Below are 269,909 nucleotides of genomic sequence, written 5' to 3' on the forward strand. Positions count from 1 at the left end.
TGTTCTAAAGCCACCGAGGAGAAAATACCCCTGTGAGGGGCACGCACAGGGTCTAGTAGATTTAATTTGCCAGACGAGTCATTCCCATTTTTCCTCTTTCTATCAATTCTTTTAGATGCAAGAACAAAGAGTTTTTATTCTTTCTCTTTTTTTTTTTTTAATGCAAACTAGTTTTTCTTGTAATGTCTTCCTGATGTTGGTGACCTTCTCTCCAATGAAAAGCGTGTTACAGTGCTGAATTTAGTCAACGGCGTAACAGTGTGCTAAGTGCCTTGATCGGCTTCCTTGATTTTTCTGCCCTTTTTCATATGGATTTGCATGACAGAGGCCAAGAACAAGTTTGTTCCCCGGGCAACGGATTGTCGCCATTTGCAGTTGGAGCGGAGGTGTTACTTGAGGACTTGGAAAGTGTGCCATTACAGATTAGATGGGCCCAAAGGATGAATGTTTGTGAGTGTTAAGGTAGTGGAGAGCATTAGTGGAATCGGAGAGTGACGCTTTCATCGATTCATATTTTTCTGTGCAGTAGAAAATCTTTGAGGTGGTGATGGTGCATTAAGTCAACTGTTAGCAATTTAGTTTTCATGGATGAGTGTATTTGAATAGCATTTAGACTGCGTGGCAAAAAAAAAAAAAAAAGCATTTTGTAAGTCATCTTTTAAATATCCGCAACTTGAACACTGATGTTTGTCGCAATCATCTGAAGAAATGCTAAATACACCGAGGACAAGTGCACTTAGGTTTGTCTATTCATGACAAAGGATTAATGAAGTATTTATGAAGGATTTATGAAAAAATCAGCCATAATGCCAAAAGCCATTTTGCCTCATACCAAAAGAATCGGCCATATGCCAAAAGCCTTTTGCCTTATATCAAAAAAATGACATATGCCAAAAGTCATTTGACCTTTCCCAAAAAATGCCATTTGTCAAAAAAATGCCATATGCCAAAAGCCATTTTCCATATACCAAAAAAATACTATATGCCAAAATATTCGGCCAGATGCCAAAAGCCATTTGCCTTACACCAAAAAATGCCATGTGTCAAAAAAATGCCGTATGCCAAAAGCCATTTTGCCTTATACAAAAAAAAAAAGAAATATGCCAAAAGCCATTTGCCATATACAATATACCAAAAATGCCATGTGTATAAAAAATGCCATATGCCAAAAAAAATCGGCCATAATGCCAAAAGCCATTTTGCCATATGTCAAAAAAATTGGCCATATGCCAAAGGCCATTTGCCATATACCAAAAAATGCCGTGTCAAAAAAAAAAAGCCATATGTCAAAAGCCATTTTGCCTTATACAAAAAAACTGCCATATGCCAAAAGTCTTTTTGCCATATGCCCAAAAAATACCATATGCCAAAAAATCGGCCATATGCCAAAAGCCATTTTGCCTTATACAAAAAATGACGTATGCCAAAAGCCATTTTGGCTCATACCAAAAGAAACGACCATATGCGAAAAGCAAGTTTGCCTTATACCAAAAAAATGACACATGCCAAAACCCATTTTGCCTTATACCAAAAAAAAAAAAAAAGAAATATGCCAAAAGCCATTTGCCAAATACCAAAAAATGCCATGTGTCAAAAAAATGCCATATGCCAAAAGCCATTTTTCCATATACTAAAAAAATGCCATCTGCCAAAAGCTATTTAGCCTTATACCAAAGAAAAAATGTCATATGCCAGAAGCCATTTGCTATATACCAAAAAAATGCCATGTGTCAAAAAAATGTCATATGGCAAAAGCCATTTTCCATATACCGAAATAATGCCATTTGCCAAAAAAAAATCAGACATATGCCAAAAACCATTTTGCCTTATACCAAAAAAATGCCATATGCCAAAAGCCATTTGCCATATACAAAAAATACCATGTGTCAAAAAATACTATATGCCAAAAGCCATTTTTCCATATACCAAAAAAATACCATATGCCCAAAAAATCGGCCATATGCCAAAAGCCATTGGCCATATACCAAAAAAATGCCATGTGTCAAAAAAAATGTCATATGGCAAAAGCCATTTTTCCATATACCGAAATAATGCCATTTGCCAAAAAAATCAGACATATGCCAAAAACTATTTTGCCTTATATAAAAAAAAAAGCCATATGCCAAAAGCCATTTGCCGTATACCAAAAAATACTATATGCCAAAAGCCATTTTTCCATATACCAAAAAAATACCATATGCCCAAAAAATCGGCCATATGCCAAAAGCCATTGGCCATATACCAAAAAAAATGCAATGTGACAAAAAAAATGCCATATGCCAAAAGCCATTTGCCATATACCAAAAAAAAAAAAAATATGCCATATGCCAAAAGCCTTTTTGCCATATACCAAATACCTCTTTTCGTTCTCGGCCCTGCTGAACATTTTGGTACTCAGTCCACACATTAAGCCCACCACATTATTAAGCGCACTGTCTAATTTGGAGAAAATTTTGGACTTTCAGATGCATTATGGTCGTGAAAATACGGTATTCTAAAATTCTCTTCACACATAGTACATGCACTATTTCAGTGTTAAGCCAGTAATGTGCAAACTAAATGCGGTTTCATGACAGGCCAATGTTAAGACTGGTCAGGGTGAAGGGTGAGTGCATTTGGTGATTAGAGCCCCAGTTTATTCAAAGGACAGCGCACATATCCCCTATTGCCAAGTGTGAAACAAATGGCATCCAAATTGAATATTTCAGTCTGGAGGAGTAAGATGTGGGATTTGCACACAAAGACTGAGTGACAGATTGAGAGAGAGGAGAGGCAGCCAACCTTTAACAGAGCTGCAGAGAAAAGACAGTAAATGGCAAGTTAGATTAATAGATTGGCAAGGTCTCACAGAAGATGGGATAGTAATTCATCGAGTGAAAGAAAGGCAGCTTTTTTTTAGGTCAGAGTTGAGTGTGGAGGGATGATGAAGATGGAAATATGAATACTGAATAATTCAGCCTCCATCCTTCCTTGAATCGAAAAAGGGATTAAGAGTGGCGCGCCGAGTCAAAGGTTAGAAACAATTGAAGACAAAGGCAGAAATGAGTCAGGTGGAAACTGTGAGACGTAACAGCTGGAAGAAGTGAAGAGAGTATGCCCACTGCAATATGGAGGTCAAGGTGATATTATAATGCCGCTTTACCTTCACCTTTGTCGGAATCCAAATTGTAACTAAAAGCAGACATGATGAGAATCATTTGGATTCCAGCACTAGGGAGAGTGTACACTTCCACGACTGAGCAAAAGCAGGCAAAAATAAAACAAAACGAAGAGCAACATACAGTGTATCACAAAAGTGAGTACACCCCTCGCATTTCTTTAGAACCGTGTTGTACCGTATTGGCCTGAATTTAAGACGTGGTTTTTTGCATTGAAATAAGACTGAAAAAGTGGGGGTCGTCTTATATTCGCGGTCGAGACATTATACCCATTCACGACGCTAGATGGCGCCAGATATCATTGAAGCGATGTTCCGTCATGACAGATCTCAGCTACTCTCAAGCTTAACCAGTTTGCATTATTTTATTGCAATATTTTTCCTTATTCAGATGTGCTTCAAGACTACAGTTACAGTTAGACCTCACTTTGGTGGTTAATGCAGTTATTGCAATTTTGTTGTTTTATCCCAATAGATTAGTTAATTTACATTTCAAAAACCAGAAGCCATTCATTTACGAATGTGATTGCACTTTAGTTTACATATTTAAAGGTTAAGATATTAAGATTTGAATGAGGCAAAATAGCATGCTTTTTCTCTCTAATACTGTATATTGTTATAATCATTTTTTTCAGATGTACTGTAATTATTTTCTGTATAAATATTAATTTGGTGTTTCGAACCTTAGTCTTGAAAAAGAGGGGGTCATCTTATAATCAAAGCCGTCTTATATTTGGGCCAATATGGTATATCTTTTCATGGGACAACACTGACAAAATGACACTTTGACACAATGAAAAGTAGTCTGTGTGCAGCTTATATAATAGAGTTCATTTATTCTCCCCTCAAAATAACTCAAAATATAGCCAATAATATCCAAACCGCTGGCAACAAAAGTGAGTACACCACATGGGAACTACGTACATCCCTAAATGTCTAAATTGAGTATTGCTTGTCATTTTCCCTCCAAAATGTCATGTGACTCGTTACAGGAGTGCTGTCAGCATTGCTGCAGAGATTGAAGAGGTGGGGGGGTCATTCTATTAGTGCTCAGGCCATATGCCGCACACTACATCAAATTGGTGTGCATGGCTGTCACCCCAGAAGGAAGACTCTTCTGAAGACGGTACACAAGAAAGCCCGCCCGTCTCATCAGAACATAGGAAATGGGCCCAGTAATCCATGTGCTTTGTTGACATGTCTTCAGCAAACTGTTTGCTGGTAGGCTGAACCCCCACCTCTTTAATCTCTGCAGCAACAATGCTGACAGCACTCCTGTAACGAGTCACATGACATTTTGGAGGGAAAATGACAAGCAGTACTCAATTTGGACATTTGGGGATATACTGTACGTAGTTTCCATACGGTGTACTCACTTTTGTTGCCAGGGGTTTGGATATTAATGGCTATATTTTGAGTTATTTTGAGAAACAAATGAACTCTATTATAAAAGCTGCACACAGACTACTTTTCATTGTGTCAAAGTGTCATTTTGTCAGTGTTATCCCATCAAAAGATATACATATATATATAAAATGTGAGGGGTGTACTCACTTTTGTGATACACTGTATCCAGTCCCTGACAAAAGCCTTGTCGCTTATCCATTTCGTAGAAACAATTGCTAATAACCTGACTTTTAATTAATCAATTGGTTTCGGAAATGGCTCATATGAAAGCGAAGACCCTCCCAAGTGATGTAGAATGTACAAAACTATATTTGTTTCACTGAAAAAAGAGTCATCATTTAATGAAGACATAAAGGTCAAATTTTGGCAAGACAAAAGTTTTGTCGCCTACAGAAAGTAGTGTGAAAATTGAACCAAAAATGTACTTCAAATACAAAAAATATGTTACATAACATAAGCGAATTAAGTAGTGGAGCTGTGAGATCCAAATTTAATATTTTGTATGACTTCCATGAGATTCGGCAAGGATTCATACAATTTAATGATGAAGTCATCAGGAACATCAAAGAAAGCAGTCTTGCATGCCTCCCAAAGTTCATCAAAATTCTTGGGTTTCGTCTTCCATGCTTCCTCTTTCATCCTACCCCAGGCCTACTCAATGATGTTCATGTCTGTTGACTGGGCTGGCCAGTCCTAGAGGATCTTGATCTTCTTGGCCTTGAGGAACTTTGAGGTAGAGATTGAAGTATGCGATGGAGCACCATCCTGCTGCAGAATTTGTCCCTTTTTATGGTTAGGAATGTAAGAGGCAGCTAAGATTTGTTGAAATTTCAGATTATTTATGTTGCCTTCCACCCTGCAGATCTCTCGCACACACCATACTGGATGTAACCCCTGAACATGATTTTGCCACCACCAAACTTTGCGGTTTTCTGAGTGAATCTCGAATCCATGCGGGCTCCAGTAGTCTCCTGCAATATATGCGGCGACTGTGATGTAATTCAATGGAAGATTGATCTGAAAAATCCACCTTTTGCCACTTTTCCAGTGTCCATCCTTTTGACAGGCTGTGGACCTCGGCAAATGCCACATGGTTTTTTAATTGTCTGCAGATAAATAGGGTGTGCGAGAGATCTGCAGGGTGGAAGGCAACATAAATAGTCTGAAATATCAAGAAATCTTAGCTGCCTCTTACATTCCTAACCATAAAAGGGGACAAATTCTGCAGCAGGATGGTGCTCCATCGCATACTTCAATCTCTACCTCAAAGTTCCTCAAGGCAAAGAAGATCAAATCCTCCAGGACTGGCCAGCCCAGTCACCAGACATGAACATCATTGAACATGTCTGGGGTAGGATGAAAGAGGAAGCATGGAAGACGAAACCCAAGAATGTTGATGAACTTTGGGAGGCATGCAAGACTGCTTTCTTTGATGTTCCAAATGAATTCATCAATAAATTGTATGAATCCTTGCCGAATCTCATGGAAGTCATACAAAATATTAAATTTGGATCTCACAGCTCCACTACTTAATTCGCTTATGTTATGTAACATATTTTTTGTATTTGAAGTACATTTTTGGTTCAATTTTCACACTACTTTCTGTAGGCGACAAAACTTTTGTTTTGCCAAAATCTGACCTTTATTTCTTAATCAAATGATAAATCTTTTTTCAGTGAAACAAATATATATTTTTGTACATTAAACATTATTTGGGAGGGCCTTAGCTTTCATATGAGACATTTCTGAAACCAATTGAATAAATAAAAGTCAGGTTATTAGCAATTGTTTTTACAAAATGGATAAGTGACAAGACTTTTGTCAGGAACTGTATGTTGAGACCAAACCTATGGACCATTAGGATTCTGCTCCCCACAATCCAAACAACTTTAACCATTTTCACTTAAAAACAAACGTCTGGTTTAGTTCCTATTGCAATTAGTTTGGTTTCTGCGACTCTGAAAATAAATTTAAGATGTGTTAACTGTCAGTGTTTGCTTTAATTCGATATGTTTCTGGAATTGTTAACTCACTTCCAACTGAGACCTTTTAACATCGAAGCATGGATTTCTTACTTCCAGCTGTTAAAAAGGACAAGTCTGCTTGTCTGGGTGGGTGGGGGGCATACTCACTCGGTACATATATCAAAGGATTTTTGCTGAGCTTGTATTTACTTAGCAGTCATTTCTACTCAAAGTTCACTTGCATCAGAAGCAATTTGTATGGACTTAAGTTTGCACACCAAGAACTCAATGAGACAGTGTCTTCATGGTGATTGCCTCCAGGAGACAACAATGCTTTAGAGTTGTGGAGAGGTTGCTCCCAATGTGATTAGCTGTCTGTTTCCAATTAAAAACAAGCCAATCATGAAACCAGCGACAAAGTCTACTATTGTCCTAACATTACTGACAGATATCTTCAAACCCGTTCTTTTCTTTGCTTTGACAGCTTTCGTTCCGCTTTTCATCCCTGTCCTTCGTCCATTTGAGAAAGACAGCAGAGGAGTGTGTGTGCATGTGTGCGCGTGGGGGTGTGCCTGTGAGTGTTTTGGGGGCGAAATGAGGGAGTTCTCAAATCCCAGTAGGCTGTAGGGAGCTGTCAGAACTGATAGAGCTCTATCACTTGCGAGCGGAGGTGCAAAATTGGGCCAAGCTTAGCACTAGAGGATGATGGTCCCTCTTTCCACCAGAGTCCGACTTATTTAGTGAGCGATGTGGAAAAAGTTCAAGCAGTTGAGCCACACCAGGCACGGAGTGGCTAATCGGGAGGATTGGGACACTTCCCGGTGGGCCGGTCGTAATATAGATTTTTAATGAACCTGTCAGTTAAACTCATTAATATAACTGCATTAACGCCAGCTACCCTTTGTGCGATAAATTATTGCCTTTCTAGCATCCAGTAGTTTGAATTCAAGACCCCGGCGACGCGCTCTCAATGCCGTCAGCTCTGAGAGAAAATATCATCCTGTTGACTTGAACTTGCGGTAAAATGTTGGGTTTTAATGGCTGCATGTGTGAATGAAAGTACAAAGATGAATCTACTGGTGTGTTGAGCAACTGTCATGGCCGCCCAAAACGCTCTATAGGTGGGCAAAAGCACAGCTCGGGGTGAAATCCCCTTGGCTGGCTGTCTTTTTTAGACCAAAATGTGGCACTGTCATTTATTACTGCAATGCACAGATACAGTAAACTGTGAATGAAGGTTTAGAATGAAAGAATTTGACTGTTTTTGAGCACCTAAAGCCTCCAGCATGGAGGCTCCAGGTACTTGGTGCTTCTGTCACGGCCGCCCGAAGCTCACTATTTTTGGGCACAAAGACAGAAGATTGGGGCAAAATCCATCTTCTCAGTCAAAACATAACTTTGGCATTTTAACCCAAAACATGGCACTCTGAGGTGGAATGGTGGGCGCGAACTACCCTAAAATGGATGGAATGCAAATGATTTTTATTTATTCTTCATGGCAAATGAAAATGGCCAATTGAAGGCTTAAACATGCTCAAAAACTCACCAAAATGTGCACATACATGCGTAAATTTCGCTAATTTTGCAACGTTGCGAAAAAATGTAGCAAAATGGCTCAATGGCGCCCCTTTGAAATTTTCAAAAAGGCCTCTCGATTTAGGTTTTTTCAACGTAGAGCGATGAAATTTGGGGAGTCAATATGTTGTGCAAAAGTCCTCCAAAAAAGTCTCAGACCCATATTCCAAACCCAACAGGAAATCGGATATTTTGGATTTAATGTTAAAAAACATGCAATTTTAGTCAATAAGCAGCATGCAAGTTTGAGACCATTGTGCCTAGGCAGTTAGTTGGATCCTCCTCAAAATTGGTGAGACTGTTCATGGGACATATGAGATGTTAAGTTATCAAAATGGTGAGTTTTCATTCACAGGCCTGACCTGGGCAGGGTATCAAAGTCGGGCGTTTTTTTTTATTTTTTTTATACAAGGTGAAAATTTTTTTCATATCTAGCATGCACGAGAGGTATCCCGGCCTTAACATGACTGCATTGAAATATTACCCATTAGGCCTGGCGCCCCCTAGTGGGAACAGGAAACACCCTTTTTTATGAGAAAGACTCCTCCTCATCGGGAAAATAATCAATTGACCTCCAACCTGCATCAGGGGAGCCTTAAGACATGTGTTCAGGTATCTGATAAATATTGAGTTTTCGTTGAAGCAGCGGGGTCCATTTTATTTTTGGGGTACTATCTATAATTTTATCTTATACATTAGACTGACTTTTTAAATGCCGAGACATTTTTTGCAGGTGTTTTGAATGACACATGTGTCAACTGTGTACAAAACTGAAGCTTTTCATCATATTCAAATTTTGGATGTGTCTAATTACACGAAGTGGCATGATATGAATCCAAAAGGCATGCGTTTATGGATAAATGATGGAATATAAGCATTTCCCCAGGTGTTGTAATACTCTTTAATTCATCCTTCCAAATGTAATGTAACTCTTTTCTTGTTTCTAATGAGGCTTAAGTTTGATTGATATAAGGTAAGCACATTGGTCAACTCCTGTGCTAATAGGTGTATTTAAAAATTAAAATATATAATTTTTGCATTAAAAAATGCCACTATTCGCAAGTTTACTATTAACAGCATGCGATTAAAAAAAAATTTAATCACTTGACAGCATTTTTTATTTTTTTTAAACATACCTCGTTTATCAAGACAAAGCAGCGAACAGGAAAGGATTACGGGGCAACAGAAGAAAAGAAAAGAAACACAAGAAAGGAAACAAAAAAGAAACACAAACAACAACAAGAAGTACATTAAACGCCTACACTAACTATGAATATGTTGGTGCCATCGTCAGCTAGATGTACTGTATTTTCAGTTGACACCATGTGGGGGGCCTGTTGACCAGGAAAAGAAGGGGGGGACTCTATAAGATAAATGATTGGGAGGGGTGGAGTGTACACAAATCAGCTCTGTGATCTAGAAACCAGTAATCGTATGAATCCCTTGTGAGTGTAAGCCCGTTGGCAATCGACCCTACGCTGCCCCATTGCCAATCCCGGCACCGAGGCCCCCCACCTGAGCGCGCCGAAACACATCCAGCCATGCGCGAGTCCCATCGAAGCCGGGCTGGTATGGCCCCATCTCGACTCTCCCCGGAGGAATGAATGAGTATGACAGCACAGTTATTACCGAATTGGCCAGAATATAAGACGGCCCTAATTATAAGACGACCCCCTTTTTTTCAAGATTCAAGTTTGAAAAAATACTTTTTGAACACCAAATTAATTTTTACACAGAAAATTACAGTACATCTGAAAACAAATTATTATAACAGTATATTTGAGAGAAAAAGCATGTTATTTTGCCTCATTCAAATCTTAATATCTGAACATTTAAATATGTAAACTAAAGTGCAATCACATTCGTAAATGAATGGCCTCTGATTTTTGAAATGTAAATAAACCAATCTATTGTGATAAAACAACAAAATTGCAATAACTGCATTAACCATCAAATTGAAGTCTAACTGTTACTGTAGTCTTGAAACAAATCTGAAAAGGAAAAATAGTGCAATAAAATAATGCAAACTGGTTAAACTTGAGAGTAGCTGAGATTTGTCATGACAGAGCATCGCTTCAATGATATCTGGCGCCATCTAGCATCGTGAATGAGTATAACGTCTAGACCGCGAATATAAGATGACCCCCACTTTTTCAGTCTTATTTCAATGCAAAAACACCGTCTTATATTTGGGCCAATACGGTATTACAATATTTCAATACGGTAGGTCATGATATAAAGTGGGCTAGTCTTTGTCATGAAACTCCTGGGCTCAAAATGAGTCCCATTCCTGTCCTGCGCCACACATTCAGTTTAGAAGCTCCAGTGGCGCCTCCAGAAATTTTTCATAGGGGTGGCCAGATGGGGCCACTTAAAATCTTGGGGTGGCCAAAACTAAAAGTTTCAGGTTTTCATTATATTATTGCAGTAAAAAGGTCAGGGGAAAACTATCTGAAAGACTTAAGGACACGGCTACTGATATACTTTGGTGTATTGTGTAATATTTGATGTTACTAATTATTTAATGTGCATGTTCATAACTGTCCAGTCAACATTTTGAGTTCCACAACAATTGTTTTATTGTGTTATGTATATATTAGGCATAAGGTGTACATTTAACTAGGGCTGTCAAACAATTAAAAAATTGAATCGAGTTAATCACAGCTTAAAAATTAATTAATCGTAATTAATCGCAATTCGAACTATCTCTAAAATGTGCCATAATTTTCTGTAAATTATTGTTGGAATGGAAAGATACGACATGACTGATATATTCATTCAACATACTGTACATAAGTACTGTATGTGTTTATTATAACAATAAATCCACAAGATAGCATTAACGTTACTAACATTCTTTCTGTGAAAGGGATCCACGGATAGAAAAACTTGTAATTCTTAAAGGATAAATGTGAGTTTGTATATTGTGACTGAATGTTGCCATCTAGTGTATTTGTTGAGCTTTCAGTAAATGATTCTGTAGCGTCTTAACTGTTCTGCCCAAATGCATGATGGGAAGTGGTGCAACCATTACTGTGTGTGGTGGCTGCAAATGCTATATCTTCTCTGCGTTGGGTACACTACAGGGTGTTAAGAAAAAGTTCAACTCCTGTCATTCTTCCACACGTTGTTCATAGGGGTGGCCGTGGCCACCCCCTGGTGGCGCCACTGAGAAGCTCAAAAAATTCATCCCAATTTAATTTTTTTTTTTTTTATATTAGTAATAATAATTGTATTTTTTATAAATTCATATATTTTTCATAATATAAATAGTTTTTAATTAATACAATGTGAAGCAAAACTATGTTAACGAAATGACAATGAATAAAAGCAGAAATACATTATTACGGCAGCATGAACGAGCATCATTGGCAGTCAATGGATCAAATGAGTGCCCTTTTTTTTAATCATAATTTGTGCATGAAAGGGTTAAAGAACGCAAGCGTGTTCAAATGTTAGTTGTTACCATCTGCCAACTACAGCATTTACCCCCCCCCCCCCCAAAAAAAAATCTGAATGTAAATCCATTGAAAACATTCCCTCATTATTTTGCAGCAAAAGTACTTCTAAATTACTTTAATGATTTAAAACCAAGAGTAATGTAAATTGTGACATTGGACAGTCTCCAGCATCACTTTTGGAGTTTAACCAAATAAAATTTATTCATACCATGGTAATTATTACAATGAAAGCTTTCAAGACAAGTTGACCTTGGGGGAGAGCTTCTTCACACGTCTTTTATGAACTAAAAATGTTTTACTTACTGGACGTCAGAGCTCATGAATAAGCACTGAGCTTTTGACAAGGTCTTTTCCCTGTGTCATTTCAACACCGACACAGAGTTGCTCTTCCAAATCTTTTGTGTTGTAACACACTTCAGCGGGCCAAGCATGTCCTTCAAACACCTACGCATGTGGAAATCATTGTATTACATACTTAAAACCTATAGTATCTACCTGCACTCATGCCACAAGGTACAACTTCTCAGCTAATGTATTCAAAAAGAGTTTTATAAATAAAATAATTTTGAGGTACTGACTTAACTTTCAGACTGTGAATGAATTATTTGCATTTTGTTGTGTAAACACGCTGCCTCGTTTATAGGGCTGCAGCTATTGAATATTTTAGTCAGCGAGAATTCTACTGAAAATTCCATCGATTAGTTGAGTGATCATATAAAACATACTTTTTTAAAGGTAAACAGCTATTATAAATATACATGAGAAAACAAGACATTTCACCTAATATTGATCCATTTTTAGAGAATCCATTTCTTTATTTTAGATCAGTGGTTCTTAAATAGCCCTTCATCAAATATGAGAAGAAATTGGTTTGCTCAGTGGAAGGCTCACTGGCACTTGGTATGAGGAAGTATAACAGACCTACACACAGCATGAACGTCGCAGTTAATTAAAAGAAAAAAAAAGGCATCATTTTACGCCATGAAAATACATACGCAGAGTTTAAGGGGGCTAGCCACCCCGGTGGCCGAAAAATATCATTGCATGTAATTGACTTTCCTATATATGATTTGAAAATTAAAGAGTTTTCCGGTAAAATATTGTCTCTGAAAGTTGTAAAGAAATAAAAAAACAAAAATTAATGAACAGAAAAAAAAAAGATATTTTTTATAATGGGTCAAAATCATTTTTCGAACAGATCATGCACTGCCCAAATACTATAAGTAATCACTGTCAAGTGAATAGAATTCAATATTTCACATCTTATTGGTTTTAGTTTTGGGAGATACAGTTTTGTGGGTAGTTTTGTGTGTGTATACAGTGGGGCAAATAAGTATTTAGTCAACCACTAATTGTGCAAGTTCTCCCACTTGAAAATATTTGAGAGGCCTGTAATTGTCAACATGGGTAAACCTCAACCATGAGAGACAAAATGTGGAAAAAAAAAAAACAGAAAATGACATTGTTTGATTTTTAAAGAATTTATTTGCAAATCATGGTGGAAAATAAGCATTTGGTCAATACCAAAAGTTCATCTCAATACTTTGTTATGTACCCTTTGTTGGCAATAACAGAGCCCAAACATTTTCTGTAACTTTTCACAAGCTTTTCACACACTGTTGCTGGTATTTTGACCCATTCCTCCATGCAGATCTCCTCTAGAGCAGTGATGTTTTGGGGCTGTCGTTGGGCAACACGGACTTTCAACTCCCTCCTCACCGTCAAAGGGTTAGCTGAAAGACCCAGCCACGTCTCATCTTCAATGCCCTTGCTGATGGAAGATTTTCACTCAAAATCTCTCGATACATGGCCCCATTCATTCTTCCCTTTACACCAGGGGTCCCCAACCTATTCCACTAAGGCCCACTGTGGGTGCAGGATTTCATTCTTACCAAACAAGATAACAACACTTTTCCCCCAATCTGGTGTTTTACAAGTGCAATCAGTTGATTGCAGTCAGGTGTGGCTTGTTTTAGCAGAAGCCTCATTGGTTCAACTGTCTCTGCTGGATCAGCTGGAACAAAAACCAGGACCCACAGTGGGCCTTGAGGACTGGGTTGGAGACCCCTACTTTACACAGATCAGTCGTCCTGGTCCCTATGCAGAAAAACAGCCCCGAAGCATGAAGTTTCCACCCCCATGCTTCACAGTGGGTATGGTGCAATTCAGCATTCATTTTCCTCCAAACACGAGAACCTGTGTTTCTACCAAAAAGTCCTTTTTTGGTTTCATCTGACCATAACACATTCTCCCAGTCCTCTTCTGGATCATCCAAATGCTCTCTAGCAAACCGCAGACAGGCCTGGACGTGTACTTTCTTCAGCAGGGGGACACGTATGGCGGTGTAGGATTGGAGTCCCCTGCGGTGCATTGTGTTACTGATAGTAGCCTTTGTTACTGTGGTCCCAGCTCTCTGTAGGTCATTCACTAGGTCCCCCCATGTGGTTCTGGGATTTTTGCCCACCGTTTTTGTTATCATTTTGTAGCCACGGGGGGAGGAGGGAGTTGAAAGTCCGTGTTGCCCAACGACAGCCCCAAAACATAACTGGTCTAGAGGAGATCTGCATGGAGGAATGGGCCAAAATACCAGCAACAGTGTGTGAAAAGCTTGTGAAGAGTTACAGAAAACGTTTGGGCTCTGTTATTGCCAACAAAGGGTACATAACAAAGTATTGAGATGACCTTCAGTATTGACCAAATACTTATTTTCCACCATAATAAATTCTTTAAAAATCAAACAATGTAATTTTCTGTTTTTTTCCCCCACATTCTGTCTCTCATGGGTGAGGTTTACCCATGTTGACAACTACAGGCCTCTCTAATATTTTCAAGAGGGAGAACTTGCACAATTAGTGGTTGACTAAATACTTATTTACCCCACTGTAGAGGATTACAAGCACTGAACATCAAGCAGGCAAATTAGAGCAAAACATTTGTTAGGACTATTTTGCTGAACACAATAAGTCAGTAACAGGTTTTATCTTTTACTTATTAGACAATAGCAAATAAAGTTTAAATGGTTATTCTATAGCTGTTATTGTTCTATATTGTATATCATACACGTTTCAACTATGTCTTTCATATTTATTGTAATAAGGTGCTCTTTGATTGTTTTCCGAGAACCTTCACCTGTCACACGCACCAGTTCCAAGCTGACTCGCCATCACGCGAAGCCCTCAAAGAACATTAGCCGGGTTTGTGTTCTTGGCAGACTCACTTCGCTGCCTCAACCAGATGCTTCTTACGTGTATGTGTGCGTGCATGTGCGCGTGCGTGTGGACAAACAAGGTTTTCCTGAAGGTAGCGTCATTCTGCTCTTTTCTGCTGAGTTGAGATTGCTAGATGCCCGAACCTGCATTTTAAGGCGCTTGCCGATTCTGAAATATAACTTCCCTTATTGCATGTAACAAATGCGTTGACAACACCCAAGTGTCTAAGGTGGATTTTTTTTCTAAGAAAGAAAGCCAATGTGATTTAGCAGTAAGTGCTCTGTGACACTGTGCATGACCTACCCACACTCAAGCACGTTTCTGCTGCCTTGTAATAGAGAAAAATGACCTGACAAGGTGAGATAAACCACATTTCATCTCCGGTCAGCTGTAGACTTTGTCTGGTTTTCATTAATATTATGGAAACAGTCTTGTCAAGATGCATATTCCACAAATAATTTCTCAAAAGCCTGACTACATGTCATGTCAACGCGTGTGACGTGAACGTCGAAGGACTGTGATTGGTCCGCTCAGAACGTTGTGTCCGGTTCAGTGCAACAACACCATCCTAGCCAAACATTTGCAAATGTCTTCTGTGTCGCCTGGGCTTCAACATTTGTGTTAACAGCATTTGTTGTCCAATATTGATTACCGTAATTTTCGCACTATACGACGCTACTTTTTTCCTTCAGCTTGAATCCTGCGGCTTATAGTCCAGCACGGCTTATTTGTTGACTTACTTGGGTTAATAGGCAACACTTAATTTGACAGCGGCGTCACAAGGGCATAGACTTCATAATATATTGACATGACACGGGGCGCAGGGCCGATCCGTAGGGGGCTTATTTAGAAAACTTCAAGTTCAAATATTTTCGAAACCAAAGCTGCTAACGACCTAAAACCAAAACAGGCACCTACCTTAGCCATATATGAGTCTCCATGAGCAGCAGCATCAAAAAATTCATAGTCGTTCTCTTATAAAATCCCGATTAATTATTTTTTTTTTAGGATTGTCAAAATTATCGCGTTAATGGGCGGTAATTAACTTTTAAAAAATTAATCACGTTAAAATACTTGGCGCAATTAACGCACATGCCCCGCACAAACAGATTAAAATGACAGCGCAGTGAAATGTCATTTTATGGAGTTTTGTCACCCTCTGCTGGCGCTTGGGTGCGAATGATTTTATAGGCTTCAGCACCCATGAGCATTGTGTAAGTAATTATTGACATCAACAATGGCGGGCTACTAGTACATTTTTTGATAGAAAATTTTAGAATTTTATTAAAACGAAAACATTAAGAGGGGTTTTAATATAAAATTTAAATTTCTATAACTTGTAGTAACATTTATCTTTTAAGAACTACAAATCTTTCTATCCATGGATTGCTTTAACAGAATGTTAATAATGTTAATGCCATCTTGTTGATTTATTGTTATAATAAACAAATACAGTACTTATGTACTTAAATGTATATATCCATCTTGTGTCTTATCTTTCCATTCCAACAATAATTTACAGAAAAATATGGCATATTTTATAGATGGTTTGAATTGCGATTAATTGTGATTAACTATCATTTGACACCCCTAATTTTTTTTCATATAAGTATAACAAAACTTAAAGTGGCTATAAAATTCTCAAATTTTACACTAGATGCAGAGATAATCACCTATATTTTCAGGATCAATAGCAATAATTACCATATCATGTAAGTTTTTGCCCAAAGTACCGACTTACTTAATACTTGAGGAAAACATGCAGAATCAATTATATATCATTTATAAATAGATTATTAATACATTTCATATGCAATCACAACTTATTATAGAATACAATAGCCCTTTATTGTCATTATACAGTTATATAGTTAGTTATATAGTTGTAGTGAATGAGGCTAGTGGCCACCTGGCATAATCAGAGCTTTTCTGGCGAAAATTCATGTGAATAAATGCTTAAATCCCCGAATTCTTCATAGATATGGACGTAAAACAGTCTCGATTCTTGGTTAAAAGCAAAGAAACCGTGCAGTTAGTGTCTATTTTATGTGAATATGTCAAAGTACAATGCTACTCTGTTAGTGAATGAGGCTAGCGGGCGCCTAACGTAAACAGAGCTTTTCTGGCAAAAATTCTTGTTATTAAATGTTTAAAGAGCATACGACACCAGAAAAAAAGTCTTAAATGGCATTATTATGTGAATTAGAATCATATATTGAGACGATTCGACCATATACAACAATTTAGCAAAGCGCAGATGACGAGAAATTAGTCTTTTAATCTGCCGGTTAGCCACGCCTACAATTATAGGGCTTTAGCGTCCCCAACAGGTGGATGACGTCAGCGGTAGACTAGGCTCATCGGTTTTACTATTCAGCCCATTGAGGGGGAATTGTTCAGAACGAGGAAAACGAGACGAAGAGAGCTGCAAAATGTCATTGTTTCAGTCTCTCTACTCCCAATATTTTTACAGGATATTCTTTTTATCCAAGTATTTTCCCCAATAGCTATATAAATGGCTTTAGAAGGACCAGTCAGCCCGTCGAGGGGGAACTATTCACAATGAGGAAAACGCGACGAAGAGAGCGGCAAAATGTCATTGTTTCTGTCTCTTTACTTCAATATTTTTACAGGATATTCTTTTTATCCAAGTATTTTTCCCCAATAGCTATATAAATGGCTTGAGAAGGACCAGTCAGCCCGTCGAGGGGGAACTATTCACAATGAGGAAAACGCGACGAAGAGAGCGGCAAAATGTCATTGTTTCTGTCTCTTTACTTCAATATTTTTACAGGATATTCTTTTTACCCAAGTACTTTCCCCAATTGCTAAATAAATGGCATGGTCATGACAAATAACTTGTGCTAAATGGAATATAAAAGAATAAAAATCCATTTATTCAAGACGACATGGCAAAATTACTCCATAATGGTCAAAACAGTCGACTTTACCTTTACTGTCACACCTGCCGAACGATATTTTATGACACCTAAATCGGACATATGTCATTTCCCTTCCCCGGCTTCGGAGAATGTAAACAGACCAGAAGGAGTGACAGCTAGCCGACATGCTAACTCGAACCGAGGGATGTTTCAAAGTCTTCGAAGTGGAAAATCACACATAACTAGCCTGGATTATTTGACATGACGACCCGGTTGTCGAGTTTCTTTGCGGATCGGCAAACCGCCCGGCGGAGAGCAATTTACAGTTCGTTCCCTGGAGGAGGGTGGCTGGAATTGTTGTGTAGCTAACGTGCTAACAGCTAACTGCTAATGAGCGTGAGGATAGCTTTTTACATGCCTATCAATGATCAAACGTAAGTAGTCCTTTATTTAAAGGAATTTTATAGTGTTTACTTTGTAATCACTGTATTCGTATTTGACATAATACAAAACAAGATGTTTACTCACTTCCTTGTAAGTCCAATGGTCCCACAGTAAATATCCACGGTGAATGGGAACCTTTTGAAACTCCAAAAAGGCGCATACGCCTCTCCCGCATACAGAATGATTTTTCTGCAGCCGTTTGGCTGGCGTGATGCAAAAAATAAAAGTATTAATCCGCAAAATCAGCTGAATCCTTCGTCCTCATACACAACAGTACACTGTAGCGTGAAGAGGACGTCTTCTACCGTACACGTCACAGCGCCCTCCTCCTCAATGCGAGACCGAAGCCGGAAGTCACTCATTTTCCTGGCGCGGGATTCAAAAAACTAAATAAATATAGCGATCGCTTCCACACACATCCAAGAGGTCCATATCATTCAGGAGCATAAAATACCGCGTGTATTCTGAAATAAACATGCTTTTTCGTGTCACAAGCACTTTAAATCCCCGAATTCTTCATAGATATGGACGTAAAACAGTCTCGATTCTTGGTTAAAAGCAAAAAAAAAAAAAACGTGAAATTAACGTTTATTTTACGTAAATATGGCAAACTATAATGCCAATGCAGTAGCGACTGATTTCTCCCATTGATTTTTTTCACAATGTTTAAAAATGCACAGATGGTATGAAACCCTCGAACAAATCACTCCTGAGACAATCCTTCCAAAGTATCAGGTCAATAGAGTTTTGAAGTCTATGATAAGAGTGTCATAAGACTGTCATAATTATGACATGACACTGTCATGGGCATTACCGAATGCTTATGACGGATGTAATTAAGTGTCATCGGGCAAATGATGTCACTATCGAAAGTTACGTATGTAACTACGGTTCTATGAATCCCGAATGACCGCCAGAGGCGGTGCTGAAAGCACTGAATGATCCCTTCGCGCATGCGCAGTGCGAGTATTAATACCAAAAAAGTCACCTGTGACCCCAGGTTGACCTCCTGCCGGGGTATAAGTTCCGGCGTCAACCTCGTACCAGCCCCTACAGAACCTTCTCGCGTGTGGCACGAGGATTCTGAGTGACGGAACGCTCTGGCGGTCATTCGGGATTCATAGAACCGTAGTTACATACGTAACTTTCGTTCTATTTCATCCCTGCTAACCGCCAGAGGCGGTGCTGAAAGCACTGAATGACCAATACCAGCGGGGTCACGAAGAAACAGACACAAACCTCACAGGGAAGTCCCCTCCGATCCGAAGACCGCACCCAGCGGGTGGGGAGAGGTGACGTCCAAACAGTAGAACCTGAAGAAGGTGCCAGGCGCCGACCATGAGGCGGCGGCACAGATGTCCTCCAGAGGCACCCCTTTCAGGGCAGCCCAGGATGTGGCCACGCCCCTGGTAGAGTGACAGCGCACACCCGACGGCAGGGGGCGACAAGCCATCTGATAGGAGTAAGAAATAGTATCAACGACCCAGTGAGAGAGGCGCTGCTTGGAGAGGGCAGAGCCCCGACCACGTGCCCCGTAGCAGACAAAAAGTTGGGACGACCTACGAAAACTTGCCGTGGAGTCCACATAAAGCCTCAGGGCCCTCACCGGGCACAACAGCTCCTGTCTGCTCCCACCCTCCCCAGGCGGGGGGCGGTAACGAGCAAGGCGTAAGGGACGATTGCAACGGGAGCCAGCCAACACCTTGGGCATAAACGCAACGTTAGGCCACAGTGTGACACCTGAACCCTCGGGGTGCCAAAACATGCACGACGGGCTAACCGAGAGTGCGTGCAGTTCGCCAACCCGCTTAGCAGAGGCAACGGCCAGCAGGAACGCCGCCTTGCGGGCGACCCACTGAGGCCCGGCCGCATCCATAGGCTCGAAGGGGGGGCGGCACAAGCTGTCAAGCACCAGCTGCAGATCCCAGACCGGGGCGCGAGGACACCTGCGGGGGTGGAGCCTCAGAGCCCCCTTGAGGAATGTAGCGACCAGGCCGTGGTTCCCCACAGATCCACCAGAGACCTTGGCGTGATGAGCAGAGATGGCAGCGACGTAGACCTTGAGGGTGGACGGAGAGCGACCAATATCAAGGAGGGACTGTAAGAAGTCCAGAACAGTGGGGACAGAACAACTCACCGGGTCATCCCCGGGTATCGCCGTACGCCTGAGCGCGCGACGGCGCACACAGCAGCCAGTCGTCGAGGTAGGGCAGAATCTTCATGCCCACCGACTGGAGGGGAGCCAGACCAGCCCGCACAACACGGGTGAACACCCTCGGGGAAAGGGAGAGCCCGAAGGGGAGCACCCTGAACTGCCAGTGGCGACCCCTGTAGGCGAAGCGGAGAAACCGCCTGTGGCGAGGAGCGACCGGCACATGAAAGTAGGCGTCCTTCAGGTCCACGGAGGTGAACCACTCCCCCCGGGCGACCACCCGCAATACATCCGCGACGGTCAACATGCGGAACGGAAGTACCTTCAGGTACCGATTGAGGCCCCGCAAATCCAGAACCGGCCGAAAACCGCCGGTCTTCTTCGGAACCAGAAAATAAGTTGAGTAAAAACCCCGGGGGCAAGCCCGGGGATCCACAGGCTCGATGGCCCCCATGGCCAGGAGAGAAGACAGCTCCCGGCTCAGAGCCAGAGCCCTCGCCGGGTCCGAGACAGTAGTCACCCGGACCCGGCGGGACACGGGGGGCCGGCGTCGGAACTGGAGCACGTACCCATGGGTCAAGGTGGATATCACCCAGGGGTCCGAAACTCGAGCAGCCCAGTACCTGAGCTGCTGGTGGGAAAAAAATCCGACGGCCGGCCCAACGGCCTCAGTCCCTGCCCCTCCGGCCCCGACGGGCCCTGGGGGGCTGGCGGGCGGGAGGCCCCGCCTGCGCCCGACGTGGAGGCAAGCGGGCAGGGTCACGAAAGGAATCGGCTGAATGCCGGGAGGCTGGCTGGGCACCATAGCCCCCATCAGGGGAAAGGTGCGCCGCACGGCGAGGACGAAAACCAGCAGAGGGAGCCCCCAGCCCACCTGCAGGAGCGGAGCCCCGACGCAGGCCCGACAGCTGTTGCCTGGTCGCACGGGCCGAAATAGTCCTCTCCAAGGCAGACACCGCCGCCGAGCCAAAAAGATGGCCGGGTTCAACCGGAACGTCACGGAGCGTCCTCCGGGCAGGCTCAGTCAGGGGGGACTGAGCAAGCCACACCTGACGACGAGCCTGCACAAGATAGGACATCGTCCGCCCGAGCTCCCGCGTCACCAGGGCGAACGCGTGCAACGCCGCGTCGCAGAAGCCCACGGCAGAGGTGTCAGCACCGCTCTCGGGCAAGGACGCCGAGAGGGCCAACAAGAGGTGAGCCATGGAATTACCGATGCGCCCAGCACGCGCACCGGCACCATAGGCCCGGAGAATGAGTTCATCCGTCAGCCGACCCTGTGGCTGAGGGCACCGCACAACCGGGCGGAGAGACTCCTCAGGGGACACGATGAGGGATGCAATGGCGGGCTCAACACCCGGCATACGGTCCAGGCCCACAGCGGCCGGATCATGCATGGCCGCCAGAGCCCGACCATCGGCCGAAAGACGAGAGAGAGCCGCCGGATCCCTCCAGCCCGCATGGAGCTCCCTAACAAAGTCGGCCGAAGCAGGGACCGCAAAATTCGGGGCGGACCGCTGGTGCCGAAAAAATGCGCTCGCCGGCGCCGAAGCGGGCCGTTGAGGCAAGTCCAGCTGTAGACGCGCCAACGCGCCGCGCAGCACCGCCAGTATGGAAGCGTCAGGGGAGCCGGCTGACGAGCCCAGCGCAGAGGACGAGGAGCCGAGCTCCGAAGGCACAAACGCCGACTCACCCACGTCATCATGGAACATGGAAGCCGAAGCCGCCAGCGAGACGGCATCGGCCTCCAGGTCAAGGTCGGGCATGCCTGGCGAACGCGGATCAAAAGCAGCCGCTTAGTCACCCGGGGGACGGTCACCCAATAGAGACCGCAACTCAGCCACCTCCCTGCGCAGCCGCTCGACATCAGAGGCGAGCAGCTCGTCAACTTTCGATCTCTTTGGACGGGGGCCGGACGGAGGAGCCGAAGGACCGCGACGCTTCGAGCGCCTAAGCCCAGAAGGGGGCCGCGTCTCAGATGCGGACGGGCCCCCGAGCACGACGGGGGAGGGGGACGAACAAACATCCGCAAACCCCCCGCGTGGGTCGTCAGATAGGCCACGGCAAGCCGCACACTGGTTCAGGGTGTCGGACGGCCCAAGGAGGGAACCGCAGGCCACACAGCAGTGAGAGCCCTCCATATCGACGCGACCGTGAAAACAGCGAGCCGAGGGAAGGTGGCGCGAACGGCACCTACACGGCAAGCGCAGGCAAGCCAGCAAAAATGCTCACCACAGGTAAGCTAGCGAAAAAGGCTACCCACGGGTAAGCTAGCGAAAAAGGCTAACCACGGGTAAGCTAGCGAAAAAGGCTAACCACAGGTAAGCTAGCGAAAAAGGCAAACCACAGGTAGGCCAGCGACCGATCGCCCACAAGCGGCGGAAAAGCGACGCCACACGGCGAATGCCCGCGCGCGGCCAAACAGGGCGGCACGGAAGCCGACGCGGCGGTCGAGCAACGCGCCGGCGGGGACAATCAAACGGGCGAACGGAGCCGGCGGCCGCGCAAACAGCGAGCCAGCCGCGATCACTCACCCAACACAGACGCCGCCGGCCGGGAGAGGGGTCGCGCACGAAGCCGTCACCGGCGCGGGTCGGCAGTAGTCCCAAGTCCGGAAAACGAAACAAGAAAAAAGCCCAAGACTTCCCGATTGCCAATAGAGTGACGCAGCCTTAGGAGGGCGAACCCGCAGCTCCGACTCAAAGTCTAACAAGGCTATACGCGACACAAGTAGCAACTGCCACGCGAGAAGAAAAAAGGGGCTGGTACGAGGTTGACGCCGGAACTTATACCCCGGCAGGAGGTCAACCTGGGGTCACAGGTGACTTTTTTGGTATTAATACTCGCACTGCGCATGCGCGAAGGGATCATTCAGTGCTTTCAGCACCGCCTCTGGCGGTTAGCAGGGATGAAATAGAACTCCATTTATGTCCAGCTTGGATTTTTTACATCCATTCAAAAGTGAGATAGTTTGCCATTTTGCACAAATGACAACTGTTATAAGCATTCATTAATTCTCATGACAGTGTCATGTCATGATTATGATTGTCTAATGACAGTCTTATGGCACCAATGTCAAATAAAGTGCTACCAAATACCATAACTAGCAATTAATGAAACAACTGGAACAGTAACTGAAGAAATACCGTACTGGCCCGACTATAAGATGGCCCTGATTATAAGATGACCCTCTTTTTCAAGACTCAAGTTTGAAAAAAGACTTTTTGAACACCAAATTATTTTTTATACAAAAAAATAATTACAGTACATCGGAAACAAATAATTATAAAAATATATTTGAGAGTAAAAGCCTGTTATTTTGCCTCATTCAAATCTTAATATCTGAACATCTAAATATGTAAACTAAAGTGCAATCACATTCGTAAATGAATGGCTTCTGGTTTTTGAAATGTAAATAAACCAATCTATCGTTAAAAAACAACAAAATTGCAATAAATGCATTAACCATCAAAGTGAAGTCTAACAGTAACTGTAGTCTTGAAACAAATCTGAATAAGGAAAAACATTGCAATAAAATAATGCAAACTGGTTAAACTTGAGAGTAGCTGAGATCTGTCATGACAGAACATCGCTTCAATGATATCTGGCGCTATCTAGCGTCGTGAATGGGTATAATGTCTAGACCGCGAATATAAGACGACCCCCTTTTTTCAGTCTTATTTAAATGCAAAAAACATTGTCTCATATTCGGGCCAATACGGTATTTAGCACAGAACATGGATTTTGATTATTTACATCTGTAGCGCTGCTATGCATGCTAGGAAGCATGTTGGACAACAACAGTGTAACAGCAGGTGGCAGCACAGATTGACTGGATGGCTAAAGCTTTTCAGCCAATTGGTTCAAAGTTTCATGGTAGTCCATTTGGTATTATGAGTCATACGATGCTGCTGTCAAATAGTGTTACCATTTAATATCTTTTGGTGTAAATATCCCATCAATCAGTGAGGACATCTGCGGCTTATAGTCCAGTGTGGCTTATCTATGAACAAATGCAGTTTTCGTGCCAAATTAGATGGGTGGCGGCATATAGTCAGGTGGTTATGATGCGAAAATTACGGTAGCTGCAGGTGCAAATACACACATTCCATCTCTGTTGCCATTGTTGTCAATGACCGGAGGAAAACCAAAGGAACCCGACAAGAGTCCCCCAAAACCGTACAAAGACAGTGTAGTCAATTTGCATTGGTTTACAGTGACATTGATATGCTCGGCGAAGTTGATTTCATCAAATTCCATGCATTTTGTCAGTTAATTGTTCGTTTAACGGCTCCGGAGTGGCTAAGCTAGCGCAAGTCAATGGTGGTTGAAATCAACTTTGACTGATTAAACCCCCGCTAACTTGAAGATTAAGCCTTATGTGAAAAATTCTGATCTTCCCCTTTAAATTCAATTATCGGAAAGTCAGTTACATGTGATGAAATTTTTCTGTTGTCATTTTTATGGTGAGGAGGCAAAGGGAGAAAAATTGGTAAAAAAGTAACCGATAGATTACTTTAAAGTAACGTAGTTACTTTGATAATAAAGTAATCAGTAAAGTAACTACATTACTTTTTGAGGGGTATTCAGTAATTAGATTTTCAAGTAATCTGTGACACCAATGATTGTAGCCATATCATTATTTATTGTTTATTGAACAACATTATTATTGTTGTTCTGTTGACCCTCCACTGTGTAGAGCATTGTTGGTTATACGTCTGTAATTGAATTAGTTTTCAAATGTGTTGGTGTATTATTGCGCCGTCTAGATGCGGGATTTGCATTATAATACACAGGCACTTTTATTTCCAATACAAAAACTCCAACACACACTGTAGGCATGCGTGTGTACTGCCATTGTACATGCCTTGTCTAGAGAAAATGCGCAACCATGACAAATTTGGACCAAAACGTCTGTTTTGGATGGGAAAAACTAAAAACGATCCTCAGCACCCCCTGTTGGGAGTTAGTTCCAACGCTCATGGGGAAAGCTGAAGTAGAATTGAACATTTTATCAGCCTGGAATCAAACCCCTGAAAATTAGGGCTGCCAAACGATTAAAATTTTTAATCGAGTTAATCACAGCCTAAACATTAATTAATCGTAATTTATTGCAATTCAAACCATCTCAAAAATATACCATATTTTTCTGTAAGTCATTGTTGGAATGGAAAGATAAGACACAAGACGGATATATACGTTCAACATACTGTACATAAGTACTGTATTTGTTTATTATAACAATAAATCCACAAGATGGCATTAAACATTATTAACATTTTTTGTGTTAAAGGGATCCACGGATAGAAAGACTTGTTCATAAAAGATGAATGTTAGTACAATTTATAGTAATTTTATATTAAAACTCCTCTTAATGTTTTCGTTTTAATAACATTTGTAAAATTTTCAATCAAAAAAGAAACTAGTAGCTCGCCATTGTTAACGTCGCCGAGCCTTGACGTCACATTGGCTCTCTGCCGTTCTTCCACAGTGTCTACCTACGTAAGGTCGTGATTGAAATACACCACAAGGTGTCAATGGCGAGTTTTAAATTACTTTGAAATCAAGCCAATGAGTGTGTTTTGTCCCTTGACTGACGTTGGTCCCTGTTTACTTGTCCATCCATTGTATGTACTACACGTTCATTTGACTTTGAGTTTGATAGTTTGTATATTGTGACTAAATTTTGCCATCCAGTGTATTTGTTGAGCTAAACGAAAGAGTTTAGAGTTTGACCAAAGTCTGAGTAAGTTTTATGTGTATTTTGCATAGCCATTTTGATTGGGAATGCCAGTTCTCTTTGCATTGTTTAACTGTATGAGAATAGGGCCTCATTAATACAGATTGAAGCGCTTTTCTTTTTGTCAACATTATTATTTTTTTTGAGAGATAGTAATATCATTTTTGTCGTGCTTTCACTAAATGATACTTGTGTTTGTTGTGAATGAGTTGCCGAAGCCTATGCCAGTAAACGGCGCGGTCCAATGAACGCCTGTGTCCACTCGCCTTTCTCAGCCTAGAAAATTCAGTAGGAGCACGTCAGGCTACGGCGCAGGGTCATAAATTGGGTCTTCCTTGATGGTGCAAGTCTGGCGCGGAAGCATAACTTAGCCTTTAGCGACGGTGGCCGAGAGGTGTCAGGCTAAATGCTAAGTCCAAACACTTTGCAAATAGAAAAAAAGCACGAACCCAAATTGCAAACGCTTTGCAAAAGAAAAAAGCACGAATGCAAACTGCCACAACACAATCCCCAATTCCTAAAGCGCGATTACAAATTGGCAAAAACACAAATCCCAACTGCCACAACACGACAGCAAATAGCTCGTAGCACAACAGCAAATGGCTCACAGCACAGCAGCAAAATCACGCAACAAAACGGCAAGAGGATGACCCGGAAGTTTAAAAAAAAAAAAAAGGGAGAAAACTTTATACACTTTATATGTGCTTTGTGACCATCTATACAGACCTCCATGAAGTTGCCCACCACCCCCCATCAGACGCAAATTTATATAAAAATGATGTCAATCGTTTGTGCTGCAATGGTTTTGTTGATACAGTATTATGCTCTTATAGAGATATTAATTTCAAGTGGTGACGTCACTCGAAGCTTTTCCTCAGTTTAGCTCCCGCGGCTAATGGAGCGTACAACTCTCGATAATAGGGGGGTGTCCTAAAAACTAGCTCGCACCATTTTGCTGTAAATGAGGGGCTTGGAGGGATGTCAGCACTCGAAATTAATATCTCAAGCCCCCAATTTACTGCAAAATGGACCCGAATTTGTGTTATGATCGTGCTAGTTATTATGACACCCCTCTGTTATTGAGTTGGTACCCGCCATTAGCCGCGGGAGCTAAACTGAGGAAAAGCTACTCGTGATGTCACCACTCGAATTAATATCTCTATATAAGCATAATACTGTATCAACAAAACCGTTGCAGCACAAACGTTTGACATCATTTTTATATAAATTTGCGTCTGATGGGGGGGCAACTTCATGGAGCTCCGTATAGACGGTCACAAAGCATATATATATATATATATATATATTTATATATATAAAGTGTCGTCCCTTTTTTTTTTTTTTTTTACTTCCGGGTCATCCTCTTGCCATTGTGTTGCGTGATTTTGCTGCTGTGCTGTGAGCCGTTTGCTGTTGTGCTATGAGCTATTTGCTGTTGTGTTGGGGCAGTAGGGGTTCGTGCTTTTGCCAATTTGTAATCGCGCTTTAGGAATTGGGGATCGTGTTGTGGCAGTTTGCATTCGTGCGTTTTTCTTTTGCAAAGCGTTTGCAATCTGGGTTCGTGCTTTTTTCTATTTGCAAAGTGTTTGGACTTTGCATTTCGCCTGACCTCTCGGCCACCGTATTTAGCTCTCAATGTAAAAAAAACGGCGCCATTGTAATCTGTTGGAGGCAATGCATGAGCGGGTCATTCCGCGCATGCATTAAATGCGTCAAATATTTTAACGTGATTATTTGAAAAAATTAATTACTGCCCGTTAACGCGATAAATTTCACACCACTACTAAAAATATACATATTTATACAAAATTACTTCAGAAAGTATAGCAACTTCCTTAGAAAACAAACTTCCAACATGAACACCAAGACAGGCTCCACTGTGTCTTAACTGCATGTTTGCTCATGGTTTCCTGCGAAAGTCTGTTGAGGCTGCAGGCAGTACATCATGAATACATCTCATCTCTGACCGGTCGTACAGGAAACTTGATGCTTTTGAAGATTAAACATGACGAAAAATATTCCCAAAAAAATCCAACACGCACACACATACACCTCAGACAGACGCCCATCGTGGACCATGAAGGAAATAAGGTTGCAAAGCAATCAACACAATTTGCAGGATTATCAAAAGAGGATAACCAATCCGTGTAAATCCAGCCTTTCATTTATTTGAAAGAATGTTTTCAGGCTTAATGTTTTCAGCTGAAATGTAATTTGGGCAAAAATGTGGACAAAATAAAAATACATTGTTCAAAAATAAGCCGTTAAATAAAATTAAATAATAACATAAAGCAACTAAAGAACGATTCATTGGGGGTGACACACAGTAAATCACTGTTAATTTTAGCAGTTCTTTTTATTCAGAGCTACAAAAATGATCTTATCATGTGAGAAATAGGAAAACTACTGTATTGTTAGCTCCGTATTTTAACCCTTTAATGCCTGAAATATGAAGCAATTGTCAAAGAATCACTAAATTTGAAAAAATAATGTCTTAATCAAACTTTTTTTTTTTCAAATTTGTAAAAAAGAAAAAAAATAACCCTTGCTAAATCCTGTTTTTTTTTTCTCATGGCACCTGCAGATGCATGAGTTGACTTGCATCCATTATCATTTTTTGTTGTTGTTGTTGAGGAAAGATATCATGAAATTCTAAGTGTATCAAATGTGATACATTTGGCCAGTGTTGTCACAGATTACTTGAAAAGGCAATTTAATTACTGATTACTGATTACGTCTCAAAAAAGTAATCTAGTTACTTTACTGATTACTTCATTATCAAAGTAACTAAGTTACTTTAAAAGTAATCTATCAGTTACTTTTTACCCATTTTTCTCCCTTTGCCACCTCAACATAAGAATGACAACAGAAAAATGCCATCACATGTAATTGACTTTCCGATGATTGAATTTAAAGGGGAATATCAGAATAACAAATATCTTACAAACTGCTTGGAATTTGTTGAAATCAACTCCACCGACCAATTAAACCCCGCTAACTCTAAGATTAAGCCTAATGTCAAAACCTCTGAATTTCGGGTTATGGTTAACAGCATATCAGTGCTAATGTAAAACAATGCAAACTGACTGCACAATAATCAACAACACACAAGTGGATTGTACAGTGCAATAAACACAAACGTGGTGGCGGGCGCGGATGCGCGGGCACAACCTGGAAGTACTCCTCTCAACACACACGCGGTCAATTTGGCCACAAAACGTGGTGGCAACTAAGCACTTTACACTCAAATGGACTTACAACACATCCCACAGATGCTAAACGAACATATCACCTCACGGCATAAATGTGCAACACGCATATGATGTGAACAAAGCTTGCCAACTTGGAGCGATGACTGCCCGTCGTTGCTACGGCAAAGCTACGAAACGGCCGGGCATGTAGGGGGTCCAACCTTTTGCTGATACCCTCCAGAACGAAGGAAAAATACTCACCTTCATTCATGGATATCCACAGATCAACATTCCCTCGCAACGTCTCAACACTCGGCTCGAATGTCCACCCGCCTGGCCCACGCCTTTCTCAATCCTACAACACATGTGATGCGAGACCAAAACAGGAAATGTCTAAGAGGTTGTCATAGAAACACGTACCGGGAACCTTTTATTTTAGCATTTTCTATTCAAAATGCTCTTCGTACATGACTACAATATTCTTCACTCTACATACGTTATGAGGCAATGAAAAAATAGTAACGCAGAGACACTAAGGAAACTAATTTTAATCATATTATTGGTGTAGAAAAATGAACGTGTTAGATTACTTGTTACTGAAAAAAGTAATCAGATTACAGTAACACGTTACTAACTAACGCGTTACTGACAACACTGCATTTGGCAAGAAGGGGTTAAACTCTTCTCTCTAAATGGGCACATTTGAAACTACAGCTCAAGTTTAAACTCCCCCACACACCCCAACAAAGTGACACTGAACTTGAAACCACTACTTGTTCTCACTTCTTATTATTGTGACAATGGCAAGCACAGCTATGAAGTTTCCCAGAACTGATGTCTTTTCAAACCCTGCCAGGAAATGTAACTTTCAGTAGCAATCATTTATGCGGGTGTGGCAATACTATTTGGCAACCAACCGATCTGTGTTTAAAGGAGGATGTCTTGGTCAAAGCAGAATTGCAGCATAAATCCCCGCTGGTGTCGGCTAAGATGTGATTTCTAGCAGGCGCTCACATGAGGTCGAAGGATGTTGTAAAGACTTCAGTTTGTGTAAGTGAAAGAGTATTTCTTCAACCGGGCCTGCATGGCTGCTCCGGCCCCTGATCTCTGTCCTGGCTTCCCCTCCTATCAACATCTGGCTGTCAGTAGGAAGTCTCCGGACCGGAGACACATCTATTAGGCAAGCCAGACATGAAGTATTGCAAAATATACACGTCTTTTCAAGCTTGCAACAGAAGTATTTGCTAAATGTGTATTTTTGTTCTTTTATTTTGCAAATCATTGAAAAAAATACAATTTTGAATAAAATTACGTTTTTGTACGTGTTATAGAAATAACTGGGTCAAAACAGTTTTCTTTGCATTTAGGTAGTTTAAGGAGATTTGCCCCCCCAACCCCGGAAAAAAAAAAAAATATATATATATATATGTATCATAAAATGTGTCATAAAAATCCGGTCATAATCTATTTTTACCCATCACTCACATTTTTAAAATGATAATAATGACATATTCAATAGTATTTAGTTTTCATTCATTTTTAATTGATATTCTGTCCGAACAAGCTTAACAAGAGGCAAACAGACAGCGGAGTGCACCAATCAGCGACGGTTAGACGTGCCGTTAGCAAAGCGACGAGGGCAGGACGAGGGACTTGCGCGCGGAAGTAAACATACGAGGAGAACGGAGTTTATTCAACATGGCTAGCGCGAGACAGACTGCAGTCAATGTCTCGTGTCGATGTGTTTTAGCTCATTTAAAACAGAATTTACCGCGGATTGGAACATATTCTCGGCTCTCCCGTTCGCCATCCGTGTTGTTGTAGAGACGACTTTCGGCGCGCAAGAGTGACGTTGCTCGTGAAGAACACGTCATGCAAATAAACAAATCTGATTTGTCGCTTGATGTTGTACCTACTCGAGAGGCTGTGTCCCAGACTTTTCTCTCAATGTTTGAAAAATACAAGGAGAACAGTCTGGCCGTGCCAGGCAAAGACTCAGTTGCCTTGACATTTTTCCGAGTAAGGCCAACGACGTCATGCATCAAGAGAGACAATAGCCAATTAATATGCTCACTCGTCACCCTATGGTCTGGCGTGTGAATTGCAACCTGTCAAAATGACGGATGGACTTCAGTTTTTTCCGTCACCGTTTTACAAAACCGGTCAACGACGGAAAATATTCGGTTAACGCGTCCCCTGATATTTATATATATTAGGGGTGTCAAACGATTAAAATTTTTAATCGAGTTAATTATAGCTTAAAAATTAATTAATCGTAATTAATCGCAATTAATCGCAATTCAAACCATCTATAAAATATGTCATTTTTTCTGTAAATTATTGTTGGAATGGAAAGATAAGACACAAGGCGGATATATACATACAACATACTGTACATAAATACTCTATTTGTTTATTGTTACAATAAATCCACAAATGGCATTATTAACATTCTTTCTGGTAAAGTGATCCACGGATAGAAAGACTTGTAGTTTTTAAAAGACAAATGTTATCGTTACAAGTTATAGTAATTTTATATTAAAACTAGGGGTGTCAAACGATTAAAATTTTTAATCAAGTTAATTACAGCTTAAAAATTAATTAATCGTAATTAATCGCAATTCAAACCATCTCTAAAGTATGCCATATTTTTCTGTAAATTATTGTTGAAATGGAAAGATAAGACACAAGACGGATATATACATACAACATAATGTACATAAGTGCTGTATTTGTTTATTATAACAATAAATCCACAAATGGCATTATTAACATTCTTTCTGTTTAAGTGATCCATGGATAGTAAGACTTGTAGTTCATAAAAGATAAATGTTATAGTTACAAGTTATAGTAATTTTATATGAAAACCCCTCTTCATATTTTCGTTTTAATAAAATTTGTTCAATTTTCAATCAAAAGTAGAGTTAATATAATAATAAGAAGAATAAAAATAACAATAATAAGAATTGAGTGACCAAACTGAGTAATGCCAGTTCACTTTGCATTGTTGTTTAGCTTTGTGAGAATAGGGCCTCATTATTACAGACTGAAGTGCTTTCCTTTTTGTGAACATTATTTTTTTTGAGAGATAGCAATATTAGTTTTGTTGTGCTTTCACTAAATGATACTTCTGTTTGTTGTGAAGGAGTTGCAGAAGCGTATGCCAATAAACGGCGCGGCCCATAGAACGCCTGTGTCCACTCGCCTTTATAACAGTTATATCTCTGAGCATATCTTACCCAAAATACAACAAGAGACACATAATTGCCACTAAAACAAAGCAAACTTACCGAAATATGTGTGGAGCACAAAGCAATAGCATAAACGTCTCACAACTACTAATTCTCCCACTATTAGAAGGAATAACATTAGTATGGAACGGCGCTGCGCTGCCCCCAAGCGGCTGGTGGCATTCTCTTCACTCTTAATGTCCATAAACGGCCTCATTGAAATCTGTTTGAGGCAATGCGAGAGCGGCTCATTCAGTGCATGAGTTAATTGCGTCAAATATTTCAGCGTGATTAATATAAAAAATTCATTACCGCCCGTTAACGCGATAATTTTGACAGCCCTAATATATATATATATTAGGCGATAATTTTGACAGCCCTTATATATTAAGAAAAACATTAAGAAAACATTAAGAAGGCTTTTAATATAAAATTTCTATAACTTGCACTTACATTTATCTTTTAATAACTACAAGTTTTTCTATCCACGGATCGCTTTAAGAGAATGTTAATTATGTTAATGCCATCTTGTTGATTTATTGTTATAATAAACAAATACAGTACTTATGTACCGTATGTTGAAGGTATATATCTGTCTTGTGTCTTATCTTTTCATTTCAACAATAATTTACAGAAAAATATGGCATATTTTATAGATGGTTTTAATTGCGATTATATGTATACATTAGGGCTGTCAAAATTATCGCGTTAACGGGCAGTAATTAATTTTTAAAATTTATATATATATATATATATATATATATATATATATATATATATATATATATATATATATATATATATATATATACAGTACTGTATATGAAAAATTCATATACAGTACTGTGCAAAAGTTTTAGGCAGGTGTCCGGAGGCTGTGTCTAGAAAATTAGCCCTCTTTGCACGGACGAACTTTACCCATCGTCTGCGTAGTCCAGCTTTTTTTTTCGCGTTCGGGAACTCATGGATACTATATTCCGATAAATAACTATTTGTACACCACATAGCACAGCAGTTTTGAACCATTTTTGAGATGTTTTCGTCAAACAAACCCCAACGCTACTCTCTCGTCGTTAAAAAACAATGGCACCTGGCTCCGCCTCGACTGTCAATCACTTGTCGTGACGTCGCCGCCCCATTCGGCTGTTTCCGGAACACTTTCGGGAATGTTCGTCATTTTCGATCTATTTTCGATAATTGCTCATTAATGTGATTGATTTTTTTGTTAACTTTATCAATATTTGTTATCTTGGCACATAACGGTTCTATTGATGTCTCACACCCCCTTTGCCGCGACATCCCCTTTAAGAGGGCTTTTAATATAAAATTTCTATAACTTGTACTAACATTTATCTTTTAAGAACTACAAGTTTTTCTATCCATGGATCGCTTTAAGAGAATGTTAATTATGTTAATGCCATCTTGTTGATTTATTGTTATGATAAACAAATACAGTACTTATGTACCGTATGTTGAAAGTATATACAGTGATACCTCAGCTCACGAACATAATTGGTTCCCAGAAAGTGTGCGTGAGGCGAAAAGTTCGTCTTCCGAACATTTATTTCCCATAAGAAACCATTAAAATGAGAATAATCCGTTCCCAGGTCCCCATAAAACATAATTTTCTACTAAATAAGCCTTAAAACTACACAAAAATATACCTTATTTTATGTATAATAAGTGTGCTATTGTATTATAATTAAAGAAATAAACTGTACTGTATAATAAAGTTGTTTTATTTACCTTTGCGATGGTATGGGAGTGGGAGGAGTGGGAGGAGGAGGGAGGGAGTTACTGTTTGGAAGGAGAGTGTTACCGGCAAAGTGCGCAGTTAGCGTAGACTCCACTGCTGTGCCCCCCGCATGCTTTTGGTTGTTAATAAAAGTGCCCACAAAAAGCCATCCGACACCTCTGGGTGTTTGTATGCAAGCCGCCATCGGGCGCACCGAAGACAACCGACGACAACGAGCCAACGTGACTCGCCGGTCCACTTCTCACGACGGTGGGAAGCTGAAAGCACCGCCAATTACCAGTCGAGGGCGAATTGGTAACACGAGTCACCTTCCATAAGGACTGTATGTAACTCTTTTTCGGTCCCATAATAGCAAAAGTACACTCAATATGGTCCAAAATGTCTATCAAACACAAACCACGTCCGCACTCAACGAAAGGGAGGGGACGAACTGGGACGCCGTGAGCGTGCGTCAGCTTCTCGTGGCGCTGTCCGACCGCGTGGCTTGGTTCGTCCGCCGAAAACTAGTTCGCCAGCAGAGACTATATGCTCGCGAATTTAATGTTCTTGAGGCGAAAAGTTCGTGAGCTTAAGCGTTCGTGAGCCGAGGTATCACTGTATCTGTCTTGTGTCTTATCTTTTCATTTCAATAATAATTTACAGAAAAATATGGCATATTTTATAGATGGTTTTAATTGCGATTAATTACGATTAATTAATTTTTAAGCTGTAATTAACTCGATTAGAAATTTTAATTGTTTGACAGCCCTAATATATATATATATATAAATAAATACATAAAAACCATTTCTGGCTCCGTGGCGACCATTACGTCGTAGTTACGGCAGGAAATTCTAGCCACTTTCACCCCTGCTCTTACTCCACACAGAAAAAAAACCTTCAAATCATACAGAAGAACTTATAGACAGGTTTCCTGAGCGAAACATGGGCGGGGCCAAGGCCGGAGTGGGACTCATTTTCAGCCCTGGAATTTCATGCCTCAGACTGGCCCTTTTTACGGTATATCATTTAAAATAAGGATATCCCGATTGCATATTTTTGCACCCGAGTCCCCTGATTTTCAGAATCTGCTGATACCAATTCCCGATCTATACCAGAAAAAAGTTTTTTTTTTTTTTTTTTTTAAACCTGTCCTGTTCAGCGGCTTGACACGGAGAATGGAAATCTGAGTGTCCGATTGGTCTGAACAGTTCTAATGTATCACAGAGGAGTATGACATATTCCAATTGTGATTATTTAACATGCCTCATTTATGAGTAGAAAGCAGCGAACAGGAAGGGGTTATGGGGAAACAGAAGAAAAGAAGGAGAGAGAGACAGAAGAAGTACAAACAACAACAAGAAATGCATTGAATACCTACACTAACTATGAATATGTTGGTGCTATTGTTAGCAATTTGTATTTCCGGTTGACACCGTGTGGTAGGCCTGATGACCAAGGAAAAGAGAAGAAGTGGGGGAGATTCAGATAAGTGATTGGGGGGTGGGAGTGTACAGTCCCTGAAAAAGTCTTGTCACTTATCCATTTTGTAGAAACAATTGCTAATAACCTGACTTTTAATTATTCAATTAGTTTCAGAAATGGCTCATATGAAAGCTAAGACCCTCCCAAAAGATGTTGAATGTACAAAAATATATTTGTTTCACTGAAAAAAGGAAACGAGGACCTCCATTCAGCCAGGGGTCAGGATAGTCAGACTAGATATTAGAATTAGAAAAGAGAAATAAAGTAAAGACAAGTAATAGGTAGAGTGAAAAACAGGGGATAGGACACAGTGGCTGTACTAACCCTAACCCTAACCTAACCTCCAGAATTACCGTATAGCTCCTAGGGCAGCTTAGACTGAACTTTGAGTCCAGTCTGTTTTTAACTAGCCTGACCATAAGCTTTGTCAAATAGGAACGTTTTTAGTCTAATCTTAAATGTACAGACTGTGTCGGCCTCTTTAATATTAGCTGGAAGCTGATTCCATAAGACAGGAGCTTGGTAACTAAAGGCTCTAGCTCCTACTGTACTTTTAGAGACCCTGGGAACTACCAGTAGACCTGCATTCTGAGAACGAAGTGTTCTGTTGGGGCGGTATGGAACCAGAGCATCTTTGAAATAAGATGGCCCCATGCCATTAATGGTCTTAAATGTAAGAAGGAGGATTTTAAATTCTAAAACTAAACTGAACTGGAAGCCAGTGAAGGGCTTGGAGCACAGGGATGATGTTCTATTAGTTCCTGTTAAAAGTCTTGCTGCTGCGTTCTGGACTAGCTGAAGACCTTTTAGGGAACTTTTAGGACAAGCTGCAAGTAAGAAGTTACAGTAATCCAATCTAGATAAAGTTAAATTCATATATCGATCGATTCTACACACATCCAAGCAGTTCATTTTATTCAGGAACATAAAATATAATATGAAATAAACAAGCTTTCTTGTGTCATATGCACTTTATTAAGATCCAATGACATAGCTGATTTAGTCTAAGTCTCCCGGTTTTGTTTTTCTGTCTTTTCTCCTCTCTGTGTTTCAGGACTGCTATCATCCTTCAAAGACATTTAAAGAAACGCCATGAAGAGTGAACTCCGCTCGGAGGTGTTGTCACCCTTCCACATATTCTGTTTTATCGAATCTTATTCAGCTTGATCCCAACTTGCCCTTGCTCCCCACTCTAGGCGACGCTACGCCCGCCATCCGCGGATGCCCTGAGCTCATCCTCCAACCTGTGTGTCCTCTAACCACTTGACACCTTTACAGATTCATCCCCACCCTTTGGCAGACGACACACACTTTGCCCGAGGGGCACAATGCAGCGATCCCCGACAATCAATGGCAGATAAATCAATGCTATCTCTTTTTCCCATGCCTCTGTTGCAATTGATTTTTCCCCCCCGTTACTTTGCCGTGTGTGGAAAGTTTGCTCATTTAAAGTGAGTTCACTTTCAGGAACACATTTTAACAACACAGGGCTGTCAGATCCAACACAGACGCTAATGTTAGCCATGGATAGGACGTAAAGGAGCTTTATTTATGAGATGCGTTGTTCAAACAGAGGCTAGAGTGGATTTATTGAATGGATTTATTGTGAGCTCTCTTTTTTTATAGAGGCATGCCCAATCCTGCCTCGATTGGAAGCTCTTTTATTTTGATACCTTAACAGCGACAAAGCAGCCATGCTTTGATCACAAGAGAGAAGGAGGCCCAATTAGTGTTGGGATTACTCTCCTGTTGCTGTTTTAGCGAAAAGCTCATCGCTATCAAATATAATTTCACGTCCAATCGGCAAGCTGCGCGGCGTGTCACCAGCAATGATATCTGGGAAATGCACACGCTCTGATATATTATTTTGAAAGCCCCATTTAATATAGCCCACAGTAAATTATCTACTGTGATGTTTCGCTCGTCTCCCCCATAAATAATTCATTGTTTTTATGTGCCCCCATGCCGCCTCGGGGGATTGGAACAGCTGAGTGTTTTCACAACGTATTTGTGTCCAATCTTCTGTGTATTGGGTGTATTCTAATCAAACCACTGTACACATGCCTTGAATGTTTGTTGAGTCATCTGCTTATCAGCTAATCAAATGACTTGTTTGCCTCATGCCTGGCTTGCAGTGGCGCCTGCCCTTGATTGGCTCGTTTTCTATTGATTGTTCATGTGTTTGATTTACAATAAAGCCTCTGTACGTAATAGAACTGAAATCTTCAGACAGCAGTGAGGGAGTCGACAGCTAATACAGGATGAACTGTTGCACTCTTTTGTCCTGGAAATGTTTGACTTTCCACATAAAATATCATTACCATGTGCAACATGTGTAACCCCAAGAGTTGATCATAGACTTCATTACCTCTGTACACGCCAGGCGGCCGCTAGCCTCGTTCGCGAACAGAGTAGCATTGTACTTCGACATATATAAGTAAAATAAACGCTAACTGCACGGTTTCTTTGCTGTTAACCAAGATTTTAGACTGTTTTACGTTAATTTCTATGAAGAATTCGGGGAATTAAGGATTTATTCACAAGAATTTTCGCCAGAAAAGCTCCGTTTACGCCAGGCGGCCGCTAGCCTCGGTCGCTAACAGAGTAGCATTGTGCTTCGACAATATACGTAAAATAAGTGCTAACTGCACGGTTTCTTTGCTTTTAACCAAGAATTGAGACTGTTTTACGTCCATATCTATGAAGAATTTGGGGATTTAAGCAGTTATTCACAAGAATTTTCGCCAGAAAATCTCTGTTTACGTCAGGCGGCCGCTAGCCTCAAGCGCTAACAAGGTAGCGTTGTACTTCGGCAATATACATTATATAAAGGCTAACTGCACTGTTTCTTTGCTATTAACCAATAATCTAGACTGTTTTACGTTAATTTCTATGAAGAATTCGGGGATTTAAGCATTTATTCACAAGAATTTTTGCCAGAAAAGCTCTGTTTACGCCAGGCTGCCGCTAGCCTCAGTCGCTAACAGAGTAGCATTGTGCTTCGACAATATACGTAAAATAAACGCTAACTGCACGGTTTCTTTGCTTTTAACCAAGAATCCAGACTGTTATATGTCCATATCTATGAAGAATTTGGGGATTTAAGCAGTTATTCACAAGAATTTTCGCCAGAAAATCTCTGTTTACGTCAGGCGGCCGCTAGCCTCAAGCGCTAACAGGGTAGCATTGTATTTTGGCAATATACGTAAAATAAACGCTAACTGCATGGTTTCTTTGCTTTTAACCAAGAATCGAGACTGTTTTACGTCCACATCTATGAAGAATTCAGGGATTTAAGCATTTATTCACAAGAACGTTCGCCACTAAAGCTCTGTTTACGCCAGGCGGCCGCTAGCCTCAGTGGCTAACCGAGTGGCATTGTACTTCTACAATATACGTAAAATAAACGCTAATTGCACAGTTTCTTTGCTTTTAACCAAGAATCGAGACTGTTTTACGTCCATATCTATGAAGAATTCGGGGACTTACCCATTTATTCACAAGAATTTTCGCCAGAAAAGCTCTGTTGGTCGCTAGCCTCATTCACTAACAGTATATAGTGTATAATGATTATAAAGGGCTATTTTATTCTATAATAAATTGTGATTGTGTATAGAATTTATTGGTAATCTATTTACAGATTATTTATAATTGAATCTGCATGTTTTCCTCAAGTATTAAGTTTTTGATGTTAAATTGACTGATTTATTAGCTGCTGAAAACTTGCAGTAAATAAATAAATAAAAAAAGTTGCTATTTTGGTCAAAAACTTATATGATATGTTAAGTATTGCTATTGATCCTAAAAATACAGGTGATTATCTCTGCATTTGGTGATTTTTTTGTGCATCTAGTGTAAAATCTGAGACTTATAGCCATTTTAAGTTGTGATATAAAAAAAGAAAATATATATACATATATACGGTGGGGAGAACAAGTATTTGATTTGATACACTGCCAATGGGTTTTCCCATTGGCAGTGTATCAAATACTTGTTTTCCCCACTGTAAATAATCAAAATTTTATAAGTGAACGACTTTGAATTTTTTTATGCCATTGCTCATCGAGACTCATATATGGCTAAGGTAGGTGCCTGCTTTGGTTTTAGGTCGGTTGCAACTTTGGTTTTGAAAATATTTGAATTTGAAGTTTTTGAAAATAGGACCCCTACGAATCGGCCTGGCTTCCCGTGTCATGTCAATAGGTTATGAAGTCTATGAGGTGATGCTGTTGCATGAAAGTGCAAGTCATAAAGTAAATTTCTAAAGGAGGAGAGGCCAAAGCGGTGACAGGCATCTATACCTGACATTGGGGAGCATCAGATAGGGCAGAATTGATGACCTGGCTCACAATGGATTTCTTGGAGCGGGCTGCCAGACCGAGGTAATACTCTCAGACTCTTATCAGCGCTGGCATAAGCTGAGTGCTGCATCACACACTTCCCAGCGTCAGCTTATTATGAGGCCATGATGTGTGATTGCTCGTCCTTCCCCTTTGGGTTTCTGTGGCTCGCTACAGCACAGTGTTGGCAAGAGGAAGATAATGAAGATAAAAAATATTCAAGGCTGTCAGTGACATTTTCTTTTTTATTTATTTACAAAGTATTTATTTGACAAAAATGCGTGTTATGGCTGACTCAAGTAAGACACAGACATGCAAGATTGGATTTTGCAAATGGTCAGCATCATGTTTGGAAGAAATGCCGAAAATAGGATGACATTTGGTTAATAAAAGTGCAGTAAAAGCCACCATTGCACAATTCTTTGAACGAATAGTGCATTTTTTGCACCTTAAAATTAGAGTTGGCTAGTAACAAGCTACATTTAGTAAATTTTGGACCTTTTAGGAATTGTTCCGAGAGTGGTTTTGATGCAATATGCTTTGGATTTTTACAAGATGCTTTACAGTTCGATACAGTGCCTTGCAAAAGTATTCGGCCCCCTTGAACCTTGCAACCTTTCGCCACATTTCAGGCTTCAAACATAAAGATATAAAATTTTAATTTTTTGTCAAGAATCAACAACAGGTGGGACACAATCGTGAAGTGGAACAAAATTTATTGGATAATTGAAACTTTTTTAACAAATAAAAAACTGAAAAGTGGGGCGTGCAATATTATTCGGCCCCCTTGCGTTAATACTTTGTAGCGCCACCTTTTGCTCCAATTACAGCTGCAAGTCGCTTGGGGTATGTTTCTATCAGTTTTGCACATCGAGAGACTGACATTCTTGCCCATTCTTCCTTGCAAAACAGCTCGAGCTCAGTGAGGTTGGATGGAGAGTGTTTGTGAACAGCAGTCTTCAGCTCTTTCCAGAGATTCTCGATTGGATTCAGGTCTGGACTTTGACATGGCCATTCTAACACCTGGATACGTTTATTTTTGAACCATTCCATTGTAGATTTGGCTTTATGTTTTGGATCATTGTCCTGTTGGAAAATAAATCTCTGTCCCAGTCTCAGGTCTTGTGCAGATACCAACAGGTTTTCTTCCAGAATGTTCCTGTATTTGGCTGCATCCATCTTCCCGTCAATTTTAACCATCTTCCCTGTCCCTGCTGAAGAAAAGCAGGCCCAAACCATGATGCTGCCACCACCATGTTTGACAGTGGGGATGGTGTGTTCAGGGTGATGAGCTGTGTTGCTTTTACGCCAAACATATCGTTTTGCATTGTGGCCAAAAAGTTCAATTTTGGTTTCATCTGACCAGAGCACCTTCTTCCACATGTTTGGTGTGTCTCCCAGGTGGCTTGTGGCAAACTTTAAACGAGACTTTTTATGGATATCTTTGAGAAATGGCTGTCTTCTTGCCACTCTTCCATAAAGGCCAGATTTGTGCAGTGTACGACTGATTGTTGTCCTATGGACAGACTCTCCCACCTCAGCTGTAGATCTCTGCAGTTCATCCAGAGTGATCATGGGCCTCTTGGCTGCATTTCTGATCAGTTTTCTCCTTGTTTGAGAAGAAAGTTTGGAAGGACGGCCGGGTCTTGGCAGATTTGCAGTGGTCTGATGCTCCTTCCATTTCAATATGATGGCTTGCACAGTGCTCCTTGAGATGTTTAAAGCTTGGGAAATCTTTTTGTATCCAAATCCGACTTTAAACTTCTCCACAACAGTATCTCGGACCTGCCTGGTGTGTTCCTTGGTTTTCATAATGCACAGAGCAGGTGCATTTATACGGAGACTTGATTACACACAGGTGGATTCTATTTATCATCATCGGTCAATTAGGACAACATTGGATCATTCAGAGATCCTCACTGAACTTCTGGAGTGAGTTTGCTGCACTGAAAGTAAAGCGGCCTAATAATACTGCACGCCCCACTTTTCAGTTTTTTATTTGTTAAAAAAGTTTAAATTCTCCAATAAATGTTGTTCCACGTCACGATTGTGTCCCACTTGTTGTTGATTCTTGACGAAAAAATTAAATTTCATATCTTTATGTTTGAAGCCTGAAATGTGGCGAAAGGTTGCAAGATTCAAGGGGGCCGAATACTTTTGCAAGGCACTGTATGTGCTGATTAACAGTATTCTGTGGTATGAAAACGTTACGGTTTCAGAACAACAAAAATTTTCGATCATACCGTCCCTACAGTATTAGCTTTTTTTACAGTGTATCACAAAAGTGAGTACACCCCTCGCATTTCTGCAGATATTTAAGTATATCTTTTCATGGGACAACACTGACAAAATACACTTTGACACAATGAAAAGTAGTCTGTGTACAGCTTATATAATCAATTTATTTTCCCCTCAAAATAACTCAAAACATAGTCATTAATATCTAAACCCCTGGCAACAAAAGTGAGTACACCCCTTAGAAACTACATCCCAAAATGTCCAAATTGAGTACTGCTTGTCACTTTCCCTTTCAAAATGTCATGTGACTCGTTACAGGAGTGCTGTCAGCATTGCTGCAGGGATTGAAGAGGTGAGGGAGGGGGGTCATTCCCACCACCATGCTTGACTGTAGGCATGACACACTTATCTTTGTACTCCTCACCTGGTCGCCGCCACACATGCTTGAGACCATCGGAATCAAACAAATGAATCTTTGTCTCATCAGAGCATAAGACATGGTTCCAGTAATCCATGTGCTTTGTTGACATGTCTTCAGCAAACTGTTTGCGGGCTTTCTTGCGTACCGTCTTCAGAAGAGGCTTCCTTCTGGGGTGACAGCCATGCACACCAATTTGATGTGGGGTACGGCATATGGTCTGAGCACTAATAGGCTGACCCCCCCACCTCTTCAATCTCTGCAGCAATGCTGACAGCACTCCTGTAATGAGTCACGTGAGATTTTGGAGGGAAAATGACAAGCAGTACTCAATTTGGACATTTAGGGATGTACGTAGTTCCCATGCGATGTACTCACTTTTGTTGCCAGGGATTTAGATATTAATGACTATATTTTGAGTTATTTTGAGGGGGAAATAAATGAACTCTATTATATAAGCTGCACACACAAGAAACTCCTGAAACACCCCCCCACATAGAAGAAAACAAAATCGCTCGTATGGGAATACTTCGGCTACAGATGAGTTACATACGGCCATGGCTTCAAGGAGGAGGGCCAACCGACATTTAAATCATGTTTGCGGAGGGCAGCTGCCGAGGAGGCAATGTTCTCAATACGATTTCGCATTTATACAAAATTACAGGTTAGTAATCACTGTCATGACTGTTTCCCACCAGCTACGAGAGTTAACTCCATTGTGCTTAGTGTGTCTAGCAGTGGTAAAAGATGTATTTTTTTCTCTCTGGCAACTATGTTGAGAAAGAGTGTGTGCATAATGTAAACATGATCCAAGTCATACACACTTTTTATGGAAAATAATTCAATTATTTTGTTCTGATGGCAATAATGTTGAGCAGTGGCTGTGGGTTTAGGTTCACCTTCAGGACTGCATTTAATTTAATTTTATTTAGAATATTTCAGTTATTTATTTTTAGATTTCTTTTAATTTCACATTATACTTATGTTCCAATTTGCTAATATGTTTTGAAAAATAAAAATACTGTTCAATGGAAAATATATATATATTTTTTTTAAATTCAGATATTTCAAAGCAACACATTTTAGAGCCGCGATTGTAATACTGTGATACCGTGAAACCGTGATATTTTGGCTTCAGGTTATCATACCGTCAGAATCTCATACCGGCACATGCCTATTTACAGTGTGTATATACAGTGGGGCAAATAAGGATTTAGTCAACCACTAATTGTGCAAGTTCTCCCACTTGAAAATATTAGAGAGGCCTGTAATTGTCAACATGGGTAAACCTCAACCATGAGACACAGAATGTGAAAAAAAAAAAACAGAAAATCACATTGTTGGATTTTAAAGGAATTTATTTGCAAATCGTGGTGGATAATAAGTTTGGTCATTACCAAAAGTTCATTTCAATACTTTGTTATGTACCCTTTGTTGGCAATAACGGAGGCCAAACGTTTTCTGTAACTCTTCACAAGCTTTTCACACACTGTTGCTGGTATTTTGGCCCATTCCTCTATGCAGATCTCCTCTAGAGCAGTGTGATGTTTTGGGGCTGTCGTTGGTCAACACATACTTTCCTCTCCCTCCACAGATTTTCTATGGGGTTGAGATCTGGAGACTGGCTAGGCCACTCCAGGACCTTGAAAAGCTTCTTAGGAAGCCACTCCTTTGTTACCCTGGCTGTGTGTTTGGGATCATTGTCATGCTGAAAGACCCAGCCACGTCTCATCTTCAATGCCCTCGCTGATGGAAGGAGATTTTCACACAAAATCTCTCGATACATGGCCCCATTCATTCTTTCCTTTACACAGATCAGTCGTCCTGGTCCCTTTGCAGAAAAACAGCCCCAAATCATGACGTTTCCACCCCCATGCTTCACAGTGGGTATGGTGTTCTTTGGATGCAATTCAGTATTCTTTCTCCACTAAACACGAGAACCTGCTTTTCTACCAAAAAGTTGTATTTTGGTTTCATCTGACCGTAACACATTCTCCCAGTCCTCTTCTGGATCATCCAAATGCTCTCCAGCGAACCGCAGACGGGCCTGGACGTGTACTTTCTTCAGCAGGGGGACACGTCTGGCAGTGCAGGATTTGAGTCCCTGGCGACGCATTGTGATACTGTGGTCCCAGTTCTCTGTAGGTCGTTCACTAGGTCCTCCTGTGTGGTTCTGGGATTTTTGCTCACCGTTCTTGTTATCATTTTGATGCCACGGGGTGAGATCTTGCATGGAGCCCCAGATCGAGGGAGATTATCAGGGGTCTTGTATGTCTTCCTATTTCTAATAATTGCTCCCACAGTTGATTTCTTTACACCAAGCATTTTACCTATTGCAGACTCAGTCTTCCCAGCCTGGTGCAGGTCAACAATTTGTCTCTGGTGTCCTTCGACAGCTCTTTGGTCTTGGCCATAGTGGAGTTTGGAGTGTGACTGACCGAGCTTGTGGACAGGTATCTTCTAAACCGATAATGACCATTATACAGTTAAAATACCGTTAAAATAGGTGCCATTAATACAGGTAACGAGTGGAGCCTCGTTAGACCTCGTTAGGCCTCTTTGACAGCCAGAAATCTTGCTTGTTTGTAGGTGACCAAATACTTATTTTCCACTCTAATTTGAAAATAAATTCTTTAAAAATCAAACAATGTGATTTTCTGTTTTTTTCCCCACATTCTGTCTCTCATGGTTGAGGTTTACCCATGTTGACAATTACAGGCCTCTCTAATCTTTTCAAGTAGGAGAACTTGCACAATCGGTGTTTGACTAAATACTTATTTGCCCCACTTTATATATATATATATATATATATATATATATATATATATTTTTTTTTTTTTTTTTTGGGAACCGGAATTTGGTTCCAATTAGCTTGCTGGTTTAGATATATTGGTTTTGAATTCATTCATTCATTCATTTTCCATGCCGCTTTTCCTCACGAGGGTTGCGGAGGTGCTGGAGCCTATCCCAGCTAACTATGGGCAGTAGGCAGGGGACACCCTGAACTGGTTGCCAGCTACGAAAAAAAAAAAGCTTTATTTTCTAATTCTGAAGGATTTGGTGAATCTACATGTGAAACGTTTGGTACCTTTACCAACGTTAACAACCACTGACATTGAGTATACCAAATGTTTACCAAATCCATTGTGGTGGTGTTTACAGACAAGAAATGAGCAAATGAACTCCACTTGGAGCTTGAGAAAGTTACGCACAGTCATCTACATTTGCAAATTTTAATATTCTGTGGAATCAGGAGGTCAACTACAGCATGTAAATAAGAATTACAGAGCATCCGACTCACTCAGACCTGCTTGAGCTCTATATATAAACTTTATACATTTACATTGTGATTGTGCATCACAATTAGGAGGGAGTGAAAACAGTCTTTGTGTATCTGCAAAACTAAATATAAAAATAAGCAAGTAAGTAAAAAAAAAAGTACAGTGCCTTGCAAAAGTATTCGGCCCCCTTGAATCTTGCAACCTTTCGCCACATTTCAGGCTTCAAACATAAAGATATGAAATTTAATTTTTTTGTCAAGAATCAACAACAAGTGGGACACAATCGTGAAGTGGAACATTTATTGGATAATTTAAACTTTTTTAACAAATAAAAAACTGAAAAGTGGGGCGTGCAATATTATTCGGCCGCTTTACTTTCAGTGCAGCAAACTCACTCCAGAAGTTCAGTGAGGACCTCTGAATGATCCAATGTTGTCCTAAATGACCGATGATGATAAATAGAATCCACCTGTGTGTAATCAAGTCTCCATATACATTCACCTGCTCTGTGATAGTCTCAGGATTCTGTTTAAAGTGCAGAGAGCATTATGAAAACCAAGGAACACACCAGGCAGGTCCGAGATACTGTTGTGGAGAAGTTTAAAGCCGGATTTGGATACAAAAAGATTTCCCAAGCTTTAAACATCTCAAGGAGCACTGTGCAAGCCATCATATTGAAATGGAAGGAGCATCAGACCACTGCAAATCTACCAAGACCCGGCCGTCCTTCCAAACTTTCTTCTCAAACAAGGAGAAAACTGATCAGAGATGCAGCCAAGAGGCCCATGATCACTCTGGATGAACTGCAGAGATCTACAGCTGAGGTGGGAGAGTCTGTCCATAGGACAACAATCAGTCGTACGCTGCACAAATCTGGCCTTTATGGAAGAGTGGCAAGAAGAAAGCCATTTCTCAAAGATATCCATAAAAAGTCTCGTTTAAAGTTTGCCACAAGCCACCTGGGAGACACACCAAACATGTGGAAGAAGGTGCTCTGGTCAGATGAAACCAAAATTGAACTTTTTGGCCACAATGCAAAACGATATGTTTGGCGTAAAAGCAACACAGCTCATCACCCTGAACACACCATCCCCACTGTCAAACATGGTGGTGGCAGCATCATGGTTTGGGCCTGCTTTTCTTCAGCAGGGACAGGGAAGATGGTTAAAATTGACGGGAAGATGGATGCAGCCAAATACAGGAACATTCTGGAAGAAAACCTGTTGGTATCTGCACAAGACCTGAGACTGGGACGGAGATTTATCTTCCAACAGGACAATGATCCAAAACATAAAGCCAAATCTACAATGGAATGGTTCAAAAATAAACGTATCCAGGTGTTAGAATGGCCATGTCAAAGTCCAGACCTGAATCCAATCGAGAATCTCTGGAAAGAGCTGAAGACTGCTGTTCACATACACTCTCCATCCAACCTCACTGTGCTCGAGCTGTTTTGCAAGGAAGAATGGGCAAGAATGTCAGTCTCTCGATGTGCAAAACATACCCCAAGCGACTTGCAGCTGTAATTGGAGCAAAAGGTGGCGCTACAAAGTATTAACGCAAGGGGGCCGAATAATATTGCATGCCCCACTTTTCAGTTTTTTATTTGTTAAAAAAGTTTAAATTATGCAATAAATTTTGTTCCACTTCACGATTGTGTCCCCCTTGTTGTTGATTCTTGACAAAAAATTAAAATTTTATATCTTTATGTTTGAAGCCTGAAATGTGGCAAAAGGTTGCAAGGTTCAAGGGGGCCGAATACTTTTGCAAGGCACTGTATATTAAATGCATCTTACCAGATATAAAATGACTACTACATAATCTGTAGTAATCGTTTGGAGCACAGTTTTCTCGTCGAATTGCAGCAGTCCATCTTGCTCTCCTCTCCGGGTCTCTTGGAATACGGTAAAACCTCAAGTCTCTCCATCTATCTTCTCTGTTATTGCAACCGACCGCCACACACGCCTTCACCATTTTGATTATTAATGTTAACGAGCAGAAAAACACGTCGTAAATAGGAGGAATGTACGTAGCCGTAACAGGTAAACATGATGTGTTGACGGACAATTGGGCGGCACCAGTCAGGAGGAAGGAGTTGTGACGTCACGTGGGTAGGGTCTATACATGTGTCCAGTCCTGTATCCAATGCGTGACATTTTTTTATTATAAAAGAGTACTCACTCTGGCCATTTCGAGCTTGGCTGCTCCCCTCCTTTGCTTAGCTTTAGCCTCCTTTACCAGTCATCGTCCTCTTTCTTGATATCTCGGGACATTTAGGTGGCTGCACCTGTATGGTCGGCACCGCATCTCCTTTGAGCAGCAATCTTTTAGCAAAACCCGATTTCTCTTGTCCATAGTTCGACAAACTTTCAAGGTGGAAAATGCGCACCACAGAAAAGCGTGCCGGAGGCTGTGTCTAGAAGATTAGCCCTCTTTGCACGGACGAACTTTACCCATTGTCTGCGTAGTCCAGCTTTTTTTTTCGCGTTCGGGAACTCATGGATACTATATTCCGATAAATAACTATTTGTACACCACATAGCACAGCAGTTTTGAACTATTTTTGTGATGTTTTGGTCAAACAAACCCCAACGCTACTCTATCGTCGTTAAAAAACAATGGCACCTGGCTCCGCCTCGACTGTCAATCACTTGTCGTGACGTCTCCGCCCCATTCGGCTGTTTCCGGAACACTTTCGGAAATGTTCTTCATTTTCGATCTATTTTCGATAATTGCTCATTAATGTGATTGAGTTTTTTGTTAACTTTATCAATATTTGTTATCTTGGCACATAACGGTTCTATTGATGTCTCACACCCCCTTTGCCGCTACATACTCTTTAAGTTCTCACAACTTTAAAAGAAAAAGTGCCACTCACTTAAATTTGATAATTCCACACTACTTAACACAATAAGTTTGTTTACTTACTTTTCCCAAGGTAATCGGTTTCCTCAATTTATTTAAGTAAACTTAACTTGTTAGAATTTACAGTGTACATGGCTTGCAAGTGGGAAAACCAGCAAAATCGCCAGTGTATCAAATACTTGTTATTCCCACTGTAAGTTAAATTATCTGCCAGTGCTTCAGGTACACTGTAAAAATTAACCTATAGAATTTACCCAATAAAGTTGAGGTAACAATTTGCATCTACTTTTTTTGGTTAGATTTAATTCCATATACTGAGTATAACGTAATTGAAATAAAAAGCTATGAAATACTTAAAGAAATTGGGTAAAATTTACCTAATGTGTATGTATATATTCAACACATACCTACTCAATAAAATTGGGTAAAATTACCTAATATTTATGTGTATATTCAACAGATACTTACTCAATGAAATTGGGTAAAATTTATCTTCATTGGTAGTAGGTAATACCCGATAATTCATTCATTTTCCATGCTGCTTTTCCTCACGAGGGTCGCAGAGGTGCTGGAGCCCATCCCAGCCAACTACCCTGAACTGGTTGCCAGCCAATCGCAGGGCACAAGGAGACATTCACGCACACATACATACCTATGGATAATTTAGAGTGTTCAATCAGCCTACCATGCATGTTTTTGGGATGTGGGAGGAAACCGGAGTTCCACACAGGAAGGCCGAAGCCCGGGATTGAACCCTTGATCTCAGAACTGTGAGGCAGATGTGCTAACCACTAAGCCACCGTGCCGCCATACCTGATAATTACTAATAGTTGATTTATAAGATTTATAAGATAATATTACTATATAAATCTTACCAACCCTCTCATTAACAGAGGGGTGTCCTAAAAACTAGCATGGACGTACACGAATGGCACCACTTCAGAACCATTTTGCCGTAAATGAGGGGCTTAGAGGAACGTCATCACTCGATATTAATATCTGAACCCCACGCCCCCAATTTACTGCAAAACTGACACGAATTTGTGTTTTAATCGTGCTAGTTGTTAAGACAACCCTCTGTTATTGAGAGGGTTGGTACGCTCCATTAGCCGCGAGAGCTAAGCTAAGGAAACTAATATCTCAATAAAAACCATAATACTGTATCTAAAAAACCGTTGTAGCACAAACGATTTACATCATTTTCATTAAAAAAAAATGCTTCTGGTGTTACAATTGGGAATTGTGCTATTTTTTTCTAGTTGAAAAGGTTTTAGACATTGCATTTCGCCTGACACCTATCGACCACAGTTCTTTGGGGTATATGTTACCCTATTTTTCCATGTGATAGTTGTTACTGTTAACGAAGAGGTAGAATGTGTGAAATTTACCCATTATTTTATAATTCCTTGGGTGACAAAGAAGATTAGGCAAATTTTATACAGTTTGGATAGATTATATTTACCACTCTCCAAAATCGCTTTTTTCAGTGTAAATTTTACACAGATTTCTTGAAATAAGGAAAATAGCTATTTGAAAATAATCTTAACACACATATTTTAAGCAAAAAGTTAGTATATATAATCTTTTTTTAAAAATCTAAAAGGTTCTTAATTCAAGAATATGCTTAATGCTGAAATATGGCTGAAGTGTGTTTAAATATCTTGAATATTCGACGTTTTTACACCAGGAAACAACGTGGTTTCAGACGCACGGACGCCATGCATCTCTATGGTAACAATCGTCAATTATCGTTGATTGGCCGAGCCGTGGGAATGTTTGTATTGGTCGGCCTCGCTGATTGGTCGATGGGCGGTCCGTGCAGCCTGACGGGCTGCAGCGTTCCGGGTTATTGTCAGTCTCAGCAGCTCGGCACCAGGGCAGGACCGCCGCATCCCGGAGCTGCCAGCCCTTTCATCCGAATTCAACATTTTTCCTCGCTTCTCCCATCCCCTCTTTATTGGTTCATGTACCAAAGAGGGCAACACGGGGTGAGGTCAGTACACGAGACCAGTTGGAGACCCCCACTGTGGATGCGGAGGGAAAAACATCTTGGAGGGGCGAAAGTGACGGACCAAGCGAAGCCGGATCACCGGGATTTCTTTTCCCCTTCTCCAGCGAGCCTGGTCGAATTTTCGCTAACAGTTTTAATTTGTGTCAGTGCGCCACTCGCACAGGATTTTACCCTTCACTTTTGAATGATCATTTTGACACCACTTTAAATCGATGCGTAACAGCTGGGATCTTTTTCTTTTTCCTCTCTCTCTCGCTCGCTCCCTCGCATTTGGAATTGTGGAATACTGCGTAGCGCATAAATCAAGCAGCCAGTCTTTCCACTAACTGCCTCGTGGTTTCGGAGATAACAGCGAGAGAAATCCAAAGCGAGCCGGGACCTTTCACAACGCTCCGGAGGCGAGACGTCGACAGCCCCGAAGCGCACTTTGCGGTGCGCAAACGCTCCTCCGAGGTCCGCACAATTTGGCAGCCGATCCGAGAATTTTTCACAAAAAAAAAAAGCTCAAGTGTGGGATTTAACTCGAAGAGGATAAACTCGATCATCGTTTGACATCGCTGGATGGATTGGAGCAAAATGAAGCATTTCTAATTGGGAGCACACAGATGTCAATGTTCTCTATCTGCATGGAGCTCTAGTCTGCACTACGGAACAATTTATGGTAAATATATTGATATTATTCTAACCTTTCGACACTGTCTTGTCTTAGGGATCCTAACTAGATGTTGAATGTTCGTAAAATCTGTCGGCTTGCCTAATGACGTCCCGCATGGGAGCGGCGTGTGAGTGAACCACAATAAAAACAAGTGTCGTTAAAAAAAGGACATGTTCCGAATGGCTCCAGGAGCCACTTTGAAGTGTGATTGACCGGTACCGCTCCGATCCAAACGTGCTTCAATTAGTGCTTCTTCACCCCGGAGTGTTAATGACATCTTCTGTGCTTTTATACTCTTCCTGCATATTACGAGCAGGATTTTCTTTTACTGCAGAGCTCGTAAAATTCAGCGAGATGTGAGCGTCCAACTGTAAAACTTTTCACTCCCAAGGATGATGGCGAGCTTGTCTACGTGTGTGCTGCAGTCACACACACACATCCCTGATAAGAAATGCAACATATGCCTGTTTTTGAAAGGGCAAAACTAGTATCAAAACACGACAAATTCAGTAGAACCATCCTGGATTTGTTGTGTTTTTGGCAAGGGCATTTAAAAAAAAAAATTAAATATCCCAGATAGGAGAACGTTGATTTTCCATCAAAATCATCAGTATGGTTGACATGGAAATTTTCGACGTCAAGTGATTTTGAAACAACGTTGTTCTATGGTACAGTGCCTTCCATAATTATTGGCACCCCTGAAAAAGATGTTTTTTTTTAGCTTCTAATTATTATTATTTTTTAATTCAAATAATGTAGGACCTTAATGGAAAAAGAGAGAAAAATCCAACCTTCAATACAAGTGCATTCATTCAGTGGGGAAAAAAATCCCACATAAAGAAAAAATTATTTGACATCAAATAATGTGTGTCACAATTATTAGCACCCCTGGTGTTAATACTTTGTACAACCCCCCTTTTGCCAACAAAACAAGGTCTGGGGACTGAGATGGCCATTGAAGGGGCTTGATTTTGTGTCTAGTATTATCTGGGATTTTTGCTTAAAATAAGTCTGTTAAGAAAATAGCTAGCTGAAAATAGGCTTATCTCACGAAATCTAAGTGAATAAAGGTTATGGTGTCCTGAAAAAAGGGTCCCGACCTGGCCATTGTGAACATTTTTTCCCTTTGAAATATAAAGGCAACATCAAAGGCATGCAAATCGGCCAAAATAGGCTTATGTGTTAAAAGGTTAATTGATAAGTCAAATAAGCAATGCAAAATAAATCCGGATTGATTTACACTAACTTTCATGTAAATTGGTTCAGGTGATACAACGTTCGAGTCAAACCTTTGTTTTCATAAACAACTAAAGAAACATTTTGAAAACTTTCAGAATACATGTCTGGATTTTATCAGCAAACTTAAATTGCTATATTAAAAGACAAATTATATTAACATACACAAGAAATACAAACTTTTAATCATCTCTTAACTATCCAGGAATGCACAAAAAAAAAAAAATAAAAAAAAAAAAATTACAGAATAACAATTCAATAAAAGTGGAGCCTTCCTTCAGGTAAAACATGACTGTTTTTGTCCACAAGCACAGCCAAACTCAACAAAAAAATGAAAGCTCCTTTGAGCTGCTTAATTAACGTTCTCACAGTTTAATTAACGTTAGCAGTAGAAAACATACAGGAGGATATTTCTGTCAAAGTAGCTTCCTACTCGAGTTCGAGAAATTCACACAGATTAATGTTATGCTAACTCTGATGCAGGCCGGACTTTCAGTAGCAAAATTAGTGGTGTGTTCAGCACCTCCACAACATTGACGTATTTTTTACATTACTTACAGTGGCTGCTGCTGGCCGGAAAAAAACTTCTCAAAGGGGGCGGAGGAGGCGGGATGTTGTCAACATGAATCTGTCGGGGCTGTGTGTGTGTCTGTGTGGCGGGCGGTGTGGGGGGATCAAGTCATCAGCCAATCAAAGTAGCTAATGGGACAAAAGAGCGATTCCTGCTTAAGATAATGTAACTCTCGTACGAAGCAAAACTGAGAAGCATAAACATCCGTACCCAAACCTGCCAAGTTTACAAATTTTTAATGCCTCAAACTAGGGTTGTTCCGATCATGTTTTTTTGTTCAGCATTGCGCTTAGGATCTAAGTTGCATCAGAATCTAGAGATGTCTCTTGTGAAAAAAAACGTAAAAGACTTTTAAATACGTCTTTGGGACACTGAAACAATTAAAAATGGAATATATTAATACGTTTTTGGGAGCAAATGAGTTAATGCTATGCCAACTCTGATGCAAGTTGGACTTTCAGTAGCAAAATTAGTGGTGTAAAAAAAAAAATAGTGGTGTTTTCCCCAACTCCACAACATTGACGTTTTTTTACTAGGGCTGTCAAAATTATCGCGTTAACGGGTGGCAATTAATTTTTTTAATTAAAAATATTAATAAAATAAAAATAAAAAAAAATTGTATATAATAATAAGAATATTACAATAATATTGTAAATGAAAATATTTGACACAATTAACGCACATGCCCTGCTCAAACAGATTAAAATGATAGCACAGTGCAATGTCAACTTGTTACTTGTGTTTTATGGAGCTTTGTCGCCCTCTGCTGGCGCTTGGATGCGACTGATTTTATGGGCTTCAGCACCCATGAGCATTGTGTAATGATTGACATCAACAATGGCGGGCTACTAGTTTATTTTTTGATTGAAAATTTTACAAATTTTATTAAAACGAAAACATTAAGAGGGGTTTTAATGTAAAATTTCTATAACTTGTACTAAAATTTATCTTTTAAGAACTACAAGTCTTTCTATCCACGGATCGCTTTAACAGAATGTTAATAATGTTAATGCCATCTTATTGATTTATTGTTATAATACACAAACACAGTACTTATGTACCGTATGTTGAATGTATATATCCGTCTTGTGTCTTATCTTTCCATTCCAACAATAATTTACAGAAAAATATGGCATATTTTATAGATGGTTTGAATTGCGATTAATTACGATGAATTAATTTTAAAGCTGTAATTAACTCGATTAAAAATTTTAATCGTTTGATGGCCCTATTTTTACATCATGTACAGTGGGTGTTGCTGGCCGAAAAAAAAAACTTCTCGAAGAGGGTGGAGGAAGCTGCATGTTGTCGACATGAGTCTGTCGAGGCTGTGTGGGTGGGTGTGATTTTATTTGTGGTGGGCGGTGTGGGGGGTCAAGTCATCAGCCAATCGAACGTGCATTTGAGTGAAAAAAAAATGGATCGGCACATTCAGCAAGTGAAAAGGCATCACTGTAATAATGGTAGGGTCTACTCTATCCTTATAACATTTGGGGATACAATCTAAATGACCTATATAACTGAACTCATTATACTTTTAAATGCACATAAGGTTGCTTAAAAGTTGGTGGGAGCAATTTGAGCATCCTGAAAAGTTGCTAGTCAGTACTTCTCAAATAGTGGGGCGGGGCCCCCCCAGGGGGGGGGGCGCAGAATGATACTGGGAGTGGCTCATGTGACCATGGGGAACATACTTTTTTGCCGTACTAGAATAAAGTGTAATTGCCCAGCCACTGAGTGGGTGGCAGTGGCGCTCTCATTTTCAGCATGTGCGCAGTATCTTTTAACCAAACAACATCACACAGCAAAGAGCACTGGAGATATGAAAAGCGAAGATGAAGAAATATGGCGATGCATATGTAGCATTTGGCTTTTGGCTTAGACTTCTAGCACAGTGGGAGACGAGGACCAGTCTGTTTACTTTGTCTTTTTTTTTTTTCAACGAAAATGCGCCAAATATTACCAACAATCGTCGCGCTTTGTCCGTGTTAACTCAGTAAACCAGGGAGCACTGTCAGCATCACATAAGGTGGCATAAGTTGCTCAGTGCAAAATAACCCAACACCAAAGCAAAGGAGCTGATACTGCCTGCAGCAAAAATAAAAACTGTCTCTCTGTCCAATGACACAGTCGTTTTGGTTTTATTGATTTTTGTTTTTTCAGTCTAATTGTTTGGCATATTGTCCTCTCGAGTTAATGTTGCCAGTCAATTTGAATTTATGATTATTTATTGATTTTATTAAAAAAAAAATAAAAAAAATTCCAGAATTGAACGGTCAAAAAATGTATTGAGTCTGTATTGAGACAGTATGGATGTGTTATTTATTTATTTATTTTTTTTTTACACTTTTTTCCCTTTAATATTAAAAAGGACACAATGTTATGCAAAGCTTATAATAAGAATTTTATAGACAAATGATACAACAGTATATTTACAATGGCGGCAGAGAGTTTGGGGGGAGGCGAGGAACGTTTACGTCTTCCTGGGGGTACGTAACAGAAGATACAGTGCCCTCCATAATTATTGGCACCCCTGAAAAAGCTTCAAATATTTTTTTTTATTCAAATAATATTTACTTTACTTTTTATCTCATCTGACCAAAGCACACGGTCCCAGTTGAAGCCTGGGACCATGTGTATTTTTGTGTGAGACCAAGATTGAGCTTTTTGGCAACAAACACTCTAAGTGGGTCTGGCGTGCCACGAAAGATGTGCATGCTGAAAAGCACCTCATACCCACTGTGAAGTATGGGGGTGGGTCAGTGATGCTGTGGGGCTGTTTCGCTTCCAAAGGCCCTGGGAACCTTGTTAGAGTACATGGCATCATGAATGCTTTGAAATACCAGGACATTTTAAATCAAAATCTGTTGCCCTCTGCCCGAAAGCTGAATATGGGTCGTCACTGTGTCTTCCAGCAAGACAGTGACCCTAAACATATGGCCAAATCTACACAGAAATGGTTCACCAGACACAAAATCAAGCTCCTCCCATGGCCATCTCAGTCCCCAGACCTTGTTGTGTTGGCAAAAGGGGGTTGTACAAATATTAACACCAGGGGTGCTAATAATTGTGACACACATTATTTGATGTTAAATAATTTTTTCTTTATGTGGGATTTTTTCCCCACTGAATGAATGCACTTGTCTTGAAGGTTGGATTTTTCTCTTTTTTTCCATTAAGGTCACATATTATTTGAATTAAAAAAAAAATATTAGAAGGTAACAAACACATCTTTTTCAGGGGTGCCAATAATTATGGAGGGCACTGTAATTGAGAAGCACTGTGCTAGTGTTATGTCCTTACCATCCCTATGCAATCCTACGCCCTTGGTTTTTGGTACTGAATTTGCAGGCACAGAAATTCAACATATGCTGGTTTCTTTACCAGAAAAACTATTAAAACACACACAAAAAATGCAACAAGGTTCTATAGGGGCTTTGGTACTGGTTTTGCTGGTACAGAAACTAGCGTATTTAATGGATGTCTTATCGGTCATGGTTATGTTCTTCAACGTATTGTGTAACTTTGCATTTGAATGTGCATAATGACTTGACTTCAAGTCAAATCAGTTGCAAATACGTCCCATAATGCCATGGGCATAGGCTGCACATCCACTGGGTTTGAACATTATCCTGCAATCTACTGTATCTCCCTGAGTGGAGCCTGTCTGTCTCTCTCCCGTCGACAAGCAGCTTGCTGAATGTAATATGCCCAAATCCCGCCCCCACCCCACACCCCAGCCATGCAGGGCACCTGCCATGGAGCCTTCCTGGCAGTATTGAATAAAACATCCAGTGATGTATGAGGCAGGGGGCTGCACCCGAGGGGGCACAACTGCCTCATTTACTTCCTCCACTCTGCGCCTCTGACCTGCTGAGCAAATTGCGCTCATATTAGCTCTGCGGCTGCTCCTCACCTAAACAAATAGTCTTCCCAGCATAATGCTTGTCTTAACTCAACATGATGGTTGGACGAGGCACCGGGAAACAGCGTGACAGAGGAGTTTTAATATCTAGGTCATTGAATTACCTTTCCGGAGTTTCTCGTGTTTTTTTGCCTTTTTATTCCATGACTTGCTTTTTAGAGTTTTGTTGTTTTCCTCTAACTTCAGACCTTCAAATGCCCTAGGTAGGCTTTTATCTCAGTTCCTGTCTCGTTTTCCTCATCTTGCGTCCAAATATTTATCTTTTCGTCCACAAACCACCTTAAGAAATACAGTGAGTGCATGAGTGACGGGAATGCTGGTCAACTTCCGATTTGTTCCCATTGAAAATCAATTTCTTTCCATAGAAACTAATGGAAATGTAATTGATCTGTTCCGAGGTCAAACTGTTGCCATTTGAAAGCCTTAATTAGATGTAAAGGCAATGTAACAAGTAAAAACAGAAAATTAGGGCACACGAAGAGGGCAATAAGCCGAGTGTAGAGCTCTCCCGGCGGGGGGGTGTACAACAAGTCACCGGGAACTGTGAACAGGAACTTTCTGAAACCCAAAAAGGCTCACACGCCTCTCCCTGGTGCACCTACAAAAACCTGCAGCCGTTTGGCTGGCGTGATTCGAAAAATAAACAAATTAATCTGCAGAAATCAACTGAATCCGCAGTCCATCTTCATGCTATAAACCAATGCTGTGCTGTGAGACGCTGACCCGGGTGACATCACATTCGCTTTCGTCCTAAGCCCGAGACTGGAGCCGGAAGTCATGGCCAGGGCCGGCCCAGGCCATTTGGGGGCCCTAAGCAAAATATTGCAAAGGAGCCCATATTTTTGACCCACCATTTCCTCACAGTGTACTGTGAAACCCATACTACATGCAATCCCACCCATACGTCCATATTTTGTATATTAATCAGATTTTGTTGCACTGCATACTTCAAACTTCTCACTCCAAATGATTGTCAGTACTTACAGTAGCTAGCGCCAAACCTTTTTCTAAAAGAAGAAAGAAAGAAGTTAAGGAAGAACTTAATTTTTTTTAAGCTTGTAATCAAGTATCAAAACTCACAAAAGTCAAACAAAGCAAACTGTAGTAAACAAAATAGAATATAAATTAAAGAATTGCCGGATTGGGGGCCCCCTAGTGCTCAGGGGCCCTAAGCAGCTGCATAGTCTGCGTATAGGCTGGGCCAGCCCTGGTCATGGCGTGGGATTCAACGATTAAATATATCAAACGATCGCTTTCACACACATCGAAGTGGTCCATTTAATTCAGGAGCATAAAACACCGCGTGAAATATGAAATAAACATGCTTTTTGGTGTCATATGCATTTTAAGGCCATTTCCAGCCATCAAGAATATTTGAGCAACTCACCAACCAAAGAAACTGGGCCTTTTCTTAAATTACACATCAGTTTGATTGATTGATAGTTTGGGCGCCTTAACATATTCCGCGCTTATTAATGCAGCTGCCTGCAGTGAAAAGAGAGCCGAATCTCTTGAATATCGTTTAAGTTGCTGAAGTTTAATTTCCTGCTCTGTGTATTAATCTCTTCTTTAATCCTTGCACGGTTTGATTGTCTCAACACCTACCCAGAGGCAGCCAATCTCATTTTAGCAATTACGATGACTAAAATAGTCACATCTTCAGTGTGTGTGCGTGCGCACTATTTCTTTTTTTTAACGCTGATTAATAACATTTAGGACAGTTCTGTTGTCCACACATTCACTCGATGTCAGACATCATGAAAAACATAATACGCCTTTGAACCAGACGTGCAGAAATACATCTTTTAACTCGCAAACATCAGCAGACACTTAAAGCCACATTTCCTCTCAAAGCTGCTCATTAGACTCTTGATCAAAGTGTTTAATTTCCTGAAAAGTTTCACGCGCCGGCAAACAAAAGAGACACATCCTGTCTTTCTTGCGCTTTATGCTGCTACATGATTTAATATAACCTCCACCGTCCTGATTATTGCACTATCCACAATACATAGAGACATGAAAAGGCATACAACAAAAGCATTACACACTAATCATCACTGCGGTGGGATGAACACACCCTTCAACCAGTCATTTTGAATGAGGGGATGTGCAGAGAAAATGGAATGTGACAGGACATGGATGTTGGTGTACGTGTGTGTGTGAGGGGCTTTTTTGCTCAGCTGCAAGGGCGCAGGGCAGTTTGACGTGACATTGTTACCTCTTTGTATGGTTAGCAACAATACCTTCACAACAAGGGCGTAGGTTTGGTCTTAATATTAGTAGGGACGATACAACAGCATAATCTGCATGTGCACTTTTTGCTGGGGTGGGGGACATTAATAAGACCAAACATATTCGGTGAATGGGGGTCAGGGATACATTTCTCATCAATATGAAAGTAATTAATTGACAGGCTAAATGATTAATGCAAAATGAATTTGTATTGACCTACAGTTGGACAAATAAGTATTTAGTCAACCGCCAATTGTGCAAGTTCTCCTACTTGAAAAGATTAGAAAGGCCTGTAATTGTCAACATGGGTAAACCTCAACTATGAGAGACAGAATTTGAATTAAAAAAAAAACAGAAAATCGCATTGTTTGATTTTTAAAGAATTTATTTCCAAATTAGAGTGGAAAATAAGTATTTGGTCACCTACAAACAAGCAAGATTTCTGGCTTTCAAAGAGGTCTAACTTCTTCTAACGAGGTCTAACGAGGCTCCACTCGTTACCTGTATTAATGGCACCTGTTTTAACTCATTATCGGTATAAAAGACACCTGTCCACAACCTCGGTCAGTCACACTCCAAACTCCACTATGGCCAAGACCAAAGAGCTGTCGAAAGACACCGGAGACAAAATTCTAGACCTGCACCAGGCTGGGAAGACTGAATCTGCAATAGGTAAAACGCTTGGTGTAAAGAAATCAACTGTGGGAGCAATTATTAGAAAATGGAAGACATACAAGACCACTGATAATCTCCCTCGATCTGGGGCTCCATGCAAGATCTCACCCCGAGCGTCAAAATGATAACAAGAACGGTGAGCAAAAATCCCAGAACCACACGGGGGGACCTAGTGTATGACCTACAGAGAGCTGGGACCACAGTAACAAAGGCTACTATCAGTAACACAATGCGCCGCCAGGGGCTCAAATCCTTGCCCGGTACACCAGACTCACCGCTGTTGCAGCTATTGAGTCTGGCCACCATTCAGCGGATACAATTTCCAGGGCGGAGCAAGCCACAGCAAACAGACAGCGGAGTGGACCAATCAGCGACGGGCAGACGTGACGTTAGTAAAACGACGAGGGCAGGATGAGGGACTTGCGCGCGGAAGTAAACATACGAGGAGAGCGGAGTTTATTCAACATGGCTAGCGCGAGACAGACTGTTGTCAATGACTCGTGTCGATGTGTTTTTGGTAATTTAAAACTGATTTTACCGTGGATTGGAACATATTCTCGGCTCTCCTGTTCACCATCTGTGTTGTTGTGGAGACGACTTTCGACGCGCAATAGTGACGTTGCTCGTTAAGAACACGTCACGCAAATAAACGAATCTGATTTGTCGATTGATTTTGTACCTGCTCGAGAGGCCGTTAATGGGCTGATTCCCAGACTTTTCTCTCAGTGTTTGAAAAATACAGGGAGAACAGTCTGGCCGTGCCAGGCAACTCAAATCCTGCACTGCCAGACGTGTCCCCCTGCTGAAGAAAGTACACATCCAGGCCCGTCTGCGGTTCGCCAGAGAGCATTTGGATGATCCAGAAGAGAACTGGGAGAATGTGTTATGGTCAGATGAAACCAAAATAGAACTTTTTGGTAGAAACACAGGTTCTCGTGTTTGGAGGAGAAAGACCACTGAATTGCATCCGAAGAACACCATACCCACTGTGAAGCATGGGGGTGGAAACATCATGCTTTGGGGTTGTTTTTCTGCAAAGCGACCAGGACGACTGATCTGTGTAAACGAACGAATGAATGGGGCCATGTATGGAGATATTTTGAGTGAAAATCTCCTTCCATCAGCAAGAGCATTGAAGATGAGACGTGGCTGGGTCTTTCAGCATGACAATGATCCCAAACACACGGCCAGGGCAACAAAGGAGTGGCTTCGTAAGAAGCATTTCAAGGCCCTGGAGTGGCCTAGCCAGTCTCCAGATCTCAACCCAATAAAAAATCTGTGGAGGGAGTTGAAAGTCCGTGTTGCCCAACGACAGCCCCAAAACGTCACTACTCTAGAGGAGATCTGCATAGAGGAATGGGCCAAATTACCAGCAACAGTGTGTTAAAAAGCCTGTGAAGAGTTACAGAAAACGTTCGGCCTCCGTTAATGCCAACAAAGGGTGCATAACAAAGTATTGAGATGAACTTTTGGTATTGACCAAATACTTATTTTCCACCATGATTTGCAAATAAATTCTTTAAAAAGCAAACTATGTGATTTTCAGTTCCCCCCCCCCCCCCCCCCCCACATTCTGTCTCTCGTGGTTGAGGTTTACCCATGTTGACAATTACAGGCCTCTCTAATATTTTCAAGTGAGAGAACTTGCACAATTAGTGGTTGACTAAATACTTATTTGCCCCACTGTATACTAACTTTCACACTGCAAATTTATTATGTCTTAATCTGATTTTTTTTTAATCTAGTCAAATAATTTTCTCCATCTTTTTTTGAGTGTTAAAGGCTAGTTAACAGATTAATGCGTCAGATTCTTCCACTTACTTTAAGTAAATATTACTATTTGTTCGTATTGAGCCCTTAGAGCTAAAAAAAATCTTTCACCTAAATCAAGAAAAAAAATTTTAAATAATGTTTTGAACAATATTCTTGAGTTAAGAACATTTCTGACAAACAAGTGTTTTTTTTTTTTTTTTTAAGATTAAATTTATGAACCTTTTGCTTTAAATAAGTCCGTTAAGCTCATTTTCAGCTAGCTGTTTTTCTTATTTCAAGAAATCTCAGTGGGTAAATTCGACTTGAAGCACTGTAGCAGTACCAAAATTAGTGGAGTGTTCCCCACCTCCACAACATTGACGTCTTTTTACATTACTTACAGTGGCTGCTGCTGACGGGAAAAAAAAACTTCTAATATCCCTCGTCTTTAAAGGGGCTGTGAATGTGTGTGTGTGTGTGTGGGGGGGGGGGTTCAAGTCATCAGCCAATCAAACGTGCGTTTCAGAGGAAAAATGGACTGGCACATTCAACATGTGAAAAGGGGTCAGTGTAAGTGAACGTAATGAAAGTACTGTAATTGATGTAATAATGGTAGGATCAATTCTATCCTTACAACATATAGCAAGACAATGTAAATGATCTATATAACTGAATTCATTATATAATGCAAATAAGGTTGCTTAAAAGTTGGTGGGGATAATTTGTGCGTCCTGAAAAGTTGGTAGGGTTATGGCCATACCGTCCCTATGCAAACCTACGCCCTTGCTTCACTTTATCTATTTTAGCAGCGGATGTTTGACCCCGTACTCTCACTGCGGCTGTGTGTCAGACAAGCGCCTTGTATTTTCTGCTCCATCTGTTGGAGTTTCCACCATGTCAGGGTCAAATGATGCTTCGCGGCTGCTCCTAGTAAAGCATATTTTTTATCAGGTGCCCGTGTTTTATTGTGATCACAAGAGTTGCCATTCCGGTTGGGTAGATAGCTTTTGTGAGGCAATTGAAAAGCTGTATCAAAAGAGGCTGTGCTTTTCAGTGGTGGAGAGTTTCCTTGCATCAGACTGCTCGGTTTTGTTTTTTGTACGTCCTCAATGCCTCACTACAAAAGAATAGTATACAAAACAATTACCCAAAATGACCCTAAAACCAAATTATGATTTTAAAAAAAACATACAGTGTTATACAATTTGGTAAGAAAATGAAGATTATTATGATAATTTAAACCAGCGATGAAAAGTTAGCCTGACCCTGGAGAACTTCAAATAGCTTGTATTGTAGCCATATTATTGTTTGTTGTTGCTGTTGAGCTGCCGCCGTGCAGAGCGCTGTTGGATATTTGAGTGCAATTTATTTCAGTGTTGTGAGAAGTGGGTGTTAAACCGAGACTTATTGGACCTTTTAGTTTTCAAATGTGTTCGTGTGGCATTGCGCCGTCGAGCTGCGGGGATTTGCATTTTAATACAAAGGTGCATATATTTCCAATACAAAAACTCCAACACAAACTGTAGTTGAAATAGAACGCTGTCTTTGTAGTAGCCTAGTAGTAGTAGCATGTAAACTATCCAGTATGTGTGTGTTCTGCCATTGTGCATGCCTTGTTTGGGGAAAAAAAAAATGCGTGACGATGACAAATTTGTACCGAAATGGCAGTTTTTGGATGGGAAAAACGAAATAAGTAAAATACTAGGAATGTCCCCGATACGGGCCATTTTTCAGAGGATCGCAATTGGATGAAAAGGATTGAGTTTTTAATAAAATAGCCATCTAAAGTCCGTCACTAAATCCGCTTATTACCACCTAAAAAATATAACCAGAATTAAGGGGCTTCTGACACAACAAGACATGGAAAAACTTATGCATGCATTCATTTTCAGCAGATTGGACTATTGCAACGGTATATTTACAGGTCTTGATAAAAAATCAGTCAGGAAGCTGCGGCTAATAACGAAATGCTGCAGCCAGAGTCCTCACGAATACAAGAAAGCTGGACCACATTACAACGGTTTTGAAATCGCTACACTGTCTTCCAGTGAGTCAAAGGATAGACTATAAAATACTACTGCTCGTCTACAAAACACTTAATGGTCTTGGACCAAAATACATGCTTGACTTGTTAGATTCCTATGAGACATCCAGACCCCTAAGGTCGTCTGGAACCGGTCTTCTGCATGTTCCAAGAACAAGAACCAAGCAGGGTGAGGCAGCATTTAGTTATTATGCTCCTCACCTCTGGAACAAGTTACCCGAACCTCTGAAGTATGCTCAAACTGTTAGCTCTTTTAAATCAGGGCTAAAAACGCTTTTGTTTAGCACTGCATATCCATAACTGTCTATATATTTCAATCTACCTGCTTTCTATTCCTCTTGTGCTTATCTCCATTGCTGATTTCAATTATTATTAGGAGTAGTAGTTTTTGTTTTATTTGTATTTATTTTTATTCTGTGATTAAGTGCGATCTTTTGTCTTGGTTTTTACTTTGTATTGATTTAAATGTGATTTTTATGATCTTCATGTGATGTAAAGCACTTTGAATTGCCTCGTGTTGAATTGTGCTATATAAATAAGTTTGCCTTGCCTAAAAAAATTTTTTTTAAAAACCATATACCTATATATACAGTGTATCACAAAAGTGAGTACACCCCTCGCATTTCTGCAGATATTTAAGTATATCTTTTCATGGGACAACACTGACAAAATGACACTTTGACACAATGAAAAGTAGTCCGTGTGCAGCTTATATAATAGAGTTAAGTTATTTTCCCCTCAAAATATAGCCATTAATACCCCTGGCAACAAAGGCGAGTACACAGCATAGAAAATACATACGTCCCTAAATGTCCAAATTGAATACTGCTTGTCATTTTTCCTCCAAAATGTCATGTAACTCGTTACAGGAGTGCTGTCTGCATTGCTGTAGAAGTTGAAGAGGTGTGTGTGTGTGTGTGTGGGGGGGGGGTCTGCCTGTTAGTGCTCAGACCATTCGCCGCACTCTACATCAAATTGGTGTGCATGGCTGTCACCCCAGGAGGAAGCCTCTTCTGAAGACGGTACACAAGAAAGCCCGCAAACAGTTTCCTGAAGACATGTCAACAAAGCACATGGATTACTGGTACCATGTCCTATGGTCTGATGAGACGGGCGGGCTTTCCTGTGTACCGTCTTTAGAAGAGGCTTCCTCCTGAGGTGACAGCCATGCACACCAATTTGATGTCAGAAGTCAGAGGAAAACTGGCATTGGTAAAAAGAGTTCATTGACAAAAGGGAGTGGCAAATGTCCGAAGAATCCGAAGAAATGGGCAGTTTGGTAATAGAACAGGTGAACGGGCAGGCAGACTTTCTGGCAGGCGAGCAGTACAGGATCTGCACAAAAACACAAAAGTGAGCTCAGTATCAGATTACAAAATTTCTTTGTTAGCTGAAAGTCATGTCGGTCAGTTGTTGATCTGGTGATGATGTGAGGCCAAGGACCGGTTTAAGTAAGCTGCTGACGATGATCAGCGGAACCTGGTCCCAGGCTCACCCGTCTGTGCAATCAACGCAGTGACACAAATACACAAACACAAGGAGGAGGGGCTCAGTTTGAATAATAGTATTCAATCATTGTAACATTTACATCAACGTAGAGTAAATGCCTTCTCCCTTCATATGTTTTTATGCAACAAATTTTGAATTATTTATCTTGCAGACATGGTAGATCACTTGAATACTTCGGCAATTTTATTAACGCTCGGTTGAAAAGCATTTTAAAGTCAAATAGTGACGTCAAAACGCAATTATGACTTTGAATAAAGCACTTAACATACAAATTTGCTGTCCGCTGATGTTTCGTGACTCCTGCGTGCTCTTCTGTTTAGTTGGCTTTCCGGTGCGCACTGACAGTGACATCACACGTCAACCATTAAATTTCAGATTTTTAATGCGTTCGGTCTGCACGGTCCGCCCCGGAACAGTGCGTAACCTATCATATGGACTGTCATAGCGCTGATCCGTGCTTGCCTGGCAAGGCCAGACTGCCTCCCTGTATTTTTCAAACACTGTGAGAATAGTCAGGGACTCAGCTCCTTAATGGCCTCTCGAGCTGAACCAAATAATCCGTCCAATCAGATTCGATTACTTGCATGACGTCTTCTTACCAAGCAACGTCACTGCGCGTCGGAAGTCCTCTCCGCAACAACACAGATGGCGAACGGGAGAGCCGAGAATATGTTCCAATCCACGGTAAAATCAGTTTTAAATGACCAAAAACACATCGACACAAGTCATTGATAACAGCCTGTCTCGCGCTAGGCATGTTGAATAAACTTCTCCGTTCTTGGCTCGCGCTAGTTTCTTGTCGCTTTACCAATGTCACATCCACCCGTCGTTGATTGGTCCACTCCGCTGTCTGTTTGCTGTGGCTTGCTCCGCCCTGGAAATTTGATCCGCTCAAAGGTCGCCAGACTCTGGTGTACCAGGCTAGATCCGGGGTGCATCTGGCGCACTGACGTTAAGCGGGCGTGATTGCTATGCGGATCTGGTGAGCTAATGCCGGATCTGGTACGCAGTCGTCTGCTATTGGGGTAGTTTGTTGTCTTCTGTTATCTCCCAAAATTACACGTAGGTGACGGCGCTTCAGGTGTTCATTCATGGCTGACGTGCTGCCGTGGTATGCAAGCTTGGCATTGCAAAGACTGCACACGAGAGTGACACCCTCCTTTGTTTCGTTAAGATAAGTCCATATTTTGGCCACTCTAGTCTGCATTTTTGGCTTTGTGCCACTTTCCCTGCTCTCATCCCGAGCATCCGCCATTCTCAACCTTCCACGCACATACAATGACGTCAACTATTTGGGACGGCTCTAGTGTGAGCTCCTGACCTCACTCCACCCTTTCCACCACCACCCCTGTCCTTCCATTCTGTGAAGAACAACGAAAGTCACGTCCCGCTAGACATCTAGGTTAATAAGTAGCCTTTAATATGGAAAGGATAATGTGAGCTTCTGCATTTTTATAGTCCAAAAGCGCTCATGTGCTTTTCATATGTGGTTAATAAGTACAACATGAGGCCTGTGTGTTCTTCGTGGTACAAGCTTCCCCAGAGGGCTAATTATTAGACTCTAAAGTTACTGTTTGTGTATTTTCTGTGCCCCAAAAATCTGTAAAAGTCAAGCATGGAGGGCTGTGAGCGCTGTACCTCAAGTAGCGATAATATACTTTCTCGAGCGCCAGATAGCTATGCATCTTAGGCTAGGTTCATACTACATGTCTTAATGCACAAATCCAATTTTTTGCCATATCTGTTTTTTTGGCGTGCCGGTTCAGACTGCTTTTGTTCATTGAGACCGTTCAAGTATCACGCATGCGTACAAATTCGCAGTCCAAGATAGGCTTAGCAAAGAGACCAGCATGCGCAGAAGCATCAAAACAAATTTCACATGCTAGCTGTATGTCATTCCAGATTCATTATATTTTGATTTTCAAAAAGAGGACACAAATAACAGACAATAATAATCCCCGTTATATTCAGTTTCTATGGACTGATAGAACGCATACACGCACACACATGAGCCTTGACGTGTGTGCATGAAATGACGTGGGTGCGTCAGTTTGCCCCGACTCGGCCATGTCTGCAGTAATGAAATAATGCTCATTTGGCACACAGAATGAAAATCGAAAATTGTAAGGCTTATTCTTTCCTTCGTTTTATTTTTTTTATGACTGTGGTCTAGCTAGCTTCGTGCTTAAAAGCAGAGTTCAAGCTAGGCGTTAATGCCTACATGGCTGCCGTCCTCCGTGCCTCTTGCTTTTTGCTGACGTAATTGCTGCACGAATTCCGATTTGGGAGTTTGACAGTTCAGACCGACAGTCACGTTCTGAAAAAATGTGGCCCAGATCGGATTTGAACCACATACTAAAGTGACTCAGATCGGATTTGAAATGGTCCACTTCTATGCGACATGTCCCGTTCAGACCGTCAAGTTAATGCCTGACTCAAGTCGGAAAAACGCGAAAAAATCAGATTCGTGCATTAAGGCTACGTTCATACTACGAATCCGATTTTTTGTCATATCTGTTTTTTTGGCGTGCCCGTTCAGACTGCCTTTGTCCATTGACACCATTCAAGTATTACGCATGCGCACTAATTCGCAGTCCGACAAGCGCTGAGCAAGACGACCTGCGCAGAAGCATCAAAACAAATGACCACACATGCTGGCTGTCATCCGTCATTCCAGGGATATCATATTTTGCTTTTTAAAAAGAGGACACAAATAACAGACATAAATAATCCCAGTTTAGGTTTATATTCGAAGTATATGGATCGATAGCATTGACGCACTGTCTGTGCATGTCACACACATACGCGCAGTTTGCCCCGACTCTCGGCCGTGTAAGCAATGTTGAAATATTGCTTATATGGAGCAGACAGAAAACCGATCATTCTCAGGCTTATCCTCGACCCATTTTAATTTTTTTTTTTATGACTGTTTTCAAGTCCGACCCTTCCTAAAAAGCCGTGTTCAAGGCAAGCTAGGCGCTAATAACGCACAGCTGCACCACTACCGTGGCGTCTCTCTCTTTTTTTAATGACGTAATTGCTGCATGAATTCTGATTTGAGAGACTGGACTGTACAGACCGCCGCGACAGTCTGGCAAAATGTGGCCCAGATTGGATTTGAACCACATACGAAAGTGACCCAGCTCGGATTTGAAATGGTCCAGTTCTATGCGACTTGTCACGTTCAGACCGTCAAGTTAATGCCTCACTCGAGTCAAAAAAACACAAAAAAATCGGATTCGTCCATTAGGACCTGTAGTATGAACGTAGCCTAAGACCTGTAGTATGAACCTAGCCTTGGTTGGCTCGGCACCCCAGTAAGGGGGCAAAGACAGGCAAGCTCCTTCCAAAGTGTTTCCTGGCTGAAGGATAAAAACAAATCTGACACGCTCCCCAAGTGTGAATTTGCCCTCCTTAAAAACAATGCCTCTCCTGCCTTCCTCATGCTCACATTGATTTGTTCTGGGTGACAGTGCAGGCTGCTGTGAAATCACCCCGGCGTCATTGATCTCAGCGAGAGGAGGCGAGGTTTAAGGAGTCTGGCGACAGTGAGCAACATGGGAAAATCCTTCCGCCTGCCCTCTTCAACCCCAACCAGTACACCGAAACGACGGTCTTGGCCGCTATCAGATCGGCGCCCGCTGTTACTCTCCGGCTACTGTATCTCAGTCTCAGCTAGACTTTGATGTGTTTTGTGGAGGACCGTACATGATGTTTGGTTCACCATTGTGCCTCACTGTGTTTCACATTATCTGGCAAACTCTTTATTGCCGCTGTTTTCCATGCCAGAAGCAAGGCTGTTTTTTCTTTTTTATCTCATGCAGGCCTCTGATTAATCTCCCCCCCTCTATGCGGGTGTACTTTAATCTTGAATGGAGATATCTGATTCTCCTCGGCTATTGAGGAAGATCAAACTTTAATGGAACAAGGAACCGCACATCATCCTAATCTCCATCTCCCTGCATTTTGGCCGACCGCTCTCCCTCCTCAGGCTTTGTATCTTTCTGCAGAAGCAGGAAATACATCAGACAGATAAGATATTTTCACTTCATGCTTTCGTAATTTATTCCCTATGGACAAAAGCGACCAATTTACATTCGTGCTGTTTGATTACCTGATTGAGGGAACAGTGAGAGAGAAAGGGGACTTTGCTGACATTAAGCAATGGCCGTCCGTTATCATAACTCGGATGTACGTACAGTGAAGAAATAAGTATTTGAACACCCTGCTATTTTGCAAGTTCTCCCTCTTAGAAATCATATAGGGGTCTGAAATTTTCATTGTAGGTGCATGTCCATTGTGAGAGAGAAAATATAAAACGAAAAATCCAGAAATCTCAGTGTATGATTTTTTAACAATTTTTTTGGATTATACTGCCGCAAATACCGTATTGGCCCGAATATAAAACAGTGTTTTTTGCATTGAGATGAGACTGAAAAAGTGGGGGTCGTCTTATATTCGCGGTCTAGACGTTATACCCATTTACGACGCTAGATGGCACCAGATATCATTGAAGCGATGTTCTGTCATGACTAAGGGTGTAACGCAGTGCTTCTCAATTATTTTCTGTTACTCCCCCCCAAGGAAGACGTAAATGTTTCGCGCCCCCCCAAACTTTCTGCCACCACTGTAAATAGTATCATTTGTCTATAAAATTGCTATTATAAATACGCATCTGCCTAACATTGTGTCCTTTTTTTCTAATAAAGAAAAAAGTAACATAGATCAACTTATAATAAAGTATAACTTTATTAACATTGTTTTGTTTGTAACAGAAAAGACTTGATGCGCATCAATTTGCCTGAATTTAAAAGAAAAAAAAGTCACATCCAAACTGTAAAAATACACTCAAGGTACATTTTTGACCATTTCATACAGAAAATAAAATGTAATAAAATCAGTAAATAATAACAAATTCAAATTGATTAGAAACATTCACTCACGAGGACAATATGCCAAAAAATTTGACCGAAAAAACAAAACTGAATAAAAGAAAAAAAGAGTGTCTTTGGACAGAAGGACAGTTTTTATTTTTGCTGCTCACAGTATTACCTCCTTTGCAATGGTGTGGAGTTATTTTGCAATGAGCATGCTTACAATGCTCACTGGTTTACTGATATAACACTGACAAAGCAGGACGATTGTTGGCAATATTCGGTACGTTTTCGCTGAAAAACAATCAAGTGGCTTATCAATGAGATTGGGGTCTAATGTCTTTAAGTGGCGTCTTAATTGATTTGGCTTCTGGCTGTCCGCTATAATTATTTTTAGACACAGTAAACAGTGGTCTTTCCTCATCACCCACTGTATTGAAAGTCAAAGCTAAATGGCAAACGGCACGAAAAAAAGCACATTCTCGACGGCCGAGGTAGAACCGTAGGATCGGGCAGACCGGAAGTCACTCGTGTAAAAATACGGTGAATCCGGTCTACAAACTACCGGTCACAAACTAATGTGCAATCGTAACCCACTTTTTGAGTCCATCAGATCTCTTGAGTGGTAGCTCGGGGCACAGTTGACTTGTCTTTGTTGATTTACTGCTGTCTTCTCTGCTATAATAATAACCAACACGGCCCTGTGTTCAATATAAAACCCTCGTACCACAACAAAACAAGTAGGAACTACCGTAATTTCCTGAATATAAGGCGCACCCGTGTATAATGCGCACCCCAAATTTACTTGTAAAATCTAGGGAAAATTATTGTACCTGTTTATAACGCGCACCCTAATTTATAGCATATTATAGCATATTGGTAGTTCAAAACATTACCATAAACTGACAATATTTACGGTAATAATATGATTTGACAACTTCTCCAACTTACCAGAATCTAGGAGAAAACAAAACAGATGTGACTTTTCTTTTAAAGGCTGCTGTATAACTTGCTCGTTTCATCATGATGAATAAATGTTTCTTCAATGGATTGATACGGTAAAATGAAAGTGAGAACGTAAGTCGGAAATCCGAGAGCGCTCATCGCTGTTGACACGTCAGTAGCAATAGGAACTATTGTTATTTGGGTTTGAGTTTCTCGAGGGAAAGATATAGTGGATGGACACACACAGGAAGTCTGTTGTTAAGTTTGTTATGGTCCGAGTTGCGGAGTTGCAATAAACGTTCAAAAAACTAAACTCTGTGCTTTAGGAAGAGTGAAAAAAGCAGAATTTAACACAGACGAAATCATTCGGCCGATCAGAGTGAAGTATTATCGACACAAAATGGTGACGTCCTGTACCGTAATGGTCGGCAACGGATTGCCGCATACGTTTCTTCAACACAACGTGGCCATGTCAATAAAAGAAATCCGTTTATATTAGGGCTGTCAAAATTATCGCGTTAACGGGCGTTAATTAATTTTTTAAATTAATCACGTTAAAATATTTGACGCAATTAACGCAGACACCCCGCTCAGAGTGATTTAAATGGCAGTACACAGTGAAACGCTCACTTGTTGTGTTTTATGGAGTTTTGCCGCCCTCTGCTGGCGCTTGGGTGCGAATGATTTTATAGGCTGAGCATGACCTATGAGCATTGTGTAAGTAATTATTGAAAGCAACAATGGCGGGCTACCAGTTTATTTTTTGATTGAAAATTTTACAAACTTTATTAAAACGAAAACATTAAGAGGGGTTTTAATATAAAATTTCTCTAACTTGTACTAACATTTTTCTTTTAAAAACTACAAGTCTTTCTATCCATGGATCGCTTTAACAGAATGTTAATAATGTTAATGCCATCTTGTTGATTTATTGTTATAATAAACAAATAGTCCTTATATACCGTATGTTGAATGTATATATCCATCTTGTGTCTTATCTTTCCATTCCAACAATAATTTACAGAAAAATATGGCATATTTTATAGATGGTTTGAATTGCGATTAATTGCGATTAATTACGATTAATTAATTTTTAAGCTGTAATTAACTCGATTTTAAATTTTAATCGTTTGACAGCCTTAGTTTATATATATACATATTATATGTATATATATATATATATATTTCTGTCTCCATCAATGTACCCGTTTATAATGCGCACCATGATTTTACAAGATGATTTTAGGGGGGAAAAGTGCGTTATATTCGGGAAATTACGGTAATATTCACATAAGAACTAAAGTTACACAACATAAAATATACAATATAAATGAATACTACATCACATTTGTAAAATACAAACACATAATAAAAAAATAAATAACAGCCCGTTTAAATAAAATAAATTGAAATGAGCTAAAACACCTGTAATTAAATAATAAGAATAATACACAGATCCTGCTTACACAATTAAATTTATTAATTTCTGTGTGGCGCTTTAACTTGACAAAATCCACCAATAAAGCTTTTGAAAACCGTTCATAAGAAAACAAAATGATTCATTGAGGCATTTCATTTGTAAAATACATGTTAAAATCTTTGTCATTGGGATTGCTTTTCTCTTTAGCACAGGACTTCTTTTTTCTTCTTTCTTTCAGAAAGAAAGCTGACCAATACGCAGGGGCTGAAAGGAAAATTGTTGTTGGATTATCTTTAAATACCCGCTACTTTTTGAGCACAATTCTAGCTTTGTATAGACAAATGTTCCTATTGTTGAAAGCACAAAAGTGTGTAATAAACAACTAGCACAATTATATTTTGCATTTTGTTTTCTTACTGTACCGAAAATGAACCGAACCGTGACCTCAAAACCGAGGTACCCAGATTTTTGTCTACCGTTACACCCCTACTGTTTACACAGCTTTTGAAAAAAAAACTGGAGACAATGGCGGACTATGACCGTGGTAAAGTCAACATCGCGTAAGTCGAGTCCGTCGTAACCCGGGGACTACCTGTATTTCTTTTTCAACTTTGCCGAATGCTTTAATTAGGGTGTGTCCACCCTCTCTATGTATTGACATGCAAAAGATGAGGCAATGCATGGCCTGTGTCATTTGCCTGTAATCGCCTCAAGGGAGATACATCAGCTGCATAGATGCATCAAGGTTCAATGAATTTGATTGTACTGCAGTCTGTCCAGGAATTAGCTATCGACTTCCATTTCCTCCCCTTACTTGCTCCATATCGCCAAATAACAGTGCACATTATGCTGACCAACAACTGCACTGTTGCTGGCTGGTTGCATATTATATTGTTTCAAATGCGTAACACTTGGCTGTCACACCTCCCACACGCAGTTTGTGTCTGTGACAAAAAAAAATAAAAAATAGGAGGCCATTACCCGAATGTACGGCGCTCGCTGTAAAGTAATGAAATTTTCACCGACTGCAGAAAACAATGTTGTCTGGTCTGGAGTGTAATTGCAAAAGCCACCTCACAATTTTCTCCCCGAAGTTGAGCGTGAATGCAGCACGATTTAATAAAACTCTGGAGATTTGTATCGTTTATTGGCGGCGGAGATAGTAAGCTGAGGTGGATAAAACCCATTCTTTTGACTTGGTGATTTTTTTTAACCAGGCTGGAAACTGTAAAAGACACAGCAGATGACCCATAGCAGCACAACTACGGATTTGAATATATGTATCAGGGCTGGGCGATATGGCCTTAAGTAGGGTTGTTCCGATCATGTTTTTTTTGCTCCCGATCCGATCCCGATCGTTTTAGTTTGAGTATCTGCCGATCCCGATATTTCCCGATCCGATTGCTTTTTTTTTTCTCCCGATTCAATTCATCATTCCCGATAATTTTTCCCGATCATATACATTTTGGCAATGCATTAAGAAAAAAATGAATAGAACTCGGACGAATATATACTGTACATTCAACATACAGTACATAAGTACTGTATTTGTTTATTATGACAATAAATCCTCAAGATGGCATTTACATTATTAACATTCTTTCTGTGAGAGGAATCCACGGATAGAAAGACTTGTAATTCTTAAAGGATTATTGTGACTTTGTATATTGTGACTAAATATTGCCATCTAGTGTATTTGTTGAGCTTTCAGTAAATGATACTGTAGCCATTTAACTTCTGCGCAAATGCATGATGGGAAGTGCAACCATGACTGTGCGTCGTGGTACCAATTTATATATCTTCTCTGCGTTGGGAAATAACATAGGGTGTTAAGAAAAAGATCAACTACTACCTTTCTTCCCTACATTGCTTCATACGATTATTCTAATAGTTGGGAGAGGGATTGTAAGGCTTTAGCCATTTAAAAAAAAGGCTCCAAATGCTGCCAAAATTCACTCTACTCATTTTACGCTGCCTTTTAGCTCTATATACTGTATGGGTAAAACACCGCCATTATAGAGTGAACGCGACAATGCGTGAGTGGGTCGTGCAGCACATGCGTTAATTGCGTTAAATATTGTAACGTGATTTATGTAAAAAATATTAATTCTCGCCATTAACGCGATAAATTTGATAACCCTACCTTAAACTTAAAGACTCTGGAAGAGTGTAACACATTATGTCTGTAACGTTAAATACAATTAGAAAACGATTTAATTAAAAAAAAAAAAAAAATTAAAAAAAGGCATGTCCGATATTTTTTTTGCCGATTCCAATGCTTTGAAAATGACGTGATCGGCATCCCGATCGATCGGGACATCTCTAGCCTTAAGTACTTATCACGGTAAATGGCGTACCGCAAGCAACACGTCACTTCCGCTCATTAATATTCATGACATTAGCTACTGTTGCTAAGGAGAGACATGCCACCGCTGAAAAAGACGAAAAACAAGCCGACCTAAGCATAGCCTTAGCTTTTTTATCGACGCGACTGACAATGACCGTCTCCTGTTTCAACAAGCTATCCTTTACCATCAGCCCTGTCTTTCTTATATATCCTCTGGTTGTCCTACGTCTCTGATCGTTCTTGGGGGTAATTCAGTTAGCTTTGTGTAGCGATCGCAAATGCTACTCAGTGACAGCCAATGAACACTTTTAATTTTTTCACTGATAACAAATCTTAATTCTATAATTTATTTACATTTCCCCCATACTAAAGTTTTTTTTTTAATATATATATATATATAACAGAAACGGTAACAGTGGCAGTCAGATACCATTTCAATTCTTTTCAGGTCATTCATTGTCAGACAGAAGCACTACGGCACAACGTTACGCTAAAAAATAAGTTAAAAATATAAAAATGGCTTTCGTCTTTGTCCTCTGAAAGACTATGCCAACCCAACAAAATGTTTACTGCATACGAAATGTGAATGGATTCACCGAGCTGGTGTTAAAAGTCAGTGCAAGTTGATTCGGTCTTCACATTTTTTCCTCCCAAGTTTTTGGTTTCCGGAAACGTATGAAGAAAACATCCTTCATATGTCGTAATGTCTAGAGTCGTTTCTACAAGTTCCCAAAAAAGCAATGTGTGATCGGCATGTTCATTTTTGAAAGATTACCGGAGAAAAGTAGCACAAATTACGTTGTTTCTATGCGAGGGCGGGTCTATAATGTTCCACTTCGGCTTTACTTCCACTTTACAATGCGACGTCACGGGCTAAAAATAGCATGCGTGCGGTACGCCATTGATCGGATTTACCTCGATAATGATAAATGACCATAAATTCGCTCAAGGGGACTGTTATATATTTTGAAAATCTGAATCAATGCATGAAATACAAATGAACCGTTTCTTGTTGATTTCTTTACCAGCTTTCAATTTAACATATTTAACAATTGTACATGCAGTGTAAACATTAAGTAATATAAAAATATCTTGTAAACACGCAGCAGGGGAACAACGAGTTGTAAGTTGTCGGTGAAGACAGTCAAACCCGCCGCCGTGTGATATGTTCCGGGGTAGTTTTGTGTGCTTTCGTTTCGAAAGGCGTGAATAAGACTTGGAAACGCCGCTTAGTTCGTATTAGCATGTCGGCTAGCTGTCACGCGTCCTGCCTTGTTTATGCTCTTTCCTCCATCTCCGAAGCCGGGGCAGGGAAATGACAAAAGCCGGACTAACTCCGGTGGCATAAAATACCGTTCGGGAGGGGCAAGAAGTCAACAGTTTTGACCATAATACAGTAATTTTGTCTGGTCGTACTGAATAAATGCATTTTTAATATTTCATATTCCATTTAGCACAAGATTGTTATTTGTCATGACCATACCATTTATTTAGCAATTGGGGAAAAATACTTAGATAAACAGAATATCCTGTAAAAATATTGGGAGTCGAGATTAAAACAATGATGACATTTTGCTGCTCTGTATTGTATTTTCCTGTCGTAATCTTCCCTTTGAATGGGCTGAATTCTAAATCAGCTGAAATCGAGACCCTGCCGACGTCATCCTCCAGGCTTGTTTGTTTGATTTCCTGATAGTCACATGACTTTACACCTAAGGACTAAAGGGGAATGAGCATAGCCGAACCACACATAGTCAAAGCGGGCTGAAAATACTTTTTATTTTTTCATTTAAAAAAACGAATTTACTGACATGGTCAAAATTACGTCGGTCATCGCGAACCATTTCGGTAACGGTAAATTTTCGGTAAACCACCTGGATCTAATTGGTATTGTGCGAGTCAACTATATTGTTGGTATTGAAAACTGGTTTCCTTAATCTAAATGATGGAGGAGGCTGAAATTCCCATCATTTTCTCTCGCCATGTTATTTGTGTCAAGGAAAACTTGGAAATCCAGACGATATTGGACCCTGAGGCCAAAGAGCTCGGGTTCCTGCTTCCACTCTCATACAAAAACATAGGAACACTGACATGAGGACATGTATTGCACACACGCACGCACACACTCCTAGCCAGCCCTGTTTTATTACCTCCTGCCTGCCGCTGGAATTGCTTTCCTCCCTCGAGTGAGCCAGGCAAAGCCGGCTTTATTGTGTTAACCTATTTGTGTGTCAAGAGCGATTGCGGCGTTCTTTATCTCTGTTTGTATTCGGACGGGGAGACAGCAGAGAGAGCGAGAGAGTGGGGAAGGTGGAGAGCGAGCATTGGCGATGTGGTTGCATGGAGTGAGGGGGTGGCGGGGTTGCACACAGGAGCCGGACTAGCCACCCGGGTTAGACGGATGGCCGGTCACCTCGCTCCACTCTGGAGGATAATGACTGGTTGCTTAGCAATAAACCACCCCGTATCCACTTCCAGACTTGTATCCAGAGTAATCACTTTGTACTCACGTGTATGTTTTCATAATAATAAGGCAACTGCCGTCCATGAAAAACTGCCTAATGGCGCTCGACATTTTATTTAGTATTGGTCTAATCAGGTTAGGTTACTTTGAACTCCATTTTACATTAGGTTTGCATAAATACAAGTTGGTCAGCAAGTGTTTATATCCGCATTTGCGAGCAGTTGGTGGAGTTTGACCGGGATTACTGCGGGGCCATCGCGATACAGTATATCCCTTAAGATCACTGCTTTTTTTCAACCTTTGATCTCTGCAAAACCTGACCGATTACATGTTCATATACTCACAGTTTGATGGGTGAACACAGGCTTCGAGAGTGCCCCTCGTGAGCTCTTAGTTTTATTAACACTTTTATTGAGTTGAACAAATCGCTGACCTTTAGTGGCGTAATGAATGGCCCAGCCAGCCTTGGAAAAGTGAGCGTTCTGGCAGAACCAGCTGGCGTCCGTCCAAGCTGTTCAATTCATGATCTGTGCCATGTTTGTGTAGCAGGTTATAGCTTTTAAGGCCGCTGACTGTTTTTAAATATTTAATTTGAGGAAATGTTTAAGGATAAAGTTATAAATCAGTGTTGTTTTCGTCAACAATGACGTTAACGAAACAATTTCGTCGACAAACAATTTTTTTAATGACAATGAAAAGCTAAAAACGTAGATGGGGAGACGAGGTCATATCAAGACCAATGCCAGTTTTCGTCTGACGGGACAAAAATGCGACATTTCTGTCATGTTCTCAATGTGTGACATTTTCATATTGTGTGTGGAGTAGAGCCGGGCAGTATACCGAAAATTTATCAATCACGAAATTCTTCACGATGACTGATATAGTTTTGACCATGTCGGTAAATTTGGTAATTTAGCCCGGTAGGCTAACACTAGGGGCTAACGCTAGCGGCTATTGCTACAAACAAACGTGATGGAGTCGGGCTTGAGGGAGCTTTGCCAAACTTTCACCCGACATTAAGTAGACTCTTGGCGGACTCCAAACAGGCTTTCCCCCGATTTCCTCCCTGGTTCTCGCGATTTCAGGAGAGGGTGCTTTCTACTGGTAGCCAGGCCATAGGCTAACGCTAGCGGCTAATGCTATAAAATGAATGTGATGGGGTCGGATAGCGGCTCTAACCTTATCAAAACGGCTGAACTTAATGAGTGGATTGGGCAGGGACTGCAAAAAGCAATTAGTATGTAACGTTTTTTTTTTGTATCTGTGTGTGTTTGATTTCTTTGATATCTTTTATGAGGGTAAAGCATTCAGCATAAATTGTAATGCAACAGTGAAGCCTATAATATGACCATTTAATGGTCACAGCTATTTTTCTTTATGTGCTTGCTTCATTTTGTGTCATTACTGCCATGATAAAATCTTAAATGTTTCATTGGCAAAAGAGCAATATAGCTTTATTGTGTATGTGTGTCTTTGTGGGGGGTGCATGTGTGCGTGCCGGTATTAAAAAATGCTCTGGGGAAAAAAACCTAAAACCTTGAGGTCAACACTTGTGTTGAGTAATTATGTCACTGCAGCCATTAACAATAAGTTGTCTGTTTGGAGTGTTTTGTCCAAACTGTTGAAAAAGTCATTAGTGTTACAATGACATGTTTACACAGTTGTCGTATTGATTTTTATAATGTTGTACAGAAACAGTTAATTTGTATTTCAAGCTTTGATTCAGATTTTGTAATTATATAACAGTCTGCTTGGGTGAATTTTTTGTCATTTATCGTTATCGAGGTAAATCTGCTCAATTTACCGTGATCATCTTCTGAAGACGGTACACAAGAAAGCCCGCAAACAGTTTGCTGAAGATGTCAACAAAGCACATGGATTACTGGAACTATGTCCTATGGTGTGATGAGACGGGCGGGCTTTCTTGTGTACCGTCTTCAGAAGAGGCTTCCTCCTGGGGTGACAGACATGCACACCAATTTGATGTAGAGTGCGGCGTATGGTCTGAGCACTAACAGGCTGACCCCCCCACCTCTTCAATCTCTGCAGCAATACTGACAGCACTCCTGTAACGAGTCACATGACATTTTGGCGGGAAAATGACAAGCAGTACTCAATTTGGACATTTAAGGATGTACGTAGTTTCTAAGGGGTGTACTCCCATTTGTTGCCAGGCGTTTGGATATTAGAGGCTATATTTTGAGTGGTTTTGAGGGGAAAATAAATTAACTCTATTATATAAGCTGCACACAGACTACTTTTCATTGTGTCAAAGTGTCATTTTGTCAGTGTTGTCCCATGAAAAGGGTAACACTTTACAATAAGGGTCCCTTAATTAACATTAGGTAATGCATTTTTAGACAATAACTAATGTTTAAGTAACATTACAAGAATTAAAATATTTGCTTATCTAACATTTATTAATATATTAATTAACATAAGTTAATGCGTTAGTTAATGCATTAGCTAATGCATTCGTTAATGCATTAGTTAATGCATAACCAGACAGTAACTAATGGTTTAGGCCAGGGGTCATGAATTAAAAATCGTCTAGGTCCGAAATTAAAAAATTACAACAATCTCGGGTCCGTAAACATTTTTAATGCGTCTTTTTTTCCAAAAAATACAAACGTATCTTTACGTGACCATGCTGATAATTACAACATTCAAAAATGTAAATAAAATATAAAAAATAAATTTATAGTAAGTAATGAATAATATTTAATAATAATTAATTAGTAATAAATAATAAAGCAATCATATTGAGCCCTTAATTCCACTATTTTTTGAGAACGGATGGCAGACTTCATAGGGAAACTTTGCGAAAAAGCTGCGTGCTTCGTCTCATAGTGCCTTTTCAAATTGCTGCTTTTTACAAGCACCACCGTTGCTCGGCCATTCCTTAGTACGCGGCGAAACGTCTACACAACGCTCAGTGCGCTTGCGCAAGCATCCGAACGTATGCGCACATCGGTCAGAAGCAGCGAGTACTCACTATTTTTGTTTTTATTTAGTTTTTTAGAACCTTTTCATTGCCTCAACAATACTTTTTGCATGTATTACCCTCTCATACTTTTAACCATTGTGGTTTTTTGTGTTAGCTTTGAAGCAGTTGACCACATTAGTCACGTAGCGCATTTAAACCGTCCTTATTTGGTATAACTGCATTTAAGTATTTTCTTAAGGCATATTTAGTACGTTCTGCCTGTATGCATCCAAACAAAACAAGTTTAGCGCGGACGGTAGTACTTTGGGTGTCAAATTCGACTAATGTAGGACATTTCGCCGATGTAGCAGATTTTGGCAGAACGCCGTCTCTAAACAGATGAGGCATAGCGGTCTTGTGCTGCCGCCAGGTAAAATGAACAAAAATGTGTTGGTCTACTCCTCCTTAAACACTCTGTTTTCTGCATCAATCTTGCGTAGTTTTGAGCATGTCATTTGCTGTACCTTTTCGCCTCTTCCTCCAACTTCATTCGGCTCAGTTTTTGGCTGTCACTCCGCAGAGTCTGGAAAGCGAGTGGGAGACATGCTGTTCTAAAAATATCTTTCAAATGCTTCACTCCCATTGGCTGGCTCACGCCCGTCACCGCTTAGGTTTTTGTTTGTTGCCCACCTCCACTTTGCAAACCCGCAGAAAAAAATGATTTTTGTTGTTGCAACATGTATTAGTCCGGACAGCTTGAGATCTGGTCCAGACGGCTTGGGGACCGAGGTCTGCGGTTCCGTGACCTCTGGTTTAGGCTATATAGGGTTAGCGTTAGGGTTTTGGGTTTAGGGTTAGGGTTTGTTAACTTAGCATTTATAATTTCTTAGTTAAGGGACACATGTGCTACACTTTACAACAAGAGTCCAAAAAGCATTCAGTAATTGTTAATAAAGGTTAAGGGGGGGATTAAGCATTTATAATTTTTTAGTTAAGGGACACATGTGCTACACTTTACAATAAGGGTTCAAAAAACATTCAGTAATGGTTAATTAAGGTTAAGTAATACTTATGCGGTACATTCACGTGAAATAATACCATACTTAAGGTTAGGTAAGGACTCACAGAGCAATGTTTCTCATTTTAAAATAACATTATCACTTACTAGTACCAGTATACATTAATAACTATTTATTAATGCACTAATGTATATGTGAATTCATGTTAATTAATGTATTATATATATTTTATATTATAACCTTAGCTTAAGTATGGTATTATTTCACGTAAACGTACCTCATAACTTTAATTACCAAATATAATCACTTGTCTTACAAAGCGTAAATGTTTTAAGTGGCAGCTTTTGAATAGCTGTCCAGTTCTGTGATCACTGTCCCAGAAAGGTTTAAAAAGTGGAGTCTGTAATGTGATCATGTATATGTATTTTTCTATCCATATTCCTTCATTCATGCTCATGCACCAATGGCCAAAGTGACAGCTTTGCACGTCTTGGGAACTTCACACACATCAACCAAATATTCGCCATTATACTCCCTCCCTTCCTTCTTATTTCCACACCATGCTTCTGTGCCTACCTATATAGGAACAGCTGTCCAGCTGTCATAGCAGCCAGCCAGTCAGCCTCTCTCCAAGGCAACATCTGCAGAGTAGGAACGCACAAGGGCAGCTTGTCGCTCTCAGCTCGTCCCCAAAGACCGCGGAAGTGTGTCATGCCCTTGGCTGCACGTCGCCACTGGCCACATCAAGCGTGTGACTGACTCTGCTTTTAACTTGATCAACTCATTTTAGCCACTTCAACAAGCTCTCTGAGATTTTCGCCATGACCCTTAAGTCACGAAGAAGTCCTAAATGAGACGTTCAGAGACTGCAAAAGAAAAAAAAAAGAACATGGCACATTATCTTCCCCATTAATAGTCGTTTGCTTGTGCATGGATATGTGTGTGCGCGCACCTGGGTGTGTGTCTTTACAAAATCCCAGCGAGCAGAGTGCAATGGCCTGGAACTGACGGGAACCCACTGGGAGAGTCTCTCCTTGATGTAGCCCCCCTCCACCCCGCGCTCCCCCTTCCTCACCACCGTTTCCTCCTGGCAGCGGAGCGAGGATAGAGTAGGAGGAGGGTTGCCATGTGAGATGAACAGAGCTCGGGTCCCCTCTGTCAGACACAAACTAGGATCAGGGAGCTCGCATGGGACTCTCGTGGGATGAGCAAAGGGAAAAAGGGAGACAGCAGCTGTTTTTCTCTCTTATTTCTTCACCAGAAAGCTTGGTTTTACAGTGCCTTGCAAAAGTATCCGGCCCCCTTGAATCTTGCAACCTTTCGCCACATTGCAGGCTTCAAACATAAAGACATAAAATTTAATTTTTTTGTCAAGAATCAACAACAAGTGGGACACAATCGTGAAGTGGAACAACATTTATTGGATAATTTAAACTTTTTTAACAAATAAAAAACTGAAAAGTGGGGCGTGCAATATTATTCGGCCCTTTTACTTTCAGTGCAGCAAACTCACTCCAGAAGTCAGTGATGATCTCTGAATGATCCAATGTTGTCCTAAATGACCGATGATAATAAATAAAATCCACCTGTGTGTAATCAAGTCTCCGTATAAATGCACCTGCTCTGTGACAGTCTCAGAGTTCTGTTTAAAGTGCAGAGAGCATTATGAAAACCAAGGAACGCACCAGACAGGTCCGAGCTACTGTTGTGGAGAAGTTTAAAGCCGGATTTGGATACAAAAAGATTTCCTAAGCTTTAAACATCTCAAGGAGCACTGTGCAAGCCATCATATTGAAATGGAAGGAGCATCAGACCGCTGCAAATCTACCAAGACCCGGCCGTCCTTCCAAACTTTCTTCTCAAACAAGGAGAAAACTGATCAGAGATGCAGCCAAGAGGCCCATGATCACTCTGGATGAACTGCAGAGATCTACAGCTGAGGTGGGAGAGTCTGTCCATAGGACAACAATCAGTCGTACACTGCACAAATCTGGCCTATATGGAAGAGTGGTAAGAAGAAAGCCATTTCTCAAAGATATCCATAAAAAGTCTCGTTTAAAGTTTGCCACAAGCCACCTGGGAGACACACCAAACATGGGGAAGAAGGTGCTCTGGTCAGATGAAACCAAAATTGAACTTTTTGGCCACAATGCAAAACGATATGTTTGGCGTAAAAGCAACACAGCTCATCACCCTGAACACACCATCCCCACTGTCAAACATGGTGGTGGCAGCATCATGGTTTGGGCCTGCTTTTCTTCAGCAGGGACAGGGAAGATGGTTAAAATTGACGGGAAGATGGATGCAGCCAAATACAGGAACATTCTGGAAGAAAACCTGTTGGTATCTGCACAAGACCTGAGACTGGGACGGAGATTTATCTTCCAACAGGACAATGATCCAAAACATAAAGCCAAATCTACAATGGAATGGTTCAAAAATAAATGTATCCAGGTGTTAGAATGGCCAAGTCAAAGTCCAGACCTGAATCCAATCGAGAATCTGTGGAAAGAGCTGAAGACTGCTGTTCACAAACACTCTCCATCCAACCTCACTGAGCTTGAGCTGTTTTGCAAGGAAGAATGGGCAAGAATGTCAGTCTCTCGATGTGCAAAACTGATGAACATACCCCAAGCAACTTGCAGCTGTAATTGGAGCAAAAGGTGGCGCTACAAAGTATTAACGCAAGGGGGCCGAATAATATTGCACGCCCCACTTTTCAGTTTTTTATTTGTTAAAAAAGTTTCAATTATCCAATAAATTTTTTTCCACTTCACGATTGTGTCCCACTTGTTGTTGATTCTTGACAAAAAATTAAAATTTTATATCTTTATGTTTGAAGCCTGAAATGTGGCGAAAGGTTGCAAGGTTCAAGTGGGCCGAATACTTTTGCAAGGCACTGTATATACCATAATTTTCTCACTATAAGGCACGCCCGATTATAAGCCGCTACCCACCAAATTTGGCATGAAAATGGCATTTGTTCATAGATAAGCTGCACTGGACTGTAAGCCGCAGCTGTCCTCATTGTATTATGGGATACAGCACTTCTTTTGACAGCGGCATCATACGACTATCATAAGACCAAATGAACCACCACCATAAAGCTTTACAGCCAATTGGTTCATTGCTTCAAGAAGCTTCATTTGGTCATCACTTCGCCCTAGGGGGAGACAGTCCACCTCTACTGCCACTTGCTGTTAGCACTGTTGTTGTCCAACATTCCTCTTAGCATGCACTGAAGCGTTATAGATGTACACAACAATCCAAATTCATGTTCTGTGCTAATTATTTCTTCAGTTACTGTTCCAGTTGTTTCATTATTTGCTAGTTATCGTATTTGGTAACACTTTATTTGACAGTGGCGCCATCAGACTGTCATTAGACAATCATAATTATGACATAACACTGTCATGAGCATTTATGAAGGCTTATGTCATTTAGTGTTAACCGGCAAATTATCTCACTTTTGCATGGATGTAAAAGATCCAAGCTGGACATAAATGGTGTCAGCGACATAATTTGCTGGATGACACTTAATAACATAAGCATTCAGTAACAGCCATGATAGAGTTATGTCATTATTATTACGGTCATGAAACTGCTGTCAAATAAAGTGTTACCTATTAACCCAAATAAACCAACAAATAGGCCGCACTGGACTATAAGTCGCAGGATTCAAAATGAAGAAAAAAGTAGCGGCTTATAGTCCGAAAATTACGGTATATATATATATATAGTATATAGTATATAGACAACCCCTAACAAAAAGTATGGCATCACCAGTCTCGGACGAGCACTCACTCAGACATTTTATCATGTAGAACAAACTCAGATAAAAAGCTTGAAAAAATAGTTCAAAAGTGTAACTCTTTAGCATTCAGAAACCACTAAAAGAAATGAATAAAAAACATTGTGGTGGTCAGTAAATGTTAATTTTATAGAGCAAGTGAAGGGAAATATATATGGAATCCATTTTGAGGAGAAAAATATGGAATCATGAGAAAGAAACAAACAAAGAAATAACAATCAAAACACATCTCTAGTATTTAGTAGCACCACCTCTGGCTTTTATGACAGCTTGCAGTCTCTGAGGCATGGACTTGATGAGTATTCTTCATCAATTTGGTGCCAACTCTCTTTGATTGCAGTTGCCAGATCATCCTTGCAGGTCAGAGCCTTGCCGTGGACCATTTTTTCCATTTCCACTACAGGTTATCAATAGGGTTGAGATCTGGGCTATTTGCAGGCCATGACATTGACTGGAGGAGTCTTTCTCCAAGGAATGCTACAGTTTTAGCTCTGTGGCATGATGTATTGTAAACAAACATATTTTCAATTGAAGGGATAAGAAAGCTGTCTAAAATTTCAATATAAACATTTATTGAAGATTTAACCACAGCCATCTCCCCAGTGCCTTTGCCTAACATGCAGCCCCATATCATCAAGGACTGAGATAATTTTGATGTCTTCTTCAGGCAGTCATCTTTGTAAATCTCACTGGAACGGCAGCAAACAAAAGTTCCAGCATCATCACCTTGTCAAGAGTCAAGAATCTGCATTGGACTGTCATGTTGTTTTGTGGCGAAAAACATAGATGAGTTGAACATTTGCACTTTTGAGAGCTTCATTATGATTTTATTAACGCTCGGATTTTTAGATGATAGAAAAGGATATGACTTTATTTTAATCATCCACCTTATAACAAAAGGTCACTTAGATAGTGTCAGATTGAAAAAGGTCAGTTGAGCCCTCACTGGGCATCTGAAGTACACAGTACTGTGTCTCAAGGTTTTTCACCTCATTATGCCGTCTTCACTCAGTTAGAAAAAGAGTGGAAGTCCAATTCTGCCGAACGTCTGATTTCAAAATCAAATTAAACATTTAATTATAATTGACAGACCTGTTTATTTGCATTTCAGCAATTCACCCTAGATGGATTTCTATGAACAAACAGCTGAATCCGCAGAAATTTCCTGCCTACTTGCGGCAAAATTCTGTTTACATTATGAATGTAAGTAGTGTGGGAGAAAGGTTTAGACTTTTGAGGTTTGAGTGGCTGAAATGTCCCATTTGGTATGGGTTTGTGAAGTCTCATGTTTATCTAATATACTGTAGTTCAACGCTAGAGTAGTCATGTTGGCTCGCAGTGGGTGTAATCAGCCAGATTGAACATAGCACTGAACTAATTTGCAGTATTTAAAACGGTCTGCACTAAACTTGTCAATGTTTATCCAGAAATATTTATCCATCTTCTGATATATACAGTACAGGCCATTCACGGAGTTTAAGGGGGGGGGGGGGCAGCCCCCCCCTCCGGTGGCCGAAAAGTGTCATTGCATGTAATTGACTTTCCTATATATGATTTTAAAATTAAGAGTTTTCCGGTAAAATGTTGCCTATAAAATTTGTAAAGCAATAAAATAAACAACAAAAATGAATGAAATGAACACAAAATTTGTATAAGGGGTCAAAATTATTTTTCGAACGGATCATGTGACTAGCACCTTAGATAGTCATTTGCTTATCTTAGCCAAAACCACCTGGGGACTGAATAGGCAAGATGGATATACATATTTTTTTTCAAACCTAAGGTTTCAAAAGCGACAACAACGACTGAGCAAGAACCAAGGATTGAAAATGTGGACTAAGAAATGCCATGGACTAAGAAATGCCAGAGTGCACCGCCAAAATGGTGAGCGGAGTTTCAATTTGCCCCACTAAAGACGCTAATTGTACAACTGCCCCAAAAGTCAAATTCCGCCTATGGTACAGGCAAAATGTTTGGACACACCTCATTCAATGAATGGTAAATAAAGGTCCCAGATTCGTTGATAAAGCAATAAATTCCACAAATTTACCCTGAAAAGGCATACCTGTGAAGTCAAAAACCATTTCAGGTGACTCCCTCTTGAAGCTCATCAAGAGAATGGCAAGAGTGTGCAAAAAAGTCATCAGAGCAAATGGTGGCTACTTTAAAGATACTAGAATATTTTACATGTTTTTAGTTATTTCACCTTTTTTTTCTTTTTGAGAATTTACAATGAAAATAGTCGGGCTCGGCATCGAGCATCGATGGATCCAGTCTTCTGCCAAAATGTCCTACATGAGGCGAATTTGACACCCAAAGTACTACTGTGCACTCTCATCTTGTTTATTTTAGAAGCATAGAGGCAGAACGTACTAAAAATGCCTTAAGAAAATACTTAAATGTAGTTATATCAAATAAGGACGGTTTAAATACGCTACGTGACTAATGTGGTCAACTGCTTTAAAGCGACCACAAAAAAAAACAATGGTTAAAAGTATGAGAGGGAAAAACATGCAAGTGCAGAGGAGGTGTGTAACGTATGTACACCTCAAGGATTCTTTTCCGATTAAAGTACTGTTCTTTTTGCCTGCTGCTTCCAGTAAGTCACCACTAGGGGAAGCCTAGCACACATAGCAAAACCAAGGAAAAACTGTAGAGTCCGGAGTTACAATACTGACATCTTGTGGACAGTAGAGGCGTGCAAAATTTCCGATTGTTAGATTATATGCGATTCTGCCGTGGAAGATTTGAGAAGGATTCACAACATCCAAATTCCGATTATAAATTATACCAAGTAAAGCAGAACTAAAACACAGTCGGCGCGGTTTTCGGGATGCAATGAGGAATGGACCGAGTGTAAATATCATGTTCAACTCATGCCACTAGATAAAAAAAACAATAATACCTGACTGCGGTCGACAGCTGCTACAAACAACGGCCAGTTGTTAGTTGCTACAAACTACGACCACATAATCTTATGGGAGATATCACATATATATAGAACTAGATGCGAAATGACAGACTTGTCGGCGTTAGTCAACAGCCGCCATCTTAAAGCAGTAGACTTCTCTGGAAGGCTCTGTTGTAGCAAACCTTCCTGTAATTACCTTTTTATCTAAAATACGAATAAATCGGCAAAATGTTGACTTGAATCCATCTTTAACTGATGAAACAGTTTTAAAACTTTCACGTCGAAAGTCGATAAAAGGGAAATTATGGAATAACGGGAGCAATTTTAACAACTTTAACGGTTGATTCACAGCATTAAATAAAATGAATATAGTTTAAAGCTGCTGAACTGTCAACTTGATACTGAAATAGTAGTTTGGTTTAGCCTGAGAGGATTTTTGTTCAATTTTGGAACATTAAAAGCGGGTGGTGGCGGGGGGGACCATCAAGAATCGATTTATAATCGAATAGAAGCCTCTGAATCGGAATCGTTATCGAATCGTTAGGTGCCCCAAGATTCCCACCTCTAGTGGACAGATGAACAATATATCAGTTAAGAAAGAAATCAAACTTTAAAAGTAGTCAACTTAATGCCAAGGGACAGAACACTCCCTGCCTGACATCTGCGAGATGTCAGCCCTTAACTAAGTTGTAGAAATATCACCCAAAACAAACAATGCTATACAATAAATGCCTGCAGCATATGACACTCTAAAACATAGGCAAAAGAATATGTGTAAATGTTTTCTTTCCTTTGAAAAATAAACATCTTTGTGAAAGTGCATTCCTGTGGAAAGAAACGTCATGATATTCAAGTTCGAAGACTGATCTTTATATAAAAGTTAAAAATAGCCCTGTGAGAAATTCATAGCAAGTTAATTGAAAAAACATATAATTTAAAAAATAATCGAGAAGTGCAGAAATTAATATAAACTCGGCAATTTTCTTTACCCTGGGTTTTAAAAGAATTGGAATCGAGAATCGTTTGAAACCGGCATCGAAACAGGGAATCTGAATCGGAACCGTTCAAATTCAAACGATACCCAACCCTAGTAAATAGTTCTGAAAATAAAGAAAAGGCACGAATGAGAAGGTGTCTCCAAACTTTTGGCCTGCACTTTATATGGTATCCACTAGGGGTGTGATTCATTGTCGAAATGGTGATATATCTTGATACTTTGTATCCCAAAAGGTTATCGATATATCGTTGGGGTGCTTACAGGTCACTTTTTGTTCATTTTAGGGCATTTACAAGTCACTTTCTGTTAAATTTGAGCCATTGCCTATTAATTTGGGGATCACTTCCTGTTCTGTAACCCAAAATAAACTGTAAGTGACCCATAAATGCCCTCAAATCAACAGGAAGTGACTAAAAATCAACACCAAATGGCCTGAAATGCGCCCAAATTAAAATCATTGGTGTCCATTGACGGTCATTGATGTCCAATTCGTTTGAAGTGGGGGGGATGGCAGCACCCTCCCAGCTCAAATGGATTGAACGCCTATTAGTAATGAACTCATTTCAATTCACGGCAAAAGGATGAAAATAGCTTCTTTTTCTGTTTATTAGTTGTTTTGTAGAATATCCTTGAATGATTTCCTGACCAACGTATCGATAATCGCCGTACCGGTGTATTGTGAGGGCATCGTTATCGTGACTTTGTATCGCAAATCGTATCGTATCGTGAGGTACCAAGTATCCACCCATTTACTGTTGTTCATTTACTAATCCTAAGTGTTACAAAATTGTGTTACGAGTACAGAAACGTTTAAAAATGCTTGAAAATTCCAAATCATCAAATCATAGTTGGTGGTAAAGATGTCGCCAAACTGATAATTTGATCAGTATTCAGGCCTATTTTCCTCATTTTCAGAGGATTGGAATTGGGTCAAAACATCTTTTTTTTTTTTTTTTTTTTAAATATACCATAATGTTCGGACTATAAACTACAACTTATTTCCTCAGCTTTGAATTCTGTGGCTTATCTTAAGTCCAGTACAGGATATTTATGATTGATTTCTGAATGCAGTAAAAGGGGAAAACATCCGAGGGGGTGAATACTTATGAAAGGCCATGTATGTGATCAAGACATTCCTAATTTGGTGATACATTTTTACATTCTACATTCAATTCTCCATAAATAACAGGGAACATTGTTATAGATGTATGATTTCCTGACCCTCATGAGGACAAGCGGTTTGCAAAATGGATAAAGAAAAGGAGAAGCGGTTGTGCTTGTCATTTGGCCAACTGCTGTCCCTGGATGGTTATTTCAGCTTGCTCTTTGGCAAGTGTGTATTTTATACTGTTTTTAAATGCAAAATTACACTTTTCTTTTTCATAACTGTACTTCGGTGAATGCATTCATGGCTAAACATTCAGCCATGATTGAAAGTCAAGTAAAAATATCCATATGGATGCAGTGGAGTATCTCCGCCTGTGGTGGGTCACTAGCAAACAGCTGATGACAGGAAAATCGCCTGCTCATGACTTGGGTTTTATCATTCAAATTCCTTCTTTTTGCTTCGGTCTGCCGTGACTGACAGCCGGGCATAAAAGCAGCGGCGAACCGATGGTAACTGTGACAATGGTCTCTCCTCTTTGCCTTGTTTTCACACTTTTTCTGCTGTCACAGACAACCTCACTGATTGCCTCTCTGGCGAGGCAGCATACTATTAATCTTTTAAACAAGGGACCAAGCCCCAGCTGTATTCGTAGTAGGTCGCAATGTGACTTTGTCAAAAAGGGAATGGAGACTAAATCGGTCTCATTGTGACTAGTTGTGACTTCCTTTAAAAAATAATTAAATAAAAAAAGAACAATATCAGGGCTCTAGACTAACATTTTTTACTAACTTAAAATTTTAGAGGCACAAGCAGAAGATTCAGGGGCGACATGCACAGTTTTCCTCTAAATTTCACTGTTTAATCAATACTTTCATGATAAATGCAGAAAACTACAAACCTATGAATCTATATTTTATTCTCTATCAGTTTTGACATCAACCAGTGTATTGCTTACACATTAGGCTAAAATTGGATTTATTTTAAAACCAGGGGTTGGGAACCTTTTTGACCGAGAGAGCCTAAACACCCATATAGAAACTGTATATTGTCAAATTTCTGCATAAAATCACCATCAAATGTGATCTGATCAAAATCACACAGATGAAAAAAAAGTGTCTTCTTTAACTAAAACCACCCAAACATTTATAGGTTTTCATATTTTAATGAGGATAGTATGAAAATAATGACAGAAGAGAAAAAAACAATAAGTATTTGAACCATGAATTTTAATATTTTGTGCCCCCCTCCCCCTTTGGCAGCAATAACTTCAACCAGACGCTTCCTGTAGCTGCAGATCAGTCTGGTACATCGATCAGGACTAATCTTGGCCCATTCTTCTCTACAAAACTGCTGTAGTTCAGTCAGATTTCTGGGTTGTCTGGCATGAATGGCTGTCTTTAGGTCATGCCACAGTATCTCAATGGGGTTCATGTCTGGACTTTGACTTAGCCACTCCAGAACGTGTATTTTGTTCTTACGAAACCATTCTGAAGTTAAATTTACTTCTGTTTTTTGGATCATTGTCTTGTTGCAGTATCCATCCTCTTTTTAGATTCAACTGTCTGACTGACGGACTCAGGTTTTCCTGCAAAACATCCTGATAAACTTTTGAATTCATTCTTCCATTAATGATTGGAAGTTGTCCAGGCCCTGAGGTAGCAAAACAGCCCCAAATCGTGATGCTCCCTTCACCACGCTCCACGGTGTGGATGAGGTGTTGATGTTGGCGAGCTGTTCCATTTTTCCTCCACACATGACGTTGTGTGTTACCCCTAAAGAATTCAACTTTGGTTTCATCAGTACACAAAATATTTTGCCAAAACTTCCGTGGAGTGTCCAAGTACCTTTTTGTGAACATTAAACGAGCAACAATGTTTTTTTAGGGCCGTTTACATGGTGACTCTCTGAGAACACGAAAAATTTCATGTTTTCATTTACAGTATATGGGCCCATCACCATTCGAACAATGTTGCAATCCCGCATGAAAACAATGTAGTATTCATGCCAAGCCCTAGGGGGCAGTGCAGATTTACAAGGCGACAGCGAATGATGCACTTTGACCCCACCAAAGTTCCTCAGCCCGGAAAAAAATATGCCCGCCCACTCGAAGCGATGTCATTTTTCTTTTGTTCAAAAAGGCACAAAAATGGAAACATTCAACATATTTAATTTAAAAATATTATTAAAACAGTAAATTAAAGCTGACATTCCGCCATATTTGCTGTTTTTAATGTTTAGTAGCACCGCTGCGCACACAAATGTGACGTGTACGAGTGCTGACGTTATTGGCGCGGTGTCGCGCCACGGGAGCCCTTGAAATGCATGTGGCGATAGCCCCCCTCAATCTCCCGCAATCGAATTCTTCCACTTTGGAGGCATGATTCAGAATTTTTCGTCTTTGCCTTCCGTCTTCGCCGACACCATATGCACGCGAGGCAACTCCGCAACACGGTCATTGCATCTTCGTGTCGCAGAGTCGCCATGTAAACTGCCCTTTAGACAGCTGTGGCTTCCTACGTGGAGTCCTCCCATGAACACCATTCTTGGCCATAGTTTTACATATAGTTGATGTGTGCACATAGATATTGGACTGTGCCAGTGATTTCTGTCAGTCTTTAGCAGACACTCTAGGTTATTTTTACCTATCTGAGTATTCTGCGCTGAACTCTTGGCGTCATCTTTGGTGGACGGCCACTCCTTGGGAGAGAAGCAACAGTTCCAAAATCTCTCCATTTGTAGACAACTTCTCTGACTGTCGATTGATGAACATCCAGACTTTTAGAGATGGTTTTGTATCCTTTCCCAGCTTTATTCAAATCAACAATCCTTGATCGCGGGTCGTCAGACAGCTCTTTTGACCGAGCCATGATGCACATCAAACAATGCTTCTCATCAAGACAATTCTTACCAGGTGTGATTGGGCACACACCTGACTTAAATTGGTAAAAATTGGTTTCAATTGCTCTTTAAGTCTCCTTAGGCAGAGGGTTCACAACTTCACATACTTATCCCCCCCCCTTCTGTCATTTTTTGCATACTATCCTCATTAAAATATGAAAACCTATAAATGTTTGGGTAGTTTTAGTTCAAACAGACACTGTATTTTCATCTGTGTGATTTTGGCAAAGATCAGATCACATCTGATGGTGATTATATGCAGAAATGTGAGAAATTCCAAAAGGTTCAGATACTTTTTCATACCACTGTACTATCACTGTATATTCTATGTTCTGTTGCCAGCTTGTCCGAGTCCGTTTTGTGAGCACTGTTTCTGTTGTGAACACATTTGAATGCATCACACGAGAGGGAGAGCGTGGTCACGCTCTGCTTATACAAGCAGTCGCAGTCGAGTTGTGGTTGAAATAAATCTTTAGAAAATGACAAATAAAGTCTAACATTATCAACATCTAACAGAAGTTGTGCACCCAACACTTGAAAAATATCAAATAGAAACACGGTGTGGCGCATACGGCGGCGCATATATTTCCTGGAAGTGGAAACCATGACCGGAGACGACCAGCTAGACGTGTGCGTACAGTGGCCGAGACAGGCCGAGCCTCTCTGGGCGCCCGTTTTGTGAGTCTCGCTTTCCTGGAAGTGGCGATAATTTGACAGTCCAAAAAGTCACGAAAGTGAAAGCAATTGCACACTTGTGTGACTTGCCACGTTGTTCTCTTTCGTCTTATAATTTTCCCTATGAATTTTTTATAAACTCCAGTTCGCTCGGCATCAAGTCGGAATGGGCCGACCCCATCTGATATCTATGTTGTTTTAATTGTGGCATCTAGGTGAAGGTTATGTCTCTGTATTTATGACTATGCTCTTTGACAGGACAGAATAAAGGTCCCAGCTTAGGTTTTTTTTTTTCTGTTTTGTTTCAAATGAGATCTTAAACAATAGTTTGTTCCAACATGGCAAAGCACTGATGCATTATGAAGCGGACAGAAAAAGGAACAGCTCCATTTGGCCCTCTGTGCTTAACAACAATTTGAAGTGTTTTAATGACTCGCAAAACCTTTCTAGACTTGAACTTTAATGGCTTTCTCTGCTCCAATTTCATGGACTGGGCTTTTGTGTTTAATTAGGTGTGATTTGTGAACATTTCCCAAGTGGTAGGAAGTCTTTTTCGGGAGGGGAAGTCTCTGCACTTCCTTGACAATTGCTGCAATGTTTCTGACACCTTGGGCTCTAATGGATGGCTTCCTGTGCAAAATAGCCTCATAAAGCAAACTTTAAAGGATGTGGATCACGTGGCAGCAGTGTTCAGTGTCGTAGGCGTTTCTGATGTTACTGTCATATAAAGTACCTGAAATTGGGGGGGTTACTGTGCACCTTTTTGGTTACATTGTGTGTTCTCTGTCCATGGAAACCCAACGAGGCAGTGCAACCTATGTAGATGACTATTTGACTCCTTGGTTAGAGCCACATGATAGCATAAGTGCTCCTCAGGTATTCTCAACAGCAGTAGGGATCAGTGGTAGACTATTTGTCTCTAATCCTAAAGGTTGTGGGTTCAATCCCATTCCCTGGTGACCATGTTGAAGTATTCTTAAACAACATACTTAACACTACATGGCTTCATCAATAGAAGAATGAGGTGAGTCGACAGTGTCAAAGTATATCAAGTAGAGATCGACCGATTTGGGTTTTTCAGCACCGATACAGATTATTAGTAGTTAGAGGGGCCTATAACCGATTTTTTGGAGCCGATATTTATTTGCAGTAAAAGTGTAAAAAAATTGGCATAAAAAAAAAACTGAATAATACAAATAGTGCCGCAAAAATTAATCAATTAACTTCAGTAATTCGACTAGAAAAAAAGTTTTGAATCAAATTTTGCTGCCGAGACCATCCGAGACCATGGTCCTCAGCCGGAAAAGGGTGGCATGCCCGCTCCGGGTCAGGGATGAGATCCTGCCCCAAGTGGAGGAGTTAAAGTATCTTGGGGTCTTGTTCACAAGTGGGAGTAGGAGGGAGCGGGAGAATGACAGGCGGATCGGTGCAGCGTCTGCAGTGATGCGGACTCTACAAGTCTTTCTATCGCTTTAACAGAATGTTAATAATGTTAATGCCATCTTGTTGATTTATTGTTATAATAAACAAATACAGTACTTATTAGGGTTGTTCCGATCATGTTTTTTTGCTCCCGATCTGATCCCGATCGTTTTAGTTTGAGTATCTGCCGATCCGATTGCTTTTTTTTGCTCCCGATTCAATTCCAATCATTCCCGAGAATTTTTCCCGATCATATACATTTTGGCAATGCATGAAGAAAAAAATTAATAAAACTCGGACGAATATATACATTCAACATACAGTACATAAGTACTGTATTTGTTTATTATGACAATAAATCCTCAAGATGGCATTTACATTATTAACATTCTTTCTGTGAGAGGGATCCACGGATAGAGAATTGTAATTCTTAAAGGATAAATGTGACTTAGCCCTCTTGTATATTGTGACTAAATATTCCCATCTAGTGTACTTGTTGAGCTTTCAGTAAATGATACTGTAGCCATTTAACTGTTCTGCCAAATGCATGATGGGAAGTGCAACCATGACTGTGTGTAGTGGCACCAATTGATATATCTTCTCTGCGTTGGGAAATAATATAGGGTATTAAGAAAAAGATCCACTACTACCTTTCTTCCCCACATTGCTTCCCACGATATTTCTAATTGTTGAGAGAGGGATTTCAAGGCTTTAGCCAATTAAATAATGGCTTCAAAGACTGCCAAAATACACTCTACTGATTTTACGCTGCCTTTTAGCTCTATATAAATAGGTAAAACGGCGCCATTATAGATTGAACGTGACGATGTGTGAGTGGGTCATGCAGCGCGTGCGTTAATTGCGTTAAATATTTTAACGTGATTAATTTTTTAAAAATTAATTACCTCCGTTAACGCGATAAATTTGATAGCCCTACTTTAAGCCAAAACTAAAGACTCTGGATGAGCGTAAGACATTTTCTCTGTAACGTTAAAAACAATTAGAAAACGATTTAATTATAAGATATATATATATTTTAAAAAAGGCATGTCCGATATTTTTTTGCCGATTCCGATACTTTAAAAATGACATGATCGGACCCGATCGATCGAGATGCCGATCGATCGGGACATCTTTAGTACTTATGTACCGTATGTTGAATGTATATATCCATCTTGTGTCTTATCTTTGCATTCCAACAATAATTTACAGAAAAATATGGCATATTTTATAGATGGTTTGAATTGCGATTAATTACGATTAATTAATTTTTAGGCTGTAATTAACTCGATTAAAAATTTTAATCGTTTGACAGCCCTGATATATTTTAAACGGAGTAGTATTGGAATGGTATTAGTATCGGCCGATACTGAACAGCCAGGTATTGGTATCGGGGGCCAAAAATGGTATCGGTGCAACACTAGTGAAAACTAGTGCAGGAGACGGCAGGCAGGAGGGGGAGGCGTGGCTGCATCTGAGCCGAAATAACCCAGTTTTAAATTGAATTTTTCATATCGACCGGTCGAAAAAAAAAGCTGACACAAATTTCCAATTATCGGTGCCGATAATCGGCGATCTATCGCAAATATTTACTACGCTGAAAGTGGAAAAGCATTGAAAACTCCAGTTACTTCAGTTTTAAATGAATCCAAAATTCAAAACAATCCTATTGTTCTCCATTTTATAGTGCCTGTTCTGTTGTTTTGATTTAGAAAAAAATATGCTTTTAATGAAACTTTGTGGAGGTGGGTGAGATAGGGCAAAAACATAAATGGTTCATTAAAACAAAACGAAATCCGGCTTCTTGAAAAATTAAATGCCATCTCGGGACATGCAGTTAGCGCCTCTGCTTCACGGTTGAGAAATACTATGTTTGAATCACTGTCTAGTGTTTATTCTCCCATTGCTTGGGTGTTATTTTTTGCCATAAACTTTGGCTTTTCTCATTCCAAAAGCAGTTTGTTTATTGTGTTCTGTGATTAGGAAATGCCATAATGCCTTATGAGGATAAGGACCCATGACTGACAGGGGCCACAGAAAATAATAGAACTTTAGTGAAGCAGTGGGGGCCAAAGTGACAGCCGCCCCTGCATGTGATTGACAGGCATCCATTTTGGGATGTATCCAGTCAGCTCGGATAAGTTCCCACTCACTCATGACCCTGAACAACACAAGCAATAGAAATGTAATGAATTCCAGAAAGTAGGATTCCATGGATAAAACTAGTGCTGCAACCATCGATTATTATGGTAGTCGATCAATCTATCAATTAGTTAGTTCGAATAATCGATTAATCGGATTAGGAACATTTAATGTGTTGCTGGATAAATTTTAGGAGATGTATAACAAAGGCTTTTTAATATTGCAATTTCAAAAGAGCATTAAGTGCGAATACAAAGTAAGATTCCTGAGTGTTTCTTCAAACTTTGCAGAGTTGCACTTTCATTTGAAAATGAATTAAAATTCCTGAGTTTAGCCTCAAACGGTATAAAAAAATAAATAAATGAGGATCTAAGTACAACAAAAAAACAACTGGCTAGCTTGCATAGCAAAATTTCACTAGCTTATATGCTGCAAAATGCCAACGATTTTTTTAGGGCTGTCAAACGATTAAAATTTTTAGTCGAGTTAATCACAGCTTAAAAATTAATTAATCGGAATTAATCGCAATTCAAACCATCTCTAAAATATGCCATATTTTTCTGTAAATTATTGTTGGAATGGAAAGATAAGACAAGACATTCAACATACTGTACATAAGTACTGTATTTGTTTATTATAACAATAAACCCACAAGATGGCATTAACATTATTAACATTCTTTCTGTTAAAGCGATCCACGGATAGAAAGACATGTAGGTCTTAAAAGATAAATGTTAGTACAAGTTATAGTAATTTGATATTAAAACCCCTCTTAATGTTTTCGTTTTAATAAAATTTGTAAAATTTTATTAAAACGAAAGCATTCAGTGTATTTGTTGAGCTAAACGAAATGTTTGAATAGAGTTTGACCAAAGTCTGAGTAAGTTTTATGCGTATTTTGCAAAGCTATTTTGATTGGGAATGAACATTATTTTTTTTTTGAGAGATGGGAATATTATTTTTCTTGTGCTTTCAATAAATGATACTTAATTTTGTTGTGAAGGAGTTGCCGAGGCTTATGCCAATAAACAGCGCAGTCCAATGAACGACTGTGTCCACTCGCCTTTCTCTGCCTCTTAGCTCTCAATGTGCAAAAAACGGCATTGTTATCTGTTTGAGGCAATGCATGAGCGGGTCATTCCGCGCATGCGTTAAATGGGTCAAATATTTTAACGTAATTAATTTTTTAAAATTCATTACGGCCCGTTAACGGTACTAGATTTCTCACAATACTCTTTACAAATCGTTCAAACACATCTTACCCCCGAAAAAGCGGCATAATATAGTGTATCTATAAACTAAATCACAACGTTATTAATAAAAACATTAGCTCAAACAAAAAATTACAAGCTTATGTTACTCTTAACAGGGAGCGGCCGAATCCAGCCATGCGAGATGAGTTATTTCATATTGACCGTTGCCACTTGAGCACGTTTATCCATCAAAATCAGTAAAACTAAATGCAAAGACTTTCAAAACAAACCCTTACATCGCCATTCCTAATTAAACGAATACTTGAAGCAGCAAAATTAAATTTGAAGCTTTTTTCTAATCGAATTACTCGAGTTAATCAATTAATAATAATAATACATTTTATTTCTAGAGCGCTTTTCGAGACACCGAGAGACGCTTCACAAGAAAGATGGGAACACAATTGCACAACAACAATAATAAAACAATCATAAAATGTTATTAAAAGCAGGTTAAAAGTAAATAAAATTCAAGAGGTCCAGCTAAAACCAAGATAAGGATCATGGTGGGTAAGAAAGAGTAAACAGGTGTGTTTTGAGTCTGGATTTTATTCTGAAGGTTGAGAAGTTGGGAGTTCCAGAGCTGGGGGGCACAGTGACTAAGTTCTGGAACTGAAGGTGGCGAGACGGACACGGGGGACCAAAAAGTGGGGAATACAGGAGGAGCGAAGTGAACGGGGGGACGGTTAAAGCAGAGGAAATTGCATAAGTAGGGAGGGGCCAGGCCATTGAGTGTTTTAAAGGTAAAGACAAGGATCTTGTAGTTGATTCTTTATTTGACTGGGAGCCATTGAAGTTGACGGAGGATGGGGGGTGATGGGGTGAGTGGTTAGGGTCAGAGTGATGAGGCGTCTTGCTGAGTTTTGGAGGAGCTGCAGTTTCTGGAGGGACTTACTCCAGAGATCGAAGAGCAGTGAGTTACAGTAATCGAGCCGGGAAGTGACCAGACTACAGACAAGAGTGGAAGCGGTATGACGGGTGAAAGAAGTGAGGAGGCGAGAAATATTGCAAAGGTAGAAATAAGCTGATCTGGTGATATCGTTCATATAGGAGCGGAAGGAGAGCATGCTGTCGAGGATGACACCGAAATTCTTAACCTGAGTAGAGGGGTAGATCGGTACATTGTTGATGGTAATAGAGAAGTTATTGTCATTTGAGAGGATGGCAATGTTGCCGACAAAGAGGACTTCTGATTTTGAGCTATGGAGGAGCTGCAGTTTCTGGAGGGACTTATTTGGGAGACTGAAGAGCATTTAGTTATAGTAATCGAGCTGGGAAGTGACCAGACTACAGACCAGAGTGGAAGCGGTATGGAGGGTGAGAGAAGGGAGGAGGCGAGAAATATTGCAAAGGTAGAAATAAACTGGTCTGGTGATATCGTTGATATGGGAGCATGCTGTCAAGGATGACACCCAGATTCTTAACCTGAGTAGAGGGGTAGATCGGTACATTGTTGATGGTAATTGAGAAGTTATTGTAATTAGAGAGCATGGCAATGTTGCCTACAAGGAGGACTTCTGATTTTGAACTATTGAGGAGGAGGAAGTTGGAGTAGAACCAGGAGTTAAATCTCTTCTAAACGGAGGGTGAGGGAGGAGGGTGGAAGAGAAGAGGTTTGTTTTAAGGAATTGTAGAGCCGGGTGTCATCCGCGTAGAAGTGGAAGTGAATGTTGTGTTTGCGGAAGATGGAACCGAGGGGGAGGATGTAAAGAATGAAGAGAAGCGGCCCCAGGACGGAACCCTGGGGCACGCCAGCGGAGACAGGGAGGGATTTGGATTTGTGGGGGCCAAATTTGACAAATTGTGTGCGGTCAGACAGGTACAAAGTGAACCAAGAATAGGGTGTTTGGGTGATACCAAGGGAGGAGAGCTGGTCAAGAAGGTTTATGTGACAAATGGTGTCAAAGACAGCAGTGAGGTCGAGAAAAACAAGGATCTATAATCATTGCAGCACTAGATAAAACATTTGTTTGGTAGTTCAGAGCAACATTTAAAGCACTTTACTGCCACCGATTGGACTAGAGTAGACCTTTGTTTTTATTTTTTCTCAACCAATATCAAAGTATGATCCAGTTTCTTTTACGGTACATACTGTATATCACTTTAGTGACAAAGCTTTGTGGAGGCCTTGTTGGAGATCAGAGCTCTATTGACTGTCATCTATAGTTCCTTTTTGGTGAGTTTTCTTTAAAAATGCATTTTGCTACAGCTGTTTATTGTGGTGACTTTCATGCAGTTGTTGTGGGAACAATTGCAATTACATGCCTATTCAAAATCATGGTTGTGGAAAGGGAAAACATATACTTGTGTGAAAATCATCACATTTAAAGTGTAGGCCCTGTTGCGAGCATGAACAGGATAAGAGGTATAGAAAATGTGTAGCTATTAAAATAATTATCTATTATGCCGTACAATTACTGCCATTATTTTCCTCTGCTCCATGACTGCAATAAATTGCCTGCTTTTACGGTCTTATAGTAACCAGCAGGGTCCATTTTGAACACCCACTGTGTTTTCCAAACACGGTTCAATGCCGCTTAAAGGGCTTCACTGTGGGTCTGTTTCTGTTCTGCACATGTACAGTATGTGTACAGGATTGTACTGTATGTTTGTAGGTTAAATACAAACATGGTTGTCCCACTTTCTCACACAAACTCCCACTGCCCCCACCCCACCTACGCCGATCCCCAGTAAGTAGTCGTAGAGCTGCGCATGCCGGCACCAACCACCACCCAAGAAAGATTGCCTGTGCCCCGCCACACTCGCACAGCTCTTCTGTGAGGAAGCGTAGTTGTGACCTCTGACCTCCTCCTCTTGGAGAAAACACTCTTGACCTGCTGCCCCATTGTTTCCAGCGGGGATGGATGAGGAGCCGCCGCCTCTGCCGGCACAATCCTTCACTCAATAGCCGCTCCATCTGTTGACTGCGTGACTCCGGGTTACAACCAGGGATTTTGCTCCGTCTGTGCAAGGCTATGAAAGGGGCTATGTCAGGGGGCTTCCTGAAAGGGGTTTTAACACTGCATTTTGCAGGGTGTCACCATGCGCTCTCGCCCTCTCAACCCCCTCCTCCCGCCAGTCATCGCTCTGAACACAACCGGCTGGGTGTGTGCGGGATGAGAGGCCTTCATTATGCCTGTTCACAGGCCCCTAGGCAACAGGGTCACCTTGTCCCTAAACAAATGTTGCCCTCAGTGAGATTGTTGGCAATGTGTAACGCTGTTTATATGTATGTGTATGCGAAGGGGAGTGGCAAACGCTTTGTGTGTAAGAATGCATCATCAGAAAGAGGGCAAAAGCCTTGACTGTGAAGACATTTATCTCAAATCTCTGCCTTTCACATCAAGGCCTTTACGTCTGCTTCGGTCATTCAAAGAACCTCGCAGGCAAGAAAGACTGTTGCTACTTTGGTCAAAGGTTTGTATTTCTAGCTTCGAAGCTGGTGAGATCATTTGTTAGGTCAATTGTGCTGTAAATTCTGTGGTATTGGTCAGGGGTCCCGAACCATATTTGCACCACGGACCGGTGTGATTTGGGTCTTTTTTTCACAGACCGGTGTTCGGTCAAATCTTGCACCCTTATAAAATGTTGCTCCCAAAGCTTTTGTGGCGGTGAAAAAAGCCCTCTTTTATATTCAGTTGGACTCTCAATGTTATCTGTCAAGTTTAAAAATAGATCCTTAGGTACACATTTGTAAAATTACCCAAAAATAAGGAGAGAAGACACTCAGTTTTCTTGGCCAAGGAGAGCAAGGAGGGACTAGACAGTGAAATGCTAGATTACGCTGTTTAGTCACCAAAATTGATCTAAAACTAAACTCCTTGTTCTTTTATTAGGGGCTTGTCCTAACACAGAAAGGTGCTGCCCTAAAGGGAGGGGAAAGCAAGCTGGAGACACCCATGTGATTTTGATTGGCTATGTGTGAGCATGTAGGCGGAACTAACTAAATACACATGTGTAAGCAAGGGCATTTAGATAAAGTGGTCAGAATGACCCAGACACTTCAGTTATGCAACGCTGCGGCCATGGAAGATGTCCTCGAATGGAAGATGTCCTCGAAAGTCTAGACGTAAGATGCTGAAGATGTCCCAGAAGGTCTAGTTACGCAATGTTGTGGCCATGAAGCGAGACCGTTGTCACCCCGACCCTCTTTAACACTTCATAACACTTAAACATTATACTACAACCTATTATAGCAAGCAATAATCATTTACTGGTTATGTCAATAAGAAAAAATATGTATTAGGTATATATGAGCACAAGCAAATATTCAATCAACCCCTCGATAATTAACTCAACGTTATCCAATAGTGCTTAAAAACTATTTACATCATAAACATACATATGCAACACAAAAATGGCGTAAATTAATGCTTAACGACACAGCGAAGTCGTTAGTGAGAGAGCTGCGTGCAGTTGTTGTGTTCAGCTCACATGGCAAACGTCAGTTATTATTCCTTTCTTGAAAGAAAGTTTGTAATGTGTACTCAGGAATCGCTGCATTCACGGTCATTTTTAACGTTACGCGCATGCCAAATTTGTCAGAACACTGGAAATGTGCGGCAGAAAAATACAGCAAATATAAACCAACATTTGTTTTTAGCCACGTCGTGTTAGGTGCAGAGAAAATACAACTCACCCGCTGAATCAGTCCCATCAGAGATGGGAGAGTGAGAGAAGCCCGCTTCACAAAGATACGAATGTTGGAAATTGTTTGTCTGGTATACCAGACTCACCGCTGTTCCAGCGATTGAGTCTGGCGACCGTCCGGCGGATCAAATTCCGAGGGCGGAGGAAGCCACAGGAAACAGCGGAGTGAACCAATCTGCGACGGGCAGACGTGACGTTGTTAAAGCGACAAGTAATTAGCTTGAGCGGAGAATGGAGAAGTTTATTCAACATGGCTAGCGCGAGCCATGTTGACTGTTATCAATGACTTGTTTCAATGTGTTTTTGGTCATTTAAAACTGGTTTTACCGCTGATTGGAACATATTCTCGGCTCTCCCTTTCGACCCATTCTTTATCAGCCGATTTAAGCTTTAAACTATATTCAATTAATTTAATGATGTTAAAGTTGTTAAAATTGCTCCCGTTATTCCATAATTTCCCTTCTGTCTACTTTCGACATGTCAAAGTTTTAAAACTGTTTCAACATTCAAAGATAGATTCAAGTCAAGATTTTGCCGATTTATGATTATTTTAGATTAAAAGGTAATCACACACACACACACTCATTACAGCGTCCCTCAACAACAGATTCATGTGCTATTTTGCATGTTTGTAGTGTTACTGCTGTACTTTATCATGGTTTTACACGTTCTGCATATGAAATACACGTTAGCGAATTAGCTAACTGGCTTAGCGCTCGGCGCAAACTATTAACATCTCAAAAACAACAACAATAAAGGTTAAACAGTACAAGAGGGTTCGTGTACTCACCTCTTATAGATGCACACAGGTCTTAGCAATAGGTCAACAGGTCTTGTTCTCAATAATTCCCCGTCAATGGGTTGAATTCTAAATCAGATGAAACCATGACCCTGCCGACGTCATCCTCCTATTGGGAAGGCAAGAGCCCTATAATGGTAGGCGTGGATAAACGGCGGATTAAAGTGCCTATGATAGCAAAAAGCATGTCTATTTCATATTTTCCGCGGTATTTTATGCTCCTGAATGAAATGGACCGCTTGAATGTGTGTGGACGTGATCGCTATATTTATTTAGTTTTTTTTTTAATTCCGCGCCATGAAAATGAGTGACTTCCGGCTCCAGTCTCGAGTTGAGAAAGAGGGCGCTGTGACGTGTACGGTAGAAGGAGTCGTCTTCACTATCCAGCCGTACTGTTGTATGAGAAGGACTAAGGATTCAGCTGATTTTGCGGATTAATTCGTTTATTTTTTCGCATCACGCCAGCCAAACGGCTGCAGAAAAATGTTACTGCACTAGTAGAGAGAAGCGTGTGAGCCTTTTTGGGGTTTCAAAAGGTTCCCATTCACTGGTGGATATTGGCCAAAACAAGCCTTACTACTGTGGGACCATTGGACTTACGAGGAAGTGAGTAAACATCGGGTTTTGTATTATGTAAAATACTGGTATCATTTTAATACGTATGTGGCTTGCATTCTGTGGCTGACATGCTCCTTGACCACTCGGCCGACAACCGAGTCGCACATCCCCCCGCCGGGAGAGCACTATACTCGGTTTATTGCCCTCGTCATGTGCCTGGTGTTCTGTCAAATTTTCAACCTCATCAGAAATTGCAACTTTGTGTTAAAAATGGCTGTGAATACAGCGATTACAAAGTAAACACTACAAACTTTCTTTAAATAAAGGACTATTTACTTACGTTTCATCATGGATGGGCATCTAGAAAAGATCTTGTAAGACACATTTTGTATGTCATGTTAGCTGCACAACAACTGCACGTCGCTCTTTGTTTACATCGTCGCCGTGTAGTACAGCATTATTTTTCATTATATTCGTGCTGACCATGTGTCAGCTACGCGTTCCTCCGACGCCGACCTGTTTGCCCGGCGGTACTCTTTAGCTGCCTCCCCAGCGAGCTCTCCTGTCTGTAGTAGCAGAGGAACGAGCTGTAACTTGCTCTCCGCCGGGCAGGTGGCCGATCGGCGAAGACAATCGACAACCCCACAGCAGTGTCACATGATGCGTTCCTCCGACGTTGGCCGGTTTGTCTGGCGGTACTCTCCTGGCGAGCTCTCCTGTCTGTAGTTGCAAGGGAACGAGCTGTAACTTGCTGTCTGCCGGGCAGGTTGCCGATCGGCGAATACAATCGACAACCCCGCAGCAGTGTGATATGATCCGGGCTAGTTTTGTGTGATTTTTCGCCTCGAAAAGTGAAAATAAGACTTTGAGACGTCACTCGGTTTGGGTTAGCATGTCGGCTAGCTGTCACGCCTCTTGGTTTGTTTACATTCTCCAAAGCCGGAGCAGGGAAATGACAAAAGCCTGACTAACTACAGTGGCATAAAATATCGTTTGAGAGGTGCGACAGTAAAGGTGCTTTTTAAGACTTTTTTTTATCCTGTCGTACGCACTTTAAAGCTTACTTATCCCTTGCTTAAAATGTCAAAGCAGGACTGTGTAGTTCCAGGGCTGCCTTTACCATGACACGTCTACTTTTAACACTTTGAATAAAAACAAAATATGTGGTTGCTGTGACAGCTGGTTCACCTTCAGTAATTAATGTTGAAGCTGCAGTCTGCCAGACAGTTGTGCTGAGGTCCACTGTCTGCCTCCGTGTGGGAGTTTTTATTTGGCGGCATTGGGAAGCTTTACTTTCAACTAAATCAAATTTCCACCAACCAAAAGATTCTCATGTGTGGGTTGCATTTCACGCCACAATTAGAACGACTTATTCCATCTAATTATCATGTTTGTGTTTTTCTAGGCATTCACAATCTTTTTTTCCTTTTATTTCATGCTTTTGACAGTGGAAAACATCAAGTCGTGTTTAGTTTGGTGCTTTGTTCAGTGTATAGCTAATGGGGTGGTCCTCCTGCTTTTTCTGCTCTAAAGAAGCACAACTAAATACCCTCATCTCCTGTTTCCTGTTCTTTGGAGCGGCAGCCATCTACCGTGTCGCCACAGGTGCCGAATCCCTCGGCTGTCACAGCATGTGCCCGCCACACCTTTCCTCCGCTAAGACGATTAAACTGCTCTGCTTATGTCTTTTTTGCAGCTCCACCTTTCCTCCTCAGGCAGAAAAAAAAGACAAAGTGAGCTGCAGTATCAGCCGGAGATAAGTGGTTGGTTCAGGTGTGGAGCGCCTCACCAGACAGTGCTGAAAGAAGGGAATGGATGCAGAGGGAGGGTGTTTGAGGAGTGGAATGAGTGGAGGCAGAAAACTGCAGTGACAGCAGAATGAATAAATTGAAAACTTCTCTCATTGTAAATTGTCTATCGCCGGTGACAAACGATCTGATAGGCGAGCGGCCCCGGCTTTCCGATGCATCCGTCCCAATAGAGCTGTGAATAACGGGTCTATCTCCACACTGCTTAGCACTGGCCCCTCACTTAATAATTCATGCAGTGTGAAATATTTTCCCCGCTACAGATATGGCAAAGCGCTGCCGCCAGCAGGCGGGGGCGGTGAGGAGGGTGTCCCTGTGGTGCTAATTTGGGGGATGGTGACGTGCGGAGATTTCTAAGGGCACTGTAGTTTAGAGGCGATGCCACATTTGCCCTCATGTATGCGCTGTTATTGGAATGCCCAATGAAAGATGACATTTAACTCACGGCTAATCTGCCTAGAGCTGAGAACAGGGAGGAGAAATACATACAGTGGGGCAAATAAGTATTTAGTCAACCACTAATTGTGCAAGTTCTCCCACTTGAAAATATTAGAGGCCTGTAATTGTCAACATGGATAAACCTCAACCATGAGAGACAGTATATGGAAAAAAAAAACAGAAAATCACATTGTCTGATTTTTAAAGAATTTATTTGCAAATCATGGTGGAAAATAAGTATTTGGTCAATACCAAAAGTTCATCTCAATACTTTGTTATTTAAGTAAGCAAAAGGTTCATAAATTTTTAAATCTTTAATCTAAAAAAAACACTTGTTTGTCAGAAATGTTCTTAACTCAAGAATATTGTTCAAAACATTATTGAATTTTTTTTTCTTGATTTAGGTGAAAGATGAAACTTTTAGCTCTAAGGGCTCAATACGAACAAATAGTAATATTTACTTAAAGTAAGTGGAAGAATCTGATGCATTAATCTGTTAACTAGCCTTTAACACTCAAAAAAGATGGAGAAAATTATTTGACTAGATTAAAGACATTATAAATCTGCAGTGTGAAAGTTAGTATACAGTGGGGCAAATAAGTATTTAGTCAACCAATAATTTTCCAAGTTCTCCCACTTGAAAATATTAGAGAGGCCTCTAATTGTCAACATGGGTAAACCTCAACCATGAGAGACAGAATGTGGAGAAAAAGAAACACAAAATCACATTGTTTGATTTTTAAAGAATTTATTTGCAAATCATGGTGGAAAATAAGTATTTGGTCAATACCAAAAGTTCATCTCAATACTTTGTTATTTACCCTTTGTTGGCAATAACGGAGCCCAAACGTTTTCGAACTCTTCACAAGCTTTTCACACACTGTTGCTAGTATTTTGGCCCATTCCTCCATGCAGATCTCCTCTAGAGCAGTGATGTTTTGGGGCTCTCGTTGGGCAACGTCCCTACATGAAGGAATCGTCAGGGAGGTTTCCACGCTCCACAACAGACCTGCGTGTACCCGTTACACTCACCCCCCCGAAACCCTCGCTGCCGATCTGGGTCACGGCACCAGTGTAACCCCTTTTTCTTTGTGTGCTGCAATTTGGAGTGTCAAACTCCTGGACTCTGCGTTGTGTTTTAATATGGTTCCAGGAGACGTGGATGGTTTCGACTTTTTATTGTCAGCACAACACATGCACACGATGCAAGCTGGTCAGTCTCACGGCCTCGCCACAACGTGCTTTGCTGATGACAAAATACAACTGGCATAAACAAATAATAATGAACAATAATTGTACCTGCACAACACATGCACACGATGTGAGCTGGTCAGTCTCACGGCCTTGCCACAACGTGCTAAAGAACAATTGAAAATGGTTAGCTCTTTGGCGCTAAGCTAATAGCAACTTAGCAAGGCTATCCAACTCACGTTTGCTGATGACAAAATACAACTGGCGCCACCTGCGGCGTGCCCAACAAGTGGAATCACATTTATCCCTAATAACCCTGTTACACGACCAACAGCTGCTTCAAACGATGCCAAAATAACGTCGCTACATACTATGTCCACATAATACTACGGTAGATTTCACATGTGCTAGATACGAAATGACGGACTCGGCGGCGTTAGCAGCACATGTATAGAGAACTAGATGCAAAATGACAGACTTGCAGGCGTTAGTAAACAGCCGCCATCTTAAAGCAGTGGACTTCTCTGAAAGGCTGTTGTAGCAAACCTTCCAAGTGAACCTAATTAAGTCTTTATCTAAAATACAGTGGTACCTCTACATACGATCGCTTCGACACACGAACTTTTCGACATCCGACGTAAAATTTGGCTCGCCATTTGTTTCTACATCCGACGACATGCTCGAAATACGACGACAATGGCAGCACCGCAGACGAATGCACGGCGGATTTTCTTGTGTGACAAATCAACACAGGTTTCAGAAAAGGTTGGTACAGGTGGTGAAACAAGGAAAAAGTTGATGCTTACCTTCTAAATGAAGATGCAAATGACAGAAAAATATGAGCGTGGGGTGGGCATCCGTGAAATGGCTCAACAATACATTTCCACGGTCCTCCTCCGACCATCATTCGCCAGTCTTTATAAGTTAAGCTGACAATTCTTATTGTGGTAACATCTCCAAAGAAATCGCCAGCTTCGCCACGTTTTCATCATTTCTTTCACAACTTATTCAACACAAAACGCCTGCTGTCTGCCGCAATTGACGGTGTTCTCAAGAGGACATTCAAAGTGAAAGTGAAACTCAAGCTCACCGGTCCAGGCATGTCAGCCCCGCGGTGCGTTCAGGTACACAAAAAAACGTCCGCCTTATTAGAACCCGATTCGTTACACTATTACAGGAATTATTATTATTCTTTTTATTATATTATTCCAATTTTGATTTATAATTTATTTGTTTTGCTACGTGTAATTGCCATTTGTAATAGCACCAGCAGTATTTTTTAAGGATTTAGTGCAGGTTTTTGGGCTGTGGAACGAATTAATGGAATTATAATGTATTCCTATGGGAAAATCCTGCTCGACATACGACCATTTCGACTTACAAACAAGGTCCTGGAACGGATTAACTTCGTATGTAGAGGTACCACTGTACTCCTAAATCGGCAAAATCTTGACTTGAATCTATCTTTAAATGATGAAACAGTTTTAAAACTTTCACATGCCAAAAGTAGACAGAAGGGAAATTATGGAATAACGGGAGCAATTATAACAACTTTAAATGTACAGTACAATGACGTATAATACATGTTTTTGGATAGTTTTTTTTTTTTTTTTTAATTTAGAGAGATTTTTTAGGTATTTAAAGGGTGAATTCCGATTTACGAGGAAATCAGGGTTACATCACCAACGCAGGAACGGAAGTCGTTCACAAACCGGGCACTATCTGTATTCCCATTTAAAATGTCTCAGTCGGGTGGTTAGATACCTGCTAATTTTGCAGTGCTGAAAGTTCTGTGGAGTTGTCACGTGGGGTGCAGCTGCCCACAACAGCGGCTTTTCGTATCTTGATGCAAGCAGTCCTTACCTTTTTGTAGCTTTCCTGCACAGTGCCCAGGCTACTTTTCCTGTACAAACTGGCTATTTTCTTGTTCACATTTAGACCCTGATACCAATTATGCAAACTATTAAAAATTTAAAAGGACAGTCTTTTATAATTTAATCCAAAAGTAATAGATTCGATTAAAAATGCATGAGAAGAGCTTTATAGATGGAGAAGGAATTTGTGTCTATCAGAGAATCTCCAGTCAAGGATGCAGGCAGAATGAGCAAGTGGGATTGGTGGCGTTTCCTCATTATTCTAATAGGATGTGATTAGCATAAAGCGGCTAACGGGCTGGTGTGATCATGAGCGAGAAGAGGCTCATGTATCAGGACTCCTCAGAAGGAGAGCCAGTCAAATGAAATGGGTTTCATACTGTATTTCTTTCGCCTTTTAACATCCCCAGATGAGATTGGAAATGGTGCGTAATGTGTTTGAATCTTCTTTGTGATTTCTGTTCTTTGATTGGCTGCTTTTGTTGCCATTCCAAAAAGCATGCGAAGGTGTTGAAGTGTGAAAACTGTAAGTTGACACTTTTGCATTTTAATGGACCAAAGGCAACAGGAGTGTAACAGAGCTTTTTACTCTCACTGGGCTCTTGCTTGAGCTCATAGTTTACTTCCTGAACACAAGAAAGCAAAGTGCACTGATGTCATTACTTCTGCCAAGCATGTAAGTGTGAGGTACAGGTAATCCCTGGGATACGAACATTGTTACATCCCAAGGACGGCTCGCAAAGGGCGTAACATAAAACAAGCCACACAAGTTTACAAGTGGACACAAATTTATTCACTATAATCAAACTCGCAGTGAATATATATAAAATGCGGAAGAAGCGCGGCTTGAGGGTAAGGCCAGGCCAAAACAACAAACAAAAGGAACTACACTTGAACCCCACCCACTAGCTAAACCCTGATCGTAAAAAGGAAAGAACAAAAAGACAGCCACTACCCTAGCTTTCTACTCGAAACAAAACAGGAGAAAACGTGTTGAACAGAAATGGCGGCTTACCCCTACTGCTTCAGTGCTCTCATTTACCGTGGTGAACAAAAACGATCCAATAACGAATGAACACAAAAGACCTCACCGCAAAAGCGGGAGTGTGACAAAGTAGCGATCAAACGCACACGAGAGTGAATGGCGAGCAAACAGCTGGCGAGGAGGACCGCGGCACGAATGCTGTCAAATGCGACCTCCCAGAGTGTTAACAGCGGCAGGTTTATGAAGCTTGGCGCCCTTTCGTCGTGGCCAGTCATCGGCGGCGACGTCACCAGCTGGCAGAGGCAAGATCAGCTGACTGAATGAGTCTCAAAATTCTAAATCTTGGTCTCATCTGACCAAAGCACACGGTTCCAGTTGAAGCCTGGGACTGTGTGTATTTTTGTGTGAGACCAAGATTGAGCTTTTTGTCAACAAACACTCTAAGTGGGTCTGGTGTGCCACGAAAGATGTGCATGCTGTAAAGCACCTCATACCCACTGTGAAGTATGGGGGTGGGTCAGTGATGCTGTCGGGCTGTTTTGCTTCCAAAGGCCCTGGGAACCTTGTTAGGGTGCATGGCATCATGAATGCTTTGAAATACCAGAACATTTTAAATCAAAATCTGTTGCCCTCTGCCCGAAAGCTGTAGATGGGTCGTCACTGGGTCTTTCAGCAAGACAATGATCCTAAACATATGGCCAAATCTACACAGAAATGGTTCACCAGACACAAAATCAAGCTCCTCCCATGGCCATCTCAGTCCCCAGACCTTGTTTTGTTGGCAAAAGGGGTTGTACAAAGTATTAACACCAGGGGTGCTAATAATTGTGACACACATAATTTGATGTCAAGTATTTTTTTCTTTATGTGGGATTTTTTCCCCACTGAATGAATGCACTTGTATTGAAGGTTGGATTTTTCTCTTTTTTTCCATTAAGGTCCCATATTATTTGAATAAAAAAATATTAGAAGATAAAAAACATTTTCTTCAGGGGTGCCAATAATTATGGAGGGCACTGTACATAGATGTTCAATAAGAGTGGTCCAAGAATTGACTCTTGTGGTACTCCACACGTGAATTTGGTTCGTTCTGACTGATGGTTTCCGATTGACACAAAGAGGACCCTATCATGTAAATAAGATGTGAACCACTGAAGAACAGTGTCAGTAAGCCCTACCCACTGTTCCAATCTGCTGAGGAGTATGTTGTGATCAACCGTGTCGAATGCGGCGCTAAGATCCAATAGACCCCACTCACATGACGTCACAACCACGCCTCTGCGCCATATTGTCCGTCAGCTCGTCGTGTTTACGCCTTACCGCTACGTAAATTCCTCCTATTATTGCGTGTTTTTCAGCTCGTTAACATTAATAATCAAAATGGTGAAGGCGCGTGTGGCGGTTGGTTGCAGTAACAGAGAAGATAGACGGAGAGACTTGAAGTTCTACCGTATTCCGAGAGACCCGGAAAGGAGAGCGAGATGGACTGCTGCAATTCGACGAGAAAACTGGGCACCAAACGATCACCACAGATTATGTATAGGTCATTTTATACCTGGTAAGATGCATTTAATATATATTTAGAGGGTTTTGGGCTGACAACCACAATTAAGATCATTGCGAGGCTAATCGCCAACAACATACAGTTTCAAATTCAAGATGTTTATTTCTTCCGCCATCATTATTTTTTGTATAATATTTAGCTGGTACCAAGCGAAAGAAACTGGTTTCGTCTACGGATCATCAGTTAAACAGGGGTGTCCAAACGTTTTGCAAAGGGGGCCAGATTTGGTGTGGTAAAAATGTGGGGGGCTACCTTGGCTGATTTACGGAGAACAATATATTTAAACAATTTTTAGCAAGCCCTTCTGTGTGTCACATTTGCCTTATTATTATTTTTCTAAATTCATAATTTCAACAATCTCGCCTTTGTGGCGTTCTCTTTCGACGCTCTTGCGAAGTACTGCTGCTGTGAAATTGAACTAGCTTCAAGTTGCTATAATTTCTCGCTGCGTATCTTCCTTGTAATGTTGTCGTACATGTCAGCGTGTCTTGTTTGGTAATATCGCGTCACATCGAACTCTTTGAAAACGGCGACTGTCTCTTTGCAAATGAGGCAGACACAGTTGTTGCGTATTGTATTGATGAAATAGTCTAATATCCACCTATCCTTGAAGCGTCGGCCATCGCAGTCAACTTTTTTTTTAATTGATTGTCGCCATTTTAGAAAATTGAAAGTAAAGGGTCACACGGGGTAATGTTGCTTAGAGTGCTGCTCTTAAAGTTTTTCAAAGTTTCGTGAGAATAGCCTGAGTTTCTGTGGACAAGATAGTTGTAGATATCAGGGTAGCAGATGTCAGGCAGAGACGGCGAAGACAGCGGGTCGAAAATTATCGATTTAGGCATCAAATACGGATCTGGCGAATGGATAGACTGAAGCTTTTCCACATAACGCCTTTTATGCAACGCATCCAATGAGTTTACAGTGTCTGAAAGCACCGAGGCTTCCATGAATTGCACTATAAATTGCACGACAAATTGAAACCATTGAGAATACGGATAGACAATGACGGACAATATGGCGGCCGGATACAGCGACACGTCATTCTGTGACTTTGGTGAGTAGGGTCTATATCTTTTCATGGGCCAACACTGACAAAGTGACACTTTGACACAATGAAAAGTAGTCTGTGTGCAGCTTATATAATATAGTTCATTTATTTTCCCCTCAAAATAACTCAAAATGTAGCCAATAATATCCAAACCCCTGGCAACAAATGTGAGTTCAACCCTTAGAAACTACGTATATCCCTAAATGTCCAAATTGAGTACTGCTTGTCATTTTCCCTCCAAAATGTCATGTGACTCGTTACAGGAGTGCTGTCAGCATTGCTGCAGAGATTGAAGAGGTGGTGGTGGTGGTGGGGGGGGGGGTCAGCTTGTTAGTGCTCAGACCATACGCCGCACTCTACATCAAATTGGTGTGCATGGCAGTCACCCCAGGAGGAAGCCTCTTCTGAAGACGGTGCACAAGAAAGCCCGCAAACAGTTTGCTGAAGACATGTCAACAAAGCACATGGACTACTGGTAAGACGGGCGGGCTTTCTTGTGTACCGTCTTAAGAAGAGGCTTCCTCCTCGGGTGACAGCCATGCACACCAATGTACTGAAAATGAATGCATGCATAGGTTTTTCCATGTCTTGTTGAGTCAGAAGCCCCTTAATTCTGGCTATATTTTTAGGTGGTAATTAGCAGATTTAGTGAAGGACTTTCGATGGCTATGAAATTTTAAGTCTGTGTCAGTAATTACGCCAAGGTTTCTGACTTGATTTTTAGCTGTAAGTGACATTGTGCTAAGGTGCCTGCTTATCTTTGACCTTTCCTTTTTTGGCCCAAAAATTATCACTTGTGTGATCTCCACATTCAACTGGAGAAAATTCTGGCACATCCATTCATTGATTTGATGGTTGCATTTACTCAGGGAGACTATAATCATGTAGGGACACAGAAATGTAGAGTTGTGTGTCATCTGCATAGGTGTGATAGCAGATGTCATACTGTTCTATAATCTGAGCTAGGGGAAGCATATAGATGTTAAATAAGAGTGGTCCAAGAATTGACCCTTGAGGGACTCCACACGTGAATTTGGTTCGTTCTGAGTGGTGGTTTCCGATTGACACAAAGAGATCCGTATCATGTATATAAGATGTGAACCACTGAAGAACAGTGTCAGTAAGCCCTACCCACTGTTCCAATCTGCTGAGTAGTATGTTGTGATCAACCGTGTCGAATGCGGCGCTAAGATCCAATAGTAGCAAAACAGATTATTTGCCTGCATCACTATTCCGACGAATATCATTTAGGACTTTGATAAACACAGTCTCGGTGCTGTGTTGTGGCTGAAATCCAGACTGAAATGAGTTAAAAAGATTGTTTTGCATCATAAAAACCTGGATCTGTTCGAACACAACCATAGATGAGGGTAGGAACGTAGATCGACTGGTAAATCAATGCAGAGTATTCACGTTGTTCACGAGTGGGATTGCGGGTAGCATCACACGGTAATGTCGCAGTTTATTATGTCTAAAAGCAACTTGAGTGAGATCCCCGTCATTTGCATTTGTGTCACTTTGATTGTCTCGTTCTTGTCAGTGTGCGCACTGCTGATTGCAAAAACTGCCCCTCTCTGCAATTTAGGCAGACAAAACCACGGTTAAACCTTGGCAGAGGTCTGCGCTATTGTCGTTTTCATTGTTCTGATTGAAAGTTTTCCGTCATTTTCTGGCAGTAGTGCTTGCTAAACAGTTTCCCCCGCATCGCAGCTTCAAAGGACGACAGATTGCAAAAGAACGGCCCTCTGTTGCCGTTGTCATTTGCTTCAGTAATTAAAGAGCTGCAGTCATTCAGATAACAAACAGCCTCTGAAAAAAGTGCTTGTTAATGCTCTGTGAGAAGTGGGTTGCCAAAGCCAGTAAAAAATGGAACCCTCACGAAGATTATATGGATTTTAGGCCTGCCTCTGAGGTGAATTCCTTGCCTTTTTGATGTGACGTCTGCCTGTTGATGGAATAAATCCAATGGGTTTAATCGATCATCTCCGTGGAAAGGTCAAGAGGAGAGGCTGTGGTGTTTGAAGCGCTTATCCTGTGGAAGAGTGCCAGAAATGTGACACCTCCTTATGAGTGGGTGGTGGTGGGCAGATTAGCGACGGACAGGGTGGCCCAGGGGAATGATTTAGAGGGATGCAGTGCTAAATACTGTATTCTGTTTATCAGGGAGCGGAGAGAGGAAGGGGACATTCTCAACATCTTAGAAGATTTTAAAAAATGGAGCTCAACCACCTTCAAAGATTTGAAAAGCAGCAACTGAAAGAAGGTTTATTGGTGTTAACCTCCTGTCCGCACTTAATCATTAATTTTACCTGAATCTACCGTTGGGTTTCATCCCACCGCACTCTAATCTAATCTAAAGTGGGTGGATGTGGGCAGCATCTGTGCTCCCAGTTGATATAAGGCTTTCTCCGGGCTAATCCTCTATCCAGGGATCACTCAGTAGGGTAAAGACAATTACCAGCCTGCTTTCTCATGCTAATGGCATCTCTAACTAGATCTTAGAGACTCAAGGGGAGAGACGGATGGAGGAGCAGGGACAATGGTGAAAAAAAAGATGACCCAACGAAAATGGGGGTTTAGATTCACGGTTAATTATTGATAGAGACCAAGTTGAAAAGCCTAAGGTCAGGATTTGGAGAGCATTTTCTGGAATGGGGTTAAAGATGATCAAGTTTCTTAAGCCTGAGTTATGCTCCCGGGGACAGCGCAGCGACTACGGCGTCATTCGACATTCGATGGTTCTCCAGCCAGGTGACGCGTTGCTCTGTAATTCACCGCAAAGCCACTAGAGGGGTGTTGTGTTATGTTTTTACGGTTTTAGTTTAATGGAGAAAAAAATTAACAATGCAAGATGGAACGCTTGAATGTGGATCTTCAGCTCATCAACATTGAATACATGTTGATCGTACAAATGTTGGTTTCGAGGCGATCTGTCCAACTTTTGATGCCGCATAGAGTTCTTCTAGCCTCGGGTGAAAACCAGCTAGCTGTGACGGCTAGCTTCAAACTGGCGTCGAGCACTGCGTCGAGCGTTCTGTCTGAGGTCTGCAAAGCCCTCCAGCCCGATTTGTTTGCCGTGTCCTACAACTAGCCAGCGGGAAGCCATAGCAGATTTCTGGCGTCTATGGAACTTCCCAAACTGCGTTGGAAGCCTTGATGTTAGCGTAATCATAAAAAGCACCGAGGCACACTCAATCAGTGATGATGTATCGTGTGTGAACTGTCTGTTGTTGAAAATGAAACATCAACATCACAACACTTTCAACACCAAACTTGTGCTTTATTCTTCATATACTTGAAGTGTGACATTTAAATAAGTCAAAAATCCCAGAACCAGGACCTAGTGAATGACCTACAGAGAGCTGGGACCACAGTAACAAAGGCTACTATCAGTAACACAATGCGCCGCCAGGGACTCAAATCCTGTACTGACAGACGTGTCCTCCTGCTGAAGAAAATACAGGGTGACCCAAAAAAAAGTTTACACTCAGTTGACTGCTTGTTTAAAAGCCATTGAAACATATCTAAATAGGTTGTCATGCTTAAGTGATTCATTAAGGTCACTCAATGCAGCTGGCAATCTCTCGTCTCTACAATTCCTGTGCTTCTGCTGAAAATGAAGAAAACTTTAGCTGTACCTGAATTGCTGACACCTACTGAGATTGCAGCAAATCTGAGAATATCCAGATGTGCCGTCTACAAAGTTAAAAAGAAGCTGAAAGATACTGGAACAGCCTCACGAAAACCTGGGTCTGGAAAAACCGATCTGTGCGGACCAAAAAGTTGATTGACAAGGTGATATGTGGCCACCCCAGAGTCCAGATCTCAATCCCCTGGATTATAGCATATGGGCAACTGTGGAGGACAGTGCCTGTAAGAAGCCACAAACTTCTGTGGCAGCCTTGGAGAGGTCCATTGTTAGATCTTGGGAAAAGATGACAGCATCCTACATAAAGAAGACCTGTCAAGCGTTCCGCAGGCGCCTGGAGGCTGTTGTGACACTTAAGGGAGGACACATTGAAAAATAGAGTGTACTGTACATGTTCTTTACAATAATGTATAATTTGTAGGGCTGTCAAACGATTAAAAATTTTAATCGAGTTAATTACAGCTTAAAAATTAATTAATCGTAATTAATCGCAATTAATCGCAATTCAAACCATCTATAAAATATGCCATATTTTTCTGTAAATTATATGTATATTCTGTAAAATAAATTGTTGGAATGGAAAGATAAGACATAAGATGGATATATATATTCAACATACAGTACATAAGGACTGTAGTGGGCATTTCACTCTACTGTCATTTAAATCTGTCTATGCTGTCCTCACTCCGAAGCGTCTACTTTTTCCAAAGCTAGACAGCTAGTGAACGACGCCTTAATAATCAGACTTCTTCCTTTTTCATCTGATTTATTAATAAAATGGCCTCAAACCATTGTCCTCTTTAGACCGTAGTGAACTACAAAAAAAAAGTACACAAGCATTGCATTAGCAACAACGTTAGCTTAGCACGCTATACAGGTTCACTAAACATGAACAAAAAGCATCTCATACAAAAAATATAACATTTCGCTTACTAACATAATATGTACATTCTTTACAACAACCATACTTACGGACAAATCTTGTCCAAGGATCATATAAGCACAATATTACAACGTAGGCGTTAGCCCGAGACGTCGTGCAGCCATATTGAACTGGCAAGAAAGCAATAAACCATGTCGCAAAGCGACCACAAGAGTTCGCTGTTAGACAGCACAAAAAAAACCTTGCTGTAAAACTTACCAAAAGGCAGAATACTGTCTGACATGGGACAGTGCGGGACATGTGCGTTAATTGCGTCAAATATTTTAACGTGGTTAATTAAAAAAAATAATTACCGCGCGTTAACGCGATAATTTTGACAGCCCTAATAATTTGTGATTAAATTCTAATTCTAAGCTGAATAGACATGGCATTTAAGTTGTATTATGGCAGTGTAAACTTTTTTTTGGGTCACCCTGTACACATCCAGGCTCGTCTGCGGTTCACTAGAGAGCATTTTGATGATCCAGAAGAGGACTGGGAGAATGTGTTATGGTCAGATGAAACCAAAATAGAACTTTTTGGTAGAAACACAGGTTCTTGTGTTTGGAGGAGAAAGAATACTGAATTGCATCCGAAGAGCACCATACCCACTGTGAAGCATGGGGGTGGAAACATCATGCTTTGGGGCTATTTTTCTGCAAAGGGAACAGGACGACTGATCTGTGTAAAAGAAAGAATGAATGGGGCCATGTATCGAGAGATTTTGAGTGAAAATCTCCTTCCATCAGTAAGGGCATTGAAGATGAGACATGGCTGGGTCTTTCAGCATGACAATGATCCCAAACACACAGCCAGGGCAACAAAGGAGTGGCTTCATAAGAAGCATTTCAAGGTCCTGGAGTGGCCTAGCCAGTCTCCAGATCTCAACCCCATAGAAAATCTGTGGAGGGAGTTGAAAGTCCGTGTTGCCCAACGACAGCCCCAAAACATCACTATTCTAGAGGAGATCTGCATGGAGGAATGGGCCAAAATACCAGCAACAATGTTTGAAAAGCTTGTGAAGTGTTACAGAAAACGTTTGGCCTCCGTTATTGCCAACAAAGGGTACATAACAAAGTATTGAGATGAACTTTTGGTATTGACCAAATACTTATTTTCCACCATGATTTGCAAATAAATTATTTAAAAATCAAATAATGTGATTTTCTGGGTCTTTTTTCCACATTTTGTCTCTCATGGTTGAGGTTTACCCCTGTTGACAATTACAGGCCTCGCTAATATTTTCAAGTGGGAGAACTTGCACAATTAGTGGTTGACTAAATACTTATATGCCCCACTGTATGTACACAATAAATGATGAAGTGCACCAACCAAAAATGCGGCATAAAGTTATAAAAAGCTGGCAGTTTTTGGCCGACTGGGTCTCGATTCCGAACAGACATGTCTCGGTGGTTCTTCCATTTTTTATTCAATCGCTGACCTTGCCATTTGGCAAACTTTATGATGTCTTGACGAGACTTGCTCTTCGATGATATTCCCGTCAGCTTGGTCCATTTTTACGTCAAGAAAAATACCGTAATTTCCCGAATATAAGGCACACCCGTGTATAAGGCGCACCCCAAATTTACTTGTAAAATCTAGGGGAAATTATTGTACCCGTGTATAATGCGCACCCTAATTTTAGCACTAATAAATAGAAGAATACAAGAAAAGAGAGCTCGTGTACAGATACAGAAATGTCATTTTACTGACTGGTGAAACACAGCAGTATAGCACATTGGTCGTTCAAAACATTACCATAAACTGACAATATTTACGGTAATAATATGATTTGACAACTTCTCCAACTTACCAGAATCTAGGAGAAAACAAAACAGATGTGACTTTTCTTTTAAAGGCTGCTGTATAACTTGCTCGTTTCATCATGATGAATAAATGTTTCTTCCATGGATTGATACGGTAAAATGAAAGTGAGAACGTAAGTCGGAAATCCGAGAGAGCTCATCACAGTCGACACGACGGTAACAATAGGAAGTATTGTTATTTGGGTTTGAGTTTCCCGAGGGACAGATATAGTTGACGGACACAGGAAGTCTGTGTTGTGTTACGTTTTTAATGGTCTGAGTTGCGGAGTCGCAATAAACGTTGACTCAAATGAGTTCAAGAAACTAAATTATGTGCTTTATGAAGAGTGAAAAAAGCAGAATTTAACACAGACGAAATCATTCGGCCGATCAGAGTGAAGTATTATTGAAACAAAATGGTGACGTCACGTACCGTAATGGTCGGCAACGGATGGCCGGATACGTTTCTTCAACACAACATGGCCGTGTCAATAAAAAAACATAAAATCGTTTTTTATTTATATTAATTAGGGCTGTCAAATGATTAAAATTTTTAATCGAGTTAATTACAGCTTAAAAATTAATTGTAATTAATCGCAATTCAAACCATCTATAATATATGCCATATTTTTCTTTTCTTCGTTGGAATGGAAAGATAAGATACAAGATGAATATATATACATTCAACATACGGTACATAAGGACTGTATTTGTTTATTTTAACAATAAATCAACAAGATGGCATTAACATTATTAACATTCTGTTAAAGCGATCCATGGATAGAAAGACTTGTAGTTCTTAAAAGTTAAATGTTAGTACAAGTTATAGAAATTTTGTATTAAAACCCCTCTTAATGTTTTCGTTTTAATAAAATTTGTAAAAATTTTCAATCAAAAAATAAAATAATACCCGCCATCATTGATGTCAATAATTACTTACACAATTCTTATGGGTGCTGAAGCCTATAAAATCAGTCGCACCCAAGCGCCAGCAGAGGACAGCAAAACTCCATAAAACACAATTAACAAGTGGGCATTTCACTGTACTGTCATTTAAATCTGTCTGAGCGGGGCATGTGCGTTAATTGCGTCAAATATTTTAACGTGATTAATTTTAAAAAATTAATTACCTGCCATCCCTGAAGGCCGGTTGATGGGCGCGCGGGTGGCCCGGGGGACCACCCTGGGTCCCGGGGGGGGTGACGGTGGCTCCTTTGCTGGGCGGTTGGAGGAGGGATGGGCTGCGCATGGATCCCCCCGCCCCCCCGCCCGCCCTCCCTCCCCGGGCTGGCTGGGTGTGGGCCGTGGCCCTGGGTTGGTGCCCGCGCGGTCTCTCCGCCCGTCTGCGTGGCTGTCGCGCGCCCGGTGGGGCTTGCGTGCTGCTGGATGTGGTAGGGCATGCTCGGGTTGGGGGTTCCGGTGCCGGGATTGGCGATGCGGCGGCGTAGGGTTGGTCGCCAACGGGCTTTCACTCATAAGAGATTCACACGATTACTGGGTTCTAGATCACAGAACTGATTTGTGTACACTCTACCCCTTTCAATCACTTAGTTTATAGTCTTATAGACACCCCCACCCCCATTCTCCTCTTTCACTGGCCAATAGGCCCCCACATGGTGTAAACCGGAAATACATCTCGCTGACGATAGCACCAGCATATTAGTAACTAGTTTAGATGTTCAATGTATTTCTTGTTGTTGTTTGTGTATGTGTTTCTTTACTTTCTTCTCTTGTATTTCTTTTCTTCTGTCCCCCCATAATCCCTTCCTGTTCGCTGCTTTGTCATAATAAAAAGGTATTTTGAATGATCACAATGGGAGTATGTCAGACTCTCAATGTGAAACATTAAAACTGTTCAGAATCCGGGCACTTAGACTTCCATTCTCTGTGTCAAACAGCTGAACAGGACAGGTTTAAAAAAAAAAAAAAAAAAAAAAAATTAATTACCGCCCGTTCACGTGATAATTTTGACAGCCCTAATATTTATATATAATAAATGTATATTTCTGTCTCCATCCATGTACCCGTGTATAATGTGCACCATGATTTTATAAGTTGATTTTGGGGAAAAAAAGTATGTATCCAGGAAATTACGGTCATGATTTCGCGCTGAACAGGAAACAACAGCCTGAGTGGACCAATCACAGTCCATTTCCGCCACATCATATACATTGACGTGACGCTAGGGTTTGAAAAATCAATAGGACCGCGTCAGGCTATGGCGCAGGGTCGCAAATCGGGTCTTCCTTGACGGCGCAGGTCTGACGCGGAAGTATAACTCGGCCTTTAGTGTGTGTGTGTGTGGTTTTGGTTAGGAAGTTGCTGAGACAGAACTCACGTCGTATCAGCAGCTGTGTGCCAAGTAGTCTGCCTTCCTCTTTTTATTATCACCTGCCTCCAGCAAGGTGTCTGGAGTGGTTTTAAATTGCATTAATATGCAGGAATTTATAGATTGCCTCCCTTGGCATTTTTGCAGGGAGGCATAGCAAGTATTCTAGTCTCCATCTGCACTAATTACCGGGTCTTGGCAGTGTTACCTGTCTCTTGTGAAGGACAAACTCAGGCACTGATGCAGGAGCACGCGGCGCTGAAAGAACTCATCTGACTAGAAGTGTGCAAGAAGAGGGATGTCTCTGAGGCATTTTTTTTTTTTTTGTATTCCTGATATGTTTGATGTGTTTGGATGCTTGACTACCATGAAAAATCTCTGCTGGAAACATCAATAAACTAAATGACTTTGACCAAGTTCCTTCATGTGGAGCTCAGAGAAACGCTAACAGGCTTTGCACCTGATCTCGGTGACAGTTGCACGCTCACTCCAACTCAAATATATCAGGGTTTATCTTCTGTGTATCCTGCTCGAAACTTCAAATGAGTGTCTCTGGCAATGTCTGATCATTTTAAGTCATGGCAGCACAAGAGTAATGCTCAATGCCAGCTGCTTTCTCCTTGAAGTGGAACCCAAAACAGAACACGAGTCCAAATATATGACAACAAATGGATCACGAATCCTTGAGTGGGCGCGTGTGCTGCTGTCTCCCCGATGACCTTTTCTTCTGCCTGTGGCTGGTCAAATTGTCTGATAACACGCAGCCCTTATCAGGTTGCCTTTGTCAAGTGAACCTACCACTATTTGAGATCATTATAACCTGACCCTTTCAGTGACGCCAAGCCATTGCCTGGAAAAACAAGGGATCAATGTTTTAAATCATTGCATTGTATCGGACAGACTTGTTTTCTATAGGTTCCATGTTTCCACTTCAGTTTGGGATGGTGAGCTCTGATCCTCTTTGTGTTACTTAGGCAGTGTGTCCGGCCAGATGGTAATTGTTTCATCAACTATTTTAACTCATTGGCTTCCATGGACGGGAATAGTCTATTTGAAACACATTTAAAGTCGGAGGGTTTGCAGCTAGCGATTATTTATGTCAGTGTTTTTAAACCTTTTCTGAGTCACAGCACGTTTTTACACGGCAAAAAATCTCGCAGCACACCACAAATCAAAAATGTTCCAAAATTACTTTCTGTACAGTATATTTCATTGTAGACTTCACCATCAGTTGACAAGACAGCTCCCACAGACATTGCGCTACGCCTTCCCGTTGGGGGCTGACCCAGGTGAAGCGTTTGGCTTTCACTGTGATAAACTCAAACATGTTACGTTCTAACACCGGATTTAGGTGGAAATAGGATGATTTTTTTTACTGCATACAAGCAGGCAGGAGTGTCTCAAGAGTGATTTGGTCAAGGATTCAAGGCAATTATATAAAATAGCACCATGCATCCACTTTGAAACGTGAAAACAATGAAATGAATGGAAAAAATTAGTGTAACTTTAGCATGAAATATTTACGTAAAATGAATGATTACGCTCCGTTTTTTTTCTTCGTTTTTTTGCTCTTAACCAAGACTCTCGACCAGGGTTCCCCAAATCTGGACCTCGATGCCATCTATCCTGTCGTGTTTTCCATGTCTCTCTCCCCCAACACACCTGAATCAAATGATTATGGCGGAAAACACTCACGTGACTTGAACTTCCGCTCTGAGACCCCCAATTTGGCCAAATTTAAAATTGTCCGATATGCATGTGTGATACATCATTGGAAAGCTTAAAATCTCAATTTTCTGGGGGAAGAAAAATTTTGGACAGGAGGCCATTTAAAAAAAAAAAAAAAAAATGTTTTTCAAACAGCAAAACCCTATCTGAAAGTGAGAGCAGGCGGGAGCAGAATTACAGACGTCATGACTTTGACAAGATATTATCATGTACTTATCTTGTTTCAATCCAAAAACTCTATGTCACATATATCAATGAGTGTCAAGACACATTTGTGAATGGCCACAGATGGATGTTTTGGGGATTTTATGGGTGAAACATGGTAATATAACAAGGGTCACAATGCAGAAATCGCAGACAGCAAGGAGTGGTCGAGATGTTCTTTTTCATGTATTTACCCTTTTAAATGTTTTTTTTTCAATTTTTCTTTGTTTGGATCCATTATTAATCATCTAACATAAAGAGGAAAATGCAACAGTAACAAAAAAATAAGATTTGGCGATAGTTATGAAGTAGATATCCATGACTTTTTTACAGACGCCATTTTTTTCATTGTGACGTTATTTGTTTAAAAGTTTAAAACATGCGAGTGAATAATTTTTTTAATTCGTTTTTTTTTTTTTTTTTTTTTACAAAATATTGGACATCAATTAATGATTCTAAAATGACAGACATTTTGAATAATAAATATAATTACTTACCTTGTTTTCATGGCTGGGTTAAAACAAAAACGGTTGCGTGACGTCTGTAAACGGAGGTTTTGAGGGTAAAACGGGCAGATTAAAAATAGTTCGGGGGCTTAATGCGCCATGAATCTGCTATGGCAGCAAATAGACATATAGTTCTATCAAGCACAACAGTTGTTTTGGCTTAAAATACAGCAGTTTCTTTTCAAGAGGAGTGCAAGAGCAGAAACTGCTTTTTCAGCCTTGTCTGTGTTTTCCGCCTTATGTCATCAGCAACCTCTCCAGAAGCCTGGTAATGATCCTCATTATTTGATTCAGGTGTGTTGGAGGAGGAAGACATGGAAAACACGACCGGAAAAGTGGCTCCGAGGTCCGGATTTAGTGAACCCTGCTCTAGACTGTTCTATGTTCATATCTATACTCTGGGATGTACACATTTATTTACAATAATTTTTAACTTAACAGGTCATTGTTGTGTGATGGCCGCCATGATGTATCCATACACAGAAGTTTAACGTTACTGTCAAATGATCAAATTTTGCCAACTGCCCGTTTTTGGCAAAAAAGTATTAATTTAGACATTTCTGCGTCCATACATTTTTTTTTTTTTCGCCTTTTACGTGTTTTATTTTATGTAACATTTCAATCTAAAAATGATGAGGGCCAGATAGCCGGCTAGACGTGCTGAGGCAATAGTGACATCGGAATTGGTAAACTGGAAGCAAACCATTTCAAAACCTGGTCTAAAAAGCCACTTTGCCTAGATTTAACCAGCGTACGAAAATAGCGCTCTGCATTTCTTTACCATCGCCGAACCCCTTACACTTACTCATCGAACCCCGAGGGTTCCATCGAACCCAGGTTAAGAACCACTGATCTAGACTGTTTTACGTTCATATCTATAGAAATTCCGCTATTTAAGCATTTATATTCAAGAATTTTCAACTTAAAAAGCTCTTTGTTATGTGACGGCCGCCCAGTTAGATTACACAATACTGTAACTTTGGCTTGAAATATTTAAGTAAAATGAACGGAAACTGGCCGTTTTTTTGCTTATAACCAAGAATCTAGAATGTTTTACGTTTATATCAATAAAAATTCTGCGATTTAAGCATGTATTTACAAGGATTTTCAACTTAAAAAGCTCTTTGTTTTACGATGGCCGCCAGGTTGGGTTTTGTATCTCTACACAATAGCGGAATTCAACCTAAATAACTTGTGATTATATATAGAAAAATGCACATTTTGCTTTTGTTGAGTAAAATTAAGATGATTCTGTATGCTTTCCTCAAGTATTAAATTACTGATGTGAAAATTGAGTGATTTATTAGCTGTTGAAAACTTGCACTAAATAGAAAAAAATTAAGTTGCTATTTTGGGCAAAAACATACGTTAAATATTGGTATTGATTAGGGTTGTTCCGATTGCTTTTTTTTTTGCTCCCGATTCAATTCTTATCATTCCTGATAATTTTTCCCGATCATAAACATTTTGGCAATGCATTAAGAAAAAAATGAATAAAACTCGGACGAATATATACATTCAACATACAGTACATTAGAACTGGATTTTTTTATGATGACAATAAATCCTCAAGATGGCATTTACATTATTAACATTCTTTATGTGAGAGGGATCCACAGATAAAAAGACTTGTGACTTTGTATATTCTGACTAAATATTGCCATCTAGTGTATTTGTTGAGCTTTCAGTAAATGATACTGTAGCCATGCCCAAATGCATGATGGGAAGTGGAACCATGACTGTGCGTAGTGCTACCAATTGATATATCTTATCTGCGTTGGGAAATAACATAAGGTGTTAAGAAAAAGATCAATTGCTACCTTGCTTCCCCACATTGCTTCCCATGATATTTCTAATCGTAGGGAGAGGGATTGTAAGGCTTTAGCCAATTAAAAAAAGGCTCCAAAGGCCGCCAAAATTCACTCTACTCATTTTACGTTGCCTTTTAGCTCTCTATATAGGTAAAACGGCGCCATTACAGATTGAGCGCGACAATGCGTGAGTGGGTCGTGCAGCGCATGCATTAATTGCGTTAAATATTTTAACGTGATACATTTTTTAAAAAATTAATTACCGCCGTTATCGGGATAAATTTGATGTCTGTAACGTTAAATACAATTAGAAAACGATTTATTTAAAATTATATATATATATTAAAAAAAGGCATGGCCGATATTTTTTTGCCGATTCCGATACTTTGAAAATGACGCGATTGATCGATCGGTACATCTCTAGTATTGATCCTGAAAATATAGGTGATTATCTTTGCATTTGGTGATTTTTGTGCGTAAAATTTGAGAATTTTATAGCCATTACAAGTTTTGGTATGCTTGTATAAAAAAATAATCGGGATTTTATTAGGGAATGACTTTGAATTTTTTTTTATGTCGCTGCTTATGGAGACTCATATATGCTAAGGGGAGGTGCCAGTTTTGATTTTAGGTCGCTAGTGGCTTTGGTTTTGAAAATATTTGAGTATTTATTTAATATTAATATTTAAGTTTTTTAAAATAGGTCGTCAAGTGATAGTGAAGTCTATGCATAAATATATTTTTTTAATTAAAAACCTGATCCTCTTCACCCGATTCCGATCCTCTGAATAATGGCGCGACCGGCACGATTTCCGAACACGTGATCGGATCGGGACATCCCTACACACTTATGCTTGTTTTTGGACCAACGATAGGATTGCAGGGTATCTCCATTTTTGTTGTTAACTACTTCATACTCGGTATCCCAAAAAGACCTGGCCTTGAGTCAGATGGTGATTACCAGCTGCATCCTCTCTCTCCATCTAAGTAGATCTTGTCTTGTCTGGTCTAGTCCATCCTGGACAGCTGGACGACAACCACTAGAAAGGAAAAGGCTGCCGAATTGAATCCCTGCTCCCTTCCTTGCATTCTGGATGAATAGTTGTGTCATCCTCAGTTGTTTTGTCTATCCAGCAGAGCAAAAACGCCTTTGTTACACTTCAAATATATCAACTGGGATCAGTGTCAACATTTCACCGGTGTGCAATTTGATTGCCTCGTGGGCTTGGCGGCGTACTAATGTTATGCATGACTGAGTATTGGATCTGTGACACCCTCCAGTGAAAGGACCATGGGAATTGGGGTCACCTTAGGCACGGCAGAGAGCAATGTGTGGAGTCAGGCTTCTAGCAACCGAGGCAAGGAATCACACACTTTGAATTTAATTATATGTCATTGATTTATCGAGCAGCCATTAATAAGCATGAATTCGAAGGCAGGGCCCGTTCTGATGGAAGGTTTTCCTTTTCTTTTTATGCTTTCCGCTCGCCCGCTCGCTCCATTTCATCATAAACTGACATAAGCCTTTCTTTGAAGTTCAGGAGCCAAACAGAGAAATGACAGCACAACAAACAATGAACAAAACACAGAAAGACAATGGAAACTGTTTGAATATTCAAGCAAACCGTAGGATGATGGGTGAAGGGGGAGGAAAAAAAAGATCCCTTGTTTTATTGTTGCTGCGTTAAGCTCTGAATGGGCCTGTCTGGGACAATAAAAGATTGTGCCACATTGGAATAAGACATTTTTTGCGATATCGACAATGCTTTATAAATGGTGTGTAATTCAGGTTTACGGAGAAAATAGAAATCCGAGAAAGTGCAGCTCATTTTTCACAGTTGCTATGAATTTACATATATGGAGATATTTAACGTTCAGACAACCAGCATGGCTGCTCTGAAGCAGACTGCACCTGTGATCAACAGTTTAGCGTGAGCAGCTCCTCTGCTCAACTTTCACAAGACGTGTGTGTGGAAGTGCGGTTAGATGACAGGCAACGTCGCTGCAAAACAATACGACCAACTCAACGCGAGCAGAAGACTTTCCCCTGCGGTTTTATTTGACAACTTTAAGCCACATACGCATTGCTCAAAGTCTCTGGCTGGTACCAGCAGGAGCACAAGAGGCTCTGTCATGTTCTAAAAGCACTCTTGCTTGCACTATGCAGAAGCAGGGACTCTCACAGCAGGGGCCCATAAGGACGTGCAGTCATTACTGCACACGATATATCCTGTTAAAAGGTAGACATTGTGTTCCTTCTGTCCTTAACATCCATATTTAACATTGTTTACAAATTCTACATTCCTTCTCAGTTAGCTCTCCTTACCTGTTATTTGTCTTTTTTTTTTTTTTTTTTTACCTCTGTTTAGATTATAAATGTACGGGGCCCCTAAAGGGACATAGACAGAAATAAAACATATTTAAGCAATCTGGTTCGCACAAGAAACAATCTGGTAAACATTAGCATTTAAGCTAGCTGACTTTTACTATTCAAGTTAATTGTTGCATTGTAGCAATTGGCGGGAGTCGAGCCGTCCGCCATCAAAGTAGAACGCACGTAGTCTCGTTATATGTCCATCAACATACAAGTCAAGTGGTCTTCCCTTGCCTAACAGCGTTTTCCAGCTGTAAACAAACGAACAAAAACTTGTAACGGTTGGATTTATGCAGTGCCATCCAACACGTACTGATTAGCAACAGGCTAGCAGCAGCAGTAGTTGTCGTAAAAATGATTACACTTCATAATTACAATCATCATCGTAATATCAATAGCAAAGGCAACAAGTCGTTTCATGCGCCAGATTTTAGGTTTCATATTTTTGGAGCACATACCTTCCATAAGACAGTGTCAGACACAAACGGCAGTGACCCGCGGGACAGTGTTGTGCCGAAAAATATCCGACACCAGCCTTCAGTTTGGACGGTTTGTGTCTTTATTATTCAATCAAAAAAAGTTGCTTCAATCAAATAAAAAGTTGCTTCAATCAAAATATACAGTATATTTTCAATCAAAATATTGAATTTTGAATGCAAAAATAAATTTGAAACTCAAGAAAATATATTTGAAAACTATTTTTCTTTGACTGAAATTTGGGGGGGGGGGGGTTAAGTCAAGTTTTTTTTTTGATTGAAACAAAATTTTTGATTGGTTTTTTATTTTTGGATTTTGCGTTTGGACCACGTTTTGGCTAGGACATTTGTGTCTTTATTATTCAATCAAAAAATAAGTTGCTTCAAACAAAAAAATATATATTTTCAAAAGAAAAATCACTTCAATCAAAAAAAAAAAAAAAAAAATTCAATCATACAAAAAAAGGTTTGAATGTGAAAACATATTTGAGATGCAGAAATTTGCATTCCAACACTTTATTTTTCATTCAAACTGTTTTCTTTGATCTTTGATTGAAGCAATCCTTTTTGTGTTTGAGCCCTATTATGGGTAGGACATTTGTGTCTAAATCATTCAATCGCAATAAAAGTTGCTTTAATCAAAAAACTATTTTTAATCAAAGAATAAAATAATTTGCTATTTATTTTTTTTTAAACATGTTTTTTATTTGAAGTATTCATTCATTCACTTTTTTTTTTTTTTGGAAGTGGAAAAAGTTTTGATGGCACTTTTTTTCGATTCAATCATTTTGACACAAAGATTCAACTTCAACGCTACTTCCGGCATGTTTGAGTGGCAGGTGACTACGCCAATGGCATAAAAGTATGAAGCAAGAATAATGGCCACCAGGGCTCCATCCAGCCATCGGACTCTGCTGGAGTCCAAGCCCAATATAGGGCACCGGTACGGGGGTGTGACATCGGCATCTCACCGGAGTATCCATGTGTTGAGTTGCATCCATCATTTAAAAAAAAAAAAAAAAGAAATGTAAAAATTCTGAATTAGTCTCAAAATCATGAAATTTTAGGTGTATCAAATGTGATACATTTGGCAATAAAGGGTTTTAAATTTTGTTTGTTTGTTTGTTTTAAATGCCCTCCTGTTCAAAATTTTTCTTCCCCCAGAAAATTGAGATTTTAAGCTTTCCAATAAATTTGGCCAAATTGGGGGTCTCAGAGCGGAACTTCAAGTCACCTGAGTGTTTTCCGCCATATATACATGAAACGTCCACTAAACAGATTTATGTTATTGTCAATTATCAGTTATATTTAAACACACCTTTTTCCTCCGAATCCATGTCCCCCCTTTCTGGAGTCTCCTCATCAAACTCGGCATAGTTTACTGCTTGTATTCACCTCTTACAGACTGGATTGTCTTCTCCTAGTGTTCCACACCTACTTCTACCCCTACCTTGTTGTTGTGATGCCATATTTCCAATATAGATACTTAGCCATATATATTTTAACTTAACATTATACTCATGTTCCAATTTCCTAATATGTTTTGAAAAATAACAATCCTGTTCAATGGGAAAAAGTTTTTTTTATTATTATTTTTTTAAACCCAGATATTTCTAACGCATTTTAGAGCTGTAATTGCAATACCGTGATAACGTAAACCCGTGATATTTTGGCTTAAGGTTATCATACCGTCAGAATATCATACATACGCACATGCCTACACTGTGCATGTGTTATTTGTTTAAATCCATCAGGACATTTCAAAGTAGTGTTTATTTTCATAGAGGACTCATTTTTCTTAAGTCTCTCCATGGCATCAGCATTGTGAATGTGCTTGCCACATGGGTGCCTTTTGCGCCTTCCATTTAGCCTGAATGAAATCAAAGATGCAGCGCTTGGCTGTGCAGTCAATTAGTCTTCATTGCGATTACAGGGTTGACATTAGTCTAGACAGGCGTATTTTGATCAGAGATGACAGGCGGCTCGTTGCTATTGGACTGCCAGACATTCCTCACCCTTCATGCTGTGGATGAAGCTATCGAAGCTGACTGGTATATGGAGGCCTCGCAGCTGAGCGTCTGTGCCAAGATGCCCTTCATCCGCTCTTATAAATATGTCGGCATGGAATACGAGGCGGCGTAAGCCTCAATAACAGCAACACATGGCCTCGTATGCGTAAAGCCGGGCTGTCGGTATGTTATTCCAGCACTGTATATCATGGCAATGATGCCTAAACTGCAGGCTTTTACACACAATGGCCTTTTGTTGTGCAGGTTATTTATTGTGCTGCTGTGAAGCTGTGCAGAGCGCTAGTGGGTGAGTGCATCCAGGGGCTTGTATTGTTAGGGAATCACTGGCTTGTGTTTGTGGAGCTGGGAGGGTTTGCTAACAATGCCCTTTTTTATGTCCCACAGTGCGTGCCTGTCGGCAAATGTCCCCTCACAAATTTGGTTGCTGTGTTGTTTGGTTGTTTGCGCGCGCGCAATGGGGCCAGCGAGCACAACCAAGTCCAAATGGACGAGCTTTCTAGCATTGTGTGTGCATTTTGAATATACAGCACATTATTTCATGCGGATGTGTGGAAAGCGGAAGGCTTTTACTGCCTGTCTCTGCTAATGGGACCTTTCTCTCTCTCTCTCTCTCTGTATTCGTGTGACGGTGTGGTGACGGACAAGGGAGGCGGGTGAGGGATTACGGGGTTAGTGCAGTTCCTTGTTAAAGAAAAGGAAAGGGTTAGAGTGTGTCGATTGGATTAACTTGTTTGGGCTTATTAAGAGAAGAGACACAGCAGCTTGTTAAAAGCACTGCATGGGGTGTCCCACCGTGAGACGGCAGGGTCACCATTCAATTAGGCTCAAGCCGCACCCACCCAATTCATTCTGGAGGAGCTTTGCCAGGCTGCTGGTCCACAAGTGGTCCCACTCTGAGAAGTTGGAGTTCTTTTGGAAAGATTTAGACAATTCTATTCTGAGCACCAAGGAAGGTGTTTACAGTAGAGTATTTGCTGTATTGTTAGCTGGGGCTTTCCAAGGCAAAGGCCTAGATCAGGGGTCCTCAATTACAAATCTTAAAGCAGTAATGTGAAGTAATTTCATAACATGCCAGATAGGGTCACAATTAAAGTAATTAAACATTGTCCAACAAATAAAGCATGAAAAAAATAATTTATATGTTGTATATTTGACAAAATAATCGTGTTTTCGAAGTCCGAGCCTGAAAGGGGACGAACCCGGAAGTGATACGTCACACCACTTCAGTGTTGTCCCGAGAATACATTTCCCATGATTCACTGCGGGACTTGAGCTGTCAACGCTCACATTTGACAGCATTCTGCCGTGGTCCTCCACGCCAGCTGTTTGCTCGCCATTCACTCTCGTTTGCATTTGATCGCTAGTCTGATACACTCCCGCTTTTTCGGTGAGGTCTTTTGTGTTTATTCGTTATTGGATCGTTTTTGTTCACCACTGTAAATAAGAGCACTGATGCAAGAAGGGGTAAGTCGCCATTTCTGGTAAACCCGTTTTCTCCTGTTTTTTTTTTAGGGTAAGAAGCTAGGTTAGTGGCTGTCTTTTCTTCATTCTTTTTCATGATCAGGATTTAGTTAGCGGGTGGGGTTCAAGTGTAGATTCCTTTTGTTTGTTGTTTTGGCCTGGGCTTACCCCGAAGCTGCGCTTCATCTAGATTTTGTACGTATTCATTGCGAGTTTGATTGTTGTGTAAATTTTGTGCCACTTGTGAAATTGTGTGGCTCGTTTTATGTTACGCTCTTCGCGAGCCGTCCTTAGGACGTAACACTAGCGAACACAACAACAACTATGCCACAACTATTGCCACGAGTCGGCTTTCGGCTAACGTCGCTAGCTTCTACTGCACATTCCACACGCGTTTTCCTCGTTCTGAATAATTCCTCTTCAATGGGCTGTATAGTAAAACCGATGAGCCCAGTCTCCCGCTGACGTCATCCACCTGTTGGGGACGCTTGAACCCTATAATGGTAGGCGTGGCTAACCGGCAGATTAAAAGACTAATTTCTCGTCATCTGCGCTTTGCTAAATTGTTGTATATCGTCGAATCGTCTCAAAATATGATTCTAATTCACATAGTAATGATATTTAAAGGGATCCTCTATTTTTAAGACAAGTAATTCTTAAAACATAAATGTTAGTATGAGTTATAATAATTTGATATTAAAACCCCTCTTAATGTTTTTGTTTTAATAAAGTTTGTAAAATTATTTTAAGTGACAGGTCGCCATTCTTGTTAAATTCCAGCTTGTCACTCGTTAGCTTTCCCAACATGTCGTCAGTTCTACCCTTCCTATTTGAACCAGATCTGAAAAGTAAAGAGCAGGACAGCACTGTCGGTCGTTCACAAGGAAAAATGCGTACAGCAAATACCTGATAAGACAAAAGTTGGGCAAAACTGGTGATGCGAGAGAGTCCTGTTGGGAAGTCCGGTTGGGAGCGAGAGTGTATGCTGTCCGGTTTTATCAGCAGATATTCAAGGTAAGCATATTGCATTTTCAAACGTTTTCCCAATATAATTATGTAGATTGTTAGCATCCAGAGCTGTCGTGTGCTTTACATACAGTACAGGCCAAAGAGCACACCTTGTGTAATCCAGGTCTTGTACATTGTAACGCGTGGTAGCTAGGATACGTGTATAAAAGTACCAGAAAGGGGAGAAGCTTCCACTTATGCACATTTATTCACAAAAAATAATATTTCCACCTTGACCACTCTTCACTCGGGAGCTCAGCAGTACGCAAACACGCATTCCCTGACGAACTCCAACGTTGTAAGGTCCACGTCAGAGTCACTGTCGTCACTGTAGCGTGCCATAGTGCTTTAATTATTTAGTATGATTTGGGGAAAACTCCCACGAAGAATAGTCAACAAAAAAGATAGCAATACTAATCCAAATCCGCGTTTTTTTACTCACTCGAAGATCCTGGAATTAGACCGATCCCATGGCAATATCGCAGCCGCGATTAGGCCGTCGATTCCACAAAATAGACTGATCCGAAAAGCCGCTGTGGGACTGACGAATAAAAATAAATGGACAGATCCAAAACCGTTATTGCAGGCGCGATGGGACCCTTACTCGACTGAGGACCCAGGAAAAATGTGCGGGCGCCAGTTGTAACGCGTGGTGGGTAGGATACATGCATACAGGGACCAAAAAGGGGGCGAAGCTTCCACTCATGCACATTTATTCACTAAAAATAATAATTCCACCTTGACCACTCACTTCACTCCCCTTTTTTCCATTTGACTGGAAATTGCATCCAAAAGCAGCACATCGTGGCATTTTACTTCACGAGTTTAGGCAGCAATAAGCAAATGTTGAACACGCTACACATTCGGAAAGATACCAATTACGTCATTACTGCGAGCCCGCAAACCATGGCGCCAACTAACGGTCAAAATATGGACTAAATATTATAAAATATTGCCATTGATTTAACATTTTATGTGTTTCTAACAACATATTTTAGTACAAGAGAACAATTGTGGTTTATTAGAGCCTACATATATTTAAATCAGAGGATCACTTTAAGACTTTTTTTCTCCTGTCGTATGCTCTTTAAGGTTATCATACCGTCAGAATATCATACCGGCACATGCCTAGTGTATATGAGGTAGGTTAAATCTTGAATATGATGCTTTATTTGTATTTTTGTCATCTAAATTCAATAAAAGACACACTCAAGCTGTCCCTCGTTTGCTGCGGTGCGTTTTGGGGCTTAAAATGAGCAACATTTAGGTTTGCTACAACAGATTTCCCAGCGAAATAAGGTGTACATCCAGTAAATTAGCCACATCTTTCACTGCGATCCATACACTAGCCCTATTACCAGCTTTTCGCTTGAGCATGTCCATCTTAAAACGTACACACACAAAAATAACCAGTGAGTTGTTTCACCCGAGCGGCCTGTTACACCCTCCACTTTGCAGGATGCTTATCTCGACAGACAGCTTTGGGTGCGTGGAGACATCTCCTCTGATCTCCTCTGCCGTTTAAGAACCTTTTAACGAAGAAATAGCCCTTCGCCTAGCCCACTGGCTCTTGATTCCGGCTCATTCCCTCATCTCATGGGACTGATCCTTCCCGCCCCCGTTGCAAACCCAGCAGCGGTGTTATCAGAACGATAGACATCCTGGCTTTGGAGATACGGCCACGCTGGCGTAATAGGAGAGCTGTGAGTGGATTTGATGAGCGAGTGAAGTGCCGGTGGTTTGAATGCGCCTACTTTCTCGCATTCTTCAACGTATTCAAGACGATTAATCCGAGCACGACGGGCTGTTTTAGAGCAGCTGTTATGATAGGTCAAAGTGTTTCACCCGGAACATTATTTCTTGACACTGATCGACATCTGCTAAGCTGCAGGATACCTAAAAGGAAGAGATGAGGCAAAGAGACGGGGGCATGACAAACAAGGCGAAGACTTGCTCCTTCTGCCTCGCTCTTAAAGGCAATAATGGGAGAAAATTGGTGCTTGAAATTGAATTGAAAAGAGTGGGTCTTTTTCAGCAAAGCATAATGCCTCCAAATACATTTGGTGAGCAGCAAATGGAGAAAAATGGAGCGCATTTATGCGATTGTCTTTTATTTCAGACACTGAAAACTGTGGAAGTACCCCTTCCCTCCTATATCACCACCACCATCTAGCTTTTAGTCTAAATCTACAGCACATGTACCTGTTCCCGCTTTTAACAAATAAATAGTCTGTGAGGATTTCCTACCGGTGACATTCGTGAGCACCTAGAAAGGACCCACAGAAATGGATTATAGACACTGTGTGCGGCCTCTTTTTTTGCACGAGCACCTGGAGGGCAAAAGAGTGGTCTTTCTCTTCCATCAGAGTGTGTGTGTTTTTTTGTGCGTGAGTCTGTATGTGAGAGAGAGAGAGTGGAAGCAGACTCCATCGCCAGAGTGGAGGATCTTAAAAAGGGGGCCAGTATTGAGCTTAAAAAGTTATTTTGAGTTTAAATTGCAATTCTGAATGGAGAGTACCCGTATTATTTACCATAAATCACAGCTGAATATACAGAGGGGGAAATAAGTATTTAGACAACCACCAATTGTGCAAGTTCTCCTACTTGAAAAGATAAGAGAGGCCTGTAATTGTCAACATGGGTAAACCTCAACCATGAGAGACAGAATGTGGGAAAAAAACAGAAAATCACATTGTTTGATTTTTAAAGAATTTATTTCCATATTAGAGTGGAAAATAAGTATTTGGTCACCTACAAACAAGCAAAATTTCTGGCTGTCAAAGAGGTCTAACTTCTTCTAACGAGGTCTAACCTGCATTAATGGCACCTATTTTAACTCATTATCGGTATAAAAGACAACTGTCCACAATCTCAGTAAGTCACCCTCCAAACTCCACTATTGCCAAGACCAAAGAGCTGTCGAAGGACACCAGAGACAAAATTGTAGATCTGCACCAGGCTGGGAAGACTGAATCTGCAATAGGTAAAACGCTTGGTGTAAAGAAATCAACTGTGGGAGCAATTGTTAAAAAATGGAAGACATACAAGACCACTGATAATTTCCCTCGATCTGGGGCTCCATGCATGATCTCACCCCGTGGCGTCAAAATGATAACAAGAACGGTGAGCAAAAATCCCAGGACCACACGGGGGGACCTAGTGAATGACCTACAGAGAGCTGGGACCACAGTGGCAAAGGCTACTATCAGTAACACAATGCGTCGCCAGGGACTCAAATCCTGCAAAGCCAGACGTGTCCCCCTGCTGAAGCCAGTGCATATCCAGGCCTGTCTGCGGTTCTCTAGAGAGCATTTGGATGATCCAGAAGAGGACTGGGAGAATGTGTTATGTTCAGCTGAAACCAAAATAGAACTTGTATATATATATATATATATATATATATATATATATATATATATATAATATATACAGTGGTACCTCGACATACGATCGCTTCGACACCCGATCTTTTCGACATCCGACGTAAAATTTGACTCGCCATTTGTTTCTACATCCGACGACATGCTCCAAATACGACGACATGACAGCACCGCAAATGAACGCATGGCGGATTTTCATGTGTGAGAAATCAACACAGATTTTCAAAACGTTGGTACAGTTGGTCAAACAAGGAAAAAAGTGATGCTTACCTTTGAAATGAAAATGCAAATTATATAAAAATATGAGCGCTGGGGTACGCATCCATGAGCTGGCTCAACAATACAGCTTCACGGTCCTCTTCCGACCACCGTTCGCCAGTCTTTCTAAGTTAAGGTGACAATATTATTGTGGTAACGTCGCCAAGGAAATCGCCAGCTTTGTCACGTTTTTATCATTTATTTAAGAACTTACTCAACACAAAACGTCCATTTCCCTCCGCGGTTGACTGTGCTCTTGAGAAAACGAAAGTATTATCTCTACCGCACTGACCTATCTCACTGTGACGTCAGCCCCGCGGTGCGTTCAGGTACAGCAAAAAGTGTCCGCCACATTAGAATCCGATTCGTTACATTATTTACAGGAATGATTATTAATTATTATTATTATTATTATATTATTCCGATTTTTATTCATAATTTATTTGTTTTGTTATGTTTAATTGCCATTTTTAATAGTACCAGCAGTATTTATTAAGGATTTACTGTAGGTTTTTGGGCTGTGGAACAAATGAATGGACTTATAATGTATTCCTATTGGAAAATCCTGCTCGACATACGACCTTTTCGACTTACAAACAAGGTCCTGGAACGAATTAACTTCGTATGTAGAGGTACCACTGTATATACATATATATATAGGAAAGTCAATTTCATGCAAAGACACTTTTTGGCCACCAGGGTGGCCCCCCCCCTTAAAATCCGCTTATGAGTAAAATAATGGAATATTTATAGAAAAGTACTATTGCGAGTGCTGCCTTGGAACAGACAACAGCCTTAAACACTTATTGACGGCAATAGATGTCCAATCCATTTTGACTGGGAGGGCATGGCATCGAAGTTCGCTGCCAATAACTCCCAGTCAAAATTGATCGGATTTCTATCGCCATTGATGGGAGCTTTGATCATTAATTTATTTGGTAATCAGTGTAATTGCTTACTTTGTCAGTAAAGTCATCACCTATAAAAGTAAAGTAGCAGGCTGTGTAATGTTAATCCGCTGATTCGGCGGCAAAACAAATAACGGGACACGCGTTTCAGACAGGCGCATGAGAAATCATTTTTCAATAATATGCCTGACGCAGGCACTGACAGTCGAGATGAAATATTTGCTGCTGCTCTTTGTTTTAATATGAAAGGAGGTCGGGAAGATAGTGATTCATAGCGATGCATTTTGGACACGAGACTCTGACAGAGCTAATATCATGGCCACAATTCTTTTTTACAGACACAGCGTGACTCTGTGAGTGGACTTTGCCAGCATTCTACAGTCAGAGTGCCTGTTCCCTGGAAACCAAACAATTTCCGTTGAGTGAGGGAATATCAATTCTTATCACATAAGAACACTTTGTGGACCGTGGTGGTTTGACTTTAACTGTCCTCAAATGGTACATAATCCAACTAAACCATTCGTAATCAGTCACTATTGTGAAACTGCTATGTTACGGATGAATGATGTCCTCTATTTTGCAAGATCACTGAGGAGTTTTTTTGTGTGATGTGGTTTACATATCAACTGGGAAGTTCTAATGAACCTTTTCGCTGACATTGTGATCATTCATAGCTCACACAGTTCCAATGGATTTGATGTCTATCGCCGTCATTGGCAGGGAATGAGTTAATGAATCAATCAATGGCTCAAGACTTGCAAATGACGTGAACAACTGTCAATTACACTTCCTGTGTAAATTCCAGGTACCTAAAGTCATTTGTTCGTATAGTGAATATACGACATCGACAGAAATAAAATAAATTTAGGCAATCTAGTGCGTACCAGATTGTTTCTAGTGCGCACAAGAAACTATCTAGAAAACATTAACATTATGTAGCATTTAAGCTAGTGGACTTCTGCTATGCAAGTTAGCCAAATTTTTCATTGTCGCAATTGGCTAACTTGCATATCAAACGTCCGCTGGCTTAAATGCTAATGTTCACAACATTACAACACATGTTGTTTTTGGCAGCCCTTTTAATTTTCGTCTTAGTCGTAGTCTTTTGGACGATAATACTTATTAGTTTTAGTCATTTCAAAATGTGTTTGTCTTCGTTTAGTTTTTGTTGATGAAAGCTCAGACTAATTTCATCTAGGTTTAGTCGACGTTTACTCAATATTTTTGTCTGTAAAATTTGAAAGTTTCACTCCCAAAATAAGTAAATAAAAAAAGGTTTCAAAGTTCCAACTATTTCGAATGAACATTGACAGACGAGCACATATTGTAACATCTACAAGCATCGACAAATCTATCACGTGATAATACACACTCAGCAGGAAATACGCACATTATTTTCAATTAATTATACCTACTGGGACGCAACAAACTGTTTGTAAAATAAAAAGTTGTCCAAGAGTTTAAGAGGACACTCGCTGTTAGCAATAGCCTAATGCAGGGGTTTTCAACCCAGTCCTCAAGGCACACTGTGGGTCCTGGTTTTTGTTCCAGCCGATCCAGCAGAGACAGTTGAACCAATGAGGCTTCTGCTAAAACAAGCCACACCTGACTGCAATCAACTGATTGCACTTGTAAAACACCAGATTGGGGAAAAAGTGTTGTCATCTTGTTTGGTAAGAATGAAATCCTGCACCCACAGTGTGCCTTAGTGGAATAGGTTGGGAACCCCTGGCCTAATGCAAATGCGAACATGAATGCTATGCTAGCGCTACGAGTTATATTTAGTATGTGATGATCACTCAGGACAGACCTTTAAAGACTAAAGCAACATTGCATATTTTCTCCGCCCAAAAGAATTCTTACCGTGTGTGCAAGCTGGAATCACTAGAGACGACACTGTGTAGTGGGGGAGGGGCGGCGCAGCACATCACATGGGTTATACAACCAGACACTGCTACGATGGAGGCTAACTACACATAAAATGTCACATATTGTGAACATGTGACGGAAACTATTGCGCATTTTCGTCTGGTCTTGTCAAACCAAAACTGCATTCGTCTCGTAATGTTTAAGTCTCCCAAAACATGTTTTTAGCTTATCGTCCCGTCATCGTCATGAAATAAATCGGTCGTTGACGAAATATTTTCGTTATCGTCATTGTTGACAAAAACAACACTGCACGGAACATGGAACTTTGCTATTTACTATTCTGTTGTGCCGTAGTGCATGCTGGGAGGCAGGATGCATGTTGGATGACAAATTTTGACGGCTGGTGGCAGCACAAGTTTTCTATCTCCCCCAATGGAAGTGAGAGATTAAGCAGTGATGGCCAAATGAAACTCCTTGAAGCAATGAAGCTTCATAGTGATTCATTTGCTCCATGGCGCTAACAAGTCCAAGAGATTGATCAAGAGTTTCCCCTACGTGCAAGTAAAACAAAAATAAGTTTTAATGTAAGTTTTTTGATATCGTGTTGTATTATTTCGTGACCCTGGCATATTAAGAAGCATCATATTATGAGTTTAAGTGTAGCATCTCATCCCTGGCTAGCACCTATATGCAGTCTGAAAGTAATAAATAATTGATGCTTGAGGTGAGGTTGATGACGGATGTTTGAACCCTTTGCACTTTGCCCACACATGTTAGCGGTTTGCTGCCAGAACACGTCTAGTCATTATGCTAATAATGAATAATAGATCCCTGTCACATACTCCCTCCTGTGACCCAATCTGCATGAGTAATATGCCATGCTGATGATCAAGACTTCAAGAGTTTAAAAGGACCCTCGCCGTTAACAATAGCCTAATGCTAACGCGAACGTGAATGCTATGCTAACGCTACGAGTTACATTTAGTGTTTGATGATCACTTAGCACAGACCTTTTAAAGCTAAAGCAACATTGCATGTGAAGAGAAATCCTACGGTGTGTCTATCAAAACAAGCAATTGGGTGGCTGGAGAGGACACAAGTAGGTGACTTGGGGGTGCGTAGCATGACTGACACAACTAGACACTGCTACGATCCAGGCTAACTACACATAAAAATGTCACACATTGCGAACATGTGACGGAAACTATGGCGCATTTTCGTCTTGTTCTCGTCTTATTAGAGGACAACTGGCATTCGTGTTGTTATGTTTTAGTCTCCCAAGACACATTTTTAGCTTGTTATCATGAAAAAATTGTTCGTCAACAAAATATTTTTGTTCTAGTCAGCATTGACTTAAACATCACTGGTTCACAACAATTAGCTAACTTGCATTGCAAAAGTCCGCTAGCTTAAATGCTATGTAATGCTAATGTTTACCAGATTTCTTAGATTTATATCATTTCTGTCCATGTCCCTTTAAGGCATCCGTATATTCACTATACGGACAAATGACTTTAAGTACTTGTAATTTACACAGGAAATGCAATTGAAAGTTGTTTCCGCCTTTTGCAAGTCTTGAGCAACACTAAATGTAACTTGTAGCGTTAGCATAGAATTCACGTTCGCGTTAGGCTATTGCTAACGGCGAGTGTCCTTTTACACTCTTAGACAACTTTTTTTTTTTTTTTTTTACAAACACTTCGTGGCGTTCATGTGGGTGTAATTAATTGAAAATAATGTGCTGTTTACCTGCCGAGTGTGTATTATCACGTGATAGATTTGTAGAGGCTACAATATGTGCCGGTCTGTCAATGTTCATTTGAAATAGAACTTGGAAACCTATTTTTATTTATTTACCGTATTGGCCCGAATATAAGACGGTGTTTTTTGCATTGAAATAAGACTGAAAAAGTGGGTGTCGTCTTATATTCGCGGTCTAGACGTTATACCCATTCACGACGCTAGATGGCACCAGATATCATTGAAGCGATGTTCTGTCATGACAAATCTCAGCTACTCTCAAGTTTGACCAGTTTGCATTATTGTATTGCAATTTTTTTCCTTATTCAGATTTGTTTCAAGACTACAGTTACAGTTAGACTTCACTTTGATGGTTAATGCAGTTATTGCAATTTTGTTGTTTTATCACAATAGATTGGTTTATTTACATTTCAAAAACCAGAAGCCATTCATTTACGAATGTGATTGCACTTTAGTTTACATATTTAAATGTTCAGATATTAAGATTTGAATGAGGCAAAATAACATGCTTTTTCTCTCAAATATATTGTTATAATCATTTGTTTCGGATGTACTGTAATTATTTTCTGTATAAAAAATAATTTGGTGTTCAAAAAGTCTATTTTCAAACTTGAGTCTTGAAAAAGAGGGGGTCGTCTTATATTCGGGCCAATAAGATATTTTGGGGGTGAAACTTTTGAATTTTACAGATGAAAATATTGAGTAAACGTCGACTAAAACTACCTACTGTATACAAATTAGTTTTACATTTTGAAATGACTAAAATATGATTAAGACTAATAAGTATTAAGGGCTGCCAAAAACGACACTGTATGTGAACATTAGCATTTAAGCTAGCGCATTTTTGCTATGAAAGTTAGCCAATTGCAACAATGTAACAATTGGCTAATTTGCATAGCAAATGTTTGCTAGTTTAAATGTTACAGTATATAATGCCAATTTTTGCCAGATAGTTTCTGGTGCGCACGAGAAAAAATCTGGTGCGCACCAGTTTGCTTAAATTTATTTTATTTCTGTCAATGTCCCTTTAGGGGCTCTGTATATTCACTATACAGTTGATATGTAAACTGCACCTGATTACTAAAATTATATATATATTTTTTGTTGATGTCTCTTTAGGGTAGGGTGACCAAACGTCCTCTTTTGCCCGGACAAGTCCTACTTTCACATAGTGTCCTCGTGGTCCAGGCGTGTTTTATAAATTCATAAAAATGTCCGGTTTTTATGATTTTTCACGGGACCAATTTGAAGATAATCCCTCCGGCCGCTGGGTGGCAGCAGTTGACATGGCTCCTACTAGAATGGAGGGAAGTAGTAGTTCCTCTTGTTTTTGTTGGCAGTTTACCCCTATCATGAGGCATTACCGCCATCTACTGGGTTGACGATTTGGCCACAATGCCTGTTTTTTTTTTGTTTTTTTTAATGATAAATACGTATATAATGGCAACTGTTGACTTCTGTCGGAGCTTTGACTGTAAAATCCCGTTTGGTGTCGCATCGGCGCGCTGCCGATGATTGTAAACTTTCATAGCAAAGTTTGATATTTGCCTTAGCTAGCTATCAGTAACCTAAACCGCGCTTGGCATTATGGGAAACGTAGTTTTTAACTGCTACGTTTGGAAACATGCTGATTGAATAGTTTGTCAGTTTTTTTCGGTTTTGTTTGTGTGCAATCTAGAACATTGAATGATTGAATGAGAACATCAATTGAATGGGAATAACAATTTGTCAAGGACAATTGTTGTGATAGTAATTTATAAAAATGTTTAGTTGGCACATAGCCTACTGTGTGTGTGTATTGACTGGACTACATTTCTATGGGTCTGCATTTTATATATATATATATATATATATATATATATATATATATATATATATATATATATATATATATATTTTTTTTTTTTTAAGTCATTATTTTTTTTTTAAAATGCATTTTTCCATCCAGAGTGAAGGGGCACAGTTTAAATATATTAAAGTGATATAGGCATCTTTGAGTGAACTTCGAGTAAAATTCAAGTATCTTGAGGCCGGGCTGAGTGTCCTCTTTTTTAGAAATCAAAATATGGTCACCCTACTTTAGGGGCTCCGTATTAATATGTCCAGCGATGATTTTTTTTTCCAGTGGAAACTAACAGCCACTGCCTCACTTTTCCTGAGTGAAGGTAGTTGTAGGGGGGGGAAGAGAGAGCAGAGCTATAGATTTATGGCCTGGAGAGAGATTGATTAGTGCCGTCACCAGTGGTGATGTACGGTTGGCAGTCTCCCCCACCCTCGCCATTGACTTTGCTCATAAACACACACAAGTGCACGGTACAGAACGCGACTCTTCATACATGCAGACACCAGTCGTCCCCCAAGGCCCTCCATGACAGCCCCCCAGGGCTGCTGCATGCTTAGCAGTCAGACTGCTGCTTTCTTTTTTCCCCCGCCTATCCATAGATAACGCCATCAATCACCACGTGCACGCCACACTGAGAGGAATGTGCTAAAGTGCTGCTACTTGTGTGTTTGTTGTGAGCAGGGTTTCATAGGCAGGAGATATGCTTGACTAGCTGTGTGGAGCAACACTGTGCACTGAGCCAGGGTCAGCTGAGCAGCCCCCGGCGCAGGTGTGTGTTTATCAGTCAACACATGCAGCTCTGAAGCCTCCAAATGTAGGCAAGCTTTCCCTAATGCATACTGGGAGGAAAACAGAGCCTCATTTAGCCACCAGACTACCAAACACCAGAGTGGCCATACTTCCGGTTTTGTGCAGGACTGCCCTGAATTTAATTCTCTTGTCCGGTGTCTGGCGCAGACTTAAGTAGGACACTTTGAGTTGCGTCTGAACTCAACACACGTATTGCATTGAGAGTAGGTACAGGTAAACATTGTTAAACACCTTGGAAAATACTGTTTTACCTCCACATCCGATATGCTGTCAACCTGTAGGTGCCACTAATACAGAAAAGTCATTTTTCATTCTTAATGTGACTGTTAACAAGAGGGAATTGGTGAGTTTACTTCAATTGTTGTTTTATGTGTTAGCATGCTAGCATTTAGCCGCCTACTACAATACTTGGCAGTACTTGTTGGTGCTGGACCATCTTTTGTAAAGATTGTGTAGTGCTGCAACGATTAATCGATTAACTCGAGTATTCGATTAGAAAAAAAGATTCGAATTAAATTTTGCTGCTTCGAGTGTTCGTTTAATTAAAATGGCGTTGTAATGGTTTGTTTTGAAAGTGTTTGCATTTAGTTTTAACGATTTGTGTGGACACACTGCCCTCTAGTCTGCCTCTTTTCACATGGCTAGTCTGCCTCTTTTCACATGGCTGAATCCAGCTGCTCCATGTTAAGACCAACATAAGCCAAGTTTTTGTTTGAGCTAATGTTTTGTTTAAATTAGGGCTGTCAAAATAATTGCGTTAACGGGCGTTAATTAATTTTTAAAATTAATAACGTTAAAATATTTGACGCAATTAACGCAGATGCGCCACTCAGACAGATTTAAATGACAGTACAGTCAAAAGCTCACTTGTTGTGTTTTATGGAGTTTTGCCACCCTCTGCTGGCGCTTGGGTGCGACTGATTTTATAGACTTCAGCACCCATCAGCATTGTGCAAGTAATTATTGACATCAACAATGGCGGGCTACTAGTTTATTTTTTGATTGAAAATGTTACAAATTTTATTAAAACGAAAACATTAAGAGGGGTTTTAATATAAAATTTCTATAACTTGTACTAACATTTTTCTTTTAAGAACTACAAGTCTTTCTGTCCATGGATCGCTTTAACAGAATGTTAATAATGTTAATGCCATCTTGTTTATTTATTGTTATAATAAACAAATACAGTCCTTATGTACCGTATGTTGAATGTATATATCCATCTGTGTCTTATCTTTCCATTCCAACAATAATTTACAGAAAAATATGGCATATTTTATAGATGGTTTGAATTGCGATTAATTGCGATTAACTACGACTAATTAATTTTTAAGCTGTAATTAACTCGATTAAAAATTAATCGTTTGACAGCCCTAGTTTAAATACATTCGTAATTTAGTTTAGTGGTATATTTAGCCGTTTTTCTTTTTTTGTGTGTGTGTGTGTGGGAATATGTGTCTGACCAATTTGGTAAGAGCATTCTGGTGAAAAAAAAGTGTCAGCGTTTTATAGCATTTAAGCTAGTGGCCATGTGCTATGTAAGTTAGCCATTTTTCTTTTGTTGTACATAGATCCTTATTTATTTTTTTATACCGTTTAAGGGACAGCTCAGATACTTTAATTTTTCATGTTCCATATCCGATTACTCAATTATTCGAACTAACTAGTTCATCGATTATCGACTACTAAAATAATCGATAGCTGCAGCCCTAATATTGTGAATACCATAAAACATTTTTCTGTACAATACAAAACAAAAAAACATCTTGAGTCATATTAGTATCGTGTTTTTAAAATGTTCTTTTTCTAATATGCACCTGTAACACACTGTTACTGTTTTTTTCCTAACTGTGGCTTGTGGTTTACATATAAGTTCTACCATGTTACAATGTAGAAAAATTGTGTTCTTGTGAGGAATATGCTTTAGTTGGATGTTGCGTAGTTTCTTCCTTTGGAAATAGGCACGGGGGGGGGGGGCACCTGCCCCCTTGCCCCTGCATGCCCAAACTGCCCCTTTTGACTGGGCTTTTTTTTTGGGTGCTTATGTGTATGCTGGCCGACTGTGCAGACACGGCACCGAGTACTTTACTTGAACACCGAAAACATCTTTGAAAAAAAAACACCTGGGTGTGTGGTGAGGAGTCCGAGGACATGTTGTGCTTGTAAACAAACTGTAATATATAATATATAAACCAAGTTCAAGCAAATAGTGAAAATTCTTACACCAAGTTTATTGTAGTGATTTTTTCATAAAATAATAATACGTAATTTTCTCTTATATAGTTTTCTACTTTAATTATTAATTACCCCCCATGGCAATCTACTCTCTATAGGCAACCATATTTGCCCGTTCTCTACACAACGTTATCTAGAAAGCTACACATCTTAAAGTTCTCGTTTTAATCTAAATTTAATATTTGCAACCCATCCCGTTATTTCATTTTCTGTGATTCCGGTATTTGTGTGAATCTTAATATGATTATTTGTTAGTTCCATTTCTATTTATTTTGTGGTAAAATTTATATTTTTGTATTTTTCCCGCGAGTCTTCCTTGTTAAGCGTTCTGTCTTCTCCCTCTCTTCGCAACGTTACTAAGAGAGAAAGAAATTAAGAAATTTTTAAAGATAAAAGCCACCAGAGAATATGATTTTTCAAATTTAAGATTTATATTTCATTATAAAGACATGCCTCCTAAGGAAAGGCGGTTTAGGGATTTAAAAAAAAAAAAAAAAAAAAAAAAAAAAGAGCACGATGAGGCTGCTTAAGGCAGTGGAAAAATACAGTTTGTAAGGATATTCAGGCATAAAATACAACAATTATGAAATGTTCTTGTTCTGTAACATTTTATGTCATTATTAATAATTAGGTAATAGAGTTGTCAAATGTGGATGATAATGAAAGACTAGTTTTGAAAAATAAACTGCTGATGGTGGCTCAGTGAACATCTGATGTGGTTTTTTCTCAGATGAAAAACAAAAATTGTGGAAGTTTTGATATAGAGGTTAAACGAAGAAAAGAGACTTAGTCACAGCCAGAAAGTGTTGATGACAGTGTTGATTTCTATTCACTATTCCCCCCCTCCCAATTAAAATCTGTCACAGTCACAGCCAATTATGATCTAAAGCTGGTTGAACTGTAGGTTATGTTGTTGTCAAGTGTAATAAATTATTGTTCATGTGCCCCTTTTGATCTATGAGCACCTAAAGTGTCCTCCTTTTGTTGTGGAAATAGCCACCCTGTCTACCTAACAGAAGCCTTGACCTCAAATCCCGTTGCTGATTTTACTTGACTTGGTATGTTTTTGCACTCCAGGTTGGCCGCAGAACTCCCCCGGCTGTCGTACCGTGCCCACCTCGCCATGCTGGCCTGTCTGCAGAGGAGGCAGAACCCTCCACCACAGCACCCGGTGTGTGCCAGCAAGAGCCTGGAGCCACCGCAAGCCCTGGGACGCAAATGTAAGTTCACAAAAAATTGGGGGGCGTACCAGCCCTGGAATTCAGCTTGTGTACATCATGTTCACGTAACCCTCAGTTAATCAGTCAGGGCCACCAATGGAAACAAACCGCTAACCCTGACTGTAAATCAGTGACCATAAAACGGACTTTCTGGTATCTGCTGTTTGTGTCACCATGATCCCTCGCTTCTCTGAGGAATTCCAAACAGTTGGACGGGTAAACGTGCACTTTAGAGCCCAGATTGTCGTGTTGTTTGGCCCGTCGTTGCGAGTGAGGCCGCTTAGCTGTGCTGATTGTGCGGTCGTGTCAACAGGGCTGAGCAGACACTGTTTTAACGCGCCTCATGGCCCCTCGTGACCCTGAGGGGTCTGTAAACATTTACAGTGTCTGGTTGGGGGCGCCTGTAAAGCATGACAGCTGCTGTGTTGGCTCTCCCAGCACCACCCTCTGTCCACTCACAAAACGGTGCAAAGGGACAAAGATGAGTTGTTGCTGAGTTGCTCAACTAGTCGCGACCAGTTTGCAGCTGCAGTAATCAGATACCACGAGGAGTGATTGGATCTTAATTTGAGTTGAAGCCTTTGATACCAGTTTTAACTCTGTTGATTCGTGCCTCCGTAATGACAACTTTGAAGTTGTTTTGTTTTGCGAGGCAGCCATGCAAGCCTTCCCAGGCTGATTAAATGAGAAAAGAGGCATCTTAGAAACAACAGCTTGTATGCGTATCGCTTCAGTATAGTGGACAATATGGGATGCCTTTAAAAGCGTGTGAGTTTAAGTACCGAAATTTTCAGACTATAAGCTGCTACTTTATTCTTTCATTTTGATACCTGTGGCTTATAGGCCAGTGCGGCTTATTTGTTGATTTTTTTTAGGTAACACTTTATTTGACAGCGGCGCCATAAGACCGTCTAAATCAGGGGTCCCCAACCTTTTTTGCACCACGGACCGGTGCTATTTGGGTCTTTTTTTTCACGGACCGGTGTTCTGACAAATTTTGCAACCCATCAAAAATTGCAACGATGCGGTTCTGCGCATGCGCGTAACGTTAAACATAGCCGCAAAATGCGCAAATGCAGCGATTCCAAAGTATCACTACAAACTTTCTTGAAAGAAAGGAATATTAACTTACGTTTGATCATGGAAGGACTTGTAGAAAAGTTCTCCTCAGATTCATCCTGCCATGTAAGCTTCACACAACAGCTGCACACCGCGCTCACCATTAAGGACTTCGCGTTGTCGTTAAACATTAATTAAGAAGCCCGCTTCACAAAGATACGATGTTGAAAATTGTAGCAAGGTTTTCAACGCTCTTGTCGCGATGTCAGGATATTCCAGAATGACTTTAATCCAGAACCTCGGTAGAGTTGTTGTCTCAAATGTACGTTTAATAAGGTCGCCGTCATTTGCGATCTCTCTGTTTATTCATAAACAGGTCACGAGTCCACTCCTTCGCAGTTCGTGGGTCTTCGAGGTTGTAGGCTTGTCAGGTGCCCTTTTCGCCGTAATAATATCCTTTTCGCCGTAAAAATATTTCCAAAGACGTCTGTTTTCCTGTTATCTTCGCTCGTGTGGGGGCTAATTATTTCCGGGAACAAATGTGCTGCGTCGCGGCCTGGTAATACGCTATTATCGAGGACAAGCGCACATAGATATATTATATACACAAACAAGATGTGCTGTTAGCAGTCCAATCAATGGACTTCTATGACACCATGGTAATCTATCCCGTAGTATTATATCTAGAGTAGACAGATATACAGTGGTACCTCGACATACGATCGCTTCGACACCCGATCTTTTCGACATCCGACGTAAAATTTGACTCGCCGACGACATGCTCCAAATACGACGACATGACAGCACCGCAAACGAACGCATGGCGGATTTTCATGTGTGAGAAATCAACACAGATTTTCAAAACGTTGGTACAGTTGGTCAAACAAGGAAAAAAGTGATGCTTACCTTTGAAATGAAAATGCAAATTATATAAAAATATGAGCGCTGGGGTGCGCATCCATGAGCTGGCTCAACAATACAGCTCCACGGTCCTCTTCCGACCACCGTTCGCCAGTCTTTCTAAGTTAAGGTGACAATATTATTGTGGTAACGTCGCCAAGGAAATCGCCAGCTTTGTCACGTTTTTATCATTTATTTAAGAACTTACTCAACACAAAACGTCCATTTCCCTCCGCGGTTGACTGTGCTCTTGAGAAAACGAAAGTATTATCTCTACCGCACTGACCTATCTCACTGTGACGTCAGCCCCGCGGTGCGTTCAGGTACAGCAAAAAGTGTCCGCCACATTAGAATCCGATTCGTTACATTATTTACAGGAATGATTATTAATTATTATTATTATTATTATATTATTCCGATTTTTATTCATAATTTATTTGTTTTGCTATGTTTAATTGCCATTTTTAATAGTACCAGCAGTATTTATTAAGGATTTACTGTAGGTTTTTGGGCTGTGGAACGAATTAATGGACTTATAATGTATTCCTATTGGAAAATCCTGCTTGACATACGACCTTTTCGACTTACAAACAAGGTCCTGGAACGAATTAACTTCGTATGTAGAGGTACCACTGTATTGGTGTGTTAAACAGGGGCACAGGGTCAATTCAGCCAGAATGCGGTCGTTATTAAATTATTTTTTTCTTTTCAGCCTGGTCGCAAATGCGCCACGGACCGGTACCGGTCCGCGGCCCGGCAGATGGGGACCCCTGGTCTAAATTATGACATGACACTATCATGGGCATTACTGAATTTTTATGTTATTAAGTGTCATGTGCAAATTATGTCACCAACTCCATTTATGTCCATTTTGGATCTCTTACATCCATTCAAAACTGAGATCATTTGCCGGATAACACTTAACGACATCTGTTATAAGCATTCATGAATGCTCAGGACAGAGACGTGTCATAATTATGATTGTGTAATGACAGTCTTATGGCACCACTGTCAAATAAAGTGTTAGCAAATACCATAACTAGCAATTGATGAAACAACTGGAACAGTAACTGAAGAAATATTTAGCACAGAACATGATTTTTGATTGTTATTTACACCTGTGGTGCTGCAGTGTATGCTAAGCGGCATGTTGGATGACAACAGTGTTGACAGCAGGTGGCAGCAGAGGTTGACTGTCTCCCCCAAGGGATGGCAAAATGAAGCTTCTTGAAGCTATAAAGCTTTGCAGCTAATTGGTTCAAAGCTTCATGGTGCTTCATTTGGTCTTATGAGAGTCGTATGATGCTGCTGTCAAATAAAGTTTTACCGGTTAATATCTTTTGGTGGAAATATCCCATGATACAGTGAGGACGGCTGCAGCTTATAGTCCAGTGCGGCTTATCTATGAACAAATGCCGTTTTCGTGCTAAATTTGGTGGGCTGCGGCTTATAGTCAGGTGCGCCCTATAGTGCGAAAAGTAGGGCATATGCAATATGTGTGGGTTTTTTTCTTTTTAAAAAAAATCTTCCTCCATAATGATTGAGCTACTACAGTATTGTCCCGAATAAACCTCAGACATGGGCCACACTGAGCTGGTTGTTTCCTTGTTTGGTCCTGCGTAGTGCTGGCAGGTGTTCCTAAGATGACCCAGCATCTTAATGGGAGGTACCCATTCCCGACCCCCCCACACACACACACACACACACACACACACACACACACACACTCAGTGAGCAAGCATACACGAGAAAGATTAGTACCTGGCAATGAAACAGGTGAAATGTGTCATTTGCCTCTTCTGTCCTTTGACTGAAATGTGCGCGTGTTTGCAAAAGCCGGAAAGGGAGGGTGAGTAAGTTTTGCAAAAAGACCCCGCACGCAGATGCCGAGTGACTGCACAGTTCATTGATGCGACTCCCATTAAAAATCCCTCATACCCTCAATAAAAAAGGACTTAACAGGCTCTGCCATCAGCTGGAAGCGTTCAGATCGGCTCGCCAGACAATCAATTTCCCCCAAGCGCGCAGAGCTTAGCAGGAGAAACGGGAGGCGGAGAGTAGGATGTTTCCATTATCACAGCCCGGGCTGGAGGGGGGCTGGGGTGGAGACAGCAGGCAGCGAGATGGAGGGAGTAGCCGGCTTTTCAGAAAGCCATTGACCGCCTGCCCTTAAAAATATCATATTGGATTAGCTTCATAGGGGCGGCCTTTTGATATTTTTTCTTCCTTTGGCCATAGAATTAAAAGGCAGTGCAGAGCATTACTTGAATTATAAATCATAGGCACTTGCTTTCACTGCGTCCAAATTCCACGCATATGTGGCTGCACTCTCCTGCGCCAGCCGCTGTCATTTTTAATTAAATCCTCCTTATGGGTGACATTTGTAGCCCTCGTCCTCGCCTCCGCGTCTCTTCACCGCTGGCCTAGATGGAGACATGAAAGGCAGAGACGTCCGTGGAGCCAGTGCCTCTCATCATGTTGTGCCCCAGAGGGAGGTTGCCCAGACGAGAGGGAGAAAGAGAGCGAGACCACGCAGGGGAAGAGGGGTGAATAGAAGCAACTGACCCCGGACACCCTCCACCAGAGGCAAACCCTCCCTATCGTTACTCCTCCTTCATCACGGCCCTCCGCTGTGGCTCTCAAAGTCCGAGAGGGGCAGAGGGTGAACGGGAGAGGAGAGGGAAGGTCTCCACTTTAGTGATGAGTAACACTGACAGAGCTGAACGCACACACAGTCACACACCACTAACACCTGCCCCCTCTCTGGTCCAGACAGCAATTACTCTGCCACATGTCAGCTACAGAAAAAAAAGAACTGGTTCAGAATCTTACATGACAGTTGGATGGAGATCTGGCTATTTCCTAAAATATTATCTTGTCAGGTTTTCCATTTGCTTGTTGAATTATGTGGTGATTTGTGGGCAAACCTAAATGTCCCTCCAGGGCTGGAGGAGAAGACTTTTACTTTAAATTAGTGCTGTCAAATGTATCGCGTTAACGGGCGGTAATTAATTTTTTTAATTAATCAGGTTAAAATATTTGACGCAATTAACGCATGCAGGGAATGACCTGTTCATGCGTTGCCTCAAACAGTTTACAATGACGCCGTTTTAGCACATTGAGAGCGAAAACACAGAGAAAAGAAATGCGAGTGGACACGGACGTTCATAGGGCCGCGCCTTTTATTGGCTTAAGCTTTGGCAACTCTTTCACAACAAATATAGGCTTTTCTTAACACGCTTAATTGAACACAATGCAGAACAAACTGTATGCCATTCGCAGCCACCACTGACGGTCATGGTTGCCCAACTTCCCATCATGCAGATGGGCAGAACAGTTAATTCGTTACAGTATCATTTAGTGAAATCACAACAAAAGTAATATTCCTATCGCTCACAGGAGGCGATCTTTTTCTTAAGACGTTTAATTGAACACAACGCAGAACAAACTGTATACAATTTGCAGCCACCACTGACAGTCATGGTTGCCCAACCTCCCATCATGCATATGGGCGGAACAGTTAACTTTATTGCTAAACTTATCACATTTGATACACCTAAAATTTCTTTTGAGACTAATTCAGAATTTTGACATTTCTTTTTGAAAAAAAAAACATGATGGATGCAAGTAAACACATGCATCTGCAGGTTCCATGAGAAAACCAAACAGGATTTAGCAAGGGTTATAGATATCAGCGCGCTTGTTACAGTTATTCATTTCGACTTTTTTTTTTGCAAATTTGATAAAAAGGTTTCATTAGGACCTTATTTTACAAATTTTGGGATTCTCTGATAATTGCTTCATGTTGCAGGTATTTAAGGGTTAAGTCGCTACAGTATCATTTAGTGAAAGTAATATTCCTATCTCTCACAGGAGGCGATCATTTTCTTAACACGGTTAATTGAACACAATGCAGAACATACTGTATAACATTTGCAGCCACCACTGACAGTCATGGTTGCCCAACTTCCCATCATGCATTTGGGCGGAACAGTTAAGTCGCTACAGCAGGGGTCCCCAAACTTTTTCCTGTGAGGGCCATATAACTTTTCCCTTCTCTGATGAGGGGCCGGGGTCAGTTTGTAACAGAAAAAGTGTGGCGATTGCAGGAGTGCCTAAATGTAGAAATTTATTGTTTTTCAGAAAGCCACAATCAAATAACCCTTTCTGGATTCTTCACAGAAAAAGGCCAGGAATTAAATGACACTATTGAGAGAAAAAAAAAAAAAATTCAAAATGCTCTCTGGTATTGTTCAGGGGTCCGGACCAAATGTGGAGGCGGGCCGTAGTTTGGGGACCCCTGCGCTACAGAATAATTTAGTGAAAGCACAACAAAAGCAATATTCCTATCTGTCACAGGAGACGGGATCTTTTTCTTAAGACGCTTAATAGAACACAACGCAGAACATACCGTGTACCATTTGCAGCCACCACTGACAGTCATGGTTGCCCAACCTCCCATCATGCATTTGGGAGAAACAGTTAAGTCGCTACGGTATCATTTAGTGAAAGTACAACAAAAGTAATATTCTTATCTCTCACAGGAGGCGATCATTTTCTTAACACGGTTAATTGAACACAACGCAGAACATACTGTATAACATTTGCAGCCACCACTGACAGTCATGGTTGCCCAATTTCCCATCATGCATTTGGGCAGAACAGTTAAGTCGCTACAGTATCATTTAGTGAAAGCACAACAAAAGTAATATTCCTATCTCTCACAGAAGACGATCTTTTTCTTAACACACTTAATTGAACACAGCGCAAAACATACTGTATAACATTTGCAGCCACCACTGACCATCATGGTTGCCCAACTTCCCATCATGCATTTGGGCGGAACAGTTAAGTCGCTACAGTATCATTGAGTGAAAGCACAACAATATTAATATTCCTATCTCTCAAAAAAATAATGTTCAGAAAAAGAAAAGCGCTCAATGCAAAGAGAACTGGCATTCCCAATCAAAATAGCTATGCAAAATACACATAAAACTTGCTTTGCCTTGGCTGGATCTCTAATTAATTTAAAACTCACCATTGACACCTTTCGGTGTATTTCAATCACTACCTTACATAGTTAAAGACACTGTAGAAGAACGGCAGGGAGCCCATGTGACGTCCCGCTCGGCGACGTCAACAATGTTGAGCTATTAGTTTATTTTTTGATTGAAATTTTTTAGGGCTGTCAAAATTATCGCGTTAACGGGCGGTAATTAATTTTTTAAATTAATCACATTAAAATATTTGACGCAATTAACGCACATGCCCCGCTCAAACAGATTAAAATGACAGCACAGTGCAATGCCAACTTGTGTTTTTTGGAGTTTTGTCGCCCTCTGCTAGCACTTGGGTGCAACTGATTTTATGGGCTTAAGCACCCATGAGCATTGCGTAATTATTGACATCAACAATGGCGGGCTACTAGTTTATTTTTTGATTGAAAATTTTACAAATTTTATAAAACGAAAACGTTAAGAGGGGTTTTAATATAAAATTTCGATAACTTGTAGTAACATTTATCTTTTATGAACTACAAGTCTTTCCATCCATGGATCGCTTTAACAGAATGTTAATAATGTTAATGCCATCTTGTGGATTTATTTATTATAATAAATAAACACAGTACTTATATACCGTATGTTCAATGTATATATCCATCTTGTGTTTTATCTTTCCATTCCAACAATAATTTACAGAAAAATATGGCATATTTTAAAGATGGTTTGAATTGCGATTAATTATGAATAATTACGATTAATTAATTTTTAAGCTGTAATTAACTCGATTAAAAATTTTAATCATTTGACAGCCCTAAAAATTTTACACATTTTATTAAAATGAAAACAAGAGGGGTTTTAATATAAAATTACTATAACTAGTACTCAAATTTATCTTTTAAGTACTACATTTCTTTCTATCCATGGATCCCTTTAACAGAAATAATGTTAATAATGTTAATGCCATCTTGTGGATTTATTGTTATAATAAACAAATACTATGTACGGTATGTTGAATATTTATGTCGGTCTTGTGTCTTATCTTTCCATTTCAACAATCATTTACAGAAAAATATGACATATTTTAGAGATGGTTTGAATTGCGATTAATTCATTTTTTAGCTGTGATTAACTCGATTAAAATTTTAATCGTTTGACAGCCCTACTTTAAATATCTTTTTAAAAATCGTTGTGTAACCAGTTGTCTAACGTTTTTGGGGTTAATAGCTATTTCAGTCGTGTGTGTGTGTGTGTGGTGGGATCAAATCGAAAAGAACAGTTTAATCCTAGTTAAATCCATTTAATCAACTGCTATAAAAGTACCGATTTGTTTTTCCAAATGTGCCCTTAAACTTGCGCGCACATCCACGCTCTCACACCGAGGGTGGATGGAGCACACATGCAGCAGTAACCTCCCGCGACACCAGCCGCGAGGCCCGGCGTGCCAATCAGCCAGGTGTAGATGAGACGTTCCCAGAAGGCCTGATATCCGCGGTTCATGCCGTGTCAAGCCAGGTTCAAACCTCCTCCTCCAGATTGATGGACAGAGACAATCACACGGCCTCGGGACACAGCAGGGAGGTTCACCTGGGGATCTTCTTAATAGCCCTGTTCCTCCGCAGGCAAGGAAGCCAGAGATTGTAGATGGTTGCTTTTAGCTAAATGGGGGGAAATAATGGACACCATGACTTCCTGCGACCCCGTGCTTATCTAATTTGATGTGAGACACAACAGAGACGTTGGAAAGATGATTAAACTGCAGTCTGTTGTGTGGGGTGCTATGATGTCAGTCTTTCCAGTTGAATATTAATAGTTGATCTCAATAGCAGCAAGGATAACAACTCTTAGCCTGACTGGCTAATAGGCTCAACACAACTCTGCTGACTCTTTTCTATTGGCACCAGTGGTGGATGAAGTACTCACTTTTTTACTTAAATAAAAGTACAGATACAGGGGCAAAAAAATTACCGTACTGGCCCGAATATAAGAGTGTTTTTTGGATTGAAATAACACTGAAAAAGAGAGGGTCGTTTTCTATTTGCGGTCGAGACATTATACCCATTCACGACGCTAGATGGCACCAGATATCATTGAAGCGATGTTCCGTCACGACAGATCTTAGCTACTCTCCCCATTCATGACGCGAGATGGCGCCAGATATAATTGAAGCGATGTTCTGTCATGAGAGATCTCAGCTACTCACAAGTTTAACCAGTTTGTATTATTTTATTGCAATGTTTTTCCTTATTCAGATTTGTTTCATGTCTACAGTTACAGTTAGACTTCACTTTGATGGTTAATGCAGTTATTGCAATTTTGTTTTATCACAATAGATTGGTTTATTTACATTTCAAAAACAAGAAGCCATTCATTTACGAATGTGATTGCACTTTAGTTTACATATTCAAATGTTCAAATGTGATGTAAAGCACTTTGAATTGCCTTGTGTTGAATTGTGCTATATAAATCAATTTGCCTTGCCTTAAGATTTGAACGAGGCAAAGTAACATGCTTTTTCTCTCAAATATATTGTTATAATTAGGGTTATTCCGATCATGTTTTTTTGCTCCCGATCCGATCCCGATCGTTTTAGTTTGAGTATCTGCCGATCCCGATATTTCCCGATCCGATTGCTTTTTTTTTTATTGCTCCCGATTCAATTCCAATCATTCCCGATATTTTTTCCCGATCATATACATTTTGGCAATGCAATAAGAAAAAAATGAATAAAACTCGGACGAATATATACATTCAACATACAGTACATAAGTACGGTATTTGTTTATTATGACAATAAATCCTCAAGATGGCATTTACATTATTAACATTCTTTCTGTGAGAGGGATCCACGTATAGAAAGACTTGTAACTCTTAAAGGATAAATGTGACTTTGTATATTGTGACTAAATATTGCCATCTAGTGTATTTGTTGAGCTTTCATAAATGATACTGTAGCCATTTAACTGTTCTGCCCAAATGCATGATGGGAAGTGCAACCATGACCGTGCGTAGTGGCACCAATTGATATATCTTCTCTGCGTTGGGAAGTAACATATGGTGTTAAGGAAAAGATCAACCACTCCTTCTTCCCCACATGGCTTCCCACGATATTTCTAATTGTTGAGAGAGGGATTTTAAGGCTTTGGCCAATTAAAAAGAGGCTCCAAAGAATGCCAAAATTCTCTATATAGGTAAAACGGCGCCATTATAGATTGTACGCGACAATGTGTGAGTGGGTGGTGCAGCGCATGCGTTAATTGCATAAAAGATTTTAACGTGATTAATTTTTAAAAAATTAATTACCACCGTTGACGCGATAAATTTGTTAGCCCTACTTTAAGCCAAAACTAAAGACTGGATGAATGTAAGACATTTTGTCTGTAACGTTAAATACAATTAGAAAACGATTTAATACACGATTTTATATTTTTTTGCCGATTCCAATAAAATTCCGATACTTTGAAAATGATGTGAACGGACCCGATCGATCGGGACATCTTTAGTTATAAACATGTTTCAGATGTACTGTAATTATTTTCTGTATAAAAATTAATTTGGTGTTCAAAAAGTATTTTTTCAAACTTCAGTCTTGAAAAAGAGGGGGTCGTCTTATAATCAGGGCCGTCTTATGTTCGGGCCAATTCGGTACTTAAGTAAATGTATAAGTATCTAAGAAAAAATGGACTCAAGTAAAAGTACAAAAGTACTTGCTGTGAAGCAACACTAGGTAACTTTTCAGTTTGGGTCAATTTTAGTGACGGCGGTGGACAAAAGTGTTTTGCTTTTAGGAAGACTGCGTTTGGTGTTATGGTAAATGGTGTTATACTTGTATAGCGCTTTTCCACCTTTCAAGGCTCTTGACGCACTTTACACTACATCGTCATCCACCTATTGGAGCAATGTGGAGGAGCAGGAGCAATGTGGGGTTCAGCATCTTGCTCAAGGATACTTAAGGCGAGTTCATCAGGGCAGAGAATCGAACCCACAACCTCTGGAATGGGGGACAAATACTCTACCACTGAGCCACGCTACCCTGTTTCCCCTGAGGACCAGCACACACCCGCACAGTGTCGTAAAATCATGGTCTCACTGTCTCCTGTAGATGGATTAAACAACATTTCTGTTTCCAGCGGCTGTGTGAAGGATGAATAGTAATGAGGTAATGAGTCCAGTTGTGGCTAAATAATAGCATATGACGGTTTGCAACCGTGTAGCTAAATAAAATGTGATTTAAGTACAAAAAAATATTTTAATGATTTGAAATTTTTCCACATTTTGACTTTTTTTTGTAAAGCTGTAACACAAAAGACACACATTTCGACAAGAAAACATTTACCACAAAACATTTGGAGTTTAAATGTCTAATCAGTCGAACTGATAGGTTAATTTGATCTACTAAATTTACATAACTTGCAAAGCAAAAGTCAGCTAGCTTAAATGCTATAAAATGTTTTTTTTTTTTTTTTTTTTTAACAATTCTCTTAACAAGTTGTTCAAACACAATTCCACCAAAAACTGATAAGTATAGCTCTAGACTAAATTACAAATGCATAAACAAACATATTAGCTCAAACAAAAAGTTACTTAAGCCTTACGTTGTCCTTAACAGGGAGCAGCTGCTCTTCAGCCAGACAAGAGTTGTCATAATCACAGTTGCCGCCAGAGGGGAGTGTATCCTCCTAAAATGAATCAAACTAAATACTGTACAACACTTTCAAAACAAACCATTGCAATGCCACTGTAATTAAACGATTAATCGAAGCAGCAAAATTAAATTCCAAGCATTTTTCTGATCGAATTACTCGATTTCATCGTTGCAGCACTAAATAATACACATGCTAGCATTAACATAGCTTGTTAGGCTTCAGCCTCCACTTCATTCTACACACGCTGCATCGGCACATTTTCTTGCATCCTCCTGTCTCATACAGAATGAAGGAAAAATAGAGAAATCTACATATATTTGACCTTTTCCCACTGACTGAACTATCCTTTTTCTTTGTCACATTTAGAATTCTACAATGTCCGTATAGGCATTCTGATTATTCCAGCAGGTCATAAAGTATTCGTCTTAGTGAAATGTGATTGACGGCTATCCACGGATGGCCTCCTTTCTGGACCGCTACTTATGCAATCTCATTGTGGGCAATCTTTGCATTTGCCCCAACGTTAGATATGTGTCCATCACAGTTTCACCATATTGAGCAGCCACGTGACTGGCCACGTGTGGGGTATAAAGCGTTCGCTCCTCACTGCTGGCACACGGAAGATCATTTCCGGCTTGTAGTGACCCGCCGAGCTTTGCCTTCGCGCTGCCCTCTTGCCTTCTGCTTTGAGCACAGGGGGTGAAGCAATCTGACTACCATGGGAGATGAGCTCAAGGAAGAGAGGCTCTGCTGTCACTGTCTTCGCAACAGGAATTGGATTGAAAACGAGCTTCCTAGTTCCAAAGCGAGCTGGCATTTGGGTGTCTCTGCAGGTGCAGGCATCAACACCCTCTGTCTTTGACTGCCAGAGAGTGGGGGTAGACTGGTGGCCATGAAGGGGACAAAGTAGTCCTTTTGCTTTCGCACAGGAAACGATTCACTAAGAGCCCCGTTTACTAAAGGTTTGAGCATATAAATACAGGCACCAACAGATGTGAAGGTCAATCTGCTGAAGATCGCGTTTGTAAAATGCTTTCAATGGGTGTACAGTTCATTTTGTACCATCGAAGAGACATGTATGCAAATAGACAAATTAAGCATGTGCAAATGTAGTTTACCAAACCTAAGATGAATTGCACTGGCTGATTTTACATCTTTAAAAAGCTCATCTCCATGGCAGGTGCAAAGGGAGCTGTTGTACATAACCGTGAGAGGAAGGCACCAGAAAATGAGAGGCAATGGGGAGAATGGATCTTTTAAACAAGTGTAGTGCATCTCAATTATTTTCTTTTACGCCACCCCCCCTCCAGGAAGACGTAAACATTTCGCTCCTCCCAAACTTTCTCAGCAGGGCCGAAAACCAAAAGTGGTTTTTGCCATGTGGCAAAAAAATTTTGCCATGTGGCATTTTTTTTTTGCCATATGGCAAAATGTTTTTGCCATGTGGATTTTTTTTGCCATGTGGCAAAATGTGGCAATCGAAGGTAAAGTGTATGTGTATGGTCAAAAAACACAGCCACACATTTTTTTCTGCCATTTAAAATGAAAATACAATTTGGACGTGCATAGCCATCAATGGCATGGATTTGTATCGCCTGCAAAACCGCCATATACCCCCAAAAATGCTATATACACCCCTTCCCCACAAACCAAAATGCATTTTGCCACATACCCCAAATAAATGCCACATGGCAAAATCCATTTTGCCACATGGCAAAAAAAATGCCACATGGCAAAAAATTTTTTCCACATGGCAAAAAAATGCCACATGGCAAAAATAAAACTGCCGCATGGCAAAAATTTTTGCCACATGGCAAAATAAAAATGTCATATGGCAAAAAATTTTGCCACATGACAAAAAAAATGCCACATGGCAAAACATTTTTGCCACATGGCAAAAATAAAAATGCCGCATGGCAAAAACTTTTGCCACATGGCAAAATAAAAATGTCATATGGCAAAAAATTTTGCCACATGGCAAAAAAAAAATGTCATATGGCAAAAACATTTTGCCACATGGCAAAAAAAATGCCACATGGCAAAAAAAATTTTCCACATGGCAAAAAAATGCAACATGGCAAAAATAAAACTGCCGCATGGCAAAAAATTTTGCCACATGGCAAAATAAAAAAGTCATATGGCAAAAAATTTTGCCACATGACAAAAAAAATGCCACATGGCAAAACATTTTTGCCACATGGCAAAAATAAAAATGCCGCATGGCAAAAACTTTTGCCACATGGCAAAATAAAAATGTCATATGGCAAAACATTTTGCCACATGGCAAAAAAAAATGTCATATGGCAAAAACATTTTGCCACATGGCAAAAAAAATGTCATATGGCAAAAACATTTTGCCACATGGCAAAAAAAAAATGCCACATGGCAAAAATAAAAATGACGCATGGCAAAAACTTTTGCCACATGGCAAAAAAAAAAATTTCATATGGCAAAAACATTTTGCCACATGGCAAAAAAAAATGCCACATGGCAAAACATTTTTGCCTCATGGCAAAAAAAAATGCCACGTGGCAAAAGAAAATGCCACATGGCAAAAAAAAAATGTCATATGGCAAAAACTTTTGCCACATGGCAAAAAAAAATGTCATATGGCAAAAACATTTTGCCACATGGCAAAAAAAATGTCATATGGCAAAAACATTTTGCCACATGGCAAATAAAAATACCACATGGCAAAAAAAATGCCACATGGCAAAAATAAAAATGACGCATGGCAAAAACTTTTGCCACATGGCAAAAAAAAAAAATGTCATATGGCAAAAACATTTTGCCACATGGCAAAAAAAAAATGCCACATGGCGAAACATTTTTTGCCTCATGGCAAAAAAAAATGCCACATGGCAAAAAAAAATGTCATATGGCAAAAACTTTTGCCACATGGCAAAAAAAAATGTCATATGGCAAAAACATTTTGCCACATGGCAAAAAAAATGCCACATGGCAAAACATTTTTGCCACATGGCAAATACCACTTTTGGTTCTCGCTGTCTCTCAACTTTCTGCCGCCACTGTAAATAGTATCAAATATTCGGCTTGGACTCCAGGAGACTCCGATGGCTGGATGGAGCCCTGGTGGCCATTATTCTTGCTTCATACTTTGATGTCATTGGTGTAATCAGCTGCCACTCAAACACACCGGAACTAGCGTTAAGTTGAATCTTTGTGTCAAAATGATTCAATCGAAAAAGAAGTGCCTTCAAAACTTTTCCCACTTCAAAAAAAAAAATTGTGTTCAAAACTTTTTCCACTTTTAAAAAAAAAAGTTTAAAACTTTTTGATTTTTTAAAAAAAGTGACACTTCAATAAAAAAAAATTATATTTCAAATAAAAAAAAATATCTAAAGCAACTTTTATTGCGATTGAATGATTTTGACACAAAAAGGATTGCTTCAATTAAAGAAAACAGTTTGAATGAAAAATAAAGTGTTCAATTGCGAATTTCTGAGTCTCAATTTTTTTTTTCACATTCAAACCTTTTTTTCTACGATTGAATTTTTTAAAATTTTGATTGAAGTGATTTTTCTTTTGAAAATATATATTTTTTTGTTTGAAGCAACTTCATTTTTGATTGAATAATAAAGACACAAATGTCCTAGCCAAAATGTGTTCCAAACGCAAAATTACATGACTTCAATCAAAAATGGTGTTTCAATCAAAAAAAAAAACAACTACACTTAAATCAAAAAAAAAATCAATCTAAGAAAAATAGTTTTCAAATATATTTTTTTGAGTTTCAAATTTATTTTTGCATTCAAACACTTTTTTGTGTGTGTTTTTTTTTTATTGAAGTGACGTTTTCTTCGATTGAAAATATATATTTTGATTGAAGCAACTTTTTATTTGATTGAAGCAACTTTTTTGGGGGGGATTGAATAATAAAGACACAAATCTACCTCCATACATACCGCCCTTTGCGCGTTGCTGTCACTCTTCTCACTCGCTGACTCATCCGAAGAAAACGTCCAGAAATCTGGCCTATCCTCTTCGTCGTGTTTAAAATAAGGCTACTGTTTGCACGGAATTTAGTTTTTTGATTCATTCCGCACATTTTACAAAGTGCATTTTACAAAATCCAACCGTACGTCGCTCGCTACCTGGCCTACCTCTCGTTTAGTGGTGCCTCGCTAGAGGTGGGAATCTTTGGGTACCTAACGATTCGATTACGATTCAGAGGCTCCGATTCGATTATAAATCGATTATTAATGTCACCCAACCCCCCCCCGCTTTTAATGTTTTGTACATTCGTTCTAAAATAGTTTTTAAAAATCCTATTAGGCTAAACCAGTACTTCTCAATTATTTTCTGTTACGCCCCCCCAGGAGAACATAAACATTCCGCCCCCCCCTTGTCTTTAAAATTCTTATTATTATAAGTACACTTTTGCATAACATTGTGTCCTTTTTTAATATTAAAGTGTCAAAAAATTGATTAGCAACATTAAAACCCCTTCTAGCCTAGTGTATCCCATTTGATACACTCAGAATTTCATTATTTTGAGACTAATTTAGAATTGTGAAATTAAAAAACAAAACAAAAAAAAAGATGGATGCAAGTGAACACATGCACCTGCAGGTTCCATGAGAAAAAAAATCTGGATTTAGCAAGGGTTATAGATATTAGAGCGCTTATTACACATATTCATTTTGATTTTTCTTTTTCCACAAATTTGAAAAAAGCACCATTAGGACCTTATTTTTTAAGTTTTGGGATTCTCTGACAATTGCTTCGTGTTGCAGGCATTAAGGGGTTAACTCATGAGGACAATATGCCAAACAATTAGACCGAAAAAACAAAAATTAATAGAACAAAAACGACAGTGTCATTGCACAGAGGGATGGTTTTTATTTTGGCTGCAGGCGGTATCAGCTCCTTTGCTATGGTGTGGGGTTATTTTGCACTGAGCAACTTGGTATGCCACCTTATATGATGCTAACAGTGCCCGAGAGTTTACTGATGTAACACTGACAAAGTGAGATGATTGTTGGCAATATTGAGCACGTTTTCGCTGAAAAAAAAATTCTTGCTATCCGCTGTGAACATTTTTAGATAAAGTAAACAGACTGGTCTTTCCTACTCTCCCGCTGCACTAAAAGTCAAAGCCAAAAGTCAAATGCTACATACGCCTTGTCATATTTCCTCGACTTACCTTTTCATATCTCCAGTGCTCTTTGCTGTGTGCTCTTCTTTAGTTCAAAAATACTGCGCACATGCTGAAAATGGGAGCACCACTGCATGCCACCCACTGAGTGGATGTGAAATTACACTTTATTCTAGTACGGCAAAAAAGTATGTTCCCCAAGGTCACATGCGCCACCCCCAGCATCGCTCTGCGCCCCCCTGGGGGGGCCCGCCCCACTATTTGAGAAGTACTGGGCTAAACCAAACTAATATTTCAGTATCAAGGTAATAGTTAAAAACATTAAATAAAATATTCAAGTCCCCATTCTGTATCAGCAGCTTTAAACTACATTCAATTAATTTAACGATGTGAATCAACCGTTAAAGTTGATGAAATTGCTCCCGTTATTCCATAAATTCCATTCTGTCTACTTACAACAGGGCCGGCCCAGCCTATACACACACTATGCAGCTGCTTAGGGCCCCTGACCACTAGGAGGCCCCCAATCTGGGAATTGTTTAATTTATATTCTATTTTGTTTACTACAGTTTGCTTTATTTGACTTTTGTGAGTTTTGATACTTAATGCCAAGCTTAAAAAAATACTTCTTTCTTTTCCCTCTTTTAAAAAAAGGTTTGGCACTATCTGCTGTAAGTACTGACAATCATTTGGGGTGAGAAGTTTGAAGTATGCAGTGCAACAAAATCTGATTAATATACAAAATATAGACGTATGGGTTAGATTGCATGTATGGGTTTCACAGTACACTGTGACAAAATGGTGTGCCAAAAATATGGGCCCCTTGGCATTATTTTGCTTAGGGCCCCCAAATGGCCTGGGCCGGCCCTGACTTACCAGTTTTAAAACTGTTTCATGATTTAAAGATAGACTCAAGTCAAGATTTTGCCGATTTAGGAGTACTTTCGATAAAAAGTGAATTAGGTTCGCTACAACAGAGCCTTCTAGAGAAGTCTACTGCTTTAAGATGGCGGCTGTTTCCAACGCGGTAACTACTAAACGGCAAGTCTGTCACTTTGCCTCCAGTTCTCTTTATATGGTCTAACACCGCCGTCGTCTGTCATTTAGCATCAGTGTTGGGAGTAACGCTGTGATAAATAACGCCGTTACGTAACAGCCTTATTTTTTCAGTAACGGGGTAATCTAACTAATTACTTTTTCCGCTGTTACAACGCTGTTACCGTTACTGACGGTCAAAAGCGGTACGTTACTTACTCTGAATAAATTGAAGAAACTACCAGCCGTGTCGAGTCGACTCTCTGCTTTTGGTTTGTCATCCAAGACTTGGGGTGTGTTCAGGTTCGAGAATAGCGCACGTACTTCTGACTCCAAGCTGTTTGTCTCTGCTCATTCAATTAGACAATGCTTTCCAAAGTTTGGTTACGTTTCTGTGTTTGCTACACCTGATGCTAGCCTCATTCCCATTTCCCACTGTCAGCCAGCAATAATTCTGCTTCCATCTTGAGGACGGCAGACGCTTTGAAGGTGACGTGAATTGTCGGGAAACGAGCTTACCTAAATGCAGCCCCTCGAGAGATGCGATGGAAGTGATTGTGATTGGCTGAGGGTTAGAGTCATGTGTCGTTGTAAGCCAATCAGAGCCGGTGATTTCACAAGCAAACCGGAACAGCGCGTGCGGCAAACACACACACGCAAAACAGATGCACAGGGTCGGGATGGCAGAGCATTCAGAAGAAAAATTGTCCTTTAAGAGGTAAAGATATAGACACTATTTCAAGTTTGTCGAAATTAAAGGAAAGAACCTGCATGTAATGTGTAGTTTATGTCCCGGGGCAAAGCTTTTGTCGACATCTGTGGTAAGCAATTAAAATCTGCTGAAGCACCTAACAAGTTAACTACCTGTCTGTTCTTCGCTATTCCACTGACTCGAATACTGCTCAGAAAATTTTTAATTCTTTGACATACAACAAGTTCTTTTTAAAGTAACGGAAATAGTTACTTTCCCTGGTAACTAGTTACAGTGGCGCCTCCAGAAATTTTTCACAGGGGTGGCCAGATGGGGCCACTTAAATTCTTGGGATGGCCAAGACTAAAAGCCATAATTTCAGGTTTTCATTATATTATTGCAGTAAAAAGGTCAGGGGAAAACTATCAGAAAGACTTAAGGACACAGCTACTGATATACTTTGGTGTATTGTGTAATATTTGATGTTACTAATGACTTAATGTGCATAGTCCATAACTGTCCAGTCAACAGTTTGAGTTCCACAACAATTTTGTTTTATTGTGTTATGTATATATTAGGCATAAGGTGTACATTTAACTCGGGCTGTCAAACGATTAAAATTTTTAATCGAGTTAATCACAGTTTAAAAATGAATGAATCGTAATTCATTGCAATTCAAACCATCTCTAAAATATACCTTATTTTTTTGTAAATTATTGTTGGAACGAAAAGATAAGACGGATATATACATTCAACATACTGTACATAAGTACTGTATTTGTTTTTGTTATAACAATAAATCCACAAAATGGCATTAACATTATTAACATTCTTTCTGTGAAAGGGATCCACGGATAGCAAGACTTGTAATTCTTAAGGATAAATGTGAGTTTGTATATTGTGACTTAATATTGCGATCTAGTGTATTTGTTGAGCTTTCAGTAAATGACACTGTAGCGACTTAACTGTTCTGCCCAAATGCATGATGGGAAGTGGTGCAACCATGACTGTGTGTGGTGGCTGCAAATGCTATATCTTCCCTGAGCGACTCCTGCCATTCTTCTCCACGTCGCTTCCCACAATATTTATAGTTGCTGTGGGAGTGATGACAAAGCTTTGGCCAATTAAAAGCACGGCCCAAATGAATGCTTGTATCTACTCCACTCACTTGACACTGCTTCTTATCTCTGTATAAAAGTAAAACGGCGCCATTCTAGACTGTTTGCGGCAATGCGTGAATGAGTCCTACTGCGAATGCGTTAATTGCGATAAATATTTTCACATGATTAATTTTAAAAAATTAATTACCACCCGTAAATGCGATAAATTTGACAGCCCTACATTTAACAAAACAAAATAAATGCATTCATTTAGGATGAAATGCATAACTGATGCTACAACAATCTAACAATATACTGGCAAGCGGGGGTGGCCAACCAATTTATAGGGGTGGCCGTGGCCACCCCTGGCCCCCCCCTGGTGGCGCCACTGACTAGTTACTTTTACTATACAGTAATTTCGTTACTAACTCAGTTACTTTTTGGAAGAAGTAGTGAGTAATGTAACTAATTACTTTTTTAAAGTAACGTGCCCAACACTGTTTAGCATCTAATTCTACATATATGTGATATCTGCTATAGCCGTATGTGGCCTTATGTTTGTAGCAACTAGCAATTGGGCGTTGTTTGAACCAGCTGTCGGCTGCAGTCAGGTATTTTTATTTTTATATCTAGCGGCATAATTTGAACATGATATTTGCTCTCGGTCCGTTCCTCATTGCGTTCCGAATACCGCGCTGACTGTGTTTTAGTTCTGCTTTACCTGGTATAATTCAATGATCAGAATTTGGATGTTTGTGACTCGTTCTCGAATCTTCCATGGCCGAATCGCGAATAATCAAAGAATCGGAAATTTCGCACGCCTCTGTGCCTCGCACTGCAATATATTCAAAACTTTTCACATTACGTCCTTCTTTTGTGACCTTACAATGGCTCCTGGGATATGTAGTTTTCATGGTGCTTTCGGTTTTGAAAAAAGACAAAAAATGATGGAAATATGGACATAAAAACATAGTCCATGCAGCGTTTAATGCTTATTTATAAGAGTAATAGGACTATAAAATTCAAATGACATTATCTCCGGTTTTACATGGTCGAGTGACTTTAAGTAAAAACAAGCGTGAACCTCAGCTTTCGCATGCAGGAGGTGTCGACGTGTCCTGTGACTTTTTATTGTTAAAGGCCCACAGCAGCAGGTCTGTTTTGTTGTTCAAGCTGCTGTCTTTATTTCCACTTCAGTAAATAACTCCATGCATTTAACCTTCCAGCCTTGATTGAAACACACAGATGGTAAATATTGATCGATATGCTGTTGCAAGAGGTCTCGCTGTAAAGAGAACCATTATGTGGGGAGAACAGCCCAGCCGTGATGTACGTATGTGTGATCAAGATAACAGAGATTTGGATCTCTTTCCACAATTCTAGTTCATTTACAATAGATTAAACCTTTTTTTTTTGCCGCATGAACAGTACCTTATTTTTTACTTCACTTTATTAATATGACGTGTTCTGTCCTCACTAAACGTAAAGTTGTTCAGCTTTACAGACGGTAAACAATGCAATTGTGCTTTTTGAAGCTTTTGACTTCCTTCACTTTTGACAATCTGTCAAGCTGTAACACACATATGTGCACTTATGTTCAAAACAACACGTATTTTAACAATAAAGCACTTGACACAAAACAACTGGTGTTCAAACGTCCATCTTGTCTAATCAATATTTAGTAGATTAAATGAGCCTAATTTTCCTAACAAAAGTCCGCTAGCTTACATGCTACGAATGCTTACATATTTACGATTCTCATAGCAAGTCACTCATACGTAACTCCACAAACTGTAGCTGTAAACTTAATTACAAAAAATGCATACACAAACATATATTAGCTGAAACAACTTACAGCCTTATGTGGCCCAAACCAGAGCGCAGCTGTCCTTTATACATGTCAGCCGAGTGTCTGCTCCACAGTTATAATATGAAAGTCTAGCCAGACCCAACGCTGCCACTGGAGGACAGTGTATCCTCCAGCATTAAACAAAATACAATACTTTTGGACTTTTTGGATCGTTATTTAGTAGGGGTACTGAAAGGGTTAAGTCCGACTTACGCGGAAGTTCGGGTTACATCGCCAGTGTAGGAACGGAATTCGTTCGAAACCAGGGGACTACCTGTATTATATTTTTCTGTAAAATTGATGATGATTCAGTTACTGTTTTGGTCCATATGTCACAAAAGAAGGGAAAATGTTGATGAAATTTTCCAAATCACAAACAAACGTTTGAAAATGTCTTACTTTGATTCAAGAACAGAAATAATCCATCTGCTTTCAGGAAGGTATTTATTGTTGAGAGGCTAAAATCGGGGACAAACAATCAATTTCATTACCAATTGTCAATTAATCGAATAATTCGTAACCCTCTAAAAATACATTGATACATTAACTCATAGGAGCCTAACACCATATCTGTAAAGAAATTAGTGCTGCAACGATTCATCGACTAATTCGATAAGAGAAAAGTTGCGAATAAAATTTTGCTGCTTCGAGTATTCGTTTAATTAGAGTGGCATTATAATGGTTTGTTTCAAAAGTGTTTATTTTTAGTTTCATTTATTTGGATGAATGCACTGCCCTTTAGTAACAACAGTGAACATGACATAACTCACTTAACATGGCTGAATCCACCTGCTCCCTGTTAAGGTCAACACAAGCTAGTTTTTTAAAAATGCTTTCCTAATGTAGTTTACCAGTAAATGTAGCTGTTTTATTTGTGGGAACATGCGTTTGAATGATTTGTTAAGAGTATTGTTAGGAAAAAAAAAAGCATTTTTTAGAGATTTACTATGCAAGTTAGCCAAAAGCGTACTGCACGTAACACGTCACCTTTGCTCATTAATATTCATGATGTTAGCAACTGTTGTTAGGGTGAGGCGGGGGTCAAGCTTGTGTTTGTCCCTCATGCTAGATGCACGTGAATAGTGTACGAAGGAAAAGTTCACTGAGCTAAACCTACCAATTCTGTCCAAAAATGATTTCCCTGGCGCCAAAATCACTGGTAAAGATGTGGAAGAACATACAAACGTTCAGTTGAACAGATGGCTTGAGTGCCGAGGGCTGAAAAAGAGCCTACCTGATCCAGAGGTAGCTTTTTTATCGACACCTTCTTCTTGTGTGCATTGCCTTACGCCACTGACAATGACATTCTCCTGTTTCAACAAGCTATCCTTTACCACCATATGCCCTGTCTTTCTTATATATTATATCCTCTGGTTGTCTTATGTCTCTGACCGTTCTTGGGGATAATTTATATTGCTTTTTTTGTGTAGCGATCGCAAATGCAGTGACAGCCAACGAACACTTTAAATTTTTTCTATCAATAACAAATCTTAATTCTATAATTTATTTACACTTCCCCCTTACTAAAGTTTTTTTTTTTTTTTGACAACAGAAAAGGTAACAACAGTGGCAGTCAGATACCATTTTAATTTTTTTCACGTCATTCATTGTTAGACAGAAGCAACACGGCAAATTGCCACGGTAAAAAATAAGTAAAAATATCAAAATGGCTTACCTCTTCGTCCTCTGAAAGACCATGCCAACCCAACAAAATGTTTACTGCATATGAAATGTGAATGGCTTCACCTTGCTGGTGCTAAACTGTTTTTTGGACGTCCGCGCAAGTTGATCCATTCTTCACATTTTTTCCTCCGAGATTTTGGTTTCGGAAAACGTATGAAGAAAACATCCTTCATATGTCTTAATGTCTAGAGTCGTTTCTACAAGTTCCATAGCAGCAGAGTTTGATTGGCAAGTTCTTTTTTGAAAGATTACCGGAGAAAACAAGGAGAAATAACATGGATTGTATGCGAGAGCGTGTCGATAATGACCCACTTCTGCTTTACGATGGCGACGTCACGGACTAAAAATAGCATACACTTGTGGATGTGAATCTGACATTGGTAGATTGTTTTCTTCTTGGAGATAAGATTCATGTGTGGCAGCCTGGCAGGTTTTTTTTCAACATGAGGTTTTTATAGTCATATTTACAGGATCTAAGCACTGTTCCACCCCCGAATCTTATACCAGAATGACATTTCAGACTGTTCCAGAAGCAGCACGGCAAAACGCCACACTAAAAAAAATAGTTGTTTGTACAAGTTCCGTAGCAGCAGTGTTTACTCGGCATGTTCTTTTTTTTGAAAGATTACCAGCAGAAAAGAAGCAGTGCTAACATGGGTTGTATGCGGGGGGCGCTTTTATGTTGACCCTCTTCCAGTTTACAATGGTGACGTCACACAGCCTTGCGGTCTAAAAATAGCATTCGTGCGGTACGCTATTGTTCTTTTGTTGTACTTAGATCTTCATTTATTTATTTTTTAATACTATTTGAGGCTAATCTCAGATATTTTAATATATTTTTAAATGAAAGTGCAATTCGTCACAGTTTGAAGAAACACTCAGGAATTTTGTGTTCATATTTAATGTTCTTTTGAAGTGCAATCTTAGAAAGATTTTGTTTTACATTTCCTAAAATTTATTCTGCAACACATTAAATGTTTCTAATCCGATTAATCGATTATTCAAACTAACTAGTTGATAGATTAATTGACTGCTAAAAATAATTGATAGCTGCAGTCCTATAAGAAATGCCATATTTTTTTCCCCTGCCTTTATGTAGTTGTACAAAAGTCTTTCCAGTCTGCAATAAATGCAGAGCATGTCCTCTCCTCTTCACCAATTTTAACTTGAATCCAAAATAGAACCAATAAAGTGTCTGTTAAAGGTCAAAAACTTGCTCCTCTCCACTCCTCTGCTCTCTTCCCCCCGGCATGTGTACTGCAGTGGAGTGCCTTGTTGTCTGTGCAGTGTTAAATATTAATTGGGAATCAGTGAACGACTTGTCTCTTAAATGATAGAACAGAAGGGCCCGGCTTGCCTCAGGCAGCCTGCAGGCGCCTTTCTTCTTCCATTTACCTGCAGGCCTGTGCAGCAGCACTTTCTGGGCTTTGACAGGCCGGCCCAACCGCCTCCAGGCTCCCCCCTTTTATTTTACCCCCCCCATACTCTCGGCCCCTTTGCCTTTTTTTTTTTCTAGCCTCCGCTTCCTTTTTTATTTTTGTACGTGCTTACAATGGCTATCTCTCGGGTCTTTTATTCCAGACCTGTGTGCGTGTGTTTGTGTTTTGGTTGCTACAGCTCTTGGCAGTACACGGCGCCCTTTGAGAGAACAGTGTCAGAGCCGAGTATCTATTCCTGAAGAAAGGATAGAGAGAGAAGCTAACGTGAAAAACTCATAGGCGGAGTTTGACTTTTGGGGCAGGGGGGGCTCAACATGTTGATGACCCCGAAACGCAGTGTCAGCAATAAAATTAACTTAAAGTGATCCTCTAACTTAAATACATGTAGGCTCTAATAAACCACAATTGTTCTCTTGTACTAAAATATGTTGTTAGAAACACATAAAATGGCAATATTTTATAATATTTAGTCCATATTTTGACCGTTAGTTGGCGCCATGGGTTGCGGGCTCGCAGTGATGACGTAATTGGTATCTTTCCAAATGTGTAGCGTGTTCAACAATTGCTTATAGACCCTACTCACCTACGTCACAAAATGACGTGTCGCTGTATCCGGCCGCCATATTGTCCGTATTTTTTAGACTTATTGTTTTCAATTAGTCGTGCAAGTTATAGAGCAATTCATGGAAGCCCTGGTGTAATCTGACGCTGTAAACTCATTGGATGTGTTGCATAAAAGGCGTTATGTGGAAAAGCTTCAGTTTATCCATTCGCCAGATCCATATTTGATGCCTAAATCGATGTTTTTCGACCCGCTGTCTTCGCCGTCTTTGCCTGACATCTGCTAGCTACCCTGATATTTACAACTATCTTGTCCACACAAAATCAGCCTATTCTCATGAAAGTTTGAAAAACTTTAAGAGCTCGGAGGCTTATAAATACTTCGTTGCTGGTTGGGTGAAACAGGTCCTCGTCCACGAAAATTCGGCAGGAATCTATCTTGTGCTCGGGAAGGTGAGTTACGAAATTTTCAATTCAAAATCTTTTGTTCTTGCTAACATCCACTGTCAAGTCTAATGTATTTCATGTCATTTGTCAATGGAGCTAGGGCTTTTAATGTTTATATGGTTTAGCGTTAGCACTCTCACAACATACATATATATTATGTAATAAATATGAAGTGCGATAGCACTACTCCAGATTGTCCCTGGTTGAATTTATTTTTTGGCTTTTGACCTCAATAGTGAAATTGTAAATTAATTGTATGACAACTGTCTGATTATGCCCTTATAATTATATATTTTCAGGTAGCTCATTCACAACGTCTGAGTGTATGTTGTCGCCGATTAGCCTAGCAATGATCTTAATTGTGGTTGTCAGCCAAAAACCCTCTAAATATATATTAAATGCATCTTACCAGATATAAAATGACTACTACATAATCTGTGGTAGTCGTTTGGAGCCCAGTTTTCTTGTCGAATTGCAGCAGTCAATCTCGGTCTCCTCTCCGGGTCTCTCGGAATACGGGAAAACTTCAAGTCTCTCCGTCTATCTTCTCTGTTTTTGCAACCGACCGCCACACGCGACTTCACCATTTTGATTATTAATGTTAACGAGCAGAAAAACACACCATAATAGGAGGAATTTACGAAGCACCAATGCATTAACATGACGAGTATACGGACAACATGGCGCGGGGGTGTGGCTGTGACGTCACGTGAGTAGGGTCTATTGCTACCTAAACTCGTGAAGTAAAATGCCACGATGTGCTGCTTTTGGATGCAATTTCCAGTCAAATGGAGTGGTCAAGGTAGAATTATTATTTTAGTGAATAAAAGTGCATAAGTGGAAGCTTCTCCGCCCGAACATTTTTCCTGGATCCTCAGTCAAGTAAGGGATCCGTCTATTTTCTGGATCCAACGGTCCCACCGCGTCTGCAATATTGGTTTCGGATCTGTCCATTTTTTTTTTTTGATTCGTCGGTCCCACAGCGGCTTTTCGGATCAGTCTATTGTGCGGAATCGATGGCCTAATCGCGGCTGCGACATTGCCATGGTATCGGTCTAATTCCTGGATCTTCGAGTGAGTAAAAAACGCAGATTTGGATTACTACTGCTATCTTTTTTGTTGACTATTCTTCGTGGGAGTTTTCCCCAAATCATACTAAATAATTAAAGCACTATGGCATGCTACAGTGACGACAGTGACTCTGACGTGGACTTTACAACAATGTTGGGAGTTCGTCAGGGAACGCGTGTTTGCGTACTGCTGAGCTCTCGAGTGAAGAGTGGTCAAGGTGGAAATATTATTTTTTGTAAATAAATGTGCATAAGTGGAAGCTTCTCCCCTTTTTGGTACTTTTATACACGTATCCTAGCTACCACGCGTTACAATGTACAAGACATGGATTATACAAGGTGTGCTCTTTGGCCTGTACTGTAAGCACACGACAGCTCTGGATGCTAACAATCTACATAATTATATTGGGATAAGTTTGAAAACGCAATATGCTTACGTTGAATATCTGCTAATAAAACCGGACAGCATACACTCTCGCTCCCAACCGGACTTCCCAACAGGACTCTCTCGCATCACCAGTTTTGCCCAACTTTTGTCTTATCAGGTATTTGCTGCACGCATTTTTCCCTGAAGCTCGTCTTGTGAACGACCGACAGTGCTGTCCTGCTCTTCATTTTTCAGATCTGGTTCGAATAGGAAGGGGTAGAACTGACGACATGTTGGGAAAGCTAACGAGTGACGCGCTGGAATTTCGCCAACGGGACCAGTGACGTCACGCACTGCGACGTAACAAGAATGGCGACCTATCACTTAAAATAATTTTACAAACTTTATTAAAACAAAAACATTAAGAGGGGTTTTAATATCAAATTATTATAACTCATACTAACATGTATCTTTTAAGAATTACTTGTCTTAAAAACAGAGGATCCCTTTAAGAGATTATTTATAATAACAAGTTGACAATGAGCATTTTTTTGTTTCCTATCATTCTTGAGGTGAATTTTAAATCGGGCTGCTTAGGCAATACTTTTCGCCAAGATCGTCATCCATTGAATATGGTACGCCCGCCGGTGTCGTGCCAATGTAGTTACCCCATTCAAAAATTGTATCCCCTGGGCGGAGACATATGGAGGTAGATTTGTGTCTTTATTATTCAATCAATAAAAATTTGCTTCAATAAAAAACAAATTGCTGCTTCAATCAAAATATATATTTTCAACCCCCCCCCCCCCCCCCCAAAAAAAAGTCGGTTCAATCAAAAAAAAAAAAAACACACACAAAAAAAAGTTTGAATACAAAAATACATTTGAAACTAAAACAAATGCCGTTTTTTTTTTTTTTTTTTTTTTTAATTGAAGTCAAGTTTGTTTTTTTGATTCAAGCAACTTTTTTGATTGAAGAGTAATGTTGATTTGTGTTTGGGGCACCATTTGGCTAAGAAATTTTTCTTTTTATTATTCAGTTAAAAAATAAGTTGCTTCAAAAAACATATTTTTAAAAAGAACATTTTCAATCATAGAAAATGTTTTTGAATGCGAAAAAAATATTTGAGATTGAAAATTTTGCATTTGAACACTTAATTTTTCATTGAAAAAGTTTTCTTTGACTGAAGCAATCCTTTTTGTGTTTGGGCCATACTATGGGTAGGACATTTGTGTATAAATAATTCAATACCAAAACAGTTGCCTCTCTCCAAAAAAATATTTTTAATCAAAGCAAAAAATTAGGGTTGTTCCGATCATGTTTTTCTGCTCTGATCCGGTCCCGATCGTTTTAGTTTGAGTACCTGCCGATCCCGATATTTCCCGATCCGATTGCTTTTTTTTTTTTTTGCTCCCGATTCAATTCCAATCATTCCCGGCAATTATTCCCGATCATATACATTTTGGCAATGCATTGAGAAAAAAATGAATAAAACTCGGACGAATATATACATTCAACATACAGTACATTAGTACTGTATGTGTTTATTATGACAATAAATCCTCAAGATGGTATTTACATTATTAACATTCTTTCTGTGAGAGCAATCCACGGATAGAAAGACTTGTGACTTTGTATATTGTGACTAAATATTGCCATCTAGTGTATTTGTTGAGCTTTCAGTAAATGATACTGTAGCCATGCCCAAATGCATGATGGGAAGTGCAACCATGACTGTGCGTAGTGCTACCGATTGATATATCTTCTCTGCGTTGGGAAATACTATATGGTGTTGAGAAAAAGATCAATTGCTACCTTGCATCCCCACATTGCTTCCCACGATATTTCTAATCGTAGAGAAAGGGATTGTAAGGCTTTAGCCAATTAAAAAAAAGGGCTCTAAAGGATGCCAAAATTCACTCTACTCATTTTACGCTGCCTTTTAGCTCTCTATATAGGTAAAACGGCGCCATTACAGATTGAGCGCGACAATGCGTGAGTGGGTCGTGCAGCGCATGCATTAATTGCGTTAAATATTTTAACGGGATACATTTTTTAAAAAATTAATTACCGCCGTTATCGGAATAAATTTGATAACCCTACCTTAAGCCTAAAGTAAAGACTCTGGATGAGTGTAACATATTATGTCTGTAACGTTAAATAGAATTAGAAAACGATTTAATTAAAAAATATACAGTACTGTATATATATATATTATAACCAAAAATAGGCATTTGCCCTAAACTTTTCTTGAATGACGTATTTATATACTGTGTATATATATATATATTTAAAAAGGCATGTCCGATATTTTTTTGCCGATTCCGATACTTTGAAAATGACGTGATTCTCTAAAAAATCTCTAAAAAAAAATCATTTGAAAAATAAAATTGCACTCCCCTAATTCTTTTATTTTTTTCATTTTATTTTTTTTTCAAAATTATATGCAAACCAAATGACCGTCTAAGGTGCTAGTCATATGATCTGTTCGAAAAATAATTTTGACCCATTATAAGAATATATTTTTTGTTCATTTCATTCATTTTTGTTGCAGTTTTATTGCTTTACAACTTTTATATATCTATAGGAAAGTCAATTTCATGCAATGACACTTTTCGTCCACCATGAGGGTGCTTGCCCCCCCTTGAAATCCGCTTATGGAAAAACTTGCTGTCTCTCAGTATCTTATAAGGCTTAATATCACCTCATTCTTTACGTTAAGTGGCCACACAGTTTGTCTTTGCCTCCCCGTTGTTCTCCCTGTCATCCTCAGAGGTGACAAATTAACCTTCAAAGGCTCGCTTCGACTTTTCCTGACCCTTTTGGATGAAAGGCTCCGAAGAATTATTGTTTAAAATCGCATCACTCTGACCTGTTGCGGGCTCTTTATCAGTTCGGCACAGCTCCTCGCGGGGTTTATGGAGGTTATATCGAGAAGTGGCAGGGCTCAATGTTAAATGGGAAAGCGTAGGGGAGGAGGCGCGGAGCAGGAGATAGAAACGTCTGGAAATAAGGGGGCGGGCTCGACTTCGATGCCACGGGAATGAGTTCACAGGCTCACGAGCACGGGCCTAATCGCACATGACAATATCGGCTGGTGCGCCAGTCGCAACGCATAACCACCCTGCCGCCCGTGCTGACTCGGGGTATTTGCTGATAAAGCCTCTCCTTTCTAGACCATTCAGTGTGCACAATGAGGGTGGCCCAGGCAAGCCGGAGGGCACATCTACAGCAAAGCCAGACCTAATTATTAAACAGAGTACTTTTTGGTGGATAACATTATTTTCTCATCCATTAAGTTTGCTGTTATGCATTCAGGCATGAACTATAGAATATGGAAAAAGGGGCTCAATTTGTTCTGTTTTTGTCAAGTATTGGCTCTGTTGAACTCAAATACAGATTTGAACCCCTGAACTCCCTTGCGATACATTAAAACTGTTCAGACCATAAGGACACTCAGATTCCTATTCTCCGTGTCTAACCAGCTGAAAAAGGATAGGTTTAACAAAAACAAAGGGGGCGGGAAATACAGATTTAAACCTAGATCTCATTACCATTAGGCTAACATGCATTTTGTTCTATTATTGTCAGGTATTGGCTCTTTTAAACTCAAATGTAGATTTGAACCCCCAAACTCCCATATGCTGTTCAGACCATAAAGACACTCAGATTCCTATAGACCCTACTCACCAACGTCACAGAATGACGTGTCGCTGTATTCGGCCGCCATATTGTCCGTCAGTGTTTATCCGGATTCTCAATGGTTTCAATTTGTCGTGCAATTTATAGTGCAATTCATGGAAGCCCCGGTGCTTTCAGACGCTGTAAACTCATTGGATGCGTTGCATAAAAGGCGTTATGTGGAAAAGCTTCAGTCTATCCATTCGCCAGATCCATAATTGATGCCTAAATCGATATTTTTCGACCAGCTGTCTTCGTCCTCTCTGCCTTACATCTGCTACCCAGATATCTACAACTATCTTGTCCACACAAAATCAGCCTATTCTCACGAAAGTTTGAAAACTTTAAGAGCAGCACTCTAAGCAACATTACCCCGTGTGACTCTTCCAATTTTCTAAAATGGCAACAATCAATTAAAAAAAAAGTTGACTGCGATGGCTGACGCTTCAAGGATAGGTGGATATTGGACTATTTCTTCAATAAAACACGCAACAACTGTGTCTGCCTCATTTGCAAAGAGACAGTCGCTGTTTTCAAAGAGTTCGATGTGACGCGATAATGATATTACCGAACAAGACACGCTGACATGTACGACAACATTACAGGGAAGATACGCATCGAGAAATTATACCAACTTGAAGCTAGTTTAATTTCACAGCAGCAGTATTTCGCAAGAGCCCAAGTGTCGAAAGAGAACGCCACAAAGACGAGATTGTTGAAATTATGAATTACAAAGCAAATGTGACACACAGAAGGGCTTGCTAACATTTGTTAGAATATATTGTTCTATGTAAATCAGCCAAGGTAGCCCCCCACATTTTTACCACACCAAATCTTTGCAAAAGGTTTGGACACACCTGTTTAACTTCTTTCACTTGGTACCAGCTAAATATTATTCAAAAAATAATGATGGTGGAAGAATTAAGCATCTTGAATTTGAAACTGTATGTTGTCGGCGATTAGCCTCGCAATGATCTTAATTGTGGTTGTCAGCCCAAAACCCTCTAAATATATATTAAATGCATCTTACAAGATAGAAAATGACTACTACATAATCTGTAGTGATCGTTTGGTGCCCAGTTTTCTCGTCGAATTGCAGCAGTCCATCTCGCTCTCCTCTCCGGGTCTCTCGGAATACGGTAGAACTTCAAGTCTCTCCCTCTATCTTCTCTGTTATTGCAAACAACCGCCACACGCGCCTTCATCATTTTGATTATTAATGTTAACGAGCAGAAAAACACGCCATAATAGGAGGAATTTACGTAGCGGTAATGCTTAAACCCGACGAGCTGACGGACAATATGGCGCGGAGGCGTGGTTGTGACGTCATGTGAGTAGGGTCTATTCTCAGTGTCAAAGCAGCTGAATAGGATAGGGTAAATAGAAAACAAAAGGCGAAAACTACAGATTAAAAAAAAATAAAATAAAATAACTGCGATTGGCTGGCAACCAATTCAGGGTGTCCCCTGCCTACTGCCCGAAGTTAGCTGGGATAGGCTCCAGCACCTCCGCGACCCTCGTGAGGAATAAGCGGCATGGAAAATGAATGAATGAATGAATAAAATAAAATAAATCACATCACTATTGGGCAAACATGCTAACTACTAGTCACCCCCTTTACAGATCATTACAGACAAGTTTCCTGAGCTTGGACAATGTCTGCCTTGAACTTCCGGTTTAGAATAAACCTCATCAATTGTGGTTGAAGTTACCAGTGTGTTGATGACGTTAAAACTGTGAAATCAAGCCAGAGGAATCCACAAAATCTTCACAAATGGATTCAGCACGACGTAGATGAGACGTACAGTCCCTGACAAAAGCTAAGACCCTCCCAAATGGTGTTGAATGTACAAAAATATATTTGTTTCACTGAAGAAAGATTTATTATTTAATAAAGACATAAAGGTCAAATTTTGGCAAGACAAAAGTTTTGTCGCCTACAGAAAGTAGTGTGAAAATTGAACAAAAAATGTACTTCAAATACAAAAATATGTTACATAACTAGGGCTGCAGCTATCGAATATTTTAGTAGTCGATTAATCGATGGACTAGCTAGTTCGAATAATCGAGTAATCGGATAAGGAGCATGAAAAATTAAAATACCTTTTTTTTAAAAATGAGAATCTATGTACAACAACAAAAAAAACAATTGGCTAACTTACATAGAAAAAGTCTGCTAGCCTAAATTCTATAAAATGCTAAAGTTTTTTTTTTTTACAATGCTCTTAACAAATGGTTCAGACACATATTCCCACAAAAAACGGCTAAATACACCTATAAACTAAATTATGAATGCATAAAAAAAAAATTTGCTCAAACAAAAACTTAGCTTACGTTGGTCTTAACAGAAAGCAGTTGGATTCAGCCATGTGGAAAGAAGCAGACCAGAGGGCAGTGTATAATAAATAAAATAATAAACTAAAATGCAAACACTTTCAAAATAAACCATTACAACGCCACTTTAATTAAATGAATACTCGAAGCAACAGAATTTAATTCGAATATTTTTTTCTAATCGAATACTCGAGTTAATCGATTAATCGTTGCAGCTCTATACATAACATAGGCGAATTGAGTAGTGGTGCTGTGAGATCCCAATTTAATATTTTGTATGACTTCCATGGGCTTGAAGGACTGCATCCATACGGTTTGGCAAGGATTCATACAATTTATTTTGAAGTCATCAGGAACATCAAAGAAAGCAGTCTTGCATGCCCCCCAGAGTTCATCAACATTCTTGGGTTTCGTCTTCCCTGCTTCCTCTTTATCCTACCCCAGACATGCTCAATGATGTTCATATCTGGTGACTTGGCTGGCCAGTCCTGGAGGACCTTGATCTTCTTTGCCATGAGGAACTTTGAGGTAGAGATTGAAGCTTGCTATAGAGCACCATCTTGCTGCAGAATTTGTCCCTTTTTATGGTTAGGAATGTAAGAGGCAGCTAAGATTTGTTGATATTTCAGAATATTTATGTTGCCTTCCACCCTGCAGATCTCTCGCATACCCCCATATTGGATGTAACCCCAGACCACGATTTTGCCACCACCAAACTTCACTGTTTTCTGAGTGAATCTTGGATCCATGCGGGCTCCAGTAGGTCTCCTGCAATATTTGCAGCGACTGTGGTGTAATTCAATGGAAGATTCATCTGAAAAATGCACCTTTTGCCACTTTTCCAGCGTCCATCCTTTTGACAGGCTGTGGGCCTTGGCAAATGCCACACGTTTTTTGAATTGTCTGCACCCTGAGAGATAAATTGTCTGAAATATCAACAAATCATAGCTGCCTCTTACATTCCTAACCATAAAAAGGGACAAAAATTCTGCAGCAGGATGGTGCTACATCGCATACTTCAATCTCTACCTCAAAGTTCCTCAAGGCAAAAAAGATCAAGATCATCCAGGACTGGCCAGCCCAGTCACCAGACATGAACATCATTGAACATGTCTGGAGTAAGATGAAAGATGATGCATGGAAGACGAAACCCAAGAATGTTGATGAACTCTGGGAGGCATGCAAGACAGCTTTCTGTGATGTTCCTCATGACTTCATCAATAAATTGTATGAATCCTTGCCGAACCTCATGGAAATCATACAAAATATTAAACTTGGATCTCACAGCACCACTACTTAATTCGCTTATGTTATGTAACATATTTTTTGTATTTGAAGTACATTTTTGGTTCAATTTTCACACAACTTTCTGTAGGCGACAAAACTTTTGTCTTGCCAAAATTTGACCTTTATGTCGTCATTAAATGATAAAAAAAAATTTCAGTGCAACAAACATATTTTTGTACATTCAACATCATTTGGGAGGGTCTTAACTTTCATATGAACCATTTCTGAAACCAAATGAATCATTTAAAGTAGAGGCGTGCGAAATTTCCGATTCATAGATTATTCGCGATTCGGCCGTGGAAGATTTGAGAACGATTCACAAACATCCAAATTCCGATTATTGAATTATACCAGGTAAAGCGGAAATAAAACACACTCAGCGTGGTCTTTGGGACGCAATGAGGAACAGACTGAGAGTAAATATCATGTTCAACTCATGCCGCTAGATAGAAAAAAAACAATCATACCTGACTGCGGCTGACAGCCGCTACAAACAACGCCCAGTTGCTAGTTGCTACAAACATACGGCTACAGCAGATATCATATATATGTAGAACTGGATGCAAAATGACAGACGACGTCGGTGTTAGAGCATGTATTATTGAACAGAGATGCAAAATGACGGGCTTTCCGGCGTAAGTAAACAGCCGCCATCTTAAAGCAGTGGACCTCTCTAGAAGGCTCTGTTGTAGCGAACCTAATTAACTTTTTATCTAAAATACTCCTAAATCGGCAGAATCTTGTCTTGAATCTATCTTTAAATGATGAAATAGTTCTAAAACTTCGACAAAAGTAGACAGAAGGGAAATTATGGAATAACAGAAGCAATTTCAACAACTGTAACAGTTGATTCACAACATTAAATTAATTGAATGTAGTTTAAAGCTGCTGATATAGAATGGGGACTGCTAGACAGCTAGTGAACGACGCCTTAATAATCAGACTTCTTCCTTTTTCATCTGATTTATTAATAAAATGGCCTCAAACCACTGTCCTCTTTAGACCGTAGTGAAACAACAAAAAAGTACACAGCACTGCATGAGCAACAACGTTAGCTTAGCAAGCTATACAGGTTCGCTTTGGAAAAAGTAGACGCTTCGGAGTGAGGACAGCATAGACAGATTTAAATGACAGTAGAGTGAAATGCCCACTACAGTCCTTATGTACCGTATGTTGAATGTATATATCCATCTTGTGTCTTATCTTTCCATTCCAACAATTTATTTTACTGAATATATATGTATAAATTACAGAAAAATATGGCATATTTTATAGATGGTTTGAATTGCGATTAATTGCGATTAATTACGATTAATTAATTTTTAAGCTGTAATTAACTCGATTAAAAATTTTAATCGTTTGACAGCCCTACTAATAACCTGACTTTTAATTAGAGCTGGGAATCTTTGGGCACCTAACGATTCGATTACGATTACGATTCAGAGGCTCTGATTCGATTATAAAGCGATTATTGATTTTTTTTTTTTTTATGTTTTGTACATTAGTTCCAAAATTGTTCAAAAATCCTCTCAGGTTAAACCAAACTACTATTTCAGTATCAAGTTAACATATAACAGTAAATGAATATACAAAAATAACAGTAAAAAAAAAAAACTCCTAAACATAAACAAAAAGCGTCTCATACAAAAAATATAACATTTCGCTTACTAACATAATATGTACATTCTTTACAACAACCATACTTACGGACAAATCTTGTCCAAGGATCATATAAGCACAATATTATCAGCCCGAGACGTCGTGCAGCCATAATGAAGAAAAGAAGATAATAATAGATAAAGATAATAATAAACCATGTCGCAAAGCGACCACAAGAGTCTGTTGGACAGCGCAAAAAGCCTTGCTGTAAAACTTACCAAAAGGCAGAATGCTTTCTGAGCGGGACATGTGCATTAATTGCGTCAAATATTTTAACGTGATTAATTTAAAAAAATTAATTACCGCGCGTTAACGCGATAATTTTGACAGCCCTAGTTATTAGCAATTGTTTCTACAAAATGGATAAGCGACAAGACTTTTGTCAGTGACTGTAAATGTAATCGTTAGTTGCAGCCTTAATTAACTATTTACTATGTTTTTCGGCCCTCGGCTGGATGACAATACTTTTCTTCCATCTAAAATTATTTCAATTTCATTATTATTCTCCTATACCTGCAGTTAGCGCAACGCTTTACCCACATTTTCAACCGAGCAAGTTCAAGTCCTTTGTTTATTCTGAGCACGGGTGTCCCACAAAAGGCCCGACATGGGTCCTGCATACCACAGTGGCTCAAACAACTAATGTTTTTAGTAGACACTCGGCTTGATCATCACTAATTAACCCTTGCAACTTAAACCCGAGGCCTTCCTTTGTTTACCCCTCTTTCACACCTGCTGCGAACTCATGAATCATAACAAAGATCACAAGATGCCAAAATATCCTCCTCTATTTGTCATTTCATCAGCTATCTTGCTCGTTGTCAGATTAGCGCTGATTCTTTGTTGTTGTTGTTTTAATTCCCAAGAGAAAGGCAGCAGGTCGTCGGCGCTGGTGTCAGTAGGGCAGGAATGCAGGATGAGCCCTTTCCCACGCTGTTAGCTTTCTTCTGCCTGAGACACAAGGCCCTGGGCTGGCTAGGCTCCGCTAATGCAGCCAGAGTGCGGACAAATGGAAAGTGACACTTGTGTGTGTAGAATGGTATTTGTGGTGACGCTTTGACTACAGATAATAAAGTGTTCACCCTGGGGTGATTTCGCCCTGCGAGCACCCCAGATGAAACTCACTTACTCAGAGAGCGAGATGGAAAAGACAGAGGCGAAGGGAGGGAGCCTGGAGAGACAAAGGGGGCTTGAAGCGAGGAAGAGATGGATAGAGGGAGGCAAGAAGGATGAAAATAGAGAGAGAACTGAGACAATCGAGAGACATAAAGAAGAATTTCCACTGTTTGTAATTACAAAGCTTTAAGGGGTCAGAGAGAGCAACTGCATCGTGATGTCAACTGAGATTTGTCCTTCTTTGAATCCACCTGTTTTCTCCTCTAATCCACTGGACTTTAAGCTTTAGAGAATGTGTACTGTATTTAGTTTTTGGAGGTTATCAGCTATTCCCAAACAACCGGATGTTGGAGCCAGAGGAGTCATTTCCTAGCAATTTCCCTGACACCTCATAAAAGCGTGGTCGGTATGGAAGGTGCTTGAGATTGCCACAACAACCCAACTAATAAATGGTCCTGGTTGATCTTGTGACTTCTGGCTTCAGAGGTAAATTATAAAGAGAAAAGGTAAACATCCCAGATAGCAGACAGACGTTGAAATGATGTTGAATCAACATTCCGCTGTCAATCATATACAGGGGTGAAAGTGGCTAGAATTTCTTGCCGGAACTCCTTACATAAAGTTCGGCACGAAGCCCTTTTTTGGGGGGAGACGGGAGGGTTGGGGCTTAAAGTGCGTACGACAGAAGAAAAAAAGTCTTAAATAGCATTATTATGTGAATTAGAATCATATTTTGAGACGATGCGACTATATACAACAATTTAGCAAAGCACAGATGACGAGAAATTAGTCTTTTAATCTGCCGGTTAGCCACGCCTACCATTATAGGGCTTTAGTGTCCCCAAGAGGTGGATGACGTCAGCGGGAGAATGAGCTCATCGGTTTTACGATTCAGCCCATTGGGGGGGTGGGGAGGGGGGGGGGGTATTCAGAACAAGGAAAACGCAACAACTCCAATATTTTTCCAGGATATTCTTTTTATCCTAGTATTTTTCCCCAATAGCTAAATAAATGGCATGGTCATGACAAATAACAATCTTGTGCTAAATGGAATATGATATAATAAAAATGCATTTATTCAGGATGACATGGCAAAATTACTCCATAATGGTCAAAACTGTCGACTTCACCTTTACTGTCGCACCTCCAGAACGATATTTTATGCCACTTAAGTTGGGGTGATGTCATTTCCCTTCCCTGGCTTCGGAGAATGTAAACAAACCAAGAGGCGTGACAGCTAGCCAACATGGTAACCCGAACAGAGTACTGTTTCAAGGTCTTCAAAGCGGAAAATCCCACATAACTAGCCCAGATCATTTCAAATGACGACTGGGTTGTTGATCGTCTCAGACGTCAAATGTAAATTTGTAAATTTGCGAGCAGTGTTGTTTTCGTCAATGATGACGATAACGAAAATATTTTGTCAACGAACACTTTTTTCATGACGATAACGTGGTAAAAACGTGTTTTGGGAGACTAAAACATAACCCTCAGACAGCAAGCTGACAACAATAACATAGGGATTATGTAAAAGGGTTTATTGAACACACAAAAAAACACGCGATCACGAAAAGGGAGACACAAAAAAGGGTCCGTGACAGTAGGTCGGGATCAATTAAAAAATAAAAATAAAAAAAAACGAGGGAAAACCGCGGTGAGAGGCAGACAAACGAAAAAACAAGGCAATGATGCAACTAGCAACAAAGATATATACAAACTGTCAAATGGCAGCAGGTCAATATCTCGGCAAGCCGCCTAGGATCGGTTTAAAGACACTACTGATGTACTGGAATTGGATGCAGGTACGGCATTGGTAACTCATCCCACAGCTCTGTAACAAAACAATCTAACCAGCAACGGAATGTGACAAAATCATGCCAGTCTTCTTACTAGCTCTGCTTGCTAGCTAGCACAGCTATCCTCCCAGTCCAGCCCAACTGCGTCATCACCCCCAGCGTGTATTACGCGCGTGTAAAACATAGCGCCCTCCGTAGGTCAAAATATGCACTAAATATGTTAGATTTTTAAATCAATGGCAATAATATATTTCTAATAGGGGGTGTAATGGTACACAAAAATCTCGGTTTGGTACGTACTTCGGTTTTTAGGTCACAGTTCGGTCCATTTTCGGTACAGTAAGAAAACAAAATGCAAAATATAAATGTGCTAGTTGTTTATTACACACCTATGTGCTTTCAACAATTGGAACATTAGCCTATACAAAGCTAGAATTCTGCTAAAAAAAAAATTGCCTTTCAGACCCCGCGTATTGGTCAGCATTCTTTCTGAAAGAAAGATGAAAAAAGAAGTCCTGTGCTAAAGAGAAAAGCAATCCCAATGACAAAGATTTTAACGTGTATTTTACAAATGAAATGCCTCAATGAATCATTTTGTTTTCTTATGAATGGTTGTCAAAAGCTTTATTGGTGGATTTTCTTTAAAGCGCCACACAGAAAGTATTAAATTCAATTGTGTAAGCAGGATCTGTGTATTATTCTTATTATTTGATTACAGGTGTTTTAGCTCATTTCAATTTAATTTATTTAAATGGGCTATTATTTATTTTATTATGCGTTTATATTTTACAAATGTGATGTAGTATTCATTTCTATTGTATATTTTATGTTGTATAACTTTAGTTCCTATGTGAATATTAGTTCCTACTTGTTTTGTTGTGGTAGGAGGGTTTTGTATTGAACACGGGGCCGTGTTGGTTATTATTATTGCAGAGAAGACAGCAGTAAATCAACAAAGACAAGTCAACTGTGCCCCGATCTACCACTCAAGAGATCTGGTGGACTCAAAAAGTTGGTTACGATTGCATATTAGTTTGAAAATCGACCGGATCCACCGGATCCTTACACACGTGACTTCCGGTCTGCTAGATCCTAGCTACTGGTAGTAATATTGGCGCAAGAGAGTCACGTCTCGCGTCAAATAATAAACTCTGCCGTTCTTTTCGCGTGTGTCATGTTGAGCCGCATCTGGGACGCGTCTAACACGCAGCAGCACTGTGACTGGTGTGCATTGGCTGATTGACTTTAACGCCCGTGTTTCACTACGTTCTCGCGGCTTAGTTGTCGCGCCGTTGACGTTTCTGGGTTATACTGTCATACCGTGTTGGTCCTCATTACAGTAGAGAAGACGGAGTAAGTATAATCTACACAAAGGAGCTGTAAACCGATCGACTCACAACCTCGAAAAGTAAGGTTTACATTACGTCAGAAACTCGTTCGGTACGCCACCGTTCCGAACCGAGCACCACGTACCGAAACGGTTCAATACAAATACATGTACCGTTACACCCTTAATTTCTAATAACATATTTTATTAAAAGAGAACAATTGTGAGTGAATTTTTAGAGCCAAGGAGGTTCCCTTTAATATGGACCAGTAAAGTCTGTTTGACGGAGAGCCATAATTAGGATCTAAATTTGTTTTGTTTTCCTCCTCTTTTCGCCTGTGCAGGAAATAGATTACATCTGAGGCCAGAGTGGCTTTAATGAAATGAATGATTAGATTTGGATGATATAGCCAAGATTTAAACAACACAAAAATAAATCTTATTTTATCGATTGAATCCATTCCATCTAGCCATGCGCTTGAGGGGGATCGTTGTGCAAGTCATTTAACTCATTCACTCCCAGCCATTTTCACCAGAGCAAGGCCCTTCACTCGCCGCCGTTTCACCGGATTTTGACTGATTTTGCAAGGCCCACGGAAAATTCTGTTCCATTGCTAAATAAACATGGAACCCAACAAAAGAAAGATAACACTTTATTCTTTCAGCAGAAAAAGGGTGGTTCATATCTTTTTCCATTCTTTAGAAATCAGCATTAGAAAATAGATTAGTTTGAGCAATTTTCCAATTTCTGATGGAAAAACTGAGATATTGAGCTTTTTGTTAAAGCATACATTTCAAACATAACTTTGACTTTAACACAGCTATTTTTTGCTTTAGTTACATCCCAAACATCTGAATAATGTTTTTGTTTTACAAAATAAGATAGACAACTAGACAAATATAGCTTTTGATCACAAAGTAACAATTTATTTACACATAACTAAACAATTGAACTGTTGAACTATTTGCGCACATAACAACTAGGAAGGCTCTCGGCTGCTCCCGTGGCTAATCTGATGAGTCCGGATCAAGATCGGTCTTACTTTTTTCATCATCTTCATCGTTGGTTTCAACCTCGGGCTAAGGAGTAAGGCAACGTCAGCTCCACAGAACGCGCGTGGAACCTGATGCTGTTGTGGACGTCACCGTTTTTCTCATCAAGATAAGATTTTTTTTTTAATCCTTTTTTGACGATGGTTTCGTTTTCTTTTCAAAACACTCCTCCAGTGTCGTTTGCCTTTTTTCACGATTGTTCTCCACATTTTTCTCAAATTCTCACGCGTCTTCACAAGATCCCTCCAACTTCCGTTTCCTGACTATTTTTCTTCACTTCCTTTCTTGGCCCGAGATGAGTTCTTACCAAATGCGCTACTGACCTCCTGTGGCCAGTTTTATTGCTTTAAAATGGGTTTTGAGCTTTGTGCATTATATTTTAGATAGATCGGAACCTATAAATGCCAAAAAAAAGCAAAAGACGTATAAATACCGTCATTTCCCTAATATAACGCACACTTTTTTTCCCCCAAAATCAACTTGTAAAATCATTGTGCACATTATAAAACGGGTACATGGATGGAGACAGAAATATATGATCGGGTCCGATCACGTCATTTTCAAAGTATCGGAATCGGCAAAAAAATATCGGACATGCCTTTTTTTAATATATATATATATATTTTTTTTTAATTGAATGATTTTCTAATTGTATGTAATGTTACAGACAAAATGTCTTACACTCATCCAGACTCTTTAGTTTTGGCTTAAAACAGGGCTATGAAATGTATCGTGTTAACGGTGGTAATTAGATTTTTTTAAATTAATCACGTTACAATATTTAACGCAATTACCGCATGCGCTGCACGACCCACTCACGCATTGTTGCGTTCAATCTATAATGGTGCCGTTTTATCTATATACAGAGGTGAAAGGCAGCGTAAAATGAGTAGAGTGAATTTTGGCAGTCTTTGGAGCCTTTTTTAATTGGCTAAAGCCTTAAATTCCCTCTCTCAACAATAAGAAATATCGTGAGAAGCAATGTGGGGAAGAAAGATAGTGGTTGATCTTTTTCTTAACACCCTATATTATTTCCCAAACGCAGAGAAGATATATCAATTGGTGCCAACACGCTCAGTCATGGTTGCACTTCCCATCATGCATTTGGGCAGAACAGTAAAATGGCTACAGTATCATTTTCTGAAAGCTCAACAAATACACTAGATGGCAATATTTAGTCACAATATACAAAGTCACATTTATCCTTTAAGAATTACAAGTCTTTCTATCCATCGATCCCTCTCACAGAAAGAATATTAATAATGTAAATGCCATCTTGAGAATTTATTGTCATAATAAACAAATACAGTACTTATGTACTGTATGTTGAATGTATATATTCGTCCGAGTTTTATTCATTTTTTTCTTAATGCATTGCCAAAATGTATATGATCGGGAAAAATTATCGGAAATGATTGGAATTGAATCGGGAGCAAAACAAAAAAAGTAATCAGATCGGGAAATATCGGGATCGGCAGATACTCAAACTAAAACGATCGGGATCGGATCGGGAGCAAAAAAAACATGATCGGAACAACCCTATATATTACATATATACGTATATACAGTGCCTTGCAAAAGTATTCGGCCCCCGTAAACCTTGCAACCTTTCGCCACATTTCAGGCTTCAAATATAAAGATATAAAATTTTAATTTTTTGTCAAGAATCAACAACAAGTGGGACACAATCGTGAAGTGGAACAAAATTTATTGGATAATTTAAACTTTTTTAACAAATAAAAAACTGAAAAGTGGGCCATGCAATATTATTCGGCCCCCTTGCGTTAATACTTTGTAGCGCCACCTTTTGCTCCAATTACAGCTGCAAGTCGCTTGGGGTATGCTTCTATCAGTTTTGCACATCGAGAGACTGACATTCTTGCCCATTCTTCCTTGCAAAACAGCTCGAGCTCAGTGAGGTTGGATGGAGAGTGTTTGTGAACAGCAGTCTTCAGCTCTTTCCACAGATTTTCGATTGGATTCAGGTCTGGACTTTGACTTGGCCATTCTAACACCTGGATACATTTATTTTTGAACCATTACATTGTAGATTTGGCTTTATGTTTTGGATCATTGTCCTGTTGGAAGATAAATCTCCGTCCCAGTCTCAGGTCTTGTGCAGATACCAACAGGTTTTCTTCCAGAATGTTCCTGTATTTGGCTGCATCCATCTTCCCGTCAATTTTAACCATCTTCCCTGTCCCTGCTGAAGAAAAGCAGGCCCAAACCATGATGCTGCCACCACCATGTTTGACAGTGGGGATGGTGTGTTCAGGGTGATGAGCTGTTTTGCTTTTACGCCAAACATATCGTTTTGCATTGTGGCCAAAAAGTTCAATTTTGGTTTCATCTGACCAGAGCACCTTCTTCCACATGTTTGGTGTGTCTCCCAGGTGGCTTGTGGCAAACTTTAAACGAGACTTTTTATGGATATCTTTGAGAAATGGCTTTCTTCTTGCCACTCTTCCATAAAGGCCAGATTTGTGCAGTGTACGACTGATTGTTGTCCTATGGACAGACTCTCCCACCTCAGCTGTAGATCTCTGCAGTTCATCCAGAGTGATCATGGGCCTCTTGGCTGCATCTCTGATCAGTTTTCTCCTTGTTTGAGAAGAAAGTTTGGAAGGACGGCCGGGTCTTGGTAGATTTGCAGTGGTCTGATGCTCCTTCCATTTCAATATGATGGCTTGCACAGTGCTCCTTGAGATGTTTAAAGCTTGGGAAATCTTTTTGTATCCAAATCCGGCTTTAAACTTCTCCACAACAGTATCTCGGACCTGCCTGGTGTGTTCCTTGGTTTTCATAATGCTCTCTGCACTTTAAACAGAACCCTGAGACTATCACAGAGCAGGTGCATTTATACGGAGACTTGATTACACACAGGTGGATTCTATTTATCATCATCGGTCATTTAGGACAACATTGGATCATTCAGAGATCCTCACTGAACTTCTGGAGTGAGTTTGCTGCACTGAAAGTAAAGGGGCCGAATAATATTGCACGCCCCACTTTTCAGTTTTTTATTTGTTAAAAAAGTTTAAATTATCCAATAAATGTTGTTCCACTTCACGATTGTGTCCCACTTGTTGTTGATTCTTGACAAAAAAAATTCAATTTCATATCTTTATGTTTGAAGCCTGAAATGTGGCGAAAGGTTGCAAGATTCAAGGGGGCCGAATACTTTTGCAAGGCACTGTATAAACCGATTTTTTTTTTTTTATTGACATGGCCACATTGGGTTGAAGAAACGTATGCGGCGACCCGTAGCCGACCATTACGGTACGTGACGTCACCATTTTGTTTCGGTAATACTTTATTCTAATTGGCCGAATGATTTCGTCTGTGTTAAATTCAGCTTTTTTTTACTCTTCATAAAGCACAGAATTTAGTTTCTTGAACTCATTTGAGTCAACGTTTATTGCAGCTCCGCAACTCGGACCATAACATACGTAAGCACACAGACTTCCCGTGTCCGTCAACTATATCTGTCCCTCGGGAAACTCAAACCCAAATAACAATAGTTCCTATTGTTACTGTCGTGTTGACAGCGATGAGCTCTCACGGATTTACGACTTACGTTCTCACTTTCATTTTACCGTATCAATCCATGGAAGAAACATTTATTCATCATGATGAAACGAGCATGTTATACAGCAGCCTTTAAAACAAAAGTCACATCTGTTTTGTTTTCTCCTAGATTCTGGTAAGTTGGAGAAGTTGTCAAATCATATTATTACCATAAATATTGTCAGTTTGTGGTAATGTTTTGAACTACCAATGTGCTCTGCTTGTGCTGTGTTTTACCAGTCAGTAAAATGACATTTCTGTATCCGTACACGAGCTCTGTTTTCTTGTATTCTTCTATTTATTGGTGCTAATATTAGCGTGCGCGTTATAACCGGGTACAATAATTTTCCCTAAATTTTACAAGTAAATTTGGGGTGCGCATTATACATGGGTGCGCCTTATATTCGGGAAATTACGGTATGTTTTTGGGACACTGAAGCAATTAAAAATAGAACGTATTTATACGTTTTTGGGAGCAAATGAGTTAAATATTGTCATCATCCTCTTTGTACTTGGGTAGCATGTCAACATGTTGAAAACAATGCTTGTGCTCTACAGTTTACACTTTTTTTTAAAAACAAAAATAAACCATTTAGTCCACACATTTGCATTCACGTGACCTTATTTATGTTCTACTTATTTCACGCGTGTGCCTGAAGTATTCCATCGATAATTCAGCTTCCTCAATTATAAATATTCCCAACTGAGTGCAGGCATGAGTGAAGTTAGGTGTAGACAATGCATTTGTTTGAAGATTATGATGACACAAGCAGCTGTGAATTCAGACAGCTCTATCCACAGAGAAATCATTGCGGTTTTGATTTTTATCTTTGCAATTATAGATAACAGAGGCCTGACAAATAATTGCCTTGATTTTTTTTTTTTTTTTTTTTTATCTTCCCGCTTTGCCCAGAAAATCAACCTTGAGATGAACAGAGGGAGGGATGAGCGCTCCCCAAAAAATGGCTTTTCTGATACGTAGCGAGCAGCAGGGTTTCCTCACATGCACTTGAATTGATTAGTACTTTGACTGAAGGCATATTCAACTTGTCTTCACCCCTCCACGCCTCCTCCCTTCCTCCTAAGAGGGCGCTCTAGCACGGTCTCATACAAGTGCTTCCTCTGCTCTCTCTCTCGTCAGGAAGCTCCTGTGGGGCACTGAGGCTTTGATTGACTGGCGGCCGAGTCTACGGGACGCCTCTATTATTATCTTCTCTATCGCGACTGAGGGGGCCGGGGGGGGGGGGCTGCGTCCAGGGGGTCCGGCCCCACAGCCCCCGTTTTGTATGCACAATAGTCAATTAGAGGCAGCGCACTACCGGAGACGAGTGGGATGTGGGGTTAATTGCAGAGGACCAAACAGCTGGCGCTATCAAGGCCTTTTGTGTTTGCGGCAGTTGTCGCGGCAATTGAGGCCTCGCTGTAATCGCTGACTAATCAGGCCTGTGCCAGATGACACCTCCATTAGCACAAGGCAGGTATTGTTCAGGATGCCACAATGCCTCTTCCGCACCCAGCGGCAAATGAGGCAGGGTGAGAGTGTCATACAGGCCGTGATCCTATCAGCCAAATGCATAACAATAGTTCAGGTGAAGGGTTACTTCAGGGAAACACACTTCCTTGGTTGCAATCAACTTTTTTTTTTTCAGCTTTCCGGACTTAGGGACGTGCTTTTGCCGTGGAAAGACACATTTTAAAACGTGACACTCAGCACTAGCTGTGAATTGGCGCATCCATATTCAGTCCAAGCCAGGGGTGAAAGTGGACCGGAATGGTTTGAAATGTCATTCCAGTATAAGATTCAGGGGTGGAACGGTGATTTGATTCCGTAAATATGAGTGCTACTGTAAAAAAACCCATGTTGAAAAAAAAGACTGCCAGGCTGCCACACACACATCTCATCTCCAAGAAGAAAGCAATCTACCAATGTCAGATTCACATCCACAAGTGTATGCTATTTTTAGACCGTGACGTCGCCATCGTAACGCGGAAGTGGGTCATTATAGACACACTCTCGCATACAATCCATGTTATTTCTGCTTGTTTTCTCCGGTAATCTTTAAAAATATATATATTATGCCGATCAAACACTGCTGCTCTGGAACTTGTAGAAACGACAGAAAGAAAGCCCGCAAATAGTTTGCGAAGACATGTCAACAAAGCACATGCATTACTGGAACCATGTCCTATGGTCTGATGTGACGGGTGGGCTTTCTTGTGTACCGTCTTCAGAAGAGGCTTCCCCCTGGGTTGACAGCCATGCACACCAATTTGATGTAGAGTACGGCGTATGCTCTGAGGACTAACAGGCTGACCCCCCCACCTCTTCAATCTCTTCAATTTGGACATTTAGGGTTGTATGTCGTTTATAAGGGGTGTACCCACTTTTGTTGCCAGGGGTTTAGATATTAATGGCTATATTTTGAGGGGAAAATAAATTAACTCTATTATATAAGCTGCACACAGACTACTTTTCATTGTGTCTAAGTTTCATTTTGTCAGTGTTGTCCCATGAAAAGATATACTTAAATATCTGCAGAAATGCGAGGGGTGTACTCACTTTTGTGATACACTGTAATAAATAAGAAAGACAGGGCATATGGTGGTAAAGGGTAGATTGGCGACAGTGGCTCTACCAGTTTCACCAATGGGATGTCGCAACAATAATCACAAGACTCCATTATACCAATCAGACATAACAATACAGTCGCATCACCAGACGCAGGTTTGCGGATGGATGGATGGATGGATGGATGGATGGATGGATGGATGGATGGATGGATGGATGGATGGATGGATGGATGGATGGATGGATGGATGGATGGATGGATGGATGGGTGGATGGATGGATGGATGGATGGATGGATGGATGGATGGATGGATGGATGGATGGATGGATGGATGGATGGATGGATGGATCACCGATCTCATCATAATTCTTCTTACAAGTGACAGCGCTGTTTACCGTTTCTCTGCCTTCTTAAAATGTTACACGTTCACCCCCACTTCCCAGCATGAAAGCAACGCTCAAACTAACAGAAAATAGCGCTGGTGCGATGTCAAACAAGTCGAGTGCAACAAAGGAAAGCAGACATAAACTGTGTAGTATAATGAAATGCCAGATATGCATAGCAATTACTGTAGAGATCAACCACTTAGATTAATTATACATAATAAATAACAAAATGAAATGACAAATACTTTACTTACCGTCAATGCTGAGAAGTGGCGGGCGAAAAACTGTTACACGACTTTTTTTTTTTTTTTTTTTTTAACCCTTAGATGCATAAGTGGGTCAAAAATGATCCGGTGAGGTTGTTTTCTTGAAACATCTTCGGAATGAAAATTTGTTATCAATTCATATTTCAGGTATTCCTCAAAAAACATGTTTTTGATATAATGCCATTCAAATTTTTGATGAACTTTGTATACATTTGAAGAAATTGTCGTTTTTGTATTACTACCCTAAGCTTCCGCAAGTGGGTCAAAAATGACCCACATGCATTTTCTATAGAATCCAATGGGGAATCTTTCATTCTTATCAACTTTGGCTGTCAGGAATAAATTTACCGTGGACCACACAGACTAGGTATGTAAAAAGTGACATCCCTTAAGAATATTATTTTACACAGCAAGAGCTGATACGTGTACTGTAAGTGTATGTCCATATAGTATTTTGTGTGTGTCTTTTTCATGACTATTATTATTTATCAACAAATTAACATACTTCATAACTAGCTAGCTAACTAAGGCTAGGTTCATACCGCAGGTCCTAATGCAAAATTCGGATTTTTGTCATATCTGTTTTTTTGGCGCACCCCTTTAGACTGCCTTTGTCCATTGAGCCTGTTCAAGTATCACACATGCGCTCTAATTCGCAGTCCGAGGTGCGCTGAGCAAATTGGCCCACATGCGCAGGAGCATTGGAGCAGAGAGAAAACCAAGCATTGTCAGGCTTATTCTCAACCCATTTTATTTTTTTATGACTGTTGTAAAGCCCGCTCCTTCCCCAAAAGCTTCGTTCAAGCTAGGCGCTAATGCTAAAGCCCAGCTGCACCGCTACCGTAGCACCCTGTCTCACTCGCTCTTTGCTGATGTAAATTGCTGCATGAATCCCAATTTGGGGGACTTGACAGTTCGGACCGCAGCCACATTCTGGAAAAATGTGGCCCGGAGGGGATTTTAACCACATACGAAAGAAACCTGGATCGAATTTAAAAATGGTCCACTTTTATGTGACTTTTCCCGTTCAGTCGAGTCGGAAAAACACGAAAAAATCGGATTTGTGCTAGATTTACAGCTGAACTGGTCCTACAGATGTTGAATCATGGAGAGGCAGTGACGGGGTTGGACTCAAGTGTCCAAAATTTCTGATGATGAGGACCCAGACTATTGTCCAGGTTGCAGTGGCAGTTGTCCACCTGGAAATCCAACTGAACAGGATCAATCTGACTAATAAGATTATTATTATTATTATTAAGACTTTTGTGTCACCTGAAGAAGAAAGTGTCAAAATCATGTCCAACAGAATGAGTTGGTAGGGCTCTTACTAGAGGGAATTACCTCCCACCCAGGGCAGAACACAGAGCCACAATATCCTCAGAAATCGGTCAGTGCCTGCACAAGGGATTAGCACCGCTGTCTCACCAAAAAGATGCATGGGAGCTCTTCATCATTGATGATAAAATACAAGGAAGGATGAAGTCATTCTGTTTTTTTTTCCCCAAAAAATGTTAATTGAATCATAAAGATATTTCAAGCATGAAATCATTCTTGTGTAGCCCTAAGTATCATACTAATTAATATGCAAATGATTATTCTTCACCAAAATGGCATAAAAACACATTAGTTCTAATATGGGTCATTTTTTACCCACTTATGGAAGAGTGGAGGGTCCAGTAACTTGTGCATCTAAGGGTTAACTTGAGAAAAAACAGCAGACGAGACACATGTCGTAAAGTCAAAATTACGTAAATCGGGTATGTCTTAACCTAGGGACTACCTGTATTCAACTATTCAAACTAGGAACGATTTTTTCCACTAGAGGGCACTCATGGTCTTTGGAGGAATGATGCTTCAGTCCTGTTTATTTTCTCGCAGGAATTCAATGATTTTTTTTGTATTTCTTTGGCTTAATGCGGTTATGTAATAGGTTACAGTACAGTATAATATAACTTCGTGGTGAGAAAAAAAATACCATCGTTAAAAAAAAAAAAAATCAAACATTGAGGTACTCACAATGTTACTCATTACTTGGGTATTAATTCCACCGAATACTTTTTTACTTGTACATTTTTTGGATGACTACTTTTACTCTTACTTGAATAATATTTGAAGTAACGCTACTCTTACTTGAGTAAAATTTTGGCTACTCTACCTACCTCTGACCATTACTGAGTGGTCCCTGAGCCGTCACTTTCTGCATTGACATTGAGCGTAAGTATCATACATTCAGTTACCGTAATTTTTGCACTATAGGGTGCACCTGTCTATAAGACGCCACCCACCTAATTTGACACGAAAACGGCATTTGTTCATAGCTAGGCCGCACTGGACTATAAACCGCAGCTGTCCTCACTGTATTATGGGATATTTACACCAAAGGACATTGACCGGTAACACTTTATTTGACAGCGGCATCATACGACTTTCATAAGACCAAATTAATCACCATGAAGCTTTGAACCAATTGGGTGAACAGCTTCATTGCTTCAAGAAGCTTCATTTGGCCATCACTGCTCCCTTGGGGGAGACAGTCAACCTCTGCTGCCACCTGCTGTCAGCACTGTTTTGATCCAACATGCTTCCCAGCATGCATTGCAGTGCTACAGCTGTAAATAACAATCAAAATTCTTGTTCTGTGCTAATTATTTCTTCAGTTACTCTTTTAGTTGTTTTATTAATTGCTAGCTCTGGTATTCTGTAGCATTTCATTTGACAGTGGCTCCATAAAACTGTTATAAGACTGTCATAATAATGACATGACACTGCCATGAGCATTAAAGAATGCTTTTGACAGATTTTATTTTGTGTCATCCGGCAAATTATCTCACTTTTGAATAGATGTAAAAGATCCGAGCTGGATATAAATCAGAGGTTCTTAACTGGGGTTCGGTGAGTGAGCCTCAGGGGTTCGGTGAAGGTTAAGAAATACAGAGCCCTATTTTGTACCCTGACTAAACAAAGTGGTGTTTTAGACCAGGTTTTGGACTGGTTTGCCCTTAGTTGTTGGTTGTATTAAGTTCATTTGGCCTACACTTATAGATTAGTCATTTTTTTCTTTTATTCCACACTATAGTAGGTGGTTAAATTACCTGGTTTGCCCTTAATTTACAGGATTTATTCCATTTCTTTTAAATGCTAACCCACTATCTAATAGGAGGAGAAATCAGTTTGCTCAGTGGAAGGTCGACTAGCACTTGACATGAGGAAGTATAACAGACCTACAGACAGCGTGAATTGCTTAGATATATATATATATTTTTTTTTTAATTGCGTCATTTTACGCTATGAAAACAGTATGTGATGCAAGGATGCGACAATAAAATGAGACATCTTGACATGAAAACAAAAAAAATAACAGTATTAAATGAGTTTGATTTCATTTACCGACGTGAAAATCATCAGCAAATGGAAATATAATCTGTAGTAAATTAGAAATCTGGAAGAATTTTGAACAGGAATTCACTTATATGTTACCTTGCTAGATTTTGAATTCGTTTTTAAAAATGGCTTTATTATGATAACAATTCCTAAGGGTTCGGTGAATGCACCTGTGAATCTCGTGGGGTTCAGTACGTTTAACAAGGTTAAAAACCACTAATATAAATGGAGTTAGTGACATATTTGCCTAATGATACTTAATGACATGTTTTATAAGCATTCATTAATGCCTATAATAGTGTCATGTCACAATAATGACGGTCTTATGGCAGTCTTATGATGCCGCTGTCAAAGTGTTACCTATAAACCCTAATAAATCATTTAAATCACACTGGACTATAAGACACGTGATTCAAAATAAAGGAAAAAAGTAGCAGCTTATAGTCAGAAAATTACGGTAGATACAGGGCCGACGCTAGCTATTTTGGTGCCCTAGGCATAAATGCTTTGTGGTGCATTGTGTATTTTGGTGCCCTTCAGGCAGTTGGTGCCCTACGCCCAGTGTCTGGGTAGATAACTTCATGCTGTGAAAAACCCCCTTTTTTTTTTTTTTTTTTTTTTTTTTTAAATCAAACATCGTAAACAGTTGCTCAAGTATCACACATTCAGTTACTGATTCAAAAAATCAAAACATTGAAATATACACTTACAACATACAAACACAGATCTGTCTCTCCTACCAGAGTATTTATCGGAATCAACTGCGTCTTCACTGCTTACAGCCGAGTAGCGCATTCCACTTCCCTCAACTTTGCTGTGAAATCTTAATTGCAAGTCAACTAGTCTTCTCCCTTCATCTAAGCAAGCAATTTTTCTCCCCCGCTGACCCGACTACATGGTCCACTGGGATCAAAGTGTGTAGAGATATCAGCTTCGCACAAGTGAGGAAGGAAATGCTGAGAGCTTTTTGATGTAGTGTAGTGCTATTTTTCCCCCCACTAATAACAAGAAACTTTTCCATAATTGTTGAACACTCAGGACTTCAATCATTTGCAGCAAGGGTATTTTAGGTAGTTCGCGAAGACTTTTTCCTTTGCTTGTTCATTTAAACCTCTTAATTAAAATGCAAAGCGTTCTCTTGATCCTCTGGATTCACTACTGCACTCCTGCACAGCTGTCCTACCTGCATCCACCTTGCCGTCTCTCACACTCTCCCCATCTGCTTTTGCCTTGGTGTGATCAACGCAATTTGACCCCTCGCTCGAAAGATGTGCTCAGAATTTAATGGATTTTTTTTTTTTTACAGTCTAATCTAACCAGTTCCCTCTTTATTGCTGTTTTGTACCCAATGGACCTCATCTTTAGCAGGCCTCCCACTTGCACACACACACTTAGAAAATTAGTTCATCAGAATTCAAAATGTACTGCTGGCTAATTAAAGGAGTGTTAATTGAGTGTTAAGAATCGAGCACCCCTTTCTTCAAATACACACACACACATGCATGCAAGCAATCACAGTGACAGCACCGGCTACACCAAGGACGTTGCGCGCAGGGAGCTTCATGCCAATCATAAACGGAGAGAAATGAGAGTGGCCGTGCTCCCGGTGGAATGTGATTTCCAGATCATATCACAGCCCCATGCTGCCATGTTATCCCACGCCTGCTCTCGGCATTGGTCTGACCGCTGCAGATTCTAACGGCGCAGTGATAGGCTCGCTCACCGCGTGCATCGTGCTAATGAGGGTGGCATTTAGAGATGTGCTGCCCTGACACACGGGCATTGTGTGCCAGGCGTCGGATTATTAAGGACGAAGGTCAGCCCATTAATTGCCTCCCTGCCATCTCGGCTCCCCGGCACGTGATTGCTCCTAATAAATGCGTGTCGGCCTGCACTTTTATCTCATCTACCATGCAGTTCAATCATAGTGTTTTTATATTTCTTTAAGTTTCTTCTTAACTCATTCAGTCTCAGACACTTTCACCAGTGCAACCCCCTCCGCTCCTGGCCGTTTTACTGGATTTTGACTGATTTTGCAAGGTCCACAGAAAATTCTGTTCTATTGGTATATAAACATTGAACCCACCAAAAGATTAGACTCTCTTCTTTCAGCAGGAGAAAAAAGTTAGTTTATATCTTTGTCCATTCTTTAGAAATCAGCATTAGAAAATACAGTGCCCTCCATAATTATTGGCACCCCTGAAAAAGATGTGTTTTTTAACTTCTAATAATTTAGCTCAATCTTCGTCTCATCTGACCAAAGCACACGGTCCCATTTGAAGCCTGGGACCGTGTGTATTTTTGTGTGGGACCAAGATTGAGCTTTTTGGCAACAAACACTCTAAGTAGGTCTGGTGTGCTGAAAAGCACCTCATACCCACTGTGAAGTATGGGGGTGTGTCAGTGATGCTGTGGGGCTGTTTCGCTTCCAAAGGCCCTGGGAACCTTGTTAGGGAGCATGGCATCATGAATGCTTTGAAATACCTAATCAAATACAGATTTGAACCTCTGAACTCCCATGCGATACATTAAAACTGTTCAGATCGTAAGCGCGCTCTGGCTAAGTTTAGACCAAGGCTGTAGATTTGCATAGGGACGGTAGGGACATGACACTACCAACTTTTCAGGATGCTCAAATTGTCCCCACCAACTTTTGAGCAACCTTATTGGCATTATATCATGAGTTCAGTTACATAGGTCATTTAGATTGTCTTTCCATATGTTGTATGGATAGAATAGACCCTACTACCATTATTAAGTGAAATACTTTGATTATGTTGAGGCTGTCATTTACAGTGCCCTCTATAATTATTGGCACCCCTGAAAAAGATGTGTTTTTTAGCTTCTAATTTTTTTTTAAATTCAAATAATATGGGACCTTAATGGGAAAAAAAAGAGAAAAATCCAACCTTCAATACAGGTGCATTCATTGGGGGAAAGTGGGGAAAAAATCCCACATAAAGAAAAATTTGCGCATCTTTCGTGGCACGCCAGACCCACTTAGAGTGTTTGTTGCCAAAAAGCTCAATCTTGGTCTCACACAAAAATACACACGGTCCCAGGCTTCAACTGGGACTGTGTGCTTTGGTCAGATGAGGCCAAGATTGAGCTTTTGGCAACAAACACTCTAAGTGGGTCTGGCGTGCTGAAAAGCACCTCATACCCACTGTGAAGTATGAGGGTGGGTCCGTGATGCTGTGGGGCTGTTTCGCTTCCAAAGGCCCTGGGAACCTTGTTAGGGTGCATGGCATCATGAATGCTTTGAAATACCAGGACATTTTAAATCAAAATCTGTTGCCCTCTGCCCGAAAGCTGAAGATGGGTCGTCACTGGGTCTTTCAGCAAGACAATGACCCTAAACATATGGCCAAATCTACACAGAAATGGTTCCCCAGACACAAAATCAAGCTCCTCCCGTGGCCATCTCAGTCCCCAGACCTTGTTTTGTTGGCAAAAGGGGGTTATACAAAGTATTAACACCAGGGGTGCTGATAATTGTGACACACATTATTTGATGTCAAATATTTTTTCTTTATGTGGGATTTTCTCCCCACTGAATGAATGCACTTGTATTGAAGGTTGAATTTTTCTCTTTTTTTCCATTAAGGTCCCATATTATTTGGAAAAAAAAATATTAGAAGCTAAAAAACACATCTTTATCAGGGGTGCCAATAATTATGGAGGGCACTGTAAACATGGAACCCAACAAAAGATTAGACTCTCTTCTTTCAGCAGGAGAAAGAAGTTAGTTCATATCTTTTTCCATTTTTTTGAAATCAGCATTAGAAAATAGCTTAGTTTGAGCAATTTTCTGAGCTTTTTGTAAAAGTAAACATTTCAAACATAACTTTGACTTTAACACAAAACCCTACAAAATAACATAACAAGACAAATAGAGCTTTTGATAGCAAAGTAACAATTCATTTACACTAGGGCTGACAAAATGTTCGCGTTAACAGGCGGTAATTAATTTTTGTAATTAATCACGTCTAAATATTTGACGCAATTAACGTACATGCCCCACTCAAACAGATTAAAATGACAGCACAGTGCAATGCCAACTTGTTACTTGTTTTTTTTGGAGTTTTGTCGCCCTCTGCTGGTGCTTGGGTGCGACTGATTTTATGGGCTTAAGCACCCATGAGCATTGTGTAATTATTGACATCAACAATGGCGGGCTACTAGCTTATTTTTGATTGAAAATTTTACAAATTTTATTAAAACGAAAACATTAAGAGGGGTTTTAATATAAAATTTCTATAACTTGTACTAACATTTATCTTTTAAGAACTGCAAGTCTTTCTATCCATGGATTGCTTTAGCAGAATGTTAATAATGTTAATGCCATCTTGTGGATATATTGTTATAATAAACAAATACAGTACTTATGTACTGTATGTTGAATGTATATATCCATCTTGTCTTTCCATCCCAACAATAATTTACAGAAAAATATGGCATATTTTATAGATGGTTTGAATTGCAATTAATTACGATTAATACATTTTTAAGCTGTAATTAACTCGATTAAAAAATTTTAATCGTTTGACAGCCCTAATTTACACATCACTAACTGAGAGATGACGCTGTTGTGGCCGCGACAGCCGGGGTAAACTTTTCCCTCATCGCCGTCTATCTCATAAAGATGGATTTTTTTTTAGTCTTTCTTTTGTGGTGACCACTGCCTCGTGGCAGAGTTCGCCTGGGGAACTTGTGTTCCTGGGGGGGAAACCGGTTTGGCCGTGCGCGTTTCCGGCTGAGTCGTGGGACACTAGAGGGTGCGGGGGCCGCGAGCGGACAAGCACGGCCGCGCGGGCTCTGTTTGGCGAGCAGCACGGACTCAACGGCATCGTCCGCTGCACTGGTGGTCCCGGTCGTTCTGCTCGGTTGTCTGCCGCCTGGCATCCTGGACGTTCATTTGGTCGTCTTCCGCCGGCGCCCCTGCCGTGCGGCCCGGCCTAGCGGCCCGGCCGTTCGTTCCGTTGAATCGGGTTGCGGGTCCTACCAAATGTGCTACTGCCCTCCAGTGGCCAGTTTTATTGCTTTAAAATGGATTTTCAGCATTGTGCTTTGGAGCTAAGTTGAATCAGAACCTAGAGATGTCTCTTGTGAAAAAAAAACGTAAAAGATGTATTATATGTCTTTGGGACACTGCAACAAAAATAAAAATAGAACATATTTATACATTTATGGGAGCAAATGAGTTAAGTACCCCTGAATACCCCTTAAAAGCTTAATAAGCTAGCAGGCTAATAGCTAGCTAAAGGAGGGGGGGGGGGGTTGGGGGGGGGGTATCCGAGCCTGCGCCGTTTACTGTTTCTGCGCCTTCTTGAAATATTAACTGCCGTTCACCCCCACTTCCAATCGTGAAAGCAACGCTCGAAACTAACAGAAAATAGTGCTGGCGTGACGTCAAACAAGTCCGAGTGCACCAAAGGAAAGTGACAGCACATATTCTCTAGTATAATGAAATGCTTTGCATGGCAATGACTGTAGAAATCAAGCATTTAGATTAATTAGACCTAATAAATAACAAAATTTAATGATAAATAATAAACTGTACTTACCATCAATGCTGAGAGGTGCGGGACGAGATACTGTTACACAGTTTTTCAATTATTTGTTAGTTTAAGGGCTCCGGAGTAGCTAAGCTAGCACAAGTCAATGGTGGTTGAAATCAATTAAGCTTTATGTGAAAAATTATGATCCTACCCTTTAAATTCAGCTATCGGAAAGTCGATTACATGTTATAACATTTTTCTGTGGTCATTCTTATGTTGAGGCAGCAAAGGACGAAAATTTGATAAAAAGTCACTGATAAATTACTTTTAAAGTAACCTAGTTACTTAGTTAGATAATAAAGTAATCAGTGAAGTGATTACATTACTTTTTCAAGTAGTCTGTGATAACACTGGCCGAGATGAGAACGAGACGAAAATGCGCCAACGCTTCCGTCAAATGCTCACAATGTGTGACATTTTAAGTGTAGTTAGCCTACATCATAGCAGTCTCTGGTTGTGTCAGTCATTCGACGTTGTTCGCCCCCCCCCCCGACTCGCCAGTGTCGTCTCCAGTCACCAGGCTTACACACACGCACACACGGTGGGATTTGTTGTCTTGCAATGTTGCCCTAGCCTTTATAAAGTGGGGCAAATTGTGCAAGTTGTCCCACTTGAAAATATTCGAGAGGCCTGTAATTGTCAACATGGGTAAACCTCAACCATGAGAGACAGAATGTGGAAAAACATCTCAGAAAATCACATTGTTTGATTTTTAAAGAATTTATTTGCAAATCATGGTGGAAAATATTTGGTCAATTCCAAAAGTTCATCTCAATACTTTGTTATGTACCCTTTGTTGGCAATAACGGAGGCCAAACGTTTTCTGTAACTCTTCACAAGCTTTTCACACACTGTTGCTAGTATTTTGGCCCATTCCTCCATGCAGATCTCCTCTGGAGCAGTGATGTTTTGGGGGTGTCGTTGGGCAACACGGACTTTCAAATTCCTCCACAGATTTTCTATGGGGTTGAGATCTGGAGACTGGCAAGGCCACTCCAGGACCTTGAAATGCTTCTTACGAAGCCACTCCTCTGTTGCCCTGGCTGTGTGTTTGGGATCATTGTCATGCTGAAAAACCCAGCCACATCTCATCTTCAATGCCCTTGCTGATGGAAGGAGAATTTCACTCAAAATCTCTCGATACATGACCCCATTCACTCTTTCCTTTACACAGATTAGTCGTCCTGGTCCCTTTGCAGAAAAACAGCCCCAAAGCATGATGTTTCCACCCCCATGCTTCACAGTGGGTATGGTGTTCTTCGGATGCAATTCAGTATTCTTTCTCCTCCTAGCACGAAAACCTGTGTTTCTACCAAAAAGTTTCATCTGACCAGAACACTTTCTCCCAGTCCTCTTCCGGATCATCCAAATGCTCTCTAGTGAACCGCAGACGGGCCTGGACGTGTACTTTCTTCAGCAGGGAGACACATCTGGCAGTGCAGGATTTGAGTCTCTGGCGGCGCATTGATAGTGGCTGATAGTTGCCTTTTATACTGTGGTCCCAGCTCTCTGTAGGTCATTCACTAGGCCCCCCCGTGTGGTTCTAGGATTTTTGTTCACCGTTCTTGTTATCATTTTGACGCCACGGGGTGAGATCTTGCACGGAGCCCCAGATCGAGGGAGATCATCAGTGGTCTTGTATATCTTCCATTTTCTAATAATTGCTCCCACAGTTGATTTCTTTACACCAAGCGTTTTACCTATTGCAGATTCAGTCTTCCCAGCCTGGTGCAGATCTACAATTTTGTCTCTGGTGTCCTTCGACAGCTCTTTGGTGTTGGCCATGGTGGAGTTTGGAGTGTGACTGACTGAGGTTGTAGACAGGTGTCTTTTATACCGATAACGAGTTAAAACAGGTGCCATTAATTCAGGTAACGAGTGGAAGAAGTTAGACCTCTTTGACAGCCAGAAATCTTGCTTGTTTGTAGGTGACCAAATACTTATTTTTCACTCTAATTTGGAAATAAATTCTTTAAAAATCAAACAATGTGATTTTCAGTTTTTTTTCTTTTTTCCACATTCCGTCTCTCATGGTTGAGGTTTACCCGTGTTGACAATTACAGGCCTCTCTAATCTTTTCAAATAGGAGAACTTGCACAATTGGTGGTTGACTAAATACTTATTTACCTCACTGTAGGTCTGTGATGAGTAATCATCACACACTCAATGTAACTCTTAGTTTTTGCATTAGCATTAGGCTAATGCTAACAGAGAGCGTCCTCTTAAAACTCTTGGACAACTTCTTTTACATACAGTTCGTGGTGTCCACATGTCGACTAAAACTAGACGAAATTAGTCTTGCGTTTTGGTCAACAAAAACTATACGAAGACGAACACATTTTGAGATAACTAAAATATGACTAATAAGTATTATTGTCCAGAAGACTAAGACAAAACAGCTCAGGTTGCCCCTATTCGTTTACGGTAAGCTATTTCATGTGCTCGTGAACGCGCATCGTCTCAGGAAGGGAAATGGCATATTCCTGCGTCCTCAGGGGAAATAATTAATCCTTACAAGGCTGTCGCATGTCGAAATGAAGCGAGTGTGAAGCATTTAGCCCAGGAGGCATTGCAGGCTGTCGCCGGCAAAGGCACCTGTTGTTGTCCCTGCCCTACATTTCATGAGAGAGCGCAGAGCGGAGGATAACAGCATGCTTCACTGATGTCAAATGAGACACACAAGTGCAGATGCAGATTTTTGCGTGTGTGTTGTTTGCGTGCCTTGTTTTCCTGCTTTCACGCGTGCTATTTGCATGCACAGACGCGCTGAGGCGTATGCACAGGTGCAGGAAAGCCCCTACCTTGCGAGGGTGCACAGAGAGGAGGTGCAAGCTGCCTCGAAGGGTGTTTTATCAGCGAGAACCATCTGTATGATGCTGCTTTTAGCTAAGATCTGCTATAAACTAAACCAATAAGTCACACGTTGCCAACTTAAAAACAGTCCTCCTGTTTCTGCAGACTTACCAAATTACAATTGTTAATTTTAATGCACTATGTTTGGACATTTACAGTGAGGCAAATAAGTATTTAGTCAACCACCAATTGTGCAAGTTCTCCTACTTGAAAAGATTAGAGAGGCTTGTAATTATCAACATGGGTAAACCTCAACCATGAGAGACAGAATGTGAAAAAAAAAACAGAAAATCACATTGTTTGAGTTTTGAAGAATTTATTTCCAAATTTGAGTGGAAAATAAGTATTTGGTCACCTATAAACAAGCAAGATTTCTGGCTGTCAAAGAGGTCTAACTTCTTCTAATGAGGTCTAACGAGACTCCACTCGTTACCTGTATTAATGGCACCTGTTTTAACTCATTATCGGTATAAAAGACACCTGTCCACAACCTCAGTCAGTCTCACTCCAAACCCCACTATGGCCAAGACCAAAGAGCTGTCGAAGGACAACAGAGACAAAATTGTAGATCTGCACCAGGCTGGGAAGACTGAATCTGCAATAGGTAAAACGCTTGGTGTAAAGAAATCAACTGTGGGAGCAATTATTAGAAAATGGAAGATATACAAGACCACTGATGATCTCCCTCGATCTGGGGCTCCGTGCAAGAGCTCACCCCGTGGCGTCAAAATGATAACAAGAACGGTGAGCAAAAATCCTAGAACCACACGGGGGGACCTAGTGAATGACCAACAGAGAGCTGGGACCGCAGTAACACAATGCGCCGCCAAGGACTCAAGTCCTGCACTGCCAGACATGTCCCCCTGCTGAAGAAAGTACACGTCCAGGCCCGTCTGCGGTTCACTAGAGAGCATCTGGATGATCCAGAAGAGGACTGGGAGAATGTGTTATTAAAAATAGAACTTTTTGGTAGAAACACAGGTTCTCGTGTTTGGAGGAGAAACAATACTGAATTGCATCGGAAGTACACCATACCCACTGTGAAACATGGGGGTGGAAACATCATGCTTTGGGGCTGTTTTTCTGCAAAGGGACCAGGACGACTGATCTGTGTAAATGAAAGAATGAATGGGGCCATGTATCGAGAGATTTTGAGTGAAAATCTCCTTCCATCAGCAAGGGCATTGAAGATGAGACGTGGCTGGATCTTTCAGCATGACAATGATCCCAAACACACAGCCAGGGCAACAAAGGAGTGGCTTTGTAAGAAGGATTTCAAGGCATTTCTAGCCAGTCTCCAGATCTCAACCCCATAGAAAATCTGTGGAGGGAGTCAGGGCTTTTGGGGGCCCTAAGCAAAATAATGCAAAGGGGCCCGTATTTTTGGCCCACCATTTCGTCACAGTATACTGTGAAACCCATACATGCAATCCAACCCATACGTCCATATTTTGTATATTAATCAGATTTTGTTGCACTGTATACTTAAAACTTCTCACCCCAAATGATTGTCAGTACTTACAGTAGACAGCGCCAAACCTTTTTCTAAAAGAGGAAAGAAAGAAGTTAAGGGAGAACTTTTCATTTTTTAAGCTTGTAATCAAGTATCAAATCTCACAAAAGTCAAATAAAGCAAACTGTAGTAACAACAACAACAACAAAAATTGCCAGATTGGGGGCCCCCAAGTGGTCAGGGGCCCTAAGCAGCTGCATAGTCTGCGTATATGCTGGGCCGGCCCTGGAGGGAGTTGAAAGTCCGTGTTGCCCAACGACAGCCCCAAAACATCACTGCTCTAAAGCAGATCTGCATGGAGGAATGAGCCAAAATGCCAGCAACAGTGTCTGAAAAGCTTGTGAAGAGTTACAGAAAACGTTTGGCCTCCGTTATTGCCAACAAAGGGTACATAACAAAGTATTCAGGTGAACTTTTGGTTTTGACCAAATACTTATTTTCCACCACGATTTGCAAATAAATTCTTTAAAAATCAAACTAAGTGATTTTCTGTTTTTTTTCCACATTCTGTCTCTCATGGTTTAGGTTTACCCATATTGACAATCACAGGCCTCTCTAATATTTTCAAGTGGGAGGACTTGCACAATTAGTGGTTGACTAAATACTTATTTGCCCCACTGTAGCTGAACTCATCAAGACTTTGATGACGCAACTTTGGGTCCGCAGGTTTAATGATGTAGAAAATGGTGAAACAAACGTACCGTGGAAAGTTGAAGTGGGAACCTCTTGGTACCTCACGATATGATACGATTTGCGATACAATGCTCACGATAACGATCTGACGATATGGCGATACGACGATTATCGATGCATTGGTCAGGAAATACTTCTAGGATATTCTACAAAAAACTAATAACCAGAAAAACAAGCTTCTACTGTGAATTGGAATGAGTTTATCACTAGTAGACGTCCAATCCATTTGAACTGGGAAGGTGGCAGCGAATCAACATTCGTTCATTCGCTGCCATCCCTCCCAGTTCAAATGGATTGGACGTCTATGGCTGTCAGTGACAGCCAATCCCAGGCAATGAGGTAATTTTGGGCCATTTAAGGTCATTTACCTGTTGATTTTCAGTTACTTCCTGTTTATTTTGGGGTATTTTATGGGTCAATTCCTGTTTATTTTGCATTACAGAACAGGAAGTGACCTGGGAATCACCCAAATGAATAGGCAGTGACTCAAGGGCCGTTTACATGGTAACTCTCCTAGAATATGACAAATTTCAAATTTGTATTTATATGGGCCCGTCTCCATTCGAACAATGTCGAAATTCCGCATAAACGATGTAGTATTCACGCCAGGCCCTAGGGGGCAGTGCAGATTTACAAGGCGACAGCGAATGATGCACTTTGACCCCAACAAGCTCCTCAGCCCGGAAAAATAATATGCCCGCCAACTCGAAGCAATTGCATTTTTCTTTTGTTCAAAAAGGCCCAAAAATGGAAACATTCAACATATTTAATATAAAAATATTATTAAAACAGTAAATTAAAGCCAACTTTCTGCCATATTTGCTGTTTTTAATGTTGTTAGTGTTGTTAACGTTATTGGCGCGGTCTTGCGCCACGGGAGCTTTTGATATCCATGCGTAGCAAGCCCCCCTAAATCCCCCGCAATCGAATTCTTCCACTTTGGAGGCAGGATTCAGAATTTTTCGTCTTCGCAGACACCATATGCCTGCGAGGCGATTCCGCGACTTAGTCATTGCGTCTTTGTGTCGCAGAGTCGCCATGTAAACTACCCCTCAAACTCAACAGGAAATGACCTGTAAATGCCCTAAAATGAACAGCAAGTGACCTGTAAATGCCCCGAAAATCGGACCGAATAACTGTGAATGCTCTGGTTTTGAATGAACGAACGTTCCCGGTCTAAATGGATTGGGTGTCGAGCACCGTCAATGGCAGCCTTTTTTCTTTTTTAACCCTTTAACACCTAAGCCTATTTTGGCCGAATTTGCATGCCTTTGATGTTGCCTTTATATTTCAAAGGAAAAACTGTTCACAATGGCCGAGTTGGGTCCCTTTTTTCAGGATACCGTGAACTTCATGTCCAAACTGTTGTTTTCTTCACTGACCAACTTTAATCCACATTTTGGACCCAAAAAGACAAAAAAATCCCAAAATCTTTTTTCAAAAGTTGTAATGTTGAAGTCCCACTGACAACCAAACATGCTCGACCAACTGTTTTGAAGCTTGATCATATTTATTTAACTTGCTAGGATAAACATTTAATAGAAAAAAATAAGATTGAATAGTTTTAAGTTTGACAATTCAACACAAACAGCAGCTATGGTCATAGGCGTTTTTGGCCTTCACACATACTATGGTCAAAACATGTTAGATACAGTGCACAACTGTGGGGGAAAAAATTATGTATGTTATCCAACACAAAAAGGGTTTGGACGATATCTCTTTGTGAAGTTAGGTGTTGTACCCATCACCTTATCAAAGTTATATATGTACATGCAATCAAGCTTCTCGAACACACATCTATATAAAAATTGAAAAGATTCATCGTGAAGAAAAAATAATAACATTGAAAAAAAAGTGTTTTCAAAAATATTGACAAGTAGTTCAGTTCAATTTTTTTAGGCATGCGACCCAATAAAGTTGCGCATTTTGCGCACTCAGTAAAGTTTGTTTTTGAACATGTCACTAAACTGCGTCACATATAACGTCACACAGCCTACTCATCCGCCGTTTTCGCGCTGCTGTCACTTCTACTCGCCGAGACGCCGACTGATCCGAGGAAAACAATGACACATACAGCTCATCCTATTCCTTGAGTTAATGAAATAATGCATTAGCTTGCGCTAAATTTAGTTTTCGATTCATTCTGCACGTTTCAAAGTCCCTCGCTCAATCCAACCGGCCGTTGCTTGTTACGCATGTCTCCTTTCCCTTAGTTGGCGCCTTGCTCGTCAATTTATTAAAAATGTTCACATTAGGTTCGTCCTTCTTGACATCACAACGGCTCTTGGGATATGTAGTCTTTTGTGCTGTTTTCGGTTTTGAAAAAAGGACAAGAAATGATGGAAATATGGAGATAGACACATGGTCCATGCAGCGTTTTAATGCATATTTATGAGTGCGGCGGCACGGTGGCTGAGTGGTTAGCACGTCTGCCTCACAGTTCTGAGATCAAGGGTTCAATCCCGGGCTTCGGCCTTCCTGTGTGGAGTTTGCATGTTCTCCCCGTGCCTGCGTGGGTTTCCTCCGGGGACTCCGGTTTCCTCCCACATCCCAAAAACATGCATGGTAGGCTGATTGAACACTCTAAATTGTCCGTAGGTATGAGTGTGTGCGTGAATGGTTGTATGTCTCCTTGTGCCCTGTGATTGGCTGGCAACCAGTTCAGGGTGTCCCCTGCCTACTGCCCATAGTTCGCTGGGATAGGCTCCAGCACCTCCGCGACCCTCGTGAGGAAGAAGCGGCATGGAAAATGAATGAATGAATGAATTTATGAGTGCAATAAAACTATAAAACTCAAATGACATTATCTCCCCTTTTACTTGGCCGATTGACTTCAAATAAAAACTGGTGTGGACATCAACTTCCATACTTTTAAACGAGAGCTACCAGGGGCACGTGGGTGACGTAATTACAGCGTTAAGAGGCTTCAAAGGGGCCGTTTACATGGTGACTCTCTGAGAATACGAACAATTTCAAATTTGCATTTGCATTTGCGTCTCCATTTGAACAATTTTTGCAATTTCGCATGAAAACGATGTAGTATTCATGCCAAGCCCTAGGGGGCAGTGCAGATTTACTGGGCGACAGAGAATGATGCACTTTGACCCCATCAAGCTCCCTCAGCCCGGAAAAAAAATATGCCCACCCATTCGAAGCGATGTCATTTTTCTTTTGTTCAAAAAGGCACAAAAATTGAAACGTTCAATATATTTAATTTAAAAATATTATTAAAACAGTAAATTAAAGCTGACATTCTGCCATGTTTGCTGTTTTTAATGTTTAGTAGCAGCGCTGCGCACGCCCAATGTGACGTGTACAAGTGCTGACGTTATTGGCGCGGTCTCGCGCCACGGGAGCTTTTGATATTCATACGTAGCAAGCCCCCCTAAATCCCCCGCAATCGGATTCTTTCACTTTGGAGGCAGGATTCAGAATTTTTCGTTTTCGCCTTCCGTTTTCGCTGGCACCATATGCACGCGAGGCGAGTCCGCAACTCAGTCATTGTGTCTTTGTGTCGCAGAGTCGCCATGTAAACTGCCCCAAAGATGGTATGCGTAAACGTGTCGCATCGTTCGGTGTTAAAGGTTTAATTGACACTTTTTAAAAATGATATCTCGATTCTTGACAGGAGCATCTCGATAACCTTTTGGGATACAAAGTATCACGATACATCACCATTTCGATATTTTGTCACACCCCTACCCTATTCAATGGATGACGATCTTGGCGAAAAGTATTGCCTAAGCAGCCTGATTTAGAATTCCCCTCAAGAATGACAAACAAAAAAAATGCTCATTTTCAACTTATTAGAAATATTCTTGTAAGTTAATTTTATTGCTGACACTGCGTTTTGGGGTCATCAACATGTTGTGCCCCCACCTGCCCCAAAAGTCAAACTCCGCCTATGTTTTTAACTACTTCATAAACTTGTAATTTAAATTGAACTTTAAATCAATTTTCCTATAAAGATCCTGCCATATAAGTTTACATTTAAACAAAAATAAATCACGCTGAAATCAGATGCATCCAGATGCTCATTTGCCTTCTCTTCCCTTCTTCTTCCTTTGTGCCCGTGATTTCTAATAACCGGAAGCCTTTGTGGAGCCGAGATGGGTTTTGTGGGGCTGAAAGGCCTCTAATCCCTGTGGCCCGTGAAGTGTGAAGCCCTTTGATGCCAGGTTGGTGTGCCAAAGTCTCTGCCTATTGACAAACAAGGGCCAGACTGGGAAAAGACAGTGGGAAAGAGCTTTATGGTCACGTTTTAAAGAAACGCAAGCTCGGGCATGGAAAATATGGACTCGGTCCGTGTGAATGAAAAGAATTAGCCACCCTTTAATGAATTTCTGGCTGTATTTTTAATATAGTTTTTTCCTCTCATGTGGTGGTAATTAGGTGGAATGATGGGCATAATGCAGCTGGGGGCCTGTCAGGGCGGCAGGACACAAGGCCCTTGATATGCCTGAAAGCCAAGAATCTTTCCTCATTTGGACCATGTGGTGATCAAAGATGTTTTTTTTTCCTCGTGTAAAGAAGATCAGAAAAAATGCAGCCTTTCCATTTGCATGTGGACCAGCAATGGGCTTTGAAATGAGCGTGTTTTTCCTCTTCACAGCAAACCAAACAAGTCTTGTCAGTTTTCCGCAGTGAATGAGAGCATCAAAGCATCTGGCTGCGATGTCGCCAGGGAAGCTGAGCGGCGCTTATCAAGGTTGGCGAGGTCGAAGCTGGCAATCTGGACTCCGCCCCTTAGAATGATACTGTAGTCTAATACTTACGTTCAAGGGCTGGAGTGGGACTCTTTTTCAGATCGGGAATTTCATGCCTCAGACCGGCCCACTTTATACGCTTCTGGCCAAAAGTATTGGCACATTATTCTGTCAGATAATGCTCAATTTCTCCCAGAAAATGATTGCTATTACAAATGCTTTGGTAGTAATATCTGCATTTATTTTGCTTGCAATGAAAAAACACAAAACAGAATGAAAAAAAATATTAAATTGTTATCATTTTACGCAAAACTCCAAAAATGTGCCAGACAAAAGTATTGGCACCCTCAGCCTAATACTTGGTAGCAAAACTTTTAGACAAAATAACTGTGAACAACCGCTTCCGGTATCCATCAATAAGTTTCTTACAATGCTCTGCTGGAATTTTAGACCATTCTTCTTTGGCCAACTGCTCCAGGTCTCCGAGATTTAAAAGGTGCCTTCGCCATTTTAAGATCTCTCCACAGGTGTTCTATAGGATTCAGGTCTGGACTCATCGCTGGCCACTTTAGAAGTCTCCAGTGCTTTCTCTCCAATCATTTTCTAGTGCTTTTTGAGGTGTGTTTTGGGTCATTGTCCTGCTGGAAGACCTACAGTTGTGGTCAAAAGTTTACATACACTTGTAAAGAACATAATGTCATGGCTCTCTTGAGTTTCGGGTTATTTCTACAACTCTGATTTTTCTCCGATAGAGTGATTGGAACAGATACTTCTTTGTCACAAAAAGCATTCATGAAGTTTGGTTCTTTTATGACTTTATTATGGGTTAACAGAAAAAGTGATCAAATCTGCTGGGTCAAAAATATACATACATGGATCTGAAAAAGCGAATCATTGACTTGAACAAGTCAGGAAAGTCACTTGGAGCCATTTCAAAGCAGCTGCAGGTCCCAAGAGCAACAGTGCAAACAATTATTTGTAAGTATAAAGTGCATGGCACTGTTTTGTCACTGCCACGATCAGGAAGATAACGCAAGCTATCACCTGCTGCTGAAAGAAAATTGGTCAGGAGGGTGAAGATTCAACCGAAAATCACCAAAAAGCAGATCTGCCGAGAATCAGAAGCTGCTGGAACACAGGTGTCAGTGTCCGCAGTCAAGCGTGTTTTGCATCTCCATGGACTGAGAAGCTGCCGTGCAAGAAGGAAGCCCTTGCTCCGAAAGCGGCACCTTAAGGCTCGACTGAAGTTTGCTGCTGATCACATGGACAAAGATAAGACCTTCTGGAGGAAAGTTCTGTGGTCAGACGAAACAAAAATCCAGCTGTTTGGCCACAATGCCCAGCAATATGTTTGGAGGAGAAAAGGTGAGGCCTTTTACCCCAAGTACACCATGCCTACCGTCAAGCACGGTGGCGGTAGTATTATGCTGTGGGGCTGTTTTGCTGCCAATGGAACTGGTGCTTTACAGAGAGTAAATGGGATAATGAAGAAGGAGGATACCTTCAAATTCTTCAAGATAACCTAATGTCATCAGCCCGAAGATTGGGTCTTGGGCGCAGTTGGGTGTTCCAACAGGACAATGACCCCAAACACACATCAAAAGTGGTAATGGAATGGCTAAATCAGGCTAGAATTAAGGTTTTTGAATGGCCTTCCCAAAGTCCTGACTTAAACCCCATTGAGAACTTGTGGACAATGCTGAAGAAACAAGTCCATGTCAGAAAGCCATCAAATTTAACTGAACTGCACCAATTCTGTCAAGAGGAGTGGTCAAAGATTCAACCAGAAGCCTGCCAGAAGCTTGTGGATGTCTACCAAAAGTGCCTAATTGAAGTGAAAATGGCCAAGGGACATGTTACCAAATATTAGCGCTGCTGTATGTATATTTTTGACCCAGCAGATTTGATCACTTTTTTCTGTTCACCCATAATAAAGTCATAAAAGAACCAAACTTCATGGATGTTTTTTGTGACAAAGAAGTATCTGTTCCAATCACTCTATCAGAGAAAAATCAGAGTTGTAGAAATAACTGGAAACTCAAGAGAGCCATGACATTATGCTCTTCACAAGTGTATGTAAACTTTTGACCACAACTGTATGACCTCTGAGGGAGACCCAGCTTTCTCACACTGGGCCCTATATTATGCTGCAAAATCTGTTGGTAGTCTTCAGACTCAAGCAGTCCAGTGCCAGAGGCAGTAAAGCAACCCCAAAACATCAGGGAACCTCCGCCATGTTTGACTGTGGGGACCGTGTTCTATTCTTTGAAGGCCACGTTTTTTCCCCTGTAAACTATGTTGATGCCTTTTCCCAAAAAGCTCTACTTTTGTCTCATCTGATCAGAGAACATTCTTCCAAAACGTTTTTGGCTTTCTCAGGTAAGTTTTAGAAAACGTCAGCCTAGCTTTTTTATGTCTCTGGGTCAGAAATGGGGTCTGTCTTGCTGGTACTGCCAGACTATTCTCCCTGTATTTTCAAACACTGTGATAAGAGTCTGGGACCCATTTCCTTATTGGCCCCTCAAGCTAGAACGAAATCATCCTTGCAATGAGATTCGTTTATTTGCGTGACGTGTTCTTAACGAGCAATGTTACTCTTGCGCGTTGGAATTGGTCTCCACAACAACACAGATGGTGAACGGGAGAGTTCAGAATATGTTCCAATCAGCGGTAAATTTAGTTTCAAATGACCAAAAACACATCAAGTCACTAAAAAAACCAGTCTGTCTCATGCTAGCCATATTGGATGAACTTCTCCGTTCTCCGCTTTCCTCGTTTATTCTCTCTCGCTAGAGTTTCTGGTCGCTTTATCAACAGCACGTCCGCCTGTCGCTGATTGGTCCACTCCGCTGTCTCTTTGCTGTGGCTTGCTCCGCCCTGGGAATTAAATCCGCCGAACGCTCGCCAGACTCTGTAGCCGGAACAGCGGTGAGTCTGGTGTACCAGGCAAGGGTCTTCCTGGGTATCCTACCGTAGAGTCCCTTTTCATTAAGACGCCAACGGATAGTACGGGTTCACACTGTTGTACCCTCGGACTGCAGAACAGCTTGAACTTGTTTGGATGTTAGTTGAGGTTCTTTATCCACTATCCGCACAATCTTTCGCTGAAATCTCTCGTTATTTTTTCTTTTCCATCCACATCTAGGGAGGTGACTAGCCAGAGTGCCATGGGCTTTACACTTTTTGATGACATTGCGCAAGGTAGACACAGGAACATTCAGGTCTTGTATCCTTGAGATTGCCCATGCTTCCTCACAATTTTGCTTCTCAAGTCCTCAGACAGTTCTTTGGTCTTCTTTCTTTTCTCCATGCTCAATGTGGTACACACAAGGACAGAGGTTGAGTCAACTTTAATCCATTTTAACTGGCTGGAGGTGTGATTTAGTTTTTATTGCCACCACCTGTTATGTGGCACAGATAAGTAACAGGTGCTGTTAATTACACAAATTACAGAAGATCACATGATTTTTCAAAGGGTGCCAATACTTTCGTCCATTTTTGGAGTTTGGTGTAAAATTATAATGACCCCCCCACCCCCCATTCTTTTATGTGTTTTTTTTTTTTTTTTTTTTTTTTTTTTTTTTTCATTGCAAGCAATATAAATAAATATATTACTACCAAAGCATTTGTAATTGCAATCATTTAGTTGGAGAAAATGAGCATTATCTGACAGAATTGCAGGGGTCCCAATACTTTTGGCCAGCACTGTACACTACCGTTCAAAATGTTGTGCTCTAAGCGACCCCAAACTTTTGAACCGTAGTGTATCATATGGGATTTTTCACTATGTACACTACGTTTCAAAAGTTTGAGGTCAGTTAGACCCCAAACTTTAAAATATATTAGTGCTGTCAAAATTGTCGCGTTAACGGGCGGTAATTAAAAAAAAAAAATTAATGACGTTAAAATATTTGACGCAATTAACGCACATGCCCTGCTCAAACAAATTAAAAGGACGGCACAGTGTCATGCCCATTTGTTACTTGTGTTTTTTGTCTCCCTCTGCTGGCGCTTTGGTGCGAATGGGTTTATGCACCTTGAGCATCGTGTAATTATTGACATCAACAATGGCGCGGTATTAGTTTATTTTTTTGATTGAAAATTGTACAAATTGTATTGAAACGAAAACATTAAGAGGGGTTTTAATATAAATTTTTTATAACTTGTACTAACATTTATCTTTTAAGAACTACAAGCCTTTCTGTCCATGGATCGCTTTAACAGAATGTTAATGTTAATGCCATCTGGTTGATTTATTGTTACAATTAACAAATACAGTACTTATGTACAGTATGTTGAACGAATATATCCGTCTTGTGTCATATCTTTCCATTCCAACAATAATTTACAGAAAAATATGGCATATTTTATAGATGGTTTGAATTGCGATTACTTACGATTAATTATTTTTTAAGCTGTGATTAACTCGATTAGCTCTAAAATATATACAATATATAAAATGTATACAAAAAAATATATATACACTACAGTTCAAAAGTTTGGATTCTAACTGACCCCAAACTTTTGAACAATAGTGTATATTTTTTTAAGCCAGCCCACAGGGACAGCAGTAACAGCATATAAGTAATACCCACTGTCATGAATAAATACTAGGGCTGTCAAAAGATTAAAATTTTTAATCGAGTTAATTACAACTTAAAAATTAATTAATCGTAATTAATCGCGATTAATCGCAACTCAAACCATCTATAAAATATGCCATATTTTTCTGTAAATTATATATATATATATTCTGTAAAATAAATTGTTGGAATGGAAAGATAAGACTCAAGATGGATGTATACATTCAACATACGGTACATAAGGACTGTAGTGGGCATTTCACTCTACTGTCATTTAAATCTGTCTATGCTGTCCTCACTCCGAAGCGTCTACTTTTTCCAAAGCTAGACAGCTAGTGAACGACGCCTTAATAATTAGACTTCTTCCTTTTTCATCTGATTTATTAATAAAATGGCCTCAAACTATTGTCCTCTTTTGACCGTCGTAAAACTACAAAATAAAAGTACACAAGCATTGCATTAGCAACAACGTTAGCTTAGCACGCTATACAGGTTCACTAAACATAAACAAAAAGTGTCTAATACAAAAAATATAACATTTCGCTTACTAACATAATATGTACATTCTTTACAACAACCATACTTACGGACAAATCTTGTCCAAGGATCATATAAGCACAACATTATCAGCCCGAGACGTCGTGCAGCCATAATGAACTGGCAAGAAAACAATAAACCATGTCGCAAAGCGACCACAAGAGTTCGCTGTTGGACAGCACAAAAAGCCTTACTGTAAAACTTACCAAAAGGCAGAAGACTTTCTGAGCGGGACATGTGCGTGTATTGCGTCAAATATTTTAACGTGATTAATTTAAAAAATTAATTACCGCGCGTTAACGTGATAATTTTGACAGCCCTAATAAATACCAAACAAAAAATTATAATACTGTAGTATTAAAAATGTGTAAAACCCTGACCGGACCGACCCTTCTGACAGGCCGGCCCACAGGGATTTGTCCCGATCCTCCCGATTAGCCACTCCGAGCCTGTTCACGTTTAGATTTATAATTGCTGTTGTTAAAGAATGAGATTTGACAATAAATCGGGATCATGTCATTTATATATTGAATTTATGAATTAGAAGGCAAGAAGGAGAAAGGCAGTAGAATAGGTCATGCACTAAATTCAGCTCAGTATATTCACAGCCATTCCCCCTCTGTCGTTAAATTCCAAATTTATTTCTTTTATGATAAGGATCTTGTAGATTTAATCATTTTCACTGTTGGAGACCCATTGGGTTGTTGAAATTAACTCCCCGTGCTATCTGTAATGGAAGCCCAGAAATGAGGATTGAGGCTATTTGGCTCTGGAGTCTTTTTTTATTTTAAATGATTTTGCAATTGGAAAGGAAATGGAGTGAGTCGTAGTCACAGTCTGCAATCTCCGCACACTCTTTAGGTTGCTGACAGCAAAGTCGGGGCACTTCATTTGTGTGTGTTTGGTTGCCTTCTGCATAAAAAAAATAGATATTTATGAAGGGGTCGCAAGTCATTTGTGGCGGCTGACGTATCGCTTGTAAATTGAGTTCTCCTCCCAACCCCCCATCACGCACTTTTTGTTGCACTGAGCTAAGTAGCCATGAAATTGCCTGAATAATGTTGTTTGAATCCAATCCCAACGTGCCCTCTCACCTCCACGACTAGCCAAACAATGAGGGTTCACCCCCACTCCCCCCCCCCAAAAATTGCTATTTTCCAGTTTTCCACCTTGAGGTTTTCCTCATAGAACGAGGGCCATTGCTATTCACTTTTGCGGCCGTCGCTGCTGAATTGAATTTTTACAGATTGGAGGATTTTATATTGCAAACACCACTGAGCTTTCACTGCAGATTGTTTTTTGCATACTGTGTTTGTATTGGCGAAGCTGTACACAGTAAAGTTTACTTTTCCCGCTCAGACAGACATTCTTTTAATAACCGTATTGGCCGGAATATAAGATGGTGTTTTTTGCATTGAAATAAGACTGAAAAAGTGGGGGTCGTCTTATATTCGCAGTCTAGACATTATACCCATTCACAACGCTAGATGGCGCCAGATATCATTGAAGCGATGTTCTGTCATGACCAGAGGTTGCGCTAGACTTTTTCGTTGTCTGTCATTTTGACTGACAGGGTCATAATCAACTTTTACCTGTCACTTAAATTTTTAAAATGATGATAATGACATACTCAATAGTATTTAGTTTTCATTCATTTTTAATTTTCTGTCCGAACAAGCTTAACAGAGAATCCACACCGTGCCATCTCACATCAAGCAGATGGATATGTAACTTTTTCTCCGTGACAAAAACAGCTGACTGTGGCCCCCAGTAGGTAGGCTACATATGGAACAATGAAAATTAACAGTTCACCTGCTGTGGCCTGAACGCAGTCTCACACCTTCAAATGTCTCAAGGGGGATTGCTGCAGAGGCTATTGTCATGAGGTTTTGGACTTTTGCCTCGGACAGACGACTTCTCACGGCCGTTTTGATGTTGTTCTGGAGGCTGAATCCGCGCTTTACGGCCACACTCTTTTTTTTCACCTCTTTTATCAACACCATCGTCGTTTTGGGGCTTTTTGAAGAAACTTCGGACACTCAGTTGCCTTGACATTTTTCCGAGTAAGGCCAATGACGTCATGCATCAAGAGAGACAATAGCTAATTAATATGCTCACTCGCCACCCTGTGGTCTGGGGTGTGAATTGCAACCTGTCAATTTTTTTTTTTTTTTTTTTTTTTTTTTTAATTTACACAATTATACACATTTACAAACAAAAACGGGCTCACACACGATCAACATTCTACCAAGAATCCACAAATAACACTCTTCATCATAATATACAGATTTCTACTTGTTGGCCATGTTTGTATTCATACACACACGTCACTACACAGCATACACACACACACATACTCGAACATAGGGCTTTACAAAGAAATATTAACTTTCTCAAACAATGAAACCAAATGGAGAGCTTTTTGCTGCTTGATCAATTTCAGAGATCTATACCATATATGAAACTCATTCATCCAATGTTTAAAACAAGGTCTTGTTTTAAAATACCTGCATTTGTGAATAAAGAATTTTCCAAGCAGTAAAATCACATTAACAATAAAACCCAAATCCTTATTTATGCCAGACACACCAAACTTGAAGCAACCTGTCAAAATGACAGATGGACTTCAGTTTTTTCCGTCACTGTTTTAAAAAAACGGTCAACGACGGAAAATATTCGGTTAACGCGACCCCTGGTAATGACAGATCTGAGCTACGCTCAAGTTTAACCAGTTTGTATTATTTTATTGCAATGTTTTTCCTTATTTAGATTTGTTTCAAGACTACAGTTACATTTAGACCTCACTTTGATGGTTATTGCATTGATTGCGATTTTGTTGTTTTATCACAATAGATTGGTTTATTTACATTTCAAAAACCAGAAGTCATTCTTTTACGAATGTGATTGCGCTTTAGTTTACATATTTAAATGTTCAGATATTAACATTTGAATGAGGCAAAATTACATGCTTTTTCTCTCAAATATATTGTTATAATCATTTTTTTCAGATGTACAGTAATTATTTTCTGTATAAAAATTAATTTGGTGTTCAAAAAGTCTTTTCTCAAACTTGAGTCTTGAAAAAGAGGGGGTCGTCTTATAATCAGGGCCGTCTTATATTCGGGGCAATACGGTATATTATTTCTTTGTATTTACTGTAATGTGGCAATTTCAAGTTGTTATTACAAAAAAGATTTGTTTTCACTTTTTTTCTTGGTTATAATTTGCAGTGGTGAATAAGGACCACATCCTAGTGACCCATGGGTGAACGTGAGTCAGAACTGACTCCGCCTAATGTATTTGATTGACAGCACATGTTTCATTGTGCTGAAAAACGACATTATGAAATAAGGCTATTGCGGAAAAAGACATCATCTCTTTAATGCCAGCAATATGAAGCAATTATCAGAGAATCCTAAAATTTGAACAATAAGGTCCTAATGAAACCTTTTTTTCAAATTTGTAAAAAGAAAAGTCAAAATGAATATGTGTAATAAGCGATCAGATATCTATAACCTTTGCTAAATCCTATTTGTTTTTCTCGTGGAACCTGCAGATGCATGTGTTGACTTGCATCCATCATTTTTTTTTTTTTTTTTTCAATAAGAAATGTCAGAATTCTGAGTCTCAAAATCATGGAATTTTAGGTGTATCAAATGAGATACATTTGGCAACATAGGGTTAAGAAAAAAAAATATTTTTGAAGAAAATTTTTTTTTAATCTTGTAAAATCTAATTGTGCTGAAAAACGACATTACCGTAATGTACATAATCCAAAAAATGACCCCAATGAAGGACGACTATTTTGAATGTGTTGTTTCTTGTGGAGGCTGGCCTGACCGCAGTAGTTTTGCAGGTTAGCAAGTTCACACGGTTTAATGATATGCTAACTCTGATGCAGGTCGGATTTTTGGTAGCATAATTAGTGGTGTTTCCCCCACTTCCACAACATTGATGTCTTTTTGCATTACTTATAGTGGCTGTGCTGGCCAAAAAAAAAACTTCTAATCCCCCTCCTCTTAGAAGGGGGCGGAGGAGGCAGCATTTTATCGACATGGATCTGTTGGGGCTGTGTGCGTGTGTGTGGCGGGATGGGGAGTCATCAGCCAATCAAACGTGCGTTGGGGGGGAGGGTAGACTGGCACATTCAGCTAGTGAAAAGGGATAAATGTAGGGCTGCAGCTATCGAATATTTTAGTAATCAAGTAATCGGATAAAACTTTTTTTTTAGGTAAAGAGCAATTATAAATATAGATGAGAAAACAAGACATTTCATCTAATATTGAACCATTCTCAGTCAATTAATATTTTTCTTTTCGATGTACATTGTTGAAAACGGCCAACAAGTGCATCTCAAATGTGACAAAAAAAAGACTAATTCACTGCTTTCACTCCAAAAACTTTTAGAGCTTATAAAAATATATATATATATTTCTTACCTAAAAACGCATGATAAATAACACATCACTTAAAAGTTAGGTGTTTTTCCCACGTGTTTCAATTGAATTTCCACTTGTGTCAAGCTATAAGTTCTAGTTAAGTTTTAAGTTAGTCTATACTGTAAGTCCTGATAGAATTGTGAGTTTTTGCAGTGTTCAAAATAAATGCTGCGCTGTACTGGAGCACATTAGGCACCAGTGTTACTTGGTATTTTATCCAGCAATGACTAGTGAGCTAAAATTGACAGTTACCATTATTATGTTTTTATTTTACACCCTAATCACTCTACAGCGCTGTTTTCACAGATTAAATAAAGCCTGTATGTAGGAGCTAGCCACGCATCGACAGTGGTCATAATGAATAGAAACCTAGCCCTCCGCAGGGATAACGTTACGTGAGCGAGTGACAGTAACGTTAATCTTATTTAAGAGCGCTGAGAAGCGTACTGCTTTAAGATGGCGACTGATTTATTAACGCCGCCGAGTCGGTTATTCCGCATCTAGTTCTACGTACATATGATATCTATGACACGCATCAGGCGCTACCTGCTACCAAAGTAGCAACATGCGGAGTAGTTTTTAGCAACGTCGGCGCAGTTTGTAACTGCTGTCGGCTGCAGTAAGGTATTCTTTTATTGCTTCTTCTTCTAAGCACGTGACATCAGCTTGTTGTCCCGCATTAAAAGTCCGGGCAAAACGTGATGCCTAGAGCTGGCAAAATTAAACGATTCCTCGAGGTGAATAAAATTACTCGGATCAGTTTTTAAACTCGAGTTACTCGAGTTGCTCGAGTATTCGTTTCAGCTCTAGATAAATGTACTTCTAAACATAATTAAAATAATTCACTTAATAATGGTAAGGTCTATTGTATCCTTACAACATATAGCAAGACAATCTATATTACTTATACAGCTGAACTCGTTATTTAATGCAAATAAGGCTGCTTAAAAAGTTGGTGGGGACAACTTGAGCATCCTGAAAAGTTGCTAGTGTTATGTCCCTACTGTCCCTATGCAAACCTACTCTATGCCCTTGGTTTCCAAGGACAGATTTATGACTATTGTATTGGGTTTCATTAACTCATTGGTTGCTATTAACGGGCTGGCAGCGATTATTATTATTATTACTAACCTCTCCCAGTCAAAATGGATTGGACGTCTATCACCGTCAATGGCACTGAATATGTTACACTGTGTACATATACCGAAAGCTGTGACCAGCTAATTGCCATGTACAGTAGCTGATGACACACCATAGACGTTAGAACTGGGCTTTTTAATGTACTTCAGAACTGAACCACTTACAATTCTCAAATGTGCCACTCCAATTAAACAAGCTTTGATCCACTCCCTCTTTGCTTGGTATCTAACCTAACCTAATTCATTGCTAAAGAGGGTTCGAATTAATTTCACAATGCCCAGATTTAACACCGCCTAAGGTTCCAGGCTTTTGACAGAATGAGTTTTTTAAAAGAGTCACTCGGTTAGGGAGTTAAAATAAGATTGAAAGAAGTCTCTAATGGAGGAGATTTGTGATTGGAACAATCCTGATTATGATATGTAATCCCCCCCCCCCCCCCCCAAGTTTAAAGACATTTCTAGTTGTTCTGTTATAGTAATTAAAAAAGGTCACTGTGGAGTAGGCCTGAACGATATTGGAAAAAACTATTGCTGAGATTTTTGGGGGTTTGCGATATATATATATTAGGGCTGTCAAACGATTAAAATTTTTAATCGAGTTAATTACAGCTTAAAAATTAATTAATCGCAATTAATTGCAATTCAAACCATCTATAAAATATGCCATATTTTTCTGTAAATTATATATATATTCTGTAAAATAATTTGTTGGTATGGAAAGATAAGACACAAGATGGATATATACATTCAACATACTGTACATAAGGACTGTAGTGGGCATTTCACTCTACTGTCATTTAAATCTGTCTATGCTGTCCTCACTCCGAAGCGTCTACTTTTTCCAAAGCTAGACAGCTAGTGAACGACGCCTTAATAATCAGACTTCTTCCTTTTTCATCTGATTTATTAATAAAATGGCCTCAAACCACTGTCCTCTTTAGACCGAAGTGAAACTACAAAAAAAAGTACACAAGCATTGCATTAGCAACAACGTTAGCTTAGCACGCTATACAGGTTCACTAAAAATAAACAAAAAGCATCTCATACAAAAAATATAACATTTCGCTTACTAACATAATATGTACATTCTTTACAACAACCATACTTACGGACAAATCTTGTCCAAGGATCATATAAGCACAACATTACAACGTAGGCGTCAGCCCGAGACGTCGTGCAGCCATATTGAACCGGCAAGAAAGCAATAAACCATGTCGCAAAGCGACCACAAGAGTTCGCTGTTAGATAGCACAAAAAACTTGCTGTAAAACTTACCAAAAGGCAGAATACTGTCTGAGCGGGACATGTGCGTTAATTGCGTCAAATATTTTAACGTGATTAATTTAAAAAATTAATTATCGCGGGTTAACGCGATAATTTTGACAGCCCTAATATATATATATATATATATATTTTTTTTTTTTTTTTAAAGAAATTTTCACTAGATGACTTGAATAGCTTTTTGGAAAGACTTTGGATGACTAATTATGACCACAGTGTACAGTGATCCCTCTTTTTTCGCGGTTAATGAGGACCAGAACCCGCCGCGATAAGTGAAAAACCGCGAAGTTGCGCACCCCGCCCCCCAAATTATTTTTTGGTGTGTGTGCTCAATGTATTTATTCAGATTTAGCAATGGAAAGAGATACACATAAGGCATGTTTTTTCTCACTTTTCCCCCAAAGTATGATTTTTAAAAATGTATTATATATATTAATAAATGGTTTTAAGCACTTCAAATGTAATGATTATGATCAAATTTAAACATAACATAAATCATTTTTGAACAAGAATAAAGTGCTGTAGTAGAAAAATGCTTGGCTTTATTAAATACTTCTGTTTATCTACCTTAGCTGTGACTCTTGGTGGACATGTAGAAATTACAAACTCCTCATGATCACTTCTGGCATTTAATTTATATGTCTCAAACGTCTCCACACACACATATTCATTCCAAAGCGGCTTCCTTGCAGAAACTGCTTAACAAGTTAAACGATGATGGACAGCTGCTGCGCTGTGATGTCCGCTTCTTTGGCAAGATCAAAGATACCAGCATCGTTAACTTTAATAAGCAAGTGCTGCAGTGACTGTGAGGTTCAAAGAGCTGGGAAAGGGAGGGTGTGAGGCCTTGCGCAGAGTAGAAAGCAGGGCGTATGTGGATTAAAAAAAAATCAAAACTATCGCACGTCCTTGCGATGGGACTATCGAGCACGCACACATCACGATGCCGATGTTTAAACGATATATCGTTCAGGCTTACCGTGGAGGTAAATGACTCACTTGTTCTTTCCTCTGTTTTGAACCCACAGGTGATCTGGTGGTGCCTACACATTCCCCTCGTTACCCAACGGCGGCAGAACTTGATGCCTACGCTCAGAAGACAGCCAACAGTCCTCTGTCCATCAAGATCTTCCCAACCAACATCAGGGTTCCCCAGCACAAGCACCTTAACAGGACTGTAAACGGATATGACACCACTGGCCAGCGCTACAGCCCCTATCCACACTTCCATACTGGGGGCTACCATGGCCTGCTTGCCATTGTCAAATCCTCTTCTTCCCCCTCATCATCATCCACCTTCGTCTCATCGAAAGGTGTTCTCAAGAACTCCGAAGGCAGACGGACTAAGCTCTCTCCGGCCCACATAGCCGTCGCCCCTTATCCTCCAAGTAGTAGCACTTTAGTCACTGGCCCCAGCCAGATGGGATATCAAACTGGGCCCACCAAGCCACCAGAGGGTCCTGGATTGTCAGTGCCCCCTAATGTCACTGTAGCTGGCTCAGTGATTCCTGTAACAGGGGGACGCGGCCTAGCTCTCCCCGCACAGTCCAACCTCCCCTCCATCCAGAGCATCATATACCAGATCAACCAGCATTGCCAAGCCCAGGCTCTGCAGCAGGTGTGTCAAGGGGCGCCTCCCTCCAATTCCAGTCCCTCCAAGCAGGGCACCACTGTCATGGGGGTCTCCTCTAGCTCCTCAGGTGGAGGCTACGTGGTAGGAATTGGTCCACAGGCCAACATGGTGTACACGGGTTCAGGGCTGCCGGCTCAAAACTGTGAGGCGGTGAAGACCGGGGTTTACGCAGACGGTATGGACTACATCCTCTGGCAGAAGCAGCAGCAGCAGCAACAGCAGCAACAACAACAGGCCGTGCTACGAATGTACAGCGGGGGCAGCGGAGGCGGAGGTGCTATCAGCAAGTCCCCAGAAAGTTGCATTCCGGTCAGCGGGATCATGGCGGGGCAGGTTTCGTCGTCCTCGTCCAGACCTTACCAGCTGACGGCGAGTGCTAGCGGTGGAGGCGGGCTGGACAAAGTGAGCTCTTCCCCATTGAACTGCATGGGCATGCATGGGAATTTCTCAGTGGGTCAATACTTTGCACCCCCTTGGAACAGTGTCCTGGTGACACCTGATAGTGACTGCTACAACCCCCAGGAGCTTCTGGTGTCCTCAACAGGCGGGTCGGTCACGGGCCACAGAGATGTGGGCTTCCCGCACCATCCTTATCACCACCACCACCACCATCATCACCACCACCCCGGCATCGACAGCAGCGGCCGTCTTTGTTGCAGCCTGCCCAGCAAGAGTTTGTGCAACACGTCCGTGTTGAGCAGCAGCTTGCAGTCTCTGGAATACCTGATCAACGACATCCACCCACCCTGCATAAAGGAGCAGATGCTGGGCAAAGGCTACGAAACTGTGTCGGTGCCACGTCTGTTGGACCACCAGCACGCACACATCCGCCTCCCCGTTTACAGATAGAGGCAGAGCAGAATCGCAAGAATCGAGTTGCGAATTTGTAAAGTCAAAGAACAGATTCCGTTTCGCGGGGGGGTGAAGATTTGCTTTAACCGGCGCGCAAGCTTAGCGAGTCGTGCGAACCAATACACGGTGGTTTCCAGCCAGGCTAGGAGAATTCCAAATAAGAGAAGGCAGTAGTGATTGCAAATGGAGGAGAAAAGGGATTTTAACATTCTCCTGATGATCCATTGTGCGATTTGCCAATAGGAGTTTTGCATTGATTTATTTGTCTTTCTGTTTCCTTTCACGTTGCTGTTTTCCTTGCCTGAACTGTTAACTTTTTTCTCTTTTATTTCTCCGGTGGAATCATAGCTTGACATGAAGTGCATACGCCACTTGTACCCACACTTCAAATAATAAGACTGAAGCTACTGCGTAGGTCGTCACTGAAATAAACGGTCTTCAGAGGACCAAAGTTTAGGGCTGCTCACAACATCCGAAAACCACATGCAGATGGATGAAGACAAGACTCGGTGAAATTAGAGCCAGGACTCCAATGTTCTGTACAAGAATCATCAAGTCGGATTAGCTAAGGATAGTACATTATTAATGATTATTGCTGTTATAATTGATACAAAAATTGCACTGCTTGAATCTTGTTAACTTTGAAGTTTGGAATTGGGTAGTTTGGATATGATATATTTAAGAAACTTGAAAAACTTGAACCTATTTTATGTTGTTTTATATATTTGTAGGTATATTATATGTATTGGCTGCTATGGGGAAAAGTGTTTCGGATGCTTTGTTTTTTTTCCACTTGGTTTTTATGGTTTAAATATTCCTTTTCAAGCTAATGTGCAGTTTCATATGTCTTGGTTTAAGGCATCATCGTCGCTTCGGTTCTGTAAGAACTGACTTTGTCAGAGTTTGTGACCAACACTGGAAACATGGTGGTTGAAAAGTGACTAGGCATTATAAATGGGTCGTATTATTCATATTACAATTACAAATTTATCGGAGCATTTGGTGCATGTTCTTTATACATGGGGTGGAAAAGTTCATATAGTATTTTAAAGGGAACCGCGGACTGTTCTTAAAAGATAAATGTTAGTATGATTATAATAATTTTGTATTCAAATCCATATTAATGTTTTTATCAAATTTGAAAAATTAGTTGTAGGTCGCCATTGTTGTTGACGACGCAATGCACTCTGGGCGGTGACGTCACTGGGCAGAGCTGCCGTACTTCCACAGTGTCACTCGTTAGTAGGCATGTGCCTGTATGAGATTCTGACGTTATGATAACCTGAAGCCAAAATATCACGGTAACACGGTATTGCAATTACATCAAAAATAAAATTAAAATAAATGCTGTCCTTTAGGTGTGCATAAACCCACAGCTCAAAATGATTACCATCAGAACAAAAACAAATGAATTACTTTCCATAAAAAGCATGTGTGTATGACTCGTATCATTTTTACATTATCTTTCTCATCACAGACAGTTGCCAAAAAAACACATTTTACCACCGCTAGACACACTAAACACACTGGAGTTAACTCTTGTAGCTGGTGGGAAACGTTCACGATAGTGTTTACTAACCTTTAATTTTGTATAAATGCGAAATCATATTGGAGGTATTGCCTCCTCGGCAGCCTCCGCAAACATGTTTTCCATGTCATTTGGCCCTCCTCCTCTAAGCCGCGGCCGTCTGTAACTTTTCTGTAGCCGAAGTATTACCATACCAGCGATTTTGTTTTCTTCGATGGAGGGGGAAAAAATCAGAAGTTTTACCTCCTCCAGCCATCGTGTAGCACAGCTGACTCACTGACACTGAGCAACAACCGGTGGGGAAGGGTCGAGCAAGGGGTTTCTCCCTGCATTTTTGGGACATAAAAAATAGCTAATACCTTCGGGACAGTATGATGGAAAATGTTTGTGGTTTTTCAAACTTTGACCTTTTCATACTGCGGCATACATTAAAACCATTAATCAGCACATGTCTACTTGTTAGCTACATAAACATGTCGTCGGTTCTGTCCTTCCAATTTGAACCCAAGCGAAAAGTGATGACCAGGACAGCACTGTCAATATTTTGCAAAATGAGCAGCAAAAGCAATTAAATGAAGGTCTCCAGCGGGATTCGAACACGTGTTTCCCGTGCGACAGACGAGCACGTAGACCACAGGACTATTTTTTTCACGTGACTCTTGGGTCATGATTTTCCTTACATAGCAATTGCAACCCATTTGTGTTGTCCGTCTGTGTTGTGAAACCTGAAAGAGAAACGCAACTGAAAAGAAAATTCGGCTGGCTTGACCACGGAATTAGAAAACTGGGTTCACTTCAGACAGCAAGTAGACAACAATAACATAGGGATTGCGTAAAGGAGTTTATTGAACACACACACAAAAAAACGCAAAACAAAAAGGGAGACACACAAAGGGTCTGTAACAGTAGATCGGGATAAACTAAAAAAAACAACAAAAAAACGATGGAAATCTGTGGTGAGATGCAGACAAACTAAAACAACAAGGCAATGATGCAACTAGCAACGAAGGGATATACAAACTGTCAAATGACAGCAAGTCAATATCTCGGCAAGCCGCCTAGGATCGGTTTAAAGTCACTGCTGATGAGCTGGAATTGGATGCAGGTACAACGTCGGGAACTCATCCCACATCTCTCTAACAAAACCATCTGACCATCAGCTGAATGTAACAAAATCATGCCAGTCGTCATAGTAGCTTCACTTGCTAGCTAACACAGCTATTCCGCATCATCACCCCCAGCATGCATTGCGCACGTAAAAACACGGCGCCTTCCGCAGGTCAAAACATGTACTAAATATTACAGATTTTTAAATCAATCGCAATAATATGTGTTTCAAATCACATATTTTAGTAAAAGAGAACAATTGTGGCTTATTCGAGCCTACAATTCTTTTAAGTCCAAGGTTCCCTTTAACATAATTGACAGTGGCAAAAACAAGAAACCAACATGTGAATTCACTAGATGTCTAGAAAAAAATATGAATTAATAAATAGGTTTGTTTAAAAATAAATCACTTTAGTGATACGAAATATTGAAGCAATTCATAGTGGCTAGTTGCTTTTCATCCACTACGACCAATTACAAAGGAGTATTAGGGCCACACTTAAAAGGAAATCATTTTAGGGCACTTTCACATCAGACCAAGAGGACCAGGGTCCGGTTGGAGAGCTACCTTGCAACAACACTTACGAATGACTTGTTGAAAAGGTTCAATATTCGGGGGCAAAACACACGGGAGGCGATGGCGAAATGCGAAAGTCATCGCTGTTGAGCCGAAAGTAAACATACAGGGTGCGATGCAACAGCAGCGGCAAGCAACAGCGACATGCATCTCTCTCTGGCTGTGCGTTGCCGCTCGTCTCTGATTGGCTATGAATCTGGAAAGCATTTTAAAATTTCCGGTCTTTTCTGAGCGCCAGCAACTTCCCGTACTGCTGCTTCTTTATTTATCATCATCATTTATCATGCCGAGAGGTATCATAAAGTCCAGGTAGTCCCCGGTTTACGACGTACTCGACTTATGCGATTTTGACTTTACCTAATTGTACCTCACAGTAGCTTATTTTTTTTTACGTTATTAACAAGACTTGTTCTGTCCTTACTAAATATGAAGTTGTTCAGCTTGACAGACAGCAAACAAAGCAATTGTGCTTTTGAAGCTTTTTTCTTCCTTCACTTTTGACAATTAGTAAAGCTGTAACACACATACGTACACGTCTGTTCAAAACGACACACATTTTTGCAATATAACACTTGACCCAAAACAATAGGTGTTCAAACGTCTATCTAGTCTGATCAATATGTAAATTAAGTAGATTAAATTAGCCTAATTTGCTTGGCAAAAGTCAGCTAACTTAAATGCTCCGAATGCTAACGTATTTAAAATTCTCATAGCAAATCGCTCACACGTAACTCCACAAACTGTAGCTCTAAACTCAATTACAAATGCATACACAACCATATATTAGCTGAAATAACTTAAAGCCTTATGTGAGCCAGCAGCTATCCTTTAGTGCAGGGGTCGGCAACTCAAAATGTTGAAAGAGCCATATTGGACAAAAAATACTCAAGTCTGGAGCCACAAAAACTTAAGCCTTATAATTAAGGCAACAGATGCTGGATGCATCTATAATAGCCTAATATAAAAATGACTATATTGGCCACAAATACGTACATAATGAATCTTCATGATTAAATTTGCTTATTTTGCCTAGCAAAAGTCCACTAGCTTAAATGCTATGAATGCTAACGTATTCAAAATTCTCAAAGCAAATCACTCACATGTTACTCCACAAACTGTAGCTCTAAACTTAATTACAAATGCATACACAAACATATATTAGCTGAAACAACTTACAGCCTTATATGGGCCAAACCAGAGCGCAGCTATCCTTAAGTGCAGGGGTCGGCAACCCAAAATGTTAAAAGAGCCATATTGGACCAAAAAAACTCAAGTCTGGAGCCACAAAAACTTCAGCCTTTTATGAAGGCAACAGAGGCTGGATGCATCTGTATTAGCCTAATATAAAAATGAGGGGTCAGCAACCCAAAATGTCGAAAGAGCCATATTGAACCAAAAAAACTTAAGTCTGGACTATATTGGCCACAAATACGTACGTAATGAGTCTTCATAATTAAATTAACTTACTTTGCCTAGCAAAAGTCCACTAGCTTAAATGCTATGAATGCTAACGTATTTACAATTCTAATAGCAAATCGCTCACATGTTACTCCACAAACTGTTGCTCTAAACCTAATTACAAATGCATACACAAACATATATTAGCTGAAACAACTTACAGTCTTATGTGAGCCACACCAGAGCACAGCTATCCTTTTGCGCAGGGGTTGCCAACCCAAAATGTCGAAAGAGCCATATTGGACCAAAAAAACTCAAGTCTGGAGCTACAAAAACTTAAGTCTTATAATGAAGGCAACAGATGCTGGATGCATCTACAGTGGGGAGAACAAGTATTTGATACACTGCCAATGGGTTTTCCCATTGGCAGTGTATCAAATATTTGTTCTCCCCACTGTATATTAGCCTAATATAAAAATGACTATATTGGCCACAAATATGTACATAATGAGTCTTCATGATTAAATTAGCTTACTTTGCCTAGCAAAAGTCCACTAGCTTAACCCTTTAATGCCAGCAATATGAAGCAATCGTAAAATTTGAAAAATAAGGTCTTAAAGAAACCTTTTTTTCAAATTTGTAAAAAGAAAAGTCAAAATGAATATGTGTAATAAGCGCTCTAATATCTATAACCCTTGCTGTATTCCTGTTTCTTTTTCTCATGGAACCTGCAGATGCATGTGTTGACTTGTATCCATTTTCCAAAAAGAAATGTCAAAATTCTGAATTAGTCTCAAAATCATGAAATTTTAGTTGTATCAAATGTGATACATTTGGCAATAAAGGGTTAAATGCTACGAATGCTAACGTATTCAAATTTTTCACTTGACACAAAACAATTGGTGTTCAAACGTCCATGTAGTCTGATCAATATATAAATTTGGATTGCTAATATTGAAATTGCTAATATATAACTCCACAAACTATAGCTCTAAACTTAAATGCATGCACAAACATCTATTAGCTGAAACAACTTACAGCTTAATGTGGGCCAAACGAGAGGGCAGCTGTCCTATATCCATGTCAGACGAGTCTCCTACTCAGTCATAGAGGCCAAGGCGACAGTTCAGCCACACCCAATGCTGCCACAAGAGGTCAGTGTATCCTCCATCATGAAACAAAATACTTCTGGACTTTTTGGCCAGTCATTTTTTTAGGATTAATTCCGTTTTAATTCAGGTTACGTCGCCAGCGTAGAAACGGAACTCATTCGTAACCCGTGGACTACCTGTATAAATCTTTATCCTTCAGATTGAGCTTTTTCCTCATAATGTTGCTCTTCTTTTCAGTGTCTTTCCTAATACTCCTTAAGAATGAATCTTGAAACAACTATTTAAAAAGAACATACAAAACAGAAATGTTACAGTGAGGAATGTGAATTACAAGGTTATCGATATACATGTACGTGTGCTTAACGCGTGGATGAGTGTGTGTATGTTCCCGCCGTGCATTTTAGCTCTTCGAAAGCCTCAGACTTTTTATTTTCCCATGTCATTTGAAGATTTTGACCAGTCCCCATGAAACCATTTCAAGTAATGTACAGGATTCCTTTTGCTGATTTTGCTTCCTTTTTAACAAAGGCCTAAGCGGCTCCTTTCAAAGTGTGACTGTCACATCTGCCTTCTCTGTCAGGTGTCATCATAGCGGTAGAGGTAGCTGGGCTAGAAGGAAATCCTACTTTGGGAGTTGCGATTCACTCCGCTTGCAAATATAAAAATGAAAACAATCATTTGCTCTCCTCTGGCATCAGATGAAATGAGACAAGGGTCATTGGTTTTCCTTGTTCGTTTTAGCCTCTGGTTGGGATGCATTTAGCCCTGGCCAGTCTTAACTAGATGATTCAGAGTAGTGAAATATTTATTATGACTGTGAGATTCCCTTGAATGTACTGCACTTAAATTACTGCGATGTGTTATTGCCTTGTGGGATTCAAGTGAAAGCGAAAAATTGGATCAGTGCAGCAGACCTGTGGTCTTGATTAGCATTTCTTTTGTCAGTGGAATTTCAATGCTAAATTCAATTTATGAAATAAAGTGGAAGCTGGAGCTTTGTTGTTGGGAAATACTGGCATCAGTCTAGATTTATGAAGTGCAATTATTATGACTGTATGAACATTTTTTTTTCTCTGAGCTTACACCAAAAAAAAAAATGTAAACTACAGTTGTCAATACATTCCCAATGTACCACATCCCTAACCCCTATCCTTTTTGTTTTGTTTTGAGGTGTAAAATAAATTTCTTTAAGAATATATCCAGAGGCCACGTCTCGGCTTTGACGTCTGTCATTATTTTCTAAACCTAGATGTCCTTTTAGATGTCGGCGGGGAGTCGGACCCTGCGGGACTTTGAACAGAGGCTTGAAGAGTGATGTTGAACCTTTGCTGTCATTGAGGGGGGAATAACTGTTGAGTTGTCTTCTTTAATCCTTCGGGGATAGAAATACCACACTTCATTATCACAATAAAAAAAAGGGATAAAATACTGATTATATGATGGTTTCCCCAAAGAAGAAATGTGTCTTTCGTTAAAGTGCATATGACAGGATTAAAAAAAAACGTCTTAAATAGCATTATTATGTGAATTAGAATCATATTTTGAGAAAATTCGACTATACAGTTATGGGGCGCCGTTTGTAAAGCAGCACATGCTGAAAATTACGACATTTTCTCACATTTGGCGCTACACAGTGTTGAAAACGTGGTGTGAAATTTTTAGAGTCACATTTTTTTGCACATTTACAACATTATTTAGCAACCTAAATATTCATTTTTTAATAAGTTTTGGATCTGAACGTTTAAATCCAGACCTAAATATTTAATTTAAATCTTAAAATTTATATCCTAAATGCTAAATCTGGAAACGGTTGGAACTAAATATTTAGCTTAATATGCAAATTCACATGACTGGAGACCGGAAGTAACAAAATAAAAGCTGGAGCACACAAAATACTCTTTAAATAGTTTCTCCTAAATATGTATTTTACTTATATATTGTTATTATCACAATGACTCATGTCCAAGAGCCACCGTTGAGTAGGTTTTATTCATTTTCAAGCAACGTAAACAGGCAGTCTGAGCTGGTCCACCAGCTTCTATTTTGTTACTTCCGGTCTCCAGTCATGTGAATTTGCATATTAAGCTAAATATTTACTTCCGACCATTTCTTGATTTAACATTTAGGATGTAGGATATAAATTTAAGATTTAAATTAAATATTTGGTCTGTATTTAAACAATCAGGTCCAAAACTTCTTATTTAAAAATAAATATTTAAGTTCCTAAATAATGTTGTAAATGCAAAAAAAAAAAAAAACTGATTCTAAAAATGTCACACCATTTTAAACACTGTGTGGCGCTAAATGTGAGAAAATGTCGTAATTTTCAGCATATGCTGCTTTACAAACGGCGCCCCATATACAGTGCCCTCCATAATTATTGGCACCCCTGAAAAAGATGTGTTTTTTAGCTTCTAATAATTTTTTAAAATTAAAATAATATGGGACCTTAATGGAAAAAAAGAGAAAAATCCAACCTTCAATACAAGTGCATTCCTTCAGTGGGGAAAAAATCCCACAAAGAAAAAAAATTTTGACATCAAATAATGTGTGTCACAATTATTAGCACCCCTGGTGTTAATACTTTGTTCAACCCCCTTTTGCCAACAAAACAAGGTTTGGGCACTGAGATGGCCATGGGAGGAGCTTGATTATGTGTCTGGTGAACCATTTCTATGTAGATTTGGCCGTATGTTTAGGGTCATTGTCTTGTTGAAAGACCCAGTGACGACCCATCTTCAGCTTTCGGGCAGAGGGCAATAGATTTTGATTTAAAATGTCCTGGTATTTCAAAGCATTCATGATGCCATGCACCCTAACAAGGTTCCCAGGGCCTTTGGAAGCGAAACAGCCCAACAGCATCACTGACTGTTGGAATTTAGTCCCCCGGCCAAACCTGCATGGGAACGGCGGCAACCGAACGGAACTGGTGCTCCGCTGTTTACTGCCCCCGCGAGCCAAACCAGGAGGAAACAAAACTCCGCGCGTTCTCTTCTTATTTTAACCCTTTTAATCCATGTTTCACAAGTTTGAAGAAGACTCACCGAAAACAGGTTGACAATTTATTCGTCGACAATGGTCAAAAACAAGGCAAAAACAGACGACGGAGGGGCCATTCTGGATCCAAAGCAAGGCTACATAGAAAATGTTTCCGATCAGCAAATCTGTCTTATCTCAAGTGTCCAGTGTTTTTTAAGTCCGTGGTGTAGTGGGCCGGCCGAAGGTGTGTCCGTGCGTTGCTTTGGGATCATCCCTCTCTGGCCGGTTTCGGGATGTTTAGGTTGTGCGTGGATGGGATGTGGTTGCCACAGCGACCGACGCTGGTCTTGACGTCACAAGCCCCCGCTATCAACTTAATTATCCGGGCTGGCTACTTGTTTTAGGACAAAGCGCACTGGTCTTTGTCCTTGTTCGTTTGTCGGCAGAACTGATTGCTAGAGTTGGTGCGTCAATCTTGCTCGTGGCGCACACGTTGGGCTTCTGTGATAAGATGGCGTTGTGTATCTATTCTGTTTCTTTAAACTATGGTGTGCTATTTATTTTACATTAGGTGTGTTAGAGTAGTGCAGTGCTACAGTGAATATGAGAAATGATACTATTCCCTGATTGATTATATTACGTGTGTTCAAGTACTGCAAACAGTTAGACGGTGCCTACGGGAAACGGTACCATTTTTCCTTTTCCCCCTCATGAGCGCCGATAAGGTGCTTCACTTTACTGTGTTCAAGGCCACTGAGTGTGCCTAAACTATAGTTGAATGAATGTGTTAGACTAATGCAAACAATTATAAGGTGTGTGCGAGAACGGTACCTTTTCCCTTCATGACCCACCCCCATACTTCACAGTGGGTATGAGGTGCTTTTCAGCATGCGCATCTTTCGTGGCACGCCAGACCCACTTAGAGTGTTTGTTGCCAAAAAGCTTAATCTTGGTCTCATCTGACCAAAGCACACAGTCCCAGTTGAAGCCCCAATACCACTTAGCGAACTCCAGATGTTTGCGTTTATGATTGTGAGTGAGGAAAGGTATCTCTGTGCAAGCCTCCCAAACAGCTTGTTGGCGTGTAGACAGCACCTCATACCCATACCATTTTAATCAAAATATGTCGCCCTCTGCCCGAAAGCTGAAGATGGGTCGTCACTGGGTCTTTCAGCAAGACAATGACCCTAAACATATGGCCAAATCTACACAGAAATTATTCACCAGACACAAAATCAAGCTCCTCCCATGGCCATCTCAGTCCCCAGACCTTGTTTTGTTGGCAAAAGGGGGTTGTGCAAAGTATTACCACCAGGATTTTTTCCCACTGAATGAATGCACTTGTATTGAAGGTTGGATTTTTCTCTTTTTTTCCATTAAGGTCCCATATTATTTGAATAAAAAAATTATTAGAAGCTAAAAAAACATATCTTTTTCAGGGGTGCCAATAATTATGGAGGGCACTGTATACAGCAATTTGGCAAATGGCAGATGACGAGAATTTAGTCTTTTAATCCGCCGTTTAGCCACGTCTACCATTAAAGGGCTCTAGCATCCCAACAGGAGGATGTCTCCAGCAGGGTCATGGTTTCATCTGATTTAGTATTCAGCCCATTCAGAGGGAATTATTCAGAACGAGGAAAATGCTACGAAGAGAGCCGCAAAATGTAATTGTTTCAGTCTCTCTACTCCAATATTTTTACAGGATATTCTTTTCATCGATGTATTTTTTTCTCCAATTGCTAAATAAATGGTATGGTTATGACAAATAACAGTCTTGTGCTAAATTGAATATGAATTCAGTACGAAATGGCAAAATTACTCCATAATGATCAAAACTGTCCACTTCCTGCACCTCCCAAACTATATTTCATGCCACCGTAGTTAGTCTGGCTTTTGTCATTTCCCTGCCCCGGCTTTGGAGAGCATAAACAAACCAGGAGGCGTGACAGCTAGCCACCATGCTATCCCGAACGGAGTGATGTTTCAAAGTCTATTCTCGGCTTTCCAAGTGAAAAATCACTCAAAGCCACCCGGGATCATTTCACACGGCGCCGGGGTTGTCGATTGTCTTTGCCGATCGGAAACCCGCCCGGCGGCAAGCAAGTTACAGCTCGTCCCCTGCTGCGGGCAGGAAAGCATGTTTGCCGGGAAAGCAGCTGGAAAATTACCGCCTACAAACTGGCCGACGTCGGAGGAGCGCGTAGCTGCCACATGGTCAACACGAATATGGCATAAACTAATGCTTAACTACACGGCGAAGACACAGTGTGCAGTTGTTGTGCAGCTAACATGGCAGAATGTGTCTGGGGAGAACTTTTCTACATCTTAGTCCATGATCAAATGTAAGTAAATAGTCCTTTATTTAAAGAAAGTTTGTAGTGTTTACTTTGTAATCGCTGTATTCGCAGCCATTTTAAACACAAAGTTGCAATTTCTGATCTGGTGGAAAATTTGACAGCACACCGGGCAGACGAAGTTGGCAATAAGCCGAGTATAGCGCTCTCCCGGCGTAGGGATGTGCGACAAGCCGATCCAAGTATTTGACATTATACAAAACAAGATATTTACTAACTTCCTCGTAAGTCCAATGGTCCCACAGTTGTCGCACACTTGTTTTGGCCGATCTCGTGGTGAACGGGAACTTTCAGAAAGCCAAAAAGGCTCACATGCCTCTCCCTGGTGCAGCTACAAAAGCCTGCAGCCGTTTTGCTGGCGTGATGCGAAAAATAAACAAATTAATCCGCAAAATCAGCTGAATCCGCAATCAATCTGCATGCTATAAAGAAATACTGAATTGTGAGATGCTGACCCGGGTGATGTCACATTCGCATTCGTCCTTAACCTGAGACTGAAGCCAGAAGTAATTCATTTTCATGGCACGGGATTCAAAAATTGAATATATAAAACGATCACTTTTAGACTTTTATAGCCATTTTAAGTTGTGTTATTCCTATATAAAAAATAATTAGTTGGGATTTTATAAGTGACCGACTTTGAATTTTTTGATACCGCTACTCATATACACTCACCGGCCACTTTATTAGGTACACCATGCTAACTAACGGGTTGGACCCCCTTTTGCCTTCAGAACTGCCTCAATTCTTCGTGCCGTAGATTCAACAAGGTGCTGGAAGCATTCCTCAGAGAGGTCCATATTGACATGATGGCATCACACAGTTGGTGCAGATTTGTCGGCTGCACATCCATGATGCGAATCTCCCGTTCCACCACATCCCAAAGATGCTCTATTGGATTGAGATCTGATAACTCTGGAGGCAATTTGAGTACAGTGAACTCAATGTCATGTTCAAGAAACCAGTCTGAGATGATTCCAGCTTTATGACATGGCGCATTATCCTGCTGAAAGTAGCCATCAGAAGTCGGGTACATTGTGGTCATAAAGGGATGGACATGGTCAGCAACAATACTCAGGTAGGCTGCGGAGTTACAACGATGCTCAATTGGTACCAAGGGGCCCAAAGAGTGCCAAGAAAATATTCCCCACACCATTACACCACCACCACCAGCCTGAACCACTGATACAAGGCAGGATAGATCCATGGTTTCATGTTGTTGACGCCAGATTCTGACCCTACCATCCGAATGTCGCAGCAGAACTCGAGACTCATCCGACCAGGCAACGTTTTTCCAATCTTTTATTGTCCAATTTTGATGAGCTTGTGCAAATTGTAGCCCCAGTTTCCTGTTCTTAGCTGAAAGGAGTGGCACCCGGCGTGGTCTGCTGCTGCTGTAGCCCATCTGCCTCAAAGTTCGATGTACTGTGCGTTCAGAGATGCTCTTCTGCCTACCTTGGTTGTAACGGGGGGTTATTTTTAGTCACTGTTGCCTTTCTATCAGCTCGAACCAGCCGGGCCATTCTCCTCTGACCTCTGGCATCAACAAGGCATTTGCGCCCACAGAACTGCCGCTCACTGGATATTTTTTTCTTTTTCGGGCCATTCTCTGTAAACCCTAGAGATGTTTGTGCGTGAAAATCCCAGGAGATCAGCAGTTTCTGAAATACTCAGACCAACCCTTCTGGCACCAACAACCATGCCACGTTCAAAGTCACTCAAATCACCTTTCTTCCCCATACTGATTCTCGTTTTGAACTGCAGGAGATTGTCTTAAACCATGTCTACATGCCTAAATGCACTGAGTTGCCGCCATGTCATTGGCTGATTAGAAATTAAGTGTTAACGAGCAGTTGGACAGGTGTACCTAATAAAGTGGCCGGTGAGTCTATAGACCCTACCCACCGACGTCACAAAATCACGTGCTCGCTGTATGGTTCCGCCCACTTGTCCGTCATTTTGTGTCTGTATTATCAATGGTCTCAATTGATCGAGCAATTTACAATGCATTTCATGGAAGACCCGGTGCTTTCGGATGCCGTAAACTCACTTGATGCGTTGCATAAAAGGCGTTATGTGGAAAAGCTTCAGTTTATCCATTCGCCAGATCCATATTTGATGCCTAAATCGATGTTTTTCGACCCGCTGTCTCCGCCGTATTTGCCTGACATCTGCTAGCTACCCTGAACTGTACAACTATCTTGTCCACACAAAATCAGCCTATTCTCACGAAAGTTTGAAAAACTTTAAGAGCTTGGAGGCTTATAAATACTTCGTTGCTGGTTGGGTGAAACAGGTCCTCGTCCACGAAAATTCGGCAGGAATCTATCTTGTGCTTGGAAAGGTGAGTTACGAAATTTTCAATTCAAAATCTTTTGTTATTGCTAACATCCACTGTCAAGTCTAATGTATTTCATGTCGTTTGTCAATGGAGTTAGGGCTTTTAATGTTTATATGGTTTAGCGATGGCACTCTCACTACATACATACATGTATGTTGTCGGCGATTAGCCTAGCAATGATCTTAATTGTGGTTGTCAGCCCAAAACCCTCTAAATATATATTAAATGCATCTTACCAGATATAAAATGACTACTACATAATCTATGGTAATCGTTTGGAGCCCAGTTTTCTCGTCGAATTGCAGCAGCCCATCTCGCTCTCTTCTCTCCGGGTCTCTCGGAATCCGGTAGAACATCAAGTCTCTCCCTCTATCTTCTCTGTTATTGCAACCGACCGCCACACATGCCTTCACCATTTTGATTATTAATGTTAACGAGCAGAAAAACACGTCGTAAATAGGAGGAATGTACGTAGCCGTAACAGGGAAACATGATGTGTTGACGGACAATTGGGCGGCACCAGTCAGGAGGAAGGAGTTGTGACGTCACGTGGGTCGGGTCTATAGCTAAACTAGGTGCCTGTTTTGGTTTTAGTTCGGTTTAGAAAATCTTTGAAGTTTTTGAAAATAGGCCCCCAACAAATCGGCCCTGTTTCCCGTGTCATGTCAATAGGTTATGAAGTCTATGGTTTTCGGTCTCTTTAACATTACAATTTTTTTATTTTTTTTTTAAACACGTTACAACAGTTTACAGCTCCAGCCGTGCTCTGATTCTGCCATAAATTCTGTCTCGTAGAAATATTTTGACAGATTTACAGATACATCCCGTCCCTAAATCCCCTCCGTTTGGCTTCTGCATCCAAGCATTAAACCCTGTCACATGACGTTGAAGTCAAGAGCCAACACTTGAGGCAGTGGAGATTCTGATGCCTGCCCTTTCCCACCAGTGGAGGTCTGGGGCAGCCGTCCTCTCAGCTAAATGGGAGTATTGGGTGACAGTGCCAGTGGAGAGTATTCAATCGCACAAGGGGTTGAAATCAAACCCTTTTCAAATAGGAATGGATTTCCTGTAAGGTACAGAGAGAAGCGCGGTAATTAGAGAGGAAAGACTTTGTCGATTCACATGCATTTATATCAAAAGAAAGCGCTTATTTAGCTTTACTTTGTGGTTATATTTGTTCCAAACTCCATTAACGAGGTCCCTTTGATGAGATGCATCTTGGCCACGCTGTAACCCAGATTCCCAATTTGGACAATGCGCGCTTAGGCCATATTAGGATAATAGAATTAAATTTCAAATTGATTTGTGCCTGAGCTGATCCACGCACGGCTCACTCAGCTGCAGAGGCAGAGTGGCATATGGCATGTCATTATCCCCCCTCCCGTTCAAGGCCAACAGGGTTCAGCGGTACTTAAAACAAACTGAAGGTTACGACTGCCCGGCGTTGAAGGGGAGGGCGGCTAAAACCCTCGTCTCGGAGGCCCTCGTCCGGCGCCCGGGCTCATCGGTCCGCTTTGAAAGCAGGCCGTGTTTGATCGGGGCGGGGGGGGGGAAGATTTGTTTTCTGTTGGATTATGCATGGTTGCTCCCCGCTTGGCTGAGGGGGCCCCGTGCAATGTGACAGATCTCAAAGCGGAGCGGGACACAGGGAGGGATTTTGGGGTCAGAAAAGCCTCGAAGCATCAGTAATCAGGATAATTGCCATGTTCCTGCATGGTGCTGCTATCAGATGCCCCCTCTTTGGCTCGGCTCACTGGCCTCATATTCAAATTCAAGCTCCGTTGAAATCATTCTGAAAGACATATTGTGCCTCAATGTAGCACATTGTTGTAAATCAATTAAGTTTTAAATGCTGGAAGCCAATTACGCTGCCTAGGAAAGGACAGATGTGAGCACCATGCGAATGAGGACATTTAGATCCATAAGAATATCGACGGCTAACCTGTTTTCAAGGGCAGCGAGACACTCGCCCGGTTGGCCCGAGGGCAGCGTGGAGAGAAATTGACTTATGCTGCTTGTACAGATCCTTGTGTAAATCCCACGAAGACCTTTAGTTGGTGCAAAGGTCCCGCCGCTTTTTATTCACCTGAGAGGGAAACCGAGCCGGTTCAAAACAAGAGGGCCATAAGGGACGCGGCGTTGAAGAAAACAATGGCAGCTGCTCACTCTGTTGAGTCTTGGCGCTGCTTCTCCAGCCTACACATGGTAAAGCGTGTGTGTGTGTGTTGTCTGGGGGTTAGAACTCGGGCCTCCAGGGCGCCTTCCTAACACCCCCTCAATGTCTATTACCGGCAGGAGCGGATAAAGTCATAGGGCAGCTCTTTCTCCCACCAAGCAAGAAAATACTTTAATCAATAATTCACATTCTTGTATGGAAAAATCTCTACAAACCCTCCGATATTACTTTTTTTAATCGAGCAGTGTACAGTGTTTTTCAACCTTTTCTGAGTCACGGCACCAGTGGTGTTATCAGGATGCCAGGTATGGGTGGGCATTAGTCTTACCTGGGGGGTGGGCGGCGGGGGGGCAAAAAAAAAATGTGATTTGGTCTAAACAAATAAAAGTTGATTTTATTTTACTTACAACACATCCATAATTGAACAGTATGGACATGCAGGTGACAATGTTTTTTTTAGGTAACCTATTGTGGTTCCTCGGTTGTATTATTATTATTATAGTTTTTCTTTTGTTCCGCAGCCATTTTGAGCTCAATTTGACCCCCTTAGAATGCTTCAAAATGCACCAAAATCGACAGGCAGGTCAAAACAGGTGCAATCTTTGATGCCGTGTAAAGACAAATTCCAAATACACTACAGTGCCTTGCAAAAGTATTCGGCCCCCTTGAACCTTGCAACCTTTCGCCACATTTCAGGCTTCAAACATAAAGATATAAAATTTTATTTTTTTGTCAAGAATCAACAACAAGTGGGACACGATCGTGAAGTGGAACAAAATTTATTGGATAATTTAAACTTTTATAACAAATAGAAAACTGAAAAGTGGGGCGTGCAATATTATTCAGCTCCCTTGCGTTAATACTTTGTAGCGCCACCTTTTGCTCCAATTACAGCTGCAAGTCGCTTGGGGTATGTTTCTATCAGTTTTGCACATCGAGAGACTGACATTCTTGCCCATTCTTCCTTGCAAAACAGCTCGAGCTCAGTGAGGTTGGATGGAGAGTGTTTGTGAACAGCAGTCTTCAGCTCTTTCCACAGATTCTCGATTGGATTCAGGTCTGGACTTTGACTTGGCCATTCTAACACCTGGATACGTTTATTTGTCAACCATTCCATTGTAGATTTGGCTTTATGTTTTGGATCATTGTCCTGTTGGAAGATAAATCTCCGTCCCAGTCTCAGGTCTTGTGCAGATACCAACAGGTTTTCTTCCAGAATGTTCCTGTATTTGGCTGCATCCATCTTCCCGTCAATTTTAACCATCTTCCCTGTCCCTGCTGAAGAAAAGCAGGCCCAAACCATGATGCTGCCACCACCACCATGTTTGACAGTGGGGATGGTGTGTTCAGGGTGATGAGCTGTGTTGCTTTTACGCCAAACACATGCATTGTGGCCAAAAAGTTCAATTTTGGTTTAATCTGACCAGTGCACCTTCTTCCACATGTTTGGTGTGTCTCCCAGGTGGCTTGTGGCAAACTTTAAACGAGACATTTTATGGATATCTTTGAGAAATGGCTTTCTTCTTGCCACTCTTCCATAAAGGCCAGATTTGTGCAGTGTACGACTGATTGTTGTCCTATGGACAGACTCTCCCACCTCAGCTGTAGATCTCTGCAGTTCATCCAGAGTGATCATGGGCCTCTTGGCTGCATCTCTGATCAGTTTTCTCCTTGTTTGAGAAGAAAGTTTGGAAGGACGGCCGGGTCTTGGTAGATTTGCAGTGGTCTGATGCTCCTTCCATTTCAATATGATGGCTTGCACAGTGCTCCTTGAGATGTTTAAAGCTTGGGAAATCTTTTTGTTTCCAAATCCGGCTTTAAACTTCACCACAACAGTATCTCGGACCTGCCTGGTGTGTTCCTTGGTTTTCATAATGCTCTCTGCACTTTAAACAGAACCCTGAGACTATCACAGAGCAGGTGCATTTATACAGAGACTTGATTACACACAGGTGGATTCTATTTATCATCATCGGTCATTTAGGACAACATTGGATCATTCAGAGATCCTCACTGAACTTCTGGAGTGAGTTTGCTGCACTGAAAGGAAAGGGGCTGAATAATATTGCACGCCCCACTTTTCAGTTTTTTATTTGTTAAAAAAGTTTAAATCATCCAATAAATGTTGTTCCACGTCACGACTGTGTCCCACTTGTTGTTGATTCTTGACAAAAAAATTAAATTTCCTATCTTTATGTTTGAAGCCTGAAATGTGGCGAAAGGTTGCAAGATTCAAGGGGGCCGAATACTTTTGCAAGGCACTGTATGTAGCGCCCCCTAGCAGTCATTCTTTGTCCCGCAGACGCTTTGAGCCCTACTTTGACCCCCTCAGAATGCTTCAAAACTCACCAAACTCAACAGCCAGGTGAACACTGGTGAAAACTTTGATAAAATATATATTTTTTAAATAACAATAATAATAATAATAATCAAAATATGCGTAAATGTGTGTAGAGCCCCCTAGGAACAAAACTAACATTTCATTTAAATCAAATTAAGCGTTACCAAATACCATAACTGGCAATTAATGAAACAACTGGAACAGTAACTGAAGAAATAATTAGCACAAAACAGGAATTTTGGCCGCATAAACAGAACCTTATTGTACCTTACATTATCTCATTTTTTACTCTGCTTTATTAATATGCTGTGTTCTGTCCTCACTAAACATGAAGTTGTTCTGCTCTACAGACAGCAAACAAGGTAATTGGGGCTTTGAAGCTTTTTACTTCCTTCAATTTTGACAATTTGTAAAGCTGTAACACACATATGGATTCTGTTTTAAATGACACGCATTTTAACAATAGAACACATGACACAAAACAATTGCCGTTCAAATGTTGATCTAGTCTGATCCGTATGTACATTTAGTAGATTAAATTAGCCTAATATGCTTTAAAAAAAAAAAAAAGTAGGCTAATTTAAATACTACGAGTGCTAACGAATTTACAATTCTCATACAAATGCTTGGTTAAACTTGATCACAAATGCATGCACAAACATACAGTGGGGCAAATAAGTATTTAGTCAACCACTAATTGTGCAAGTTCTCCCACTTTAAAATATTAGAGAGGCCCGTAATTGTCAATATGGGTAAACCTCAACCATGAGAGACACAATGTGGAAGAAAAAAAAACAGAAAATCAGATTGATTTTTAAAGAATTTATTTGCAAATCATGGTGGAAAATAAGTATTTGGTCAAGACTAAAAGTTCATCTCAAAACTGTTATGTACCCTTTGTTGGCAATAACGGAGGCCAAATGTTTTCTGTAACTCTTCATAAGCTTTTCACACACTGTTGCTGGTATTTTGGCCCATTCCTCCATGCAGATCTTCTCTAGAGCAGTGATGTTTCGGGGCTGTCGTTGGGCAACACAGACTTTCAACTCCCTCCACAGATTTTCTATGGGGTTGAGATCTGGAGACTGGCTAGGCCACTCCAGGACCTTGAAATGCTTCTTACGAAGCCACTCCTTTGTTGCCCTGGCTGTGTGTTTGGGATCATTGTCATGCTGAAAGACCCAGCCACGACTCATCTTCAATGCCCTTGCTGATGGAAGGAGATTTTCACTCAAAATCTCTCGATACATGGCCCCATTCATTCTTTCCTTTACATAGATCAGTCGTGCTGGTCCCTTTGCAGAAAAACAGCCCCAAAGCATGATGTTTCCACCCCCATGCTTCACAGTGGGTATGGTGTTCTTCGGATGCAATTCAGTATTCTTTCTCCACTAAACACGAGAACCTGTGTTTCTACCAAAAAGTTCTATTTTTGTTTCATCTGACCATAACACATAACACATTCTCCCAGTAATCTTCTGGATCATCCAAATGCTCTCTAGCGAACCGCAGATGGGCCTGGACGTGTACTGGCTTCAGCAGGGGGACACGTCTGGCAGTGCAGGATTTGAGTCCCTGGCGGCGCATTGTGTTACCGATAGTAACCTTTGTTACTCTGGTCCCAGCTCTCTGTAGGTCATTTACTAGGTCCCCCCGTGTGGTTCTGGGATTTTTGCTCACCGTTCTTCTTATCATTTTGACGCCACTGGATGAGATCTTGCATGGAGCCCCAGATCGAGGGAGATTATCAGTGGTCTTGTATGTCTTCCATTTTCTAATAATTGCTCCCACAGTTGATTTCTTTACACCAAGCGTTTTACCTATTACAGATTCCGTCTTCCCAGCCTGGTGCAGGTCAACAATTTTGTCTCTGGTGTCCTTCGACAGCTCTTTGGTCTTGGACATAGTGGAGTTTGGAGTGTGACAGACTGAGATTGCGGACAGGTGTGTTTTATACCGATAATGAGTTAAAACAGGTGGCATTAATACAGGTAACGAGGGGAGCCTCGTTAGAAGAAGTTAGACCTCTTTGACAGCCTGAAATCTTGCTTGTTTGTAGGTGACCAAATACTTATTTTTCACTCTAATTTGGAAATAAATTCTTTAAAAATCAAACAATGTGATTTTCTGTTTTTTTATTCCCCATTCGGTCTCTCATTATTGAGGTTTACCCATGTTGACAATTACAGGCCTCTCTAATCTTTTCAAGTAGGAGAAGTTGCACAATTGGTGGTTGACTAAATATTTATTTGCCCCACTGTATATTAGCGGAAACAACTTACAGCCTAATGTGGGCCAAACCAGAGCGCAGCTATCCTTCATCCATGCCAGTCGTCTGAGTCTGCTTTTCAGTCATACAAGGCGACAGTCCAGCAAGACCCAATGCTGCCACCAGAGGGCAGTTTATCCATCATTAAACAAAATACAATGCTTTTGGACTTTTTGGGTCGTTGTTTTGTATGGGTACTTAAAGGGTATGTAGCGGCAAGGGGGGTGTGAGACATCAATAGAACCGTTATGTGCCAAGATAACAAATATTGATAAAGTTAACAAAAAAAACAATCACATTAATAAGCAATTATCGAAAACAGATCGAACATGACGAACATTTCCGAAAGTGTTCCGGAAACAGCCGAATGGGGCGGGGACGTCACTACAAGTGAATGAAAGTCGAGGCGGAGCCAGGTGCCATTGTTTTTTTATCGACCAGAGAGTAGCGTTCGGGTTTGTTTGACCAAAACATCACTAAAATGGTTCAAAACTGCTGTGCTATGTGGTGTACAAATAGCTATTTATCGGAATATAGTATCCATGAGTTCCCGAACGCAAAAAAAAAAGCTGGACTACGCAGACAATGGGTAAAGTTCGTCCGTGCAAAGAGGGCTAATTTTCTAGACCCAGCCTACGGCACGGTTTTCTGTTATTTTCTACCTGAAAGCTTCTCGAACTATGGACATTTGAAATCGGGTTTTGCTAAAAGATTGCTGCTCAAAGCAGATGCGTTGCCCACCATACACGCGCAGCCACCTAAATGTCCCGAGATATCAAGAAAGAGGACGATGACTGGCAAAGGAGGCTAAGGCTAAGCAAAGGAGGGGAGCAGCCAAGCTCGAAATGGCCAGAGTGAGTACTCTTTTATAATAAAAAAATATCATGCCTTGGATACAGGACTGGACACATGTATAAATTATCGCTCGTAAAATATATAGAACAAATCCTCTGATCCCATTCATATTTGTGTCTGTTGGCAGAGCGAAAAGCTATGATAGCGCAATAAATGATAATTATTCTATACATTATTTTGTGGTCACGGTGTATCAGCTTCACAAAAAGAAATGCAAAACAAACCATTCCGTGTTTCCCACACGATCTGCTGCCGATGTTTCATCAGTGTCATTGCTCCCCTCAATGACCGTTTCATTACGCTGCATTAGCGTTCGTTTGGGCTCAAATTGGTAACCTAAAACACCGATTAAAGCTCCGTAACTCTCCTCGTCACCATTAGATGAACATTCGTTACGTCCTTCTACGTCGGATTTGTCGCTGAAACTAGAAACGAAATTGTCTGCCATCATCGCCATCAATATTTAAGCACTGAGCCTTTTTCTTGTTGAAGAAACACCCCTCACTGTCAATTCTGAACTTCTCTTTTATTGACAACGAGGGGTGTTTCTTCATGAGGGAACCTGGAATATGTGCAGGACGAACACAATGCATCAGCATAAACAGCTCAAAACACCCCTAATTCTCACCTCACTAGAAGAAATTATATTGATGCAGACTGGCGCTGCCCCCCCTAGTGGCCAGTGGCACTCTCTTCACTTGTAGTGACTAGGAGTGGGAACCTCAGGGCACCTCACAATACGATACGATTCGCGATACAAGGCTCACGATAACGATTATATCACGATACAGCTATTATCGATATATTGGTCAGAAATTGGATACATGACATTCTACGATACAACTGTTGAAACGAGAAAAAAAAAAAAGATATTTAAAAATAGAAAAAATACTGTTTAAGTCATTTATTAAACAGTGACACCTTTTCTGTGCAACATTGCTGTAAAATATAAATCTACTGCAAATTGTGCCCCTGCACATATAGAGGAAACCAACCACGACCACTGATATCGCTTGGAGAGATCATGATGAATGGCACCCTTAATTTCTTTAAAGTTTTAAATCTTTAAAAAAAGAAATAAATAAAAAGTGCCGTAGGTGTCAGCAGTTGAGCTTGGAGTGGGGCAATGATAAAATTGGTGGGTCTTTTCTTCGTATATGACCTTTGTTGCTTGGTTTGAGCACTTCCGCTATCTGCTTCAGCATTTAAGATGTCAGACTTGCTCAGTCAGTCTTCCTCACCTTAAAAACAACAAAATAAAACAAAAAATATTAGCTACTTCATAACGTTTGAGTTGAAATCCTGATTTTTTTTGTGTTGGAAGTATTGAATTTAAAAAAATATGAATTGAATGTATAGAAATTAAAAATTCAATAATTACCTATTTTTAATATGTAGGCTACATCAATAATTACCTATTTTTAATATGTAGGCTACATTAATTATCATGCACATCACTTTATATATCTTGGAACCTATTCAAACCATTTTTATAGCTTATTGTATCAAAATTAAAGTAATAACAGTTTGTGTAGTAAACTAGATGGAAATTGGTTCTCAAATAATATCAAATAAATCGGTACATTCATGTGGGCTTGTTCAATATTCATTTTCATCCATTTTAGGGTCCTGGTTTATTTTATATCATTCAACACCAAATGTCATCAAAATAATACATGTAAATTAAAAAGTCAATTACATTGCAAAACTTTCTTACCTCAAGTGATGAAAGCAAAGCTCACAAACTCCGGTGTTCACTACGTCACCAGCTCCCAGTGAAACTTATTTTTCTTAGACAATTCTTGCATACAGCAAAGTCCTTGTTCACCTTACTTCCTTTTTTATTGGTGTAAAATCTAAAGTGTGTCCCCATGTGTGATTGTAGCAATATTTTTCTCATATTTTTCCTCCACCGTTCTCACGGAGCTTTTTTATTTTTTCAACCCACTTGGAGCTTCCTCTCTTCTTCTCTAGACAACTTGTGCGCACTTTACCCTCCCCGAGTGCCTCTAGTGGACCGCCAAGGAATTGCTCAACAAACATTGAGCAGTTTACAGCATCCATACTCCATTGTATGGCCAATATGTTAAATAAAAGTATCGATTCATGGCGGGAGCATATCGATAACCCATCGGGTTGCAAAATATCGCGATATATCACTGTATCGAGATATTGTCACACTCTTAGTAGTGACGTCACGCACACAATCTGCCAGATCTCGGGCGCCGGTCATTTTAGCTTGACAATCGAGCCAAATTTCTCTCATTTTCTTGTGTGTAATTACACGAAGTGGCATGATATGAATACAAAAGGCATGCGTTTATGGATAAATGATGGAATATTAACATTTTCCCAGGGCATGACATACCCTTTAAAGGGTTTTTTACGACTTATGCGGAAATTTGGGTTATGTCGCCAGCGTAGGAAAAGAACTCATTAGTAACCTGGAAACGACCTGTATATAGGTTCAGCTAAAAAAGATAAAAATAAAAAAAGCCTATTGCCTCCAAATATTCTTATGTAAATGTCTATATCCAATCCAAATATAAAAGTCTGGGGATTTGGCTTCTTTCACTTGTTTCTTTTATTGTTTGTGTGGAATGTTCCTATGGGCAAACAGGGCTGTTTTCTTTCCTGGATGATTTCGGAGGCATCAACAATGTCCACGTCTGAGGGTGCGGCAACCTTGAGAAAATAATATATATGGAAATGGGAAATATATAAAGAATCTCTCTTATAGTTCTCCCAGCACTGATGTATTTATGTTTGTGTCTCCTCAGGATGAAAACATGTAAAGAATAACCCTTTTTTGGGGGAAATGATATACAGTATCTTCGAGAAAATAAGAGGTGTTAATATGAAACACAGCTGTAAAATCTTCTTGTCACGTTTCAACTTTTCAATGTGCCTATACAGCCAAGCATCCCAATGATTGCTTACCTTCTTTCCCTTCCACAGTTGTGCAATTTCCTCCCAATCTTCCCGCAAGCGTCATCTTGGATTGCTCAAACTGACACAGTCCCACTTCCATCCCCGAGACGTGCTCTGCCCCCTGCTTTTGTCAATCTCAGGACTGGAATGTACAAATTGTACAAGTTTGCTATTCATTGGACCTCACCTCCTCTCTTATGTATGATTTTTTGACAAAAGTGAATAAAGCAAATTATTCTACGTGGGCCCCTTCTGTTGGTTTACTCAGTCAATCACTTACTCTTTCTTTTGCTCTTTTTAACGTAATGAAGGTAAGTATATTAGTCTTAGGACACAAATATCCACCATATGTTGTACGCCACAATCCTACTCATAACATGAACCTTTTAACCTTTAAAATGCATACGATAGGATAAAAAAAAGTCTTAAACAGCATTATTATGCGAGTTAGAATCATATTTTGAGACGATTCGACTGTATACAACAATTTGGCAAAGCGCAGATGATGAGAAATTAGTCTTTTTAATCCGCAGTTTAACCACGCCTACATAAGCGGATTTTAAGTGGGGGCCAGGGGGGCCAGGCCCCCCCAGGTGGCCGAAAAGTGTTATTGCATGTAATTGACTTTCCTATTTATATAAAAGTTGTAAAGCAACAACTAAATAATGAAATGAACAAAAAATATATTTTTATAATAGGTCAAAATTATTTTTCGAGCATCTTAGACGGTCATTTGCTCTGCATATAATTTTAAAAAATATATATTAGAAAAAAAAAAATTTATGATTTTTTTTTTCTTTGAATTTTTTTTTTTTTTTTTTGATTGGGTTGAATGATTTAGACGCAAAAAAAGGATTGCTTCAATCAAAGAAAACTTTTTCAATGAAAAATTAAGTGTTCAAATGCAAATTTTTCAATCTCAAATATTTCTTCACATTAAAAAACTTTTTCTATGAATGAGATTTTTCTTTTATTGATTGATTTTCTTTTTGAAAATCTATATATATTTTTTTGGAAGCAACTTATTTTTTGATTGAATAATAAAGACAAAAATGTCCTAGCCAAAATGTCCCCAAAACAAATCAAAACTACTTCAAAAAAAAAAAAAAAAGTTTTTGGATTTTCAAAATTTATTTATGCATTCAAACATTTTTTTTTTTTTTTTGATTGAAGCGACATTTTTTTTGGTTGAAAATATATATTTTGATTGAAGCAACTTTTTTTTTTTTACTTGAATAATAAAGACAGAAATCTACCTCCATATAGCTCCGCCCAGGGGATACAATTTTTGACTGGGGTAACGACATTGGCACGACACCGACGGGTGTACCATATTTAATGGAAGACGATCTTGACGAAAAGTTTTGCCTAAGATGCCTCATTTACAATTCTCCTCAAGAATGATGGGGAAAAAATGCTTATTGTCAACTTATTGTTATGAATATACTTGTAAGTTAATTTATTGCTGACACTACGTTTCGGGGTCATCAACATGTTGTGCCCCCCCTGCCCCAAAAGTCAAACTACGCCTATGCACGCCTACCAATTTAGGGCTCTAGCGTCCACATCAAGAGGATGAAGTCCGCAGGGTCATGGTTTCATCTCATTTTAGAATTCAGCCCATTTAGGGTGAATTATTCAGAACGAGGAAAATGCGACTAAGAGACCCGCAAAATGTCATTGTTTCAGTCTCTGCTTCAATATTTTTACAGGATATTCTTTTTATTGAAGTATTTTTCCCCAATTGCTAAATAAATGGTATGGTCATGACAAATTACAGTCTTGTGCTAAATGGATTATGAAATAATAATAAAAATGCATTTATTCAGTACGACATGGCAAAATTACTCCATAATGGTCAAAACTGTCGACTTCACCTATACTGTCTCACCTCCCGAACTATATTTTATGCCACCGCAGTTAGTCAGGCTTTTGTCATTTCCCTGCCCTGGCTTCGGAGAATGTAAACAAACCAAGAGGCGTGACATCTAGCCGATATGCCAACCCAAACTGAGTTACGTCACAAACCAGCCGGATCATATCACACGGCAGCGGGGTTGTCGATTGTCTTCGCCGATCGGCTAAGGACAGGAGAGCTCGCCGCGGAAGCAGCTGGAGAATACCGCCGGACAATCGGGCCGACGTCGGAGGAGCGCGTAGCTGCCACATGTTCAACACAAATATGTTAGGTTTTGTGTTGGTTTTCTCCTAGTGTGACTTGTCCCTGTGATTGCCCATTGATTTCACCTGTTGTGACTGCTCCTAGTGTAACCTCCAACCTGCATCCTCCTGTGCTCACCTGTTCCTCGTTGTGTCGTTACTAGGGCTGTCAAACAATTAAAATTTTTAATCGAGTTCATTACAGTTTAAAAATTGATCATAATTAATCGCAATTAATCGCAATTAAAACCATCTCTAAAATATGCAATATTTTTCTGTAAATTATTGTTGGAATGGAAAGATAAGACACACGACGGATATATACATACAACATACTGTACATAAGTACTGTATTTGTTTATTGTAACAATAAATCCACAAATGGCATTATTAACATTCTTTCTGTTAAAGTGATCCACGGATAGAAAGACTTGTTGTTCTATATTAAAACCACTCTTCATGTTTTCGTTTTAATAAAATTTGTTAAATTTTCAATCAAAAGTAGAGTTAATATAATAATAATAAGAATAAAAATAACAATAATAAAAATAGAGTGAAAAGTTTTACGTGTATTTTGCATAGCTATTTTGATATGGAATGCCAGTTCATTTTGCATTGTTGTTTAACTGTGTGTCAGAATAGGGCCTCATTACTATAGACTGAAGTGCTTTTCTTTTTGTGAACATTTTTTTTTTGGGGGGAGAGATAGGAATATTATTATTGTTGTGCTTTCACTAAACAATACTTATGTTTGTTGTGAAGGAGTTGCCAATAAACGGCACGGTCCACTCGCCTTTACTGTATAACATATATCTGTACATATCTTACCCAAAATACAACAAGAGACACATAATTGCCACTAAAAGAAAGAAACTTACTGAAATCTGTGTGGAGCACAAATAGCAATTTGCATTGAATTGTGAATATAGCATAAATGTCTCACAACTACTAATTCTCCCACGTTTAGAAGAAATAACATGAGCATGGAACGGCGCTGCCCCCAAGCGGCCGGTGGCATTCTCTTCACTCTTAATGTCCATAAACGGCCTCATTGTAATCTGTTTGAGGCAATATGCGAGCGGGTCATTCAGTGCATGCGTTAATTGCGTCAAATATTTTAACGTGATTAATTTAAAAAATTAATTAACGCCCGTTAACGCGATAATTTTGACAGCCCTAGTCGTTGCCCCTTGTCTGTGTGTGTATATCAGCTCCCAGTTTCTTTTCACTCTTTGTTGCGTCATTGTCAATGTACATATGCACGTCCGAACCTGTTCTCGCAAGTTTTCTCCAAGCCCTCGTGTTCCCCTCTGTAAGTTTTGATAGCCAGCCTTTTGTTAGTAACCTGAGTTTTGTTTGCTGTGTGTTTTTTGGGATCTCATCATTATTTGTTGGTACTTTGTGTTTGCTTGCCGTAATTAAATTATTTTTGCAACATCAATTTGCCTCGCCTCCTTTCCCTGTATTTGGGTCCACACACCACCTGCCTGCCCGTTTCCTAACAGAATATGGCCAAAAATAATGCTTTACTACACAGCGAAGATGTAAATAGACAGCGGCGTGCAGTAGATGTGCAGCTAACATGGCAGGATGTGTCTGAGGAGAACTTTTCCACATGTCCATCCATGATCAAACGTAAGTAAATAGTCCTTTATTTAAAGAACGTTTCTAGTGTTTACTTTGTACAAAGTTGCAATTTGTGATGGTGTTGAAAATTTGACAAAACACCGGGCACACAAACAGGGCAATAAGCCGGTTGTCGGCCGAGTGATATTCTCGGTCGACTATCAGCCATAAAATGAAAGTCACCTCCATATTAAAACGTGTGCCATGATCCCAGTATTTGACATAATACAAATACGATGTTTACTCACTTCCTCGTAAGTCCAATGGTCCCACAGTAGTAGGGCTTGTTTTGGCCAATATCTGCGGTGAACAGGAACCTTTTGCAACCAAAAAAGGCTCACACGCCTCTCCCTGGTGCAGCAACAATTTTCTGCAGCAGTATAGCTGGCGTGATGCGAAAAATAAACAAATTAATCCGCAAAATCAGCTGAATCCGCAGTCCATCTGAATGCTATAAATCAAAGCTGTATTGTGAGATGCTGAACCAGGTGAGGTCACATTTGCCCTAAACCCGACACTGGAGCCGGAAGTAACTCATTTTCATGGCGTGGGATTCAAATATTCAATATATAAAACAATCGCTTCCACACACATTTACGCGGTCCGTTTCATTCAGGCAGTGGCGCCTCCAGAAATTTTTCATAGGGGTGGCCAGATGGGGCCACTTAAAATCTTGGCGTGGCACACCAAAACTAAAAGCCATAATTTCAGGTTTTCATTATATTATTGCAGTAAAAAGGTCAGGGGAAAACTATCAGAAAGACTTTGGTGTATTGTGTAATATTTGATGTTACTAATGATTTAATGTGGATAGTCCATAACTGTCCAGTCAACATTTTGAGTTCCACAACAATTATGTTTTATTGTGTTATGTACATATTAGGCATAAGGTGTACATTTAACTAGGGCTGTCAAACGATTTAAATTTTTAATCGAGTTAATCACAGCTTAAAAATTAATTAATCGTAATTAATCGCAGTTCAGACCATCTCTAAAATATGCCATATTTTTCTGTAAAATATTGTTGGAATGGAAAGATAAGACATGACGGATATATTCATTTAACATACTGTACATAAGTACTATATTTGTTTATTATAACAATAAATCCACAAGATGGCATTAACTTATTAACATTCTTTCTGTGAAAGGGATCCACGGATAGAAAGACTTGTAATTCTTAAAGGATAAATGTGAGTTTGTATATTGTGACTAAATATTGCCATCTAGTGTATTCGTTGAACTTTCAGTAAATGATACTGTAGCGACTTAACTGTTCTGCCCAAATGCATGATGGGAATTGGTGAAACCATGACTGTGTGTGGTGGCTGCAAATGCTATATCTTCTCTGCGTTGGGTACATTACAGGGTGTTAAGAAAAAGATCAACTCCTGTCATTCTTCCCCACGTTGCTTCCCACATTTATAGTTGCTGTGGGAGAGATGACAAAGCTTTTGCCAATTGAAAGCACGGCCCCAATGAATGCTTGTATCTACTCCACTCTGCCTCTAACTCTGTATATAAGTAAAACAGCGCCGTTGTAGGCTGTTTGCGGCAATGCGTGAATGAGTCGTACCGCGATTGCGTTAATTGTGATAAATATTTCCACGTGATTAATTTTAAACATTTTATTAGCGCCCGTTAACGTGATAAATTTGACAGCCCTACATTTAACAAAACAAAATGAATGCATTCATTTGGGATGAAATGCAAAACTGATGCTACAACTATCTTAAGATATACTGGCAAGCGCGGTGGCCAGTGGGGTGGCCAACCAATATATAGGGGTGGCCGTGGCCACCCCCTGGTGGCGCCACTGCATTCAGGAGCATAAAACACCGCGTGAAATATGAAATAAACATGCTTTTTGGCGTCATGCACACTCTAAGTGTTATAAGATGAATCCTGAAAAATTTCACACCGCATGGCATACGAATAATATTTATTCAGCCTATTTTAAATTATATTATGAAGACAGAAGGCGAACTGGTTAAAATTTGTTTGAGGATTTACTGTTCTGAGCACAGCGGCTAAGTCTCTTTGCATGCAGCAGGTCATAGTGGTCAGGAGGAAGCGCACACAACTCTGTTCAAGCTAATTATAATGCTTTGAATCTCATTTGTCACAAATCACTGCAGAATTCTCCATCTGGCGGAAACAAAAACAATCTGATGTATCCTAATACTTCTTTGGGGTCAAAAAGATGATATGCGTGGACACAATTAAAAGCATTGTTATGTAGTTTGACTGTGATGCAATAAAAAGACTTAATAATATTTGAACTAGGAGTGGGAACCTCAAGGCACCTCACGATACGATACGATTCGCGATACAAGGCTCACGATAACGATTATCTCACGATATCACGATACAGCAAATATCGATATATTGGTCAGAAATTTGATACATGATATTCTACGATACAACTGTTGAAACGAAAAAAAAACATATATTTCAAAATAGAAAAAATACTGTTTAAGTCATTTATTAAACAGTGACACCTTTTCAGTGCAACATTGCTGTAAAATATAAATCTACTGATGATTGTGTACCTGCACATATAGAGGAAACAAACCACAACCACTGATATTTCTTGGCGAAATCATGATGAATGGCACCCTTAATTTCTTAAGTTTTAAATCTTTTGAAAATTTTTAACAGTGGTGTAAGTGTCAGTCAGCAGTTGAGCTTGGAGTGGGGCAATGATAAAATCTTCTTTGCATATGACCTTTGTTGTCAAAAGCATTGGTTTGAGCACTTCCACCATCTGCTTCAGCATTTGTGATGTCAGACTCAGTCAGTTACATTCTTCCTCACCTTAAAAACAAAATAAATAAAAAAATATTAGCTACTCAATAGCTTTTGAGTTGAAGTTCTGATTTTTTGTGTGTGTTGGAAGTATTGAGTGAATTAAAAAAATATGAATTGAATGAATAGAAATTAAAAATGCAATAATTACCTGTTTTTAATATGTAGGACACATTAATTATCATGCACGTCACCTTATATATCTTGGAAGCTATTCATACCGTTTTTATAGCTTATTGTATCAAAATGGCAGTCATAACAGTTTGTGTAGTAAACTAGATGGAAAGTGGTTCTCAAATATGTCATCAAAATAATACATTTAAATGAAAAACTCAATTACTAGTACATTGCAAAACTTTCTTACCTCAAGTGATGCTCCATAGAAATCCGGTGTCCAATTAGTCACCAGCTGCCAGTGAACCTTATTTTATTAGACAATTCTTGCATACAGCAAAGTCCTTGTTCACCTTACTTCCTTTATTGTTGGTGTAAAATCCAAAGTGTGTCCACATGTGTGATTTTCAGCAATATTTTTCTCACTTTTTCCTCCACCGTTCTCACGAAGCTTTTTTATTTTTTTCAACCCACTTGGGACCGCTCTTCTTCTCTAAGGGACTTGTGCGCACTTTACCTTCACCGGCACTGTTGAGTGCCCCTAGTGGACCACTGAGGAATTGCTCAACAAACATTGAGCCGTTTACAGCATCCATACTCCATTGTATGGCCAATATGTCAAATAAAAGTATCGATGCTTGGCGGGAGCATATCGATAACCGATCGGGTTGCAAAATATCGCGATATATCACTGTATCGAGATATTGTCACACTCTTAATTTGAACAGTAAGGTAATGAGCATAATCTAGATTTCTAATCTCACATTGCCATTAAACTAGGGATGTGATCGGATCACGTGATCGGAAATCGGGCCGATCGCGCCATTTTTCCGTGGATCTGAATCGGGTGAAAAAGTATATACACTTCGACACAATGAAAAGTAGTCTGCGCAGCTTATACAATCGAGTTAATTTATTTTCCCCTCAAAATAACTCAAAATATAGCCATTAATATTTAAATCCCTGGCAACAAAAGTGAGTACACCCCAATGAAAAAATGCACATCCATAAATGTCCAAATTGAGTACTGGTAGTCATTTTCCCTCCAAAATGTCATGTGACTCGTTACAGGAGTGCTGTCAGCATTGCTGCAGAGATTGAAGAGGTCTGGGGTCAGCCTGTTAGTGCTCAGAACATATACCGTACTCTACATCAAATTGGTGTGCATGGCTGTCACCCTAGGGGAAAGGCTCTTCTGAAGACATACACAAGAAAGCCCGTCCGTCTCATCAGACCATAGGACATGCTTCCAATAATCCATGTGCCATGCCACCGTGTGGCATTTGCCAAGGCCCACAGCCTGTCAAAAGGATGGACGCTGGAAAAGTGGCAAAAGGTGGATTTTCCATTGAATTACACCAGAGTCGCCGCAAATATTGCAGGAGACCTACTGGAGCCCGCATGGATCCGAGATCCACTCAGAAAACAGTGAAGTTTGGAGGTGGAAAAATCATGGTCTGGGGTAATCTTACCTGCCTCTTACATTCCCAACCATAAAAAGGGACAAATTCTGCTGCAGGATGGTGCTCCATCGCATACTCACAATCTCTACCTCAAAGTTCCTCAAGGCAAAGAAGACCAAGGTCCTCCAGGACTGGCCAGCCCAGTCACCAGACATGAATATCATTGAGCATGTCTGGGGTAGGATGAAAGAGGAAGCATGGAAGACGAAACCCAAGCATGTTGATGAACTCTGGGAGGCATGCAAGACTGCTTTCTTTGATGTTCCTGATGACTTCATCAATAAATTGTATGAATCCTTGCCGAAGCCCATGGAAGATATACAAAATATTAAATTTAGATCTCACAGCACCACTACTTAATTTGCTTATGTTATGTAACATATTTATTTATTTGAAGTACATTTTTTGTTCAATTTTCACACTACTTTCTGTAGGCGACAAAACTATTGTCTTGCCAAAATTTGACCTTTGTGTCTTCATTAAATGATCAATCTTTTTTCAGTGAAACAAATATATTGTTTGTACATTCAACATCATTTGGGAGGGTCTTAGCTTTCATATGAGCCATTTCTGAAACCAATTGAATAATTAAAAGTCAGGTTATTAGCAATTGTTCCTACAAAATGGATAAGCGACAAGACTTTTGTCAGGGACTGTTATTATTATTCCGATTTTATTTATAATTTAATTGTTTTACTATGTGTAATTGCCATTTGTGATAGTACCAGTAGTATTTATTCAGGATTTAGTGTAGGTTTTCTGGCTGTGGAACGAATTAATGGAATTATAATATATTTTTATGGGAAAATCCTGCTCGACATACGACCATTTCGACTTACAAACAAGGTCCTGGAAAGAATTAACTTCGTATGTAGAGGTACCACTGTATTTTGTTTTCACAAAACCTCCCTTTTTAACTGCACAGGTACTGTCAACAACTATTAATATGAACGTTTCCCCTCTTTTGTCTACTCTCTCATAAGCTCTCCACCCACCTAAAACATCAGATAAGCTGGAGACTGATGAGGCCGCCTCCTCCACCAGAGCGTGTGTTACTGGGAGACTGCACACTGATTTCATGCACGCTCACTCAAACAGAAAAAGAGCTCTGTGGAGCAGAAATGCTTCTCTTATTAGCAAAACTCATTCACCTGCACGCCACATTGACTCGCTGGCAATTTAACAATAAATCATGAGAAATGTCGATGGTGGGCCGGCAGCAGACCGACGCTGTAACGCCACCGTGCCCTCGCCTGTCAACTTCAGACACCCTGAATCATTTTGGGTTCGGCGACCTCGTTTCATCTCCCGTGAACTGAAAGGTCAGCACGAAGGCTACGCAAGCAATATGTTTGTGGCTCTAAGTGTCCCAATGACTGCTCATTCAATTTAGAAATACCGCACCTTGGTGTAATATTTCGCCGAGGATCACGGCGAGTATTTCACGCAATTATAGTAGGGCAAATAAGTATTTAGTCGACCACTAATTGTGTAAGTTCTCCCACTTGAAAATAATTGAGAGGCCTGTAATTGTCAACATGGGTAAACCTCAACCATGAGAGACAGAATGTGGAAAAAAACAGAAAATTACATTGTTTGAGTTTTAAAGAATTTATTTGCAAATCATGGTGGAAAATAAGTATTTGGTCAATACAGTTCATCTCAATTCTTTGTTATCTACCCTTTGTTGGAAATAATGGAGGCCAAACGTCTTCCCTAGCTCTTCACAAGTTTTCACACACTGTTGCTGGTATTTTGGCCCATTCTTCCATGCAGATCTCCTCTAGAGCAGTGATGTTTTGGGGCTGTCGCTGGGTAACATGGACTTTCAACTTCCTCCAAAGATTTTCTATGGGGTTGAGATCTGGAGACTGGCTAGGCCACTCCAGGACCTTGAAATGCTTCTTACGAAGCCACTCCTTTGTTGCCCTGGCTGTGTGTTTGGGATCATTGTCATGCTGAAAGAACCAGGCACGTCTCATCTTCAATGCCCTTGCTGATGGAAGGAGATTTTCACTCAAAATCTCTCGATACATGGCCCCATTCATTCTTTCCTTTATACAGATCAGTGGTCCTGGTCCCTTTGCAGAAAAACAGCCCCAAAGCATGATGTTTCCACCCCCATGCTTCACAATGGGCATGGTGTTCTTCGGATGCAATTCAGTATTCTTTCTCCTCCAAACACGAGAACCTGTGTTTCTACCAAAAAGTTCTATTTTGGTTTCATCTGACCATAACACATTCTCCCAGTCCTCTTCTGGATCATCCAAATGCTCTCTAGCGAACAGCAGACGGGCCTGGACGTGTACTTTCTTCAGCAGGGGGACACGTCTGGCAGTGCAGGATTTGAGTCCCTGGTGGCGCATTGTGTTACTGATAGTAGCCTTTGTTATTGTGGTCCCAGCTCTTTGTAGGTGATTCACTAGGACCCCTCGTGTGATTCTGGGATTTTTCCTCACCGTTCTTGTTATTATTTTGACGCCACGGGGTGAGATCTTGCATGGAGCCCCAGATCGAGGGAGATTATCAGTGGTCTTGTATGTCTTCCATTTTCTAATAATTGCTCCCACAGTTGATTTCTTTACACCAAGCATTTTACCTATTGGAGATTCAGTCTTCCCAGCCTGGTGCAGGTCTACAATTTTGTCTCTGGTGTCCTTCGACAGCTCTTTGGTCTTGGCCATCGTGGAGTTTGGAGTGTGACTGACTGAGCTTGCTGACAGGTGTCTTTTATACCGATAATGAGTTAAAACAGGTGCCATTAATACATGTAACGAGTGGAGCCTCGTTAGACCTCGTTAGAAGAAGTTGGACCTCTTTGACAGCCAGAAATCTTGCTTGTTTGTAGGTAACCAAATACTTATTTTCCACTTGAATTTGGAAATAAATTCTTTAAAAATCAAACAGTGATTCCCCCCCCCACATTCTGTCTCTCATGGTTGAGGTTTACCCATGTTGACAATTACAGGCCTCTCTAATCTTTTCAAGTAGGAGAACTTGCACAATTGGTGGTTGACTAAATACTTGTTTGCCCCACTGTACTTCAGCAGAGAGAAAATTAAACCCAGAACCGCTCTGGGATTTGTCTCCTTCATGAGTTTAGCGGGATTCTGGCGCACAGACAGTGAAAATTGTACACGGCAAAATGGGCGGTCAGCAACATCGTGCCGTGCATAAACGAGCTGGCTAAATCCCAACGAAGAATCTGCGTGCTACTTATCAGACTTAACACCTTAAAGCTTAACTAGCTGGACAATAGCTGGACATTTTGTGCCGCCGTTTACTGAGCTTACATCAGCTTTCCTTCATTTGCGGTTTAAGAGTCTGCTACATAGTAAACATGATTCTACCGGTCGAGAAACACATTTGTAGCAGCAAAGAGCACCCGTTTTGTAAACGGCACACATTTCCTGTGCAAGAGTGCATCTACAGAGTTGCTGACAGTGATACTTGCAGGGCCGAGGCCTGGCCTACTTAAGGGGCTGCCGAGAGGAGGGCAGGCCAAGTTGTCAGCGGCGCTAGGTGCTTGCTGCTTAGATAAACCTGCAGGATTAGTGGCCCAGTTAAAGTTGGGGCAAAGAGGATTAGCCTCCTCTCTTCTGAGGTGGCAAGAGATTCCCCGCATGTCCTTCAGCACTGCTGGCCTAAAAGAGAGACGAGAGGAAGTGGAAGGGGTTTGCGGGTTCCAGGTTGCGCCCTTAGTTATCTGAGCAAGAATCACCTTTATAGTATGTTGAAAGAAAAACGAAAGGTGATGAGTAATAATTAAAGGTGAAAGGCACTGAAGCAATGCATAAATGGTTTCCCAGAGTGTGCTTTAATTTGGAAGGCAAAAGCTGGTAATTACCGGCCAGGTGTTACAGGGAGGTCAACCATGGATTGACAGAAAGGTATTTAAAACGTGTAAGTCCATTTTTTAAAAATAATTATTTGTCATTATGCTAATATGTGTATGCACTGAATATATTATATTTACACGAGTGATTCCAAATGTGCACGCAACAATTCCTGTTTATAATCATGTAATTTCATCTTGTTTTAAACCCTCCTGCTAGTACTGGAATACAGAACTCTACTGTCACTAGCAGGCGATATGAGGAACTGCAGGAAACCTGAAATGACCAGAATTAATTAATCAAGGGATAAACTTCAGGGGTGAAAGTGGTTAGAATTTCTTGGCGGAACTCCCCGAAATTTTATTTATTTATTATTTTTTTATTTTTTTATTTAGGGGGTCAAAACTACTGAAATGCAAAGAAAACTCTTTTTGGTCAGTTATTTCTATAACACATACAAAAACTGATTTTCATTCAAAATGTTATTTTTTTTCAATGATTTGCAAAATAAAAGTTCATAAAAACAGCTATAACCTCAACCTCCATCTCCTAATTTTTATTTTCCCTCATTTCCTCACATACTAAATGCCAAATCTCAATTTTAACTACTTAAGAACATAGGCTGTCAAACGATTAAAATTTTTAATCGAGTTAATTACAGATTAAAAATTAATTAATCGTAATTAATCGCAATTAATCGCAATTCAAACCATTTATAAAATATGCCATTTTTTTCTGTAAATTATATATATATTCTGTAAAATAAATTGTTGGAATGGAAAGATAAGACACAAGATGGCTATATACATTCAACATACGGTACATAAGGACTGTAGTGGGCATTTCACTCTACTGTCATTTAAATCTGTCTATGCTGTCCTCACACCGAAGCTTTTTCCAAAGCTAGACAGCTAGTGAACGACGCCTTAATAATTAGACTTCTTCCTTTTTCATCTGATTTATTAATAAACTGGCCTCAAACCATTGTCCTCTTTAGACCGTCGTAAAACTACAAAATAAAAGTACACAAGCATTGCATTAGCAACAACGTTAGCTTAGCACGCTATATAGGTTCACTAAACATAAACAAAAAGCGTCTCATACAAAAAGTATAACATTTCGCTTACTAACATAATATGTACATTCTTTACAACAACCATACTTACGGACAAATCTTGTCCAAGGATCATATAAGCACAACATTATCAGCCCAAGACGTCATGCAGCCATAATGAAGAAAAGAAGAAAATAATAAACCATGTCGCAAAGCGACCACAAGAGTTCGCTGTTGGACAGCGCAAAAAGCCTTGCTGTAAAACTTACCAAAAGGCAGAATGCTTTCTGAGCGGGACATGTGCGTTAATTGCGTCAAATATTTTAACGTGATTAATTTAAAAAATTAATTACCGCGCGTTAACGCGATCATTTTGACAGCCCTACATAGGATGTATATTAAAATGGAAGAAAATGTAAACATTTACTTTTGTTGTGTTTTTAATAATATACGTAACATACAGTTGTGGTCAAAAGTTTACATACACTTGTGAAGAACATAATGTCATGGCTCTCTTGAGTTTCCAGTTATTTCTACAACTCTGATTTTTCTCTGATAGAGTGATTGGAACAGATACTTCTTTGTCACAAAAACATTCATGAAGTTTGGTTCTTTTATGACTTTATTATGGGTGACAGAAAAAAGTGATCAAATCTGCTGGGTCAAAAATATACATACAGCAGCGCTAATATTTGGTAACATGTCCCTTGGCCATTTTCACTTCAATTAGCCGCTTTTGGTAGCCATCCACAAGCTTCTGGCAAGCTTCTCGTTGAATCTTTGACCACTCCTCTTGACAGAATTGGTGCAGTTCAGTTAAATTTAATGGCTTTCCGACATGGACTTGTTTCTTCAGCATTGTCCACAAGTTCTCAATGGGGTTTTGGGAAGGCCATTCGAAAACCTTAATTCTAGCCTGATTTAGCCATTCCATTACCACTTTTGATGTGTGTTTGGGGTCATTGTCCTGTTGGAACACCCAACTGCGCCCAAGACCCAATCTTCGGGCTGATGACGTTAGGTTATCTTGAAGAATTTGAAGGTAATCCTCCTTCTTCATTATCCCATTTACTTTCTCTAAAGCACCAGTTCCATTGTCAGCAAAACAGCCCCACAGCATAATACTATCACCACCGTGCTTGACGGTAGGCATGGTGTACTTGGGGTTAAAGGCCCCACCTTTTCTCCTCCAAACATATTGCTGGGCATTGTGGCCAAACAGCTCGATTTTTGTTTCGTCTGACTACAGAACTTTCCTCCAGAAGGTCTTATCTTTGTCCATGTGATCAGCAGCAAACTTCAGTCGAGCCTTAAGGTGCCGCTTTTGGTGCAAGGGCTTCCTTCTTGCACGGCAGCCTCTCAGTCCATGGAGATGCAAAACACGCTTGACTGTGGACACTGACACCTGTGTTCCAGCAGCTTCTAATTCTTGGCAGATCTGCTTTTTGGTGATTCTCGGTTGAATCTTCACCCTCCTGACCAATTTTCTCTCAGCAGCAGGTGATAGCTTGCATTTTCTTCCTGAGGGTGGCAGTGACAAAACAGTGCCATGCACTTTATACTTACAAACAATTGTTTGCACTGTTGCTCTTGGGACCTGCAGCTGCTTTGAAATGGCTCCAAGTGACTTTCCTGACTTGTTCAAGTCAACGATTCGCTTTTTCAGATCCATGTATGAATATTTTTGACCCAGCAGATTTGATCACTTTTTCTGTTCACCCATAATAAAGTCATAAAAGAACCAAACTTCATGAATGTTTTTTGTGACAAAGAAGTATCTGTTCCAATCACTCTATCGGAGAAAAATCAGAGTTGTAGAAATAACTGGAAACTCAAGAGAGCCATGACATTATGTTCTTCACAAGTGTATGTAAACTTTTGACCACAACTGTACATTCAGAAAAATAAGTACAAATGACTTATATTATGCAGAGTTAAATGGAGTATATTTTTAAGATCGTGCAAACATTGTTTTTAAATCATAAGGAAATGAATAAGTAGACTAACATAAATTAACAAATATAAGTCCAAAGTGCACATTGACAGCTAAGATGTTCTGAAGCTTCCTATCAGAGCAAGTAAAACTAAATATGATGAATAAGCCACCTTTACTCTTTCCTTGCTCTTAAAAATTTGATCCATTTTCTGTTGCATTTTTTTTTTTTTTTTTTTTTTTTCTGTTTCAGAAAACGTGCACATTTGAACGAATCAGAGTTAACTATCTCTGGTGACCACATGTCAGTATGTCAGCCAATTGAACAGATAAATAAGTCTAGGCGTTTTGCTTTGCTGCGTGTATTCACCCATTGACGTGACTCGTCATCGTCAGACTCAGATAACTACAGCAGCTGGGGAAACCTCCATGCCGTCCGTGGAATAAAATAAATAATAAATACTGGTGGAAACGGATTACGCTACACAAGCAATTTATTATGCTTGTTGTTAACACTTGTGTATGTAAATCTGATGTTGGTAGATTGTTTTATTCTTGGAGATAAAATGCATGTGTGGCAGCTTAGCTTTTTTTTTTTTTTAACTTAGCGTTTTGACAGTTGTCATCATATTTTCGGAATCAAAGCACCGTATACCGGAACAACATTCCGGCCCTGAACCTTGTACCGAAACTGCGTTCTGGCCTTGAATCTTATACCGGAACTGCGTTCCTGACCGTTGCCGCCCACTTTCACCCCTGATAAGCTTGTAATTATAAAATGCTACAATTTTTACATAGGAAATTTAATTTGTAAAATCTGCTATATTGTCATCAGTCATATGGACAATTTAGTCTTTAATTAACTCAAGTCCCATAATATGTACACTATAATAAACAACCTATAAAATTTACTCAACAAAATTGAGGTAACAATTTGATCAGTTTGATCGTGTATAGTTTAGTCAATTTTACTGAGTAAATATTACCTAATTTTTTTATTACCTAAATTACCTAATTTAATTTGATAATATTTACTGAGTAAATATTACCTAATTGTGTCAACAATAATATACTCAAATAATTTGGGTAAGGTTTACTTCACCTTTTCAAACGGATTATATCACTTAATACCTATTAAAATTCAGTATTATTAAGTCATAATTGTATTGTATTTGTATTGTATATTTTACTGAATGTTTTTTTTTTATTACTAAAAATTAATTTAAATCTCCACTTAATTTTTAATATTTTAGATAAGGTTTGTTTTACCCTAAAGCAGGGATGAAAGTGGCAAGAATTTCTTGCCGGAACTCTCTGACATTAAGGTCGCCACGGAGCCAGAATTTATATATATATATATATATATATATATATATATATATATATATATATATATATATATATATATATATATATTTTTTTTTTTTTTTTTGGTTCCTTTTTGTTCCTTTCACCTTTTAAGAGAAAGTTCACATTCTTATACAGACCCCACACTCACAATATACAGTATATATACAGTCCCTGACAAAAGTCTTGTCGCTTATCTATTTTGTAGAGACAATTGCTAATAACCTGACTTTTAATTATTCAACTGGTTTCAGAAATGGCTCATATGAAAGCTAAGACCCTCCCAAATGATGTTGAATGTACAAAAATATATTTGTTTCACC

General features: G+C 40.2%; 1 protein-coding gene across 1 annotated transcript; it reads left to right on the top strand.

The window, feature by feature from the left end:
- Positions 1–50,649: 50,649 nt before the first annotated feature.
- On the top strand, positions 50,650–236,500 carry fam222aa (family with sequence similarity 222 member Aa). Its single transcript, XM_057832705.1, has 3 exons — positions 50,650–51,446; positions 147,953–148,095; positions 227,818–236,500. The coding sequence occupies exons 2-3, from the start codon at positions 147,999–148,001 to the stop codon at positions 229,269–229,271; spliced, it is 1,551 nt and encodes a 516-aa protein (XP_057688688.1). The 5' UTR covers positions 50,650–51,446; positions 147,953–147,998; the 3' UTR covers positions 229,272–236,500.
- The last annotated feature ends 33,409 nt before the right edge of the window (positions 236,501–269,909 follow it).

This window comes from Corythoichthys intestinalis, chromosome 3 (assembly GCF_030265065.1).
Source record: "Corythoichthys intestinalis isolate RoL2023-P3 chromosome 3, ASM3026506v1, whole genome shotgun sequence".
Taxonomy (NCBI): Eukaryota; Metazoa; Chordata; class Actinopteri; order Syngnathiformes; family Syngnathidae; genus Corythoichthys; species Corythoichthys intestinalis.

What these genes read in the sequence shown, in the direction of transcription:
- fam222aa (XM_057832705.1), top strand. Translation starts at nt 147,999, where the DNA reads ATGCTGGCCTGTCTGCAGAGGAGGCAGAACCCTCCACCACAGCACCCG. An exon ending in GCAAGCCCTGGGACGCAAAT is followed by an intron (nt 148,096 to 227,817) that starts GTAAGTTCACAA and finishes TTGAACCCACAG; the next exon opens with GTGATCTGGTGGTGCCTACA.